Below are 288,358 nucleotides of genomic sequence, written 5' to 3' on the forward strand. Positions count from 1 at the left end.
ACAATGGACTAAAAGTTAAGACAGGAAAAGAGACTGGGGGTGAGTGGAGGGAATAGGGGAGGGGGGAACTCAGGACACATGAGAAAAAAGCATATATAAACTGGGGACGGGGGGTCACAGGCAGGGCTGTTAAACACAGAGAAGACAAGGAGGGATTCTACAGTACCTTACTTTGCTCACGGACAGTGAACTGCAATGGGGTATCTGGGGGCACCGGCGTGATGGGAGGAGTCTAGTAAACATAATGTTACAAATCTAATTGTGCTTTAATGACTGAAAGACAGATACACAGGTAGACAGACAGACAGATAATAAATGAATGTATGGATGCATGGATGGATGAATACATACATACATACAAACATACGTAAAAAATGCAGCATACCGGTGGAAGAAAGACATCTGCACCCCTAGATTTATGACAGTCCTATTCACCATAAAGAACCTACAATTATATAAGCAACATTAAGGTTACTAGACTGCCCGGATCATCAAGTCACCCCCATATACCCCAGTACACTCACTGTTCACCAGCATAGTAAGATGCTGCAGAAACACTGCTTCAATTCTCTGCTATACACTGCCTTCCCGAAAGAACTGCCCTCCACATTAGGTGAGCTAATCGTAATACCCCCTCACCAGCCTGCTACCTTGCTTCCCAGTCCCTCACCCTTTGCTACGTTGGTGACGGGGGGAGAGTACTCAACATAATGTCACACATGTAAGCGTAGATCAATGATAGATAAATAAATGAATATAAAAGAATGATAAATGAAAGAGAGAATGCTCCCCTTAGTTTTGAAGCGACATGTGCACCCCTATGATTACCACAGCACTATTCACAAGAGCCAAGCTCAGTGTCCATCAGTAGGTCAACAATGGAATATGACTCAGCCATGTGAAAACAAATCCCACCGTTTGCAAACACATTGATATGAGTGAGAGGGCATTATGCACAGTGAAATAAGGCAGGCAGGAGGAGAAACATAGATATCAAATGATTTCACTGGCGTGTGCAGGAGGAGAACCAAGAGACATCTGAAGAAGAAAAGAAGCCCAGATTCACAGAAACCAAGAGTGGACTAAGAGCTACCAAAGGGAAAGGCATGGAGCTGGACAGGTGGGAATGGAGGAATTAAGTCGGGGGAAGCGGGGCAGAATGTGCCTCTTACCATTGGCATGCATAAACTGGAAGGGGGCCACGGGGAGGGCTGTACAACACAGAGAACACAACTAGGGATTCTACAGCATCTTACTATGATCATGGACAGTGAGTGCAAAGAGGTATCTGGGGGCATCTCACTGATGGGGGCAGTTTCGTAAACTACATGTCACTCATGTGGTTGAAGACCAAGGATAAATTAATGAATAAATAAATGAATAAGTGACTAACCAACAAACTAACTACATACACCCATACACACTAGAATGCAGCAGCAAAAATAAACAGTTGAATGCAGCACCCCAATGACTATCACAGAGCGATCCACGATAGCCAAGGTAAGTGTCCATCAGAGGATGAACGCTGGAATTTTACTCTGCCATATGAAGAAACAAATCCTGCCATGTGTAACCGCATGGTTGGAGGTACAGTGTACTACGCTGAGCGAAATAAGTCACGCAGATAAAGACAAGAGTCAACTGATTTCACTCACCCGTGGAGTGTCAGAAAAAAGAAAAGGACTGACAGAACAACACAGTAGCCGCCTCAGCGAACCCAAGAATGGACTCTCGGTTCCCATAGGCAATGTGACTGAGGAGGATGGATTAGGAGGGAGGGACGAGAGGGAAAATGGGCCACTCCGAGAGGCACACATAGTGCGTCCGGCAGCGTGCATGGGGAAGGCCGAGGTACACAGCGATGAGCAGCAGCACTTCTACAGCATGTTCCTGGGCTGATGGACAGCGACTCTCACGGGCTACGTGCTGAAGACTTCACAGTGGGGGAAGTCAAGGAACCGTAAAGTTGCCCATGTAACTCTTCAGTAGTGACACCAAAATAAAAAGAAACACACAGTACCTGGGCTCTGGATTCCATTATCCCTGATGCCGTCAAGTTGGTCAGCATCCACCTCACCAGAATCACAGCTGCTCCTCTCAGCATACACATTCTGTCTCTGTGACAGAGGCACCACTGTGACATCACGGAATCTCCAGGCAACCGTGCTGCTCTTGCAAACTCCACCCACAGAGGCGGGGGAACTGTTCACTGGTGGGTAAGTGCATCACCTTGGCTAGTATTAGTGCTTCTTACCTACACATATATATATATATACATATATATATATAAAGTTTTCTCTCATCATTACAGTCTCAGAATAATGAAAAAACTGAAGAAAACAGCAGCAGTCTCACAAAACCCAACAATGGACTAAAAGTTAACAGAGGAAAAGAGACTGGGGTGAGTGGAGGGAATAGGGAGGGGAGAACTCAGGACACATGAGAAGAAAGCATATATAAACTGGGACGGGGGTCACAGGCAGGGCTGTTAAACACAGAGAAGACAAGGAGGGATTCTACAGTACCTTACTTTGCTCACGGACAGTGAACTGCAATGGGGTATCTGGGGGCACCGGCGTGATGGGAGGAGTCTAGTAAACATAATGTTACAAATCTAATTGTGCTTTAATGACTGAAAGACAGATACACAGGTAGACAGACAGACAGATAATAAATGAATGTATGGATGCATGGATGGATGAATACATACATACATACAAACATACGTAAAAAATGCAGCATACCGGTGGAAGAAAGACATCTGCACCCCTAGATTTATGACAGCACTATTCACAATAACCAACCTACAATTATATAAGCAACATTAAGGTTACTAGACTGCCCGGATCATCAAGTCACCCCCATATACCCCAGTACACTCACTGTTCACCAGCATAGTAAGATGCTGCAGAAACACTGCTTCAATTCTCTGCTATACACTGCCTTCCCGAAAGAACTGCCCTCCACATTAGGTGAGCTAATCGTAATACCCCCTCACCAGCCTGCTACCTTGCTTCCCAGTCCCTCACCCTTTGCTACGTTGGTGATGGGGGGAGAGTACTCAACATAATGTCACACATGTAAGCGTAGATCAATGATAGATAAATAAATGAATATAAAAGAATGATAAATGAAAGAGAGAATGCTCCCCTTAGTTTTGAAGCGACATGTGCACCCCTATGATTACCACAGCACTATTCACAAGAGCCAAGCTCAGTGTCCATCAGTAGGTCAACAATGGAATATGACTCAGCCATGTGAAAACAAATCCCACCGTTTGCAAACACATTGATATGAGTGAGAGGGCATTATGCACAGTGAAATAAGGCAGGCAGGAGGAGAAACACAGATATCAAATGATTTCACTGGCGTGTGCAGGAGGAGAACCAAGAGACATCTGAAGAAGAAAAGAAGCCCAGATTCACAGAAACCAAGAGTGGACTAAGAGCTACCAAAGGGAAAGGCATGGAGCTGGACAGGTGGGAATGGAGGAATTAAGTCGGGGGAAGCGGCGCAGAATGTGCCTCTTACCATTGGCATGCATAAACTGGAAACGGGCGACAGGGAGGGCTGTACAACACAGAGAACACAACTAGGGATTCTACAGCATCTTACTATGATCATGGACAGTGAGTGCAAAGAGGTATCTGGGGGCATCTCACTGACAGGGGCAGTTTCGTAAAGGCGATGTCACTCATGTGGTTGAAGACTAAGGATAAATTAATGAATAAATAACAAATGAATAAGTGATTCACCAACAAACTTACTACATACACCCATACACACTAGAATGCAGCAGCCCAGATGAAAAAGGACCTGTGCACCCCAATGGCTATCACAGCGCGATCCACGATAGCCAAGGAAAGTGTCCATCAGAGGATGAACGCTGGAATATTACTCTGCCATATGAAGAAACAAATCCTGCCATGTGTAACCGCATGGTTGGAGGTACAGTGTACTACGCTGAGCGAAATAAGTCACGCAGAGAAAGACAAGAGTCAGCTGATTTCACTCACCCGTGGAGTGTCAGAAAAAAGAAAAGGACTGACAGAACAACACAGTAGCCGCCTCAGCGAACCCAAGAATGGACTCTCGGTTCCCAAAGGCAATGTGACTGAGAAGGATGGGTTAGGAGGGAGGGACGAGAGGGAAAATGGGCCACTTAGAGGCGCACACATAGTGCGTCCGGCAGCGTGCATGGGGAAGGCAGAATTACACAGCGATGATCAGCAGCACTTCTACAGCATATTCCTGGGCTGACAGACAGTGACTCTCATGGGCCACGTGCTGAAGACTTCACACTGGGGGAAGTCTAGGAACCGTAATGTTGCCCATGTAACTCTTCAGTAGTGACACCAAAATAAAAAGAAACACACAGTACCTGGGCTCTGGATTCCATTTTCCCTGATGCCGTCAAGTTGGTCAGCATCCACCTCACCAGAATCACAGCTGCTCCTCTCAGCATACACATTCTGTCTCTGTGACAGAGGCACCACTGTGACATCACGGAATCTCCAGGCAACCGTGCTGCTCTTGGAAACTCCACCCACAGAGGCGGGGGAATTGTTCACTGGCGGGGAAGTGCATCACCTTGGCTAACATTAGTGCTTCTTACCTACATATATATATATATATATATATATAGATAAAGTTTTCTCTCATCATTACAGTCTCAGAATAATGAAAAAACTGAAGAAAACAGCAGCAGTCTCACAAAACCCAACAATGGACTAAAAGTTAACAGAGGAAAAGAGACTGGGGTGAGTGGAGGGAATAGGGAGGGGGGAACTCAGGACACATGAGAAAAAGCATATATAAACTGGGACGGGGGTCACAGGCAGGGCTGTTAAACACAGAGAAGACAAGGAGGGATTCTACAGTACCTTACTTTGCTCACGGACAGTGAACTGCAATGGGGTATCTGGGGGCACCGGCGTGATGGGAGGAGTGTAGTAAACATAATGTTACAAATCCAATTGTGCTTTAATGACTGAAAGACAGATACACAGGTAGACAGACAGACAGATAATAAATGAATGTATGGATGCATGGATGGATGAATACATACATACATACAAACATACGTAAAAAATGCAGCATACCGGTGGAAGAAAGACATCTGCACCCCTAGATTTATGACAGTCCTATTCACCATAAAGAACCTACAATTATATAAGCAACATTAAGGTTACAAGACTGCCCGGATCATCACGTCACCCTCATATACCCAAGTACACTCACTGTTCACCAGCATAGTAAGATGCTACAGAAACACTGCTTCAATTCTCTGCAATACACTGCCTTCCCCAAGGAACTGCCCTCCACATTAGGTGAGCTAATCGTAATGCCCCCTCACCAGCCTGCTACCCTGCTTCCCAGTCCCTCACCGTTTGCTACGTTGGTGACTGGGGGAGAGTACTCAACATAATGTCACACATGTAAGCGTAGATTAATGATAGATAAATAAATGAATATAAAAGAATGATAAATGAAAGAGAGAATGCTCCCCTTAGTTTTGAAGCGACATGTGCACCCCTATGATTACCACAGCACTATTCACAAGAGGCAAGCTCAGTGACCATCAGTAGGTCAACAATGGAATATGACTCAGCCATGTGAAAACAAATCCCACCGTTTGCAAACACATTGATATGAGTGAGAGGGCATTATGCACAGTGAAATAAGGCAGGCAGGAGGAGAAACACAGATATCAAATGATTTCACTGGCCTGTGCAGGAGGAGAACCAAGAGACATCTGAAGAAGAAAAGAAGCCCAGATTCACAGAAACCAGGAGTGGACTAAGAGCTACCAAAGGGAAAGGCATGGAGGTGGACAGGTGGGAATGGAGGAATTAAGTCGGGGGAAGCGGGGCAGAATGTGCCTCTTACCATTGGCATGCATAAACTGGAAGGGGGCCACGGGGAGGGCTGTACAACACAGAGAACACAACTAGGGATTCTACAGCATCTTACTATGATCATGGACAGTGAGTGCAAAGAGGTATCTGGGGGCATCTCACTGACGGGGGCAGTTTCGTAAACTACATGTCACTCATGTGGTTGAAGACCAAGGATAAATTAATGAATAAATAAATGAATAAGTGACTAACCAACAAACTAACTACATACACCCATACATCCATCCATACAAAAATAAACAGTTGAATGCAGCAGCCCAGTTTAAAAAGGACATGTGCACCCCAATGACTATCACAGCGCGATCCACGATAGCCAAGGTAAGTGTCCATCAGAGGATGAACGCTGGAATTTTACTCTGCCATATGAAGAAACAAATCCTGCCATGTGTAACCGCATGGTTGGAGGTACAGTGTATTACGCTGAGCGAAATAAGTCACGCAGAGAAAGACAAGAGTCAGCTGATTTCACTCACCCGTGGAGTGTCAGAAAAAAGAAAAGGACTGACAGAACAACACAGTAGCCGCCTCAGCGAACCCAAGAATGGACTCTCGGTTCCCAAAGGCAATGTGACTGAGAAGGATGGGTTAGGAGGGAGGGACGAGAGGGAAAATGGGCCACTTAGAGGCGCACACATAGTGCGTCCGGCAGCATGCATGGGGAAGGCAGAATTACACAGCGATGATCAGCAGCACTTCTACAGCATATTCCTGGGCTGACAGACAGTGACTCTCATGGGCCACGTGCTGAAGACTTCACACTGGGGGAAGTCTAGGAACCGTAATGTTGCCCATGTAACTCTTCAGTAGTGACACCAAAATAAAAAGAAACACACAGTACCTGGGCTCTGGATTCCATTTTCCCTGATGCCGTCAAGTTGGTCAGCATCCACCTCACCAGAATCACAGCTGCTCCTCTCAGCATACACATTCTGTCTCTGTGACAGAGGCACCACTGTGACATCACGGAATCTCCAGGCAACCGTGCGTGCTGCTCTTGCAAACTCCACCCACAGAGGCGGGGGAATTGTTCACTGGCGGGGAAGTGCATCACCTTGGCTAGTATTAGTGCTTCTTACCTAGATATATATATATATATATATATATATATATATATAGTTTTCTCTCATCATTACAGTCTCAGAATAATGAAAAAACTGAAGAAAACAGCAGCAGTCTCAGAACACCCAAAAATGGACTAAAAGTTAACAGAGGAAAAGAGACTGGGGTGAGTGGAGGGAATAGGGAGGGGGGAACTCAGGACACATGAGAAAAAGCATATATAAACTGGGACGGGGGTCACAGGCAGGGCTGTTAAACACAGAGAAGACAAGGAGGGATTCTACAGTACCTTACTTTGCTCACGGACAGTGAACTGCAATGGGGTATCTGGGGGCACCGGCGTGATGGGAGGAGTCTAGTAAACATAATGTTACAAATCTAATTGTGCTTTAATGACTGAAAGACAGATACACAGGTAGACAGACAGACAGATAATAAATGAATGTATGGATGCATGGATGGATGAATACATACATACATACAAACATACGTAAAAAATGCAGCATACCGGTGGAAGAAAGACATCTGCACCCCTAGATTTATGACAGCACTATTCACAATAACCAACCTACAATTATATAAGCAACATTAAGGTTACTAGACTGCCCGGATCATCAAGTCACCCCCATATACCCCAGTACACTCACTGTTCACCAGCATAGTAAGATGCTGCAGAAACACTGCTTCAATTCTCTGCTATACACTGCCTTCCCGAAAGAACTGCCCTCCACATTAGGTGAGCTAATCGTAATACCCCCTCACCAGCCTGCTACCTTGCTTCCCAGTCCCTCACCCTTTGCTACGTTGGTGACGGGGGGAGAGTACTCAACATAATGTCACACATGTAAGCGTAGATCAATGATAGATAAATAAATGAATATAAAAGAATGATAAATGAAAGAGAGAATGCTCCCCTTAGTTTTGAAGCGACATGTGCACCCCTATGATTACCACAGCACTATTCACAAGAGCCAAGCTCAGTGTCCATCAGTAGGTCAACAATGGAATATGACTCAGCCATGTGAAAACAAATCCCACCGTTTGCAAACACATTGATATGAGTGAGAGGGCATTATGCACAGTGAAATAAGGCAGGCAGGAGGAGAAACACAGATATCAAATGATTTCACTGGCGTGTGCAGGAGGAGAACCAAGAGACATCTGAAGAAGAAAAGAAGCCCAGATTCACAGAAACCAAGAGTGGACTAAGAGCTACCAAAGGGAAAGGCATGGAGCTGGACAGGTGGGAATGGAGGAATTAAGTCGGGGGAAGCGGCGCAGAATGTGCCTCTTACCATTGGCATGCATAAACTGGAAAGGGGCGACAGGGAGGGCTGTACAACACAGAGAACACAACTAGGGATTCTACAGCATCTTACTATGATCATGGACAGTGAGTGCAAAGAGGTATCTGGGGGCATCTCACTGACAGGGGCAGTTTCGTAAAGTCGATGTCACTCATGTGGTTGAAGACTAAGGATAAATTAATGAATAAATAATAAATGAATAAGTGATTCACCAACAAACTTACTACATACACCCATACACACTAGAATGCAGCAGCCCAGATGAAAAAGGACCTGTGCACCCCAATGGCTATCACAGCGCGATCCACGATAGCCAAGGAAAGTGTCCATCAGAGGATGAACGCTGGAATTTTACTCTGCCATATGAAGAAACAAATCCTGCCATGTGTAACCGCATGGTTGGAGGTACAGTGTACTACGCTGAGCGAAATAAGTCACGCAGAGAAAGACAAGAGTCAACTGATTTCACTCACCCGTGGAGTGTCAGAAAAAAGAAAAGGACTGACAGAACAACACAGTAGCCGCCTCAGCGAACCCAAGAATGGACTCTCGGTTCCCATAGGCAATGTGACTGAGGAGGATGGATTAGGAGGGAGGTACGAGAGGGAAAATGGGCCACTCCGAGAGGCACACATAGTGCGTCCGGCAGCGTGCATGGGGAAGGCCGAGTTACACAGCGATGAGCAGCAGCACTTCTACAGCATATTCCTGGGCTGATGGACAGCGGCTCTCACGGGCTACGTGCTGAAGACTTCACAGTGGGGGAAGTCAAGGAACCGTAAAGTTGCCCATGTAACTCTTCAGTAGTGACACCAAAATAAAAAGAAACACACAGTACCTGGGCTCTGGATTCCATTATCCCTGATGCCGTCAAGTTGGTCAGCATCCACCTCACCAGAATCACAGCTGCTCCTCTCAGCATACACATTCTGTCTCTGTGACAGAGGCACCACTGTGACATCACGGAATCTCCAGGCAACCGTGCTGCTCTTGCAAACTCCACCCACAGAGGCGGGGGAACTGTTCACTGGTGGGTAAGTGCATCACCTTGGCTAGTATTAGTGCTTCTTACCTACACATATATATATATATACATATATATATATAAAGTTTTCTCTCATCATTACAGTCTCAGAATAATGAAAAAACTGAAGAAAACAGCAGCAGTCTCACAAAACCCAACAATGGACTAAAAGTTAACAGAGGAAAAGAGACTGGGGTGAGTGGAGGGAGTAGGGAGGGAACTCAGGACACATGAGAGAAAGCATATATAAACTGGGACGAGGGTCACAGGCAGGGCTGTTAAACACAGAGAAGACAAGGAGGGATTCTTCAGTACCTTACTTTGCTCACGGACAGTGACTGCAATGGGGTATCTGGGGGCACCGGCGTGATGGGAGTAGTCTAGTAAACATAATGTCACAAATCTAATTGTGCTTTAATGACAGAAAGACAGATACACAGGTAGACAGACTGACAGATAATAAATGAATGAATGGATGCATGGATGGATGAATACATATATACATACAAACATACGTAAAAAATGCAGCATACCGGTGGAAGAAAGACATCTGCACCCCTAGATTTATGACAGCACTATTCACAATAACCAATCTACAATTAGATAAGCAACATTAAGGTTACTAGACTGCCCGGATCATCAAGTCACCCCATATACCCCAGTACACTCACTGTTCACCAGCATAGTAAGATGCTACAGAAACACTGCTTGAATTCTCTACAATACACTGCCTTCACCAAAGAACTGCCCTCCACATTAGGAGAGCTAATCGTAATGCCCCCTCACCAGCCTGCTACCTTGCTTCCCAGTCCCTCACCCTTTGCTACGTTGGTGATGGGGGGAGACTACTCAACATAATGTCACACATGTAAGCGTAGATCAATGATAGATAAATAAATGAATATAAAAGAATGATAAATGAAAGAGAGAATGCTCCCCTTAGATTTGAAGCGACATGTGCACCCCTATGATTACCACAGCACTATTCACAAGAGCCAAGCTCAGTGTCCATCAGTAGGTCAACAATGGAATATGACTCAGCCATGTGAAAACAAATCCCACCGTTTGCAAACACATTGATATGAGTGAGAGGGCATTATGCACAGTGAAATAAGGCAGGCAGGAGGAGAAACACAGATATCAAATGATTTCACTGGCCTGTGCAGGAGGAGAACCAAGAGACATCTGAAGAAGAAAAGAAGCCCAGAGTCATAGAAACCAAGAGTGGACTAAGAGCTACCAAAGGGAACGGCATGGAGCTGGACAGGTGGGAATGGAGGAATTAAGTCGGGGGAAGCGGGGCAGAATGTGCCTCTTACCATTGGCATGCATAAACTGGAAGGGGGCCACGGGGAGGGCTGTACAACACAGAGAACACAACTAGGGATTCTACAGCATCTTACTATGATCATGGACACTGAGTGCAAAGAGGTATCTGGGGGCATCTCACTGACGGGGGCAGTTTCGTAAACTACATGTCACTCATGTGGTTGAAGACTAAGGATAAATTAATGAATAAATAAATGAATAAGTGACTAACCAACAAACTAACTACATACACCCATACATCCATCCATACAAAAATAAACACTAGAATGCAGCAGCCCAGTTTAAAAAGGACCTGTGCACCCCAATGACTATCACAGCGCGATCCACGATAGCCAAGGTAAGTGTCCATCAGAGGATGAACGCTGGAATATTACTCTGCCATACGAAGAAACAAATCCTGCCATGTGTAACCGCATGGTTGGAGGTACAGTGTACTACGCTGAGCGAAATAAGTCACGCAGAGAAAGACAAGAGTCAGCTGATTTCACTCACCCGTGGAGTGTCAGAAAAAAGAAAAGGACTGACAGAACAACACAGTAGCCGCCTCAGCGAACCCAAGAATGGACTCTCGGTTCCCAAAGGCAATGTGACTGAGAAGGATGGGTTAGGAGGGAGGGACGAGAGGGAAAATGGGCCACTTAGAGGCGCACACATAGTGCGTCCGGCAGCGTGCATGGGGAAGGCAGAATTACACAGCGATGATCAGCAGCACTTCTACAGCATATTCCTGGGCTGACAGACAGTGACTCTCATGGGCCACGTGCTGAAGACTTCACACTGGGGGAAGTCTAGGAACCGTAATGTTGCCCATGTAACTCTTCAGTAGTGACACCAAAATAAAAAGAAACACACAGTACCTGGGCTCTGGATTCCATTTTCCCTGATGCCGTCAAGTTGGTCAGCATCCACCTCACCAGAATCACAGCTGCTCCTCTCAGCATACACATTCTGTCTCTGTGACAGAGGCACCACTGTGACATCACGGAATCTCCAGGCAACCGTGCTGCTCTTGGAAACTCCACCCACAGAGGCGGGGGAATTGTTCACTGGCGGGGAAGTGCATCACCTTGGCTAACATTAGTGCTTCTTACCTACATATATATATATATAGATAAAGTTTTCTCTCATCATTACAGTCTCAGAATAATGAAAAAACTGAAGAAAACAGCAGCAGTCTCACAAAACCCAACAATGGACTAAAAGTTAACAGAGGAAAAGAGACTGGGGTGAGTGGAGGGAATAGGGAGGGGGGAACTCAGGACACATGAGAAAAAGCATATATAAACTGGGACGGGGGTCACAGGCAGGGCTGTTAAACACAGAGAAGACAAGGAGGGATTCTACAGTACCTTACTTTGCTCACGGACAGTGAACTGCAATGGGGTATCTGGGGGCACCGGCGTGATGGGAGGAGTGTAGTAAACATAATGTTACACATCCAATTGTGCTTTAATGACTGAAAGACAGATACACAGGTAGACAGACAGACAGATAATAAATGAATGTATGGATGCATGGATGGATGAATACATACATACATACAAACATACGTAAAAAATGCAGCATACCGGTGGAAGAAAGACATCTGCACCCCTAGATTTATGACAGTCCTATTCACCATAAAGAACCTACAATTATATAAGCAACATTAAGGTTACTAGACTGCCCGGATCATCACGTCACCCTCATATACCCCAGTACACTCACTGTTCACCAGCATAGTAAGATGATGCAGAAACACTGCTTCAATTCTCTGCAATACACTGCCTTCCCGAAAGAACTGCCCTCCACATTAGGTGAGCTAATCGTAATACCCCTCACCAGCCTGCTACCTTGCTTCCCAGTCCCTCACCCTTTGCTACGTTGGTGATGGGGGGAGAGTACTCAACATAATGTCACACATGTAAGCGTAGATCAATGATAGATAAATAAGTGAATATAAAAGAATGATAAATGAAAGAGAGAATGCTCCCCTTAGTTTTGAAGCGACATGTGCACCCCTATGATTACCACAGCACTATTCACAAGAGGCAAGCTCAGTGACCATCAGTAGGTCAACAATGGAATATGACTCAGCCATGTGAAAACAAATCCCACCGTTTGCAAACACATTGATATGAGTGAGAGGGCATTATGCACAGTGAAATAAGGCAGGCAGGAGGAGAAACACAGATATCAAATGATTTCACTGGCCTGTGCAGGAGGAGAACCAAGAGACATCTGAAGAAGAAAAGAAGCCCAGATTCACAGAAACCAGGAGTGGACTAAGAGCTACCAAAGGGAAAGGCATGGAGGTGGACAGGTGGGAATGGAGGAATTAAGTCGGGGGAAGCGGGGCAGAATGTGCCTCTTACCATTGGCATGCATAAACTGGAAGGGGGCCACGGGGAGGGCTGTACAACACAGAAAACACAACTAGGGATTCTACAGCATCTTACTATGATCATGGACAGTGAGTGCAAAGAGGTATCTGGGGGCATCTCACTGACGGGGGCAGTTTCGTAAACTACATGTCACTCATGTGGTTGAAGACCAAGGATAAATTAATGAATAAATAAATGAATAAGTGACTAACCAACAAACTAACTACATACACCCATACATCCATCCATACAAAAATAAACAGTTGAATGCAGCAGCCCAGTTTAAAAAGGACATGTGCACCCCAATGACTATCACAGCGCGATCCACGATAGCCAAGGTAAGTGTCCATCAGAGGATGAACGCTGGAATTTTACTCTGCCATATGAAGAAACAAATCCTGCCATGTGTAACCGCATGGTTGGAGGTACAGTGTATTACGCTGAGCGAAATAAGTCACGCAGAGAAAGACAAGAGTCAGCTGATTTCACTCACCCGTGGAGTGTCAGAAAAAAGAAAAGGACTGACAGAACAACACAGTAGCCGCCTCAGCGAACCCAAGAATGGACTCTCGGTTCCCAAAGGCAATGTGACTGAGAAGGATGGGTTAGGAGGGAGGGACGAGAGGGAAAATGGGCCACTTAGAGGCGCACACATAGTGCGTCCGGCAGCATGCATGGGGAAGGCAGAATTACACAGCGATGATCAGCAGCACTTCTACAGCATATTCCTGGGCTGACAGACAGTGACTCTCATGGGCCACGTGCTGAAGACTTCACACTGGGGGAAGTCTAGGAACCGTAATGTTGCCCATGTAACTCTTCAGTAGTGACACCAAAATAAAAAGAAACACACAGTACCTGGGCTCTGGATTCCATTTTCCCTGATGCCGTCAAGTTGGTCAGCATCCACCTCACCAGAATCACAGCTGCTCCTCTCAGCATACACATTCTGTCTCTGTGACAGAGGCACCACTGTGACATCACGGAATCTCCAGGCAACCGTGCGTGCTGCTCTTGCAAACTCCACCCACAGAGGCGGGGGAATTGTTCACTGGCGGGGAAGTGCATCACCTTGGCTAGTATTAGTGCTTCTTACCTAGATATATATATATATATATATATATATATATATATATATAGTTTTCTCTCATCATTACAGTCTCAGAATAATGAAAAAACTGAAGAAAACAGCAGCAGTCTCAGAACACCCAAAAATGGACTAAAAGTTAACAGAGGAAAAGAGACTGGGGTGAGTGGAGGGAATAGGGAGGGGGGAACTCAGGACACATGAGAAAAAGCATATATAAACTGGGACGGGGGTCACAGGCAGGGCTGTTAAACACAGAGAAGACAAGGAGGGATTCTACAGTACCTTACTTTGCTCACGGACAGTGAACTGCAATGGGGTATCTGGGGGCACCGGCGTGATGGGAGGAGTCTAGTAAACATAATGTTACAAATCTAATTGTGCTTTAATGACTGAAAGACAGATACACAGGTAGACAGACAGACAGATAATAAATGAATGTATGGATGCATGGATGGATGAATACATACATACATACAAACATACGTAAAAAATGCAGCATACCGGTGGAAGAAAGACATCTGCACCCCTAGATTTATGACAGCACTATTCACAATAACCAACCTACAATTATATAAGCAACATTAAGGTTACTAGACTGCCCGGATCATCAAGTCACCCCCATATACCCCAGTACACTCACTGTTCACCAGCATAGTAAGATGCTGCAGAAACACTGCTTCAATTCTCTGCTATACACTGCCTTCCCGAAAGAACTGCCCTCCACATTAGGTGAGCTAATCGTAATACCCCCTCACCAGCCTGCTACCTTGCTTCCCAGTCCCTCACCCTTTGCTACGTTGGTGACGGGGGGAGAGTACTCAACATAATGTCACACATGTAAGCGTAGATCAATGATAGATAAATAAATGAATATAAAAGAATGATAAATGAAAGAGAGAATGCTCCCCTTAGTTTTGAAGCGACATGTGCACCCCTATGATTACCACAGCACTATTCACAAGAGCCAAGCTCAGTGTCCATCAGTAGGTCAACAATGGAATATGACTCAGCCATGTGAAAACAAATCCCACCGTTTGCAAACACATTGATATGAGTGAGAGGGCATTATGCACAGTGAAATAAGGCAGGCAGGAGGAGAAACACAGATATCAAATGATTTCACTGGCGTGTGCAGGAGGAGAACCAAGAGACATCTGAAGAAGAAAAGAAGCCCAGATTCACAGAAACCAAGAGTGGACTAAGAGCTACCAAAGGGAAAGGCATGGAGCTGGACAGGTGGGAATGGAGGAATTAAGTCGGGGGAAGCGGCGCAGAATGTGCCTCTTACCATTGGCATGCATAAACTGGAAAGGGGCGACAGGGAGGGCTGTACAACACAGAGAACACAACTAGGGATTCTACAGCATCTTACTATGATCATGGACAGTGAGTGCAAAGAGGTATCTGGGGGCATCTCACTGACAGGGGCAGTTTCGTAAAGTCGATGTCACTCATGTGGTTGAAGACTAAGGATAAATTAATGAATAAATAACAAATGAATAAGTGATTCACCAACAAACTTACTACATACACCCATACACACTAGAATGCAGCAGCCCAGATGAAAAAGGACCTGTGCACCCCAATGGCTATCACAGCGCGATCCACGATAGCCAAGGAAAGTGTCCATCAGAGGATGAACGCTGGAATATTACTCTGCCATATGAAGAAACAAATCCTGCCATGTGTAACCGCATGGTTGGAGGTACAGTGTACTACGCTGAGCGAAATAAGTCACGCAGAGAAAGACAAGAGTCAACTGATTTCACTCACCCGTGGAGTGTCAGAAAAAAGAAAAGGACTGACAGAACAACACAGTAGCCGCCTCAGCGAACCCAAGAATGGACTCTCGGTTCCCATAGGCAATGTGACTGAGGAGGATGGATTAGGAGGGAGGGACGAGAGGGAAAATGGGCCACTCCGAGAGGCACACATAGTGCGTCCGGCAGCGTGCATGGGGAAGGCCGAGTTACACAGCGATGAGCAGCAGCACTTCTACAGCATATTCCTGGGCTGATGGACAGCGGCTCTCACGGGCTACGTGCTGAAGACTTCACAGTGGGGGAAGTCAAGGAACCGTAAAGTTGCCCATGTAACTCTTCAGTAGTGACACCAAAATAAAAAGAAACACACAGTACCTGGGCTCTGGATTCCATTATCCCTGATGCCGTCAAGTTGGTCAGCATCCACCTCACCAGAATCACAGCTGCTCCTCTCAGCATACACATTCTGTCTCTGTGACAGAGGCACCACTGTGACATCACGGAATCTCCAGGCAACCGTGCTGCTCTTGCAAACTCCACCCACAGAGGCGGGGGAACTGTTCACTGGTGGGTAAGTGCATCACCTTGGCTAGTATTAGTGCTTCTTACCTACACATATATATATATATACATATATATATATAAAGATTTCTCTCATCATTACAGTCTCAGAATAATGAAAAAACTGAAGAAAACAGCAGCAGTCTCACAAAACCCAACAATGGACTAAAAGTTAACAGAGGAAAAGAGACTGGGGTGAGTGGAGGGAGTAGGGAGGGAACTCAGGACACATGAGAGAAAGCATATATAAACTGGGACGAGGGTCACAGGCAGGGCTGTTAAACACAGAGAAGACAAGGAGGGATTCTTCAGTACCTTACTTTGCTCACGGACAGTGACTGCAATGGGGTATCTGGGGGCACCGGCGTGATGGGAGTAGTCTAGTAAACATAATGTCACAAATCTAATTGTGCTTTAATGACAGAAAGACAGATACACAGGTAGACAGACTGACAGATAATAAATGAATGAATGGATGCATGGATGGATGAATACATATATACATACAAACATACGTAAAAAATGCAGCATACCGGTGGAAGAAAGACATCTGCACCCCTAGATTTATGACAGCACTATTCACAATAACCAATCTACAATTAGATAAGCAACATTAAGGTTACTAGACTGCCCGGATCATCAAGTCACCCCATATACCCCAGTACACTCACTGTTCACCAGCATAGTAAGATGCTACAGAAACACTGCTTGAATTCTCTACAATACACTGCCTTCACCAAAGAACTGCCCTCCACATTAGGAGAGCTAATCGTAATGCCCCCTCACCAGCCTGCTACCTTGCTTCCCAGTCCCTCACCCTTTGCTACGTTGGTGATGGGGGGAGACTACTCAACATAATGTCACACATGTAAGCGTAGATCAATGATAGATAAATAAATGAATATAAAAGAATGATAAATGAAAGAGAGAATGCTCCCCTTAGTTTTGAAGCGACATGTGCACCCCTATGATTACCACAGCACTATTCACAAGAGCCAAGCTCAGTGTCCATCAGTAGGTCAACAATGGAATATGACTCAGCCATGTGAAAACAAATCCCACCGTTTGCAAACACATTGATATGAGTGAGAGGGCATTATGCACAGTGAAATAAGGCAGGCAGGAGGAGAAACACAGATATCAAATGATTTCACTGGCCTGTGCAGGAGGAGAACCAAGAGACATCTGAAGAAGAAAAGAAGCCCAGAGTCATAGAAACCAAGAGTGGACTAAGAGCTACCAAAGGGAACGGCATGGAGCTGGACAGGTGGGAATGGAGGAATTAAGTCGGGGGAAGCGGGGCAGAATGTGCCTCTTACCATTGGCATGCATAAACTGGAAGGGGGCCACGGGGAGGGCTGTACAACACAGAGAACACAACTAGGGATTCTACAGCATCTTACTATGATCATGGACACTGAGTGCAAAGAGGTATCTGGGGGCATCTCACTGACGGGGGCAGTTTCGTAAACTACATGTCACTCATGTGGTTGAAGACTAAGGATAAATTAATGAATAAATAAATGAATAAGTGACTAACCAACAAACTAACTACATACACCCATACATCCATCCATACAAAAATAAACACTAGAATGCAGAAGCCCAGTTTAAAAAGGACCTGTGCACCCCAATGACTATCACAGCGCGATCCACGATAGCCAAGGTAAGTGTCCATCAGAGGATGAACGCTGGAATATTACTCTGCCATACGAAGAAACAAATCCTGCCATGTGTAACCGCATGGTTGGAGGTACAGTGTACTACGCTGAGCGAAATAAGTCACGCAGAGAAAGACAAGAGTCAGCTGATTTCACTCACCCGTGGAGTGTCAGAAAAAAGAAAAGGACTGACAGAACAACACAGTAGCCGCCTCAGCGAACCCAAGAATGGACTCTCGGTTCCCAAAGGCAATGTGACTGAGAAGGATGGGTTAGGAGGGAGGGACGAGAGGGAAAATGGGCCACTTAGAGGCGCACACATAGTGCGTCCGGCAGCGTGCATGGGGAAGGCAGAATTACACAGCGATGATCAGCAGCACTTCTACAGCATATTCCTGGGCTGACAGACAGTGACTCTCATGGGCCACGTGCTGAAGACTTCACACTGGGGGAAGTCTAGGAACCGTAATGTTGCCCATGTAACTCTTCAGTAGTGACACCAAAATAAAAAGAAACACACAGTACCTGGGCTCTGGATTCCATTTTCCCTGATGCCGTCAAGTTGGTCAGCATCCACCTCACCAGAATCACAGCTGCTCCTCTCAGCATACACATTCTGTCTCTGTGACAGAGGCACCACTGTGACATCACGGAATCTCCAGGCAACCGTGCTGCTCTTGGAAACTCCACCCACAGAGGCGGGGGAATTGTTCACTGGCGGGGAAGTGCATCACCTTGGCTAACATTAGTGCTTCTTACCTACATATATATATATATAGATAAAGTTTTCTCTCATCATTACAGTCTCAGAATAATGAAAAAACTGAGGAAAACAGCAGCAGTCTCACAAAACCCAACAATGGACTAAAAGTTAACAGAGGAAAAGAGACTGGGGTGAGTGGAGGGAATAGGGAGGGGGGAACTCAGGACACATGAGAAAAAGCATATATAAACTGGGACGGGGGTCACAGGCAGGGCTGTTAAACACAGAGAAGACAAGGAGGGATTCTACAGTACCTTACTTTGCTCACGGACAGTGAACTGCAATGGGGTATCTGGGGGCACCGGCGTGATGGGAGGAGTGTAGTAAACATAATGTTACAAATCCAATAGTGCTTTAATGACTGAAAGACAGATACACAGGTAGACAGACAGACAGATAATAAATGAATGTATGGATGCATGGATGGATGAATACATACATACATACAAACATACGTAAAAAATGCAGCATACCGGTGGAAGAAAGACATCTGCACCCCTAGATTTATGACAGTCCTATTCACCATAAAGAACCTACAATTATATAAGCAACATTAAGGTTACTAGACTGCCCGGATCATCACGTCACCCTCATATACCCCAGTACACTCACTGTTCACCAGCATAGTAAGATGATGCAGAAACACTGCTTCAATTCTCTGCAATACACTGCCTTCCCGAAAGAACTGCCCTCCACATTAGGTGAGCTAATCGTAATACCCCTCACCAGCCTGCTACCTTGCTTCCCAGTCCCTCACCCTTTGCTACGTTGGTGATGGGGGGAGAGTACTCAACATAATGTCACACATGTAAGCGTAGATCAATGATAGATAAATAAATGAATATAAAAGAATGATAAATGAAAGAGAGAATGCTCCCCTTAGTTTTGAAGCGACATGTGCACCCCTATGATTACCACAGCACTATTCACAAGAGGCAAGCTCAGTGACCATCAGTAGGTCAACAATGGAATATGACTCAGCCATGTGAAAACAAATCCCACCGTTTGCAAACACATTGATATGAGTGAGAGGGCATTATGCACAGTGAAATAAGGCAGGCAGGAGGAGAAACACAGATATCAAATGATTTCACTGGCCTGTGCAGGAGGAGAACCAAGAGACATCTGAAGAAGAAAAGAAGCCCAGATTCACAGAAACCAGGAGTGGACTAAGAGCTACCAAAGGGAAAGGCATGGAGGTGGACAGGTGGGAATGGAGGAATTAAGTCGGGGGAAGCGGGGCAGAATGTGCCTCTTACCATTGGCATGCATAAACTGGAAGGGGGCCACGGGGAGGGCTCTACAACACAGAGAACACAACTAGGGATTCTACAGCATCTTACTATGATCATGGACAGTGAGTGCAAAGAGGTATCTGGGGGCATCTCACTGACGGGGGCAGTTTCGTAAACTACATGTCACTCATGTGGTTGAAGACCAAGGATAAATTAATGAATAAATAAATGAATAAGTGACTAACCAACAAACTAACTACATACACCCATACATCCATCCATACAAAAATAAACACTAGAATGCAGCAGCCCAGTTTAAAAAGGACCTGTGCACCCCAATGACTATCACAGCGCGATCCACGATAGCCAAGGTAAGTGTCCATCAGAGGATGAACGCTGGAATTTTACTCTGCCATATGAAGAAACAAATCCTGCCATGTGTAACCGCATGGTTGGAGGTACAGTGTACTACGCTGAGCGAAATAAGTCACGCAGAGAAAGACAAGAGTCAACTGATTTCACTCACCCGTGGAGTGTCAGAAAAAAGAAAAGGACTGACAGAACAACACAGTAGCCGCCTCAGCGAACCCAAGAATGGACTCTCGGTTCCCATAGGCAATGTGACTGAGGAGGATGGATTAGGAGGGAGGGACGAGAGGGAAAATGGGCCACTCCGAGAGGCACACATAGTGCGTCCAGCAGCGTGCATGGGGAAGGCCGAGTTACACAGCGATGAGCAGCAGCACTTCTACAGCATATTCCTGGGCTGATGGACAGCGGCTCTCACGGGCTACGTGCTGAAGACTTCACAGTGGGGGAAGTCAAGGAACCGTAAAGTTGCCCATGTAACTCTTCAGTAGTGACACCAAAATAAAAAGAAACACACAGTACCTGGGCTCTGGATTCCATTATCCCTGATGCCGTCAAGTTGGTCAGCATCCACCTCACCAGAATCACAGCTGCTCCTCTCAGCATACACATTCTGTCTCTGTGACAGAGGCACCACTGTGACATCACGGAATCTCCAGGCAACCGTGCTGCTCTTGCAAACTCCACCCTCAGAGGCGGGGGAACTGTTCACTGGTGGGTAAGTGCATCACCTTGGCTAGTATTAGTGCTTCTTACCTACACATATATATATATATATACATATATATATATAAAGTTTTCTCTCATCATTACACTCTCAGAATAATGAAAAAACTGAAGAAAACAGCAGCAGTCTCACAAAACCCAACAATGGACTAAAAGTTAACAGAGGAAAAGAGACTGGGGTGAGTGGAGGGAGTAGGGAGGGAACTCAGGACACATGAGAGAAAGCATATATAAACTGGGACGAGGGTCACAGGCAGGGCTGTTAAACACAGAGAAGACAAGGAGGGATTCTTCAGTACCTTACTTTGCTCACGGACAGTGACTGCAATGGGGTATCTGGGGGCACCGGCGTGATGGGAGTAGTCTAGTAAACATAATGTCACAAATCTAATTGTGCTTTAATGACAGAAAGACAGATACACAGGTAGACAGACTGACAGATAATAAATGAATGAATGGATGCATGGATGGATGAATACATATATACATACAAACATTCGTAAAAAATGCAGCATACCGGTGGAAGAAAGACATCTGCACCCCTAGATTTATGACAGCACTATTCACAATAACCAATCTACAATTAGATAAGCAACATTAAGGTTACTAGACTGCCCGGATCATCAAGTCACCCCATATACCCCAGTACACTCACTGTTCACCAGCATAGTAAGATGCTACAGAAACACTGCTTGAATTCTCTGCAATACACTGCCTTCACCAAAGAACTGCCCTCCACATTAGGAGAGCTAATCATAATGCCCCCTCACCAGCCTGCTACCTTGCTTCCCAGTCCCTCACCCTTTGCTACGTTGGTGATGGGGGGAGAGTACTCAACATAATGTCACACAGGTAAGCGTAGATCAGTGATAGATAAATAAATGAATATAAAAGAATGATAAATGAAAGAGAGAATGCTCCCCTTAGTTTTGAAGCGACATGTGCACCCCTATGATTACCACAGCACTATTCACAAGAGCCAAGCTCAGTGTCCATCAGTAGGTCAACAATGGAATATGACTCAGCCATGTGAAAACAAATCCCACCGTTTGCAAACACATTGATATGAGTGAGAGGGCATTATGCACAGTGAAATAAGGCAGGCAGGAGGAGAAACACAGATATCAAATGATTTCACTGGCTTGTGCAGGAGGAGAACCAAGAGACATCTGAAGAAGAAAAGAAGCCCAGATTCATAGAAACCAAGAGTGGACTAAGAGCTACCAAAGGGAACGGCATGGAGCTGGACAGGTGGGAATGGAGGAATTAAGTCGGGGGAAGCGGGGCAGAATGTGCCTCTTACCATTGGCATGCATAAACTGGAAGGGGGCCACGGGGAGGGCTGTACAACACAGAGAACACAACTAGGGATTCTACAGCATCTTACTATGATCATGGACAGTGAGTGCAAAGAGGTATCTGGGGGCATCTCACTGACGGGGGCAGTTTCGTAAACTACATGTCACTCATGTGGTTGAAGACTAAGGATAAATTAATGAATAAATAAATGAATAAGTGACTAACCAACAAACTAACTACATACACCCATACATCCATCCATACAAAAATAAACACTAGAATGCAGCAGCCCAGTTTAAAAAGGACCTGTGCACCCCAATGACTATCACAGCGCGATCCACGATAGCCAAGGTAAGTGTCCATCAGAGGATGAACGCTGGAATATTACTCTGCCATATGAAGAAACAAATCCTGCCATGTGTAACCGCATGGTTGGAGGTACAGTGTACTACGCTGAGCGAAATAAGTCACGCAGAGAAAGACAAGAGTCAGCTGATTTCACTCACCCGTGGAGTGTCAGAAAAAAGAAAAGGACTGACAGAACAACACAGTAGCCGCCTCAGCGAACCCAAGAATGGACTCTCGGTTCCCAAAGGCAATGTGACTGAGAAGGATGGGTTAGGAGGGAGGGACGAGAGGGAAAATGGGCCACTTAGAGGCGCACACATAGTGCGTCCGGCAGCGTGCATGGGGAAGGCAGAATTACACAGCGATGATCAGCAGCACTTCTACAGCATATTCCTGGGCTGACAGACAGTGACTCTCATGGGCCACGTGCTGAAGACTTCACACTGGGGGAAGTCTAGGAACCGTAATGTTGCCCATGTAACTCTTCAGTAGTGACACCAAAATAAAAAGAAACACACAGTACCTGGGCTCTGGATTCCATTTTCCCTGATGCCGTCAAGTTGGTCAGCATCCACCTCACCAGAATCACAGCTGCTCCTCTCAGCATACACATTCTGTCTCTGTGACAGAGGCACCACTGTGACATCACGGAATCTCCAGGCAACCGTGCTGCTCTTGGAAACTCCACCCACAGAGGCGGGGGAATTGTTCACTGGCGGGGAAGTGCATCACCTTGGCTAACATTAGTGCTTCTTACCTACATATATATATATATAGATAAAGTTTTCTCTCATCATTACAGTCTCAGAATAATGAAAAAACTGAAGAAAACAGCAGCAGTCTCAGAACACCCAAAAATGGACTAAAAGTTAACAGAGGAAAAGAGACTGGGGTGAGTGGAGGGAATAGGGAGGGGGGAACTCAGGACACATGAGAAAAAGCATATATAAACTGGGACGGGGGTCACAGGCAGGGCTGTTAAACACAGAGAAGACAAGGAGGGATTCTACAGTACCTTACTTTGCTCACGGACAGTGAACTGCAATGGGGTATCTGGGGGCACCGGCGTGATGGGAGGAGTCTAGTAAACATAATGTTACAAATCTAATTGTGCTTTAATGACTGAAAGACAGATACACAGGTAGACAGACAGACAGATAATAAATGAATGTATGGATGCATGGATGGATGAATACATACATACATACAAACATACGTAAAAAATGCAGCATACCGGTGGAAGAAAGACATCTGCACCCCTAGATTTATGACAGCACTATTCACAATAACCAACCTACAATTATATAAGCAACATTAAGGTTACTAGACTGCCCGGATCATCAAGTCACCCCCATATACCCCAGTACACTCACTGTTCACCAGCATAGTAAGATGCTGCAGAAACACTGCTTCAATTCTCTGCTATACACTGCCTTCCCGAAAGAACTGCCCTCCACATTAGGTGAGCTAATCGTAATACCCCCTCACCAGCCTGCTACCTTGCTTCCCAGTCCCTCACCCTTTGCTACGTTGGTGACGGGGGGAGAGTACTCAACATAATGTCACACATGTAAGCGTAGATCAATGATAGATAAATAAATGAATATAAAAGAATGATAAATGAAAGAGAGAATGCTCCCCTTAGTTTTGAAGCGACATGTGCACCCCTATGATTACCACAGCACTATTCACAAGAGGCAAGCTCAGTGACCATCAGTAGGTCAACAATGGAATATGACTCAGCCATGTGAAAACAAATCCCACCGTTTGCAAACACATTGATATGAGTGAGAGGGCATTATGCACAGTGAAATAAGGCAGGCAGGAGGAGAAACACAGATATCAAATGATTTCACTGGCCTGTGCAGGAGGAGAACCAAGAGACATCTGAAGAAGAAAAGAAGCCCAGATTCACAGAAACCAGGAGTGGACTAAGAGCTACCAAAGGGAAAGGCATGGAGGTGGACAGGTGGGAATGGAGGAATTAAGTCGGGGGAAGCGGGGCAGAATGTGCCTCTTACCATTGGCATGCATAAACTGGAAGAGGGCCACGGGGAGGGCTGTACAACACAGAGAACACAACTAGGGATTCTACAGCATCTTACTATGATCATGGACAGTGAGTGCAAAGAGGTATCTGGGGGCATCTCACTGACGGGGGCAGTTTCGTAAACTACATGTCACTCATGTGGTTGAAGACCAAGGATAAATTAATGAATAAATAAATGAATAAGTGACTAACCAACAAACTAACTACATACACCCATACATCCATCCATACAAAAATAAACAGTTGAATGCAGCAGCCCAGTTTAAAAAGGACATGTGCACCCCAATGACTATCACAGCGCGATCCACGATAGCCAAGGTAAGTGTCCATCAGAGGATGAACGCTGGAATTTTACTCTGCCATATGAAGAAACAAATCCTGCCATGTGTAACCGCATGGTTGGAGGTACAGTGTATTACGCTGAGCGAAATAAGTCACGCAGAGAAAGACAAGAGTCAGCTGATTTCACTCACCCGTGGAGTGTCAGAAAAAAGAAAAGGACTGACAGAACAACACAGTAGCCGCCTCAGCGAACCCAAGAATGGACTCTCGGTTCCCAAAGGCAATGTGACTGAGAAGGATGGGTTAGGAGGGAGGGACGAGAGGGAAAATGGGCCACTTAGAGGCGCACACATAGTGCGTCCGGCAGCATGCATGGGGAAGGCAGAATTACACAGCGATGATCAGCAGCACTTCTACAGCATATTCCTGGGCTGACAGACAGTGACTCTCATGGGCCACGTGCTGAAGACTTCACACTGGGGGAAGTCTAGGAACCGTAATGTTGCCCATGTAACTCTTCAGTAGTGACACCAAAATAAAAAGAAACACACAGTACCTGGGCTCTGGATTCCATTTTCCCTGATGCCGTCAAGTTGGTCAGCATCCACCTCACCAGAATCACAGCTGCTCCTCTCAGCATACACATTCTGTCTCTGTGACAGAGGCACCACTGTGACATCACGGAATCTCCAGGCAACCGTGCGTGCTGCTCTTGCAAACTCCACCCACAGAGGCGGGGGAATTGTTCACTGGCGGGGAAGTGCATCACCTTGGCTAGTATTAGTGCTTCTTACCTAGATATATATATATATATATATATATATATATATAGATAAAGTTTTCTCTCATCATTACACTCACAGAATAATGAAAAAACTGAAGAAAACAGCAGCAGTCTCACAAAACCCAACAATGGACTAAAAGTTAACAGAGGAAAAGAGACTGGGGTGAGTGGAGGGAATAGGGAGGGGGGAACTCAGGACACATGAGAAAAAGCATATATAAACTGGGACGGGGGTCACAGGCAGGGCTGTTAAACACAGAGAAGACAAGGAGGGATTCTACAGTACCTTACTTTGCTCACGGACAGTGAACTGCAATGGGGTATCTGGGGGCACCGGCGTGATGGGAGGAGTCTAGTAAACATAATGTTACAAATCTAATTGTGCTTTAATGACTGAAAGACAGATACACAGGTAGACAGACAGACAGATAATAAATGAATGTATGGATGCATGGATGGATGAATACATACATACATACAAACATACGTAAAAAATGCAGCATACCGGTGGAAGAAAGACATCTGCACCCCTAGATTTATGACAGCACTATTCACAATAACCAACCTACAATTATATAAGCAACATTAAGGTTACTAGACTGCCCGGATCATCAAGTCACCCCCATATACCGCCGTACACTCACTGTTCACCAGCATAGTAAGATGCTGCAGAAACACTGCTTCAATTCTCTGCTATACACTGCCTTCCCGAAAGAACTGCCCTCCATATTAGGTGAGCTAATCGTAACACCCCCTCACCAGCCTGCTACCTTGCTTCCCAGTCCCTCACCCTTTGCTACGTTGGTGATGGGGGGAGAGTACTCAACATAATGTCACACATGTAAGCGTAGATCAATGATAGATAAATAAATGAATATAAAAGAATGATAAATGAAAGAGAGAATGCTCCCCTTAGTTTTGAAGCGACATGTGCACCCCTATGATTACCACAGCACTATTCACAAGAGCCAAGCTCAGTGTCCATCAGTAGGTCAACAATGGAATATGACTCAGCCATGTGAAAACAAATCCCACCGTTTGCAAACACATTGATATGAGTGAGAGGGCATTATGCACAGTGAAATAAGGCAGGCAGGAGGAGAAACACAGATATCAAATGATTTCACTGGCGTGTGCAGGAGGAGAACCAAGAGACATCTGAAGAAGAAAAGAAGCCCAGATTCACAGAAACCAAGAGTGGACTAAGAGCTACCAAAGGGAAAGGCATGGAGCTGGACAGGTGGGAATGGAGGAATTAAGTCGGTGGAAGCGGCGCAGAATGTGCCTCTTACCATTGGCATGCATAAACTGGAAAGGGGCGACAGGGAGGGCTGTACAACACAGAGAACACAACTAGGGATTCTACAGCATCTTACTATGATCATGGACAGTGAGTGCAAAGAGGTATCTGGGGGCATCTCACTGACAGGGGCAGTTTCGTAAAGTCGATGTCACTCATGTGGTTGAAGACTAAGGATAAATTAATGAATAAATAACAAATGAATAAGTGATTCACCAACAAACTTACTACATACACCCATACACACTAGAATGCAGCAGCCCAGATGAAAAAGGACCTCTGCACCCCAATGGCTATCACAGCGCGATCCACGATAGCCAAGGAAAGTGTCCATCAGAGGATGAACTCTGGAATATTACTCTGCCATATGAAGAAACAAATCCTGCCATGTGTAACCGCATGGTTGGAGGTACAGTGTACTACGCTGAGCGAAATAAGTCATGCAGAGAAAGACAAGAGTCAACTGATTTCACTCACCCGTGGAGTGTCAGAAAAAAGAAAAGGACTGACAGAACAACACAGTAGCCGCCTCAGCGAACCCAAGAATGGACTCTCGGTTCCCATAGGCAATGTGACTGAGGAGGATGGATTAGGAGGGAGGGACGAGAGGGAAAATGGGCCACTCCGAGAGGCACACATAGTGCGTCCGGCAGCGTGCATGGGGAAGGCCGAGTTACACAGCGATGAGCAGCAGCACTTCTACAGCATATTCCTGGGCTGATGGACAGCGACTCTCACGGGCTACGTGCTGAAGACTTCACAGTGGGGGAAGTCAAGGAACCGTAAAGTTGCCCATGTAACTCTTCAGTAGTGACACCAAAATAAAAAGAAACACACAGTACCTGGGCTCTGGATTCCATTATCCCTGATGCCGTCAAGTTGGTCAGCATCCACCTCACCAGAATCACAGCTGCTCCTCTCAGCATACACTATTCTGTCTCTGTGACAGAGGCACCACTGTGACATCACGGAATCTCCAGGCAACCGTGCTGCTCTTGCAAACTCCACCCACAGAGGCGGGGGAACTGTTCACTGGTGGGTAAGTGCATCACCTTGGCTAGTATTAGTGCTTCTTACCTACACATATATATATATATACATATATATATATAAAGTTTTCTCTCATCATTACAGTCTCAGAATAATGAAAAAACTGAAGAAAACAGCAGCAGTCTCACAAAACCCAACAATGGACTAAAAGTTAACAGAGGAAAAGAGACTGGGGTGAGTGGAGGGAGTAGGGAGGGAACTCAGGACACATGAGAGAAAGCATATATAAACTGGGACGAGGGTCACAGGCAGGGCTGTTAAACACAGAGAAGACAAGGAGGGATTCTTCAGTACCTTACTTTGCTCACGGACAGTGACTGCAATGCGGTATCTGGGGGCACCGGCGTGATGGGAGTAGTCTAGTAAACATAATGTCACAAATCTAATTGTGCTTTAATGACAGAAAGACAGATACACAGGTAGACAGACTGACAGATAATAAATGAATGAATGGATGCATGGATGGATGAATACATATATACATACAAACATACGTAAAAATTGCAGCATACCGGTGGAAGAAAGACATCTGCACCCCTAGATTTATGACAGCACTATTCACAATAACCAATCTACAATTAGATAAGCAACATTAAGGTTACTAGACTGCCCGGATCATCAAGTCACCCCATATACCCCAGTACACTCACTGTTCACCAGCATAGTAAGATGCTACAGAAACACTGCTTGAATTCTCTGCAATACACTGCCTTCACCAAAGAACTGCCCTCCACATTAGGTGAGCTAATCGTAATGATCCCTCACCAGCCTGCTACCTTGCGTCCCAGTCCCTCACCCTTTGCTACGTTGGTGATGGGGGGAGAGTACTCAACATAATGTCACACATGTAAGCATAGATCAATGATAGATAAATAAATGAATATAAAAGAATGATAAATGAAAGAGAGAATGCTCCCCTTAGTTTTGAAGGGACATGTGCACCCCTATGATTACCACAGCACTATTCACAAGAGGCAAGCTCAGTGACCATCAGTAGGTCAACAATGGAATATAACTCAACCATGTGAAAACAAATCCCACCGTTTGCAAACACATTGATATGAGTGAGAGGGCATTATGCACAGTGAAATAAGGCAGGCAGGAGGAGAAACACAGATATCAAATGATTTCACTGGCGTGTGCAGGAGGAGAACCAAGAGACATCTGAAGAAGAAAAGAAGCCCAGATTCACAGAAACCAAGAGTGGACTAAGAGCTACCAAAGGGAAAGGCATGGAGCTGGACAGGTGGGAATGGAGGAATTAAGTCGGGGGAAGCGGGGCAGAATGTGCCTCTTACCATTGGCATGCATAAACTGGAAGGGGGGCCACGGGGAGGGCTGTACAACACAGAGAACACAACTAGGGATTCTACAGCATCTTACTATGATCATGGACAGTGAGTGCAAAGAGGTATCTGGGGGCATCTCACTGACGGGGGCAGTTTCGTAAACTACATGTCACTCATGTGGTTGAAGACCAAGGATAAATTAATGAATAAATAAATGAATAAGTGACTAACCAACAAACTAACTACATACACCCATACATCCATCCATACACAGTTGAATGCAGCAGCCCAGTTGAAAAAGGACATGTGCACCCCAATGACTATCACAGCGCGATCCACGATAGCCAAGGTAAGTGTCCATCAGAGGATGAACGCTGGAATTTTACTCTGCCATATGAAGAAACAAATCCTGCCATGTGTAACCGCATGGTTGGAGGTACAGTGTATTACGCTGAGCGAAATAAGTCACGCAGAGAAAGACAAGAGTCAGCTGATTTCACTCACCCGTGGAGTGTCAGAAAAAAGAAAAGGACTGACAGAACAACACAGTAGCCGCCTCAGCGAACCCAAGAATGGACTCTCGGTTCCCAAAGGCAATGTGACTGAGAAGGATGGGTTAGGAGGGAGGGACGAGAGGGAAAATGGGCCACTTAGAGGCGCACACATAGTGCGTCCGGCAGCGTGCATGGGGAAGGCAGAATTACACAGCGATGATCAGCAGCACTTCTACAGCATATTCCTGGGCTGACAGACAGTGACTCTCATGGGCCACGTGCTGAAGACTTCACACTGGGGGAAGTCTAGGAACCGTAATGTTGCCCATGTAACTCTTCAGTAGTGACACCAAAATAAAAAGAAACACACAGTACCTGGGCTCTGGATTCCATTTTCCCTGATGCCGTCAAGTTGGTCAGCATCCACCTCACCAGAATCACAGCTGCTCCTCTCAGCATACACATTCTGTCTCTGTGACAGAGGCACCACTGTGACATCACGGAATCTCCAGGCAACCGTGCTGCTCTTGCAAACTCCACCCACAGAGGCGGGGGAATTGTTCACTGGCGGGGAAGTGCATCACCTTGGCTAGTATTAGTGCTTCTTACCTACATATATATATATATATATATATATATATATATAAAGTTTTCTCTCATCATTACAGTCTCAGAATAATGAAAAAACTGAAGAAAACAGCAGCAGTCTCACAAAACCCAACAATGGACTAAAAGTTAACAGAGGAAAAGAGACTGGGGTGAGTGGAGGGAATAGGGAGGGGGGAACTCAGGACACATGAGAAAAAGCATATATAAACTGGGACGGGGGTCACAGGCAGGGCTGTTAAACACAGAGAAGACAAGGAGGGATTCTACAGTACCTTACTTTGCTCACGGACAGTGAACTGCAATGGGGTATCTGGGGGCACCGGCGTGATGGGAGGAGTCTAGTAAACATAATGTTACAAATCTAATTGTGCTTTAATGACTGAAAGACAGATACACAGGTAGACAGACAGACAGATAATAAATGAATGTATGGATGCATGGATGGATGAATACATACATACATACAAACATACGTAAAAAATGCAGCATACCGGTGGAAGAAAGACATCTGCACCCCTAGATTTATGACAGCACTATTCACAATAACCAACCTACAATTATATAAGCAACATTAAGGTTACTAGACTGCCCGGATCATCAAGTCACCCCCATATACCCCAGTACACTCACTGTTCACCAGCATAGTAAGATGCTGCAGAAACACTGCTTCAATTCTCTGCTATACACTGCCTTCCCGAAAGAACTGCCCTCCACATTAGGTGAGCTAATCGTAATACCCCTCACCAGCCTGCTACCTTGCTTCCCAGTCCCTCACCCTTTGCTACGTTGGTGACGGGGGGAGAGTACTCAACATAATGTCACACATGTAAGCGTAGATTAATGATAGATAAATAAATGAATATAAAAGAATGATAAATGAATGAGAGAATGCTGCCCTTAGTTTTGAAGCGACATGTGCACCCCTATGATTACCACAGCACTATTCACAAGAGCCAAGCTCAGTGTCCATCAGTAGGTCAACAATGGAATATGACTCAGCCATGTGAAAACAAATCCCACCGTTTGCAAACACATTGATATGAGTGAGAGGGCATTATGCACAGTGAAATAAGGCAGGCAGGAGGAGAAACACAGATATCAAATGATTTCACTGGCGTGTGCAGGAGGAGAACCAAGAGACATCTGAAGAAGAAAAGAAGCCCAGATTCACAGAAACCAAGAGTGGACTAAGAGCTACCAAAGGGAAAGGCATGGAGCTGGACAGGTGGGAATGGAGGAATTAAGTCGGGGGAAGCGGGGCAGAATGTGCCTCTTACCATTGGCATGCATAAACTGGAAAGGGGCGACAGGGAGGGCTGTACAACACAGAGAACACAACTAGGGATTCTACAGCATCTTACTATGATCATGGACAGTGAGTGCAAAGAGGTATCTGGGGGCATCTCACTGACAGGGGCAGTTTCGTAAAGTCGATGTCACTCATGTGGTTGAAGACTAAGGATAAATTAATGAATAAATAATAAATGAATAAGTGATTCACCAACAAACTTACTACATACACCCATACACACTAGAATGCAGCAGCCCAGATGAAAAAGGACCTGTGCACCCCAATGGCTATCACAGCGCGATCCACGATAGCCAAGGAAAGTGTCCATCAGAGGATGAACGCTGGAATATTACTCTGCCATATGAAGAAACAAATCCTGCCATGTGTAACCGCATGGTTGGAGGTACAGTGTACTACGCTGAGCGAAATAAGTCACGCAGAGAAAGACAAGAGTCAACTGATTTCACTCACCCGTGGAGTGTCAGAAAAAAGAAAAGGACTGACAGAACAACACAGTAGCCGCCTCAGCGAACCCAAGAATGGACTCTCGGTTCCCATAGGCAATGTGACTGAGGAGGATGGATTAGGAGGGAGGGACGAGAGGGAAAATGGGCCACTCCGAGAGGCACACATAGTGCGTCCGGCAGCGTGCATGGGGAAGGCCGAGTTACACAGCGATGAGCAGCAGCACTTCTACAGCATATTCCTGGGCTGATGGACAGCGACTCTCACGGGCTACGTGCTGAAGACTTCACAGTGGGGGAAGTCTAGGAACCGTAATGTTGCCCATGTAACTCTTCAGTAGTGACACCAAAATAAAAAGAAACACACAGTACCTGGGCTCTGGATTCCATTATCCCTGATGCCGTCAAGTTGGTCAGCATCCACCTCACCAGAATCACAGCTGCTCCTCTCAGCATACACATTCTGTCTCTGTGACAGAGGCACCACTGTGACATCACGGAATCTCCAGGCAACCGTGCTGCTCTTGCAAACTCCACCCACAGAGGCGGGGGAACTGTTCACTGGTGGGTAAGTGCATCACCTTGGCTAGTATTAGTGCTTCTTACCTACACATATATATATATATACATATATATATATAAAGTTTTCTCTCATCATTACAGTCTCAGAATAATGAAAAAACTGAAGAAAACAGCAGCAGTCTCACAAAACCCAACAATGGACTAAAAGTTAACAGAGGAAAAGAGACTGGGGTGAGTGGAGGGACTAGGGAGGGAACTCAGGACACATGAGAGAAAGCATATATAAACTGGGACGAGGGTCACAGGCAGGGCTGTTAAACACAGAGAAGACAAGGAGGGATTCTTCAGTACCTTACTTTGCTCACGGACAGTGACTGCAATGGGGTATCTGGGGGCACCGGCGTGATGGGAGTAGTCTAGTAAACATAATGTCACAAATCTAATTGTGCTTTAATGACAGAAAGACAGATACACAGGTAGACAGACTGACAGATAATAAATGAATGAATGGATGCATGGATGGATGAATACATATATACATACAAACATACGTAAAAAATGCAGCATACCGGTGGAAGAAAGACATCTGCACCCCTAGATTTATGACAGCACTATTCACAATAACCAATCTACAATTAGATAAGCAACATTAAGGTTACTAGACTGCCCGGATCATCAAGTCACCCCATATACCCCAGTACACTCACTGTTCACCAGCATAGTAAGATGCTACAGAAACACTGCTTGAATTCTCTGCAATACACTGCCTTCACCAAAGAACTGCCCTCCACATTAGGAGAGCTAATCGTAATGCCCCCTCACCAGCCTGCTACCTTGCTTCCCAGTCCCTCACCCTTTGCTACGTTGGTGATGGGGGGAGACTACTCAACATAATGTCACACATGTAAGCGTAGATCAATGATAGATAAATAAATGAATATAAAAGAATGATAAATGAAAGAGAGAATGCTCCCCTTAGTTTTGAAGCGACATGTGCACCCCTATGATTACCACAGCACTATTCACAAGAGCCAAGCTCAGTGTCCATCAGTAGGTCAACAATGGAATATGACTCAGCCATGTGAAAACAAATCCCACCGTTTGCAAACACATTGATATGAGTGAGAGGGCATTATGCACAGTGAAATAAGGCAGGCAGGAGGAGAAACACAGATATCAAATGATTTCACTGGCCTGTGCAGGAGGAGAACCAAGAGACATCTGAAGAAGAAAAGAAGCCCAGATTCATAGAAACCAAGAGTGGACTAAGAGCTACCAAAGGGAACGGCATGGAGCTGGACAGGTGGGAATGGAGGAATTAAGTCGGGGAAGCGGGGCAGAATGTGCCTCTTACCATTGGCATGCATAAACTGGAAGGGGGCCACGGGGAGGGCTGTACAACACAGAGAACACAACTAGGGATTCTACAGCATCTTACTATGATCATGGACAGTGAGTGCAAAGAGGTATCTGGGGGCATCTCACTGACGGGGGCAGTTTCGTAAACTACATGTCACTCATGTGGTTGAAGACTAAGGATAAATTAATGAATAAATAAATGAATAAGTGACTAACCAACAAACTAACTACATACACCCATACATCCATCCATACAAAAATAAACACTAGAATGCAGCAGCCCAGTTTAAAAAGGACCTGTGCACCCCAATGACTATCACAGCGCGATCCACGATAGCCAAGGTAAGTGTCCATCAGAGGATGAACGCTGGAATATTACTCTGCCATATGAAGAAACAAATCCTGCCATGTGTAACCGCATGGTTGGAGGTACAGTGTATTACGCTGAGCGAAATAAGTCACGCAGAGAAAGACAAGAGTCAGCTGATTTCACTCACCCGTGGAGTGTCAGAAAAAAGAAAAGGACTGACAGAACAACACAGTAGCCGCCTCAGCGAACCCAAGAATGGACTCTCGGTTCCCAAAGGCAATGTGACTGAGAAGGATGGGTTAGGAGGGAGGGACGAGAGGGAAAATGGGCCACTTAGAGGCGCACACATAGTGCGTCCGGCAGCGTGCATGGGGAAGGCAGAATTACACAGCGATGATCAGCAGCACTTCTACAGCATATTCCTGGGCTGACAGACAGTGACTCTCATGGGCCACGTGCTGAAGACTTCACACTGGGGGAAGTCTAGGAACCGTAATGTTGCCCATGTAACTCTTCAGTAGTGACACCAAAATAAAAAGAAACACACAGTACCTGGGCTCTGGATTCCATTTTCCCTGATGCCGTCAAGTTGGTCAGCATCCACCTCACCAGAATCACAGCTGCTCCTCTCAGCATACACATTCTGTCTCTGTGACAGAGGCACCACTGTGACATCACGGAATCTCCAGGCAACCGTGCTGCTCTTGGAAACTCCACCCACAGAGGCGGGGGAATTGTTCACTGGTGGGGAAGTGCATCACCTTGGCTAGTATTAGTGCTTCTTACCTACATATATATATATATGTATAATGATATCACTCATCATTACAGTCTCAGAATAATGAAAAAACTGAAGAAAACAGCAGCAGTCTCACAAAACCCAACAATGGACTAAAAGTTAACAGAGGAAAAGAGACTGGGGTGAGTGGAGGGAATAGGGAGGGGGGAACTCAGGACACATGAGAAAAAGCATATATAAACTGGGACGGGGGTCACAGGCAGGGCTGTTAAACACAGAGAAGACAAGGAGGGATTCTACAGTACCTTACTTTGCTCACGGACAGTGAACTGCAATGGGGTATCTGGGGGCACCGGCGTGATGGGAGGAGTCTAGTAAACATAATGTTACAAATCTAATTGTGCTTTAATGACTGAAAGACAGATACACAGGTAGACAGACAGACAGATAATAAATGAATGTATGGATGCATGGATGGATGAATACATACATACATACAAACATACGTAAAAAATGCAGCATACCGGTGGAAGAAAGACATCTGCACCCCTAGATTTATGACAGTCCTATTCACCATAAAGAACCTACAATTATATAAGCAACATTAAGGTTACTAGACTGCCCGGATCATCACGTCACCCTCATATACCCCAGTACACTCACTGTTCACCAGCATAGTAAGATGATGCAGAAACACTGCTTCAATTCTCTGCAATACACTGCCTTCCCGAAAGAACTGCCCTCCACATTAGGTGAGCTAATCGTAATACCCCTCACCAGCCTGCTACCTTGCTTCCCAGTCCCTCACCCTTTGCTACGTTGGTGATGGGGGGAGAGTACTCAACATAATGTCACACATGTAAGCGTAGATCAATGATAGATAAATAAATGAATATAAAAGAATGATAAATGAAAGAGAGAATGCTCCCCTTAGTTTTGAAGCGACATGTGCACCCCTATGATTACCACAGCACTATTCACAAGAGGCAAGCTCAGTGACCATCAGTAGGTCAACAATGGAATATGACTCAGCCATGTGAAAACAAATCCCACCGTTTGCAAACACATTGATATGAGTGAGAGGGCATTATGCACAGTGAAATAAGGCAGGCAGGAGGAGAAACACAGATATCAAATGATTTCACTGGCCTGTGCAGGAGGAGAACCAAGAGACATCTGAAGAAGAAAAGAAGCCCAGATTCACAGAAACCAGGAGTGGACTAAGAGCTACCAAAGGGAAAGGCATGGAGGTGGACAGGTGGGAATGGAGGAATTAAGTCGGGGGAAGCGGGGCAGAATGTGCCTCTTACCATTGGCATGCATAAACTGGAAAGGGGCGACAGGGAGGGCTGTACAACACAGAGAACACAACTAGGGATTCTACAGCATCTTACTATGATCATGGACAGTGAGTGCAAAGAGGTATCTGGGGGCATCTCACTGACAGGGGCAGTTTCGTAAAGTCGATGTCACTCATGTGGTTGAAGACTAAGGATAAATTAATGAATAAATAACAAATGAATAAGTGATTCACCAACAAACTTACTACATACACCCATACATCCATCCATACAAAAATAAACAGTTGAATGCAGCAGCCCAGATGAAAAAGGACCTGTGCACCCCAATGGCTATCACAGCCCGCTCCAAGATACCCAAGGAAAGTGCCCGTCAGAGGATGAACGCGGGAATTTTACTCTGCCATATGAAGAAACAAATCCTGCCATGTGTAACCGCATGGTTGGAGGTACAGTGTACTACGCTGAGCGAAATAAGTCACGCAGAGAAAGACAAGAGTCAGCTGATTTCACTCACCCGTGGAGTGTCAGAAAAAAGAAAAGGACTGACAGAACAACACAGTAGCCGCCTCAGCGAACCCAAGAATGGACTCTCGGTTCCCAAAGGCAATGTGACTGAGAAGGATGGGTTAGGAGGGAGGGACGAGAGGGAAAATGGGCCACTTAGAGGCGCACACATAGTGCGTCCGGCAGCATGCATGGGGAAGGCAGAATTACACAGCGATGATCAGCAGCACTTCTACAGCATATTCCTGGGCTGACAGACAGTGACTCTCATGGGCCACGTGCTGAAGACTTCACACTGGGGGAAGTCTAGGAACCGTAATGTTGCCCATGTAACTCTTCAGTAGTGACACCAAAATAAAAAGAAACACACAGTACCTGGGCTCTGGATTCCATTTTCCCTGATGCCGTCAAGTTGGTCAGCATCCACCTCACCAGAATCACAGCTGCTCCTCTCAGCATACACATTCTGTCTCTGTGACAGAGGCACCACTGTGACATCACGGAATCTCCAGGCAACCGTGCGTGCTGCTCTTGCAAACTCCACCCACAGAGGCGGGGGAATTGTTCACTGGCGGGGAAGTGCATCACCTTGGCTAGTATTAGTGCTTCTTACCTAGATATACATATATATATATATATATATATATATGTATAATGATATCACTCATCATTACAGTATCAGAACAAACAAAAAACTGAAGAAGGAAACAGCAGCAGTCTCAGAAAACCCAGGAATGGACTAAAAGTTAACAGAGGAAAAGAGACTGGGGTGAGTGGAGGGAATAGGGAGGGGGGAACTCAGGACACATGAGAAAAAGCATATATAAACTGGGACGGGGGTCACAGGCAGGGCTGTTAAACACAGAGAAGACAAGGAGGGATTCTACAGTACCTTACTTTGCTCACGGACAGTGAACTGCAATGGGGTATCTGGGGGCACCGGCGTGATGGGAGGAGTCTAGTAAACATAATGTTACAAATCTAATTGTGCTTTAATGACTGAAAGACAGATACACAGGTAGACAGACAGACAGATAATAAATGAATGTATGGATGCATGGATGGATGAATACATACATACATACAAACATACGTAAAAAATGCAGCATACCGGTGGAAGAAAGACATCTGCACCCCTAGATTTATGACAGCACTATTCACAATAACCAACCTACAATTATATAAGCAACATTAAGGTTACTAGACTGCCCGGATCATCAAGTCACCCCCATATACCCCAGTACACTCACTGTTCACCAGCATAGTAAGATGCTGCAGAAACACTGCTTCAATTCTCTGCTATACACTGCCTTCCCGAAAGAACTGCCCTCCACATTAGGTGAGCTAATCGTAATACCCCCTCACCAGCCTGCTACCTTGCTTCCCAGTCCCTCACCCTTTGCTACGTTGGTGATGGGGGGAGAGTACTCAACATAATGTCACACATGTAAGCGTAGATCAATGATAGATAAATAAATGAATATAAAAGAATGATAAATGAAAGAGAGAATGCTCCCCTTAGTTTTGAAGCGACATGTGCACCCCTATGATTACCACAGCACTATTCACAAGAGCCAAGCTCAGTGTCCATCAGTAGGTCAACAATGGAATATGACTCAGCCATGTGAAAACAAATCCCACCGTTTGCAAACACATTGATATGAGTGAGAGGGCATTATGCACAGTGAAATAAGGCAGGCAGGAGGAGAAACACAGATATCAAATGATTTCACTGGCGTGTGCAGGAGGAGAACCAAGAGACATCTGAAGAAGAAAAGAAGCCCAGATTCACAGAAACCAAGAGTGGACTAAGAGCTACCAAAGGGAAAGGCATGGAGCTGGACAGGTGGGAATGGAGGAATTAAGTCGGGGGAAGCGGGGCAGAATGTGCCTCTTACCATTGGCATGCATAAACTGGAAGGGGGCCACGGGGAGGGCTGTACAACACAGAGAACACAACTAGGGATTCTACAGCATCTTACTATGATCATGGACAGTGAGTGCAAAGAGGTATCTGGGGGCATCTCACTGACGGGGGCAGTTTCGTAAACTACATGTCACTCATGTGGTTGAAGCCTAAGGATAAATTAATGAGTAAATAACAAATGAATAAGTGACTCACCAACAAACTAACTACATACACCCATACATCCATCCATACAAAAATAAACACTAGAATGCAGCAGCCCAGTTTAAAAAGGACCTGTGCACCCCAATGACTATCACAGCGCGATCCACGATAGCCAAGGTAAGTGTCCATCAGAGGATGAACGCTGGAATATTACTCTGCCATATGAAGAAACAAATCCTGCCATGTGTAACCGCATGGTTGGAGGTACAGTGTACTACGCTGAGCGAAATAAGTCACGCAGAGAAAGACAAGAGTCAACTGATTTCACTCACCCGTGGAGTGTCAGAAAAAAGAAAAGGACTGACAGAACAACACAGTAGCCGCCTCAGCGAACCCAAGAATGGACTCTCGGTTCCCATAGGCAATGTGACTGAGGAGGATGGATTAGGAGGGAGGGACGAGAGGGAAAATGGGCCACTCCGAGAGGCACACATAGTGCGTCCGGCAGCGTGCATGGGGAAGGCCGAGTTACACAGCGATGAGCAGCAGCACTTCTACAGCATATTCCTGGGCTGATGGACAGCGACTCTCACGGGCTACGTGCTGAAGACTTCACAGTGGGGGAAGTCAAGGAACCGTAAAGTTGCCCATGTAACTCTTCAGTAGTGACACCAAAATAAAAAGAAACACACAGTACCTGGGCTCTGGATTCCATTATCCCTGATGCCGTCAAGTTGGTCAGCATCCACCTCACCAGAATCACAGCTGCTCCTCTCAGCATACACATTCTGTCTCTGTGACAGAGGCACCACTGTGACATCACGGAATCTCCAGGCAACCGTGCTGCTCTTGGAAACTCCACCCACAGAGGCGGGGGAACTGTTCACTGGTGGGTAAGTGCATCACCTTGGCTAGTATTAGTGCTTCTTACCTACACATATATATATATATACATATATATATATATAAAGTTTTCTCTCATCATTACAGTCTCAGAATAATGAAAAAACTGAAGAAAACAGCAGCAGTCTCACAAAACCCAACAATGGACTAAAAGTTAACAGAGGAAAAGAGACTGGGGTGAGTGGAGGGAATAGGGAGGGGGGAACTCAGGACACATGAGAAAAAGCATATATAAACTGGGACGGGGGTCACAGGCAGGGCTGTTAAACACAGAGAAGACAAGGAGGGATTCTACAGTACCTTACTTTGCTCACGGACAGTGAACTGCAATGGGGTATCTGGGGGCACCGGCGTGATGGGAGGAGTCTAGTAAACATAATGTTACAAATCTAATTGTGCTTTAATGACTGAAAGACAGATACACAGGTAGACAGACAGACAGATAATAAATGAATGTATGGATGCATGGATGGATGAATACATACATACATACAAACATACGTAAAAAATGCAGCATACCGGTGGAAGAAAGACATCTGCACCCCTAGATTTATGACAGCACTATTCACAATAACCAACCTACAATTATATAAGCAACATTAAGGTTACTAGACTGCCCGGATCATCAAGTCACCCTCATATACCCCAGTACAGTCCCTGTTCACCAGCATAGTAAGATGCTGCAGAAACACTGCTCCAATTCTTTGCAATACACTGCCTTCCCGAAAGAACTGCCCTCCACATTAGGTGAGCTAATCGTAATACCCCTCACCAGCCTGCTACCTTGCTTCCCAGTCCCTCACCCTTTGCTACGTTGGTGATGGGGGGAGAGTACTCAACATAATGTCACACATGTAAGCGTAGATCAATGATAGATAAATAAATGAATATAAAAGAATGATAAATGAAAGAGAGAATGCTCCCCTTAGTTTTGAAGCGACATGTGCACCCCTATGATTACCACAGCACTATTCACAAGAGCCAAGCTCAGTGTCCATCAGTAGGTCAACAATGGAATATGACTCAGCCATGTGAAAACAAATCCCACCGTTTGCAAACACATTGATATGAGTGAGAGGGCATTATGCACAGTGAAATAAGGCAGGCAGGAGGAGAAACACAGATATCAAATGATTTCACTGGCCTGTGCAGGAGGAGAACCAAGAGACATCTGAAGAAGAAAAGAAGCCCAGATTCACAGAAACCAAGAGTGGACTAAGAGCTACCAAAGGGAAAGGCATGGAGCTGGACAGGTGGGAATGGAGGAATTAAGTCGGGGGAAGCGGGGCAGAATGTGCCTCTTACCATTGGCATGCATAAACTGGAAGGGGGCCACGGGGAGGGCTGTACAACACAGAGAACACAACTAGGGATTCTACAGCATCTTACTATGATCATGGACAGTGAGTGCAAAGAGGTATCTGGGGGCATCTCACTGACGGGGGCAGTTTCGTAAACTACATGTCACTCATGTGGTTGAAGACCAAGGATAAATTAATGAATAAATAAATGAATAAGTGACTAACCAACAAACTAACTACATACACCCATACATCCATCCATACAAAAATAAACAGTTGAATGCAGCAGCCCAGTTTAAAAAGGACATGTGCACCCCAATGACTATCACAGCGCGATCCACGATAGCCAAGGTAAGTGTCCATCAGAGGATGAACGCTGGAATTTTACTCTGCCATATGAAGAAACAAATCCTGCCATGTGTAACCGCATGGTTGGAGGTACAGTGTATTACGCTGAGCGAAATAAGTCACGCAGAGAAAGACAAGAGTCAGCTGATTTCACTCACCCGTGGAGTGTCAGAAAAAAGAAAAGGACTGACAGAACAACACAGTAGCCGCCTCAGCGAACCCAAGAATGGACTCTCGGTTCCCAAAGGCAATGTGACTGAGAAGGATGGGTTAGGAGGGAGGGACGAGAGGGAAAATGGGCCACTTAGAGGCGCACACATAGTGCGTCCGGCAGCATGCATGGGGAAGGCAGAATTACACAGCGATGATCAGCAGCACTTCTACAGCATATTCCTGGGCTGACAGACAGTGACTCTCATGGGCCACGTGCTGAAGACTTCACACTGGGGGAAGTCTAGGAACCGTAATGTTGCCCATGTAACTCTTCAGTAGTGACACCAAAATAAAAAGAAACACACAGTACCTGGGCTCTGGATTCCATTTTCCCTGATGCCGTCAAGTTGGTCAGCATCCACCTCACCAGAATCACAGCTGCTCCTCTCAGCATACACATTCTGTCTCTGTGACAGAGGCACCACTGTGACATCACGGAATCTCCAGGCAACCGTGCGTGCTGCTCTTGCAAACTCCACCCACAGAGGCGGGGGAATTGTTCACTGGCGGGGAAGTGCATCACCTTGGCTAGTATTAGTGCTTCTTACCTAGATATATATATATATATATATATATATATATAGTTTTCTCTCATCATTACAGTCTCAGAATAATGAAAAAACTGAAGAAAACAGCAGCAGTCTCAGAACACCCAAAAATGGACTAAAAGTTAACAGAGGAAAAGAGACTGGGGTGAGTGGAGGGAATAGGGAGGGGGGAACTCAGGACACATGAGAAAAAGCATATATAAACTGGGACGGGGGTCACAGGCAGGGCTGTTAAACACAGAGAAGACAAGGAGGGATTCTACAGTACCTTACTTTGCTCACGGACAGTGAACTGCAATGGGGTATCTGGGGGCACCGGCGTGATGGGAGGAGTCTAGTAAACATAATGTTACAAATCTAATTGTGCTTTAATGACTGAAAGACAGATACACAGGTAGACAGACAGACAGATAATAAATGAATGTATGGATGCATGGATGGATGAATACATACATACATACAAACATACGTAAAAAATGCAGCATACCGGTGGAAGAAAGACATCTGCACCCCTAGATTTATGACAGCACTATTCACAATAACCAACCTACAATTATATAAGCAACATTAAGGTTACTAGACTGCCCGGATCATCAAGTCACCCCCATATACCCCAGTACACTCACTGTTCACCAGCATAGTAAGATGCTGCAGAAACACTGCTTCAATTCTCTGCTATACACTGCCTTCCCGAAAGAACTGCCCTCCACATTAGGTGAGCTAATCGTAATACCCCCTCACCAGCCTGCTACCTTGCTTCCCAGTCCCTCACCCTTTGCTACGTTGGTGACGGGGGGAGAGTACTCAACATAATGTCACACATGTAAGCGTAGATCAATGATAGATAAATAAATGAATATAAAAGAATGATAAATGAAAGAGAGAATGCTCCCCTTAGTTTTGAAGCGACATGTGCACCCCTATGATTACCACAGCACTATTCACAAGAGCCAAGCTCAGTGTCCATCAGTAGGTCAACAATGGAATATGACTCAGCCATGTGAAAACAAATCCCACCGTTTGCAAACACATTGATATGAGTGAGAGGGCATTATGCACAGTGAAATAAGGCAGGCAGGAGGAGAAACACAGATATCAAATGATTTCACTGGCGTGTGCAGGAGGAGAACCAAGAGACATCTGAAGAAGAAAAGAAGCCCAGATTCACAGAAACCAAGAGTGGACTAAGAGCTACCAAAGGGAAAGGCATGGAGCTGGACAGGTGGGAATGGAGGAATTAAGTCGGGGGAAGCGGCGCAGAATGTGCCTCTTACCATTGGCATGCATAAACTGGAAAGGGGCGACAGGGAGGGCTGTACAACACAGAGAACACAACTAGGGATTCTACAGCATCTTACTATGATCATGGACAGTGAGTGCAAAGAGGTATCTGGGGGCATCTCACTGACAGGGGCAGTTTCGTAAAGTCGATGTCACTCATGTGGTTGAAGACTAAGGATAAATTAATGAATAAATAACAAATGAATAAGTGATTCACCAACAAACTTACTACATACACCCATACACACTAGAATGCAGCAGCCCAGATGAAAAAGGACCTGTGCACCCCAATGGCTATCACAGCGCGATCCACGATAGCCAAGGAAAGTGTCCATCAGAGGATGAACGCTGGAATATTACTCTGCCATATGAAGAAACAAATCCTGCCATGTGTAACCGCATGGTTGGAGGTACAGTGTACTACGCTGAGCGAAATAAGTCACGCAGAGAAAGACAAGAGTCAACTGATTTCACTCACCCGTGGAGTGTCAGAAAAAAGAAAAGGACTGACAGAACAACACAGTAGCCGCCTCAGCGAACCCAAGAATGGACTCTCGGTTCCCATAGGCAATGTGACTGAGGAGGATGGATTAGGAGGGAGGGACGAGAGGGAAAATGGGCCACTCCGAGAGGCACACATAGTGCGTCCGGCAGCGTGCATGGGGAAGGCCGAGTTACACAGCGATGAGCAGCAGCACTTCTACAGCATATTCCTGGGCTGATGGACAGCGGCTCTCACGGGCTACGTGCTGAAGACTTCACAGTGGGGGAAGTCAAGGAACCGTAAAGTTGCCCATGTAACTCTTCAGTAGTGACACCAAAATAAAAAGAAACACACAGTACCTGGGCTCTGGATTCCATTATCCCTGATGCCGTCAAGTTGGTCAGCATCCACCTCACCAGAATCACAGCTGCTCCTCTCAGCATACACATTCTGTCTCTGTGACAGAGGCACCACTGTGACATCACGGAATCTCCAGGCAACCGTGCTGCTCTTGCAAACTCCACCCACAGAGGCGGGGGAACTGTTCACTGGTGGGTAAGTGCATCACCTTGGCTAGTATTAGTGCTTCTTACCTACACATATATATATATATACATATATATATATAAAGTTTTCTCTCATCATTACAGTCTCAGAATAATGAAAAAACTGAAGAAAACAGCAGCAGTCTCACAAAACCCAACAATGGACTAAAAGTTAACAGAGGAAAAGAGACTGGGGTGAGTGGAGGGAGTAGGGAGGGAACTCAGGACACATGAGAGAAAGCATATATAAACTGGGACGAGGGTCACAGGCAGGGCTGTTAAACACAGAGAAGACAAGGAGGGATTCTTCAGTACCTTACTTTGCTCACGGACAGTGACTGCAATGGGGTATCTGGGGGCACCGGCGTGATGGGAGTAGTCTAGTAAACATAATGTCACAAATCTAATTGTGCTTTAATGACAGAAAGACAGATACACAGGTAGACAGACTGACAGATAATAAATGAATGAATGGATGCATGGATGGATGAATACATATATACATACAAACATACGTAAAAAATGCAGCATACCGGTGGAAGAAAGACATCTGCACCCCTAGATTTATGACAGCACTATTCACAATAACCAATCTACAATTAGATAAGCAACATTAAGGTTACTAGACTGCCCGGATCATCAAGTCACCCCATATACCCCAGTACACTCACTGTTCACCAGCATAGTAAGATGCTACAGAAACACTGCTTGAATTCTCTGCAATACACTGCCTTCACCAAAGAACTGCCCTCCACATTAGGAGAGCTAATCGTAATGCCCCCTCACCAGCCTGCTACCTTGCTTCCCAGTCCCTCACCCTTTGCTACGTTGGTGATGGGGGGAGAGTACTCAACATAATGTCACACATGTAAGCGTAGATCAATGATAGATAAATAAATGAATATAAAAGAATGATAAATGAAAGAGAGAATGCTCCCCTTAGTTTTGAAGCGACATGTGCACCCCTATGATTACCACAGCACTATTCACAAGAGCCAAGCTCAGTGTCCATCAGTAGGTCAACAATGGAATATGACTCAGCCATGTGAAAACAAATCCCACCGTTTGCAAACACATTGATATGAGTGAGAGGGCATTATGCACAGTGAAATAAGGCAGGCAGGAGGAGAAACACAGATATCAAATGATTTCACTGGCCTGTGCAGGAGGAGAACCAAGAGACATCTGAAGAAGAAAAGAAGCCCAGATTCATAGAAACCAAGAGTGGACTAAGAGCTACCAAAGGGAACGGCATGGAGCTGGACAGGTGGGAATGGAGGAATTAAGTCGGGGGAAGCGGGGCAGAATGTGCCTCTTACCATTGGCATGCATAAACTGGAAGGGGGCCACGGGGAGGGCTGTACAACACAGAGAACACAACTAGGGATTCTACAGCATCTTACTATGATCATGGACAGTGAGTGCAAAGAGGTATCTGGGGGCATCTCACTGACGGGGGCAGTTTCGTAAACTACATGTCACTCATGTGGTTGAAGACTAAGGATAAATTAATGAATAAATAAATGAATAAGTGACTAACCAACAAACTAACTACATACACCCATACATCCATCCATACAAAAATAAACACTAGAATGCAGCAGCCCAGTTTAAAAAGGACCTGTGCACCCCAATGACTATCACAGCGCGATCCACGATAGCCAAGGTAAGTGTCCATCAGAGGATGAACGCTGGAATATTACTCTGCCATATGAAGAAACAAATCCTGCCATGTGTAACCGCATGGTTGGAGGTACAGTGTACTACGCTGAGCGAAATAAGTCACGCAGAGAAAGACAAGAGTCAGCTGATTTCACTCACCCGTGGAGTGTCAGAAAAAAGAAAAGGACTGACAGAACAACACAGTAGCCGCCTCAGCGAACCCAAGAATGGACTCTCGGTTCCCAAAGGCAATGTGACTGAGAAGGATGGGTTAGGAGGGAGGGACGAGAGGGAAAATGGGCCACTTAGAGGCGCACACATAGTGCGTCCGGCAGCGTGCATGGGGAAGGCAGAATTACACAGCGATGATCAGCAGCACTTCTACAGCATATTCCTGGGCTGACAGACAGTGACTCTCATGGGCCACGTGCTGAAGACTTCACACTGGGGGAAGTCTAGGAACCGTAATGTTGCCCATGTAACTCTTCAGTAGTGACACCAAAATAAAAAGAAACACACAGTACCTGGGCTCTGGATTCCATTTTCCCTGATGCCGTCAAGTTGGTCAGCATCCACCTCACCAGAATCACAGCTGCTCCTCTCAGCATACACATTCTGTCTCTGTGACAGAGGCACCACTGTGACATCACGGAATCTCCAGGCAACCGTGCTGCTCTTGGAAACTCCACCCACAGAGGCGGGGGAATTGTTCACTGGCGGGGAAGTGCATCACCTTGGCTAACATTAGTGCTTCTTACCTACATATATATATATATAGATAAAGTTTTCTCTCATCATTACAGTCTCAGAATAATGAAAAAACTGAAGAAAACAGCAGCAGTCTCACAAAACCCAACAATGGACTAAAAGTTAACAGAGGAAAAGAGACTGGGGTGAGTGGAGGGAATAGGGAGGGGGGAACTCAGGACACATGAGAAAAAGCATATATAAACTGGGACGGGGGTCACAGGCAGGGCTGTTAAACACAGAGAAGACAAGGAGGGATTCTACAGTACCTTACTTTGCTCACGGACAGTGAACTGCAATGGGGTATCTGGGGGCACCGGCGTGATGGGAGGAGTGTAGTAAACATAATGTTACAAATCCAATTGTGCTTTAATGACTGAAAGACAGATACACAGGTAGACAGACAGACAGATAATAAATGAATGTATGGATGCATGGATGGATGAATACATACATACATACAAACATACGTAAAAAATGCAGCATACCGGTGGAAGAAAGACATCTGCACCCCTAGATTTATGACAGTCCTATTCACCATAAAGAACCTACAATTATATAAGCAACATTAAGGTTACTAGACTGCCCGGATCATCACGTCACCCTCATATACCCCAGTACACTCACTGTTCACCAGCATAGTAAGATGATGCAGAAACACTGCTTCAATTCTCTGCAATACACTGCCTTCCCGAAAGAACTGCCCTCCACATTAGGTGAGCTAATCGTAATACCCCTCACCAGCCTGCTACCTTGCTTCCCAGTCCCTCACCCTTTGCTACGTTGGTGATGGGGGGAGAGTACTCAACATAATGTCACACATGTAAGCGTAGATCAATGATAGATAAATAAATGAATATAAAAGAATGATAAATGAAAGAGAGAATGCTCCCCTTAGTTTTGAAGCGACATGTGCACCCCTATGATTACCACAGCACTATTCACAAGAGGCAAGCTCAGTGACCATCAGTAGGTCAACAATGGAATATGACTCAGCCATGTGAAAACAAATCCCACCGTTTGCAAACACATTGATATGAGTGAGAGGGCATTATGCACAGTGAAATAAGGCAGGCAGGAGGAGAAACACAGATATCAAATGATTTCACTGGCCTGTGCAGGAGGAGAACCAAGAGACATCTGAAGAAGAAAAGAAGCCCAGATTCACAGAAACCAGGAGTGGACTAAGAGCTACCAAAGGGAAAGGCATGGAGGTGGACAGGTGGGAATGGAGGAATTAAGTCGGGGGAAGCGGGGCAGAATGTGCCTCTTACCATTGGCATGCATAAACTGGAAGGGGGCCACGGGGAGGGCTGTACAACACAGAGAACACAACTAGGGATTCTACAGCATCTTACTATGATCATGGACAGTGAGTGCAAAGAGGTATCTGGGGGCATCTCACTGACGGGGGCAGTTTCGTAAACTACATGTCACTCATGTGGTTGAAGACCAAGGATAAATTAATGAATAAATAAATGAATAAGTGACTAACCAACAAACTAACTACATACACCCATACATCCATCCATACAAAAATAAACAGTTGAATGCAGCAGCCCAGTTTAAAAAGGACATGTGCACCCCAATGACTATCACAGCGCGATCCACGATAGCCAAGGTAAGTGTCCATCAGAGGATGAACGCTGGAATTTTACTCTGCCATATGAAGAAACAAATCCTGCCATGTGTAACCGCATGGTTGGAGGTACAGTGTATTACGCTGAGCGAAATAAGTCACGCAGAGAAAGACAAGAGTCAGCTGATTTCACTCACCCGTGGAGTGTCAGAAAAAAGAAAAGGACTGACAGAACAACACAGTAGCCGCCTCAGCGAACCCAAGAATGGACTCTCGGTTCCCAAAGGCAATGTGACTGAGAAGGATGGGTTAGGAGGGAGGGACGAGAGGGAAAATGGGCCACTTAGAGGCGCACACATAGTGCGTCCGGCAGCATGCATGGGGAAGGCAGAATTACACAGCGATGATCAGCAGCACTTCTACAGCATATTCCTGGGCTGACAGACAGTGACTCTCATGGGCCACGTGCTGAAGACTTCACACTGGGGGAAGTCTAGGAACCGTAATGTTGCCCATGTAACTCTTCAGTAGTGACACCAAAATAAAAAGAAACACACAGTACCTGGGCTCTGGATTCCATTTTCCCTGATGCCGTCAAGTTGGTCAGCATCCACCTCACCAGAATCACAGCTGCTCCTCTCAGCATACACATTCTGTCTCTGTGACAGAGGCACCACTGTGACATCACGGAATCTCCAGGCAACCGTGCGTGCTGCTCTTGCAAACTCCACCCACAGAGGCGGGGGAATTGTTCACTGGCGGGGAAGTGCATCACCTTGGCTAGTATTAGTGCTTCTTACCTAGATATATATATATATATATATATATATATATATATATAGTTTTCTCTCATCATTACAGTCTCAGAATAATGAAAAAACTGAAGAAAACAGCAGCAGTCTCAGAACACCCAAAAATGGACTAAAAGTTAACAGAGGAAAAGAGACTGGGGTGAGTGGAGGGAATAGGGAGGGGGGAACTCAGGACACATGAGAAAAAGCATATATAAACTGGGACGGGGGTCACAGGCAGGGCTGTTAAACACAGAGAAGACAAGGAGGGATTCTACAGTACCTTACTTTGCTCACGGACAGTGAACTGCAATGGGGTATCTGGGGGCACCGGCGTGATGGGAGGAGTCTAGTAAACATAATGTTACAAATCTAATTGTGCTTTAATGACTGAAAGACAGATACACAGGTAGACAGACAGACAGATAATAAATGAATGTATGGATGCATGGATGGATGAATACATACATACATACAAACATACGTAAAAAATGCAGCATACCGGTGGAAGAAAGACATCTGCACCCCTAGATTTATGACAGCACTATTCACAATAACCAACCTACAATTATATAAGCAACATTAAGGTTACTAGACTGCCCGGATCATCAAGTCACCCCCATATACCCCAGTACACTCACTGTTCACCAGCATAGTAAGATGCTGCAGAAACACTGCTTCAATTCTCTGCTATACACTGCCTTCCCGAAAGAACTGCCCTCCACATTAGGTGAGCTAATCGTAATACCCCCTCACCAGCCTGCTACCTTGCTTCCCAGTCCCTCACCCTTTGCTACGTTGGTGACGGGGGGAGAGTACTCAACATAATGTCACACATGTAAGCGTAGATCAATGATAGATAAATAAATGAATATAAAAGAATGATAAATGAAAGAGAGAATGCTCCCCTTAGTTTTGAAGCGACATGTGCACCCCTATGATTACCACAGCACTATTCACAAGAGCCAAGCTCAGTGTCCATCAGTAGGTCAACAATGGAATATGACTCAGCCATGTGAAAACAAATCCCACCGTTTGCAAACACATTGATATGAGTGAGAGGGCATTATGCACAGTGAAATAAGGCAGGCAGGAGGAGAAACACAGATATCAAATGATTTCACTGGCGTGTGCAGGAGGAGAACCAAGAGACATCTGAAGAAGAAAAGAAGCCCAGATTCACAGAAACCAAGAGTGGACTAAGAGCTACCAAAGGGAAAGGCATGGAGCTGGACAGGTGGGAATGGAGGAATTAAGTCGGGGGAAGCGGCGCAGAATGTGCCTCTTACCATTGGCATGCATAAACTGGAAAGGGGCGACAGGGAGGGCTGTACAACACAGAGAACACAACTAGGGATTCTACAGCATCTTACTATGATCATGGACAGTGAGTGCAAAGAGGTATCTGGGGGCATCTCACTGACAGGGGCAGTTTCGTAAAGTCGATGTCACTCATGTGGTTGAAGACTAAGGATAAATTAATGAATAAATAACAAATGAATAAGTGATTCACCAACAAACTTACTACATACACCCATACACACTAGAATGCAGCAGCCCAGATGAAAAAGGACCTGTGCACCCCAATGGCTATCACAGCGCGATCCACGATAGCCAAGGAAAGTGTCCATCAGAGGATGAACGCTGGAATATTACTCTGCCATATGAAGAAACAAATCCTGCCATGTGTAACCGCATGGTTGGAGGTACAGTGTACTACGCTGAGCGAAATAAGTCACGCAGAGAAAGACAAGAGTCAACTGATTTCACTCACCCGTGGAGTGTCAGAAAAAAGAAAAGGACTGACAGAACAACACAGTAGCCGCCTCAGCGAACCCAAGAATGGACTCTCGGTTCCCATAGGCAATGTGACTGAGGAGGATGGATTAGGAGGGAGGGACGAGAGGGAAAATGGGCCACTCCGAGAGGCACACATAGTGCGTCCGGCAGCGTGCATGGGGAAGGCCGAGTTACACAGCGATGAGCAGCAGCACTTCTACAGCATATTCCTGGGCTGATGGACAGCGACTCTCACGGGCTACGTGCTGAAGACTTCACAGTGGGGGAAGTCAAGGAACCGTAAAGTTGCCCATGTAACTCTTCAGTAGTGACACCAAAATAAAAAGAAACACACAGTACCTGGGCTCTGGATTCCATTATCCCTGATGCCGTCAAGTTGGTCAGCATCCACCTCACCAGAATCACAGCTGCTCCTCTCAGCATACACATTCTGTCTCTGTGACAGAGGCACCACTGTGACATCACGGAATCTCCAGGCAACCGTGCTGCTCTTGCAAACTCCACCCACAGAGGCGGGGGAACTGTTCACTGGTGGGTAAGTGCATCACCTTGGCTAGTATTAGTGCTTCTTACCTACACATATATATATATATACATATATATATATAAAGTTTTCTCTCATCATTACAGTCTCAGAATAATGAAAAAACTGAAGAAAACAGCAGCAGTCTCACAAAACCCAACAATGGACTAAAAGTTAACAGAGGAAAAGAGACTGGGGTGAGTGGAGGGAGTAGGGAGGGAACTCAGGACACATGAGAGAAAGCATATATAAACTGGGACGAGGGTCACAGGCAGGGCTGTTAAACACAGAGAAGACAAGGAGGGATTCTTCAGTACCTTACTTTGCTCACGGACAGTGACTGCAATGGGGTATCTGGGGGCACCGGCGTGATGGGAGTAGTCTAGTAAACATAATGTCACAAATCTAATTGTGCTTTAATGACAGAAAGACAGATACACAGGTAGACAGACTGACAGATAATAAATGAATGAATGGATGCATGGATGGATGAATACATATATACATACAAACATACGTAAAAAATGCAGCATACCGGTGGAAGAAAGACATCTGCACCCCTAGATTTATGACAGCACTATTCACAATAACCAATCTACAATTAGATAAGCAACATTAAGGTTACTAGACTGCCCGGATCATCAAGTCACCCCATATACCCCAGTACACTCACTGTTCACCAGCATAGTAAGATGCTACAGAAACACTGCTTGAATTCTCTGCAATACACTGCCTTCACCAAAGAACTGCCCTCCACATTAGGAGAGCTAATCGTAATGCCCCCTCACCAGCCTGCTACCTTGCTTCCCAGTCCCTCACCCTTTGCTACGTTGGTGATGGGGGGAGAGTACTCAACATAATGTCACACATGTAAGCGTAGATCAATGATAGATAAATAAATGAATATAAAAGAATGATAAATGAAAGAGAGAATGCTCCCCTTAGTTTTGAAGCGACATGTGCACCCCTATGATTACCACAGCACTATTCACAAGAGCCAAGCTCAGTGTCCATCAGTAGGTCAACAATGGAATATGACTCAGCCATGTGAAAACAAATCCCACCGTTTGCAAACACATTGATATGAGTGAGAGGGCATTATGCACAGTGAAATAAGGCAGGCAGGAGGAGAAACACAGATATCAAATGATTTCACTGGCCTGTGCAGGAGGAGAACCAAGAGACATCTGAAGAAGAAAAGAAGCCCAGATTCATAGAAACCAAGAGTGGACTAAGAGCTACCAAAGGGAACGGCATGGAGCTGGACAGGTGGGAATGGAGGAATTAAGTCGGGGGAAGCGGGGCAGAATGTGCCTCTTACCATTGGCATGCATAAACTGGAAGGGGGCCACGGGGAGGGCTGTACAACACAGAGAACACAACTAGGGATTCTACAGCATCTTACTATGATCATGGACAGTGAGTGCAAAGAGGTATCTGGGGGCATCTCACTGACGGGGGCAGTTTCGTAAACTACATGTCACTCATGTGGTTGAAGACTAAGGATAAATTAATGAATAAATAAATGAATAAGTGACTAACCAACAAACTAACTACATACACCCATACATCCATCCATACAAAAATAAACACTAGAATGCAGCAGCCCAGTTTAAAAAGGACCTGTGCACCCCAATGACTATCACAGCGCGATCCACGATAGCCAAGGTAAGTGTCCATCAGAGGATGAACGCTGGAATATTACTCTGCCATATGAAGAAACAAATCCTGCCATGTGTAACCGCATGGTTGGAGGTACAGTGTACTACGCTGAGCGAAATAAGTCACGCAGAGAAAGACAAGAGTCAGCTGATTTCACTCACCCGTGGAGTGTCAGAAAAAAGAAAAGGACTGACAGAACAACACAGTAGCCGCCTCAGCGAACCCAAGAATGGACTCTCGGTTCCCAAAGGCAATGTGACTGAGAAGGATGGGTTAGGAGGGAGGGACGAGAGGGAAAATGGGCCACTTAGAGGCGCACACATAGTGCGTCCGGCAGCGTGCATGGGGAAGGCAGAATTACACAGCGATGATCAGCAGCACTTCTACAGCATATTCCTGGGCTGACAGACAGTGACTCTCATGGGCCACGTGCTGAAGACTTCACACTGGGGGAAGTCTAGGAACCGTAATGTTGCCCATGTAACTCTTCAGTAGTGACACCAAAATAAAAAGAAACACACAGTACCTGGGCTCTGGATTCCATTTTCCCTGATGCCGTCAAGTTGGTCAGCATCCACCTCACCAGAATCACAGCTGCTCCTCTCAGCATACACATTCTGTCTCTGTGACAGAGGCACCACTGTGACATCACGGAATCTCCAGGCAACCGTGCTGCTCTTGCAAACTCCACCCACAGAGGCGGGGGAATTGTTCACTGGCGGGGAAGTGCATCACCTTGGCTAACATTAGTGCTTCTTACCTACATATATATATATATATATATATATAGATAAAGTTTTCTCTCATCATTACAGTCTCAGAATAATGAAAAAACTGAAGAAAACAGCAGCAGTCTCACAAAACCCAACAATGGACTAAAAGTTAACAGAGGAAAAGAGACTGGGGTGAGTGGAGGGAATAGGGAGGGGGGAACTCAGGACACATGAGAAAAAGCATATATAAACTGGGACGGGGGTCACAGGCAGGGCTGTTAAACACAGAGAAGACAAGGAGGGATTCTACAGTACCTTACTTTGCTCACGGACAGTGAACTGCAATGGGGTATCTGGGGGCACCGGCGTGATGGGAGGAGTCTAGTAAACATAATGTTACAAATCTAATTGTGCTTTAATGACTGAAAGACAGATACACAGGTAGACAGACAGACAGATAATAAATGAATGTATGGATGCATGGATGGATGAATACATACATACATACAAACATACGTAAAAAATGCAGCATACCGGTGGAAGAAAGACATCTGCACCCCTAGATTTATGACAGCACTATTCACAATAACCAACCTACAATTATATAAGCAACATTAAGGTTACTAGACTGCCCGGATCATCAAGTCACCCCCATATACCCCAGTACACTCACTGTTCACCAGCATAGTAAGATGCTGCAGAAACACTGCTTCAATTCTCTGCAATACACTGCCTTCCCGAAAGAACTGCCCTCCACATTAGGTGAGCTAATCGTAATACCCCTCACCAGCCTGCTACCTTGCTTCCCAGTCCCTCACCCTTTGCTACGTTGGTGATGGGGGGAGAGTACTCAACATAATGTCACACATGTAAGCGTAGATCAATGATAGATAAATAAATGAATATAAAAGAATGATAAATGAAAGAGAGAATGCTCCCCTTAGTTTTGAAGCGACATGTGCACCCCTATGATTACCACAGCACTATTCACAAGAGCCAAGCTCAGTGTCCATCAGTAGGTCAACAATGGAATATGACTCAGCCATGTGAAAACAAATCCCACCGTTTGCAAACACATTGATATGAGTGAGAGGGCATTATGCACAGTGAAATAAGGCAGGCAGGAGGAGAAACACAGATATCAAATGATTTCACTGGCGTGTGCAGGAGGAGAACCAAGAGACATCTGAAGAAGAAAAGAAGCCCAGATTCACAGAAACCAAGAGTGGACTAAGAGCTACCAAAGGGAAAGGCATGGAGCTGGACAGGTGGGAATGGAGGAATTAAGTCGGGGGAAGCGGGGCAGAATGTGCCTCTTACCATTGGCATGCATAAACTGGAAAGGGGCGACAGGGAGGGCTGTACAACACAGAGAACACAACTAGGGATTCTACAGCATCTTACTATGATCATGGACAGTGAGTGCAAAGAGGTATCTGGGGGCATCTCACTGACGGGGGCAGTTTCGTAAACTACATGTCACTCATGTGGTTGAAGACTAAGGATAAATTAATGAATAAATAACAAATGAATAAGTGACTCACCAACAAACTAACTACATACACCCATACATCCATACATACAAAAATAAACACTAGAATGCAGCAGCCCAGTTTAAAAAGGACCTGTGCACCCCAATGGCTATCACAGCGCGATCCACGATAGCCAAGGAAAGTGTCCATCAGAGGATGAACGCTGGAATATTACTCTGCCATATGAAGAAACAAATCCTGCCATGTGTAACCGCATGGTTGGAGGTACAGTGTACTACGCTGAGCGAAATAAGTCACGCAGAGAAAGACAAGAGTCAGCTGATTTCACTCACCCGTGGAGTGTCAGAAAAAAGAAAAGGACTGACAGAACAACACAGTAGCCGCCTCAGCGAACCCAAGAATGGACTCTCGGTTCCCAAAGGCAATGTGACTGAGGAGGATGGGTTAGGAGGGAGGGACGAGAGGGAAAATGGGCCACTCCGAGAGGCACACATAGTGCGTCCGGCAGCGTGCATGGGGAAGGCCGAGTTACACAGCGATGAGCAGCAGCACTTCTACAGCATATTCCTGGGCTGATGGACAGCGACTCTCACGGGCTACGTGCTGAAGACTTCACACTGGGGGAAGTCTAGGAACCGTAATGTTGCCCATGTAACTCTTCAGTAGTGACACCAAAATAAAAAGAAACACACAGTACCTGGGCTCTGGATTCCATTATCCCTGATGCCGTCAAGTTGGTCAGCATCCACCTCACCAGAATCACAGCTGCTCCTCTCAGCATACACATTCTGTCTCTGTGACAGAGGCACCACTGTGACATCACGGAATCTCCAGGCAACCGTGCTGCTCTTGCAAACTCCACCCACAGAGGCGGGGGAACTGTTCACTGGTGGGAAAGTGCATCACCTTGGCTAGTATTAGTGCTTCTTACCTACACATATATATATATATATACATATATATATATAAAGTTTTCTCTCATCATTACAGTCTCAGAATAATGAAAAAACTGAAGAAAACAGCAGCAGTCTCACAAAACCCAACAATGGACTAAAAGTTAACAGAGGAAAAGAGACTGGGGTGAGTGGAGGGAATAGGGAGGGAACTCAGGACACATGAGAGAAAGCATATATAAACTGGGACGAGGGTCACAGGCAGGGCTGTTAAACACAGAGAAGACAAGGAGGGATTCTTCAGTACCTTACTTTGCTCACGGACAGTGACTGCAATGGGGTATCTGGGGGCACCGGCGTGATGGGAGTAGTCTAGAAAACATAATGTCACAAATCTAATTGTTCTTTAATGACAGAAAGACAGATACACAGGTAGACAGACTGGACAGATAATAAATGAATGAATGGATGCATGGATGGATGAATACATATATACATACAAACATACGTAAAAAAATGCAGCATACCGGTGTAAGAAAGACATCTGCACCCCTAGATTTATGACAGCACTATTCACAATAACCAATCTACAATTAGATAAGCAACATTAAGGTTACTAGACTGCCCGGATCATCAAGTCACCCCATATACCCCAGTACACTCACTGTTCACCAGCATAGTAAGATGCTACAGAAACACTGCTTCAATTCTCTGCAATACACTGCCTTCACCAAAGAACTGCCCTCCACATTAGGTGAGCTAATCGTAATGCCCCCTCACCAGCCTGCTACCTTGCTTCCCAGTCCCTCACCCTTTGCTACGTTGGTGATGGGGGGAGAGTACTCAACATAATGTCACACATGTAAGCGTAGATCAATGATAGATAAATAAATGAATATAAAAGAATGATAAATGAAAGAGAGAATGCTCCCCTTAGTTTTGAAGCGACATGTGCACCCCTATGATTACCACAGCACTATTCACAAGAGCCAAGCTCAGTGTCCATCAGTAGGTCAACAATGGAATATGACTCAGCCATGTGAAAACAAATCCCACCGTTTGCAAACACATTGATATGAGTGAGAGGGCATTATGCACAGTGAAATAAGGCAGGCAGGAGGAGAAACACAGATATCAAATGATTTCACTGGCCTGTGCAGGAGGAGAACCAAGAGACATCTGAAGAAGAAAAGAAGCCCAGATTCATAGAAACCAAGAGTGGACTAAGAGCTACCAAAGGGAACGGCATGGAGCTGGACAGGTGGGAATGGAGGAATTAAGTCGGGGGAAGCGGGGCAGAATGTGCCTCTTACCATTGGCATGCATAAACTGGAAGGGGGCCACGGGGAGGGCTGTACAACACAGAGAACACAACTAGGGATTCTACAGCATCTTACTATGATCATGGACAGTGAGTGCAAAGAGGTATCTGGGGGCATCTCACTGACGGGGGCAGTTTCGTAAACTACATGTCACTCATGTGGTTGAAGACTAAGGATAAATTAATGAATAAATAAATGAATAAGTGACTAACCAACAAACTAACTACTACACCCATACATCCATCCATACAAAAATAAACACTAGAATGCAGCAGCCCAGTTTAAAAAGGACCTGTGCACCCCAATGACTATCACAGCGCGATCCACGATAGCCAAGGTAAGTGTCCATCAGAGGATGAACGCTGGAATATTACTCTGCCATATGAAGAAACAAATCCTGCCATGTGTAACCGCATGGTTGGAGGTACAGTGTATTACGCTGAGCGAAATAAGTCACGCAGAGAAAGACAAGAGTCAGCTGATTTCACTCACCCGTGGAGTGTCAGAAAAAAGAAAAGGACTGACAGAACAACACAGTAGCCGCCTCAGCGAACCCAAGAATGGACTCTCGGTTCCCAAAGGCAATGTGACTGAGAAGGATGGGTTAGGAGGGAGGGACGAGAGGGAAAATGGGCCACTTAGAGGCGCACACATAGTGCGTCCGGCAGCGTGCATGGGGAAGGCAGAATTACACAGCGATGATCAGCAGCACTTCTACAGCATATTCCTGGGCTGACAGACAGTGACTCTCATGGGCCACGTGCTGAAGACTTCACACTGGGGGAAGTCTAGGAACCGTAATGTTGCCCATGTAACTCTTCAGTAGTGACACCAAAATAAAAAGAAACACACAGTACCTGGGCTCTGGATTCCATTTTCCCTGATGCCGTCAAGTTGGTCAGCATCCACCTCACCAGAATCACAGCTGCTCCTCTCAGCATACACATTCTGTCTCTGTGACAGAGGCACCACTGTGACATCACGGAATCTCCAGGCAACCGTGCTGCTCTTGGAAACTCCACCCACAGAGGCGGGGGAATTGTTCACTGGCGGGGAAGTGCATCACCTTGGCTAACATTAGTGCTTCTTACCTACATATATATATATATAGATAAAGTTTTCTCTCATCATTACAGTCTCAGAATAATGAAAAAACTGAAGAAAACAGCAGCAGTCTCACAAAACCCAACAATGGAGAAAAAGTTAACAGAGGAAAAGAGACTGGGGTGAGTGGAGGGAATAGGGAGGGGGGAACTCAGGACACATGAGAAAAAGCATATATAAACTGGGACGGGGGTCACAGGCAGGGCTGTTAAACACAGAGAAGACAAGGAGGGATTCTACAGTACCTTACTTTGCTCACGGACAGTGAACTGCAATGGGGTATCTGGGGGCACCGGCGTGATGGGAGGAGTCTAGTAAACATAATGTTACAAATCTAATTGTGCTTTAATGACTGAAAGACAGATACACAGGTAGACAGACAGACAGATAATAAATGAATGTATGGATGCATGGATGGATGAATACATACATACATACAAACATACGTAAAAAATGCAGCATACCGGTGGAAGAAAGACATCTGCACCCCTAGATTTATGACAGCACTATTCACAATAACCAACCTACAATTATATAAGCAACATTAAGGTTACTAGACTGCCCGGATCATCAAGTCACCCCCATATACCCCAGTACACTCACTGTTCACCAGCATAGTAAGATGCTGCAGAAACACTGCTTCAATTCTCTGCAATACACTGCCTTCCCGAAAGAACTGCCCTCCACATTAGGTGAGCTAATCGTAATACCCCTCACCAGCCTGCTACCTTGCTTCCCAGGCCCTCACCCTTTGCTACGTTGGTGATGGGGGGAGAGTACTCAACATAAAGTCACACATGTAAGCGTAGATCAATGATAGATAAATAAATGAATATAAAAGAATGATAAATGAAAGAGAGAATGCTCCCCTTAGTTTTGAAGCGACATGTGCACCCCTATGATTACCACAGCACTATTCACAAGAGGCAAGCTCAGTGTCCATCAGTAGGTCAACAATGGAATATGACTCAGCCATGTGAAAACAAATCCCACCGTTTGCAAACACATTGATATGAGTGAGAGGGCATTATGCACAGTGAAATAAGGCAGGCAGGAGGAGAAACACAGATATCAAATGATTTCACTGGCCTGTGCAGGAGGAGAACCAAGAGACATCTGAAGAAGAAAAGAAGCCCAGATTCACAGAAACTAAGAGTGGACTAAGAGCTACCAAAGGGAAAGGCATGGAGCTGGACAGGTTGGAATGGAGGAATTAAGTCGGGGGAAGCGGGGCAGAATGTGCCTCTTACCATTGGCATGCATAAACTGGAAAGGGGCGACAGGGAGGGCTGTACAACACAGAGAACACAACTAGGGATTCTACAGCATCTTACAATGATCATGGACAGTGAGTGCAAAGAGGTATCTGGGGGCATCTCACTGACGGGGGCAGTTTCGTAAACTACATGTCACTCATGTGGTTGAAGCCTAAGGATAAATTAATGAGTAAATAACAAATGAATAAGTGACTCACCAACAAACTAACTACATACACCCACACATCCATACATACAAAAATAAACACTAGAATGCAGCAGCCCAGTTTGAAAAGGACCTGTGCACCCCAATGGCTATCACAGCGCGATCCACGATAGCCAAGGAAAGTGTCCATCAGAGGATGAACGCTGGAATATTACTCTGCCATATGAAGAAACAAATCCTGCCATGTGTAACCGCATGGTTGGAGGTACAGTGTACTACGCTGAGCGAAAAAAGTCACGCAGAGAAAGACAAGAGTCAACTGATTTCACTCACCCGTGGAGTGTCAGAAAAAAGAAAAGGACTGACAGAACAACACAGTAGCCACCTCAGTGAACCCAAGAATGGACTCTCGGTTCCCAAAGGCAATGTGACTGAGGAGGATGGGTTAGGAGGGAGGGACGAGAGGGAAAATGGGCCACTCCGAGAGGCACACATAGTGCGTCCGGCAGCGTGCATGGGGAAGGCCGAGTTACACAGCGATGAGCAGCAGCACTTCTACAGCATATTCCTGGGCTGATGGACAGCAACTCTCACGGGCTACGTGCTGAAGACTTCACACTGGGGGAAGTCTAGGAACCGTAATGTTGCCCATGTAACTCTTCAGTAGTGACACCAAAATAAAAAGAAACACACAGTACCTGGGCTCTGGATTCCATTATCCCTGATGCCGTCAAGTTGGTCAGCATCCACCTCACCAGAATCACAGCTGCTCCTCTCAGCATACACATTCTGTCTCTGTGACAGAGGCACCACTGTGACATCACGGAATCTCCAGGCAACCGTGCTGCTCTTGCAAACTCCACCCACAGAGGCGGGGGAACTGTTCACTGGTGGGAAAGTGCATCACCTTGGCTAGTATTAGTGCTTCTTACCTACACATATATATATATATATACATATATATATATAAAGTTTTCTCTCATCATTACAGTCTCAGAATAATGAAAAAACTGAAGAAAACAGCAGCAGTCTCACAAAACCCAACAATGGACTAAAAGTTAACAGAGGAAAAGAGACTGGGGTGAGTGGAGGGAATAGGGAGGGAACTCAGGACACATGAGAGAAAGCATATATAAACTGGGACGAGGGTCACAGGCAGGGCTGTTAAACACAGAGAAGACAAGGAGGGATTCCTCAGAACCTTACTTTGCTCACGGACAGTGACTGCAATGGGGTATCTGGGGGCACCGGCGTGATGGGAGTAGTCTAGTAAACATAATGTCACAAATCTAATTGTGCTTTAATGACAGAAAGACAGATACACAGGTAGACAGACTGACAGATAATAAATGAATGAATGGATGCATGGATGGATGAATACATATACACATACAAACATACGTAAAAAATGCAGCATACCGGTGGAAGAAAGACATCTGCACCCCTAGATTTATGACAGCACTATTCACAATAACCAATCTACAATTAGATAAGCAACATTAAGGTTACTAGACTGCCCGGATCATCAAGTCACCCCATATACTCCAGTACACTCACTGTTCACCAGCATAGTAAGATGCTACAGAATCACTGCTTCAATTCTCTGCAATACACTGCCTTCACCAAAGAACTGCCCTCCACATTAGGTGAGCTAATCGTAATGCCCCCTCACCAGCCTGCTACCTTGCTTCCCAGTCCCTCACCCTTTGCTACGTTGGTGATGGGGGGAGAGTACTCAACATAATGTCACACATGTAAGCGTAGATCAATGATAGATAAATAAATGAATTTAAAAGAATGATAAATGAAAGAGAGAATGCTCCCCTTAGTTTTGAAGCGACATGTGCACCCCTATGATTACCACAGCACTATTCACAAGAGGCAAGCTCAGTGTCCATCAGTAGGTCAACAATGGAATATGACTCAGCCATGTGAAAACAAATCCCACCGTTTGCAAACACATTGATATGAGTGAGAGGGCATTATGCACAGTGAAATAAGGCAGGCAGGAGGAGAAACACAGATATCAAATGATTTCACTGGCCTGTGCAGGAGGAGAACCAAGAGACATCTGAAGAAGAAAAGAAGCCCAGATTCATAGAAACCAAGAGTGGACTAAGAGCTACCAAAGGGAACGGCATGGAGCTGGACAGGTGGGAATGGAGGAATTAAGTCGGGGGAAGCGGGGCAGAATGTGCCTCTTACCATTGGCATGCATAAACTGGAAGGGGGCCACGGGGAGGGCTGTACAACACAGAGAACACAACTAGGGATTCTACAGCATCTTACTATGATCATGGACAGTGAGTGCAAAGAGGTATCTGGGGGCATCTCACTGACGGGGGCAGTTTCGTAAACTACATGTCACTCATGTGGTTGAAGACTAAGGATAAATTAATGAATAAATAAATGAATAAGTGACTAACCAACAAACTAACTACATACACCCATACATCCATCCATACAAAAATAAACACTAGAATGGAGCAGCCCAGTTTAAAAAGGACCTGTGCACCCCAATGACTATCACAGCGCGATCCACGATAGCCAAGGTAAGTGTCCATCAGAGGATGAACGCTGGAATATTACTCTGCCATATGAAGAAACAAATCCTGCCATGTGTAACCGCATGGTTGGAGGTACAGTGTATTACACTGAGCGAAATAAGTCACGCAGAGAAAGACAAGAGTCAGCTGATTTCACTCACCCGTGGAGTGTCAGAAAAAAGAAAAGGACTGACAGAACAACACAGTAGCCGCCTCAGCGAACCCAAGAATGGACTCTCGGTTCCCAAAGGCAATGTGACTGAGAAGGATGGGTTAGGAGGGAGGGACGAGAGGGAAAATGGGCCACTTAAGAGGCGCACACATAGTGCGTCCGGCAGCGTGCATGGGGAAGGCAGAATTACACAGCGATGATCAGCAGCACTTCTACAGCATATTCCTGGGCTGACGGACAGTGACTCTCATGGGCCACGTGCTGAAGACTTCACACTGGGGGATGTCTAGGAACCGTAATGTTGCCCATGTAACTCTTCAGTAGTGACACCAAAATAAAAAGAAACACACAGTACCTGGGCTCTGGATTCCATTTTCCCTGATGCCGTCAAGTTGGTCAGCATCCACCTCACCAGAATCACAGCTGCTCCTCTCAGCATACACATTCTGTCTCTGTGACAGAGGCACCACTGCGACATCACGGAATCTCCAGGCAACCGTGCTGCTCTTGGAAACTCCACCCACAGAAGCGGGGGAATTGTTCACTGGCGGGGAAGTGCATCACCTTGGCTAACATTAGTGCTTCTTACCTACATATATATATATATATATATATATATATATATATATATATATATATATATATATATATATATATAGATAAAGTTTTCTCTCATCATTACAGTCTCAGAATAATGAAAAAACTGAAGAAAACAGCAGCAGTCTCACAAAACCCAACAATGGACTAAAAGTTAACAGAGGAAAAGAGACTGGGGTGAGTGGAGGGAATAGGGAGGGGGGAACTCAGGACACATGAGAAAAAGCATATATAAACTGGGACGGGGGTCACAGGCAGGGCTGTTAAACACAGAGAAGACAAGGAGGGATTCTACAGTACCTTACTTTGCTCACGGACAGTGAACTGCAATGGGGTATCTGGGGGCACCGGCGTGATGGGAGGAGTCTAGTAAACATAATGTTACAAATCTAATTGTGCTTTAATGACTGAAAGACAGATACACAGGTAGACAGACAGACAGATAATAAATGAATGTATGGATGCATGGATGGATGAATACATACATACATACAAACATACGTAAAAAATGCAGCATACCGGTGGAAGAAAGACATCTGCACCCCTAGATTTATGACAGCACTATTCACAATAACCAACCTACAATTATATAAGCAACATTAAGGTTACTAGACTGCCCGGATCATCAAGTCACCCCCATATACCCCAGTACACTCACTGTTCACCAGCATAGTAAGATGCTGCAGAAACACTGCTTCAATTCTCTGCTATACACTGCCTTCCCGAAAGAACTGCCCTCCACATTAGGTGAGCTAATCGTAATACCCCTCACCAGCCTGCTACCTTGCTTCCCAGTCCCTCACCCTTTGCTACGTTGGTGATGGGGGGAGAGTACTCAACATAATGTCACACATGTAAGCGTAGATCAATGATAGATAAATAAATGAATATAAAAGAATGATAAATGAATGAGAGAATGCTGCCCTTAGTTTTGAAGCGACATGTGCACCCCTATGATTACCACAGCACTATTCACAAGAGCCAAGCTCAGTGTCCATCAGTAGGTCAACAATGGAATATGACTCAGCCATGTGAAAACAAATCCCACCGTTTGCAAACACATTGATATGAGTGAGAGGGCATTATGCACAGTGAAATAAGGCAGGCAGGAGGAGAAACACAGATATCAAATGATTTCACTGGCGTGTGCAGGAGGAGAACCAAGAGACATCTGAAGAAGAAAAGAAGCCCAGATTCACAGAAACCAAGAGTGGACTAAGAGCTACCAAAGGGAAAGGCATGGAGCTGGACAGGTGGGAATGGAGGAATTAAGTCGGGGGAAGCGGGGCAGAATGTGCCTCTTACCATTGGCATGCATAAACTGGAAAGGGGCGACAGGGAGGGCTGTACAACACAGAGAACACAACTAGGGATTCTACAGCATCTTACTATGATCATGGACAGTGAGTGCAAAGAGGTATCTGGGGGCATCTCACTGACAGGGGCAGTTTCGTAAAGTCGATGTCACTCATGTGGTTGAAGACTAAGGATAAATTAATGAATAAATAACAAATGAATAAGTGATTCACCAACAAACTTACTACATACACCCATACACACTAGAATGCAGCAGCCCAGATGAAAAAGGACCTGTGCACCCCAATGGCTATCACAGCGCGATCCACGATAGCCAAGGAAAGTGTCCATCAGAGGATGAACGCTGGAATATTACTCTGCCATATGAAGAAACAAATCCTGCCATGTGTAACCGCATGGTTGGAGGTACAGTGTACTACGCTGAGCGAAATAAGTCACGCAGAGAAAGACAAGAGTCAACTGATTTCACTCACCCGTGGAGTGTCAGAAAAAAGAAAAGGACTGACAGAACAACACAGTAGCCGCCTCAGCGAACCCAAGAATGGACTCTCGGTTCCCATAGGCAATGTGACTGAGGAGGATGGATTAGGAGGGAGGGACGAGAGGGAAAATGGGCCACTCCGAGAGGCACACATAGTGCGTCCGGCAGCGTGCATGGGGAAGGCCGAGTTACACAGCGATGAGCAGCAGCACTTCTACAGCATATTCCTGGGCTGATGGACAGCGACTCTCACGGGCTACGTGCTGAAGACTTCACAGTGGGGGAAGTCAAGGAACCGTAAAGTTGCCCATGTAACTCTTCAGTAGTGACACCAAAATAAAAAGAAACACACAGTACCTGGGCTCTGGATTCCATTATCCCTGATGCCGTCAAGTTGGTCAGCATCCACCTCACCAGAATCACAGCTGCTCCTCTCAGCATACACATTCTGTCTCTGTGACAGAGGCACCACTGTGACATCACGGAATCTCCAGGCAACCGTGCTGCTCTTGCAAACTCCACCCACAGAGGCGGGGGAACTGTTCACTGGTGGGTAAGTGCATCACCTTGGCTAGTATTAGTGCTTCTTACCTACACATATATATATATATATACATATATATATATAAAGTTTTCTCTCATCATTACAGTCTCAGAATAATGAAAAAACTGAAGAAAACAGCAGCAGTCTCACAAAACCCAACAATGGACTAAAAGTTAACAGAGGAAAAGAGACTGGGGTGAGTGGAGGGAGTAGGGAGGGAACTCAGGACACATGAGAGAAAGCATATATAAACTGGGACGAGGGTCACAGGCAGGGCTGTTAAACACAGAGAAGACAAGGAGGGATTCTTCAGTACCTTACTTTGCTCACGGACAGTGACTGCAATGGGGTATCTGGGGGCACCGGCGTGATGGGAGTAGTCTAGTAAACATAATGTCACAAATCTAATTGTGCTTTAATGACAGAAAGACAGATACACAGGTAGACAGACTGACAGATAATAAATGAATGAATGGATGCATGGATGGATGAATACATATATACATACAAACATACGTAAAAAATGCAGCATACCGGTGGAAGAAAGACATCTGCACCCCTAGATTTATGACAGCACTATTCACAATAACCAATCTACAATTAGATAAGCAACATTAAGGTTACTAGACTGCCCGGATCATCAAGTCACCCCATATACCCCAGTACACTCACTGTTCACCAGCATAGTAAGATGCTACAGAAACACTGCTTGAATTCTCTGCAATACACTGCCTTCACCAAAGAACTGCCCTCCACATTAGGTGAGCTAATCGTAATGCCCCCTCACCAGCCTGCTACCTTGCTTCCCAGTCCCTCACCCTTTGCTACGTTGGTGATGGGGGGAGAGTACTCAACATAATGTCACACATGTAAGCGTAGATCAATGATAGATAAATAAATGAATATAAAAGAATGATAAATGAAAGAGAGAATGCTCCCCTTAGTTTTGAAGCGACATGTGCACCCCTATGATTACCACAGCACTATTCACAAGAGCCAAGCTCAGTGTCCATCAGTAGGTCAACAATGGAATATGACTCAGCCATGTGAAAACAAATCCCACCGTTTGCAAACACATTGATATGAGTGAGAGGGCATTATGCACAGTGAAATAAGGCAGGCAGGAGGAGAAACACAGATATCAAATGATTTCACTGGCCTGTGCAGGAGGAGATCCAAGAGACATCTGAAGAAGAAAAGAAGCCCAGATTCATAGAAACCAAGAGTGGACTAAGAGCTACCAAAGGGAACGGCATGGAGCTGGACAGGTGGGAATGGAGGAATTAAGTCGGGGGAAGCGGGGCAGAATGTGCCTCTTACCATTGGCATGCATAAACTGGAAGGGGGCCACGGGGAGGGCTGTACAACACAGAGAACACAACTAGGGATTCTACAGCATCTTACTATGATCATGGACAGTGAGTGCAAAGAGGTATCTGGGGGCATCTCACTGACGGGGGCAGTTTCGTAAACTACATGTCACTCATGTGGTTGAAGACCAAGGATAAATTAATGAATAAATAAATGAATAAGTGACTAACCAACAAACTAACTACATACACCCATACATCCATCCATACAAAAATAAACAGTTGAATGCAGCACCCCAATGACTATCACAGCGCGATCCACGATAGCCAAGGTAAGTGTCCATCAGAGGATGAACGCTGGAATTTTACTCTGCCATATGAAGAAACAAATCCTGCCATGTGTAACCGCATGGTTGGAGGTACAGTGTATTACGCTGAGCGAAATAAGTCACGCAGAGAAAGACAAGAGTCAGCTGATTTCACTCACCCGTGGAGTGTCAGAAAAAAGAAAAGGACTGACAGAACAACACAGTAGCCGCCTCAGCGAACCCAAGAATGGACTCTCGGTTCCCAAAGGCAATGTGACTGAGAAGGATGGGTTAGGAGGGAGGGACGAGAGGGAAAATGGGCCACTTAGAGGCGCACACATAGTGCGTCCGGCAGCGTGCATGGGGAAGGCAGAATTACACAGCGATGATCAGCAGCACTTCTACAGCATATTCCTGGGCTGACAGACAGTGACTCTCATGGGCCACGTGCTGAAGACTTCACACTGGGGGAAGTCTAGGAACCGTAATGTTGCCCATGTAACTCTTCAGTAGTGACACCAAAATAAAAAGAAACACACAGTACCTGGGCTCTGGATTCCATTTTCCCTGATGCCGTCAAGTTGGTCAGCATCCACCTCACCAGAATCACAGCTGCTCCTCTCAGCATACACATTCTGTCTCTGTGACAGAGGCACCACTGTGACATCACGGAATCTCCAGGCAACCGTGCTGCTCTTGGAAACTCCACCCACAGAGGCGGGGGAATTGTTCACTGGCGGGGAAGTGCATCACCTTGGCTAACATTAGTGCTTCTTACCTACATATATATATATATATATAGATAAAGTTTTCTCTCATCATTACAGTCTCAGAATAATGAAAAAACTGAAGAAAACAGCAGCAGTCTCACAAAACCCAACAATGGACTAAAAGTTAACAGAGGAAAAGAGACTGGGGTGAGTGGAGGGAATAGGGAGGGGGGAACTCAGGACACATGAGAAAAAGCATATATAAACTGGGACGGGGGTCACAGGCAGGGCTGTTAAACACAGAGAAGACAAGGAGGGATTCTACAGTACCTTACTTTGCTCACGGACAGTGAACTGCAATGGGGTATCTGGGGGCACCGGCGTGATGGGAGGAGTCTAGTAAACATAATGTTACAAATCTAATTGTGCTTTAATGACTGAAAGACAGATACACAGGTAGACAGACAGACAGATAATAAATGAATGTATGGATGCATGGATGGATGAATACATACATACATACAAACATACGTAAAAAATGCAGCATACCGGTGGAAGAAAGACATCTGCACCCCTAGATTTATGACAGCACTATTCACAATAACCAACCTACAATTATATAAGCAACATTAAGGTTACTAGACTGCCCGGATCATCAAGTCACCCCCATATACCCCAGTACACTCACTGTTCACCAGCATAGTAAGATGCTGCAGAAACACTGCTTCAATTCTCTGCTATACACTGCCTTCCCGAAAGAACTGCCCTCCACATTAGGTGAGCTAATCGTAATACCTCTCACCAGCCTGCTACCTTGCTTCCCAGTCCCTCACCCTTTGCTACGTTGGTGACGGGGGGAGAGTACTCAACATAATGTCACACATGTAAGCGTAGATTAATGATAGATAAATAAATGAATATAAAAGAATGATAAATGAATGAGAGAATGCTGCCCTTAGTTTTGAAGCGACATGTGCACCCCTATGATTACCACAGCACTATTCACAAGAGCCAAGCTCAGTGTTCATCAGTAGGTCAACAATGGAATATGACTCAGCCATGTGAAAACAAATCCCACGGTTTGCAAACACATTGATATGAGTGAGAGGGCATTATGCACAGTGAAATAAGGCAGGCAGGAGGAGAAACACAGATATCAAATGATTTCACTGGCGTGTGCAGGAGGAGAACCAAGAGACATCTGAAGAAGAAAAGAAGCCCAGATTCACAGAAACCAAGAGTGGACTAAGAGCTACCAAAGGGAAAGGCATGGAGCTGGACAGGTGGGAATGGAGGAATTAAGTCGGGGGAAGCGGGGCAGAATGTGCCTCTTACCATTGGCATGCATAAACTGGAAAGGGGCGACAGGGAGGGCTGTACAACACAGAGAACACAACTAGGGATTCTACAGCATCTTACTATGATCATGGACAGTGAGTGCAAAGAGGTATCTGGGGGCATCTCACTGACAGGGGCAGTTTCGTAAAGTCGATGTCACTCATGTGGTTGAAGACTAAGGATAAATTAATGAATAAATAACAAATGAATAAGTGATTCACCAACAAACTTACTACATACACCCATACACACTAGAATGCAGCAGCCCAGATGAAAAAGGACCTGTGCACCCCAATGGCTATCACAGCGCGATCCACGATAGCCAAGGAAAGTGTCCATCAGAGGATGAACGCTGGAATATTACTCTGCCATATGAAGAAACAAATCCTGCCATGTGTAACCGCATGGTTGGAGGTACAGTGTACTACGCTGAGCGAAATAAGTCACGCAGAGAAAGACAAGAGTCAACTGATTTCACTCACCCGTGGAGTGTCAGAAAAAAGAAAAGGACTGACAGAACAACACAGTAGCCGCCTCAGCGAACCCAAGAATGGACTCTCGGTTCCCATAGGCAATGTGACTGAGGAGGATGGATTAGGAGGGAGGGACGAGAGGGAAAATGGGCCACTCCGAGAGGCACACATAGTGCGTCCGGCAGCGTGCATGGGGAAGGCCGAGTTACACAGCGATGAGCAGCAGCACTTCTACAGCATATTCCTGGGCTGATTGACAGCGACTCTCACGGGCTACGTGCTGCAGACTTCACAGTGGGGGAAGTCAAGGAACCGTAATGTTGCCCATGTAACTCTTCAGTAGTGACACCAAAATAAAAAGAAACACACAGTACCTGGGCTCTGGATTCCATTATCCCTGATGCCGTCAAGTTGGTCAGCATCCACCTCACCAGAATCACAGCTGCTCCTCTCAGCATACACATTCTGTCTCTGTGACAGAGGCACCACTGTGACATCACGGAATCTCCAGGCAACCGTGCTGCTCTTGCAAACTCCACCCACAGAGGCGGGGGAACTGTTCACTGGTGGGTAAGTGCATCACCTTGGCTAGTATTAGTGCTTCTTACCTACACATATATATATATATATACATATATATATATAAAGTTTTCTCTCATCATTACAGTCTCAGAATAATGAAAAAACTGAAGAAAACAGCAGCAGTCTCACAAAACCCAACAATGGACTAAAAGTTAACAGAGGAAAAGAGACTGGGGTGAGTGGAGGGAGTAGGGAGGGAACTCAGGACACATGAGAGAAAGCATATATAAACTGGGACGAGGGTCACAGGCAGGGCTGTTAAACACAGAGAAGACAAGGAGGGATTCTTCAGTACCTTACTTTGCTCACGGACAGTGACTGCAATGGGGTATCTGGGGGCACCGGCGTGATGGGAGTAGTCTAGTAAACATAATGTCACAAATCTAATTGTGCTTTAATGACAGAAAGACAGATACACAGGTAGACAGACTGACAGATAATAAATGAATGAATGGATGCATGGATGGATGAATACATATATACATACAAACATACGTAAAAAATGCAGCATACCGGTGGAAGAAAGACATCTGCACCCCTAGATTTATGACAGCACTATTCACAATAACCAATCTACAATTAGATAAGCAACATTAAGGTTACTAGACTGCCCGGATCATCAAGTCACCCCATATACCCCAGTACACTCACTGTTCACCAGCATAGTAAGATGCTACAGAAACACTGCTTGAATTCTCTGCAATACACTGCCTTCACCAAAGAACTGCCCTCCACATTAGGTGAGCTAATCGTAATGCCCCCTCACCAGCCTGCTACCTTGCTTCCCAGTCCCTCACCCTTTGCTACGTTGGTGATGGGGGGAGAGTACTCAACATAATGTCACACATGTAAGCGTAGATCAATGATAGATAAATAAATGAATATAAAAGAATGATAAATGAAAGAGAGAATGCTCCCCTTAGTTTTGAAGCGACATGTGCACCCCTATGATTACCACAGCACTATTCACAAGAGCCAAGCTCAGTGTCCATCAGTAGGTCAACAATGGAATATGACTCAGCCATGTGAAAACAAATCCCACCGTTTGCAAACACATTGATATGAGTGAGAGGGCATTATGCACAGTGAAATAAGGCAGGCAGGAGGAGAAACACAGATATCAAATGATTTCACTGGCCTGTGCAGGAGGAGATCCAAGAGACATCTGAAGAAGAAAAGAAGCCCAGATTCATAGAAACCAAGAGTGGACTAAGAGCTACCAAAGGGAACGGCATGGAGCTGGACAGGTGGGAATGGAGGAATTAAGTCGGGGGAAGCGGGGCAGAATGTGCCTCTTACCATTGGCATGCATAAACTGGAAGGGGGCCACGGGGAGGGCTGTACAACACAGAGAACACAACTAGGGATTCTACAGCATCTTACTATGATCATGGACAGTGAGTGCAAAGAGGTATCTGGGGGCATCTCACTGACGGGGGCAGTTTCGTAAACTACATGTCACTCATGTGGTTGAAGACCAAGGATAAATTAATGAATAAATAAATGAATAAGTGACTAACCAACAAACTAACTACATACACCCATACATCCATCCATACAAAAATAAACACAGAATGCAGCAGCCCAGTTTAAAAAGGACCTGTGCACCCCAATGACTATCACAGCGCGATCCACGATAGCCAAGGTAAGTGTCCATCAGAGGATGAACGCTGGAATATTACTCTGCCATATGAAGAAACAAATCCTGCCATGTGTAACCGCATGGTTGGAGGTACAGTGTATTACGCTGAGCGAAATAAGTCACGCAGAGAAAGACAAGAGTCAGCTGATTTCACTCACCCGTGGAGTGTCAGAAAAAAGAAAAGGACTGACAGAACAACACAGTAGCCGCCTCAGCGAACCCAAGAATGGACTCTCGGTTCCCAAAGGCAATGTGACTGAGAAGGATGGGTTAGGAGGGAGGGACGAGAGGGAAAATGGGCCACTTAGAGGCGCACACATAGTGCGTCCGGCAGCGTGCATGGGGAAGGCAGAATTACACAGCGATGATCAGCAGCACTTCTACAGCATATTCCTGGGCTGACAGACAGTGACTCTCATGGGCCACGTGCTGAAGACTTCACACTGGGGGAAGTCTAGGAACCGTAATGTTGCCCATGTAACTCTTCAGTAGTGACACCAAAATAAAAAGAAACACACAGTACCTGGGCTCTGGATTCCATTTTCCCTGATGCCGTCAAGTTGGTCAGCATCCACCTCACCAGAATCACAGCTGCTCCTCTCAGCATACACATTCTGTCTCTGTGACAGAGGCACCACTGTGACATCACGGAATCTCCAGGCAACCGTGCTGCTCTTGGAAACTCCACCCACAGAGGCGGGGGAATTGTTCACTGGCGGGGAAGTGCATCACCTTGGCTAACATTAGTGCTTCTTACCTATATATATATATATATATAGATAAAGTTTTCTCTCATCATTACAGTCTCAGAATAATGAAAAAACTGAAGAAAACAGCAGCAGTCTCACAAAACCCAACAATGGACTAAAAGTTAACAGAGGAAAAGAGACTGGGGTGAGTGGAGGGAATAGGGAGGGGGGAACTCAGGACACATGAGAAAAAGCATATATAAACTGGGACGGGGGTCACAGGCAGGGCTGTTAAACACAGAGAAGACAAGGAGGGATTCTACAGTACCTTACTTTGCTCACGGACAGTGAACTGCAATGGGGTATCTGGGGGCACCGGCGTGATGGGAGGAGTCTAGTAAACATAATGTTACAAATCTAATTGTGCTTTAATGACTGAAAGACAGATACACAGGTAGACAGACAGACAGATAATAAATGAATGTATGGATGCATGGATGGATGAATACATACATACATACAAACATACGTAAAAAATGCAGCATACCGGTGGAAGAAAGACATCTGCACCCCTAGATTTATGACAGCACTATTCACAATAACCAACCTACAATTATATAAGCAACATTAAGGTTACTAGACTGCCCGGATCATCAAGTCACCCCCATATACCCCAGTACACTCACTGTTCACCAGCATAGTAAGATGCTGCAGAAACACTGCTTCAATTCTCTGCTATACACTGCCTTCCCGAAAGAACTGCCCTCCACATTAGGTGAGCTAATCGTAATACCTCTCACCAGCCTGCTACCTTGCTTCCCAGTCCCTCACCCTTTGCTACGTTGGTGACGGGGGGAGAGTACTCAACATAATGTCACACATGTAAGCGTAGATTAATGATAGATAAATAAATGAATATAAAAGAATGATAAATGAATGAGAGAATGCTGCCCTTAGTTTTGAAGCGACATGTGCACCCCTATGATTACCACAGCACTATTCACAAGAGCCAAGCTCAGTGTTCATCAGTAGGTCAACAATGGAATATGACTCAGCCATGTGAAAACAAATCCCACGGTTTGCAAACACATTGATATGAGTGAGAGGGCATTATGCACAGTGAAATAAGGCAGGCAGGAGGAGAAACACAGATATCAAATGATTTCACTGGCGTGTGCAGGAGGAGAACCAAGAGACATCTGAAGAAGAAAAGAAGCCCAGATTCACAGAAACCAAGAGTGGACTAAGAGCTACCAAAGGGAAAGGCATGGAGCTGGACAGGTGGGAATGGAGGAATTAAGTCGGGGGAAGCGGGGCAGAATGTGCCTCTTACCATTGGCATGCATAAACTGGAAAGGGGCGACAGGGAGGGCTGTACAACACAGAGAACACAACTAGGGATTCTACAGCATCTTACTATGATCATGGACAGTGAGTGCAAAGAGGTATCTGGGGGCATCTCACTGACAGGGGCAGTTTCGTAAAGTCGATGTCACTCATGTGGTTGAAGACTAAGGATAAATTAATGAATAAATAACAAATGAATAAGTGATTCACCAACAAACTTACTACATACACCCATACACACTAGAATGCAGCAGCCCAGATGAAAAAGGACCTGTGCACCCCAATGGCTATCACAGCGCGATCCACGATAGCCAAGGAAAGTGTCCATCAGAGGATGAACGCTGGAATATTACTCTGCCATATGAAGAAACAAATCCTGCCATGTGTAACCGCATGGTTGGAGGTACAGTGTACTACGCTGAGCGAAATAAGTCACGCAGAGAAAGACAAGAGTCAACTGATTTCACTCACCCGTGGAGTGTCAGAAAAAAGAAAAGGACTGACAGAACAACACAGTAGCCGCCTCAGCGAACCCAAGAATGGACTCTCGGTTCCCATAGGCAATGTGACTGAGGAGGATGGATTAGGAGGGAGGGACGAGAGGGAAAATGGGCCACTCCGAGAGGCACACATAGTGCGTCCGGCAGCGTGCATGGGGAAGGCCGAGTTACACAGCGATGAGCAGCAGCACTTCTACAGCATATTCCTGGGCTGATGGACAGCGACTCTCACGGGCTACGTGCTGAAGACTTCACAGTGGGGGAAGTCAAGGAACCGTAATGTTGCCCATGTAACTCTTCAGTAGTGACACCAAAATAAAAAGAAACACACAGTACCTGGGCTCTGGATTCCATTATCCCTGATGCCGTCAAGTTGGTCAGCATCCACCTCACCAGAATCACAGCTGCTCCTCTCAGCATACACATTCTGTCTCTGTGACAGAGGCACCACTGTGACATCACGGAATCTCCAGGCAACCGTGCTGCTCTTGCAAACTCCACCCACAGAGGCGGGGGAACTGTTCACTGGTGGGTAAGTGCATCACCTTGGCTAGTATTAGTGCTTCTTACCTACACATATATATATATATATACATATATATATATAAAGTTTTCTCTCATCATTACAGTCTCAGAATAATGAAAAAACTGAAGAAAACAGCAGCAGTCTCACAAAACCCAACAATGGACTAAAAGTTAACAGAGGAAAAGAGACTGGGGTGAGTGGAGGGAGTAGGGAGGGAACTCAGGACACATGAGAGAAAGCATATATAAACTGGGACGAGGGTCACAGGCAGGGCTGTTAAACACAGAGAAGACAAGGAGGGATTCTTCAGTACCTTACTTTGCTCACGGACAGTGACTGCAATGGGGTATCTGGGGGCACCGGCGTGATGGGAGTAGTCTAGTAAACATAATGTCACAAATCTAATTGTGCTTTAATGACAGAAAGACAGATACACAGGTAGACAGACTGACAGATAATAAATGAATGAATGGATGCATGGATGGATGAATACATATATACATACAAACATACGTAAAAAATGCAGCATACCGGTGGAAGAAAGACATCTGCACCCCTAGATTTATGACAGCACTATTCACAATAACCAATCTACAATTAGATAAGCAACATTAAGGTTACTAGACTGCCCGGATCATCAAGTCACCCCATATACCCCAGTACACTCACTGTTCACCAGCATAGTAAGATGCTACAGAAACACTGCTTGAATTCTCTGCAATACACTGCCTTCACCAAAGAACTGCCCTCCACATTAGGTGAGCTAATCGTAATGCCCCCTCACCAGCCTGCTACCTTGCTTCCCAGTCCCTCACCCTTTGCTACGTTGGTGATGGGGGGAGAGTACTCAACATAATGTCACACATGTAAGCGTAGATCAATGATAGATAAATAAATGAATATAAAAGAATGATAAATGAAAGAGAGAATGCTCCCCTTAGTTTTGAAGCGACATGTGCACCCCTATGATTACCACAGCACTATTCACAAGAGCCAAGCTCAGTGTCCATCAGTAGGTCAACAATGGAATATGACTCAGCCATGTGAAAACAAATCCCACCGTTTGCAAACACATTGATATGAGTGAGAGGGCATTATGCACAGTGAAATAAGGCAGGCAGGAGGAGAAACACAGATATCAAATGATTTCACTGGCCTGTGCAGGAGGAGAACCAAGAGACATCTGAAGAAGAAAAGAAGCCCAGATTCATAGAAACCAAGAGTGGACTAAGAGCTACCAAAGGGAACGGCATGGAGCTGGACAGGTGGGAATGGAGGAATTAAGTCGGGGGAAGCGGGGCAGAATGTGCCTCTTACCATTGGCATGCATAAACTGGAAGGGGGCCACGGGGAGGGCTGTACAACACAGAGAACACAACTAGGGATTCTACAGCATCTTACTATGATCATGGACAGTGAGTGCAAAGAGGTATCTGGGGGCATCTCACTGACGGGGGCAGTTTCGTAAACTACATGTCACTCATGTGGTTGAAGACTAAGGATAAATTAATGAATAAATAAATGAATAAGTGACTAACCAACAAACTAACTACATACACCCATACATCCATCCATACAAAAATAAACACTAGAATGCAGCAGCCCAGTTTAAAAAGGACCTGTGCACCCCAATGACTATCACAGCGCGATCCACGATAGCCAAGGTAAGTGTCCATCAGAGGATGAACGCTGGAATATTACTCTGCCATATGAAGAAACAAATCCTGCCATGTGTAACCGCATGGTTGGAGGTACAGTGTATTACGCTGAGCGAAATAAGTCACGCAGAGAAAGACAAGAGTCAGCTGATTTCACTCACCCGTGGAGTGTCAGAAAAAAGAAAAGGACTGACAGAACAACACAGTAGCCGCCTCAGCGAACCCAAGAATGGACTCTCGGTTCCCAAAGGCAATGTGACTGAGAAGGATGGGTTAGGAGGGAGGGACGAGAGGGAAAATGGGCCACTTAGAGGCGCACACATAGTGCGTCCGGCAGCGTGCATGGGGAAGGCAGAATTACACAGCGATGATCAGCAGCACTTCTACAGCATATTCCTGGGCTGATGGACAGTGACTCTCATGGGCCACGTGCTGAAGACCTCACACTGGGGGAAGTCTAGGAACCGTAATGTTGCCCATGTAACTCTTCAGTAGTGACACCAAAATAAAAAGAAACACACAGTACCTGGGCTCTGGATTCCATTTTCCCTGATGCCGTCAAGTTGGTCAGCATCCACCTCACCAGAATCACAGCTGCTCCTCTCAGCATACACATTCTGTCTCTGTGACAGAGGCACCACTGTGACATCACGGAATCTCCAGGCAACCGTGCTGCTCTTGGAAACTCCACCCACAGAGGCGGGGGAATTGTTCACTGGCGGGGAAGTGCATCACCTTGGCTAACATTAGTGCTTCTTACCTACATATATATATATATATATAGATAAAGTTTTCTCTCATCATTACAGTCTCAGAATAATGAAAAAACTGAAGAAAACAGCAGCAGTCTCACAAAACCCAACAATGGACTAAAAGTTAACAGAGGAAAAGAGACTGGGGTGAGTGGAGGGAATAGGGAGGGGGGAACTCAGGACACATGAGAAAAAGCATATATAAACTGGGACGGGGGTCACAGGCAGGGCTGTTAAACACAGAGAAGACAAGGAGGGATTCTACAGTACCTTACTTTGCTCACGGACAGTGAACTGCAATGGGGTATCTGGGGGCACCGGCGTGATGGGAGGAGTCTAGTAAACATAATGTTACAAATCTAATTGTGCTTTAATGACTGAAAGACAGATACACAGGTAGACAGACAGACAGATAATAAATGAATGTATGGATGCATGGATGGATGAATACATACATACATACAAACATACGTAAAAAATGCAGCATACCGGTGGAAGAAAGACATCTGCACCCCTAGATTTATGACAGCACTATTCACAATAACCAACCTACAATTATATAAGCAACATTAAGGTTACTAGACTGCCCGGATCATCAAGTCACCCCCATATACCCCAGTACACTCACTGTTCACCAGCATAGTAAGATGCTGCAGAAACACTGCTTCAATTCTCTGCTATACACTGCCTTCCCGAAAGAACTGCCCTCCACATTAGGTGAGCTAATCGTAATACCCCTCACCAGCCTGCTACCTTGCTTCCCAGTCCCTCACCCTTTGCTACGTTGGTGACGGGGGGAGAGTACTCAACATAATGTCACACATGTAAGCGTAGATTAATGATAGATAAATAAATGAATATAAAAGAATGATAAATGAATGAGAGAATGCTGCCCTTAGTTTTGAAGCGACATGTGCACCCCTATGATTACCACAGCACTATTCACAAGAGCCAAGCTCAGTGTCCATCAGTAGGTCAACAATGGAATATGACTCAGCCATGTGAAAACAAATCCCACCGTTTGCAAACACATTGATATGAGTGAGAGGGCATTATGCACAGTGAAATAAGGCAGGCAGGAGGAGAAACACAGATATCAAATGATTTCACTGGCGTGTGCAGGAGGAGAACCAAGAGACATCTGAAGAAGAAAAGAAGCCCAGATTCACAGAAACCAAGAGTGGACTAAGAGCTACCAAAGGGAAAGGCATGGAGCTGGACAGGTGGGAATGGAGGAATTAAGTCGGGGGAAGCGGGGCAGAATGTGCCTCTTACCATTGGCATGCATAAACTGGAAAGGGGCGACAGGGAGGGCTGTACAACACAGAGAACACAACTAGGGATTCTACAGCATCTTACTATGATCATGGACAGTGAGTGCAAAGAGGTATCTGGGGGCATCTCACTGACAGGGGCAGTTTCGTAAAGTCGATGTCACTCATGTGGTTGAAGACTAAGGATAAATTAATGAATAAATAACAAATGAATAAGTGATTCACCAACAAACTTACTACATACACCCATACACACTAGAATGCAGCAGCCCAGATGAAAAAGGACCTGTGCACCCCAATGGCTATCACAGCGCGATCCACGATAGCCAAGGAAAGTGTCCATCAGAGGATGAACGCTGGAATATTACTCTGCCATATGAAGAAACAAATCCTGCCATGTGTAACCGCATGGTTGGAGGTACAGTGTACTACGCTGAGCGAAATAAGTCACGCAGAGAAAGACAAGAGTCAACTGATTTCACTCACCCGTGGAGTGTCAGAAAAAAGAAAAGGACTGACAGAACAACACAGTAGCCGCCTCAGCGAACCCAAGAATGGACTCTCGGTTCCCATAGGCAATGTGACTGAGGAGGATGGATTAGGAGGGAGGGACGAGAGGGAAAATGGGCCACTCCGAGAGGCACACATAGTGCGTCCGGCAGCGTGCATGGGGAAGGCCGAGTTACACAGCGATGAGCAGCAGCACTTCTACAGCATATTCCTGGGCTGATGGACAGCGACTCTCACGGGCTACGTGCTGAAGACTTCACAGTGGGGGAAGTCAAGGAACCGTAATGTTGCCCATGTAACTCTTCAGTAGTGACACCAAAATAAAAAGAAACACACAGTACCTGGGCTCTGGATTCCATTATCCCTGATGCCGTCAAGTTGGTCAGCATCCACCTCACCAGAATCACAGCTGCTCCTCTCAGCATACACATTCTGTCTCTGTGACAGAGGCACCACTGTGACATCACGGAATCTCCAGGCAACCGTGCTGCTCTTGCAAACTCCACCCACAGAGGCGGGGGAACTGTTCACTGGTGGGTAAGTGCATCACCTTGGCTAGTATTAGTGCTTCTTACCTACACATATATATATATATATACATATATATATATAAAGTTTTCTCTCATCATTACAGTCTCAGAATAATGAAAAAACTGAAGAAAACAGCAGCAGTCTCACAAAACCCAACAATGGACTAAAAGTTAACAGAGGAAAAGAGACTGGGGTGAGTGGAGGGAGTAGGGAGGGAACTCAGGACACATGAGAGAAAGCATATATAAACTGGGACGAGGGTCACAGGCAGGGCTGTTAAACACAGAGAAGACAAGGAGGGATTCTTCAGTACCTTACTTTGCTCACGGACAGTGACTGCAATGGGGTATCTGGGGGCACCGGCGTGATGGGAGTAGTCTAGTAAACATAATGTCACAAATCTAATTGTGCTTTAATGACAGAAAGACAGATACACAGGTAGACAGACTGACAGATAATAAATGAATGAATGGATGCATGGATGGATGAATACATATATACATACAAACATACGTAAAAAATGCAGCATACCGGTGGAAGAAAGACATCTGCACCCCTAGATTTATGACAGCACTATTCACAATAACCAATCTACAATTAGATAAGCAACATTAAGGTTACTAGACTGCCCGGATCATCAAGTCACCCCATATACCCCAGTACACTCACTGTTCACCAGCATAGTAAGATGCTACAGAAACACTGCTTGAATTCTCTGCAATACACTGCCTTCACCAAAGAACTGCCCTCCACATTAGGTGAGCTAATCGTAATGCCCCCTCACCAGCCTGCTACCTTGCTTCCCAGTCCCTCACCCTTTGCTACGTTGGTGATGGGGGGAGAGTACTCAACATAATGTCACACATGTAAGCGTAGATCAATGATAGATAAATAAATGAATATAAAAGAATGATAAATGAAAGAGAGAATGCTCCCCTTAGTTTTGAAGCGACATGTGCACCCCTATGATTACCACAGCACTATTCACAAGAGCCAAGCTCAGTGTCCATCAGTAGGTCAACAATGGAATATGACTCAGCCATGTGAAAACAAATCCCACCGTTTGCAAACACATTGATATGAGTGAGAGGGCATTATGCACAGTGAAATAAGGCAGGCAGGAGGAGAAACACAGATATCAAATGATTTCACTGGCCTGTGCAGGAGGAGAACCAAGAGACATCTGAAGAAGAAAAGAAGCCCAGATTCATAGAAACCAAGAGTGGACTAAGAGCTACCAAAGGGAACGGCATGGAGCTGGACAGGTGGGAATGGAGGAATTAAGTCGGGGGAAGCGGGGCAGAATGTGCCTCTTACCATTGGCATGCATAAACTGGAAGGGGGCCACGGGGAGGGCTGTACAACACAGAGAACACAACTAGGGATTCTACAGCATCTTACTATGATCATGGACAGTGAGTGCAAAGAGGTATCTGGGGGCATCTCACTGACGGGGGCAGTTTCGTAAACTACATGTCACTCATGTGGTTGAAGACTAAGGATAAATTAATGAATAAATAAATGAATAAGTGACTAACCAACAAACTAACTACATACACCCATACATCCATCCATACAAAAATAAACACTAGAATGCAGCAGCCCAGTTTAAAAAGGACCTGTGCACCCCAATGACTATCACAGCGCGATCCACGATAGCCAAGGTAAGTGTCCATCAGAGGATGAACGCTGGAATATTACTCTGCCATATGAAGAAACAAATCCTGCCATGTGTAACCGCATGGTTGGAGGTACAGTGTATTACGCTGAGCGAAATAAGTCACGCAGAGAAAGACAAGAGTCAGCTGATTTCACTCACCCGTGGAGTGTCAGAAAAAAGAAAAGGACTGACAGAACAACACAGTAGCCGCCTCAGCGAACCCAAGAATGGACTCTCGGTTCCCAAAGGCAATGTGACTGAGAAGGATGGGTTAGGAGGGAGGGACGAGAGGGAAAATGGGCCACTTAGAGGCGCACACATAGTGCGTCCGGCAGCGTGCATGGGGAAGGCAGAATTACACAGCGATGATCAGCAGCACTTCTACAGCATATTCCTGGGCTGACAGACAGTGACTCTCATGGGCCACGTGCTGAAGACTTCACACTGGGGGAAGTCTAGGAACCGTAATGTTGCCCATGTAACTCTTCAGTAGTGACACCAAAATAAAAAGAAACACACAGTACCTGGGCTCTGGATTCCATTTTCCCTGATGCCGTCAAGTTGGTCAGCATCCACCTCACCAGAATCACAGCTGCTCCTCTCAGCATACACATTCTGTCTCTGTGACAGAGGCACCACTGTGACATCACGGAATCTCCAGGCAACCGTGCTGCTCTTGGAAACTCCACCCACAGAGGCGGGGGAATTGTTCACTGGCGGGGAAGTGCATCACCTTGGCTAACATTAGTGCTTCTTACCTACATATATATATATATATAGTTTTCTCTCATCATTACAGTCTCAGAATAATGAAAAAACTGAAGAAAACAGCAGCAGTCTCACAAAACCCAACAATGGACTAAAAGTTAACAGAGGAAAAGAGACTGGGGTGAGTGGAGGGAATAGGGAGGGGGGAACTCAGGACACATGAGAAAAAGCATATATAAACTGGGACGGGGGTCACAGGCAGGGCTGTTAAACACAGAGAAGACAAGGAGGGATTCTACAGTACCTTACTTTGCTCACGGACAGTGAACTGCAATGGGGTATCTGGGGGCACCGGCGTGATGGGAGGAGTCTAGTAAACATAATGTTACAAATCTAATTGTGCTTTAATGACTGAAAGACAGATACACAGGTAGACAGACAGACAGATAATAAATGAATGTATGGATGCATGGATGGATGAATACATACATACATACAAACATACGTAAAAAATGCAGCATACCGGTGGAAGAAAGACATCTGCACCCCTAGATTTATGACAGCACTATTCACAATAACCAACCTACAATTATATAAGCAACATTAAGGTTACTAGACTGCCCGGATCATCAAGTCACCCCCATATACCCCAGTACACTCACTGTTCACCAGCATAGTAAGATGCTGCAGAAACACTGCTTCAATTCTCTGCTATACACTGCCTTCCCGAAAGAACTGCCCTCCACATTAGGTGAGCTAATCGTAATACCCCTCACCAGCCTGCTACCTTGCTTCCCAGTCCCTCACCCTTTGCTACGTTGGTGACGGGGGGAGAGTACTCAACATAATGTCACACATGTAAGCGTAGATTAATGATAGATAAATAAATGAATATAAAAGAATGATAAATGAATGAGAGAATGCTGCCCTTAGTTTTGAAGCGACATGTGCACCCCTATGATTACCACAGCACTATTCACAAGAGCCAAGCTCAGTGTCCATCAGTAGGTCAACAATGGAATATGACTCAGCCATGTGAAAACAAATCCCACCGTTTGCAAACACATTGATATGAGTGAGAGGGCATTATGCACAGTGAAATAAGGCAGGCAGGAGGAGAAACACAGATATCAAATGATTTCACTGGCGTGTGCAGGAGGAGAACCAAGAGACATCTGAAGAAGAAAAGAAGCCCAGATTCACAGAAACCAAGAGTGGACTAAGAGCTACCAAAGGGAAAGGCATGGAGCTGGACAGGTGGGAATGGAGGAATTAAGTCGGGGGAAGCGGGGCAGAATGTGCCTCTTACCATTGGCATGCATAAACTGGAAAGGGGCGACAGGGAGGGCTGTACAACACAGAGAACACAACTAGGGATTCTACAGCATCTTACTATGATCATGGACAGTGAGTGCAAAGAGGTATCTGGGGGCATCTCACTGACAGGGGCAGTTTCGTAAAGTCGATGTCACTCATGTGGTTGAAGACTAAGGATAAATTAATGAATAAATAACAAATGAATAAGTGATTCACCAACAAACTTACTACATACACCCATACACACTAGAATGCAGCAGCCCAGATGAAAAAGGACCTGTGCACCCCAATGGCTATCACAGCGCGATCCACGATAGCCAAGGAAAGTGTCCATCAGAGGATGAACGCTGGAATATTACTCTGCCATATGAAGAAACAAATCCTGCCATGTGTAACCGCATGGTTGGAGGTACAGTGTACTACGCTGAGCGAAATAAGTCACGCAGAGAAAGACAAGAGTCAACTGATTTCACTCACCCGTGGAGTGTCAGAAAAAAGAAAAGGACTGACAGAACAACACAGTAGCCGCCTCAGCGAACCCAAGAATGGACTCTCGGTTCCCATAGGCAATGTGACTGAGGAGGATGGATTAGGAGGGAGGGACGAGAGGGAAAATGGGCCACTCCGAGAGGCACACATAGTGCGTCCGGCAGCGTGCATGGGGAAGGCCGAGTTACACAGCGATGAGCAGCAGCACTTCTACAGCATATTCCTGGGCTGATGGACAGCGACTCTCACGGGCTACGTGCTGAAGACTTCACAGTGGGGGAAGTCAAGGAACCGTAATGTTGCCCATGTAACTCTTCAGTAGTGACACCAAAATAAAAAGAAACACACAGTACCTGGGCTCTGGATTCCATTATCCCTGATGCCGTCAAGTTGGTCAGCATCCACCTCACCAGAATCACAGCTGCTCCTCTCAGCATACACATTCTGTCTCTGTGACAGAGGCACCACTGTGACATCACGGAATCTCCAGGCAACCGTGCTGCTCTTGCAAACTCCACCCACAGAGGCGGGGGAACTGTTCACTGGTGGGTAAGTGCATCACCTTGGCTAGTATTAGTGCTTCTTACCTACACATATATATATATACATATATATATATAAAGTTTTCTCTCATCATTACAGTCTCAGAATAATGAAAAAACTGAAGAAAACAGCAGCAGTCTCACAAAACCCAACAATGGACTAAAAGTTAACAGAGGAAAAGAGACTGGGGTGAGTGGAGGGAGTAGGGAGGGAACTCAGGACACATGAGAGAAAGCATATATAAACTGGGACGAGGGTCACAGGCAGGGCTGTTAAACACAGAGAAGACAAGGAGGGATTCTTCAGTACCTTACTTTGCTCACGGACAGTGACTGCAATGGGGTATCTGGGGGCACCGGCGTGATGGGAGTAGTCTAGTAAACATAATGTCACAAATCTAATTGTGCTTTAATGACAGAAAGACAGATACACAGGTAGACAGACTGACAGATAATAAATGAATGAATGGATGCATGGATGGATGAATACATATATACATACAAACATACGTAAAAAATGCAGCATACCGGTGGAAGAAAGACATCTGCACCCCTAGATTTATGACAGCACTATTCACAATAACCAATCTACAATTAGATAAGCAACATTAAGGTTACTAGACTGCCCGGATCATCAAGTCACCCCATATACCCCAGTACACTCACTGTTCACCAGCATAGTAAGATGCTACAGAAACACTGCTTGAATTCTCTGCAATACACTGCCTTCACCAAAGAACTGCCCTCCACATTAGGAGAGCTAATCGTAATGCCCCCTCACCAGCCTGCTACCTTGCTTCCCAGTCCCTCACCCTTTGCTACGTTGGTGATGGGGGGAGAGTACTCAACATAATGTCACACATGTAAGCGTAGATCAATGATAGATAAATAAATGAATATAAAAGAATGATAAATGAAAGAGAGAATGCTCCCCTTAGTTTTGAAGCGACATGTGCACCCCTATGATTACCACAGCACTATTCACAAGAGCCAAGCTCAGTGTCCATCAGTAGGTCAACAATGGAATATGACTCAGCCATGTGAAAACAAATCCCACCGTTTGCAAACACATTGATATGAGTGAGAGGGCATTATGCACAGTGAAATAAGGCAGGCAGGAGGAGAAACACAGATATCAAATGATTTCACTGGCCTGTGCAGGAGGAGAACCAAGAGACATCTGAAGAAGAAAAGAAGCCCAGATTCATAGAAACCAAGAGTGGACTAAGAGCTACCAAAGGGAACGGCATGGAGCTGGACAGGTGGGAATGGAGGAATTAAGTCGGGGGAAGCGGGGCAGAATGTGCCTCTTACCATTGGCATGCATAAACTGGAAGGGGGCCACGGGGAGGGCTGTACAACACAGAGAACACAACTAGGGATTCTACAGCATCTTACTATGATCATGGACAGTGAGTGCAAAGAGGTATCTGGGGGCATCTCACTGACGGGGGCAGTTTCGTAAACTACATGTCACTCATGTGGTTGAAGACTAAGGATAAATTAATGAATAAATAAATGAATAAGTGACTAACCAACAAACTAACTACATACACCCATACATCCATCCATACAAAAATAAACACTAGAATGCAGCAGCCCAGTTTAAAAAGGACCTGTGCACCCCAATGACTATCACAGCGCGATCCACGATAGCCAAGGTAAGTGTCCATCAGAGGATGAACGCTGGAATATTACTCTGCCATATGAAGAAACAAATCCTGCCATGTGTAACCGCATGGTTGGAGGTACAGTGTATTACGCTGAGCGAAATAAGTCACGCAGAGAAAGACAAGAGTCAGCTGATTTCACTCACCCGTGGAGTGTCAGAAAAAAGAAAAGGACTGACAGAACAACACAGTAGCCGCCTCAGCGAACCCAAGAATGGACTCTCGGTTCCCAAAGGCAATGTGACTGAGAAGGATGGGTTAGGAGGGAGGGACGAGAGGGAAAATGGGCCACTTAGAGGCGCACACATAGTGCGTCCGGCAGCGTGCATGGGGAAGGCAGAATTACACAGCGATGATCAGCAGCACTTCTACAGCATATTCCTGGGCTGACAGACAGTGACTCTCATGGGCCACGTGCTGAAGACTTCACACTGGGGGAAGTCTAGGAACCGTAATGTTGCCCATGTAACTCTTCAGTAGTGACACCAAAATAAAAAGAAACACACAGTACCTGGGCTCTGGATTCCATTTTCCCTGATGCCGTCAAGTTGGTCAGCATCCACCTCACCAGAATCACAGCTGCTCCTCTCAGCATACACATTCTGTCTCTGTGACAGAGGCACCACTGTGACATCACGGAATCTCCAGGCAACCGTGCTGCTCTTGGAAACTCCACCCACAGAGGCGGGGGAATTGTTCACTGGCGGGGAAGTGCATCACCTTGGCTAACATTAGTGCTTCTTACCTACATATATATATATATAGATAAAGTTTTCTCTCATCATTACAGTCTCAGAATAATGAAAAAACTGAAGAAAACAGCAGCAGTCTCACAAAACCCAACAATGGACTAAAAGTTAACAGAGGAAAAGAGACTGGGGTGAGTGGAGGGAATAGGGAGGGGGGAACTCAGGACACATGAGAAAAAGCATATATAAACTGGGACGGGGGTCACAGGCAGGGCTGTTAAACACAGAGAAGACAAGGAGGGATTCTACAGTACCTTACTTTGCTCACGGACAGTGAACTGCAATGGGGTATCTGGGGGCACCGGCGTGATGGGAGGAGTCTAGTAAACATAATGTTACAAATCTAATTGTGCTTTAATGACTGAAAGACAGATACACAGGTAGACAGACAGACAGATAATAAATGAATGTATGGATGCATGGATGGATGAATACATACATACATACAAACATACGTAAAAAATGCAGCATACCGGTGGAAGAAAGACATCTGCACCCCTAGATTTATGACAGCACTATTCACAATAACCAACCTACAATTATATAAGCAACATTAAGGTTACTAGACTGCCCGGATCATCAAGTCACCCCCATATACCCCAGTACACTCACTGTTCACCAGCATAGTAAGATGCTGCAGAAACACTGCTTCAATTCTCTGCAATACACTGCCTTCCCGAAAGAACTGCCCTCCACATTAGGTGAGCTAATCGTAATACCCCTCACCAGCCTGCTACCTTGCTTCCCAGTCCCTCACCCTTTGCTACGTTGGTGATGGGGGGAGAGTACTCAACATAATGTCACACATGTAAGCGTAGATCAATGATAGATAAATAAATGAATATAAAAGAATGATAAATGAAAGAGAGAATGCTCCCCTTAGTTTTGAAGCGACATGTGCACCCCTATGATTACCACAGCACTATTCACAAGAGCCAAGCTCAGTGTCCATCAGTAGGTCAACAATGGAATATGACTCAGCCATGTGAAAACAAATCCCACCGTTTGCAAACACATTGATATGAGTGAGAGGGCATTATGCACAGTGAAATAAGGCAGGCAGGAGGAGAAACACAGATATCAAATGATTTCACTGGCGTGTGCAGGAGGAGAACCAAGAGACATCTGAAGAAGAAAAGAAGCCCAGATTCACAGAAACCAAGAGTGGACTAAGAGCTACCAAAGGGAAAGGCATGGAGCTGGACAGGTGGGAATGGAGGAATTAAGTCGGGGGAAGCGGGGCAGAATGTGCCTCTTACCATTGGCATGCATAAACTGGAAGGGGGCCACGGGGAGGGCTGTACAACACAGAGAACACAACTAGGGATTCTACAGCATCTTACTATGATCATGGACAGTGAGTGCAAAGAGGTATCTGGGGGCATCTCACTGACGGGGGCAGTTTCGTAAACTACATGTCACTCATGTGGTTGAAGACTAAGGATAAATTAATGAATAAATAAATGAATAAGTGACTAACCAACAAACTAACTACATACACCCATACATCCATCCATACAAAAATAAACACTAGAATGCAGCAGCCCAGTTTAAAAAGGACCTGTGCACCCCAATGACTATCACAGCGCGATCCACGATAGCCAAGGTAAGTGTCCATCAGAGGATGAACGCTGGAATTTTACTCTGCCATATGAAGAAACAAATCCTGCCATGTGTAACCGCATGGTTGGAGGTACAGTGTATTACGCTGAGCGAAATAAGTCACGCAGAGAAAGACAAGAGTCAGCTGATTTCACTCACCCGTGGAGTGTCAGAAAAAAGAAAAGGACTGACAGAACAACACAGTAGCCGCCTCAGCGAACCCAAGAATGGACTCTCGGTTCCCAAAGGCAATGTGACTGAGAAGGATGGGTTAGGAGGGAGGGACGAGAGGGAAAATGGGCCACTTAGAGGCGCACACATAGTGCGTCCGGCAGCATGCATGGGGAAGGCAGAATTACACAGCGATGATCAGCAGCACTTCTACAGCATATTCCTGGGCTGACAGACAGTGACTCTCATGGGCCACGTGCTGAAGACTTCACACTGGGGGAAGTCTAGGAACCGTAATGTTGCCCATGTAACTCTTCAGTAGTGACACCAAAATAAAAAGAAACACACAGTACCTGGGCTCTGGATTCCATTTTCCCTGATGCCGTCAAGTTGGTCAGCATCCACCTCACCAGAATCACAGCTGCTCCTCTCAGCATACACATTCTGTCTCTGTGACAGAGGCACCACTGTGACATCACGGAATCTCCAGGCAACCGTGCGTGCTGCTCTTGCAAACTCCACCCACAGAGGCGGGGGAATTGTTCACTGGCGGGGAAGTGCATCACCTTGGCTAGTATTAGTGCTTCTTACCTAGATATATATATATATATATAGTTTTCTCTCATCATTACAGTCTCAGAATAATGAAAAAACTGAAGAAAACAGCAGCAGTCTCAGAACACCCAAAAATGGACTAAAAGTTAACAGAGGAAAAGAGACTGGGGTGAGTGGAGGGAATAGGGAGGGGGGAACTCAGGACACATGAGAAAAAGCATATATAAACTGGGACGGGGGTCACAGGCAGGGCTGTTAAACACAGAGAAGACAAGGAGGGATTCTACAGTACCTTACTTTGCTCACGGACAGTGAACTGCAATGGGGTATCTGGGGGCACCGGCGTGATGGGAGGAGTCTAGTAAACATAATGTTACAAATCTAATTGTGCTTTAATGACTGAAAGACAGATACACAGGTAGACAGACAGACAGATAATAAATGAATGTATGGATGCATGGATGGATGAATACATACATACATACAAACATACGTAAAAAATGCAGCATACCGGTGGAAGAAAGACATCTGCACCCCTAGATTTATGACAGCACTATTCACAATAACCAACCTACAATTATATAAGCAACATTAAGGTTACTAGACTGCCCGGATCATCAAGTCACCCCCATATACCCCAGTACACTCACTGTTCACCAGCATAGTAAGATGCTGCAGAAACACTGCTTCAATTCTCTGCTATACACTGCCTTCCCGAAAGAACTGCCCTCCACATTAGGTGAGCTAATCGTAATACCCCCTCACCAGCCTGCTACCTTGCTTCCCAGTCCCTCACCCTTTGCTACGTTGGTGATGGGGGGAGAGTACTCAACATAATGTCACACATGTAAGCGTAGATCAATGATAGATAAATAAATGAATATAAAAGAATGATAAATGAAAGAGAGAATGCTCCCCTTAGTTTTGAAGCGACATGTGCACCCCTATGATTACCACAGCACTATTCACAAGAGCCAAGCTCAGTGTCCATCAGTAGGTCAACAATGGAATATGACTCAGCCATGTGAAAACAAATCCCACCGTTTGCAAACACATTGATATGAGTGAGAGGGCATTATGCACAGTGAAATAAGGCAGGCAGGAGGAGAAACACAGATATCAAATGATTTCACTGGCGTGTGCAGGAGGAGAACCAAGAGACATCTGAAGAAGAAAAGAAGCCCAGATTCACAGAAACCAAGAGTGGACTAAGAGCTACCAAAGGGAAAGGCATGGAGCTGGACAGGTGGGAATGGAGGAATTAAGTCGGGGGAAGCGGCGCAGAATGTGCCTCTTACCATTGGCATGCATAAACTGGAAAGGGGCGACAGGGAGGGCTGTACAACACAGAGAACACAACTAGGGATTCTACAGCATCTTACTATGATCATGGACAGTGAGTGCAAAGAGGTATCTGGGGGCATCTCACTGACAGGGGCAGTTTCGTAAAGTCGATGTCACTCATGTGGTTGAAGACTAAGGATAAATTAATGAATAAATAACAAATGAATAAGTGATTCACCAACAAACTTACTACATACACCCATACACACTAGAATGCAGCAGCCCAGATGAAAAAGGACCTGTGCACCCCAATGGCTATCACAGCGCGATCCACGATAGCCAAGGAAAGTGTCCATCAGAGGATGAACGCTGGAATATTACTCTGCCATATGAAGAAACAAATCCTGCCATGTGTAACCGCATGGTTGGAGGTACAGTGTACTACGCTGAGCGAAATAAGTCACGCAGAGAAAGACAAGAGTCAGCTGATTTCACTCACCCGTGGAGTGTCAGAAAAAAGAAAAGGACTGACAGAACAACACAGTAGCCGCCTCAGCGAACCCAAGAATGGACTCTCGGTTCCCAAAGGCAATGTGACTGAGAAGGATGGGTTAGGAGGGAGGGACGAGAGGGAAAATGGGCCACTTAGAGGCGCACACATAGTGCGTCCGGCAGCGTGCATGGGGAAGGCAGAATTACACAGCGATGATCAGCAGCACTTCTACAGCATATTCCTGGGCTGACAGACAGTGACTCTCATGGGCCACGTGCTGAAGACTTCACACTGGGGGAAGTCTAGGAACCGTAATGTTGCCCATGTAACTCTTCAGTAGTGACACCAAAATAAAAAGAAACACACAGTACCTGGGCTCTGGATTCCATTTTCCCTGATGCCGTCAAGTTGGTCAGCATCCACCTCACCAGAATCACAGCTGCTCCTCTCAGCATACACATTCTGTCTCTGTGACAGAGGCACCACTGTGACATCACGGAATCTCCAGGCAACCGTGCTGCTCTTGGAAACTCCACCCACAGAGGCGGGGGAATTGTTCACTGGCGGGGAAGTGCATCACCTTGGCTAACATTAGTGCTTCTTACCTACATATATATATATATAGATAAAGTTTTCTCTCATCATTACAGTCTCAGAATAATGAAAAAACTGAAGAAAACAGCAGCAGTCTCACAAAACCCAACAATGGACTAAAAGTTAACAGAGGAAAAGAGACTGGGGTGAGTGGAGGGAATAGGGAGGGGGGAACTCAGGACACATGAGAAAAAGCATATATAAACTGGGACGGGGGTCACAGGCAGGGCTGTTAAACACAGAGAAGACAAGGAGGGATTCTACAGTACCTTACTTTGCTCACGGACAGTGAACTGCAATGGGGTATCTGGGGGCACCGGCGTGATGGGAGGAGTGTAGTAAACATAATGTTACAAATCCAATTGTGCTTTAATGACTGAAAGACAGATACACAGGTAGACAGACAGACAGATAATAAATGAATGTATGGATGCATGGATGGATGAATACATACATACATACAAACATACGTAAAAAATGCAGCATACCGGTGGAAGAAAGACATCTGCACCCCTAGATTTATGACAGTCCTATTCACCATAAAGAACCTACAATTATATAAGCAACATTAAGGTTACTAGACTGCCCGGATCATCACGTCACCCTCATATACCCCAGTACACTCACTGTTCACCAGCATAGTAAGATGATGCAGAAACACTGCTTCAATTCTCTGCAATACACTGCCTTCCCGAAAGAACTGCCCTCCACATTAGGTGAGCTAATCGTAATACCCCTCACCAGCCTGCTACCTTGCTTCCCAGTCCCTCACCCTTTGCTACGTTGGTGATGGGGGGAGAGTACTCAACATAATGTCACACATGTAAGCGTAGATCAATGATAGATAAATAAATGAATATAAAAGAATGATAAATGAAAGAGAGAATGCTCCCCTTAGTTTTGAAGCGACATGTGCACCCCTATGATTACCACAGCACTATTCACAAGAGGCAAGCTCAGTGACCATCAGTAGGTCAACAATGGAATATGACTCAGCCATGTGAAAACAAATCCCACCGTTTGCAAACACATTGATATGAGTGAGAGGGCATTATGCACAGTGAAATAAGGCAGGCAGGAGGAGAAACACAGATATCAAATGATTTCACTGGCCTGTGCAGGAGGAGAACCAAGAGACATCTGAAGAAGAAAAGAAGCCCAGATTCACAGAAACCAGGAGTGGACTAAGAGCTACCAAAGGGAAAGGCATGGAGGTGGACAGGTGGGAATGGAGGAATTAAGTCGGGGGAAGCGGGGCAGAATGTGCCTCTTACCATTGGCATGCATAAACTGGAAGGGGGCCACGGGGAGGGCTGTACAACACAGAGAACACAACTAGGGATTCTACAGCATCTTACTATGATCATGGACAGTGAGTGCAAAGAGGTATCTGGGGGCATCTCACTGACGGGGGCAGTTTCGTAAACTACATGTCACTCATGTGGTTGAAGACCAAGGATAAATTAATGAATAAATAAATGAATAAGTGACTAACCAACAAACTAACTACATACACCCATACATCCATCCATACAAAAATAAACAGTTGAATGCAGCAGCCCAGTTTAAAAAGGACATGTGCACCCCAATGACTATCACAGCGCGATCCACGATAGCCAAGGTAAGTGTCCATCAGAGGATGAACGCTGGAATTTTACTCTGCCATATGAAGAAACAAATCCTGCCATGTGTAACCGCATGGTTGGAGGTACAGTGTATTACGCTGAGCGAAATAAGTCACGCAGAGAAAGACAAGAGTCAGCTGATTTCACTCACCCGTGGAGTGTCAGAAAAAAGAAAAGGACTGACAGAACAACACAGTAGCCGCCTCAGCGAACCCAAGAATGGACTCTCGGTTCCCAAAGGCAATGTGACTGAGAAGGATGGGTTAGGAGGGAGGGACGAGAGGGAAAATGGGCCACTTAGAGGCGCACACATAGTGCGTCCGGCAGCATGCATGGGGAAGGCAGAATTACACAGCGATGATCAGCAGCACTTCTACAGCATATTCCTGGGCTGACAGACAGTGACTCTCATGGGCCACGTGCTGAAGACTTCACACTGGGGGAAGTCTAGGAACCGTAATGTTGCCCATGTAACTCTTCAGTAGTGACACCAAAATAAAAAGAAACACACAGTACCTGGGCTCTGGATTCCATTTTCCCTGATGCCGTCAAGTTGGTCAGCATCCACCTCACCAGAATCACAGCTGCTCCTCTCAGCATACACATTCTGTCTCTGTGACAGAGGCACCACTGTGACATCACGGAATCTCCAGGCAACCGTGCTGCTCTTGGAAACTCCACCCACAGAGGCGGGGGAATTGTTCACTGGCGGGGAAGTGCATCACCTTGGCTAGTATTAGTGCTTCTTACCTAGATATATATATATATAAAGTTTTCTCTCATCATTACAGTCTCAGAATAATGAAAAAACTGAAGAAAACAGCAGCAGTCTCAGAACACCCAAAAATGGACTAAAAGTTAACAGAGGAAAAGAGACTGGGGTGAGTGGAGGGAATAGGGAGGGGGGAACTCAGGACACATGAGAAAAAGCATATATAAACTGGGACGGGGGTCACAGGCAGGGCTGTTAAACACAGAGAAGACAAGGAGGGATTCTACAGTACCTTACTTTGCTCACGGACAGTGAACTGCAATGGGGTATCTGGGGGCACCGGCGTGATGGGAGGAGTCTAGTAAACATAATGTTACAAATCTAATTGTGCTTTAATGACTGAAAGACAGATACACAGGTAGACAGACAGACAGATAATAAATGAATGTATGGATGCATGGATGGATGAATACATACATACATACAAACATACGTAAAAAATGCAGCATACCGGTGGAAGAAAGACATCTGCACCCCTAGATTTATGACAGCACTATTCACAATAACCAACCTACAATTATATAAGCAACATTAAGGTTACTAGACTGCCCGGATCATCAAGTCACCCCCATATACCCCAGTACACTCACTGTTCACCAGCATAGTAAGATGCTGCAGAAACACTGCTTCAATTCTCTGCTATACACTGCCTTCCCGAAAGAACTGCCCTCCACATTAGGTGAGCTAATCGTAATACCCCCTCACCAGCCTGCTACCTTGCTTCCCAGTCCCTCACCCTTTGCTACGTTGGTGACGGGGGGAGAGTACTCAACATAATGTCACACATGTAAGCGTAGATCAATGATAGATAAATAAATGAATATAAAAGAATGATAAATGAAAGAGAGAATGCTCCCCTTAGTTTTGAAGCGACATGTGCACCCCTATGATTACCACAGCACTATTCACAAGAGCCAAGCTCAGTGTCCATCAGTAGGTCAACAATGGAATATGACTCAGCCATGTGAAAACAAATCCCACCGTTTGCAAACACATTGATATGAGTGAGAGGGCATTATGCACAGTGAAATAAGGCAGGCAGGAGGAGAAACACAGATATCAAATGATTTCACTGGCGTGTGCAGGAGGAGAACCAAGAGACATCTGAAGAAGAAAAGAAGCCCAGATTCACAGAAACCAAGAGTGGACTAAGAGCTACCAAAGGGAAAGGCATGGAGCTGGACAGGTGGGAATGGAGGAATTAAGTCGGGGGAAGCGGCGCAGAATGTGCCTCTTACCATTGGCATGCATAAACTGGAAAGGGGCGACAGGGAGGGCTGTACAACACAGAGAACACAACTAGGGATTCTACAGCATCTTACTATGATCATGGACAGTGAGTGCAAAGAGGTATCTGGGGGCATCTCACTGACAGGGGCAGTTTCGTAAAGTCGATGTCACTCATGTGGTTGAAGACTAAGGATAAATTAATGAATAAATAACAAATGAATAAGTGATTCACCAACAAACTTACTACATACACCCATACACACTAGAATGCAGCAGCCCAGATGAAAAAGGACCTGTGCACCCCAATGGCTATCACAGCGCGATCCACGATAGCCAAGGAAAGTGTCCATCAGAGGATGAACGCTGGAATATTACTCTGCCATATGAAGAAACAAATCCTGCCATGTGTAACCGCATGGTTGGAGGTACAGTGTACTACGCTGAGCGAAATAAGTCACGCAGAGAAAGACAAGAGTCAACTGATTTCACTCACCCGTGGAGTGTCAGAAAAAAGAAAAGGACTGACAGAACAACACAGTAGCCGCCTCAGCGAACCCAAGAATGGACTCTCGGTTCCCATAGGCAATGTGACTGAGGAGGATGGATTAGGAGGGAGGGACGAGAGGGAAAATGGGCCACTCCGAGAGGCACACATAGTGCGTCCGGCAGCGTGCATGGGGAAGGCCGAGTTACACAGCGATGAGCAGCAGCACTTCTACAGCATATTCCTGGGCTGATGGACAGCGGCTCTCACGGGCTACGTGCTGAAGACTTCACAGTGGGGGAAGTCAAGGAACCGTAAAGTTGCCCATGTAACTCTTCAGTAGTGACACCAAAATAAAAAGAAACACACAGTACCTGGGCTCTGGATTCCATTATCCCTGATGCCGTCAAGTTGGTCAGCATCCACCTCACCAGAATCACAGCTGCTCCTCTCAGCATACACATTCTGTCTCTGTGACAGAGGCACCACTGTGACATCACGGAATCTCCAGGCAACCGTGCTGCTCTTGCAAACTCCACCCACAGAGGCGGGGGAACTGTTCACTGGTGGGTAAGTGCATCACCTTGGCTAGTATTAGTGCTTCTTACCTACACATATATATATATATACATATATATATATAAAGTTTTCTCTCATCATTACAGTCTCAGAATAATGAAAAAACTGAAGAAAACAGCAGCAGTCTCACAAAACCCAACAATGGACTAAAAGTTAACAGAGGAAAAGAGACTGGGGTGAGTGGAGGGAGTAGGGAGGGAACTCAGGACACATGAGAGAAAGCATATATAAACTGGGACGAGGGTCACAGGCAGGGCTGTTAAACACAGAGAAGACAAGGAGGGATTCTTCAGTACCTTACTTTGCTCACGGACAGTGACTGCAATGGGGTATCTGGGGGCACCGGCGTGATGGGAGTAGTCTAGTAAACATAATGTCACAAATCTAATTGTGCTTTAATGACAGAAAGACAGATACACAGGTAGACAGACTGACAGATAATAAATGAATGAATGGATGCATGGATGGATGAATACATATATACATACAAACATACGTAAAAAATGCAGCATACCGGTGGAAGAAAGACATCTGCACCCCTAGATTTATGACAGCACTATTCACAATAACCAATCTACAATTAGATAAGCAACATTAAGGTTACTAGACTGCCCGGATCATCAAGTCACCCCATATACCCCAGTACACTCACTGTTCACCAGCATAGTAAGATGCTACAGAAACACTGCTTGAATTCTCTGCAATACACTGCCTTCACCAAAGAACTGCCCTCCACATTAGGAGAGCTAATCGTAATGCCCCCTCACCAGCCTGCTACCTTGCTTCCCAGTCCCTCACCCTTTGCTACGTTGGTGATGGGGGGAGACTACTCAACATAATGTCACACATGTAAGCGTAGATCAATGATAGATAAATAAATGAATATAAAAGAATGATAAATGAAAGAGAGAATGCTCCCCTTAGTTTTGAAGCGACATGTGCACCCCTATGATTACCACAGCACTATTCACAAGAGCCAAGCTCAGTGTCCATCAGTAGGTCAACAATGGAATATGACTCAGCCATGTGAAAACAAATCCCACCGTTTGCAAACACATTGATATGAGTGAGAGGGCATTATGCACAGTGAAATAAGGCAGGCAGGAGGAGAAACACAGATATCAAATGATTTCACTGGCCTGTGCAGGAGGAGAACCAAGAGACATCTGAAGAAGAAAAGAAGCCCAGATTCATAGAAACCAAGAGTGGACTAAGAGCTACCAAAGGGAACGGCATGGAGCTGGACAGGTGGGAATGGAGGAATTAAGTCGGGGGAAGCGGGGCAGAATGTGCCTCTTACCATTGGCATGCATAAACTGGAAGGGGGCCACGGGGAGGGCTGTACAACACAGAGAACACAACTAGGGATTCTACAGCATCTTACTATGATCATGGACAGTGAGTGCAAAGAGGTATCTGGGGGCATCTCACTGACGGGGGCAGTTTCGTAAACTACATGTCACTCATGTGGTTGAAGACTAAGGATAAATTAATGAATAAATAAATGAATAAGTGACTAACCAACAAACTAACTACATACACCCATACATCCATCCATACAAAAATAAACACTAGAATGCAGCAGCCCAGTTTAAAAAGGACCTGTGCACCCCAATGACTATCACAGCGCGATCCACGATAGCCAAGGTAAGTGTCCATCAGAGGATGAACGCTGGAATATTACTCTGCCATATGAAGAAACAAATCCTGCCATGTGTAACCGCATGGTTGGAGGTACAGTGTACTACGCTGAGCGAAATAAGTCACGCAGAGAAAGACAAGAGTCAGCTGATTTCACTCACCCGTGGAGTGTCAGAAAAAAGAAAAGGACTGACAGAACAACACAGTAGCCGCCTCAGCGAACCCAAGAATGGACTCTCGGTTCCCAAAGGCAATGTGACTGAGAAGGATGGGTTAGGAGGGAGGGACGAGAGGGAAAATGGGCCACTTAGAGGCGCACACATAGTGCGTCCGGCAGCGTGCATGGGGAAGGCAGAATTACACAGCGATGATCAGCAGCACTTCTACAGCATATTCCTGGGCTGACAGACAGTGACTCTCATGGGCCACGTGCTGAAGACTTCACACTGGGGGAAGTCTAGGAACCGTAATGTTGCCCATGTAACTCTTCAGTAGTGACACCAAAATAAAAAGAAACACACAGTACCTGGGCTCTGGATTCCATTTTCCCTGATGCCGTCAAGTTGGTCAGCATCCACCTCACCAGAATCACAGCTGCTCCTCTCAGCATACACATTCTGTCTCTGTGACAGAGGCACCACTGTGACATCACGGAATCTCCAGGCAACCGTGCTGCTCTTGGAAACTCCACCCACAGAGGCGGGGGAATTGTTCACTGGCGGGGAAGTGCATCACCTTGGCTAACATTAGTGCTTCTTACCTACATATATATATATATAGATAAAGTTTTCTCTCATCATTACAGTCTCAGAATAATGAAAAAACTGAAGAAAACAGCAGCAGTCTCACAAAACCCAACAATGGACTAAAAGTTAACAGAGGAAAAGAGACTGGGGTGAGTGGAGGGAATAGGGAGGGGGGAACTCAGGACACATGAGAAAAAGCATATATAAACTGGGACGGGGGTCACAGGCAGGGCTGTTAAACACAGAGAAGACAAGGAGGGATTCTACAGTACCTTACTTTGCTCACGGACAGTGAACTGCAATGGGGTATCTGGGGGCACCGGCGTGATGGGAGGAGTGTAGTAAACATAATGTTACAAATCCAATTGTGCTTTAATGACTGAAAGACAGATACACAGGTAGACAGACAGACAGATAATAAATGAATGTATGGATGCATGGATGGATGAATACATACATACATACAAACATACGTAAAAAATGCAGCATACCGGTGGAAGAAAGACATCTGCACCCCTAGATTTATGACAGTCCTATTCACCATAAAGAACCTACAATTATATAAGCAACATTAAGGTTACTAGACTGCCCGGATCATCACGTCACCCTCATATACCCCAGTACACTCACTGTTCACCAGCATAGTAAGATGATGCAGAAACACTGCTTCAATTCTCTGCAATACACTGCCTTCCCGAAAGAACTGCCCTCCACATTAGGTGAGCTAATCGTAATACCCCTCACCAGCCTGCTACCTTGCTTCCCAGTCCCTCACCCTTTGCTACGTTGGTGATGGGGGGAGAGTACTCAACATAATGTCACACATGTAAGCGTAGATCAATGATAGATAAATAAGTGAATATAAAAGAATGATAAATGAAAGAGAGAATGCTCCCCTTAGTTTTGAAGCGACATGTGCACCCCTATGATTACCACAGCACTATTCACAAGAGGCAAGCTCAGTGACCATCAGTAGGTCAACAATGGAATATGACTCAGCCATGTGAAAACAAATCCCACCGTTTGCAAACACATTGATATGAGTGAGAGGGCATTATGCACAGTGAAATAAGGCAGGCAGGAGGAGAAACACAGATATCAAATGATTTCACTGGCCTGTGCAGGAGGAGAACCAAGAGACATCTGAAGAAGAAAAGAAGCCCAGATTCACAGAAACCAGGAGTGGACTAAGAGCTACCAAAGGGAAAGGCATGGAGGTGGACAGGTGGGAATGGAGGAATTAAGTCGGGGGAAGCGGGGCAGAATGTGCCTCTTACCATTGGCATGCATAAACTGGAAGGGGGCCACGGGGAGGGCTGTACAACACAGAGAACACAACTAGGGATTCTACAGCATCTTACTATGATCATGGACAGTGAGTGCAAAGAGGTATCTGGGGGCATCTCACTGACGGGGGCAGTTTCGTAAACTACATGTCACTCATGTGGTTGAAGACCAAGGATAAATTAATGAATAAATAAATGAATAAGTGACTAACCAACAAACTAACTACATACACCCATACATCCATCCATACAAAAATAAACAGTTGAATGCAGCAGCCCAGTTTAAAAAGGACATGTGCACCCCAATGACTATCACAGCGCGATCCACGATAGCCAAGGTAAGTGTCCATCAGAGGATGAACGCTGGAATTTTACTCTGCCATATGAAGAAACAAATCCTGCCATGTGTAACCGCATGGTTGGAGGTACAGTGTATTACGCTGAGCGAAATAAGTCACGCAGAGAAAGACAAGAGTCAGCTGATTTCACTCACCCGTGGAGTGTCAGAAAAAAGAAAAGGACTGACAGAACAACACAGTAGCCGCCTCAGCGAACCCAAGAATGGACTCTCGGTTCCCAAAGGCAATGTGACTGAGAAGGATGGGTTAGGAGGGAGGGACGAGAGGGAAAATGGGCCACTTAGAGGCGCACACATAGTGCGTCCGGCAGCATGCATGGGGAAGGCAGAATTACACAGCGATGATCAGCAGCACTTCTACAGCATATTCCTGGGCTGACAGACAGTGACTCTCATGGGCCACGTGCTGAAGACTTCACACTGGGGGAAGTCTAGGAACCGTAATGTTGCCCATGTAACTCTTCAGTAGTGACACCAAAATAAAAAGAAACACACAGTACCTGGGCTCTGGATTCCATTTTCCCTGATGCCGTCAAGTTGGTCAGCATCCACCTCACCAGAATCACAGCTGCTCCTCTCAGCATACACATTCTGTCTCTGTGACAGAGGCACCACTGTGACATCACGGAATCTCCAGGCAACCGTGCGTGCTGCTCTTGCAAACTCCACCCACAGAGGCGGGGGAATTGTTCACTGGCGGGGAAGTGCATCACCTTGGCTAGTATTAGTGCTTCTTACCTAGATATATATATATATATATATATATATATATATATATAGTTTTCTCTCATCATTACAGTCTCAGAATAATGAAAAAACTGAAGAAAACAGCAGCAGTCTCAGAACACCCAAAAATGGACTAAAAGTTAACAGAGGAAAAGAGACTGGGGTGAGTGGAGGGAATAGGGAGGGGGGAACTCAGGACACATGAGAAAAAGCATATATAAACTGGGACGGGGGTCACAGGCAGGGCTGTTAAACACAGAGAAGACAAGGAGGGATTCTACAGTACCTTACTTTGCTCACGGACAGTGAACTGCAATGGGGTATCTGGGGGCACCGGCGTGATGGGAGGAGTCTAGTAAACATAATGTTACAAATCTAATTGTGCTTTAATGACTGAAAGACAGATACACAGGTAGACAGACAGACAGATAATAAATGAATGTATGGATGCATGGATGGATGAATACATACATACATACAAACATACGTAAAAAATGCAGCATACCGGTGGAAGAAAGACATCTGCACCCCTAGATTTATGACAGCACTATTCACAATAACCAACCTACAATTATATAAGCAACATTAAGGTTACTAGACTGCCCGGATCATCAAGTCACCCCCATATACCCCAGTACACTCACTGTTCACCAGCATAGTAAGATGCTGCAGAAACACTGCTTCAATTCTCTGCTATACACTGCCTTCCCGAAAGAACTGCCCTCCACATTAGGTGAGCTAATCGTAATACCCCCTCACCAGCCTGCTACCTTGCTTCCCAGTCCCTCACCCTTTGCTACGTTGGTGACGGGGGGAGAGTACTCAACATAATGTCACACATGTAAGCGTAGATCAATGATAGATAAATAAATGAATATAAAAGAATGATAAATGAAAGAGAGAATGCTCCCCTTAGTTTTGAAGCGACATGTGCACCCCTATGATTACCACAGCACTATTCACAAGAGCCAAGCTCAGTGTCCATCAGTAGGTCAACAATGGAATATGACTCAGCCATGTGAAAACAAATCCCACCGTTTGCAAACACATTGATATGAGTGAGAGGGCATTATGCACAGTGAAATAAGGCAGGCAGGAGGAGAAACACAGATATCAAATGATTTCACTGGCGTGTGCAGGAGGAGAACCAAGAGACATCTGAAGAAGAAAAGAAGCCCAGATTCACAGAAACCAAGAGTGGACTAAGAGCTACCAAAGGGAAAGGCATGGAGCTGGACAGGTGGGAATGGAGGAATTAAGTCGGGGGAAGCGGCGCAGAATGTGCCTCTTACCATTGGCATGCATAAACTGGAAAGGGGCGACAGGGAGGGCTGTACAACACAGAGAACACAACTAGGGATTCTACAGCATCTTACTATGATCATGGACAGTGAGTGCAAAGAGGTATCTGGGGGCATCTCACTGACAGGGGCAGTTTCGTAAAGTCGATGTCACTCATGTGGTTGAAGACTAAGGATAAATTAATGAATAAATAACAAATGAATAAGTGATTCACCAACAAACTTACTACATACACCCATACACACTAGAATGCAGCAGCCCAGATGAAAAAGGACCTGTGCACCCCAATGGCTATCACAGCGCGATCCACGATAGCCAAGGAAAGTGTCCATCAGAGGATGAACGCTGGAATATTACTCTGCCATATGAAGAAACAAATCCTGCCATGTGTAACCGCATGGTTGGAGGTACAGTGTACTACGCTGAGCGAAATAAGTCACGCAGAGAAAGACAAGAGTCAACTGATTTCACTCACCCGTGGAGTGTCAGAAAAAAGAAAAGGACTGACAGAACAACACAGTAGCCGCCTCAGCGAACCCAAGAATGGACTCTCGGTTCCCATAGGCAATGTGACTGAGGAGGATGGATTAGGAGGGAGGGACGAGAGGGAAAATGGGCCACTCCGAGAGGCACACATAGTGCGTCCGGCAGCGTGCATGGGGAAGGCCGAGTTACACAGCGATGAGCAGCAGCACTTCTACAGCATATTCCTGGGCTGATGGACAGCGGCTCTCACGGGCTACGTGCTGAAGACTTCACAGTGGGGGAAGTCAAGGAACCGTAAAGTTGCCCATGTAACTCTTCAGTAGTGACACCAAAATAAAAAGAAACACACAGTACCTGGGCTCTGGATTCCATTATCCCTGATGCCGTCAAGTTGGTCAGCATCCACCTCACCAGAATCACAGCTGCTCCTCTCAGCATACACATTCTGTCTCTGTGACAGAGGCACCACTGTGACATCACGGAATCTCCAGGCAACCGTGCTGCTCTTGCAAACTCCACCCACAGAGGCGGGGGAACTGTTCACTGGTGGGTAAGTGCATCACCTTGGCTAGTATTAGTGCTTCTTACCTACACATATATATATATATACATATATATATATAAAGTTTTCTCTCATCATTACAGTCTCAGAATAATGAAAAAACTGAAGAAAACAGCAGCAGTCTCACAAAACCCAACAATGGACTAAAAGTTAACAGAGGAAAAGAGACTGGGGTGAGTGGAGGGAGTAGGGAGGGAACTCAGGACACATGAGAGAAAGCATATATAAACTGGGACGAGGGTCACAGGCAGGGCTGTTAAACACAGAGAAGACAAGGAGGGATTCTTCAGTACCTTACTTTGCTCACGGACAGTGACTGCAATGGGGTATCTGGGGGCACCGGCGTGATGGGAGTAGTCTAGTAAACATAATGTCACAAATCTAATTGTGCTTTAATGACAGAAAGACAGATACACAGGTAGACAGACTGACAGATAATAAATGAATGAATGGATGCATGGATGGATGAATACATATATACATACAAACATACGTAAAAAATGCAGCATACCGGTGGAAGAAAGACATCTGCACCCCTAGATTTATGACAGCACTATTCACAATAACCAATCTACAATTAGATAAGCAACATTAAGGTTACTAGACTGCCCGGATCATCAAGTCACCCCATATACCCCAGTACACTCACTGTTCACCAGCATAGTAAGATGCTACAGAAACACTGCTTGAATTCTCTACAATACACTGCCTTCACCAAAGAACTGCCCTCCACATTAGGAGAGCTAATCGTAATGCCCCCTCACCAGCCTGCTACCTTGCTTCCCAGTCCCTCACCCTTTGCTACGTTGGTGATGGGGGGAGACTACTCAACATAATGTCACACATGTAAGCGTAGATCAATGATAGATAAATAAATGAATATAAAAGAATGATAAATGAAAGAGAGAATGCTCCCCTTAGTTTTGAAGCGACATGTGCACCCCTATGATTACCACAGCACTATTCACAAGAGCCAAGCTCAGTGTCCATCAGTAGGTCAACAATGGAATATGACTCAGCCATGTGAAAACAAATCCCACCGTTTGCAAACACATTGATATGAGTGAGAGGGCATTATGCACAGTGAAATAAGGCAGGCAGGAGGAGAAACACAGATATCAAATGATTTCACTGGCCTGTGCAGGAGGAGAACCAAGAGACATCTGAAGAAGAAAAGAAGCCCAGAGTCATAGAAACCAAGAGTGGACTAAGAGCTACCAAAGGGAACGGCATGGAGCTGGACAGGTGGGAATGGAGGAATTAAGTCGGGGGAAGCGGGGCAGAATGTGCCTCTTACCATTGGCATGCATAAACTGGAAGGGGGCCACGGGGAGGGCTGTACAACACAGAGAACACAACTAGGGATTCTACAGCATCTTACTATGATCATGGACACTGAGTGCAAAGAGGTATCTGGGGGCATCTCACTGACGGGGGCAGTTTCGTAAACTACATGTCACTCATGTGGTTGAAGACTAAGGATAAATTAATGAATAAATAAATGAATAAGTGACTAACCAACAAACTAACTACATACACCCATACATCCATCCATACAAAAATAAACACTAGAATGCAGCAGCCCAGTTTAAAAAGGACCTGTGCACCCCAATGACTATCACAGCGCGATCCACGATAGCCAAGGTAAGTGTCCATCAGAGGATGAACGCTGGAATATTACTCTGCCATACGAAGAAACAAATCCTGCCATGTGTAACCGCATGGTTGGAGGTACAGTGTACTACGCTGAGCGAAATAAGTCACGCAGAGAAAGACAAGAGTCAGCTGATTTCACTCACCCGTGGAGTGTCAGAAAAAAGAAAAGGACTGACAGAACAACACAGTAGCCGCCTCAGCGAACCCAAGAATGGACTCTCGGTTCCCAAAGGCAATGTGACTGAGAAGGATGGGTTAGGAGGGAGGGACGAGAGGGAAAATGGGCCACTTAGAGGCGCACACATAGTGCGTCCGGCAGCGTGCATGGGGAAGGCAGAATTACACAGCGATGATCAGCAGCACTTCTACAGCATATTCCTGGGCTGACAGACAGTGACTCTCATGGGCCACGTGCTGAAGACTTCACACTGGGGGAAGTCTAGGAACCGTAATGTTGCCCATGTAACTCTTCAGTAGTGACACCAAAATAAAAAGAAACACACAGTACCTGGGCTCTGGATTCCATTTTCCCTGATGCCGTCAAGTTGGTCAGCATCCACCTCACCAGAATCACAGCTGCTCCTCTCAGCATACACATTCTGTCTCTGTGACAGAGGCACCACTGTGACATCACGGAATCTCCAGGCAACCGTGCTGCTCTTGGAAACTCCACCCACAGAGGCGGGGGAATTGTTCACTGGCGGGGAAGTGCATCACCTTGGCTAACATTAGTGCTTCTTACCTACATATATATATATATAGATAAAGTTTTCTCTCATCATTACAGTCTCAGAATAATGAAAAAACTGAAGAAAACAGCAGCAGTCTCACAAAACCCAACAATGGACTAAAAGTTAACAGAGGAAAAGAGACTGGGGTGAGTGGAGGGAATAGGGAGGGGGGAACTCAGGACACATGAGAAAAAGCATATATAAACTGGGACGGGGGTCACAGGCAGGGCTGTTAAACACAGAGAAGACAAGGAGGGATTCTACAGTACCTTACTTTGCTCACGGACAGTGAACTGCAATGGGGTATCTGGGGGCACCGGCGTGATGGGAGGAGTGTAGTAAACATAATGTTACAAATCCAATTGTGCTTTAATGACTGAAAGACAGATACACAGGTAGACAGACAGACAGATAATAAATGAATGTATGGATGCATGGATGGATGAATACATACATACATACAAACATACGTAAAAAATGCAGCATACCGGTGGAAGAAAGACATCTGCACCCCTAGATTTATGACAGTCCTATTCACCATAAAGAACCTACAATTATATAAGCAACATTAAGGTTACTAGACTGCCCGGATCATCACGTCACCCTCATATACCCCAGTACACTCACTGTTCACCAGCATAGTAAGATGATGCAGAAACACTGCTTCAATTCTCTGCAATACACTGCCTTCCCGAAAGAACTGCCCTCCACATTAGGTGAGCTAATCGTAATACCCCTCACCAGCCTGCTACCTTGCTTCCCAGTCCCTCACCCTTTGCTACGTTGGTGATGGGGGGAGAGTACTCAACATAATGTCACACATGTAAGCGTAGATCAATGATAGATAAATAAATGAATATAAAAGAATGATAAATGAAAGAGAGAATGCTCCCCTTAGTTTTGAAGCGACATGTGCACCCCTATGATTACCACAGCACTATTCACAAGAGGCAAGCTCAGTGACCATCAGTAGGTCAACAATGGAATATGACTCAGCCATGTGAAAACAAATCCCACCGTTTGCAAACACATTGATATGAGTGAGAGGGCATTATGCACAGTGAAATAAGGCAGGCAGGAGGAGAAACACAGATATCAAATGATTTCACTGGCCTGTGCAGGAGGAGAACCAAGAGACATCTGAAGAAGAAAAGAAGCCCAGATTCACAGAAACCAGGAGTGGACTAAGAGCTACCAAAGGGAAAGGCATGGAGGTGGACAGGTGGGAATGGAGGAATTAAGTCGGGGGAAGCGGGGCAGAATGTGCCTCTTACCATTGGCATGCATAAACTGGAAGGGGGCCACGGGGAGGGCTGTACAACACAGAGAACACAACTAGGGATTCTACAGCATCTTACTATGATCATGGACAGTGAGTGCAAAGAGGTATCTGGGGGCATCTCACTGACGGGGGCAGTTTCGTAAACTACATGTCACTCATGTGGTTGAAGACCAAGGATAAATTAATGAATAAATAAATGAATAAGTGACTAACCAACAAACTAACTACATACACCCATACATCCATCCATACAAAAATAAACACTAGAATGCAGCAGCCCAGTTTAAAAAGGACCTGTGCACCCCAATGACTATCACAGCGCGATCCACGATAGCCAAGGTAAGTGTCCATCAGAGGATGAACGCTGGAATTTTACTCTGCCATATGAAGAAACAAATCCTGCCATGTGTAACCGCATGGTTGGAGGTACAGTGTACTACGCTGAGCGAAATAAGTCACGCAGAGAAAGACAAGAGTCAACTGATTTCACTCACCCGTGGAGTGTCAGAAAAAAGAAAAGGACTGACAGAACAACACAGTAGCCGCCTCAGCGAACCCAAGAATGGACTCTCGGTTCCCATAGGCAATGTGACTGAGGAGGATGGATTAGGAGGGAGGGACGAGAGGGAAAATGGGCCACTCCGAGAGGCACACATAGTGCGTCCGGCAGCGTGCATGGGGAAGGCCGAGTTACACAGCGATGAGCAGCAGCACTTCTACAGCATATTCCTGGGCTGATGGACAGCGGCTCTCACGGGCTACGTGCTGAAGACTTCACAGTGGGGGAAGTCTAGGAACCGTAATGTTGCCCATGTAACTCTTCAGTAGTGACACCAAAATAAAAAGAAACACACAGTACCTGGGCTCTGGATTCCATTATCCCTGATGCCGTCAAGTTGGTCAGCATCCACCTCACCAGAATCACAGCTGCTCCTCTCAGCATACACATTCTGTCTCTGTGACAGAGGCACCACTGTGACATCACGGAATCTCCAGGCAACCGTGCTGCTCTTGCAAACTCCACCCACAGAGGCGGGGGAACTGTTCACTGGTGGGTAAGTGCATCACCTTGGCTAGTATTAGTGCTTCTTACCTACACATATATATATATATATACATATATATATATAAAGTTTTCTCTCATCATTACAGTCTCAGAATAATGAAAAAACTGAAGAAAACAGCAGCAGTCTCACAAAACCCAACAATGGACTAAAAGTTAACAGAGGAAAAGAGACTGGGGTGAGTGGAGGGAGTAGGGAGGGAACTCAGGACACATGAGAGAAAGCATATATAAACTGGGACGAGGGTCACAGGCAGGGCTGTTAAACACAGAGAAGACAAGGAGGGATTCTTCAGTACCTTACTTTGCTCACGGACAGTGACTGCAATGGGGTATCTGGGGGCACCGGCGTGATGGGAGTAGTCTAGTAAACATAATGTCACAAATCTAATTGTGCTTTAATGACAGAAAGACAGATACACAGGTAGACAGACTGACAGATAATAAATGAATGAATGGATGCATGGATGGATGAATACATATATACATACAAACATTCGTAAAAAATGCAGCATACCGGTGGAAGAAAGACATCTGCACCCCTAGATTTATGACAGCACTATTCACAATAACCAATCTACAATTAGATAAGCAACATTAAGGTTACTAGACTGCCCGGATCATCAAGTCACCCCATATACCCCAGTACACTCACTGTTCACCAGCATAGTAAGATGCTACAGAAACACTGCTTGAATTCTCTGCAATACACTGCCTTCACCAAAGAACTGCCCTCCACATTAGGAGAGCTAATCGTAATGCCCCCTCACCAGCCTGCTACCTTGCTTCCCAGTCCCTCACCCTTTGCTACGTTGGTGATGGGGGGAGAGTACTCAACATAATGTCACACATGTAAGCGTAGATCAATGATAGATAAATAAATGAATATAAAAGAATGATAAATGAAAGAGAGAATGCTCCCCTTAGTTTTGAAGCGACATGTGCACCCCTATGATTACCACAGCACTATTCACAAGAGCCAAGCTCAGTGTCCATCAGTAGGTCAACAATGGAATATGACTCAGCCATGTGAAAACAAATCCCACCGTTTGCAAACACATTGATATGAGTGAGAGGGCATTATGCACAGTGAAATAAGGCAGGCAGGAGGAGAAACACAGATATCAAATGATTTCACTGGCTTGTGCAGGAGGAGAACCAAGAGACATCTGAAGAAGAAAAGAAGCCCAGATTCATAGAAACCAAGAGTGGACTAAGAGCTACCAAAGGGAACGGCATGGAGCTGGACAGGTGGGAATGGAGGAATTAAGTCGGGGGAAGCGGGGCAGAATGTGCCTCTTACCATTGGCATGCATAAACTGGAAGGGGGCCACGGGGAGGGCTGTACAACACAGAGAACACAACTAGGGATTCTACAGCATCTTACTATGATCATGGACAGTGAGTGCAAAGAGGTATCTGGGGGCATCTCACTGACGGGGGCAGTTTCGTAACCTACATGTCACTCATGTGGTTGAAGACTAAGGATAAATTAATGAATAAATAAATGAATAAGTGACTAACCAACAAACTAACTACATACACCCATACATCCATCCATACAAAAAATAAACACTAGAATGCAGCAGCCCAGTTTAAAAAGGACCTGTGCACCCCAATGACTATCACAGCGCGATCCACGATAGCCAAGGAAAGTGTCCATCAGAGGATGAACGCTGGAATATTACTCTGCCATATGAAGAAACAAATCCTGCCATGTGTAACCGCATGGTTGGAGGTACAGTGTACTACGCTGAGCGAAATAAGTCACGCAGAGAAAGACAAGAGTCAGCTGATTTCACTCACCCGTGGAGTGTCAGAAAAAAGAAAAGGACTGACAGAACAACACAGTAGCCGCCTCAGCGAACCCAAGAATGGACTCTCGGTTCCCAAAGGCAATGTGACTGAGAAGGATGGGTTAGGAGGGAGGGACGAGAGGGAAAATGGGCCACTTAGAGGCGCACACATAGTGCGTCCGGCAGCGTGCATGGGGAAGGCAGAATTACACAGCGATGATCAGCAGCACTTCTACAGCATATTCCTGGGCTGACAGACAGTGACTCTCATGGGCCACGTGCTGAAGACTTCACACTGGGGGAAGTCTAGGAACCGTAATGTTGCCCATGTAACTCTTCAGTAGTGACACCAAAATAAAAAGAAACACACAGTACCTGGGCTCTGGATTCCATTTTCCCTGATGCCGTCAAGTTGGTCAGCATCCACCTCACCAGAATCACAGCTGCTCCTCTCAGCATACACATTCTGTCTCTGTGACAGAGGCACCACTGTGACATCACGGAATCTCCAGGCAACCGTGCTGCTCTTGCAAACTCCACCCACAGAGGCGGGGGAATTGTTCACTGGCGGGGAAGTGCATCACCTTGGCTAACATTAGTGCTTCTTACCTACATATATATATATATAGATAAAGTTTTCTCTCATCATTACAGTCTCAGAATAATGAAAAAACTGAAGAAAACAGCAGCAGTCTCACAAAACCCAACAATGGACTAAAAGTTAACAGAGGAAAAGAGACTGGGGTGAGTGGAGGGAATAGGGAGGGGGGAACTCAGGACACATGAGAAAAAGCATATATAAACTGGGACGGGGGTCACAGGCAGGGCTGTTAAACACAGAGAAGACAAGGAGGGATTCTACAGTACCTTACTTTGCTCACGGACAGTGAACTGCAATGGGGTATCTGGGGGCACCGGCGTGATGGGAGGAGTGTAGTAAACATAATGTTACACATCCAATTGTGCTTTAATGACTGAAAGACAGATACACAGGTAGACAGACAGACAGATAATAAATGAATGTATGGATGCATGGATGGATGAATACATACATACATACAAACATACGTAAAAAATGCAGCATACCGGTGGAAGAAAGACATCTGCACCCCTAGATTTATGACAGTCCTATTCACCATAAAGAACCTACAATTATATAAGCAACATTAAGGTTACTAGACTGCCCGGATCATCACGTCACCCTCATATACCCCAGTACACTCACTGTTCACCAGCATAGTAAGATGATGCAGAAACACTGCTTCAATTCTCTGCAATACACTGCCTTCCCGAAAGAACTGCCCTCCACATTAGGTGAGCTAATCGTAATACCCCTCACCAGCCTGCTACCTTGCTTCCCAGTCCCTCACCCTTTGCTACGTTGGTGATGGGGGGAGAGTACTCAACATAATGTCACACATGTAAGCGTAGATCAATGATAGATAAATAAATGAATATAAAAGAATGATAAATGAAAGAGAGAATGCTCCCCTTAGTTTTGAAGCGACATGTGCACCCCTATGATTACCACAGCACTATTCACAAGAGGCAAGCTCAGTGACCATCAGTAGGTCAACAATGGAATATGACTCAGCCATGTGAAAACAAATCCCACCGTTTGCAAACACATTGATATGAGTGAGAGGGCATTATGCACAGTGAAATAAGGCAGGCAGGAGGAGAAATACAGATATCAAATGATATCACTGGCCTGTGCAGGAGGAGAACCAAGAGACATCTGAAGAAGAAAAGAAGCCCAGATTCACAGAAACCAGGAGTGGACTAAGAGCTACCAAAGGGAAAGGCATGGAGGTGGACAGGTGGGAATGGAGGAATTAAGTCGGGGGAAGCGGGGCAGAATGTGCCTCTTACCATTGGCATGCATAAACTGGAAGGGGGCCACGGGGAGGGCTGTACAACACAGAGAACACAACTAGGGATTCTACAGCATCTTACTATGATCATGGACAGTGAGTGCAAAGAGGTATCTGGGGGCATCTCACTGACGGGGGCAGTTTCGTAAACTACATGTCACTCATGTGGTTGAAGACCAAGGATAAATTAATGAATAAATAAATGAATAAGTGACTAACCAACAAACTAACTACATACACCCATACATCCATCCATACAAAAATAAACAGTTGAATGCAGCAGCCCAGTTTAAAAAGGACATGTGCACCCCAATGACTATCACAGCGCGATCCACGATAGCCAAGGTAAGTGTCCATCAGAGGATGAACGCTGGAATTTTACTCTGCCATATGAAGAAACAAATCCTGCCATGTGTAACCGCATGGTTGGAGGTACAGTGTATTACGCTGAGCGAAATAAGTCACGCAGAGAAAGACAAGAGTCAGCTGATTTCACTCACCCGTGGAGTGTCAGAAAAAAGAAAAGGACTGACAGAACAACACAGTAGCCGCCTCAGCGAACCCAAGAATGGACTCTCGGTTCCCAAAGGCAATGTGACTGAGAAGGATGGGTTAGGAGGGAGGGACGAGAGGGAAAATGGGCCACTTAGAGGCGCACACATAGTGCGTCCGGCAGCATGCATGGGGAAGGCAGAATTACACAGCGATGATCAGCAGCACTTCTACAGCATATTCCTGGGCTGACAGACAGTGACTCTCATGGGCCACGTGCTGAAGACTTCACACTGGGGGAAGTCTAGGAACCGTAATGTTGCCCATGTAACTCTTCAGTAGTGACACCAAAATAAAAAGAAACACACAGTACCTGGGCTCTGGATTCCATTTTCCCTGATGCCGTCAAGTTGGTCAGCATCCACCTCACCAGAATCACAGCTGCTCCTCTCAGCATACACATTCTGTCTCTGTGACAGAGGCACCACTGTGACATCACGGAATCTCCAGGCAACCGTGCTGCTCTTGGAAACTCCACCCACAGAGGCGGGGGAATTGTTCACTGGCGGGGAAGTGCATCACCTTGGCTAGTATTAGTGCTTCTTACCTAGATATATATATATATATAGTTTTCTCTCATCATTACAGTCTCAGAATAATGAAAAAACTGAAGAAAACAGCAGCAGTCTCACAAAACCCAACAATGGACTAAAAGTTAACAGAGGAAAAGAGACTGGGGTGAGTGGAGGGAATAGGGAGGGGGGAACTCAGGACACATGAGAAAAAGCATATATAAACTGGGACGGGGGTCACAGGCAGGGCTGTTAAACACAGAGAAGACAAGGAGGGATTCTACAGTACCTTACTTTGCTCACGGACAGTGAACTGCAATGGGGTATCTGGGGGCACCGGCGTGATGGGAGGAGTCTAGTAAACATAATGTTACAAATCTAATTGTGCTTTAATGACTGAAAGACAGATACACAGGTAGACAGACAGACAGATAATAAATGAATGTATGGATGCATGGATGGATGAATACATACATACATACAAACATACGTAAAAAATGCAGCATACCGGTGGAAGAAAGACATCTGCACCCCTAGATTTATGACAGCACTATTCACAATAACCAACCTACAATTATATAAGCAACATTAAGGTTACTAGACTGCCCGGATCATCAAGTCACCCCCATATACCCCAGTACACTCACTGTTCACCAGCATAGTAAGATGATGCAGAAACACTGCTTCAATTCTCTGCTATACACTGCCTTCCCGAAAGAACTGCCCTCCACATTAGGTGAGCTAATCGTAATACCCCCTCACCAGCCTGCTACCTTGCTTCCCAGTCCCTCACCCTTTGCTACGTTGGTGATGGGGGGAGAGTACTCAACATAATGTCACACATGTAAGCGTAGATCAATGATAGATAAATAAATGAATATAAAAGAATGATAAATGAAAGAGAGAATGCTCCCCTTAGTTTTGAAGCGACATGTGCACCCCTATGATTACCACAGCACTATTCACAAGAGGCAAGCTCAGTGACCATCAGTAGGTCAACAATGGAATATGACTCAGCCATGTGAAAACAAATCCCACCGTTTGCAAACACATTGATATGAGTGAGAGGGCATTATGCACAGTGAAATAAGGCAGGCAGGAGGAGAAACACAGATATCAAATGATTTCACTGGCCTGTGCAGGAGGAGAACCAAGAGACATCTGATGAAGAAAAGAAGCCCAGATTCACAGAAACCAGGAGTGGACTAAGAGCTACCAAAGGGAAAGGCATGGAGGTGGACAGGTGGGAATGGAGGAATTAAGTCAGGGGAAGCAGGGCAGAATGTGCCTCTTACCATTGGCATGCATAAACTGGAAGGGGGCCACGGGGAGGGCTGTACAACACAGAGAACACAACTAGGGATTCTACAGCATCTTACTATGATCATGGACAGTGAGTGCAAAGAGGTATCTGGGGGCATCTCACTGACGGGGGCAGTTTCGTAAACTACATGTCACTCATGTGGTTGAAGACCAAGGATAAATTAATGAATAAATAAATGAATAAGTGACTAACCAACAAACTAACTACATACACCCATACATCCATCCATACAAAAATAAACAGTTGAATGCAGCAGCCCAGTTTAAAAAGGACATGTGCACCCCAATGACTATCACAGCGCGATCCACGATAGCCAAGGTAAGTGTCCATCAGAGGATGAACGCTGGAATTTTACTCTGCCATATGAAGAAACAAATCCTGCCATGTGTAACCGCATGGTTGGAGGTACAGTGTATTACGCTGAGCGAAATAAGTCACGCAGAGAAAGACAAGAGTCAGCTGATTTCACTCACCCGTGGAGTGTCAGAAAAAAGAAAAGGACTGACAGAACAACACAGTAGCCGCCTCAGCGAACCCAAGAATGGACTCTCGGTTCCCAAAGGCAATGTGACTGAGAAGGATGGGTTAGGAGGGAGGGACGAGAGGGAAAATGGGCCACTTAGAGGCGCACACATAGTGCGTCCGGCAGCATGCATGGGGAAGGCAGAATTACACAGCGATGATCAGCAGCACTTCTACAGCATATTCCTGGGCTGACAGACAGTGACTCTCATGGGCCACGTGCTGAAGACTTCACACTGGGGGAAGTCTAGGAACCGTAATGTTGCCCATGTAACTCTTCAGTAGTGACACCAAAATAAAAAGAAACACACAGTACCTGGGCTCTGGATTCCATTTTCCCTGATGCCGTCAAGTTGGTCAGCATCCACCTCACCAGAATCACAGCTGCTCCTCTCAGCATACACATTCTGTCTCTGTGACAGAGGCACCACTGTGACATCACGGAATCTCCAGGCAACCGTGCTGCTCTTGCAAACTCCACCCACAGAGGCGGGGGAATTGTTCACTGGCGGGGAAGTGCATCACCTTGGCTAACATTAGTGCTTCTTACCTACACACATATATATATATATACATATATATAGATAAAGTTTTCTCTCATCATTACAGTCTCAGAATAATGAAAAAACTGAAGAAAACAGCAGCAGTCTCACAAAACCCAACAATGGACTAAAAGTTAACAGAGGAAAAGAGACTGGGGTGAGTGGAGGGAATAGGGAGGGGGGAACTCAGGACACATGAGAAAAAGCATATATAAACTGGGACGGGGGTCACAGGCAGGGCTGTTAAACACAGAGAAGACAAGGAGGGATTCTACAGTACCTTACTTTGCTCACGGACAGTGAACTGCAATGGGGTATCTGGGGGCACCGGCGTGATGGGAGGAGTGTAGTAAACATAATGTTACAAATCCAATTGTGCTTTAATGACTGAAAGACAGATACACAGGTAGACAGACAGACAGATAATAAATGAATGTATGGATGCATGGATGGATGAATACATACATACATACAAACATACGTAAAAAATGCAGCATACCGGTGGAAGAAAGACATCTGCACCCCTAGATTTATGACAGTCCTATTCACCATAAAGAACCTACAATTATATAAGCAACATTAAGGTTACTAGACTGCCCGGATCATCACGTCACCCTCATATACCCCAGTACACTCACTGTTCACCAGCATAGTAAGATGATGCAGAAACACTGCTTCAATTCTCTGCAATACACTGCCTTCACGAAAGAACTGCCCTCCACATTAGGTGAGCTAATCGTAATACCCCTCACCAGCCTGCTACCTTGCTTCCCAGTCCCTCACCCTTTGCTACGTTGGTGATGGGGGGAGAGTACTCAACATAATGTCACACATGTAAGCGTAGATCAATGATAGATAAATAAATGAATATAAAAGAATGATAAATGAAAGAGAGAATGCTCCCCTTAGTTTTGAAGCGACATGTGCACCCCTATGATTACCACAGCACTATTCACAAGAGGCAAGCTCAGTGACCATCAGTAGGTCAACAATGGAATATGACTCAGCCATGTGAAAACAAATCCCACCGTTTGCAAACACATTGATATGAGTGAGAGGGCATTATGCACAGTGAAATAAGGCAGGCAGGAGGAGAAACACAGATATCAAATGATTTCACTGGCCTGTGCAGGAGGAGAACCAAGAGACATCTGATGAAGAAAAGAAGCCCAGATTCACAGAAACCAGGAGTGGACTAAGAGCTACCAAAGGGAAAGGCATGGAGGTGGACAGGTGGGAATGGAGGAATTAAGTCGGGGGAAGCGGGGCAGAATGTGCCTCTTACCATTGGCATGCATAAACTGGAAGGGGGCCACGGGGAGGGCTGTACAACACAGAGAACACAACTAGGGATTCTACAGCATCTTACTATGATCATGGACAGTGAGTGCAAAGAGGTATCTGGGGGCATCTCACTGACGGGGGCAGTTTCGTAAACTACATGTCACTCATGTGGTTGAAGACCAAGGATAAATTAATGAATAAATAAATGAATAAGTGACTAACCAACAAACTAACTACATACACCCATACATCCATCCATACAAAAATAAACAGTTGAATGCAGCAGCCCAGTTTAAAAAGGACATGTGCACCCCAATGACTATCACAGCGCGATCCACGATAGCCAAGGTAAGTGTCCATCAGAGGATGAACGCTGGAATTTTACTCTGCCATATGAAGAAACAAATCCTGCCATGTGTAACCGCATGGTTGGAGGTACAGTGTATTACGCTGAGCGAAATAAGTCACGCAGAGAAAGACAAGAGTCAGCTGATTTCACTCACCCGTGGAGTGTCAGAAAAAAGAAAAGGACTGACAGAACAACACAGTAGCCGCCTCAGCGAACCCAAGAATGGACTCTCGGTTCCCAAAGGCAATGTGACTGAGAAGGATGGGTTAGGAGGGAGGGGACGAGAGGGAAAATGGGCCACTTAGAGGCGCACACATAGTGCGTCCGGCAGCATGCATGGGGAAGGCAGAATTACACAGCGATGATCAGCAGCACTTCTACAGCATATTCCTGGGCTGACAGACAGTGACTCTCATGGGCCACGTGCTGAAGACTTCACACTGGGGGAAGTCTAGGAACCGTAATGTTGCCCATGTAACTCTTCAGTAGTGACACCAAAATAAAAAGAAACACACAGTACCTGGGCTCTGGATTCCATTTTCCCTGATGCCGTCAAGTTGGTCAGCATCCACCTCACCAGAATCACAGCTGCTCCTCTCAGCATACACATTCTGTCTCTGTGACAGAGGCACCACTGTGACATCACGGAATCTCCAGGCAACCGTGCTGCTCTTGGAAACTCCACCCACAGAGGCGGGGGAATTGTTCACTGGCGGGGAAGTGCATCACCTTGGCTAACATTAGTGCTTCTTACCTACATATATATATATATATATATATAATATATATATATATATATATATATATATTATATATATATATATATATATAGATAAAGTTTTCTCTCATCATTACAGTCTCAGAATAATGAAAAAACTGAAGAAAACAGCAGCAGTCTCACAAAACCCAACAATGGACTAAAAGTTAACAGAGGAAAAGAGACTGGGTGTGAGTGGAGGGAATAGGGAGGGGGGAACTCAGGACACATGAGAAAAAGCATATATAAACTGGGACGGGGGTCACAGGCAGGGCTGTTAAACACAGAGAAGACAAGGAGGGATTCTACAGTACCTTACTTTGCTCACGGACAGTGAACTGCAATGGGGTATCTGGGGGCACCGGCGTGATGGGAGGAGTCTAGTAAACATAATGTTACAAATCTAATTGTGCTTTAATGACTGAAAGACAGATACACAGGTAGACAGACAGACAGATAATAAATGAATGTATGGATGCATGGATGGATGAATACATACATACATACAAACATACGTAAAAAATGCAGCATACCGGTGGAAGAAAGACATCTGCACCCCTAGATTTATGACAGCACTATTCACAATAACCAACCTACAATTATATAAGCAACAAGAAGGTTACTAGACTGCCCGGATCATCAAGTCACCCCCATATACCCCAGTACAGTCACTGTTCACCAGCATAGTAAGATGCTGCAGAAACACTGCTTCAATTCTCTGCTATACACTGCCTTCCGAAAGAACTGCCCTCCACATTAGGTGAGCTAATCGTAATACCCCTCACCAGCCTGCTACCTTGCTTCCCAGTCCCTCACCATTTGCTACGTTGGTGACGGGGGAGAGTACTCAACATAATGTCACACATGTAAGCGTAGATTAATGATAGATAAATAAATCAATATAAAAGAATGATAAATGAATGAGAGAATGCTGCCCTTAGTTTTGAAGCGACATGTGCACCCCTATGATTACCACAGCACTATTCACAAGAGCCAAGCTCAGTGTCCATCAGTAGGTCAACAATGGAATATGACTCAGCCATGTGAAAACAAATCCCACCGTTTGCAAACACATTGATATGAGTGAGAGGGCATTATGCACAGTGAAATAAGGCAGGCAGGAGGAGAAACACAGATATCAAATAATTTCACTGGCGTGTGCAGGAGGAGAACCAAGAGACATCTGAAGAAGAAAAGAAGCCCAGATTCACAGAAACCAAGAGTGGACTAAGAGCTACCAAAGGGAAAGGCATGGAGCTGGACAGGTGGGAATGGAGGAATTAAGTCAGGGGAAGCGGGGCAGAATGTGCCTCTTACCATTGGCATGCATAAACTGGAAAGGGGCGACAGGGAGGGGCTGTACAACCACAGAGACCACAACTAGGGATTCTACAGCATCTTACTATGATCATGGACAGTGAGTGCAAAGAGGTATCGGGGGGCATCTCACTGACAGGGGCAGTTTCGTAAAGTCGATGTCACTCATGTGGTTGAAGACTAAGGATAAATTAATGAATAAATAACAAATGAATAAGTGATTCACCAACAAACTTACTACATAACACCCATACACACTAGAATGCAGCAGCCCAGATGAAAAAGGACCTCTGCACCCCAAAGGCTATCACAGCGCGATCCACGATAGCCAAGGAAAGTGTCCATCAGAGGATGAACGCTGGAATATTTACTCTGCCATATGAAGAAACAAAATCCTGCCATGTGTAACCGCATGATTGGAGGTACAGTGTACTACGCTGAGCGAAATAAGTCACGCAGAGAAAGACAAGAGTCAACTGATTTCACTCACCTCGTGGGAGTGTCAGAAAAAAGAAAAGGACTGACAGAACAACACAGTAGCCGCCTCAGCGAACCCAAGAATGGACTCTCGGTTCCCATAGGCAATGTGATTGAGGAGGATGGATTAGGAGGGAGGGGACGAGAGGGAAAATTGGGCCACTCCGAGAGGCACACATAGTGCATTCCGGCAGCGTGCATGGGGAAGGTCGAGTTACACAGCAGATGAGCAGCAGCACTTCTACAGCATATTCCTGGGCTGATGGACAGCGACTCTCACGGGCTACGTGCTGAAGACTTCACACTGGGGGAAGTCTAGGAACCGTAATGTTGCCCATGTAACTCTTCAGTAGTGACACCAAAATAAAAAGAAACACACAGTACCTGGGCTCTGGATTCCATTATCCCTGATGCCGTCAAGTTGGTCAGCATCCACCTCACCAGAATCACAGCTGCTCCTCTCAGCATACACATTCTGTCTCTGTGACAGAGGCACCACTGTGACATCACGGGAATCTCCAGGCAACCGTGCTGCTCTTGCAAACTCCACCCACAGAGGCGGGGGGAACTGTTCACGTTGGTGGGTAAGTGCATCACCTTGGCTAGTATTAGTGCTTCTTACCTACACATATATATATATATACATATATATATATAAAGTTTTTCTCTCATCATTACAGTCTCAGAATAACGAAAAAAACTGAAGAAAACAGCAGCAGTCTCACAAAACCCAACAACTGGACTAAAAGTTAACAGAGGAAAAGAGACTGGGGTGAGAGTGGAGGGGAGTAGGGAGGGAACTCAGGACACATGAGAGAAAGCATATATAAACTGGGAGACGAGGGTCACCGGCAGGGTGCTGTTAAACACAGAGAAGACAAGGAGGGATTCTTCAGTACCTTACTTTGCTCACGGACAGTGACTGCAATGGGGTATCTGGGGGGCACCGGCGTGATGGGAGTAGTCTAGTAAACATAGTGTCACAAATCTAATTGTGCTTTAATGACAGAAAGACAGATACACAGGTAGACAGACTGACAGATAATAAATGAATGAATGGATGCATGGATGGATGAATACATATACACATACAAACATACGTAAAAAATGCAGCATACCGGTGGAAGAAAGACATCTGCACCCCTAGATTTATGACAGCACTATTCACAATAACCAATCTACAATTAGATAAGCAACATTAAGGTTACTAGGACTGCCCGGATCATCAAGTCACCCCATATACCCCAGTACACTCACTGTTCACCCAGCATAGTAAAGATGCTACAGAAACACTGCTTCAATTCTCTGCAATACACTGCCTTCACCAAAGAACTGCCCTCCACATTAGGAGAGCTAATCGTAATGCCCCCTCACCAGCCTGCTACCTTGCTTCCCAGTCCCTCACCCTTTGCTACGTTGGTGATGGGGGGAGAGTACTCAACATAATGTCACACATGTAAGCGTAGATCAATGATAGATAAATAAAATGAATATAAAAGAATGATAAATGAAAGAGAGAATGCTCCCCTTAGTTTTGAAGCGACATGTGCACCCCTATGATTACCACAGCACTACTCACAAGAGCCAAGCTCAGTGTCCATCAGTAGGTCAACAATGGAATATGACTCAGCCATGTGAAAACAAATCCCACCGTTTGCAAACACATTGATATGAGTGAGAGGGCATTATGCACAGTGAAATAAGGCAGGCAGGAGGAGAGAAACACAGATATCAAATGATTTCACTGGCCTGTGCAGGAGGAGATCCAAGAGACATCTGAAGAAGAAAAGAAGCCCAGATTCATAGAAACCAAGAGTGGACTAAGAGCTACCAAAGGGAACGGCATGGAGCTGGACAGGTGGGAATGGAGGAATTAAGTCGGTGGGAAAGCGGGGGCAGAATGTGCCTCTTACCATTGGCATGCATAAACTGGAAGGGGGGCCAACGGGGAGGGCTGTACAACACAGAGAACACAACTAGGGATTCTACAGCATCTTACTATGATCATGGACAGTGAGTGCAAAAAGGTATCTGGGGGGCATCTCACTGACGGGGGGCAGTTTCGTAAACTACATGTCACTCATGTGGTTGAAGACTAAGGATAAATTAATGAATAAATAAATGAATAAGTGACTAACCAACAAACTAACTACATACACCCATACATCCATCCATACAAAAATAAACACTAGAATGTAGCAGCCCAGTTTAAAAAGGACCTGTGCACCCCCAATGACTATCACAGCGCGATCCACGATAGCCAAGGTAAGTGTCCATCAGAGGGATGAACGCTGGAATATTACTCTGCCATATGAAGAAACAAATCCTGCCATGTGTAACCGCATGGTTGGAGGGTACAGTGTATTACGCTGAGCGAAATAAGTCACGCAGAGAAAGACAAGAGTCAGCTGATTTCACTCACCCGTGGAGTGTCAGAAAAAAGAAAAGGACTGACAGAAACAACACAGTAGCCGCCTCAGCGAACCCAAGAATGGACTCTCGGTTCCCAAAGGCAATGTGACTGAGAAGGATGGGTTAGGAGGGAGGGACGAGAGGGGAAAATGGGGCCACTTAGAGGCGCACACATAGTGCGTCCGGCAGCGTGCATGGGGAAGGCAGAATTACACAGCGATGATCAGCAGCACTTCTACAGCATATTCCTGGGCTGATGGACAGTGACTCTCATGGGCCACGTGCTGAAGACTTCACACTGGGGGGAAGTCTAGGAACCGTAATGTTGCCCATGTAAACTCTTCAGTAGTGACACCAAAATAAAAAGAAACACACAGTACCTGGGCTCTGGATTCCATTTTCCCTGATGCCGTCAAGTTGGTCAGCATCCACCTCACCAGAATCACAGCTGCTCCTCTCAGCATACACATTCTGTCTCTGTGACAGAGGGCACCCACTGCGACATCACGGAATCTCCAGGCAAACCGTGCTGCTCTTGGAAACTCCACCCACAGAAGCGGGGGAATTGTTCACTGGCGGGGAAGTGCATCACCTTGGCTAACATTAGTGCTTCTTACCTACATATATATATATATATATATATATATATATATATATATATATAATATATATATAGATAAAGTTTTCTCTCATCATTACAGTCTCAGAATAATGAAAAAACTGAAGAAAACAGCAGCAGTCTCACACAAAACCCAACAATGGACTAAAAGTTAACAGAGGAAAAGAGACTGGGGTGAGTGGAGGGAATAGGGAGGGGGGAACTCAGGACACATGAGAAAAAGCATATATAAACTGGGACGGGGGTCACAGGCAGGGCTGTTAAACACAGAGAAGACAAGGAGGGATTCTACAGTACCTTACTTTGCTCACGGACAGTGAACTGCAATGGGGTATCTGGGGGCACCGGCGTGATGGGAGGAGTCTAGTAAACATAATGTTACAAATCTAATTGTGCTTTAATGACTGAAAGACAGATACACAGGTAGACAGACAGACAGATAATAAATGAATGTATGGATGCATGGATGGATGAATACATACATACATACAAACATACGTAAAAAATGCAGCATACCGGTGGAAGAAAGACATCTGCACCCCTAGATTTATGACAGCACTATTCACAATAACCAACCTACAATTATATAAGCAACATTAAGGTTACTAGACTGCCCGGATCATCAAGTCACCCCCATATACCCCAGTACACTCACTGTTCACCAGCATAGTAAGATGCTGCAGAAACACTGCTTCAATTCTCTGCTATACACTGCCTTCCCGAAAGAACTGCCCTCCACATTAGGTGAGCTAATCGTAATACCCCCCTCACCAGCCTGCTACCTTGCTTCCCAGTCCCTCACCCTTTGCTACGTTGGTGATGGGGGGAGAGTACTCAACATAATGTCACACATGTAAGCGTAGATCAATGATAGATAAATAAATGAATATAAAAGAATGATAAATGAAAGAGAGAATGCTCCCCTTAGTTTTGAAGCGACATGTGCACCCCTATGATTACCACAGCACTATTCACAAGAGCCAAGCTCAGTGTCCATCAGTAGGTCAACAATGGAATATGACTCAGCCATGTGAAAACAAATCCCACCGTTTGCAAACACATTGATATGAGTGAGAGGGCATTATGCACAGTGAAATAAGGCAGGCAGGAGGAGAAACACAGATATCAAATGATTTCACTGGCGTGTGCAGGAGGAGAACCAAGAGACATCTGAAGAAGAAAAGAAGCCCAGATTCACAGAAACCAAGAGTGGACTAAGAGCTACCAAAGGGAAAGGCATGGAGCTGGACAGGTGGGAATGGAGGAATTAAGTCGGGGGAAGCGGCGCAGAATGTGCCTCTTACCATTGGCATGCATAAACTGGAAAGGGGCGACAGGGAGGGCTGTACAACACTGAGAACACAACTAGGGATTCTACAGCATCTTACTATGATCATGGACAGTGAGTGCAAAGAGGTATCTGGGGGCATCTCACTGACAGGGGCAGTTTCGTAAAGTCGATGTCACTCATGTGGTTGAAGACTAAGGATAAATTAATGAATAAATAACAAATGAATAAAAGAGTCACCAACAAACTAACTACTACATACACCCATACACACTAGAATGCAGCAGCCCAGATGAAAAAGGACCTGTGCACCCCAATGGCTATCACAGCGCGATCCACGATAGCCAAGGAAAGTGTCCATCAGAGGATGAACGCTGGAATATTACTCTGCCATATGAAGAAACAAATCCTGCCATGTGTAACCGCATGGTTGGAGGTACAGTGTACTACGCTGAGCGAAATAAGTCACGCAGAGAAAGACAAGAGTCAGCTGATTTCACTCACCCGTGGAGTGTCAGAAAAAAGAAAAGGACTGACAGAACAACACAGTAGCCGCCTCAGCGAACCCAAGAATGGACTCTCGGTTCCCAAAGGCAATGTGACTGAGAAGGATGGGTTAGGAGGAGGGGACGAGAGGGAAAATGGGCCACTTAGAGGCGCACACATAGTGCGTCCGGCAGCATGCATGGGGAAGGCAGAATTACACAGCGATGATCAGCAGCACTTCTACAGCATATTCCTGGGCTGACAGACAGTGACTCTCATGGGCCACGTGCTGAAGACTTCACACTGGGGGAAGTCTAGGAACCGTAATGTTGCCCATGTAACTCTTCAGTAGTGACACCAAAATAAAAAGAAACACACAGTACCTGGGCTCTGGATTCCATTTTCCCTGATGCCGTCAAGTTGGTCAGCATCCACCTCACCAGAATCACAGCTGCTCCTCTCAGCATACACATTCTGTCTCTGTGACAGAGGCACCACTGTGACATCACGGAATCTCCAGGCAACCGTGCGTGCTGCTCTTGCAAACTCCACCCCACAGAGGCGGGAGATTTGCACACTGGCGGGGAAGTGCATCACCTTGGATAGTATTAGTGTTTCTTATCTAGATATATATATATATATATATATATATATATATATATATATATATATATATATATATATATATATATATATAGTTTTCTCTCATCATTACAGTCTCAGAATAATGAAAAAACTGAAGAAAACAGCAGCAGTCTCAGAACACCCAAAAATGGACTAAAAGTTAACAGAGGAAAAGAGACTGGGGTGAGTGGAGGGAATAGGGAGGGGGGAACTCAGGACACATGAGAAAAAGCATATATAAACTGGGACGGGGGTCACAGGCAGGGCTGTTAAACACAGAGAAGACAAGGAGGGATTCTACAGTACCTTACTTTGCTCACGGACAGTGAACTGCAATGGGGTATCTGGGGGCACCGGCGTGATGGGAGGAGTCTAGTAAACATAATGTTACAAATCTAATTGTGCTTTAATGACTGAAAGACAGATACACAGGTAGACAGACAGACAGATAATAAATGAATGTATGGATGCATGGATGGATGAATACATACATACATACAAACATACGTAAAAAATGCAGCATACCGGTGGAAGAAAGACATCTGCACCCCTAGATTTATGACAGCACTATTCACAATAACCAACCTACAATTATATAAGCAACATTAAGGTTACTAGACTGCCCGGATAAGCAAGTCACCCCCATATACCCCAGTACACTCACTGTTCACCAGCATAGTAAGATGCTGCAGAAACACTGCTTAAATTCTCTGCTATACACTGCCTTCCCGAAAGAACTGCCCTCCACATTAGGTGAGCTAATCGTAATGCCCCCTCACCAGCCTGCTACCCTTCTTCCCAGTCCCTCACCCTTTGCTACGTTGGTGACGGGGGGAGAGTACTCAACATAATGTCACACATGTAAGCGTAGATTAATGATAGATAAATAAATGAATATAAAAGAATGATAAATGAATGAGAGAATGCTGCCCTTAGTTTTGAAGCGACATGTGCACCCCTATGATTACCAAAGCACTATTCACAAGAGCCAAGCTCAGTGTCCATCAGTAGGTCAACAATGGAATATGACTCAGCCATGTGAAAACAAATCCCACCGTTTGCAAACACATTGATATGAGTGAGAGGGCATTATGCACAGTGAAATAAGGCAGGCAGGAGGAGAAACACAGATATCAAATGATTTCACTGGCCTGTGCAGGAGGAGAACCAAGAGACATTTGAAGAAGAAAAGAAGCCCAGATTCACAGAAACGAGGAGTGGACTAAGAGCTATCAAAGGGAAAGGCATGGAGGTGGACAGGTGGGAATGGAGGAATAAGTCGGGGGAAGCGGGGCAGAATGTGCCTCTTACCATTGGCATGCATAAACTGGAAGGGGGCCACGGGGAGGGCTGTACAACACAGAGAACACAACTAGGGATTCTACAGCATCTTACTATGATCATGGACAGTGAGTTCAAAGAGGTATCTGGGGGCATCTCACTGACGGGGGCAGTTTCGTAAACTACATGTCACTCATGTGGTTGAAGACTAAGGATAAATTAATGAGTAAATAACAAATGAATAAGTGACTAACCAACAAACTAACTACATACACCCATACATCCATCCATACAAAAAATAAACACTAGAATGCAGCAGCCCAGTTTAAAAAGGACCTGTGCACCCCAATGACTATCACAGCGCGATCCACGATAGCCAAGGTAAGTGTCCATCAGAGGATGAACGCTGGAATATTACTCTGCCATATGAAGAAACAAATCCTGCCATGTGTAACCGCATGGTTGGAGGTACAGTGTACTACGCTGAGCGAAATAAGTCACGCAGAGAAAGACAAGAGTCAACTGATTTCACTCACCCGTGGAGTGTCAGAAAAAAGAAAAGGACTGAGAGAACAACACAGTAGCCGCCTCAGCGAACCCAAGAATGGACTCTCGGTTCCCATAGGCAATGTGACTGAGGAGGATGGATTAGGAGGGAGGGATGAGAGGGAAAATGGGCCACTCCGAGAGGCACACATAGTGCGTCCGGCAGCGTGCATGGGGAAGGCCGAGTTACACAGCGATGAGCAACAGCACTTCTACAGCATATTCCTGGGCTGATGGACAGCGACTCTCACGGGCTACGTGCTGAAGACTTCACAGTGGGGGAAGTCTAGGAACCGTAATGTTGCCCATGTAACTCTTCAGTAGTGACACCAAAATAAAAAGAAACACACAGTACCTGGGCTCTGGATTCCATTATCCCTGATGCCGTCAAGTTGGTCAGCATCCACCTCACCAGAATCACAGCTGCTCCTCTCAGCATACACATTCTGTCTCTGTGACAGAGGGACCACTGTGACATCACGGAATCTCCAGGCACCCCTGCTGCTCTTGCAAACTCCACCCACAGACGCGGGGGAAGCGTTCACTGATGGGTAACTGCATCACCTTGGCTACTATTAGTGCTTCTTACCTACACACATATATATATATATACATATATATATATAAAGTTTTCTCTCATCATTGCAGTCTCAGAATAATGAAAAAACTGAAGAAAACAGCAGCAGTCTCACAAAACCCAACAATGCACTAAAAGTTAATAGAGGAAAAGAGACTGGGGTGAGTGGAGGGAGTAGGGAGGGAACTCAGGACACATGAGAGAAAGCATATATAAACTGGGACGAGGGTCACAGGCAGGGCTGTTAAACACAGAGAAGACAAGGAGGGATTATTCAGTACCTTACTTTGCTCACGGACAGTGACTGCAATGGGGTATCTGGGGGCACCGGTGTGATGGGAGTAGTCTAGTAAACATAATGTCACAAATCTAATTGTGCTTTAATGACAGAAAGACAGATACACAGGTAGACAGACTGACAGATAATAAATTAATGAATGGATGCATGGATGGATGAATACATATACACATACAAACATACGTAAAAAATGCAGCATACCGGTGGAAGAAAGACATCTGCACCCCTAGATTTATGACAGCACTATTCACAATAACCAATCTACAATTAGATAAGCAACATTAAGGTTACTAGACTGCCAGGATCATCAAGTCACCCCATATACCCCAGTACACTCACTGTTCACCAGCATAGTAAGATGCTACAGAAACACTGATTGAATTCTCTGCAATACACTGCCTTCACCAAAGAACTGCCCTCCACATTAGGTGAGCTAATCGTAATGCCCCCTCACCAGCCTGCTACCTTGCTTCCCAGTCCCTCACCCTTTGCTACGTTGGTGATGGGGGGAGAGTACTCAACATAATGTCACACATGTAAGCGTAGATCAATGATAGATAAATAAATGAATATAAAAGAATGATAAATGAAAGAGAGAATGCTCCCCTTAGTTTTGAAGCGACATGTGCACCCCTATGATTACCACAGCACTATTCACAAGAGCCAAGCTCAGTGTCCATCAGTAGGTCAACAATGGAATATGACTCAGCCATGTGAAAACAAAATCCCACCGTTTGCAAAACACATTGATATGAGTGAGAGGGCATTATGCACAGTGAAATAAGGCAGGCAGGAGGAGAAACACAGATATCAGATGATTTCACTGGCCTGTGCAGGAGGAGAACCAAGAGACATCTGAAGAAGAAAAGAAGCCCAGATTCACAGAAACCAAGAGTGGACTAAGAGCTACCAAAGGGAAAGGCATGGAGCTGGACAGGTGGGAATGGAGGAATTAAGTCGGGGGAAGCGGGGCAGAATGTGCCTCTTACCATTGGCATGCATAAACTGGAAAGGGGCGACAGGGAGGGCTGTACAACACAGAGAACACAACTAGGGATTCTACAGCATCTTACAATGATCATGGACAGTGAGTGCAAAGAGGTATCTGGGGGCATCTCACTGACGGGGGCAGTTTCGTAAACTACATGTCACTCACGTGGTTGAAGACTAAGGATAAATTAATGAGTAAATAACAAATGAATAAGTGACTCACCAACAAACTAACTATATACACCCACACATCCATACATACAAAAATAAACACTAGAATGCAGCAGCCCAGATTAAAAAGGACCTGTGCACCCCAATGGCTATCACAGCGCGATCCACGATAGCCAAGGAAAGTGTCCATCAGAGGATGAACGCTGGAATATTACTCTGCCATATGAAGAAACAAATCCTGCCATGTGTAACCGCATGGTTGGAGGTACAGTGTACTACGCTGAGCGAAATAAGTCACGCAGAGAAAGACAAGAGTCAACTGATTTCACTCACCCATGGAGTGTCAGAAAAAAGAAAAGGACTGACAGAACAACACAGTAGCCGCCTCAGCGAACCCAAGAATGGACTCTCGGTTCCCAAAGGCAATGTGACTGAGAAGGATGGGTTAGGAGGGAGGGACGAGAGGGAAAATGGGCCACTTAGAGGCGCACACATAGTGCGTCTGGCAGCGTGCATGGGGAAGGCAGAATTACACAGCGATGATCAGCAGCACTTCTACAGCATATTCCTGGGCTGACGGACAGTGACTCTCATGGGCCACGTGCTGAAGACTTCACACTGGGGGAAGTCTAGGAACCGTAATGTTGCCCATGTAACTCTTCAGTAGTGACACCAAAATAAAAAGAAACACACAGTACCTGGGCTCTGGATTCCATTTTCCCTGATGCCGTCAAGTTGGTCAGCATCTACCTCACCAGAATCACAGCTGCTCCTCTCAGCATACACATTCTGTCTCTGTGACAGAGGCACCACTGTGACATCACGGAATCTCCAGGCAACCTTGCTGCTCTTGGAAACTCCACCCACAGAGGCGGGGGAATTGTTCACTGGCGGGGAAGTGCATCACCTTGGCTAACATTAGTGCTTCTTACCTACATATATATATATATATAGATAAAGTTTTCTCTCATCATTACAGTCTCAGAATAATGAAAAAACTGAAGAAAACAGCAGCAGTCTCACAAAACCCAACAATGGACTAAAAGTTAACAGAGGAAAAGAGACTGGGGTGAGTGGAGGGAATAGGGAGGGGGGAACTCAGGACACATGAGAAAAAGCATATATAAACTGGGACGGGGGGTCACAGGCAGGGCTGTTAAACACAGAGAAGACAACGAGGGATTCTACAGTACCTTACTTTGCTCACGGACAGTGAACTGCAATGGGGTATCTGGGGGCACCGGCGTGATGGGAGGAGTGTAGTAAACATAATGTTACAAATCCAATTGTGCTTTAATGACTGAAAGACAGATACACAGGTAGACAGACAGACAGATAATAAATGAATGTATGGATGCATGGATGGATGAATACATACATACATACAAACATACGTAAAAAATGCAGCATACCGGTGGAAGAAAGACATCTGCACCCCTAGATTTATGACAGCACTATTCACAATAACCAACCTACAATTATATAAGCAACATTAAGGTTACTAGACTGCCCGGATCATCACGTCACCCTCATATACCCCAGTACACTCACTGTTCACCAGCATAGTAAGATGATGCAGAAACACTGCTTCAATTCTCTGCAATACACTGCCTTCCCGAAAGAACTGCCCTCCACATTAGGTGAGCTAATCGTAATACCCCTCACCAGCCTGCTACCTTGCTTCCCAGTCCCTCACCCTTTGCTACGTTGGTGATGGGGGGAGAGTACTCAACATAATGTCACACATGTAAGCGTAGATCAATGATAGATAAATAAATGAATATAAAAGAATGATAAATGAAAGAGAGAATGCTCCCCTTAGTTTTGAAGCGACATGTGCACCCCTATGATTACCACAGCACTATTCACAAGAGGCAAGCTCAGTGACCATCAGTAGGTCAACAATGGAATATGACTCAGCCATGTGAAAACAAATCCCACCGTTTGCAAACACATTGATATGAGTGAGAGGGCATTATGCACAGTGAAATAAGGCAGGCAGGAGGAGAAACACAGATATCAAATGATTTCACTGGCCTGTGCAGGAGGAGAACCAAGAGACATCTGAAGAAGAAAAGAAGCCCAGATTCACAGAAACCAGGAGTGGACTAAGAGCTACCAAAGGGAAAGGCATGGAGGTGGACAGGTGGGAATGGAGGAATTAAGTCGGGGGAAGCGGGGCAGAATGTGCCTCTTACCATTGGCATGCATAAACTGGAAGGGGGCCACGGGGAGGGCTGTACAACACAGAGAACACAACTAGGGATTCTACAGCATCTTACTATGATCATGGACAGTGAGTGCAAAGAGGTATCTGGGGGCATCTCACTGACGGGGGCAGTTTCGTAAACTACATGTCACTCATGTGGTTGAAGACCAAGGATAAATTAATGAATAAATAAATGAATAAGTGACTAACCAACAAACTAACTACATACACCCATACATCCATCCATACAAAAATAAACAGTTGAATGCAGCAGCCCAGTTTAAAAAGGACATGTGCACCCCAATGACTATCACAGCGCGATCCACGATAGCCAAGGTAAGTGTCCATCAGAGGATGAACGCTGGAATTTTACTCTGCCATATGAAGAAACAAATCCTGCCATGTGTAACCGCATGGTTGGAGGTACAGTGTATTACGCTGAGCGAAATAAGTCACGCAGAGAAAGACAAGAGTCAGCTGATTTCACTCACCCGTGGAGTGTCAGAAAAAAGAAAAGGACTGACAGAACAACACAGTAGCCGCCTCAGCGAACCCAAGAATGGACTCTCGGTTCCCAAAGGCAATGTGACTGAGAAGGATGGGTTAGGAGGGAGGGACGAGAGAGAAAATGGGCCACTTAGAGGCGCACACATAGTGCGTCCGGCAGCATGCATGGGGAAGGCAGAATTACACAGCGATGATCAGCAGCACTTCTACAGCATATTCCTGGGCTGACAGACAGTGACTCTCATGGGCCACGTGCTGAAGACTTCACACTGGGGGAAGTCTAGGAACCGTAATGTTGCCCATGTAACTCTTCAGTAGTGACACCAAAATAAAAAGAAACACACAGTACCTGGGCTCTGGATTCCATTTTCCCTGATGCCGTCAAGTTGGTCAGCATCCACCTCACCAGAATCACAGCTGCTCCTCTCAGCATACACATTCTGTCTCTGTGACAGAGGCACCACTGTGACATCACGGAATCTCCAGGCAACCGTGCGTGCTGCTCTTGCAAACTCCACCCACAGAGGCGGGGGAATTGTTCACTGGCGGGGAAGTGCATCACCTTGGCTAGTATTAGTGCTTCTTACCTAGATATATATATATATATATATAGTTTTCTCTCATCATTACAGTCTCAGAATAATGAAAAAACTGAAGAAAACAGCAGCAGTCTCAGAACACCCAAAAATGGACTAAAAGTTAACAGAGGAAAAGAGACTGGGGTGAGTGGAGGGAATAGGGAGGGGGGAACTCAGGACACATGAGAAAAAGCATATATAAACTGGGACGGGGGTCACAGGCAGGGCTGTTAAACACAGAGAAGACAAGGAGGGATTCTACAGTACCTTACTTTGCTCACGGACAGTGAACTGCAATGGGGTATCTGGGGGCACCGGCGTGATGGGAGGAGTCTAGTAAACATAATGTTACAAATCTAATTGTGCTTTAATGACTGAAAGACAGATACACAGGTAGACAGACAGACAGATAATAAATGAATGTATGGATGCATGGATGGATGAATACATACATACATACAAACATACGTAAAAAATGCAGCATACCGGTGGAAGAAAGACATCTGCACCCCTAGATTTATGACAGTCCTATTCACCATAAAGAACCTACAATTATATAAGCAACATTAAGGTTACTAGACTGCCCGGATCATCACGTCACCCTCATATACCCCAGTACACTCACTGTTCACCAGCATAGTAAGATGATGCAGAAACACTGCTTCAATTCTCTGCAATACACTGCCTTCCCGAAAGAACTGCCCTCCACATTAGGTGAGCTAATCGTAATACCCCTCACCAGCCTGCTACCTTGCTTCCCAGTCCCTCACCCTTTGCTACGTTGGTGATGGGGGGAGAGTACTCAACATAATGTCACACATGTAAGCGTAGATCAATGATAGATAAATAAATGAATATAAAAGAATGATAAATGAAAGAGAGAATGCTCCCCTTAGTTTTGAAGCGACATGTGCACCCCTATGATTACCACAGCACTATTCACAAGAGGCAAGCTCAGTGACCATCAGTAGGTCAACAATGGAATATGACTCAGCCATGTGAAAACAAATCCCACCGTTTGCAAACACATTGATATGAGTGAGAGGGCATTATGCACAGTGAAATAAGGCAGGCAGGAGGAGAAACACAGATATCAAATGATTTCACTGGCCTGTGCAGGAGGAGAACCAAGAGACATCTGAAGAAGAAAAGAAGCCCAGATTCACAGAAACCAGGAGTGGACTAAGAGCTACCAAAGGGAAAGGCATGGAGGTGGACAGGTGGGAATGGAGGAATTAAGTCGGGGGAAGCGGGGCAGAATGTGCCTCTTACCATTGGCATGCATAAACTGGAAGAGGGCCACGGGGAGGGCTGTACAACACAGAGAACACAACTAGGGATTCTACAGCATCTTACTATGATCATGGACAGTGAGTGCAAAGAGGTATCTGGGGGCATCTCACTGACGGGGGCAGTTTCGTAAACTACATGTCACTCATGTGGTTGAAGACCAAGGATAAATTAATGAATAAATAAATGAATAAGTGACTAACCAACAAACTAACTACATACACCCATACATCCATCCATACAAAAATAAACAGTTGAATGCAGCAGCCCAGTTTAAAAAGGACATGTGCACCCCAATGACTATCACAGCGCGATCCACGATAGCCAAGGTAAGTGTCCATCAGAGGATGAACGCTGGAATTTTACTCTGCCATATGAAGAAACAAATCCTGCCATGTGTAACCGCATGGTTGGAGGTACAGTGTATTACGCTGAGCGAAATAAGTCACGCAGAGAAAGACAAGAGTCAGCTGATTTCACTCACCCGTGGAGTGTCAGAAAAAAGAAAAGGACTGACAGAACAACACAGTAGCCGCCTCAGCGAACCCAAGAATGGACTCTCGGTTCCCAAAGGCAATGTGACTGAGAAGGATGGGTTAGGAGGGAGGGACGAGAGGGAAAATGGGCCACTTAGAGGCGCACACATAGTGCGTCCGGCAGCATGCATGGGGAAGGCAGAATTACACAGCGATGATCAGCAGCACTTCTACAGCATATTCCTGGGCTGACAGACAGTGACTCTCATGGGCCACGTGCTGAAGACTTCACACTGGGGGAAGTCTAGGAACCGTAATGTTGCCCATGTAACTCTTCAGTAGTGACACCAAAATAAAAAGAAACACACAGTACCTGGGCTCTGGATTCCATTTTCCCTGATGCCGTCAAGTTGGTCAGCATCCACCTCACCAGAATCACAGCTGCTCCTCTCAGCATACACATTCTGTCTCTGTGACAGAGGCACCACTGTGACATCACGGAATCTCCAGGCAACCGTGCGTGCTGCTCTTGCAAACTCCACCCACAGAGGCGGGGGAATTGTTCACTGGCGGGGAAGTGCATCACCTTGGCTAGTATTAGTGCTTCTTACCTAGATATATATATATATATATAGTTTTTTCTCATCATTACAGTCTCAGAATAATGAAAAAACTGAAGAAAACAGCAGCAGTCTCAGAACACCCAAAAATGGACTAAAAGTTAACAGAGGAAAAGAGACTGGGGTGAGTGGAGGGAATAGGGAGGGGGGAACTCAGGACACATGAGAAAAAGCATATATAAACTGGGATGGGGGTCACAGGCAGGGCTGTTAAACACAGAGAAGACAAGGAGGGATTCTACAGTACCTTACTTTGCTCACGGACAGTGAACTGCAATGGGGTATCTGGGGGCACCGGCGTGATGGGAGGAGTCTAGTAAACATAATGTTACAAATCTAATTGTGCTTTAATGACTGAAAGACAGATACACAGGTAGACAGACAGACAGATAATAAATGAATGTATGGATGCATGGATGGATGAATACATACATACATACAAACATACGTAAAAAATGCAGCATACCGGTGGAAGAAAGACATCTGCACCCCTAGATTTATGACAGCACTATTCACAATAACCAACCTACAATTATATAAGCAACATTAAGGTTACTAGACTGCCCGGATCATCAAGTCACCCCCATATACCCCAGTACACTCACTGTTCACCAGCATAGTAAGATGCTGCAGAAACACTGCTTCAATTCTCTGCTATACACTGCCTTCCCGAAAGAACTGCCCTCCACATTAGGTGAGCTAATCGTAATACCCCCTCACCAGCCTGCTACCTTGCTTCCCAGTCCCTCACCCTTTGCTACGTTGGTGATGGGGGGAGAGTACTCAACATAATGTCACACATGTAAGCGTAGATCAATGATAGATAAATAAATGAATATAAAAGAATGATAAATGAAAGAGAGAATGCTCCCCTTAGTTTTGAAGCGACATGTGCACCCCTATGATTACCACAGCACTATTCACAAGAGCCAAGCTCAGTGTCCATCAGTAGGTCAACAATGGAATATGACTCAGCCATGTGAAAACAAATCCCACCGTTTGCAAACACATTGATATGAGTGAGAGGGCATTATGCACAGTGAAATAAGGCAGGCAGGAGGAGAAACACAGATATCAAATGATTTCACTGGCGTGTGCAGGAGGAGAACCAAGAGACATCTGAAGAAGAAAAGAAGCCCAGATTCACAGAAACCAAGAGTGGACTAAGAGCTACCAAAGGGAAAGGCATGGAGCTGGACAGGTGGGAATGGAGGAATTAAGTCGGGGGAAGCGGCGCAGAATGTGCCTCTTACCATTGGCATGCATAAACTGGAAACGGGCGACAGGGAGGGCTGTACAACACAGAGAACACAACTAGGGATTCTACAGCATCTTACTATGATCATGGACAGTGAGTGCAAAGAGGTATCTGGGGGCATCTCACTGACAGGGGCAGTTTCGTAAAGTCGATGTCACTCATGTGGTTGAAGACTAAGGATAAATTAATGAATAAATAACAAATGAATAAGTGATTCACCAACAAACTTACTACATACACCCATACACACTAGAATGCAGCAGCCCAGATGAAAAAGGACCTGTGCACCCCAATGGCTATCACAGCGCGATCCACGATAGCCAAGGAAAGTGTCCATCAGAGGATGAATGCTGGAATATTACTCTGCCATATGAAGAAACAAATCCTGCCATGTGTAACCGCATGGTTGGAGGTACAGTGTACTACGCTGAGCGAAATAAGTCACGCAGAGAAAGACAAGAGTCAGCTGATTTCACTCACCCGTGGAGTGTCAGAAAAAAGAAAAGGACTGACAGAACAACACAGTAGCCGCCTCAGCGAACCCAAGAATGGACTCTCGGTTCCCAAAGGCAATGTGACTGAGAAGGATGGGTTAGGAGGGAGGGACGAGAGGGAAAATGGGCCACTTAGAGGCGCACACATAGTGCGTCCGGCAGCGTGCATGGGGAAGGCAGAATTACACAGCGATGATCAGCAGCACTTCTACAGCATATTCCTGGGCTGACAGACAGTGACTCTCATGGGCCACGTGCTGAAGACTTCACACTGGGGGAAGTCTAGGAACCGTAATGTTGCCCATGTAACTCTTCAGTAGTGACACCAAAATAAAAAGAAACACACAGTACCTGGGCTCTGGATTCCATTTTCCCTGATGCCGTCAAGTTGGTCAGCATCCACCTCACCAGAATCACAGCTGCTCCTCTCAGCATACACATTCTGTCTCTGTGACAGAGGCACCACTGTGACATCACGGAATCTCCAGGCAACCGTGCTGCTCTTGGAAACTCCACCCACAGAGGCGGGGGAATTGTTCACTGGCGGGGAAGTGCATCACCTTGGCTAACATTAGTGCTTCTTACCTACATATATATATATATAGATAAAGTTTTCTCTTATCATTACAGTCTCAGAATAATGAAAAAACTGAAGAAAACAGCAGCAGTCTCACAAAACCCAACAATGGACTAAAAGTTAACAGAGGAAAAGAGACTGGGGTGAGTGGAGGGAATAGGGAGGGGGGAACTCAGGACACATGAGAAAAAGCATATATAAACTGGGACGGGGGTCACAGGCAGGGCTGTTAAACACAGAGAAGACAAGGAGGGATTCTACAGTACCTTACTTTGCTCATGGACAGTAAACTGCAATGGGGTATCTGGGGGCACCGGCGTGATGGGAGGAGTGTAGTAAACATAATGTTACAAATCCAATTGTGCTTTAATGACTGAAAGACAGATACACAGGTAGACAGACAGACAGATAATAAATGAATGTATGGATGCATGGATGGATGAATACATACATACATACAAACATACGTAAAAAATGCAGCATACCGGTGGAAGAAAGACATCTGCACCCCTACATTTATGACAGTCCTATTCACCATAAAGAACCTACAATTATATAAGCAACATTAAGGTTACTAGACTGCCCGGATCATCACGTCACCCTCATATACCCCAGTACACTCACTGTTCACCAGCATAGTAAGATGATGCAGAAACACTGCTTCAATTCTCTGCAATACACTGCCTTCCCGAAAGAACTGCCCTCCACATTAGGTGAGCTAATCGTAATACCCCTCACCAGCCTGCTACCTTGCTTCCCAGTCCCTCACCCTTTGCTACGTTGGTGATGGGGGAAGAGTACTCAACATAATGTCACACATGTAAGCGTAGATCAATGATAGATAAATAAATGAATATAAAAGAATGATAAATGAAAGAGAGAATGCTCCCCTTAGTTTTGAAGCGACATGTGCACCCCTATGATTACCACAGCACTATTCACAAGAGGCAAGCTCAGTGACCATCAGTAGGTCAACAATGGAATATGACTCAGCCATGTGAAAACAAATCCCACGGTTTGCAAACACATTGATATGAGTGAGAGGGCATTATGCACAGTGAAATAAGGCAGGCAGGAGGAGAAACACAGATATCAAATGATTTCACTGGCGTGTGCAGGAGGAGAACCAAGAGACATCTGAAGAAGAAAAGAAGCCCAGATTCACAGAAACCAAGAGTGGACTAAGAGCTACCAAAGGGAAAGGCATGGAGCTGGACAGGTGGGAATGGAGGAATTAAGTAGGGGGAAGCGGGGCAGAATGTGCCTCTTACCATTGGCATGCATAAACTGGAAAGGGGCGACAGGGAGGGCTGTACAACACAGAGAACACAACTAGGGATTCTACAGCATCTTACTATGATCATGGACAGTGAGGTGCAAAGAGGTATCTGGGGGCATCTCACTGACAGGGGCAGTTTCGTAAAGTCGATGTCACTCATGTGGTTGAAGACTAAGGATAAATTAATGAATAAATAACAAATGAATAAGTGATTCACCAACAAACTTACTACATACACCCATACACACTAGAATGCAGCAGCCGAGATGAAAAAGGACCTGTGCACCCCAATGGCTATCACAGCGCGATCCACGATAGCCAAGGAAAGTGTCCATCAGAGGATGAACGCTGGAATATTACTCTGCCATATGAAGAAACAAATCCTGCCATGTGTAACCGCATGGTTGGAGGTACAGTGTACTACGCTGAGCGAAATAAGTCACGCAGAGAAAGACAAGAGTCAACTGATTTCACTCACCCGTGGAGTGTCAGAAAAAAGAAAAGGACTGACAGAACAACACAGTAGCCGCCTCAGCGAACCCAAGAATGGACTCTCGGTTCCCAATAGGCAATGTGAGTGAGGAGGATGGATTAGGAGGGAGGGACGAGAGGGAAAATGGGCCACTCCGAGAGGCACACATAGTGCGTCCGGCAGCGTGCATGGGGAAGGCCGAGTTACACAGCGATGAGCAGCAGCACTTCTACAGCATATTCCTGGGCTGATGGACAGCGACTCTCACGGGATACGTGCTGCAGACTTCACAGTGGGGGAAGTCAAGGAACCGTAATGTTGCCCATGTAACTCTTCAGTAGTGACACCAAAATAAAAAGAAACACACAGTACCTGGGCTCTGGATTCCATTATCCCTGATGCCGTCAAGTTGGTCAGCATCCACCTCACCAGAATCACAGCTGCTCCTCTCAGCATACACATTCTGTCTCTGTGACAGAGGCACCACTGTGACATCACGGAATCTCCAGGCAACCGTGCTGCTCTTGCAAACTCCACCCACAGAGGCGGGGGAACTGTTCACTGGTGGGTAAGTGCATCACCTTGGCTAGTATTAGTGCTTCTTACCTACACATATATATATATATACATATATATATATATAAAGTTTTCTCTCATCATTACAGTCTCAGAATTATGAAAAAACTGAAGAAAACAGCAGCAGTCTCACAAAACCCAACAATGGACTAAAACTTAACAGAGGAAAAGAGACTGGGGTGAGTGGAGGGAGTAGGGAGGGAACTCAGGACACATGAGAGAAAGCATATATAAACTGGGACGAGGGTCACAGGCAGGGCTGTTAAACACAGAGAAGACAAGGAGGGATTCTTCAGTACCTTACTTTGCTCACGGACAGTGACTGCAATGGGGTATCTGTGGGCACCGGCGTGACGGGAGGAGTCCAGTAAACATAATGTTACAAATCTAATTGTGCTTTAATGACAGAAAGACAGATACACAGGTAGACAGACTGACAGATAATAAATGAATGAATGGATGCATGGATGGATGAATACATATACACATACAAACATACGTAAAAAATGCAGCATACCGGTGGAAGAAAGACATCTGCACCCCTAGATTTATGACAGCACTATTCACAATAACCAATCTATAATTAGATAGGCAACATTAAGGTTACTAGACTGCCCGGAACATCAGGTCACCCCATATACCCCAGTACACTCACTGTTCACCAGCATAGTAAGATGCTGCAGAAACACTGCTTCAATTCTCTGCTATACACTGCCTTCCCGAAAGAACTGCCCTCCACATTAGGTGAGCTAATCGTAATACCCCTCACCAGCCTGCTACCTTGCTTCCCAGTCCCTCACCCTTTGCTACGTTGGTGACGGGGGGAGAGTACTCAACATAATGTCACACATGTAAGCGTAGATTAATGATAGATAAATAAATGAATATAAAAGAATGATAAATGAATGAGAGAATGCTGCCCTTAGTTTTGAAGCGACATGTGCACCCCTATGATTACCACAGCACTATTCACAAGAGGCAAGCTCAGTGTCCATCAGTAGGTCAACAATGGAATATGACTCAGCCATGTGAAAACAAATCCCACCGTTTGCAAACACATTGATATGAGTGAGAGGGCATTATGCACAGTGAAATAAGGCAGGCAGGAGGAGAAACACAGATATCAAATGATTTCCCTGGCCTGTGCAGGAGGAGAACCAAGAGACATCTGAACAAGAAAAGAAGCCCAGATTCACAGAAACCAGGAGTGGACTAAGAGCTACCAATGGGAAAGGCATGGAGGTGGACAGGTGGGAATGGAGGAATAAGTCGGGGGAAGCGGGACAGAATGTGCCTCTTACCATTGGCATGCATAAACTGGAAGGGGGCCACGTGGAGGGCTGTACAACACAGAGAACACAACTAGGGATTCTACAGCATCTTACTATGATCATGGACAGTGAGTGCAAAGAGGTATCTGCGGGCATCTCACTGACGGGGGCAGTTTCGTAAACTACATGTCACTCATGTGGTTGAAGACTAAGGATAAATTAATGAATAAATAAATGAATAAGTGACTAACCAACAAACTAACTACATACACCCATACATCCATCCATACAAAAATAAACACTAGAATGCAGCAGCCCAGTTTAAAAAGGACATGTGTACCCCAATGACTATCACAGCGCGATCCACGATAGCCAAGGTAAGTGTCCATCAGAGGATGAACGCTGGAATATTACTCTGCCATATGAAGAAACAAATCCTGCCATGTGTAACCGCATGGTTGGACGTACAGTGTATTACGCTGAGCGAAATAAGTCACGCAGAGAAAGAGAAGAGTCAACTGATTTCACTCACCCGTGGAGTGTCAGAAAAAAGAAAAGGAGTGACAGAACAACACAGTAGCCGCGCCTCAGCGAACCCAAGAATGGACTCTCGGTTCCCAAAGGCAACGTGACTGAGGAGGATGGGTTAGGAGGGAGGGACGAGAGGGAAAATGGGCCACTACGAGGGGCACACACAGTGCGTCCGGCAGCGTGCATGGGGAAGGCAGAATTACACAGCGATGATCAGCAGCACTACTACAGCATATTCCTAGGCTGATGGACAGCGACTGTCACGGGCTACGTGCTGAAGACGTTACACTGGGGGAAGCCTAGGAACCGTAATGTTGCCCATGTAACTCTTCAGTAGTGACACCAAAATAAAAAGAAACACACAGTACCTGGGCTCTGGATTCCATTATCCCTGATGCCGTCAAGTTGGTCAGCATCCACCTCACCAGAATCACAGCTGCTCCTCTCAGCATACACATTCTGTCTCTGTGACAGAGGCACCACTGTGACATCACGGAATCTCCAGGAAACCGTGCTGCTCTTGCAAACTCCACCCACAGAGGCGGGGGAACTGTTCACTGGTGGGTAAGTGCATCACCTTGGCTAGTATTAGTGCTTCTTACCTACACATATATATATATATATAAGGTTTCTCTCATCATTACAGTCTCAGAATAATGAAAAAACTGAAGAAAACAGCAGTAGTCTCACAACACCCAAAAATGGACTAAAAGTTAACAGAGGAAAAGAGACTGGGGTGAGTGGAGGGAATAGGGAGGGTGGAACTCAGGACACATGAGAAAAAGCATATATAAACTGGGACGGGGGTCACAGGCAGGGCTGTTAAACACAGAGAAGACAAGGAGGGATTCTACAGTACCTTACTTTGCTCACGGACAGTGACTGCAATGGGGTATCTGTGGGCACCGGCGTGACGGGAGGAGTCCAGTAAACATAATGTTACAAATCTAATTGTGCTTTAATGACAGAAAGACAGATACACAGGCAGACAGACTGACAGATAATTAATGAATGAATGGATGCATGCATGGATGAATACATATATACATAAAAACATACGTAAAAAATGCAGCATACCGGTGGAAGAAAGATATCTGCACCCCTAGATTTATGACAGCACTATTCACAATAACCAATCTATAATTAGATAGGCAACATTAAGGTTACTAGACTGCCCGGAACATCAAGTCACCCCCATATACCCCAGTACACTCACTGTTCACCAGCATAGTAAGATGCTACAGAAACACTGCTTCAATTCTCTGCAATACACTGCCTTCTCCAACGAACTGCCCTCCACATTAGGTGAGCTAATCGTAATGCCCCCTCACCAGCCTGCTACCCTGCTTCCCAGTCCCTCACCCTTTGCTACGTTGGTGACGGGGGGAGAGTACTCAACATAATGTCACACATGTAAGCGTAGATTAATGATAGATAAATAAATGAATATAAAAGAATGATCAATGAATGAGAGAATGCTGCCCTTAGTTTTGAAGCGACATGTGCACCCCTATGATTACCACAGCACTATTCACAAGAGGAAAGCTCAGTGTCCATCAGTAGGTCAACAATGGAATATTACTCAGCCATGTGAAAACAAATCCCACCGTTTGCAAACACATTGATATGAGTGAGAGGGCATTATGCACAGTGAAATAAGGCAGGCAGAAGGAGAACCAAGAGACATCTGAACAAGAAAAGAAGCCCAGATTCACAGAAACCAGGAGTGGACTAAGAGCTACCAAAGGGAAAGGCATGGAGGTGGACAGGTGGGAATGGAGGAATAACTCGGGGGAAGCGGGGCAGAATGTGCCTCTTACCATTGGCATGCATAAACTGGAAGGGGGCCACGGGGAGGGCTGTACAACACAGAGAACACAACTAGGGATTCTACAGCATCTTACTATGATCATGGACAGTGAGTGCAAAGAGGTATCTGGGGGCATCTCACTGACGGGGGCAGTTTCGTAAACTACATGTCACTCATGTGGTTGAAGACTAAGGATAAATTAATGAATAAATAAATGAATAAGTGACTAACCAACAACTAACTACATACACCCATACATCCATCCATACAAAAATAAACACTAGAATGCAGCAGCCCAGTTTAAAAAGGACCTGTGCACCCCAATGACTATCACAGCGCGATCCACGATAGCCAAGGTAAGTGTCCATCAGAGGATGAACGCTGCAATATTACTCTGCCATATGAAGAAACAAATCCTGCCATGTGTAACCGCATGGTTGGACGTACAGTGTATTACGCTGAGCGAAATAAGTCACGCAGAGAAAGAGAAGAGTCAGCTGATTTCACTCACCCGTGGAGTGTCAGAAAAAAGAAAAGGACTGACAGAACAACACAGTAGCCGCCTCAGCGAACCCAAGAATGGACTCTCGGTTCCCATAGGCAATGTGACTGAGGAGGATGGATTAGGAGGGAGGGACGAGAGGGAAAATGGGCCACTCCGAGAGGCACACATAGTGCGTCCGGCAGCGTGCATGGGGAAGGCACAATTACACAGCGATGATCAGCAGCACTTCTACAGCATATTCCTGGGCTGACGGACAGTGACTCTCACGGGCCACGTGCTGAAGACTTCACACTGGGGTAAGTCTAGGAACCGTAATGTTGCCCATGTAACTCTTCAGTAGTGACACCAAAATAAAAAGAAACACACAGTACCTGCGCTCTGGATTCCATTTTCCCTGATGCCGTCAAGTTGGTCAGCATCCACCTCACCAGAATCACAGCTGCTCCTCTCAGCATACACATTCTGTCTCTGTGACAGAGGCACCACTGTGACATCACGGAATCTCCAGGCAACCGTGCTGCTCTTGCAAACTCGACCCACAGAGGCGGGGGAACTGTTCACTGGTGGGTAAGTGCATCACCTTGGCTAGTATTAGTGCTTCTTACCTACACATATATATATATATATACATATATATATATAAAGTTTTCTCTCATCATTACAGTCTCAGAATAATGAAAAAACTGAAGAAAACAGCAGCAGTCTCACAAAACCCAACAATGGACTAAAAGTTAACAGAGGAAAAGAGACTGGGGTGAGTGGAGGGAATAGGGAGGGGGGAACTCAGGACACATGAGAAAAAGCATATATAAACTGGGACGAGGGTCACAGGCAGGGCTGTTAAACACAGAGAAGACAAGGAGGGATTCTACATCACCTTACTTTGCTCACGGACAGTGAACTGCAATGGGGTATCTGGGGGCACCGGCGTGATGGGAGGAGTCTAGTAAACATAATGTTACAAATCTAATTGTGCTTCAATGACTGAAAGACAGATACACAGGTAGACAGACAGACAGATAATAAATGAATGTATGGATGCATGGATGGATGAATACATACATACATACAAACATACGTAAAAAATGCAGCATACCGGTGGAAGAAAGACATCTGCACCCCTAGATTTATGACAGCACTATTCACAATAACCAACCTACAATTATATAAGCAACATTAAGGTTACTAGACTGCCCGGATCATCAAGTCACCCCCATATACCCCAGTACACTCACTGTTCACCAGCATAGTAAGATGCTGCAGAAACACTGCTTCAGTTCTCTGCTATACACTGCCTTCCCGAAAGAACTGCCCTCCACATTAGGTGAGCTAATCGTAATACCCCTCACCAGCCTGCTACCTTGCTTCCCAGTCCCTCACCCTTTGCTACGTTGGTGATGGGGGGAGAGTACTCAACATAATGTCACACATGTAAGCGTAGATCAATGATAGATAAATAAATGAATATAAAAGAATGATAAATGAAAGAGAGAATGCTCCCCTTAGTTTTGAAGCGACATGTGCACCCCTATGATTACCACAGCACTATTCACAAGAGCCAAGCTCAGTGTCCATCAGTAGGTCAACAATGGAATATGACTCAGCCATGTGAAAACAAATCCCACCGTTTGCAAACACATTGATATGAGTGAGAGGGCATTATGCACAGTGAAATAAGGCAGGCAGGAGGAGAAACACAGATATCAAATGATTTCACTGGCCTGTGCAGGAGGAGAACCAAGAGACATCTGAAGAAGAAAAGAAGCCCAGATTCACAGAAACCAAGAGTGGACTAAGAGCTACCAAAGGGAAAGGCATGGAGCTGGACAGGTGGGAATGGAGGAATTAAGTCGGGGGAAGCGGGGCAGAATGTGCCTCTTACCATTGGCATGCATAAACTGGAAAGGGGCGACAGGGAGGGCTGTACAACACAGAGAACACAACTAGGGATTCTACAGCATCTTACTATGATCATGGACAGTGAGTGCAAAGAGGTATCTGGGGGCATCTCACTGACAGGGGCAGTTTCGTAAAGTACATGTCACTCATGTGGTTGAAGACTAAGGATAAATTAATGAATAAATAACAAATGAATAAGTGATTCACCAACAAACTTACTACATACACCCATACATCCATACATACAAAAATAAACACTAGAATGCAGCAGCCCAGATGAAAAAGGACCTGTGCACCCCAATGGCTATCACAGCGCGATCCACGATAGCCAAGGAAAGTGTCCATCAGAGGATGAACGCTGGAATATTACTCTGCCATATGAAGAAACAAATCCTGCCATGTGTAACCGCATGGTTGGAGGTACAGTGTACTACGCTGAGCGAAATAAGTCACGCAGAGAAAGACAAGAGTCAACTGATTTCACTCACCCGTGGAGTGTCAGAAAAAAGAAAAGGACTGACAGAACAACACAGTAGCCGCCTCAGCGAACCCAAGAATGGACTCTCGGTTCCCAAAGGCAATGTGACTGAGGAGGATGGGTTAGGAGGGAGGGACGAGAGGGAAAATGGGCCACTCCGAGAGGCACACATAGTCCGTCCGGCAGCGTGCATGGGGAAGGCCGAGTTACACAGCGATGAGCAGCAGCACTTCTACAGCATATTCCTGGGCTGATGGACAGCGACTCTCACGGGCTACGTGCTGAAGACTTCACACTGGGGGACGTCTAGGAACCGTAATGTTGCCCATGTAACTCTTCAGTAGTGACACCAAAATAAAAAGAAACACACAGTACCTGGGCTCTGGATTCCATTATCCCTGATGCCGTCAAGTTGGTCAGCATCCACCTCACCAGAATCACAGCTGCTCCTCTCAGCATACACATTCTGTCTCTGTGACAGAGGCACCACTGTGACATCATGGAATCTCCAGGCAACCGTGCTGCTCTTGCAAACTCCACCCACAGAGGCGGGGGAACTGTTCACTGGTGGGTAAGTGCATCACCTTGGCTAGTATTAGTGCTTCTTACCTACACATATATATATATATATACAGATATATATATAAAGTTTTCTCTCATCATTACAGTCTCAGAATAATGAAAAAACTGAAGAAAACAGCAGCAGTCTCACAAAACCCAACAATGGACTAAAAGTTAACAGAGGAAAAGAGACTGCGGTGAGTGGAGGGAATAGGGAGGGAACTCAGGACACATGAGAGAAAGCATATATAAACTGGGACGAGGGTCACAGGCAGGGCTATTAAACACAGAGAAGACAAGGAGGGATTCTTCAGTACCTTACTTTGCTCACGGACAGTGACTGCAATGGGGTATCTTGGGGCACCGGCGTGATGGGAGGAGTCTAGTAAACATAATGTTACAAATCTAATTGTGCTTTAATGACAGAAAGACAAATACACAGGTAGAGAGACAGACAGATAATAAATGAATGAATAAATGAATGGATGGATGAATACATACATACTTACAAACATATGTAAAAAATGCAGCATACCGGTGGAAGAAAGACATCTGGACCCCTAGCTTTATGACAGCACTATTCACAATAAACAATCTACAATTATATAAGCAACATTAAGGTTACTAGACTGACCGGATAATCAACTCACCCCCATATACCCCAGTACACTCACTGTTCACCAGCATAGTAAGATGCAACAGAATCAATGCTTGAACTCTCTGCAATACACTGCCTTCACCAAAGAACTGCCCCCCACATTACGTGAGCTAATCGTAATGCCCCTCAACAGCCTGCTACCTTGCTTCCCAGTCCCTCACCCTTTGCTACGTTGGTGACGGGGGGAGAGTACTCAACATAATGTCACACATGTAAGTGTAGATTAATGATAGATAAATAAGTGAAAAAAAAGAATGATAAATGAATGAGAGAATGCTGCCCTTAGTTTTGAAGCGACATGTGCACCCCTATGATTACCACAGCACTATTCACAAGAGCCAAGCTCAGTGTCCATCAGTAGGTCAACAATGGAATATGACTCAGCCGTGTGAAAACAAATTCCACCGTTTGCAAACACATTGATATGAGTGAGAGGGCATTATGCACAGTGAAATAGGGCAGGCAGGCAAGAGAAACACAGATATCAAATGATTTCACTGGCCTGTGCAGGAGGAGAACCAAGAGACATGTGAAGAAGAAAAGAAGCCCAGATTCACAGAAACCAAGAGTGGACTAAGAGCTACCAAAGGGAAAGGCATGGAGGTGGACAGGTGGGAATGGAGGAATAAGTCGGGGGAAGCAGGGCAGAATGCGCCCTTACCATTGGCATGCATTAAGTGGAAGGGGGCCACGGGGAGGGCTGTACAACACAGAGAACACAACTAGGGATTCTACAGCATCTTACTATGATCATGGACAGTGACGGCAGTGAGGTATCTGGGGGCTTTTCAATGACGGGGGCAGTTTAGTAAACTACACATCACTCATTTGGTTGATGACTAAGGAGAAATGAATAAATAAATAAGAAACAAATAAGTGACTAACCAACAAACTAACTAAATACACCCATACATCCATCCATACAAAAACAAATACTAGAATGCAGCATCCCAGTTCAAAAAAGACCTGTGCACCCCAAGGACTACCACAGCGCGATCCGCAAGAGCCAACGTAAGGGTCCATCAGTGGATGAACGGTGGAATATTACTCTGCCATATGAAGAAACAAATCCTACCATGTGCAACCGCATGGATGGAGGTACAGGGTATTATGCTCAGCGAAATAAGTCACGCAAAGACAAGTGTCAACTGATTGCACTCACCTGTGGAGTATCAGAAAAAAGAAAAGGAGTGACAGAACAACACAGTAGCTGCCTCAGCGAACCCAAGAATGGACCCACGGTTACCAAAGGGAATGTGACTGAGGAAGATGGGTTAGGAGGGAGGGAAGAGAGGGAAAATGGGGCAGTACGAGGGGCACACACAGTGTGGCCGGCAGCGTGCACGGGGAAGGCAGAATAACACAGCGATGATCAGGAGCACTTCTACAGCGTATTCCTGTGCGGAGGGACAGCGACTCTCACGGGCTACGTGCTGAAGACTTCACAGTGGGGGAAGTCTAGGAACCGTAATGTTGTCCATGTAACTCTTGAGTAGTGTCACCAAAATAAAAAGAAACACACAGTACCTGGGCTCTGGATTCCATTCTCCCTGATGCTGTCAAGTTGCTCAGCGTCCACCTCACCAGAATCACAGCTGCTCCTCTCAGCATACACATTCTGTCTCTGTGACAGAGGCACCACTGTGACATCATGGAATCTCTAGGCAAACGTGCTGCTCTTGCGAACTCCACCCACAGAGGCGGGGGAACTGCCCACTGGTGGGGAGGTGATTCACCTTTGCTAACATTAGTGGTTCTTGCCTACATATATAAATATATAAAGATTTCTCTCATCATTACTGTCTCAGAATAATGAAAAAACTGAAGAAAACAGAAGCAGTCTCACAAAACCCAACAATGGACTAAAAGTGAACAGGGGGAAAGAGACTGGGGTGAGTGGAGGGATGAGGGAGGGGGGAACTCAGGACACATTAGAAAAAGCATATATAAAGTGGGAGGGGGGGCGTCACAGGTAGGTCTGCTAAACAGAGAGAAGAGAAGGAGGGATTCTACAGTATCTTACTATGCTCACGGACGGTGACTGCAATGGGGTATCTGGGGGAACCGGCGTGATGGGAGGAGTCTAGTCAACATAATGTTACTCATCTAATTGTGTTTTAATGACAGAAAGACAGATACACAGGTAGACAGACAGACAGATAATAAATGAATGAATGAATGAATGGATGCATGGATGGAGGAATACATACATACATACAAACATACAATCATACGTAAAAAATGCAGCGTACCAGTGGAACAAAGACTTCTGCACCCCTAGATTTATGACAGCACTATTCACAATAACAAATCTACAATTATATAAGCAACATTAAGGTTACTAGACTGCCCGCATCATCAAGTCACCCCCATATACCCCACTACACTCACTGGTCACCAGCATAGTAAGACGCTACAGAATCACTGCTTGAATTCTCTGCAACACACTGCCTTCCCCAAAGAACCCCCCCCCCCCACCATTGGGTGAGCTAATCGTAATGCCCCCTCACCCGCCTGCTACGTTGCTTCCCATCCAGGCTGCCTAGTCCCTCAACCTTTGCTACGTTGGTGAGGGGGGGGAGTGCACTCAAAATAATGCCATAAATGTAAGTGTAGATTAACGATAGATAAATGAATAAAAAAGAATGATAAATGAACGAGAGAACGCTGCCCTTAGTTTTGAAGCGCCATGTGCACCCCTTTGATTACCACAGCACTATTCACAATAGCCAAGCTCAGTGTCCATCAGTGGCCCAACAATGGAATATGATTCAGCCATGTGAAAACAAATCCCACCGTTTGCAAACACATGGATGGAGTGAGAGGGCACTATGCACAGCGAAATAAGGCAGGCAGGAGGAGAAACACACATATCAAATGATTCCTCTGGCCTTTGCAGGAGGACAACCAAGAGACATCTGAAGATTCACAGAAACCAAGAGTGGACTAAGAGCTACCAAAGGGAATGGCATGGAGGTGGACAGGTGGGAATGGAGGAATAAGTCGGGGGAAGCGGGGCAGAATGCGTCTCTTACCATTGGCATGCATAAAGTGGAAGGGGGCCACGGGGAGGGCTGTACAACACAGAGAACACAACTAGGGATTCTACAGCATCTTACTATGATCATGGACAGTGACTGCAGTGAGGTATCTGGGGGCATCTCATTGACGGGGGCAGTTTAGTAAACTACACGTCACTCACATGGTTGAAGACTAAGATTAAATGAATAAATAAATAACACACAAATAAGTGACTAACCAACAAACTAACTAAATACACCCATACATCCATCCATACAAAAACAAATACTAGAATGCAGCAGCCAAGTTCAAAAAAGACCTGTGTACCCCAATGACTATCACAGCGCGATCCACGAGAGCCAAGGTAAGTGTCCATCAGCGGATGAACGGTGGAATATTACTCTGCCATATGAAGAAACAAATTCTACCATGTGCAAGCGCATGGATGGACGTACAGGGTATTATGCTCAGCGAAGTAAGTCACACAGAGAAAGACAAGTGTCAACTGCTTTCACTCACCTGTGGAGTATCAGAAAAAAGAAAAGGACTGACAGAACAAGACAGTAGCTGCCTCAGCGTACCCAAGAATGGACCCACGGTTACCAAAGGAAATGTGACTGAGGAGGATGGGTTAGGAGGGAGGGAAGAGAGGGAAAATGGGGCACTACGAGGGGCACACACAGTGTGGCCGGCAGCGTGCATGGGGAAGGCAGAATAACACGGCGATTATCAGCAGCACTTCTGCAGCGTATTCCTGGGCTCATGGACAGCGACTCTCACGGGCTACGTGCTGAAGACTTCACAGTGGGGGAAGTCTAGGAACCGTAATGTTGCCCATGTAACTCTTCAGTAGTGACACCAAAATAAAAAGAAACACACAGGACCTGGGCTCTGGATTCCATTTTCCCTGATGCTCTCAAGTTGGTCAGCGTCCACCTCCCCAGAATCACAGCTGCTCCTCTCAGCATACACATTCTGTCTCTGTGACAGAGGCACCACTGTGACATCATGGAATCTCCAGGCAACCGTGGTGCTGTTGCAAACTCCACCCACAGCAGTGGGGAGGGGGACCGTGCCCAGTGGTGGGGAGGTGCATCTCCTTAGCAAACATTAGTGGGTCTTGCCTACATATATTTTTTTTTAATTCCGCATGAGTTATGTATTCCCACCTAACAAATTACCCCAAAACTGACTGGTTTCAAATAGTAAGCATTTGTCATCCCATAGTTACTGTGCGTCAGGTATCTTTGAGTCATTTAGCTGAGTACTTCTAGCTGAAGTTCTGTTTTGTGGGTATACATAGGATGTTGGCCAAAGTTACATTAATTAGAAGGCTTGACTGGGGTTAGAGCATCTATTTCCAAAGTGGATTTTTTGCTATATTTTGGCAAGAGGCCTCTGTTCCTCATCATATGGATGTCTCCACAGGGCTGGTTGTGTATCCTCCCAATATGACTGCTGGTTTTCTCCTGAGTGTAAGGAAGAACCTACAGTTTCTTTAGTACCTAGTCTAGGAAGTCATACACTGTCACTTCCACAATGTTGTATTCTGTAGAAATGAGCCATTAAGTCCAGTCCACATCCCAATGAAGGGAAATCTCATAATGAGAGGCGTATCAAAGAATTTGTGTCCATATTTTTAAAATGCTGCAACTGTCAATGAAGATACAGGTATCTTTCAGGCCTTGGTATAGGCCATGGATTGTTAGCACAACATAAAAAGGATTGATTCTAATTAAAGGAAAGGATGATAAACTAGACTATATTAAAAATTAGTAGCTTTTACTCTTCAACATTTAGAGCAAGTTAAAGGTAGAAAGTAGAGGGAAGCTTTTCAAAGTAGAGATGGAAAAGGATTCATATCAGGAACTTTTACCATTTTGTAAGATAAGCTCAAACAGCCTAGTAGATAAATGGCCAAAAGGAAGATAGGAGACCAATAAACCTATGCACAGACATTCAGCATCACTGTTCATCAGATAAATACAAATCAAGACTGTAATGAGAAATTACTTCACACCCAATTCATTAGTGAAACTTGAAAAATCTGATGGTAAGTATTGGAGAGGGTGTAGATTCATAGAAATGTATACTCTGCTAGTGGGGCACAGATTGGTGTGACTACTTCACAAGATAATTTCAGACAATGATAAATACTAAAAGAAAATAAAACACAGTGATGGAAGACAGTAACTAGCAAGCCAGCACAAGGTAAGGACCACATTTGCAACGTGTTGCTGGTAACGGAGGCAAGATTTAGTGGGAGACATCTGAATATCAAGAAGGAGCCAGGTGTGCATTTAGGTATGACTTACTATCTTGTTCCTCGTTTTCTAACATCTGGCTAACAGTTTCTTGGCTTTCTCTTTTCGGGAGTTTTCAATTTCTCTTTTTCATCACCCTATTTTTCATCACTCTGCTGGGCTACTTGTTTTTCCACGTAAGCTTTATAAATCCAGATCTCCTAATCAACATACTACCCAAGATACTTCCTCTTTGAATCTCTCACACTTCAGACTGAGAACTTGTTGCCCCACTAATCCCCAAAAAACATCCTTGGAAAAAGAAGGCAAGTGGTACTTGACTGTGAACACTAGGAGATGGTGGAACTTGTAGAGGGAAGATGTTTTCTTCAATTTTTCCCTTGAGGTTAGCCTACTGATTACCTTTCCTCCCATGTTGTCTTTCCAAGATTGACCTTGCCCAGTAAACACCTCTGTCAATAGATTTCAGTGGCTATAGGATAAGCTAAATAGTATGAAATAGTAAACAAAGTAGACCATTTTTCAGAATAATGCCATAGATGCTAAGCAAAGTTGGAGTCCATCAATACTTCTAGATAATCTTAAAAATGTAAGAGACTGGATCTCTGCCATTCAGATGGCTCACTACTGATAATTAGAACTCTATAGCAGCAAGTGACCTTAACTTAAGCTAACTTAAATATTACAGCAAGATTTCAAAAAAAAAAAATATGGCCTTATGGAACTAAAAATCTGAGGTTTCAGGCATGGCTGAATCCAGAAGTTTCACCAGTGTCCTCAGGGCTTCATCTCTCTCCCTTTCTCTGAATGGGCATTGCTCCTTCAAGTGGCAATATCCTGCCATTCACCTAAATCCCACGCTACCAGATTAGCAAATTCAGCACAATCAGTCTTTTCCAATAGCTACAGGAGGAAAGACCAAAGAATCTGTATTGGCTGAGGTCAGCTGCCTATCCCTGTCCCATAATCAGCTGATCATGTGTCAGCAAAGTCATCCTTTAATGAAAGGCTTAAAGGCATCTTGCACCACAGATAAATATTTCAAACAGAAGTAACCAAATGGGAAAAAACTAGGCAAAGAATGAGTAAATTCTTTCTTAACCCCAGGCGTCAGAGAAAACAAAACCCCTTTCTCCTGGCAATTGCTAGAGTAATGTGCAAATATGCATTGTCTGACAATACAAGTCACTGAGTTTTTACCTGGCACCCTAAATGGAAACACCCTCCACCATCTCAAAGAGAAGCACTGCATGCATGGCTTATTCCCACACTGAGTGGCAGTGGCATTCTAGGGTCGAGTAGAATCTGGCAGTTTCTTCCCAGTAGGTGTGGCCTTAATAGGTGTTTCATTAAACCAGGCTTCGTTCTTGGCACAAGGGGAGGATAAGGTATGGGCAGCTCCCATTTACCATTGTCCTGCCACATGATAGAGCAAGAAATCCCCTTCTCTGCACTCATGAATTTGAGACTTGGAATCATGAAAGAAAAAGTATTTTCACACATTGTGATTTCAGACTCACTTAAGAAAACTTTAAAATTTTTTTCCTTTCATGCATACTTCATTATTCATCACTATGTTTTCTCTGCTGTAGCTAAGTGAAATAATGCTGAGAAAAGAGTTCAAAAGTTGTTAGGAAGGACACAAATCCCTAATAACATCTTGAAGTCCATAACTGCCCTTGTTGTTGGTTAAAGTAAAGGTAAATGTTGACTATATCATTCAGGGTCACACCCAGAATACAAAATTGAGAATGAGAATTCAGAGAGTGGAGAGAACCAGCAAGAACAGTTGTTCCCAGAACGTAAAGTGAGTCAGCAAAAAAAAGTTGCCACTATGTGACATCATTCCTGTAGACGGAGATTCTGACACCTTTAGATGGTTTTATTAAAAAGATGATGATGATGGAGGGGGGAGCAGGGAAGGAAGGAAGGAAGGAAAAAGAGAAAGGAAACAAGGCTGATCCCGTAGCAGTGTAAACTTCCGACACTGAACTGCTCTTCTGTTCTACATGACTACTTCACTGCAGCCGTTGACTGTGCTTCCTTCCTTTAATTTTATAATACTGAGAAGTTTTCTAAAGACAAGCTTCAGTGGTTAAAATCACTGTCGTAAAAATTCCTTCTGCTAAGGAGCGAAACTAATGGAAGCTCTTCTGTGCAGTGAAAATAGGGAAGGAGCATTCACATGCAGTGCGGGATTGGAGCCTAGGAACAGATGTAGGGGAGGGTCAGCTGCTGTGGCTGGGCTGTCTTGATTCTCCTGCTGAATATTTACAGCTGAGACTGGCTGCAGGTGTCAGGAGTTGGCCTCCCAGTATCTTGACCATTGCAAACGAGGAGCAGCTTGCTTTGTCTCTGGAGCAGTGCACTCTTCCCTCATGATTTGACCATGGCTGAATGGCTCCCTCAGAAACAGCAGAGGGCACTGTTCCATGGTAAATGCAGGCTCTCCTCAGAAGCTGTTTCTTTACCATAGGTATATATTGTGTACCCCTGCAGAGTGCCAACCAGATGGGGGCAGGTCTGTGATAACAGCACTACTATCCCATTTTTCACAGGGTCAATGGCCAGATCTGGGTTTGAACATCGAGAGCACAGATGATATAGTCTCCTACCCCAGGTGCTGAGTCACTACCTACAATGATCATCTGCCTAGTATCTTCAGAATATGTGTTCTAAGTGGAAGGATTTCCTCACATGGTCTCTGCCCTTATATGTATGCCCACCATGGAGCAGAATTCCTCAGTTTGATAAATTCCAAAAACAGATATCGCTCCACAGTGCTATTTATATTAAGTTTTATAAATAAATAAATTTAAGATTCATGGAGACAGGAAAAGGATGTATGTTGCTATTTGCTGTACAGAAAGTGAATCACACCCCTCTTGGTCATGTTTATCGTTTCAAAATCCCCTTTCCTCCTGACTCTGGGATCCATCTGCCTTCCTCTTCCTGCACAGCTTTAAAAAAAAAAATTGCTGCTAAAGCCAGTCAGCTCTCCCTCTCAGACTGTATTTTCCACTCAACAAAAACCAAAGCTTGGGAGTTGACCTGTAAAATAAGCTGAGTTCGTCTGACCACACACACTAAGATGTCTCTCTCATCAGACCCAGAAAGAGTTTGCCATGACACTTATCCAGCCCCTTCATTACGTTACATGGTGTTAATGACCATCAATTCCATTTATTGAGCACTTATTATGTGCCAGACACATCACTAAGTGTGTTTCACTTGCATTATTATTTTAAATGCTCAGAGCCTTCCAAGGTAGATACTATTATGCCAGTTTACAAACAAGGAAGCCAATTCAGAAAGCACATAAACGGAAGTCATGAGTTGAAAGAACCAGGAGCGGTGCCTGAGTCTGGCTCCAAAGCCTCACCTGTAAAAAACCTCTATTGCATCTTGACAGTAGACGTTGACCGGATAGCTGGCCAGGGAGAGGTTGGTATACAGTCCAGAATGGTGGGATGTTCACCCACCTGTGAAGGGGGGAATCCCAGCCACAGCTGCATTTATAGAATTACACACCAGAGAAACTCTCAGACAAGTCATTGAGTTGTAGGATTGACAGGGAATTTAGAGACTGTTCGGTCATTCAGACCCAGAAAGATACTTATTTACCCCACAAATCATATGACTTGCTAGTGACAGAATCAGGATAAGAACCTGGTCTCTTGAGTCTTTTTTTCAGTAGCCCTTACAAGGGCTGGCTGGCAAGTCTGCTGTAACACCTGGCATTCTGAAAGAAGTAGGGACAACTGGACTGCCACTCTTCTAAAAAAGTTTCTACAAGGATATGTTGACTGCCTGGGTTAAGGCTCTCCAGTCACCCAAGAATCCTTTCCTAAGTAACCCTTACCACAGTCCAGCCCTTCCCGAGGCTCCTTGCCACCTGCACACAGCAGGAGCCAGGGTGATGGGAGGGAGACTGGACCTTGCGACGCGGCCTGTGGTCCTAGCTCTCCAGGGGATTTGGGCTGTAATACACCAGATTACACTAGGGAGACCGAATTTCCACAAAGTTCACTTTCAATATCATGTCTAAGGAATAATTAATAAACAGATTAGGACAAACATATCCTTTTTAGGCAATAAAGATTTTAGAAAAGCTTCCAGAGACGGACTATGTAGACTTCTGTTAGCTGCTTATTAGATACAGGAATGTCCCCTTGCACACAGGCAGTACTTCCACAAAGAACCAGGTAGGCCCATTACAGGAAACAACCCAAGTCTTCCGGGAAGATACCACTAGTACTCAGGCGACAGCCATGAAAAGATGACCTGCCTTTCAAACACTGTGCATCACGACACAGGACCGGGCAGGGAACCATCGTCACCACCAGCGTCTTGCTCTCCTCTTCCCAATTTCTGACACCCTGAAAACTCTCCATTTGGGGTACAAGACACATAATTGAGTACTGAGTCCATTTCCAACCTCAGTAAGTTGTGTTCTAGGATGTGAGGAAAGGGAAGGTGTGAAGTAAGTGAAAGAACCTAACAATTAAGATAAAACATCCAAAGAAGTTAAGAGTCCAAAAATTGGCACTTTTATTAGGACTGATAAATAATCCATCACTCACATACAAGTCCCCTGTTCAATATCAGGTATAACATTTTGCAGGAGAAGCCAACAGAGAAGTATTAGTATCCCTAATAAGGCACCTAAACTATACTAATGAATATTATAGATTCATGGAGTCCCCAAATAAAGTTTGGAATAATAAAAGAGAGCCTTCTAAAAGGCTCTAGATGGCCATCAGAGAAAAGCTGTATGGCAGAAAAAGAGATCTCAGTGTACCTGAGGACAACAAAATTGACATTTCCTTCCTTCTAAAATGTAGCCTGATGTCGTGAAGAAAAAAGTCCAAACCTGCAGAAATCTTCTGAGAACTCTAGAAAAAGCTTATTAGGCAACAGATCCGGAGCTGACTCGGTAATGAAATTCAAACTTCAAATCAGTGCAAGAGAGTAAGGAGATAAAAAGAACTCTGGACAATCTAGGAAGAAAGAAGAAACATAGTAAGACAGACCTGGGAAGAGTAACAGGCAAACAAAATCATTTTTCCTCGGCTGTCAAGTTCACCCACGCTGAATGCTGTATGGGAATAGGACAGTGTTCTCAGAGCAGGCCTAGGTCACAAATACACCTTGAACACCATTCCATCCAATCTGAACAGGGTCACTGGCACCAAGGTGTGAGGCAGCATCCTGGAATGACTCACAGAAGTGGTAGACTTGGAGAGTATGTCAGAGGCACTAATTTTAGCCCTGTCTTCTTAGTGGGCCTGGAGAAGCCTTCAAAGTGAATGAAAATGTTGTATCAATTGATAAGGGGAAGATTCTTCATATTTTCATATTAACCTTCAAGCCTATTTGGATAGCTTTTGGTTTAGGTTTTTTTTTTTTTTACTATGCAAAAAGTCAAAGCAACCTCTAGAACAGAACCTCTCAGTAAGTGGCAATAAAGACATTAACAAGATAAAGACAAAATTATATCTACAAAAATATTAACTCCAAGTACTAAGTGAAAACGAAGACTTGGAAAGGTATTCTTCCTAGGAAAAAAAAGTATTTTCTCTAAAAAACTTATATCTGACTTTCACATATTATTAGTTCCATAAAAGTCTAAGGCATTAATAAGTCTACTAAATGTGAGTCTGCTTATGTATCAGGGATTAATTTGAATATGGGAGATTAGGTGTGTTTTTTAATCAATGCACTAAGATACTGGGAATCAAATTAGATCTAGGATTCATTTGATGCTTCCTACCATGTGACAAGTAATCTTCTAAACTGCACGATAAAAGAAAAATGGAAAGAAGAAAATGAGAAAGGACAAAGTTGGTAAGAGGTTTGACTAAAAGTTGAAATACTTTTAAAATTTGTTGAGCAGACTAGCCTTTCCTTATTGTGTATTCTTGGCATTGTTTTCAAGTTTCAGCTGACTGTATGTGTAGATTTATTTCTGGGCTCCCTATTCTGTTCCATTGGTCTATATGTCTACCTTTACGTCAGTATTAATACTATTTTGATTACTGTACCTTTGTAATACATATTGAAATCAGAAAGTACGATATCTTCACCTTTGTTCTTCTCTCTAAAGATTGATTTGCTATTTATGATCTTTTGTGGTTACGTAAGAATTTTAGCATTGTTTTTTCTATTTCCGTAAAAAATCCCATTGGGATTTTGACAGGGACTGCATGGAATCTGAACACTTTTGAGCAATACAGACATTTTAACAATATTATCTTTTAATATCCTTCCTCTTTAAGTTTTGATCCCTTTAAATTCTTTATTATCTTACCAGTAATGCCACACATTGTTCTGGCTCACACCGAATATTAGAATTTACACTTTTAAGACTCATCTTTAAAATGTGCACTGAAATACCTCATCTTCTCTCTCAGACTTTTATAAAATGCTAATGTATATGAAGTAAATAAATTAATATAAAATGACTGAAAAGAATATACTGGGAATATCTTCTAGGTAGATATAATTAAGACTTTACTTTATAATGTAAAAAGGACAACTAAAAAATAAATATCTTAAAATTGGGCAGAAAGTTACACTAATTACTTATGGAAACTTCTTTACCTATCCTCTTACAACAGATTCCTAGGGTATGAGAAATAGAAATTTGATAACCATGTTCTACAAAATATTACATATAAAACTGAGATTACATACAACCAGAAGGCTTAATTATTTAATTAAAATTCACTTTAAGAGGTGGCTCTTCATACATACAAATGTTCTCATGAATACCATACAGCTTTGTTTACTTTTAAAAATAGTGTGTGGTTTGTGCTGAAGCTAGTATTCATTCCGTCTAACCTTTCACATACTCTGTATCTATAGCACAATGAATAAAAAGTAATGCTTGATGCAGTCGCTGTTCTAAACAGTTTGACAGTCCCTCCAAAAGCTAAACATAAAATTACCACAAGACATAACAATTCCACTCTAAGGTACACACATACCCAAAATAATTGAAAGCACAGATTTGAAGAGATATTTATATGTCCAAATGTCTATCAACTGATGAATGGATAAACCAATCTGATATACGCATATGCATACATACATATATATGCACCTGACCCTTGAACAACATGAAGGTTAGGGGTGTTGACATCCCTTGCCATTGAAAACCCACATGTAACTTTGACACCTTTAAACCTTAACTACTAATGGCCTACTGTTGACTCAGAAGCCTTACCAATAACAAACAGCATGTTTTTTTTTGTTATACATATTGTTCACATTTCTCTTAACTGTGAATGGCATCCTTTATGGTCTGTGTTTGTGCATATTTTATGGTAGTAAATGATAAAAGACTATTATCTACGTATATTGTATGTATTCATGACATACCTAACTTTCTTAACTGTTTTGGTTATTTGTAGGCTATTTGCAAGTTTTTCAAATTCTTGCAAATCTCCAAAGAATTTTCTAACGTACTTACTGAAAAACATCCATGCTAAAGTGGAACCACACAGTTCAAACCTATGCTGTTCAAGGGTCAACTGTATGTCATATTTGTTGTATATATGTATATATGATGGGATATTACTGAGCGTAAAGAACAAGGAGGCTCTGACATGCTGTAACATGAAGGAACCTTGAAAGCATTATACTAAGTAAAATAAAACCTACATAAATGGACAATGTACTATATGATTCCAGTTATGGGAAATGTCTAGAATAGGCAAATCCATGGGGACAGAAATAGATTCAAGGTTACTGGGGCCTGCAGTGAGGGGGGAATGGGGAATTAGTGCTTAATGGTCACAGAGTTTCTACTTGGGATGACAAGGAAGTTTGGAAACAACAATGGTGATAGTTGCACAACACTGTAAATAAAATTAATGCCAATGAATTGTACACTCGAAACAGTTAAAATGGGAAAAATAAACATGGGAAAATAGTGGAATCTTTGGTATCTCCACCTGGGTGACAGTTACAAGAGTGTACATACACTAAAATTCATCCAGCTGTACACAAGATTTGTGCATTTTATTGTATGTACTTCAGTAAGAAAAAAACTAGAATAAAAGTAGTTAAGATGGCAACTTTTATGGTAAATATTTTACAACTGAAAAACTTTAATGTAATACACCAAAAACTGTTGCACTGTCTACTCTAAATGTATGAACTGCCTTGTATGTAAATTGTATCTTGATAAAGATGTTATAAAACTAAATGTTTGAAGTCCTTCAATGCTTGAAGCTCAGGATCCCTTTCCTTAAAGGATCCTCCACCACTCATTCTAGTGACCACCGTTCTCTTATCTCAACTCCTGGTATTATACCTTTTCATATCACTCCCTTAGCAATTAATTTTATCCCCCATATGACAAATCTCCGGTGTCTTTTAACTACCATTACACCTTTAGTATTTCATTATGCTTTGTTTACAAAACTAGTTTCATTGCTCAAATTATTAAATTAAGACCCATATTTAATTTTTGTTTGTACTGTTTCTCAAACAAGATTAATAACAGCTCACTGTTAAATCAGGATCCAGAAGCCCTCTGCCTTCTTCAAATCATCAAAAATAATTCAGTTTTATACTTGTACAAATACATGAAGAAAAAACTTCAGTTACGTTAAGAGAAAGCATTCTGGGAAAAAATAATCAGAATATTCATTCCTTGGGCACTCCAATTAATAAGGGGCGTAACAGATTTAGTTCAGCAAAATTATTTTTAAAAGACAATAAAGGTTATTTTCTACAAAAAAATTTTGATTGACTTGTCATTTTTCTTTTTCCGCAACTGAATTAAAAGACAAAAACACTACAAATAAAAAATTAAAACAAAACAGTCAAAGAAGACACAAACATTCAGCGCATGTACTGATATTTTTTGTGTGTAAGTAGAAATGTTCAGGATATATACTTCTACTCCTGGATGGAATTAACTAAAATATGAAATTACACAGATTATTTAGTTACAATAAAGAAGGGTGTTTGGGGCCAACCAAAATTTCTGTTTACTTAAAAAGTTCATTTAATGATTACAATGAACTTAAATTATACTTAAGTATTTGGGGTAAAATAATGAAAGAGTAGACTTTAAAGAAAGGAAAAAGATGGATGAATATGTATTTTTTCTTTCTTTGAAAAACAGCATAAAATGTTTTTAAATGTAAAAACCAGTACACTTGAAATAAAGCCATATATTTACAGAACAGAAACATAAAGGCTAGGTGAATTTCCTACTTCCTACCTATGCCCTAAGTATATGCTTAAAATGACCTTTCAAAATTATAGGCTTTGTGAATCCACAGCAGGGCTTTAACATTTCTTGTCTGAAGAATATCTGAAAGTACTTGCTCTTAAGTATGCCTTTCAAAACATATGAATACATACAGTATCAAGTTTCGTGAAATTTAAGACATAATTTTGACCTAAAGCAAAGGTTTAAGTTTTTAAAATATGGCATCATTACCGCAAAAGCAAACGTTTCAATGGACACCAATATTCCCATTTCCTACTGAAGTAGAAGGACTTATGTTCAATTTCACAGTGAAAATATCCATTGGCATCTCAGAGAATATTGCTTTTCCAGTCAGAAAAACAGCTCTTTATCAAACTCACCTCCCCAGAAAACAGCCAATAGAGGGAAAGAAACAAAAAATGGCTTCCGTCAGACAAAATACATGCGTTAAAACTTATGATTCATTAATTAGGAAGTCCTTAATCTCTGAGGTTTTATAATTTACACGATTCCAATAAGCTTGATTTGTTATTGCCCAGGCCACAACATGCTAGAGGGGGAGATAAAGACGATGATGACAGCAGCTGTAGTTAGAAAATTCTAAGTACATATTAAGCACTACACGTGGGAATGGAGGCTGGGGTAAAAGGAGCTTCTGTAAGAGCCAACTGTACTGACAGCTGCAGTTCAAAAAATACTTACCAATGATAGGACTCCACTTCCTTGCAACATTAAACAAAAGTTTAAAAATTCATAAAGTTATAAAAAGACATTTAAAAAATAAGGAACATGGGCAATAGGACCTAAAGACCTAGATCTTAATCCACACTGATTGCTTAATATATCACTGACCTTTGGCAATGTTAATCTCTCTCAGACTCAGTTTCTCCAAATGTAAAATAGGAGTAATGTTTTGTTAAGGAACTATGGTAAGAATCAATATATGTAAAAGCACCCAGTACAACTTAGGGATACAGTAGCCACTGAAATACTCTGAAAACTTGACCCAGAATAATTTGTTGAGATAAAAAAAATCTTATTACTTTTTAAATAATACTCTTTAGATGTTTAGATATTACTATGTAGTAGTAAAGCAGAAAATGTGTAAAGTAGATAATGCCAAGATTCATTTAAGTGTATAAAGAATGCTTTCAAATCTCATCATAAATCACCTCTTTGGTATGTACAATTTAATCTTCAACCTCGATTTAGATGGTATTCCTCTGGAAAGTTTTCAACAATCTCCACTTGTGTATCTACTAGACACTTAAACACCTACTATATCCAAAACCAAACTCCTGAATTCCCCATTCCTATTCCAATCCTGCTCCATCTGACAAACTTCCACATCTCACAGTTGATGATGACACCATCTTGCCAGTTGCTCAGCCAGAAAGTCAAATTGGGATTCATCGTCTTCTCGTTTTCTCATATCACATATCCACCCAATCAAAGACACTTTCCTGTACCTTATAAACATTCAGGATTTGACTGCTACCACTCTTATACAAGCCACTATCTTCAAATACCGACTCTTCATTCCTTATGCAGACGTCCATGTCACACAAAACTTGTACTACATAAATCTGTATGCTTTCCTCCTGTTGATCTGTCTTATGTCAGTTTAACCCCCAGGCCCAGGCAAAAGAACTCTAAAAAGGTACAAGTTTACCTCTCTTACAACAGAATTAGCCCAGTTATTTGCGCATATTAGGTATCCAATATATGACATTGTTATAAATTAAATAGAGGCACTACATAGGCACTACTGTTAAGTCTCACTTCATTGATCTCACTAAGCTAGAATATTTGCTAAACATAATCTTAGAATCTCTTTAGGAAGCACCAATAATTTATATAAAAAATTCCTGAGTTACCAAATAACTCTGATAAGCATTTTGTAAAATAAGGTACCTGTAACTCTCTCAACAAAAGTAGGATTCTATTTACATCATCAGAGAATATACCTGTATAATATAGTAAGAGCATTAAATATCAGCTATTTGAATGAATTAATAAACGCAGGTAATCTAGTCTGGCTGTGTATAGGCCATATGCAGAAAATAGTGGTTGAAAAGGTAGTTTAGGACCTTATAATAGGTAACCCTGAATACCACATTAAGTGTTTAGACTTAACACTGCAAACAATGGTAAACTACTTACATGAGAAATACTGATCTAGCACTTTTAAGCAGGATGGATTGGAGCAGGAAGAGATTTCCAATAGAGAGATTTCAATATTCACTATGGTGCAATAGTTAAGGCAACAAGTAAGGGTCTCATCTAAGCTTGTAGCAGGTAGAGTCAAAACTACGGAGATGATTATGAATACGAGATAAAATGAATCAAAAATTTTTCTTACTTCGTGGCTGGGCAAAGAAGAGCCAGAAATAAGAGATTGTTGAAGTAAAATCTACTGGACTTCATAGCAAGTTCTATACAGAGAAAGTGGGAAGGCAAAAAACAAGGAAATCCCAAAGACTGGCAAAAATGTAGAGCAGGAAATCTCTTACGCCCTGGTGGTGCCAACGGGTATAAGCACTGTATAAAAATACTAAGCAGTACATACTAAAATCAAAGCTGAATGCCATTTCCATCACAGCAATTCCACTTCCAGATATAGAATCCAGAAAAGTTCTCATCCATGCGCACAAGACGGCATTTACAAAAATGTACATTTCAGCACTATTTGTATACTGAAATATTGGAAAAATAAATTAAAAGGCTGTGGTATGTTTACAAAGCAAATTAGTATATACCAGTTAAAAATGAATGAACTAGAGCTACACATATTAACATGGATATATATATTTTAGTATATAAACACAACCACCCGAGGAAAGAAAAAGTTATGTTTATTTACTTCTATTCATCATTTTTAAGACAGCAATCCTAATAAACCAGTGAAAAAAGGAAATGGGGATGTCTTATGAGTGACCGACGAAACACGTCTCTGGAGAACATAGAAGAGGATGAAAATCAAAAAGCAGGAATAGTCTCAGATTTAGTGGGGGGATGAAACAGTTTTTTGTTCGTTTTTACAAATGTTAAGACTTGGAACAATAAAACTCTGGAGAGAAAGAATAGGTAGTAAGCGCTTGGATGTCGTTTTCAGCAACATTTTTCTGCTTATGTCTCCCCAGGCAAGGGAAACAAAATCAAAAGTAAACAAGTGTGGCTACATCAAACTAAATGGCTTCTGGGCAGGAAATGAAACCCTCTAAAAGGCAAAAAGGAAACTACTTGTTAGGCAGGAAAATAGCTGTAGCGAGGTGGAAAGAGAAAAAAGGCCAGAAAGTCCACTAAAAAGACCCAAACTTAATCAATCAAAGCTCAAAACGCCAAGAGCAACTTAGTTACTTCTGGGCAAATAGTGAGTCTGTGGCATCTTACTACACTGATGGACAGTGACTGCAGTGGGGGTAATGGGGGGGCATCTAGATAATATGGGTGAATGTAGTAACCACATTGTTTTTTCATGTGAAACTCTCATAGGGGTTATATCATAATACCTTAATAATAATAAAAAAAAGAATCTTACTTCTCAACTGCCTGGGTGTCAAAATGCAATCTCATCTTTAAGATGGGATGCTTCCTGCCTTTTACTATGTTGTCTGTGGCTGGGCTTACTTGCCATATTAATTGTCCAGGTTATACATTGCTTGATTAGGGGCTGGAGGAGGAAAAGCAGCATCTGGGCAAAGTTAAAGATAAACTGGGCCTTTTACCAGGCTAAAGTAAATTTCACAACAGCCTCATGTAATTGACACAATGAAGACATGGTCTATTTAACTTGCTGGGTGTAAAAATGCAATCTTATCCTTAAGATGGGGTGCTTCCTGCCTTTTAGTATGTTGTCTGTGGCTGAGCTTACTTGCCATATTAATTGCCCAGTTTATATAGTACGTGATTGGGGCTGGGGGAGGAAAAGCAGCATCTGGGCAAAGTTAAAGATAAGCTGGACCTTTTAGCGGCTAAAGTAAATGTCACAACAGCCTCATTTAATTGGCACAATGAAGTCATGGGCTATGTGGAGGTATTTTCTTATCTGGGGGATGTTTAAACAAACATTCCAGGACGGGTTACGGGTTACTCCTGGCTTTTTAGTTTTAACTGATCTTCACTGAAGAATGCTTACACTCATAATTTGGCATTTTGCTTTAGAGAATTAGTGTGACTCGGACTTAGCTGAATTGTTTAACATGGAATTTTGGCAGGCATATTTTTCCAGAGGCCCCCACTCTACTGTGACTACACCCACGGTCCCTGTCTCAGAATCTTTGTGGCTACTTATAAATTACCCAGCTGAGGATTAAAAACAGAAAAGACAGAAAGACAGGAATTTCTAAATACAAGGAAAATGCACTGTCAGTTCCCAGACCAAAGTAAAGAAACTTCATTCAAAAAAAAAAATACGGGAGGTGCCTCACGAAAGACTTCTAATCCTACAGCTGCTGCCTCCGTGGGCATCTCGCCCGCCGCCCTGCCACGGGTCACACTTGAACCTCAGCCCACCCGGCCTGCGCCCTCGAGGCCCCCGCCGAGAAAATCCACACACGGCAGGGCGTCCGCCAGCCTCCCCATCTGCCCCGCCCAGCCTGTCCCCTCTGCCTGGGGCCCCGGCCCGGGCGGCAGCGCGACACGGGACCGGGCAGACGCGCGCCACGAGGCGGATAGCAGCCGCTCTCACCATCCGGGCCCGGACGGAAGATCAGCGGCTCCAGCGGGCCCCTTTACCCACGCCCCGGCAGACTTCGCAGGCCGGTGGGACGTCTGCCCCGGGCCCTCCTACACCGCTACCTCCCTTCCTGGGCGGCCCCTACGGCGCGCTCCGCCGACTCCCAACCACAGGCCGGGCCCCGCGAGTCCCCCACCCGTGGCGGCCGCCCCCCCTCCCGACCCCGCGGGCCACGCGCCGCCCGCCGACCTCGCAGGGCCTCCCACTCCGGGAACCGCGGCCACGTACCTTAGGCTTCCAGAGCCGTGGCTGTCGCCTTCACCCCTGAAGCGGGGCCCTATCTAGACGCTCCGCCGTAGGTCGGACGGCGCCAGGCTGGAGGCGGCATAGATGGACGAGCGCAGGTCAGGCCGGGGCGGCGGCTCAGACTCTGGGCCGGTCACCGCCCTCCGTCCGCCGCGGGAGAGTCGCGAAGGGGCGAGTGCGGCCCTGGGAGCCCAGCCGGCGCAGGGAGGAGATCCGAGGCTGGGGGCGAGGTCGGTGCGGCCGGCGCCTGCGCGCCAGTATGACGGCGCGAGTCCGCCATCTGGGCTCCGCCCGTCTCGCTGCGCGGATGGGGCGGCGGGCCGGAGACGCCCGGACAGGGATGGCGGACAGCAGGACGGATTGAGCCACGGGAACAGCTCCTCCCTACGGCGCTCGCAACGCTTCGGACTCTTTAACATGGCGGCGGCGGCGCCTGCGGCTACTACGCAGACGCCGCAGTTACATGTTCTGCGCGCGCGCCCAATGGATGCCGGCTCCACGGCGTCGCTCCCTCATTGGTCGCGAGTGCCGCTAGTCAGGGGCGGGCCCGAGCGCGGCGCCGCAAACTCATTGGCCGCGAGGGCTGTCAGGCAGGTGCTTGCATTTTGTTCAAAGCAGTTTCCAATTTTTCATGAGATGACCCACTTGTTATTTTTACTTACTTATTTTATTTAATTTTGCTGTCGTTAATCCACAATCACATGAGCAACAATGTGGTTACTAGAGTATCCCCGTCATCAAGTCCTCCCAACACACCCCATTACAGTCACTGTCCTTCCACGTAGTGAGATGCTGTAGAGTCACTACTTGTCATCTCCGTGTTGTACTGCCCTCCCCGCGCCCCCCACCCCCCTGTATTATGTGTGCTGATCTTGATGCCCTCATTTCCTTTCTCCCTCCCTTCCTACCCACCTCCCCAGTCCCTTTCCCTTTGGTAACTGTCAGTCCATTCTTGAGTTCTGCGAGTCTGGTGCTGTTTTTTTCCTTCAGGTTTTTCTTTGTTCTTATACTCCACAGATGAGTGAAATAATTTGCTGCTTGTCTTTCTCCACCTGGCTTATTTCACTGAGCATAATACCCTCTAGCTCCATCCATGTTGTTGCAAGTGGCTGGATTGGTTTTCTTCCTATGGCTGAATAATATTCTATTGTGTATATGCACCACCTCTTCTTTATCCATTCATCTACTGATGGACACTTAGGTTGCTTCCATTTCTTGGCTATTGTAAGTAACTCATGTGTTATTAAGTTTCTTAATTTTCAAGTGACTGGAATTTTCTAGATATCTTTCTGAAGGAACAAAACAGCAGCAGAGTCACAGAACCCAAGAATGGAGTGACAGTTACCAAAAGGAAAAGGACTGGGGAGGGTGGGTGGGAAGGGGTGGATAAGGAGGAAAAGGGGCATTACGATTAGCACACATAATGTAGCGGGGGGAGACGAGAAAGGCAGTAAATACAGAGAAGACAAGTAATGACTCTATAGCATCTTACTACGTTGATGGACAGTGACTGTAGTGGGGTATGTGGGGGGGGATGATATCAGGGGGAGTCTAGTAAACATAATGTTATTTAAGTAATTGTACATTAACGATACCAAAATAATAATAATAAAAATAAGCAAATTCATTTAAGCACTACTGTTGTTTTGGTGTCTGTTCTTTGGATCTTCCCTTAAAGTACTAGTGACATCTTACTGGTTCCCTTGCTAATTAATGAATTAAATAGAATCTTTACAAATGTTCATTTTATGTTTGTATGAAAGTCATGATCGTACCTTTTTAAAACAATTATCCCCTAGCAGCATTTCAAATACTAAACTATGATAGGATTCTAGTAAATGGAAGTGCAGAGAAATCAGAGTGAAGCTTAGAATTACTTTCTGCATGGCCAGCACTATGCCAGAGGCTGGAATAAGTGAAGCTCAAGACCTGGCATCTGGCCCTGGGAGCTTAGATGCTATCATGCACGGCCAATGTATGTGGCTCTTATCCCATCAGTGTTCCTCAGGGATTGGTTAGTTTTTCTCATCCATGCTCCCCTCTCCTGTGCTCTCAGCTATGTCTTAGTTGTCGCTCCCATCTGCACATGATCCCCTCTTCCATTGCTTCTCCACCATCCACTTCTTGCCCCCCCACCAGAGCCCTGTAACCAACCACCTGCTTGTACTATTTCACTTTGACGCCCCACCAAGTGCCTCAAGCTCAGCGTGTTCAAAGCATTTGCACGGTCCATCCAAGAGTACCAGCCTCCTTCAACCTGCTGTACTTTCTGTATGGCTGAGGCCATGCCTGGAACTGCTGGGACTATGGGCGGTACACACTTTAGCTAAGCTTGAATAGTCTCTATGTGCCATCCATCTTTGCACAGGCCACACAGGACCTACTGTACAGCAAATATGTGGACACCAGCGCTCCAGCTTCCAGCATGTCACTCCTAAGAATGGTGATATGTTTGTCAAGTTCCAGCCATTCCCAATTTAGCATGTCCGACTAAACAGGCCTGAGGGCAGGCTTACATGCCTTCTGTTTTACTGTATTAGGCAGAGGAAGCCAACCCCAGTCAGACTTAGTATCCATCCCAATAATACTTTCAGGTAAAGGGGATGCAACCGCCTCAAGCAAAACCTGATCAAACACCCAATTTTCACCCAAACTTCCACCTCAATACCACCACCCGCTGCATCTCCATACCTTCTCAATCTAACCTTAGCCCCTGCTAGGGCTTCACCAACAGCTTTTGGTATCACAGAGCATTGGGCTCCTGTACCAAGGAGTCCCAGGGCCATTTTCCTCCTCTCCTGGCATTTTTCTCACACATCCAACTAAAATGCTCTGTACTGCGAAGGACACCGTCAACCATACAGAAGAATAATGTACTGAATGGTAGAAGATGATCGCACAGGACATATTCAATTTGGGGTTAACGTACAAAACATACAAAGTACTCCTACAACTACTATTGAAAAGACAATCCAATTAAAAAAACGGTCAGAGGACCTAGACAGGCATTTTTCCAACGACGACATGTAGATGGTCAACTGACAGGAAACAAGTCTCAGTATCACTAACCGTCAGGGAAATGCAAATCAAAACCACAATGAGATCTCAATTCAAATCTGTTAGAACGGAAGTTAGAACTGAAGACAAAAAGTAAGTAGACAAGGATGTGGAGAAAAAGCAACCCTTGATTTTTGGGAATGGGAATTGGCATATCCAATGCAAAGAACAGTATGGAGGCTCCTCAAAAAATTTCAAAATAAAACTCCCATATATCCCAGCAATTTTGCTTTAGTATTTACCCCAAGAAAGTGAAAATACTAATTTGAAAAGATATATGCACGTCTATGTTCACTACAGCATTATTTACAATAGACAAGATAAGGAAGCAGCCTAAATGTCTGTAGATACATGAATGGATAAACATATGAGACACACACACACACACACACACACACACACACACACAGTGGCATATTACTCAGCTTTAAGAAAGAAAAAAATCCCTGCCATTTGGGACAACATCAACAATATCAATCTCCTTCAGAGCACTTGCCCTTGACATGAAGTGCTGTGAGAACTGTACTTGCCCTCTGTGATCTTCTTCCCCATAAAACACAACTCCAAGTAATCACAAGAGAAATGTCATGTGAAGTGCCATTGAAGAAAAATTCTACAGTATTAATGGCAAAGAATCTTGAAATGGAAAACATCATCCAAAACAAAGAATGTCTCAGAAATGCCAACAACAAAGAGTGTCCTAAGGAGACGAGGTAACTGGACGTACTGAGGTTTCCTGCACTGGATCTTCGAGAAAGGGTCCAACTACGGAAATCTGAGGGAAAGAATGGACGGTGGATGGTGACAGTGCAGCATCACTGTTTGTAACTGTAACAACGAACTGCAATGATGGTAGGAAGAGGCGAGGTGATCTGAGCAAACTGCAAAACCCTGTCCTGTCTTTGCAAATTTTCTGTAAATCTGAAACCATCTTAAAACAAAAATGTACTAAAACACTTTTCATAGTTCAACACTTATTACCTTTAAACTATCTGCTAGAAATTACTATTATTTTTGATTGTCAACTAATTCTGTTTTGTTTTTTAAAGATACTATTGATGTCACAGAGAAATAATTAACCCAGGAAGATAATTTCCAAACTATGTTGCAGTTTTCACATTAAATGGAGAATGCATGTGTGTATTTACTTACTATATGTAAGTTTATTTGGCAGGGTCTTTTTCAAGTCATTGTTTCACTGGTATGGCTGTGTCCTGGGGTCCCGCTGAAAAAGTGTCATCATAAACATATGTAGAGATTCAGATACTATGGGTGTGTATTTCACTTCATGGCTGAACATATTCAAAAGACTGCTTATAAGAACATAAAATAAAGTGGTCCAGTGTGACTGGCTCACAAACTCCAAGAATATCTCTATATTTCAGTAGTAATGAAACAAAGTCAACTGTCTGTGACTCAAATCCTCAGATTACAATAACGAGAACAGACATGTGACCATGAAGAGATTCAATGTTTCATCTCAATATTTTATAATCAGAAAATGTCTAAAACATATTCAGACATCAGTTCCTAGGTGAAAGTGAGCAAACAGTGAAAAAAATCAAAGAATTAGAACTGGCAGACATTCCTGCAAATGATAGTAGGTGTTGATACACTGTGTGCCAGACATTAAGTGATTCTTAAGCGATCACACAGAATTATTCAAAGCTAGAACACTGGTATGCTCCACAATTTGATAAAACTTACATGTTGATGTAATTCTTTATACCTGATGATGTAGGTTAACACAAAAAGTGTGATCCATTGCTTTATGCTTACAATTCAAAAGGAACATATAATGTGCCTAAGAAACTGGGTTAGATGTGAAATACAACTGAGAACATAAAAATCTAATCGTTTTCCTACACTTTTGATTGCATAAGATAAGTAACCCTGCATGAATATCTCAGAGGACAAGCTATGTTTAAGGTAAGAGGGCTGCCATCACCACAGAAGCATGCACGGCCCCTCAACAGTCACAAAGGCGCATATAGCAGAGATGCACACCACTGCCCCTCTCAGTCTACAATCACAGGAAATGCAAAAATAGGAAAGGAACGTGGGACAGAGAGAACAACTGGCAAACAGTGATCAGAAGGAGTAATTTTTCCACTAGCCTCTGGGGATATCCTGCCAAGTGTTTCTATGCAGTTTTAGAACGATTTTGCTTGAAATGTGGTAGGGACCACTCTGAACCATGAATTTAGTTAATGTAATAAACCAGGAGATCAAAGAGAACCAGTGGTGTGTCTCCTGTGTATTAGGCCAAGGTGTAGGGGCTTTATTTCTACTACATCACTTCATCTCGACATGATTGATGTGACTTTACTCATCACTTTCATACATGTGTAAAAAATTACTTCACAATCATTTCCCTAAACAGAAATGCAAGGACATAAATATTCTTAGAATTCCTGCCACCTTCACCCAACTCTTTAGGCTCAGCACCTTTTTCATAATGAACAAAAATAAACATAGCTCTAAAAGCTACAATTCCATTTCAAATAGAACTCACTCAAATGTAAATGCCTAAATGTAGTGAAACACCACCTCCACCTTGACAGCAGAGAGGGGAGCAATTTCCCAGCAAGCTAGCCTGCCTGCCACCTCAGCAAGCCCAAGGGCCATTAATCCACACTAGGCCTGGGTATCCCCAAAAGGTGACTCCCTTACCTGTGACTACCCATACTCTCTGGAGATGGGCTACCAGGCAGGGCCATGGGGGTGACATCAGTGCACAGGCACAAAGACCTACTGGCCCTGCACCTGCCTCGGCCCCCACAGGCAAGCCAGGGTGCTCCCTGTGTGGGGCCTCACATCCAGCACCAGGTCAGCCTCTCTCTCCGTGAGGGCGTCCCCTCGCCTTGGAGCCTGGGTGACAGTGGTCAATCACCTCCTCTGCCAGGCCTACTGGGTTTCACCACTGCTAACCACCATGGCCTGCACCTTGCCTTGATTTCCCTCTTGCCTTCCTACAAAGCAAGAGTCACCTCAGAGCTCTGGACTTTTAGTGCGACCTTACCAGTGTGCTCCTACTTTACCCCTTTGGGGAGTTCTAATCTAGATAACTGTTTCCTCTGCACAAGCTCTAGCATAGTACACTCTGGATCATTCCTTGAGAGCCTCCTGCCTGTCCGATAAGTGCAGGGACTGTGTGACCTCTCACTGCCAGAGCCTTGGTCAGAGGCACAAGCCTGTTTTGCTTCCCTGGGGCTGCAGGTAAGGAAATGCCATAGCCCCAGGATGGCTGCCTCTAAGGAAGGGAGGTCAACAGAATAGAGCCATTTACATGTTGGACTCAGGTTCCAGCTTGACTACTGCACAGACTTCATTTACATTATACAGGAGAAAGCGGCACAGTCCTAAGAGGACTGCTTTGAAAGAGGAGCAGGGGAACTTTTTCCAAAGCCAGAGATAAAATTCAGAGTCTGCCACAGACATTTATGGTGGGGTCTATACTATTAAAACACCAGTTTCTGCCACAGCCTAGGAATCATCCTGGTAGACGAGAGGTCAGGGGTCATCTGCGACTCTCGCATAGGCAGCAGCCTGGATGAGGTTCACGCAGCGCCACTGGATCCATGAGCCGGAGCTGAGACATGAGGACCACCGGCTACTAGTCTGGTCTGCCCTCGCAGTCTGCAGATCAGGAGAGGAAAGGAAGAGATTTGCTCTGCCACTCCCTCACATACCTGTCCATCCAGAGGCAGGGGATCAAGGAGTGGCAGACACTGGGAAACCTTTCACACGAGACTTAAGACTGGTAGACGATGATGATTGTCTTTTAAGTGGCTAACTGGTGCCCACACACACTTTTAGGTCATGAACAAAAGAGCATTTAGTCAGGAATAAAAGTGAAACGGAGATCTCCTACCTTGCGGTGGTGAGCATCGGGTTCTGTGACATTGATGAAGTTAGAAGAGAGTTAGGGATGCCCCCTGCCTCACTCAGAGGCCAGGGCAGCCTGAAGAACCAGACTGGAAGTGAAAGAGAGCCACTCCTCATGGGTACCCAGTTGGGCTGTTGGGGTCTGATTCCAGACACGTGGGCCTTTAAGGAGCTGCAGAAGTATACCCTCAGCCTAGACTCTGGCAGTTTCCCATGGCCTTCCTCACTCCCTCGCATCCAAGGAGATGATGCCTCTGAAGGGGAATCCTGGCCTCCACTCAGGTGACTTTCCCAGCTCCCAAGGGAGATGGGGGATCCACTGAGGGAGACGCAGGGGAACCTGTCACTCGAGACTTTGAGATCGGCAACCGGGCTAGTCCCATTTAAGTGGCTGATGAGTGCCCGATGTTGTGTGCCAAAGACGGATTCCTTCTATAAGGACAGTGAAAGAAATGGCAGGCTGGGATGCTGCTACTCACCTCCGAAGTCATCCCAGACGAGCCCTCAAAAATGATGCAGCTTCTCACACCACACGGGTATGAAACTAGAAATAACTTGCACGAATAAAACGAAAAAGCATACCATCACATGGAGGCTTAACAACATGCTCCTAAATAACCAACGCATCAATGACCAAATAAAAACAGAAATCAAGCAATATATGGAGACAAATGACACCAATAATTCTATGATGCAAAAATCTGTGGGACACAGACAAAGTGGTGCTATGAGGGAAGTATACTGCAATACAGGCCTACCTAAGGAAAGAACAACCCCATATGAACAGTCTAAATTCACAATGATCACAACTAAAAAAAGAAGAACAAATGAGGCCCAAAGTCAGCAGAAGGAGGAACATAGTAAAGATTAGAGCAGAAATAAAAAATATCGAGAAGAAAAAGCCATGCAAAGAAGTAATGAAAGCAGGAGCTGTTTCTTTGAGAAAATAAGCAAAACAGACAAACCCCTTGCCAGACTAATCAAGAGAAAAAGAGAGCCTGTACACATAAACAGAATCAGAAATGAGAAAGAAAAAAGCACTACAGAAACCACAAAAATACAAAGAATTATTAGAGAATACTATGAAAATTCATATGCTAACAAACTGGATAACCTACAAGAAATGAACAACTTTCTAAAAAGTGAAACCCTCCAAGGCTCACCCAGAAAGAACAGAAAATCTGAACAGACCAATTACTAGCAACAAAAGTGTACTGGTAATCAAAAAACTACCTAAGAACCAAACACCGGAACCAGATGGCTTAGCCGATGACTTTAATCAAACATGCAGTGTAGATATAATACTTATCCCCCTTAAACTTTCCCAAAATGTAGAAGAGGAAGGAATACTTCCAAACTCATTCTACAAAGCCAGCATCACCTTAATACCAATACCAGCCAAAGCCTGGAAAAAATAAAATTACAGACCAATATTGCTGACACATACACATGCAAAAATACTCAACAATCTACTTCTAGCAATTTACCCTAAGAATGTAGCAGCCCAGTTTGAAAAAGACAGATGCACCCCTATGTTTATCACAGCACTATTTACAATAGGCAAGAAATGGAAGCAACCTAAGTGTGTATCAGTAGATGAATGGATAAAGATGCGGTACATATACACAATGGAATATTATTCAGTCATAAGAAGAAAACAAATCCTACCATTTGCAACAACATGGATGGAGCTAGAGGATATTATGCTCAGTGAAATAAGCCAGGTGGAGAAAGACAAGCACCAAATGATTTCACTCACATGTGGAATGTAAGAACAAAGAAAAACTGAAGAAACAAAACAGCAGCAGAATCACACGAACCCAAGAATGGACTAACAGTTACCAAAGGAAAAGGGACTGGGGAAGATGGGTGGGAAGGGAGGGATAAGGGTGGGGGAAAAAGAAAGGGGGCATTATGATAAGCATGTATAATTTGGGTGGGGAGCATTGGGAGGGCAGTGCAACATAGAGAAGACGAGTAGTGATTCTACAACATCTTACTACGCTGATGGACAGTGACTGTAATGGGGTTTGTAGGGGTGACTTGGTGAAGAGGGGAGCCTAGTAAACATAATTTTCTTCATGTAATTGTAGATTAATGGTAACAAAATTTAAAAATTATTAGATAAATAAATAAAAGAAGAGCATCAGAGTAAATATTGTTACCTTTGTGGTAAGACAGAGCTAAACTTAACATAGTGCTCCACTTATTGTTATAAGGCCATAGAATAACTGTTGAATAGCCTTCGTTTCTTCACTTTTAAAATAGGGAAGGATAACAGAGCCAACTTCATAGTATATAATTTAACATGATTAGCACAATTCCCATTGCACAGCAAAAACACAATAAGTATTAGAACATATCTATTATAAGTTCTTCCTATCAGACATGAACTCATGGAGGTAAATTTTTGATGGAGATTATAGGACCAACCTTAAATAGGCTGAAGACCAGACTCTATTCAACACCCTGGAGATGTTACTTTTGCAAAGGCAATGTGCTATAAATAATTTTTTCCTTCTCTTTATTTTTCCAGTCAACTCACACAACACACTTCTTGTTACTGAGAGCCACCAGTAGGGAATCTCACTGTAATTAAAAGATTGATCTTCTGGAAACAATGCTGAATAACAGGCACAAAATAGTGTGAGTAATTCTGCATTTTCAAACACTGTCCTCAAGTTAATTTAACCTGAGTTGTTTGTGAACCACCTAGAAAGTCTAGAATCAGTACGTCCAGGCTAAAATCAATGGACCAGAGAGAATAGGAGACAAACTCCAATTGGCCAGTTCATTTGGATCACGGGAGCCTTGTTAAAAAAAAAAAAAAAAAAAGGAGGTGAACACACATTTTATATGCTCCAGATGCCAACAGTTCAAATTGGCAATGGTAATTTTTTTTGTATTTTCTGTGTTCTCTAAAGGAAAAAAATCTATCCTTATGCATATATGTGTGTGTGTGTGTGTGTGCGCGCGCGCATGCGCGCTGCAGGTATAGTGGGAAAATCACTTTGTATATTGAAAAGACAAAAAATAAAAGTGGCTCTGAAGAAAAAAAAATACTCAACAAAATATTAGCACACCAAATTCAAAATTACATCAAAAAGATCATCCATCATGAACAAGTAGGACTCATTCCAGGGATGCAAGGGTGGTACAGTATTACAATATCCATCAACATCATCTACCACATCAAAAAAAGTACGACAAAAACCACATGATCATGTCCACAGATGCTGAAAAAACATTTGACAAAATTCAACATCCATTCATGATAAAAACTCTCAGCAAAATGGGTACAGAGGGCAAGTACCTCAACATAATAAAGGCTGTATAAGACAAGCCCACAGCCAACATCATACTTAACAGCAAGAAGCTGAAAGCTTTTCCTCTAAGATCAGGAACAAGACAGGGATTCCCACTCTCCCAACTGTTATTCAACATAGTACTGGAGGTCCTAGCCATGGCAATCAGACAAAACAAAGAAATACAAGGCATCCAGATTGGTAAAGAAAATCTCAAACTGTCACTATCTGCAGATGACATGACATTGTACATAAAAAACCCTAAAGACTCCACTCCAAAACTACTACAACTAAGATCTGAATTCAGCAAAGTTACGGGATACAAAGTATACAAAAATCTGTTGCTTTCCTAGACTCTAACGATGAACTAGCAGAAAGAGAAATCAGGAGAACAATTCCATTCACAATTGCATCAACAAGAATAAAATACCTAGGAATAAACCTAACCAAGGAAATGAAAGACCTACTATACCCTGAAAACTACAAGACACTCTTAAGAGAAATTAAAGAGGACACTACCAACTGGAAACTCATCCCATGCTCTTGGCTATGAAGAATTAGTATTGTCAAAATGTCCATACTGCCTAAAGCAAACTACAGATTCAATGCAATCCCAATCAAAATACCAACAGCATTCTTTAACGAACCAGACACATTTTTATGAGATATAAAGTACAGCATTTTGTCAAGAATAAGAGCGAAACGTAGATCTCCTACCTTGCAGTGCTGAGCATCGGGTTCTGTGATGTTGATGAACTTAGAAGAGAGTTACGGACACCCTCTGCCTCACTGAGGCTAGGGTGGCCTGAAGAACCAGGCTGGAAGTGAAAGAGCGACAGAAAGCGAGACACTCCTCATGGATTCCCAGTTGGGCTGTCGGGGTCTGATTCCAGACATGCAGGCCTTTGAGAAGCCGCTGAAGTGTAGCCTCAGCCTAGACTCTCGCAGTTGCCCACGGCCTGCCTCAGTCGCTCGCATCCAGGGAGATGCCTCTGAAGCGGGATCCTGGCCTCCACTCAGCTGACTGTCCCGGCTCCCTTGGGAGCTGGGAGATACACTGAGGGAGACACAGGGAAACCTGTCACTCGAGACTTTGAGATCGGTAGCCAGGCTAGTCCCATTTAAGCGGCTGACGAGCGCCCGATACTGTGTGCCATGGACAGCTTCCGTCTATAAGGTCAGTGAAAGAAAAGGCAGGTTTGGAAGCTGATAACTCACCTCTGAAGTTATCCCAGACGAGCCCCACAAAATGATTCTCAAGTTCTTCTTGTCTGCGGAGTCAAAGAATGAACTTAGCAAACACCCAAGGTAGGAGAGGCTTTCAGTGGGACATACAGTAAGAGGACAGAGCTCCTGGCTTGCGACGGCAGGAGGGGAAAAGAGAACCCATAGTTGTGCATCGTCTTAGGGGTTTAATAGGCAGTTGAGGATTTGGGGGAACTGGATAAAGGCTTCACGGTGTGGACTTTTTAAGTGGTCCCTGAATATTTAACATTAACTTAACACACGAAATTTACTGCTCTGGCTTCTCCCTGGGATACCAGCATCTTGGTCAGGGAGTATATCAGACAAGGCCACCTGCCCAGCCCGCAAGGTGGGCTGAGTTGTCTGTCTGCCTGCTAAAGAATAACTTAAGAATCTTACCACTTCTTCATTCAGAAATGGAAAGGTAAATCCCAGATATCACAGTAGCTTCTCTCCTGACAGTAAATTAACTGCACCCAACAAAGCCATACAGATTTGATAAGTCAGATCTCCAAGTGCTGGGCAGAGAATCAAAACAACAGAGACTGGATTAAAGACAGCGGCATGAGAGGTGAGACAGACAACTCCTCGTAAAACCACATATATTATGAAAATATAATTAACACAACTAATTCTGAAAGAGCACCAGGAAAGAAGCTGCACCAGACTGCATACACCTGGAGAAAACAGCAGACCTCACAGAAGAGGGCACCTGCACCACTCCCCTGCCACCCCGGACATCCCTCCAGGCATTGAGCAGCTCCAGGGAGGAGAGCTTCTGGGCCCTAGAGGGCGCCACATACAAATATGAAATGTCAAAGAAACCTGGTTCAAAGCAAAATCTCAACAACGGAGAAAGGACTGAGACTGAATTAATAAATCTTCCTGAAAGAGACTTCAAAATAAAAATCATAAACATGATCATAGAGGTACACAAACATATTCAGGAACTCAGGAAAGAATGTAGGACTGAGATCTAATCATTGAAGAGCACAATGCAGGGTATTAAAATCAGATTAGATTTGGTGGAGAAGATGATAAATGAAAATAGAAACTAGGGAAGAGGAATACCAAGAAGCTGAGGCACAGAGAGAACAAAGGATCTCTAGGAATGAAAGAATGCTGAGAGAACTGTGTGGCCAATTCAGACGAAACAATATTCGTATTAAGTGGTGCCAGATGAAAAAGGGGAGAGAGAGAGAAAGGGATAGAAAGTGTCTTTGAGGAAGTAATTGCTAAACACCTCCCCAATCTGGGAAAGGAGATAGTCTCTCAGGCCATGGAGGTGCACAGATCTCCCAACACAAGGGACACAAGGAGGACAACACCAAGACATATAATAAGTAAAATGGCAAAGATCACAGATAAGGACAGACTATTAAAAGCAGCCAGAGAGAGAAATAAGACCACAAAGAAAAACCCAACAGGCTATCATCAGACTTCTCAGCAGAAACCTTACAGGCCAGAAGAGAATGGCATGATATACTCAGTGCAATGAAACAGAAGGGCCTTGACCCAAGAATACTGTATCCAGCATGACTATCATTTAAATTTGAAGCAGGGATTAAACAATTCCCAGACGAGCAAAAGTTGAAGGAATTTGCCTCCCACAAACCACCCCTACAGGATATTTTAAAGGGACTGCTCTAGATGGAAGCACTCCTAAGATTAAATAGATGTCACCAGAGTAAATAAAATCACAGCAAGGAAAGCAGACCAACTAAATACTAACTAAAGGCAAAAAAATAACATCAACTATCCACAAAAGCAGTCAAAGGAAACACAAAGGAGTACAGAATAGAACACCTAACATGTAAAGAATGGAGGAGGAAGAATAAGAAGGGAGAGAAATAAAGAATCATCAGACTGTGTTTATAATAGCCCAATACGAGAGGTAAGTTAGACAGTCAGACAATAAAGAAGCTACCCTTGAACCTTTGGTAACCACGAATCCAAAGCCTGCAACGGCAATAAGCACGTATCTGTTGATAACCACCCTAAATCTAAATGGACTGAATGCACCAACCAGAAGACACAGAGTAACAGAATGGATAAAAAAGCAAGAACCATCTACATGCTGCTTACAAGAGACTCACCTCAAACACAAAGACATACACAGACTAAAAGTGAAGGGATGGAAAAAGATATTTCATGGAAACAACAGGGAGAAAAACGCAGGTCTTGCAGTACTTGTATCAGACAAAATACTTCAAAACTAAGAAAGTAACAAGAGATAAAGAAGTACATTACAGAATGGTAACCACAGCAGTCCAACAAGAGGATATAACCATTATAAATATATATGCACCCAACACAGGAGCACCAACATATGTGAAACAAATACTAACAGAGTTAAAGGAGGAAACAGAATGCAATGCATTCATTCTAGGAGACTTCAACACACTACTCACTCCAAAGGATAGATTAACCAGACAGAAAATAAGTAAGGACACAGAGGCACTGAACAACACACTGGGAACAGATGGACATAACAGACATCTACAGAACTCTACACCCAAAAGCAGCAGGATACACATTCTTCTCAAGTGCACCCCAAACATTTTCCAGAATAGACCACGTTACTAGGTCACAAAAGGAGCCTCAGTAAATTCAAAAAGACTGAAATTCTACCAACCAACTAATCAGATCACAAAGGTATAAAACTAGAAATAAATTGTACAAAGAGAACAAAAAGGTCCACAAACACATGGAGGCTTAGCTACATCGTAGCTACACTTACTATGAGAAAAAGAGAATCTACACACATAAACAGAATCAGAAATGAGAAAAGAAAAATTACAAAGGACCCCGTAGAAATGCAAAGCATTATTAGAGAATACTATGAAAATCTACATGCTAACAAACTGGATAACCAAGAAGAAGTAGACAACTTCCTAAAAAAATACAATCTTCCACGTCTGACCCAGGAAGAAATAGAAAACCTAAATAGACCAATTACCAGCAAACAAAATTGAATCCGTAATCAAAAAACTACCCAAGAACAAAACCCCTGGCCCAGAGAGATTGACCACTGAAGTCTAACAGACATATAGACAAGACATAACATTCATTCTCCTTAAAGTTTTCCAAAAAAACAGAAGAGGACGGAATACTTCCAAATCACCCTCATAACAAAAACCAGGTAAAGACCCCACAAAAAAAGAAAATTACAGACCAATATCGCTGATGAACATAGATGCAAAAATACTCAAGAATATGTTAGCAAATCGAATTCAAAAATACATCAACAGGATCATACACTATGATCAAGTGGGATTCATCTCAGGGATGCAAGGATGGTACAACATTTGAAAATCTATCAACATCATTCACCGCATCAACAAAAAAGAAGGACAAAAACCCCCACGATCATCTCCATAGATGCAGAGAAAGCATTCAACAAAATTCAACAACCATTCATGATAAAACTCTCAACAAAATGGGTATAGAGGGCAAGTACATCAACATAATAAAGGCCATATATGACAAGCCCACAGCCAACATCATACTTAACAGTGAAAAATACTTAAAGCTAAAAGCTTTTCCTCTAAGATCAGGAACAAGACAGGGATGCCCACTCTCCCCGCTGTTATTCAACATAGTATACTGAAGGTCCTAACCATGGCAGTTACACAAAACAAAGAAATACAAGGGATCCAGAATGGTAAAGAACAAGTCAAACTGTCATTTGCATATGACATGATATTGTATATTTAAAAACCCTAAGGACTCCAATCCAAAACTACTAGAACTAATATCTGAATTCAGCAAAGTTGCAGGAGACAAAATTAATACACAGAAATCTGTTGCTTTCCTAGACACTAATGATGAACTAGCAGAATGAGAAATCAGGAAAACGATTCTCTTCACAACTGCATCAACAACAATAAAATACCTAGGTATAAACATAACCAAGGAAGTGAAAGACCTACTATACCCTAGAAAACTACAAGACACTCTTCAGAGAAATTAAAGAGGACACTAACAAATGGAAACTCATCCCACGCTCTTGGCTAGGAAGAATTAATATTGTCAAAATGGCCATCTTGCCTACAGCAATCTACAGATTCAATGTAATCCCCATCAAAACAACCAACAGCATTCTTCAAAGAACCAGACACATTTTTATAAGATAAAAAGTACAGCATTTCGTCACGAATAAGAGCAAAGCGTACATCTCCTACCTTGCGGTGGTGAGCATCGGGTTCCGTGATGTTGATGAAGTTAGAAGAGAGTCAGGGACGCCCCCTGCCTCACTCAGAGGCCAGGGCGGCCTGAAGAAGCATGCTAGAATTCAAAGAGAGACAGAAAGAGAGAAACTCCTCATGGATACCAAGCCGGGCTGTTGGGGTCTGATTCCAGACATGCAGGCCTTTGAGAAGCCGCTGAAGTGTAGCCTCAGCCTAGACTCTCACAGTTTCCCATGGCCTTCCTCAGTCCCCCACATCCAGGAAGATGCCTCTGAAGGGGAATCCTGGCCTCCACTCAGGTGACTTTTCCGGCTCCCAAGGGAGAAGGGGGATTCACTGAGGGAGACACAGGGGAACCTGTCACTCGAGACTTTGAGATTGGGAGCCGGGCTAGTCCCATTTAAGTGGCTGACGAGCGCCTGATGTTGTGTGCCACAGACGGCTTCCTTCTATAAGGACAGTGAAAGAAAAGGCAGGCTTGGATGCTGATACTCATCACCGAAGCTCTCCCGGACGAGCCCCCAAAAATTATGCAGTTTCTCACACCACAAGGGTATGAAACTAGAAATAAATCATGCAGATAAAATGAAAAAGCCTACCATAACATGGAGGCTTAACAACATGATCCTAAATAACCAACAGATCAATGACCGAATAAAAACAGAGATATATATCGAGACAAATGACAACAATAATTCAACAACGCAAAATCTGTGGGACACAGACAAGGCGCTGCTAAGAGAGAAGTACACTGCAATACAGGCCTACCTCAGGAAAGAACAACAATCCCATATGAACAGTCTAAACTCACAATTATCACAACTAGAAAAAGAACAAATGAGGCCCACAATCAGCAGAAGGAGGAACATAATAAAGATTAGAGCAGAAATAAATAAAATCAAGAAGAATGAAACAGTACGAAGAATCAACTGAAGCAGGAGATTGTTCTTAAAGAAAATAAAGTAGATAAACCCCTTAGCCAGACCAATCAAGAGAAAAAAAAGACCCTGCACACATAAACAGAATCAGAAATGAGAAAGGAAAAATCACTACAGAAACCACAGAAATACAAAGAATTATTAGAGAATACTATAGAAAATTATATGCTAACAAACTGGATAACCTAGAAGTAATGGACAACTTTCTAGACAAATGCAACCTTCCAAAGCTAACCCAGAAAAAACAGAAAATCTGAACAGACCAATTACTAGCAACCAAATTGAACTAGTAATCAAAAAATTACCTAAGAACAAAAGACCTGAACCACATGGCTTCAATGCTGACTTTAGTCAAACATTTAGTGAAAATCTAATACCCGTCCTCCTGAAACTTTTCCACGAAGTAGAAGAGGAAAGAATACTTCCAAACTCATTCTATGAGGCCAGCATCACCCTAATACCAAAAACCAGGCGAAGACACCACAAAGAAAGAAAATTACAGACCAACATCCCTGATGAACACAGATGCAGAAACACTCAACAAAAGATTAGCAAACCGAACTGAAAAACACATCAAAAAGATTGTCCATCATGAACAAGTAGGATTTAATCCAGGGATGCGAGGATAGCACAGTATTAGAAAATCCATCAACATCATTCACCACATCAACAAAAAGGAGGACAAAAACCACATGATCATGTCCATAGATGCTTTAAAAACATTCGACAAAATTCAACATCCATTCATGATAAAAACTCTCAACAAAATGGGTATAGAGGGCAAGTACCTCAACATAATGAAGGCCATTTAGGAAAAACCCACAACCAACATCGTACTTAACAGTGAGAAGCTGAAAGCATTTCCTCTAAGATTGGGAACAAGACAAGGAAGCCCACTCTCCCCACTTTTATTCCACATAGTTATGGAGGTCCTAGCCACGGCAATCAGACAACACAAAGGAATAAAAGGCATCCAGATTGGCAAGGAAGAAGTCAAACTCGCCCTGTTTACAGATGACATGCTTTTGTACATAAAAAACCCTGAAGTATCCACTCCCAAACTACTAGAACTAGTGTCTGAATTCCGCAAAGTTGCAGGAGACAAAATTAGTACACAGAAATCTGTTGCTTTCCTATACACTAACGATGAACTAGTAGAAAGAGAAATCAGGAAAACAATTCTGTTCACGATTGCATGAAAAATAATAAAATACCTATGAATAAACCTATCCAAGGAAGTGTAAGACCCATTCCCTGAAAAATATAAGACAGTCTTCAGAGAAATTAAAGAGGACAATAATAAATAGAAACTCATCCCATACTTTTGGGTAGGAAGAATTAATACTGTCATAATGGCCATCCTATCTGAAACAATCTACAGATTCAATGCAATCGCATTCAAAATACCAACAGCATTCCTCAACGAACTGCAACAAATAGTTCAACAATTCATATGGAACCACAAACACCAAAACTAGCCAAAGCAATCCTGAGAAGGAAGAAAAAAGCAGGGGGGATCTTCCTTCCCAACTTCAAGCTCTACTACAAAGCCACAGTAATCAAGACAATTTAGTACTGGCACAAGAACAGACTCACAGACCAGGGGAATAGAATTGACATTCCAGATATTAAGCCAAGCATATATCGTCAATTAATATATGATAAAGGAGCCATGGATACACAATGGGGAAATGACAGCCTCTTCAACAGCTGGTGTTGGCAAAACTGGACAGCTACATGTAAGAGAATGAAACCGGATTATTGTCTAACCCCATATACAAAAGTAAACTCAAATGGATTAAAAAAAGACCTGAATGTAAGTCATGAAACCATAAAACTCTTAGGAAAAAAAACACAGGCTAAAACCTCTTAGACATAAACATGAGCAATTTCTTCAGGAACATATCTCCCCAGGCAAGGGAAACAAAAGCAAAAATGAACAAGTGGGACTATATCAAACTAAGAAGCTTCTGTACAGCAAAGGACGCCATCAGAAGAACAAAAAGACATCCTACACTATGGGAGAATATACTTATAAGTGACATATCCGATAAGGGGTTGACATCCAAAACATATGAAGAACTCATGCACCTCAACAAACAGAAAGCAAATAATCCAATTAAAAATTGGGCACAGTATCTGTATACAGACACTTCTCCAAAGAAGAAATTCAGATGGTCAACGGCATGTGAAAAGATGCTCCACCTCGCTAAATATCAGGGAAATTCAAGTTAAAACCACAATAAGGTATCATCTCACACCAGTTAGGATTATCAACATCAAAAAGGCTAGGAACAACAAATGCTGGCGAGGATGCGGAGAAAAGGGAACCCTCCTACACTGCTGGAGGGAATGTAAAGTAGTTCCACTACTGTGTGAAGCAGTATGGAGGTTCCTCAAAAAACTCAAAATAGAAATACGATTTCACCCAGGAATTCCACTCCCAGGAATCCGCCCAAAGAAAACCACCTCTCAGATTCAAAAAGACGTGCACCCCTATGAGTACTGCAGCACTATTTACAGGAGCCGAGATATGGAAGCAACCAGTGTCCATCAGTAGATGAATGGATAAAGAGGTGGTACATATACACAATGGAATACTATTCAGTCATAAGAAATAAACAAATCCTATCATTTGCAACAACATGGATGTAGCTAGAGGGTATTATACTCAGTGAAATAAGTCAGGCAGAGAAAGACAAGTACCGAATGATTTCCCTCATTTGTGAAGTGTAACAGCAAAGAAAAACTGAAGGAACAAAACAGCAGCAGAGTCACAGAACCCGCCGCCTGGGGGCCACATCCCACTAAACACACAGCCCACCTGCCTGCACCTCAGGGGGCCCCGCGCCCACGTCCCGCCTACCTTGAACCAGCGCCTGGAGCAAGTGTAGCTGGAGCGTCACGAGCCGCCACCACCTGCGCCGCCAGGCTGCCCTCAACTTTGGAGTCGGCCGCCCGCGGCGCCGCCCCACGTCCTGCCGGGGCTCTCGGGCACCGCGCGGTCTCCGCAGTGCAGCTGCAGCTGCCGCTCGGGGCGGGGCAGAGACCCCTGTGGGCCATACTGAGGGGCCGCCACCTACCCACGGCCTAGGGCCCTCACGCGCTCGCAGAACGGCCCGTTAACGGGGGGCGGCGGGCTTCGAGGGACACGGCGGCGGCGGTGGCGAAGTTGTCAGCATGGCAATTCCCGTCAGACCGCCTTCAGCGGGCCCAACATCTGGTCTCCGCCGGGCCCGCTGTGCGGATGTGTCGGCTGGCCAGGGGCGCCGGGTCGCTCCTGCGGACACGGCCGGCGGAACGAAGAACGGAGGGAGCCGTTAGAAACCCCTCTCCTGGCGGCGCTCGCAACGCTACCTAGTACTGAATACGGAGGCGGCGGAGCCTCCAGCTACTGCGCACCCGCCGAACTCATGTGTTCCGCATTCGCGCCCATTGGCTGCCTGCCAATGACTGATGGCGCTGCCCGCCAATGAGTGCGCGGAGTCACTCGCAGACCCGCCCCAGACAGGCGTCCCTCGCGGCCAATGAGTGAGCGCTGACGCTGCGCAGGCCGCCAGAGGGTGTGCCCGCAAAATACGTGTTTCTGGCCGGTCTCTGCAATATTTATTCCTTTTGTCCATTAAAAATTTTCTAACGTAAAATGTTTCATCATTTTCATCTGTACAGGAGCACACCAAAACTTCACCATTTCCAGGTTTATTGGGCATATCTAACTAACACTGTAGGAAATTCCGGCCTGTGGAAGTGAAATTGGAGATATTCACCGCTCAGTCACCACCCATCATCCCCCACCTCCAAACACTGAAGCCCACTAATATCACTTCTTCATGATTTCTCAGGATGCCAGACAAAACAGGTACTTCAGGAAAGGATGACAGGGCTGTGGAAATCCAACCAGACCAAGGCCGGTTGTCTACCTGTTTGAATTATTTCCCAAATCCTAAACGGACTCACAATTAACTGAGATACCAGTTTTCCTCATAGTCCTGTTTAAAGCACTTCCCTAGGGTTCTGGTGCCGTGATATCAAAACACACTTGGGGAGGCTGGGGGGAACTTGGCAAATAAGATGCATGATGGTAACAGGTACTTTAACAGCAGAAACAAGTCTATGAAACTAAACATTTTGTGTTTACAAAGTGGCTGAAAATTGTTTTATATTTTCTCCAGAGTGAAGGGTGTTTTCCATCAAAATGGTTATTAGTGCCTCCTGAAGCTAACTGCTGCAGTTATCAGCATCTGATAACTGCCTGGAGCTTGGCAAGTGGCCATGGAGAATCCGGCCTAAAGAAAAACCCCTACTTCTTCAAGTGTAATAGCGTCCGGGGACACCTAGTGCTCCTCCACTAAGAAGCAGGACTCCAGTGAGCTCATCCCAGCTCTGACACGATCTGCTTGTGTGGCCGCATTGGGTCTGACCCTCTAGTAAATACAACTTGACTCCACTTTTCACTGTTATCTTTCCAAATCAGGCCCATTCGAATACCAATCTAATCAGCCTGCTTCCCGAAACGGCTGCCCACCCGCCCAGCACCCCACTCCAGGCCCACTGTCCAAATACCCACCTCTCTGACTTTCAGCCTAGTTTACAGAGACTCTTTTCTCTCAGACTCATGCCTAACCAAGAGAACCCGCTCCTTGGGTTCTGTGTGGGAATGAACATTGTCTTCCCAGGACATCCACACCCACCTGGCAGTTCTCACCTCCAGGGTCCCTCAGCTTAGCGCAGTCTGGCTATTCAGGTGGGAGTGGACAGCCAGAATGAAGTGGGCCTCTCAAGAGCATGATCAGAATCCACTGAACCGAAAAATCAGCAACAAAGGGGCCACGGGGTAAAGCCGGAACTTGTATCATCCCAAACCACACTCTTCTGAGGAGTGACAAGAACACGAAAATAAGGAAGGGCTTTGAAGGGGACGGCTCCAGAATGTCTTATGGGAGGGTTTAGGGGTGGGAATCTGATCAGAAAAGAAGACTAAATGATTTATTTGGAAGATTATTGCTATTATCATAGCAAGCACACTATTTTTACTTAGGTGAGTTTTTTTTGTTTTCCTTTTTGCTGCTGTTTTTCAGAGTAGTTGGTATTAGAAAGCTCAATTTTTAATGCAGGATGTGTGTATCTTGGAGGTAGAGTAGCGTGGATGGTAGCAAGACTCCTTTGTCCCTACATCACCCACTAGTTCAAAGAGGCAATATAATTGCTATGGAAAGTTTTGAGCGAATTTGATCAAGTCAAAATAGCCTGTTAAAAGTAAAACGTAGTGGCTCAACCACACTCCATGACAGATTTTAAATAGGCCTACTTATCATAAGAAGTGTAAGGAAAGGAAATTGTAGCAGACAGGCCTCCTAGTCCTGCTCCTGCCCACTAGGATCCTGATTATATTCAAGATCCACCTTCCTCCACACTTCAGGAAAAGTGAGCCCTATCTGCAACCCTGGGAGTAAATCTTGATTGATCTAAAGCCATTGACAAGTGTCCTTTCACCTAGCTTCCTGCTCTTCTGGCCAGTGTTTGGTATAAGCATGGACAATAGACCAAAATCTGGCCAATGAAATGTGAGGAGAAGTCTTGTGGGGCAAAGGTTTCCTAGCTCTTAAAATGAGTCACAAGGAAGAAACAGTATCTCTGTGCTTCTTAGTGTTGTGGTGTGCAACTTTTTGGGTTGTCTGGCAGGAAGTCATCTAGGCTAAAGGCAGGGCAGGAGAATGCAGAAAATCAGACCTCACTGTGATTGGATGTGATTGGACTTCTCTACCTTTGTACTTGATAAGAAATAAATTAAGAAATCACATTATTTAAGTTACTTTGACTTGCCTTAGGATTCTTTTATTACAGCCAAAGATATCTTACATGATAGATAACTGAATGGAAGAGAAGGGACTTTTCTTGACGTAACATCCTAATAATGTTTTGGCAGGAAAGTACTATGAAGGATGTAGAGATTAAAGACATGCTGACAAAAGTGTCCATCAACAAATGAATGGATAAAGAAGATGTGGTATGTATACACAATGGGAAGAAAGCCATAAAAAAGAAAGAACTCTTGCCATTTACAACAACATGAATGGACCCAGAGGGTATTTTGCTAAGTGAAATAAGCCAGGCAGAGAAAGAGAAATACCATATTGAGGTAGGGCAGGAAAACGGAACAAGGGTCAAGCCATTATAAAATCTGCTTAGCCTGTAAGAAAAGGCCCTTCTGATTCTTTAACTTGATCTATAGGCTTTTCTTCCTCTTCTTCCAGTCCCCTACTCAACTTAGTAACTTTCTAACCAGGACAGGAGATAGACCCCTGAAGTGTAAATGAACCTATGTGGATAAAGAATGCCAAGATCTGGGTCAACACAGTCACCTAAATAACCCTATTTTGAAGACAAAACTTCAAAGGAATTATGAATCACTTGTATACATCATGCTTTATATTGACCCCTACCAAAAGGCCCTATAAAACCCCTAACCACAAACCCTTAAGTGTGTCTCTTCTCTGAGGTTGCCCACACTCCTCTTTCTTCGAGTGTGTACTTTATGCCTTCAAAACCTCTCGCTGCTACTGCATTTTGTCTCTGCATTCTTCCAGTGGTTAAGTGTCTGTTACTTTGTTATTTCACTCTATTTTCTACACTTACACACAAGTCTTCACTCTCTCTGTCCTACTTCGCACAAGTAAGGAGGGGCTACTGAGATATTTGATTTTGGGCTTGCAAGTTCCCATCACCTGGGTGACCCAGACACGACTGCAGCAGTATGATCATGCTCTTTAGTAGTCTGCCTGAAAATCTCCTTTATTTGCCTTTGGAAAGTTCTCAGAATATAATTCTTACTCCTTCCAGTGCTCTGCAGCATCACCAAATCCTGGGGTGGGAGGGACTTAGTTTCCATGATGTGCAGATTCAAGCAGACACTGGATGCCAGGTGACCCTGGCTTTAGAAGTTGGCAAGGGATTTGCCAAATGCCATGCAGGAGTTCAATGAATTTCCCTTTCCTCCCTCTGCTCTTTTTTGCTCTCTGCTGCCTGCAAAACTGATGCCATCCCCTGCTGGTCTCACTCTAATGAATTCCTTCCTTACCTACACTCATCTAACCGGCTTGAGAATTCTTTCTCATTCAGAGTCAAGAACCCTCCCCCGCCCAGGTTGAGGTTTCACCTGGTGCACAAGGAAAGACCTCACCAGGTGCAGCTGCCCAGCAACAAAATGATTCCACTTACATGTGGAATCTAAAAACAAAACAAAACAAATGAAAAAAAAAACCGAAATAGACTGATAGAAGTGACTGTTGGTTACTATGCAGAGGGTTTGGGGTGGAAGAAATAGGTGAAGGGGATAAAGAAGTAAGTACAAAGTGTCAAACACAGTATAAATTAAGTCACAGGGATGAATGTACAGAATGGAGATTATAGTCAGTAATGCTTGGGGTGAGCATATAATAATGTAGATGACTGTCAAATCACTAGGTTGCATACTTGAAACCAACATAGTATTATGAATCAACTATACTTCAATTTAAAAAATAATAAAAAGAATAAAGAGATGCAGACACAATGTGGTCAGAGATCAGCATCTACAACAGTCCTCAACTGACTGGGAAAAGACAAGTATTCAGCAGAAAGGGCCTCTCTTTTAAGCCAAGAAAAAAAAGGAAAAACTAAACAAAACCAGCCCAAACACACATGAACAAAATCAGTAAAGAGAAGTCCATGTATAAACACATTATTTCATCTCATGTTTAAAGATTCTTCTATTAAGTCCAAATCTGTTTTCTAGTTACCATTTTATTCTTCACTTTGGGGGAACAAGAACATTTTTAAGTTCAATAAAGTTGAAGTGAATAAAGTTAGTCTTAGATACTATGACTCAATCTTCCAGTTTCAAAAGTAAGATTAATAAAATTGGCCTACTTCTTTGGGGTGACATGAGGAAAAATTAGTTAATCATCATGAGAGCTTCTAAAATTTAAATGCCACATGATAATGCTATAATATCACCTCAAACCAGCTACCAGTAACCATTAAAAAATTACAAGAATGGATTAGCACAGTGATGGTTCTTTCTCAGTTTGCTATTTTTAGGCACTAGCAATGTTCAACTTAATATAATACTCTTTTATAAGGCACTAATATGGCAAATAAACATGGACCTGTGAGTGTGGTGATTTTAATGTCTGACATTCCTGATTTTCCCATAACCTGTTCTAATGATGTGGTTTCCTCAAAGGATTATATTTACCCAAAGTTGGACTTCAAGGTATAAGGAGTAGGAAAAACTTGTTATAAACAATTGAGTTGACATATAAAATAGGTGTTAGAATTGAGCAGTCACGTAACGTGGCTTTCAGTTCAAGAGTAATAAAGTAATAAAGTATTTTCAGTGATGTGTTTAAGAGAAAACTCTTCAATATACATGACATTATATGAAATCACAGTCTACAGCCATTACCTTCCCACAAAAAATCTGCATTCCTGAGTCAGGTTGGACAATCCACATAGGAATGTGCCAGGAGGAAATGGGAACTGCAGTGCCCTAGTATGGTGCTTGAGAGATTCATGTAACCAGGGTGACTAAGAGACAGTACACATCACATTTAAAAAATTGTGCTCCTGCTTCTGACTACTTCTCACCTTATTAACCACCCTTGACATACAATGAGCTAGACCAGAAATGTAGAACCTGAGACTGGACGTCCGCAGCCACTGAAACATCCCAAAAGTTCCAAAACCATATTCTCAGAGAAAAATGCCACCTGGTAGTTAAGGCTCCAGTGTTTTCCTTTGTGACTTCATCAGGTAAGCAAATGTCAGCTACTTTTTATTCTCTTTTCCCTCTCTTTCTTCTATCTTATATTCATCGAGCAATAGCCACACGTGTAAGCATTTATTTCTTCAAATGCTTTTTGACGAAAATTATGGGAGGCCACTCACTGTTCCTTGAGTGCTGGCTTCTAATGCTGGCTTTTAGGCAATCCATCTTTTTTTATCTTTTTCATCTTTTTGCCAATTCTGTGGCCAACACTTTCATATAAGGACAGTGACAGAGCTATGCTGTACAGATAAATATTGACAAAGAAAGAGAAAGGGAATATGAATAGCATACTGGTGAAATTCAAACGTGATAGCAGTAATCAATGCCCTGATCAGCAAGTCCAACAGATGAACTAGGTAACAGAAATTCTGTTGGTGAAAGTATAACTTGTCTCTATTTTTCTGGAAGGCAATATGGCAATATTTTAGGATTTTTCATGGTCTTTGATTCAGCAAGTCCAATTCTAGGAATTTGTTTTGAGGGAAAAATCATGGGATTACTAAAATTTAGAAACAAAGTTGTTTGTTTGAAGGTTTTTAAGCAAATATCAAAATATATAATAAATAACTGTTCAAAACAAGGAAATGGGTTGAATTTATATGGTACAAACATAAATCGTAATACTATGCATGTATTAAAAAGTATGTTGTAAGAGACTGTTTAATACAGTGACCTAAAACATAGAAGTTTGATAAATATTTATTGAAAACATGAATAATATTGGGTCTCATTCATGAATAGGAAGAACAATGGATATGTGTAGAAGTATTATTTCATTTTTATACACAGCATGCATTTTAAATATATAAAATGTTACTGGAACATATCCCGAGTATTCAGAACTTAGGTTAACTTTTAGTTTCTTCTTTATGTTTGCCTCACTTTTTAAAAAATTTTCTCTGATAAATGTAATTATTTCTGTATTAAGAAAAAAATGTATATATAAGGAAAAATCCATAGGCTACTATATAGTTATCTTGAAAGTTGCTAATAAGTAGGGCAAATTGAAATAATTTGGATGAAGAATATGAAACTATGGGCTTTGGCAATGTTCATACAGAGTGGCTTTTAAACAGCATTCAGATTCAGAGCTCATGAAAGAATAGAATAATTGTGAATCAACAACATTTAAAATTTAATATCTCTATCAAACAATAAAGTAAAAATTACTTTTTATCACTCAATAGCCTTTGCCACATATTTGCTTAAGATCATAGCTAAATGGAGCACCAGACAATTATGTCTAATCTATATGATTAATTCATCCAATTGTTAGGAAATTAAAGCCACAATCTCATCTGAGTCTAAAACAAATAATTAAACTTGTCCTCATGTTACTAATGAAATACTGCCCAAATAGAATCTCAGTAGCTTCCCAAACTCATGAATAAAGAAGTAGGCTCAATTGAAGTCATACATTTTTTTAAGAACATTTTGGCGAAAGAGAACATCTCATAGAGCTGTGCTGGCCAAGATAGTAGCCATGTGGCTGTTCAGCACTGGAAATGTGGCTAGTCCAAATGAAGATGAGCTGTTAGTGTCAAATGCAGACCATATTTCAAATATTTTGTATGAAAAAAACTTACGTATCTCATCAAAAATTTTAAAATATTTATTATACATTGAAATTATAGTTTAGAACTAATGAGTTAAATAAAACATTAATCAAACAAATTTTATCTTTAAAAATTTTTTTACTATGGCTACTTAAAAATTTAAAGTTTTACGTCTGGCTCGTATCATTCATCTATTAAACAACAGTCAACCCAATTGGCCAACATACTGGCACACGTAAATGCTTGAAGTGCTGTGGTATGAGGGAAAAAGCTTTCCATTCAGACAGGCAGAAGGAACACATTCATTCTTTCTCAGCTACCTAGGAGCTCAGAAACTTTGGGGAAATTGCTCACTTTCCACCGAGCTGCAGTTTCTTCAGATGTAAAATAGAGCTTTTTCAATGGGATGTACTGAGGATTAAAATGACATGTACTTGTCATGTCAGGTAATAGGCACTCATTAAGTATCAATGGTCTCCTCTTTACTCTTTTCACTTTTCAAGTTAGATTTTTAAAAATCTGTATTTTTGCTTTGCAAAATAGAGCATGTGTACCAACCTAATTTGTAACTAACCCCTGGGGATAACTATTGTTACTGTTTATTTCGGTGGATAACCTTCTAGTCTTTTTTTCTGTGGCTATATAGATATAAATGCAGCACTTACAGTGGGAAAGAAAAAAAGTGAATCGATATTAGACAAACTTTGTTGGCTACTTGGTCATTTTGAAGATTTTGCTGTCACTAAAGAAATACATACCGATATTGAACCACCCTTGGAGCCAACGGTTTACTTCACTTCTATAATTATTTCCTTTACGATTATTTCTAAAGAAACAAAAATTATTTACATTTATAAAGATTTTTCGATGACATTGCCAGTTTGCCTTCAAGAAGTGTTCATTTACCAATCATGAATAAAAATGTCCATTTATTTTATATTTTTAACCTTGGATAAATCTCTTTCATGTTCTACCATTTTAGAGGTGAAAATCTGAGTGTTCCTAAAATTTGCTTTGCTTTGATGAGTAGAGAGGTTTCTGTAAATCTGTCATTTGCATTTAGAATCACCACCTGGAGTTCCACAGATCCTGGCCCCGCTGCATCTCTTCACCCTGCAGCATGTGCGTCCTATGCTCTGCACCCCAGCTGTTACTCTAGCACATAAACCATCCGTACTTATTCCCCCACTTGTGTACTAAATCCCATTACTGCATTGTTCTCATCAGCATCAAACATACTGATATTTCTCCTATTTTATGACAAAACAAAACAATAACAACAAAACAAGAAAAGTCTGGCCCTGCGCTCTTGCTCCCCTTGCAAAAGAACTTCAAAGAGCTGTCTGTAACTCACTGTTTTCAATTCTCTCCTCCCATTTACTCAAAGTCAACCTAATTGGGCATCTGTCCCCACGTCTTCAATAAGATGGTCACCAGTGACTTCCATTTAGAGCCCACAGTCTATTATCAGTCCTATTTGATCTGACTTAGCAGCCTTTATTCAGAGGGCCACCCCTCCTCGGCTCCCGCAGCTGACCACTCCCCCTTCACTTGCCTTCCAGGACAGCACACTCTCTTGGTTTTCTCTGTATCCCCCAGACCTTTGCTCAGTGCCTTTCTGTAAGTTAGTCCTCTTCTCGCTGACGCTGCACTGCCACACACCCTAGGGATCAGTCTTTCGTCTTCTCCTTTGTTTCTGCGCTCTCTCTTTCGGTGCATCCCACCCAGTTCATGCTGTCGTCTCACAAGCATCTGCTGCTCAGAACTCTCTCCTGAACTCCAAACTCACATAACTGACTGCCTTCAGAAAATCTGTACTTGGATATCCAATAACCTCTCCAACACAGCACTTCCAAACGTGAAGGCCTGATCTTCCCCACAGCCAAACCTTGCTTGGCTAGTCTTCCCCATCTCAGCTGACAGTAATGCACTCCATATTCCTGGTTGCTCAACCCCCAGTCTTCCAACTATTCTGTTGCTCTCTTTTTTTCACAGTGCACACTGTATGTTGTTTTCTTTGCTTAAATGTATGCACCCTACCCTGTGGAGACTGTTCCTTGTGAGTAAACGTAAGTTTGGTTCTATTTACATTTTTATATCCACCAATCTTACTAAATTATCTTATTACTTGTACAGATTTTTCTGGGAATGCCTTGGATTTTCCAAATAAAAGCGCATAATCTGCAGAAATTTTTATCTATTTCTTTCTATGTTCTATAATTCTAATACCTTCCCCTTGCCTAATTTTGTTGTCTAGTATTTACTGAATTACATGAAATAATGGTGGTTGCGATGCTTGTCACTTATAAAAGTGCTTCTATTGTTTTCCCATTAATTTTTGAAGGTTTTATATACTTTGTAATGGTAAAAAGCATTCATCTGTTAATTTTAACATTCTTATATTTTTAAAGACTAGATGCTGAGAATTCTGATGGCATTTTCGCATGCATAAAGATGAGCCACAGTGGATCTCCTCAGTTTCATCATTGTAATGTGATGTGATGGATCTTCACTGCAAATATTTCATTAAGGACTTCTGTATCAATAGGGATAAGTGAAAACGGGCTATACATTTCATTTCTGTGCAAAACTTTTCAAGTTTTTCTATCACTGCTATGCCTGCTTCATAAACATAACTTAGAAGATTTCCTCTTTCTATACTCTGGAACAGTTAAATAGCAATGAAATTATTTATTCTTTTTAATTTATTTTTTAAATTTTTAAACTTTAGTGGTTAGAGTAGTCTTAGGTGCACAACAAATTTGGGCAGAAAGTACAGAGTTCCCATATGTCCCCACACATGTGTAACTTCCCAGCACTATCAACATTCCACCCCAGAGAGGTGCATTTGTTACAATCAGTGAACCTACACTGACATGTTATCATCCAAATTCCACAGTTACATTATATTCGCTCTTGGTGTTGTAAATTCTATGGGTTTGGACAAATACATGACATCTATCCGCCACTATAGCATCATACGGACAGTTTCACCATCCTCCAAGTCACCTGTGCTCTGCCTGTCCATCCCTACCTCCTCTAACCCCTGACAGCCAATGATCGTTTTACCATCTTTGTAGTTTTGCTTTTCCCAGAATGTCATAGAATTGAACTCATGCAAGTATGTAGCCTTTTCAGATTAGCTCTTCTGTTTTATAATTTGTATTTAAATTTCTTCCATGTCTTTTCAGTGTGAATATACCAGTTTATTTATCTGTACACCTAGTGAAGGACACCTCGGTTGCTTGTAAGTTTTGGTAACAACTAATTAAAGCTTCTATAAACATTCATGTGCAGGGTTTTTTTTGTGGACATACGTTTTCAACTACTTTGGGTAAATATCTAAGAGTGCAGTTGCTGAAGCCTGAGTGTGTTTGCCTAGATGTATTTTTTTTTATATTTATCTTTCTTGTGTTCTCTGGGCTTACTTGATCTGTGGTTTGCTGTCTGACATTAATTTGCATAAATTCTAAGTTCCTGTTGCTTCATGTATTTATTGTTCTACTTTCTTCCTTCTTGTATTCCTATTATACATATGCCACAACTTTTGTAGTTGTCCCATAGCTTTTGATATTATTTTGTGTTTTTTTCTCTTTGTTTTTCAGTTTTGGAAATTTCCTTTGTCATATACTGAAGGCACAGAGGCTCTTTCCTCCTTCAGTCTACTAGTAAGCCCACAGAAGCCATTCTTCATTTCTGGTAGAGTGTGTTTGACCTCTAACTTTTCTTTTAGTTTATTTCTTAGAATTCCTAACCCTTGCTACCATTATCCATCTGTTCTTACATGTTATCTAATTCTTCCACTAAAGCCCTTAGCATATTAATAATTTTTAAAAATTACTGGTCTGGTAATTTCAACATTCCTGCCATAACTGACTATGGCTTTGATGCTTTCTCAGTCTCTTCAAATTGTTATTTTTTGCCTTTTAGTATGTCTTGTAATTTTTGTTGTTGTTCAAAGGTAGGCATGTGTTTGGTAAAAGGAACTGGGTTAAGGAGGCCTTTAGTAATGTAGGGGAAAGTTGTGGGGGGAGGAGAGGTATCTACAGTCCTGTCCTATGACTAGGTGATCTCAGTCTGTGGTAGCCTCTGCCCCTGAACAGGGAAAAATTTCACCAATCCTCAGTTTTCTTTCCCCCTTATGTGGGACAGGGTAGGTGGAGAGGGCTGGAGTTGGGTGTCATCCTGACCTCACGTAAGCTAGGCTTTGATGAAACACCAGCAGTTTAGGACCTAATAAAATAGTTTCTCCTGAGGTCAGCCCTTATTAAGAATAGAATACTCTGGAATACTTCAAAATGTTTCCCTTCCCTCCCTCTAGAGGAGAAGGACTTTTTCTTCACACAGTACCTGTGAGTACCTGGTAGAACCTCTGGAGGTAAAATTCACAGAAGTGTGAGGTGTCCTCTGTGACTAAGGTTACATAGAGTTTCTAACTCGAAGTTGTCCACACTGAGCTTTCAGCAATTTGTCAAGTATGGTCCAGTTTTCCTACCCCAACACTGGTGTCCACTGAGGTTTCTTCTCAGGTAAGTTGCGATTCTCTGTTATCGCCTGCATCTCCAATTTTGGGGGCACCAGTTCACCACTGTGATCTTACTTCTCTGGTGTATCTAAGAAGAGCTGTTGATTTTTCAGTTTGCTCAGCTTTTGACTTGTCAGAGCCAAGTGGCAAATTCTAAGCTCCTTTCGCTTTGGACTGGAAACTGCAAGTCTCTATCAATTCTTTAGAGATTTAACTTGCCTGAGAAACCATCCAGTGAAATTTTTTAACGTTTATGTTATTGCATTTATTTAAACTTTTTATTATGATTTTCACTGCAAGTAACATATTTTAATAGCCCTTCCCCACTCCAACATTAGTGAAAATTTGCTTTTATTTTTATCTAATTTATGATTCTTTTCTTCTTTGACATTTTAATGCACCTGGGGTTTATTGAGTCATATGGAACAAAGAAGAGACCTAAGTTTGTTTTCCAGTTGCCTTTTATTTTGTTCTCTCATAAATAATCCAATCTTTCATCCACAGTTTTGAAATTTCCCCTTAATAACAAATTACATTATTATAATTTTTGCGTCTGCCCTTCTATTTTGGTCCAGTGATCAGCAACATATTCCACATACATATGAAACTTTCTAATTGATTTTCATATTAAAATATATGTTTGTATTTTTCTCTGCAAGTTTCATCTCCCCAACCCCACCACACACACACACACACACACACACACACACACACATACAAACACACACACAGACACACACACACACACACACAGAGTTATTCATTTTGAATTTTTGGCTGATTTTACAAGCTTAATCTTCTGATTAACTTTTGGAATAATTTTTAACAATTCTTCAATAGCAGTTGTATTAAACTGAAAGATTAAGTTCATGAGTCATGGGTATTTTGAAATCAAATTAACTATTGTATAAAGCTTGGGATGTTTTTAATTGCAAGCAACTAAAAACCAAATTCACACTGGCTTAAGACATTAATGAGGACTGAATGCCCTTGACAATTCAGTGGTGCAGTTGGCTGCCAGCGCAGTGCAAACAGGGCACCAGGTCAATTTCCCCTTGATTAGCTGGACTCTTTCCTCACCTTGGGTGCTGTCTCCTTCATTCATATGATGGCTGCCAGCTGCGACCTCTGCTATGTACTTCCCAGTACATCCACCGAAAAGCAAAGGCATGACTCCTCACAAGTATCCAGCAAAAGTTCTGAGCTTTGCACACATTTGGACACCCCTGAGCCAGTCGCTGTGGCCTGGGACAATGACGTTACTGCTTGCTACCTGTTCCCAACCAGGGTCTCCCTTTGGATCTGGAGACAGAGTCATTCTGACCCATATCAGCAAGCTGCCACAAAATAGGGGGAATTAACATAAGTGTTGGGATGAGCTGTGGTGCCCACTGCCTTTAGCCCAGTGAAAATGGCTCATAACAAAGATGTCTCCCACATAGCTCACCTTTTTATGCTATAGCAGTACACATCTATTTAAAATATGCACACACTCACTTGTACAGGTGTGCAGACATGTACCAATCTATGTGAATTCTCACAAGACCTAATATCTAGAACTAAAAGGGGAAATGGTCATATTAAAATAATGGCAGATACTGGAAAATTGAAAGCCCAATTCATATTACAGGTGAACTTAGGATTCATTGTGCAGCTGTCCGAGCACATTCACATGCCTTGTTGCCACCAGCGACAGGCTGCTGAGGCCCACCACCTCAGTGTTTATTCAAAATAGCCCATGTATTCTATTTCTCCTCAGTGAAACTACTCCCGAAACCTCATTCTGGTTTATTGATGCTTCATCATTCACCACCAGCTTGTTAATAAAATAGTCTTTTCAGTTGATACTTGCACGTAATTTTCATTTGGTCAGGACACATGCGTATGTGTTGCTTCCCCCAAATATTTCAAGCATTCTCAAAGGCAAAGACATATTCTAATGTAGTCTGCTGAAACACCTCCCAAGGCATTTAGCAGAGACCACTTATATTAAGGATTACCCAATATATTCATCAAATAAAACATATCATTAATTATGTAAAATTTACTCTGGATAATTTTATGTGGCAAGCAAACTATTCAATTAGAATTTATGAGCCTATATTCCTCCCAAGCCAATTCCTACTGCTCTCACAGCACGTCTTGCACTCTCACCTTCATGTTTTCACATTTAATTCAACTCAGTTGGACAATCATTTACTTAAAGGCTGGTATGTGCCAGGATGTGATAGGTACTAAGGATATAAATATTTAATTCATTACCTTGTCTTCAAGGGGTTTACAGTTTATCCATTTATATCCCTTCTCAGACTGTCCACTTTACCCCCTTTCTGCCTTATTCTCATCCTACCCATTCTTCAAACTCCCTAGTGAATTTTACTTCCTCTATCAAGCCTTCCTAAGCTGTTTTTTCCTCAGTGTTTCTTCCCTCTTGCAGAAATCTTTATCATGTGATATATAGTCATGTAATTCCCTACTTAGTCATCAGCAATGACAATGGAGCTGTGAATCTTAACTTTTTCTGAGTGCTACAGGGTTGCACAAATGAAGAGCAGAAATTGAGTTCAGATTAAAAGGAAGGTAAGAAAATGGGCTATGAAGGATAGGTCTTAGTGGAATTTCCAATCTTTAAGGAACCATTCTTTCTAAAAGAGGACAATAGCCTTTCTTAATGGAAACTTTTGACAGACATTTTCACGATTGAAAAGGTAAGGCTCAGCTATTTTCAGTGAGTTCACGAACATCATAAGACCATGGCAGTGACTTCAAGTCCTGTCTCTGGTTCTAGTCTCTTGCCTATATGACATTACCAAGCCTGCTCCCGTATTTAGATTCGGCTCTATAATCTCCTGCAGTTTAATGTCAAATTTTCCCCTTCTAATTGTCACTATCATTTAAAAATTTTTCATTTGGTTTTTGAAACAATGCTCTTGCACTCCCTCTGCTGGCCTAGCTGATTAAAAGAGCCAGTGCCCAAGCAGGCCTGGTGTGTACCCGGGGGTCATCCGTAGCTAGCTGATCCACTGGGCTCTGCTTTTGGGTTGGAACCCAGTAGGAGAGTCGTGTTGGTTGGTCTTCATATGAAACAAAGAAGCCAAAAGAAAATGTGTTTGTAGATGGTGAAAACAAAAAGCATGATTATTTTAATACTCTTAAGAAAGACTTTAATGCAATGGACAAATTCAGAAATCTTAAAAATGTGTCTATCTTTTCAAAACAACAAACCTGTTATCTATATTCTATTAAAATGTATATGCATTTACTGAAAGGCATATTTTACTACAGGGTGTATCACTTTTGTATCTCTGTGTTTACACACTGGAGGATTAAATGAAAGGTTGCCTGGCTCTGTTGGTAGGACTCGGAACCCCACATCCTAGAGTTCCATTATGGAGGTACAGAGAATGACAGCGCTTGGTAAATCCCAGGCCTAATCACAGCATACAGAAGTGACTTTTGGAAGGTACATTACCAAGCAATTAGGACCCATTTAATAAATCACCCCTTATGGAACACTTTGAACCCTAATGCACATCTCACAACTGAGTGCTACTCACCTTCCAGGGGTAACTTCAAGGCCACAGTTAATCCAAACCTTCTTCTCGTCAATGGCCTCTTACTCTTGAGCCACTTCTGTAGTCTGGCATCAGTGAGTCCCACACACTTGCATTTCCCCCTGCGCATTTTACATGCTTTCATTTTCTTGCAGCTGAATCTGCTGGGTGGAGTGTTCATGTGGCCAGAGGACCCGATGCTGCACATTAACTACCTTTGGCTTCCATGCTTCCTATTTGGAGTCTTTCTGTTTTCCTTAATTACAGAGAGTTTTAACTTCTGGGTTTAGTGTAAACATTACACCTAATGTAATAAACCCTTCCCTCCAAAATTGTTGAGTAGCAACCACATTTTAAATGAATCCAATACACAAAATTAGGCTTTAGGATATTATTAAATTTGGAAAAAAAAAACCATAGTTGACATGTATTTGTAAACTGGAATCTTAACTATGGATAGACACTAAAAAATATTTAAGATTTAACTCTAAGGGAGAAAAAGACTGATGGTACAATATAGTTAGACCTTTTAGATTATATTTTAATTTTTGAAAATTCAACTTGAGTTTTTGGAATAAAAATGCTGAGGAAACTTTAAGTAGTTTTTATTTAAAAAGATATCCAAGGAATGGAACTGGAATAGATAGAAATATAAAAATGTTACTGTGCATCCGTAATGGCTGACACTGCTGTCACGTGTCCCTGGTCTGCTGAATGACACTCCTGTAAGTCATGATCAAAATCATAACAATCTCTAGCACATGTACAGAATGTTTTTTTCTATCCAAGCTCTGTTGAGAGCTCCAAGAGATGAGCAAGAGATGGCTTATGCCTTCAAGAAGTTTACAATTGTATTGTAGAGCTTGGATATACAGGCATGCAGAAAAAGAACTCACACCCTTAATTAGGATTTTGATAGGAAAGCTGAAAATTAGAAAAGGAAAGGAAATGTTCCAACACTGAGAAGTCATTAAAGTTGCCTTCAGATGTGTCTATGAACATATTTTGCAGGATATACTGGGGAGGCAGCTTTTCAACATGAGAGTAGACAACAGTAAATTTTTTGGAATATTCTACTTTACCTTTATTACATACAGACAAACAAATAAGACACAACATTTTCAATCTAATAAGGTGATATAATATGGCAAGTATTGTCTGTTGTCAACCCGATAATCAGGATATATTTTCAAGTTTTTTTTTTAAAGCCAGTATAACTATAAAATGGCAAATTACCCTTTCCTAGGGTTTTCAATGATTCACTGGATGAGTCATACCTTTTAAAATCCCTTCTCCACTCATTGTAATGTGAAAAAAATTTCCATATTGTAAATTGCGTTCTCTTACACGCCTGTAGAAACAAAGACTATGTTTGGAAATCCAGCTTCCACCAATATAGCATTATTGCAACAGGGGTTTATATGATCTGAAAGTCTTTTGTATTTGTGCTGTACAATTTGGTTCTTACTGAATTTTTAAAAATTACAAGGCCAGAGATGTGGCAAATTCTTTACTATGCCACAGTTTCAAAGGTTTGTAGAAAGACCTGAGTATTGTGTAGCACACTAGATGTGGTACGCCAGTGGGTGTGATTTATCTGGTTGTACCTTGAAAGCAACCTCTACTTCTATTAACAGAGTTGCACATCGGAAGTGAACTAGTATTTTTTTTATCACTGGTAAGTAAACAGTTAAAAATCTGGAACCCCACGTTAGGTGTAATGGTGAGATTGTATTGCTCTTCATTTATACCTAGAAGAACCTTACTCTGATTGGTTACCCCATAAGCAAAGCATTACTTGTGCAATACTCCCTCTTGTTTTTGCCTCTTACATTATTCACACTAATGCCAGTACAGATTTAATAATACCAGTCTGCAAATGGCATTAATCCACAAACTCCAATAATTTGCCTTCTGGAATTAGCAACATTTATAGAGTGATTAAAGTAGTACCAGTGGATAGAAATCACACTGTCTGCTGCATTTTTCCTTCTAGGATTTCTAAATGTACCCAGACTGTTGATCAGCAAACCCTGACTTAAAGACCACTGCATTTGGGCACTGCATCCCAGAGGTACAGAACTCTAAGAAGAGTTCCCTACTTCAAAGAACCTAGAGACTAGCCTGGAATGGATTGACATTTAGGAAACACCAGCAAACACAATGATGCTCTATAATTACATATTAAGTAGTATGGTACAGACTATTCATGTTATAGACATGCATGAGCCATATGGCAGCTACTAGATACATGTGGCTACTGGGTATCTGAAATATAGTTATTCTGACTTGAACGAGCTCTATGTGCAAAATATATGCTGGGTTTCAAAGACATGATATGACAGAGGGAATATAAAGTATCTCACTAATCATTAAAAATAGAGATACGCTGAAATAATATTTTGGATATATTGGGTTAAATAAAAATATTATTGAAATTAATTTAATTCAATTTTAATATTTTTAGTTTCTTAACCTGGCCATATAAAATATAAAATCACAGATGTGGCCCACTTTATATTTCTATTGGACAGTGCTATACTAACCTTCAAAGAACAGATTCAGCAACAAGTTGAAAAATCTGAAAAACTAGGGAGAACAGGTGAGATCTCAAGCTGGGTTTGAAGAGATACATGGTCTCTGAATGGAAAATGAAAGCCAGAGAAGGGTTAGGCGGCCTCAGGGACTTGGTGGAGGTCACACAGCTAGGTAGGGATTGAAACCTTGGTGGGCCTGCCCCCTAATCTTGTACTTTTAACTACTGTAGCTGAGGCAGATTCCTCATGAAGTTCATGAAGGTTACAATCTCAGGTCCCACACTTGTGTGTACCCTTTCCATGGGAGGCACACAAGGGATATGTTCCTATGGTTATATACTTTTGGAAATTTTGCCATATTAAGCTATTTTAACCAAAATCAATTATGATTCTCTTTGTTTCCACTCTGATGTTCCACTAGTCATAAATTCTTTCACTTCAGGCAAAGATTGGCATTGGATTGGCATTTGGGGAGATCTGGCTAAAGGGAGAGTTCAGGAGGCTATATACTTGATTTGGGTTTACTGGGTTATTTATGTGTTTCACAGTTGCTTTTATGTATAGTTAACTATTTCTCTAGCCCCCCCACCCCCAGGGTAGGAATGGCTACGTTGAGTACTCTTACTTTCACTCTACCAACTCACCTGGGTTCTTGACCAAAGATACAGAGCAAGTCGTCAAATTGTACTATTAACTTGTCCTATGGTATCAGAAGGATGTAGATCACTGAAGAAAGAGAGAAAGACACTAAATGCAAACAGCCAGAACTAGTTTGTGAAATATCCTTCCAATCCTCAGGTGTGTAAAATTAGAAGTGGAAAATTCAATTATCTTGAAATTTAGTCAAAATGAAATACTTGATTTAGGGGCTTATACAATCATGAAATAAGGCATATTAATTTTCTATTTTTATTTGACTTATGCAAAATAGAATGTAAGAATCGTGTGTTTGTAGACACAGACCTGTAACATGACTCTGAACAGTGAATGTGGCCATGTGAAGTCATAATATATGGGATTTTGTTTTAGTCCATCCAGCAGGCCTTGTTCTGACAGAGTGTGGTGGTTCCAGATATTGCAACACATCAAAATTGCTGTCAACAGAGCAAAACAGACTGAAGCTTTTCTAAACTATTAGTAATAAAAACAGTTTTTGATAACCATGCTAGATGAAAGAATGAACTTCCTCTTCTATTATAAAATTATTGTCATATGTAGTACGCAGCCAAAAAGTAGTAGAGATGTCAGATAGTTAATGAAGAGAAACATTATATTATTTTTCTGAACTTTATGGTGTTTCTGGTACTTCTCATTCCTTAATATTTGTATTTTATTGTGATTTATTTCTTATCCTATAGAAATATTCACTTTTAGACCTAAGTTACCATTGGCAGCTTTTTCTTACATACAGCTTTCCAAATTGTATATGCATCAGGTGTTACAGGACATGGACTCATCCTTGAACTAAACTCTATAACTTCACAGGCATTATTGTGGATTCTGGAGAAGCACATATGAAATATTTAAAGGTCACAAAACCCTAAAGGATGTGTAGAGGGAAAGCCTATTATGTTATTGATTCTTGCAACTTCCCTTTGCACAGCAGTGGATCAGACAACGAGCTCTCTAATTTGCAAGAAGAGAAAGTAGATCCAAGACAGATTCCGTATTATGTATACCAAAATCCATAGCTGAGGCTGATAATCGCATTCATTCCCATTACCAAGAGATTAGATTGCCTACTACAATGTAGTGAAGCAGCAACAAGATGATGGCTAATGTGAGAGAGCGAAAAAGAGAAATGAGGTGAAGGAGAGTGAATGAAGGAGGGTAGGAAGAGGTGAAGGAAATAAATGACCATTTATTGAGGGCCTGACTCTGTGTCAGGCTGTGTGTTATTCACTTTCACATGATAATCTTAGCTAATGAATCTTGAATGTCTGTAATATATAAAGAAATACCTACGATGCATTACATTCTTACTAGTTGATTTTGTGACTTCTTTAGACCCATCTGGACTGCTCATAATTCAACAGAAAATAGGGTAAAGAAAGAGGGCTTTTGAGTCACACTCAGAATGTTTAGATAGACGGATCATCTTAAAATTCACCCATCACATTGAATGACACCATAGAGATATTTTCCTTGAGAGTTCAAATACTTTCTACTCTGGGAAAACATTACCTAACCCAATACCTGTCAGGCACTACAGTGTAAGACACATGATCCGGGTTGGCAATAAGCAATTATTTTATTCATCTAAGGAAGCAACTTAGGAGAAAGTCCAAGGTGGTGGTGTAGAAAGAGCCTGGACTCACCTCCTCCCACATTTACTCTGAATCCACACTTACATACAGAGCAATTCCTCCTGAGGAAAAACTAAGGGCGAGGGGAACACCTTCTGCACAACAAGGAATAGAAAGGCCATATAAAAATAGGAGAGACAGACCCAGTGACGTGGGAACCTCATCCCCAGTCCCACTACCTGACGTAGGGAGGGATTATCACTGTGGGACCCATGCACAGATTCTCCTGCCCTGGGCACAGGTGAAAGAGCATAACAAAATGCAGCTAGCCTATAAGTGAGGGAAGCCAACTTAAAAAACAAAGCACATATCAAATGGCTGGGGAACTGCTACAACTCCCAGATAAGAGGTGCTGGCAAGTGCCATTGTTTACACTTCCCCTGCACACTGACAGCATGGAGCAGGATGCCCACACTGGCTCTGGATGTGCCCCAAGGTACCTATCCACCGAGGCCCAAGCGTGCCCACTGGTGATCTGGCAGTCTTACCAAGGCAGTACCAGTATGCACTATTCCTTATTAGCCCCTGGCTGTCCCTTCAGAGACATCTTGGCCCAGGGCATACTGAGATACCATTGTCTGATGCCCTGTTGCCCCCCAGTCCCTCCACCAGGGTGACTTCAGTGTGGTGCACACTGGGACACCCCCATCCCATGCTTATCCAGACTCCACTCAGCCAGCCAAAGCTGCCTGGAACAGGCAGTGCACCAAGGGGACATTCCTACACAAGGCCGCTCCTTCAAGACTGGGACAGGTAGCTATTGTGCCTACTTCAGAGAAACAAACACAGAAAGTCAGACAAATAAGGAGATGGAAGAACATGCTCCAAATGTAGAACAAGGCAAAACTTCAGAAGAATAGCTAAATGGAACTGAGTAAAGCAATCTAACTGATAAAGAATTGAAAGTAATGGTTATAATGACATGCACTGGGCTTGATAGAAGAATGGATGAACTCATGGAAGATGTCAGCAAAGAGAGAGAAAATATAAAAAGAATCAGAGTTGAAGAATACAACAAATGAAATGAAAAAATAAACTAGAGGGAATCAACATCAGATTGATCTGGAATTAACCTGGAAAAATCAGTGATCTGGAAGACAGGGTCATGGAAAGCACCCAAGCTGAACAGCAAAAGGAAAAAAATAATATAAAGAAATGAGGACAGGTTAAGGGATCCCAAGTCAACATCAAGTGTCCTAACATTTGCATTATAGGAGTACCAGAAGGAGGAGAGAGAAAGGGCTGGAAAACTTATTTGAAGAAATAGCAGCCAAAAACATCCCTATCCTGGGAAAGGAAATGGACATCTGGGTCCAGGAAGCACAGAGAGCCCCAAGCAAGAGGCACCCAAGGAGGTCCGCACCAACACATGTCATAATTAAAATGTCCAAAGCTAAGGGAATCTTAAAATCAGCAAGAGAAAAACAATTAGTTATATATATGGGAAACCCCATAAGGCTATCAACTGACTTTTCATCTGAAACTATAGGCCAGAAGGGGAATAGCATGATATATTCAAAGTGCTGAAAGGAGAAAAACCTACAACCAAGAATATGCTACCTGTAAAGGTCATCATTCAGAATTGAAGGAGAGAGAGTTTCCCAGATAAACATAAGTGGCTTTATAAAAAAAATGTTAAGGAGGAAAATAAAAGGCCATAACTAGAAGCAAATAAATTATGAAAGGAAACAATTTCACTGGTCAAAGCAAATACATTAAAGGTAGTAGGCCAATCACTTAAAAGCTAATATGAAGTTTAAGTTAAAAGACAAAAGTAGTGAAATTAATTGTGCCTAAAAATAAGGGAATCATCAAATTAAAAGGCATAAAGTAAGACATCATGTACATAAAATGTGGAGGAGAGGGAGTAAAAATGTAGTGCTGTTAGAATATGTTTGAACTTAAGCTACCATCGATTTAGCACAAACTGTTGTATATGTAGGACATCATATATGAACCCCACAGTAACCACAAACTAAAAGCCTATGATGGATACACAAAAAATACAGAGAAAGAAATCCAATTATAACACTGAAGAAAGTCATCATGCACAAAGGAAGGGAGCAAGAAAAGAAGAAAGGATCCGAGAAGAATGACAAGAACAAAAAGAATACATTACAACATAGCAGTAAGTATATACCTATCAATAATTACTCTAAATGTAAATTAATTAATGCTCCAATCAAAAGATTGGTGACAAAATGGGATAAAAAACAAGACCCATCTTTAAGTTGCCTATAAGATACTCTCTTCAGACCTCAAATAAACAATCTAACACTACATCTAAAGGAGCTAGAAGAAGCACAAAGCCCAAAGTAAGTAGAAGGAAGTAAAAAGTAAAGATTAGAGCAGAAGTGAAATAGAGACTAAAAATATTTATATTATATATAAAAGAACAATGAAACTAAGAAATGTTCATTGAAAAGATTTTAAAAACTTATAAACTTTTAGCTAGACTCATCAAGAAAAAAAGAGGACTCAAATCAAAACAGTGAACAGTGAGGAGAAGTAACAGTGAACACCACAGAAACACAAAAGATTATAAGAAACACAGAAACAAAGAATTATAAAAGATTACTGTGTAAACTTTGTTGCCAACACATTGGACAACCTAGAAGAAATGCATAAATTCTTAGAAATATACAATCGTCTAAGACTGAACCAGGAACAAATAGAAAATCTGGACAGACTGACCATTAGAAATCAAGTTGAATCAGTAATAATAATAAATAAAAAACCCGCCAAACAAAAGATGGCTTCACAGGTGAATTCTAGCAAACATTTAAAGAAGGGTTAATTCCTATCCTGCTCAAACCATTCAAAAAAAAAAAAAAAAAGAGGAATAAAAAGAAGAAGAAAGAATGCTTCTAAATTCATTTTACAAGGACAGCATTACCCTGATACCAAACCAAAAACACTACCAAAAAAAAAAAAGAAAATTACAGATCAATTACATCCCTGACAAATACAGGCATAAAACTCCTCAACATAATATTAGCAAACCAAATTTTAAAGATACATTAAAAGGACCATTCACCATGACCATGTGGGATTTATACTAGGAATGCAAGGATAGATCAATCACAAATCAGTGTGATACATCACACTACCAAAAGGAAGGATAAAAACCTTAAGTTTATCTCAGTAGATGCTGAAAGAGCATTTGACTGAATTTGACATCCATTCGTGATTAAAACTCTCAACAAAGTGGGTATAAAAGGAAAATATCTCAACATAATAAAGGCCATATATGACAAACCTGCAGCTAACATCATACTTAGTGGTGAGAAACTGAAAGACCAGGAACAGGACAAGATGCCCACTTTCACCAATTTTATTTAACATAGTTCTGGAAACCCTAGTCACAGCAATCAGACAATAAAAGAGAAATAAAAGGCATCCAAATCTGTAAGGAAGTAGCAAAATTGTCACTATTTACAACATGATACTATATATATAAAACCTTAAGGACTCCTCCAAAAAACTATTAGAATCAGTAAATGAACTCAGTAAAGTTGTGGGATATGAAATCACTATACAGAAATCTATTGCATTTCTTTATGCTAATAAATAAGTAGCAGAAAGAGAAAATAAGAAAACAATCCCACTTAAAACTGCATCAAAAAATACAACACCTAGAAATAAATTTAACCAAGGAGATAAAAGATCTGTACTCTGAAAAACTGTAAGACAGTGATGAAAGAAATCAAATAAAATACAAATAAATGGAAAAATAATCCATGCTCATGGACTGGAATAATTAATGCTGTTAATATGGCCATACTGACCAATGCAAATCCCTATCCATATACCAATGACATTTTTTATAGAACTAGAGAAAAAAATCCCTAAAACATGTAGGGAATGACAAAAGACCCCAAATACCTAAAGAAATTTTGAGAAAGAGGAACAAAAATAGAGGTGTCATGCTCCCTGATTTCCAGCTATACTATAAACCTACAGTAATACAAACAGTATGGTACTGGCACAAAAAAGACACATACGTCAATGGAACAGCATAGAGAGCCCAGATATAAACCCATACTTATATGATCAATTAATCTATGACAGAGGCAAGACTATGCAGTGGGAAAAAGACAGTTTCTTCAATAAATGGTGTTGGAAAAACTGGATAACTATGTGAAAAAGAATACAACTGGACTGCTGTCTTATAGCATACACAAAAATAAATTTGGAATGGAATAAAACCTACATATAAAACACCTGAAACCACAAAACTCCTAGAAGAAAACCGGCAGTAAACTCTTGAACATCAGCATTAGCAATTTTTTTTGGAGAGGTATGTCTCCCCAAGCACGGGAAACAAAAGCTAAAATAAACAAATGGGACCACATCAAACTTAAAAGCTTTTGTATAGCAAAGGAAACCACCAAAATGAAAGGCAACCTATTGAATGGAAGAATATATTTGCAAATAATATATCTGATAAGGGGCTAATATCCAAAGTATACAAAGAACTCATACAAATTAACACCAAAACCCCCAAATAATCTGATTAAAAAATGGGCAGAGGACCTGAGTAGACATTTTCCCAAAGAAGACATACAGATGTCCAACAGACACATGAAAATATGCCTGACATTTTATTAAAAACATCAGGGAAATGTAAATTAAAATCACAACAAGGCATCATCTCACACCAGTCAGAATGGCTAGTGTCAAAAAGACAAGAGTTAAGTGTTAGCAAAGATGTGGATAAAAGGAAACCCTTGTGGACTGTTGGAATGAAAATTGGTGCAGCTACTATGTAAAACTGTATGGATGTTTGTGAAAAAATTAAAAATAGAAGTAACATATGACCCAGTAACTCTACTTCTGGGTACTTAATTAAACAAGATATATGCACCCCTATGTTTAGTGTAGCATTATTTACAATAGCCAAGATATGGAAGCAACCAAAGTGTCCATCAATTGATGAATGAGTAAGGAAGATATGGTACATAAACAGAATGAACAAAACAGCAGTAAACTCATAGATACTGAGAAGTGACTGGTGGTTACCATGGTGGAGGGGTTGGGGTGGAAGGGTGGGAAGGTTGAGAAGGATAAAGGGGAACAAAAAATTCTCAGTCATAACATAAGCTGGTCATGGGAATAGTAGTACAGCATGGAGAACATAGTCAATGATTCTGTAACATCTTTCTATGTTAACAGAGAGCAACTGTACTAATGAGGGGATGAGGATTTAATAATATGGGTTAACTGTTGAACCCCTGTGTTATATACTTGAAAATACTATAAGATTGTATATGATTGATACTTCAATAAAAATAAGAAGCAGTATAAACACACAATGGAATATTACTTAGCCATAAAAAGGAATGAAATCTTGCCTTTTGTAGCAAAATGGATTGACCTAGAGGAATTTAGGCTAAGTGAAGTAAGTCAGACAGAGAAAGACAAAAGCCATGTGATTTCACTTATATGTGGAATCTAAAAAAAAAGAAACAAAGAAACAAAACACAAAAAGACTCATAAATACAGAGAACAAGCTGGTGGTTGCCATAGGGGAGGAGGACAGCATCTTGACTGAAATAGGTGAAAGGGATAAAGAAGTACAAACTTCCAATTATAAAATAAATAAGTCATGGGGATGAAAAGTATAACTCAGGGAATATAGTCAATAATAATTTAATATCTTTGTATGGTGACAGAAGACACTGATACCTTTATACTTTAGACATGGCTCTGCCCTATGTTTGATACTTAGTCACACAATGTAGTACTAACAGATTTTTATTTAATTCAAGGAAAGGAGAGAAAGTCTTTAAAAAAATCCCATTTGTATACATCGTCATATTTATTACTTAATAAAATAACTTGAAATTTGACAAGTGGATCATTCTTCAGAATACGATAACTTAATTTATAAGTTTACTGCCAGTTGTAGCTCTTCTTCAGTGTTCATACTTGTGTCTCCACTGTGGGCAGAAACTGAGGCCAGGCTGGCATAATAAATCAATAAATGGCTCTGTGTACAAGGAGGGAAGATACGGGTTTCTTGGCACATGGCATACTGCTAAGGTTTCATTTTCAATTCTTTTAAAAAATAGCCAAATACTCTGATCAAATTTTCTTAATTTTGACTTGACTGTGTAATAAATTATTGAGCATCTTTTGTGAACTGTGTTGGAATACTAAAAAAAAAAAACAAAACCATTACCAGCTCCTTCCAAGGTTACAATCTTACATCTGCCATGTATTTTTGATTGATGCTACCAGAGCTGAAACCAGACTTCTCTCCCTGGGAACCAGTTTATCGGTCTTTGTTTTCTGTTTCGAAGTGGAGTATTTTAAGTGCAATGGGTTTGTTTGGACTCTTGAAAGAACTGATCTTATCAACCTTAGGGAATCTTTGTTTCTGAACCCCAGGCATCACAGAAAGGTGGAACTATTTATCAGATAATTTGAAGTCATAGATGGGGACACTAGGGCAGCAATTTATGTTATCAAACTGGTGAACATAAAACAACAGTAGTCTGGAACTAAAATTTATAGTTCATTAAAAATGGCAGAATCCTGAAGGCTTGGTTTTAACTTAAAACATTTCCTCAATGATTCATTGTAAATGCTCAGAAAAGGTTAGCCATTACACTCAATCCTTTTTCTACTTTACTGTTCTTTTAGAAGAATCTTGCTTGTTATTACTGAGATAGGAATTACTTTCCCATGAGCAAGTTATTACAGATTTATCTAAATTAAATCTCATTCCATTAAAAATTTTCCACCTAAGATCTTCCTTTGTGCTTGCAGGCCTTTCTACTTTGGTATGTTCACAGCTGTTTACTTTTCCATTAGGGCATTAATTTGGACATTTCATTTAGCATTGGTCCCAACCCTATTTCTTCAAAACCCCACTCTCCCCAATTTAATGATGTATTTCTAACAGTTGCCTATTATTTATAGCCTATCAGTCCATTTGCGAATAATCCTAATGTGACAGAATATTACCAATGTCTATAATTTTTGTTTCCAGCAGAAATGCTGGGAACTTTAAGAAGCTGCTTATAGCAATCTATTAAATAGTCTTCATGGTATGTTTTAGAAAGTAGATGGCATATTTATGCCACTTTTTCTTGCTAAATGATGCTATTTGGAATAAAGTCCTTAGAATAAGGAATCATTCAGGGCAAAGAAGAGGAGAGGATAGGGCATCCTCTTCTGGAGAACCTGGTGCCTTCTTTATCACCTTAGGTGTATCACAAACTTTCTTTCGCCTTAGCCCCCTTCAGGCCACCTTCCCTCCCATTCAGTTTTGCAGAAACTGGGGATAAAATAGTAACCCAACTCTATGACACAGTGAGAATAACATGAAATATCAGATATAAATGAGTTTGGAAACTCAAAACCACTTACAATCCTTTCACAGGAAGATGACTCTGCTAATCCAATCTGAAGGACATGCACGGTAGGGGGCACTGAGACCTTCCTACTATTTTGCCTGATTCTTGCAATATTAATAGCATATATGCACATGGAGTATGTGGCCTGTGCCTGTTTCATTTGTTGAATAAGAATATCTGAAAGGAATGTTTTAACATGAAATTCACTGCTATCAGTGTTCCATATTGAGCTTCAGAGGTGCCTGGTTCTAAGAAGTATTAGAGGGAGTTCTTGGGGCAATGGTAGGCTCTTCCAGAAATAAGTGCCAGGTGTGTAGTCATGCCCTGTAGGAACTCAGTCGCTCAGTTACCCTCTGGTCCTTTGCTGCCTTCAATCTTCCCTCCTCTTTTGACTCAATTCTCATGATATTCCAACAAATAGGGGCTTTCTCTACCTTATAAAGTGTTGGCTTGACTTTCCTATTTGCAATATTTAAATTTTTGAGTATCTGATTTAGAACCCCTGGTACTCATTCTTTTCTGCAATCTTTTATCTGGTTTCTAGTTCTCAGTCCATTCTTATGAAATAGTTCTTGTACAAATGCCCCCCCTAAAGCCTTTGTGGATGGAGTGTGGACAGGTAAATAGATGAAGTGGAGCATTTGAAATGTGACCGGGAATGGTATGCTCTTTTAGATTGGGCTGAGGGTTGCTGCTGGCTGGAGCAGAAGTGGTCTTTTTGGAAGACAGTCAGTTAGGTGCAGCTGTTCAAAAAGAACCCAGATGCTACAAAACTTCTGGAGCCTGGAATTCCTCAAAGAAAGTCCAATTTATAAATTCATACAGTCATATACAGAAAACTGTTGAGACTCTGACACCTAAATTTCCTGATCCAATAGACAAAAAATCCCAAGTTCTGATATCAATTGAAACAGCTATAAATGAACTGTTTTCCCTCTAAGTTATAAGATCTGGTCCATGAGTAGGAGGTTCTTGACTGCATGAGAACAATGGAGGAAATTACAGTGACCCCTAGGCTGCGTGCATTTACCTTGCCACTGTCTTTCTAAGCATAGCAGAGGTCATTCTCTATGTCTCATTTTACGTGAATGAGAAAAATACCAGGTAAAACTTTATATTACTCAACAACATGAAAACAGTTCACTATATAACCTTTGCAACAAAAAAACAGTGTCTCTCTAAATTTGTGAGAAAATGAGAAAGGGTGCTAAGAAAACACAAATCTTCATTAACACAAAATAATTAAATAAGTGCCATGGATGCTTATCTAACATGAATGTCAGAAAAGGGTAACAAGGTGGTGAAAGAAACAGAACATTGTACAAATAATGGAAGATGGCCCGGAAAGACAGAAATAGAAAGAAACCTGATGGAAATCTTTAGCTTTTTGAAGGCTAGAGTGAAATCTGCCAACTAACAGAAGAGGAAGTCACACTGTGAAATTAATAACCAGTAAATTTAGAATCAAACAGAAATGCTTCTGCACAGCATTTAAGCAGCCTGTGGTACTGATAACTGCAGGAGGTCAGAGAGCTAAATGCTGCCAAATCAGAATTAAAGAAATGCAGAGTAACATTGTCACTCTTACCACCATCACTGGCAGCGAGGTGGACAGTGATTTGGGTAACTTCATCGTTGGCTTTAGAATTTAATTATGATTGCACTTTGTGGAAGGCTAATAAGGATGTAAGATAAAACAGCACGAGTGCAAGTAGATAAGGGCCCCTCTCTGTGAGGCTACCGACAGAGTGAACACGGGAAAAGTATTTGATGATACGGACAACTGCTGAGTATCACAATCTTGCAGCTATGTATGGTGGTCTGATTCTGGAGTTTTCATTCAACCTTCTCATCTTCAGCAGGACAATGTACAGTGATTCTTGGGAAATCAGAATTCCTTTCAATTTACAAAATCTACATGAAGAAGGAGATTTGTTTATTATCCTACTCCCCTGAAATCTAGTAGTTAGTAAAATCATTGTTTTCTCTGGATCTGTTAATCCCAGTAGGGGCCCCCCAGATGATACCTTTTGGCAAATACTGGGTTTGATGCTGATGCTCTTGGTCAGGGTACCCTTGGCTTTTTTTGTAGCACAGGAGTGGCAGCATCTCAGGTGTAAAAGTTGCCTCACCTAAGCCTTACCTAAGATCATTAGCACATCGAGTACTGTAGCAGCCAAGCCCAAGCTCCAGTTCTAAAAATGAGCCTTAAATGTGACTTTGAGTTTCATTGCTAACTATAATCAATGCCCAGCCACTGGTGGCACTATTCTTCCCATGCACAGAAGGAGCTGTGGGTCCCCCTCCTCCCTTCTCCACCCCCAGCATAACCAGTTTGAGTTAATGTTCAACTAGGAATTACTTGGTGTGGTGAGGAGGTAAAAACATGCGGACACTTGATTTTTCATTAATCTCTTCCTTACCATAATTGGCAAAGGTATAAATATTAACATGTCTGTTCTAGACATGAGTAGAAACTATTACTCATAAACTTGTTACCACAGAGGGCACATCCTTCAAAGACAATGACACCTGACCATTTCACCCAGTATCTTAATCTGTTCACATTTTGGCCACTAAGCATTCCGCTTTTCTGCTACTGTAATATGAACAATTGCGCTCCATTAGTTTGCATTATTTTTCACTCACTTTAGAATTGTTAGGTTGAAATTGAACAGTATGTTTTTTTGGTTATTCTTTCTATTTTTGACTTTAAATGCAGTTGGCCTTTTGTTTCCTTCCCTATGTTTATATATATATATATATATATATATATATATTTTTTTTTTTTTTTTAATTTCACTATTTACATTGTGATCATGGTTATAATCGACAGCTTTATTTTATAATACCGGGGGGCAGAGTTGAGGTCTCTTTCTCTTTTCAAACATTCTTCTCAATCCACAGCAAGGGCTGTTTTCCTTTGTTTCTTTGCTGTCTGAGAAGAGGCAGAAGATCAGAGAGAGTTCCTGGTGGTGGTAGACTATTACATTCCATTGTAACTGGTAGTTTACATAGACTGTGCTGCTAAATATTCTGTGAAAACAATTGAAAAAGACTTTTCTTTTTCCTGTGCAAATACAAGGTTTTCAAAAACCAGGAGGAAAATACTATGGTTTTGAAAACCTGAAATATTTGTATCTACTTTTTAATTGTTGATGTGCTGATGTCAAACCACCACACTGGGTATTTTTAGCACCTATTCCTGTGACTGACGGTGTGTGTAGAAATCAGAAGTAAGGGTATTACTCCTGGCAGAACTGGAGTGAATTAGAAATTCTATTTTCAAGGCATTTTAAAATATTCACTTTATAACCTCCGTTTAAAGCTGCCTCTTGCTATATTTTGCAAGGGTGGAGATTTAATGCAAGATGCCTACACATGTGTACATAATATTCTCTACCTTTTGTCTTTAATATTCCTCAGTTTTTAATTATTAATGATAAGTATTTGAATTATAAGTATTCTAGTTACACAGGAATAGGCAAAGCAGGCATGTACCCTTCTGTCTCCTGCCTCCATTTCTCTGCTTCCTATCTTTATGTCACCTCAAAAAACACAGAGGCATTCTTTTAAATCGACCTTCTCCTCCCCACTTAAGCCATAGAAATCCCTTCTCAATATGTATAGGGGCCTCTTCCTTGAAGTGTTATGTCATACTTGTCCTAAATATAATAAAGTGCTATCTTCAAGGCATTTCTGCATCCAAAACACTCCCCAGAAACCTGCCGAGCCCTCCCATCTAACCGGTCTGAATGTCACAAATCAGAGCCCAGAAACTGCTTTATAGTGAATCATTAACATTGTCAGGAATGAGTTGGCAGAGGAAGAAAAGCTTTCTGTTAGAGAACTGAAGGAGATTATACAAATGACAGCATTGTCATTCCCCTCCTATTGTTTTATGAAGCTCAGAACTGACTAGTAAGCATTTATTACAAAGGAATATGACTGTGTATTTTATAGAGAGCATGCGTTTTGCTAGGTATTTTCATCTCTTTAGAACTTCATAGCTTATTTTAAATGTTTTGTTTTTGAATTCTACTTGCAGTGCTGACTGAAACTTTACAGTATGAATGAAAGTGGTAAAAATATATAGAGAGATGTATGTAAAAAATGTATTTATAGCTATATTGATAGACATATAGATGTATGCAAGACAGCTGACCTGATTATTTGGTAAGTGAGAAGCCACTGTCACGGCTGCCCGTTGGGATCTCAGTTCTGCTGGTTCTTCTGCCCAGCAGGGGCAGGGATGCCTCAAGCAGACAGCATGCTGCACCAATGATGGGATGGGCAAGAGTGAGTTTGGATGAGTATTCTTTGCCAGCAGGGCTTGCATTACTTTCAAAGGGTAGGGTTTAGAATCATTTGTTGCTTAGTATTTATCTGAATTTGCATTCTCCAACATTAGAACAGCTAGTTCTAATTGACATTAATGGTTGAACTGACAGTTCTAGTTGATCACCTGGTACCTCTCTGTCTCATTCACCTTGTGTTGACAGGTGAACTGAATGTGGCAGTATGCTAGCAGATTTCTGCTGGGATGGACACACTCATTCCCCTAGGCCACAGTGTTCCTTCTCACTGGCTCACTGTCAGGAGCGACCCTAGGAATTGCCTTGGCCAAAGGAAGTGATCTTTCCCAAAGTTATAACCTTTCTCCAGGTCCAGCCTGAACCCCATGACTGACCCAGCTTCAGAGCCCCCTGTGGGATTGGCTGAGGCTTCTTTTGTGACCCCATCACAGTTCAACATCTCTCTGACAGGTTCTGATACTTTTACTCTCTTACACATCTTGTATCTGAAAGTGTTCCCCAATAAAACCCTTGTACACAAATCCTAGTCTCAGAGTCTGTTTATAGGAAAATCAACCTATGACAGTTGATACTGGAGATGGTCCTATGGAAGCAGGCTCTAAAAGGGGATTTTGGAGTTTAATTATCTGCTGGCTGGTTATACCTAACTGGTGGTAAGTAAGGTATCAGCAGCACTGGGATGTGGCAGTGGTGCAGTTGTTAAAACCTTTACTGATACTGAATTGTGATGGAATATCAGCAGAAAAGAGTACTTTGAAAGGTGTTAATAGCTCAGGCATTTGAGAGTTTAAGAGTAAATACTTAAAGGACTATAGAATTGGTTAGCTGTTGCTGCAAGCTATCCATGCATTGGAGAAGATATGAAAAGTTGATGGGTGATTAATCACCAAACTGAGGTGAAGTATAAAAGCCAGAGGACCCCTTGGCAGCATACAAAGAGACTGCCATCTCCTGCAGCTGGGAAGTGAAAAAGCAGAGGATCTGAGTCAGGATTTGATAATGCAAGAAGACTATCTCTAGAGATGGCTGAGTTTTTAACTCCACGTTGTCTCTGCCAAGGTTTGGGGCCTGGTTGGGAAGGAGTGGGACCCTGGCTCAATATGATTCAAAATCTTGAATCCCCAAATTTCCCTGTCTGAGCCTGCAGAAGTGGCCCACTCTTCCCCATTGAAAGCTAATGCTCTTCCCTTACTTGAAGGAATGCAGATGCTTCAGTAAGGGAGGATGTGCCCTTTCCCTCGGTTTCTACTCTCATCTTCCCTTCTGGTTACCAAAACCACAATGAGGATTTAGGCATAGCACCTTCCAGCCGGAGATGTGTTGGGCCTGAGTTGCTGCACAATGTAGCCAATATGTGCCTGTGAAGCCCAGGAGAATACGTATGGAAACTGGATCCTGAAGTGATGAATAAGCTGGGCAGAACATAGAGTTGGAAAGGAGAGAATTTACTGACAAGGGAACATTATCCTGTGATAGGTTGTAACATTCTGTTAAGGACTCCAAGAGGAGGAGCTAATATGAATCTAATGGCACTCTGAAGTTTAAAGAAAGTGATGGCTCGCACAAAGTGGAATAGAAAGTGCCATGGATGATGGTAGAAGAAGGGATCAAAAGATCCAGGGAGTGGGAATTCTATAGTGGACATCCATAAGGCCCAAACGCCACCCGAATGTGATCCTTTGCAGGGCCTAGCTGAAACTGGCTAGAAGTTTATGGCAAATCACAATAGGAGAATCACAACACTGAACTCATGAGTTCTGAAGAAAGGCCAATGCTCCGCAGTGGAAAATTTTACAACATTTGAGAAATTATTCCTGGCTTTCTACTGGGCCTGATTCCAACCCTAGAACACCACACGGCTAAGTGGACAGAAATGCCCATCCTGCCCTGAGCACCCCCAAGATCCATAGCAAGGTGGAAGTGCCACATCTCTGAGCTGGAGCTGCCAGAGCCAGAGAACACGGTCAAGCACCTTGGGCAAGCAGCCCACTGTCCCAGGAACCCACCACTGCTGCATCAGTGCTTCTCTCTCAGCTCACACGGAGGGCCGTGGCAATGACCCTTTGGTGAGCTAATCAGCAAGAAAGAGGACACGTTTGGTTCAGGGCTCAGTACGAGAGTGCATGCTAACAGCAGACTGCTCTGCCCTACAGCCCCACATGGGTGCTGCCTGAAAGCCTATAGTGAGGGGGATTCTCCCAATGGGTGTAGCTGGTCATTCATTTCACGTGGAAAGGGAAGAGGCCCTAGGTTAGAAAATATGTGGATTTTTGGACAGTAGCAAATTGCTTGAATGGTTGATCAAGGTCCTGGAAGGAGAAAGAGTAGAAGGGTGGTGGCATCAAGGAGTTTTGGAGAAAAGGAACTTATATAGACACAGGAGAATGGTCACAGAGCATGAAGAAATTTGTATCACATGTTGATACTCACCAGAGAGCACCTATCATGTGAAAATGACCAAGTAGATAGAATAACAAGCCAGTGGACATCAGCCAGCCTCTGTCATTGGTCATCCAAGGGCTGGTGCAGTGGATGTATCAACAGAATAGTCATGGTGTTGGAAACGGGAACTGTGCATGCGTCCAGCAGCATGAAATCCCACTTACCAAGGCTGTTACAGTAACTAGAACTGCCAAATGTTAAATCTGCAAACAACAGAGATCTACTAAGCCCTCAATATGGCACCATTTCTTGAAGAGATCAACCAGCCACTTGTCAGCAATTGATTACAATGGATCCCTTCTACCCTAAAAGGGCAACAATTCATTATAACTAGAATAAACGATGTTCCAGATTTGGATAAGCTTTTTTTGGTCCACAGGGCCTATATCAGTTTTCTAAGCTGCATTACAAATTACCACAAATTTAGTGGCTTAAAATAACACATATTTGTTATCTCATAGTTTCTCTAGGTCAGAAGTCTGGGTGTGGATTAACTGGGCATTGTGTTCCAGTGTCTCACCAGGCTGTGCTGCCAAGTGTCAACCAGGGCTCTGGTCTCATCAGGGGCTTCGTGTGTACAATCAGTGCCACTACCTGAAGGCCTTCAGAGACTCAGTATTCTGACATGAGATTCCACATCACACTTAACAGATCATGGACACATAGCCACAAGACTCCCTGGTTCTATCACTACCATACCATCCAGAAGCTGCTGGCCAATAAAGCAATTAAATCACTTTTTGAAGATGTATCTAAGTCACACGCTTGGAGATGATACCGTGACAGGTCAGCATCTCAAGGATGCAGTGGAATGCAAATGCCCTAGTCCAATGACCATTTTATGATGCTACGTACCCAAAAGGTAGAATATATCGGCTTGAAACCAAGGATAGAAGTATGCATGGATATTTTTTGCCTTCAGTCTTAGTAACTCACTAGGGAATTTGTGCTGCTTGTCTCCACAACTCTGCAAGTCTCGAGGTGTTTGTTCAGAAAGGGGGAATACTCCTACCGGAGTACACAGCAGGAGTCCCATTCAGCTTTAAGCTATGATTGTCAACTGGTCGCTTCACAGTTCTTGTGCCAGGAAAATAGCAGACAAGGAAAGGAGTCACTCTCCTGGCAGGTGTAATTGACTCTGATCATTAGGACGAGATAGGGCTGCTCTTTCATAACTACAGGAAATTCCTGAAATTCCATTACAGGAAAAATACATTTAGCCCTCCTTTTGGCACTCTCCTGTCCAATGGTGGTAAGTGGACAAGAGCATAAGCCACATCCTGAAAAGGATACAGTGATCAGAGGCTCAAGGAAATGAAAACAGTATCCCAAAAAGACAATGTGCCCCCCAATGTTCATAGCAGCACTATTTACAACAGCCAAGGCATGGTAACGAGCTAAGCATGCATAGATGGATAACGGACAAAGAAGTTGTATACACACACACACACACACACACACACACACACACACCACACTACTATTCTGCCATAAGAATGAGGAAATCCTGCTATGTTACAACACGCATGGACCTAATGGACTTACGCTAAGTGAGATGAGGTGCACAAAGACAAATACTACATAATCTCACTTATGTTTGGAATTAAAAAAAAACACATAAAAAAGACAAACTCATAGAAAAAGAGATCAAATTGGTGTTACCAAAGACAGGGGGAGAGGAGAGGAAATTGGAATAACGTGATATTCAACTATAAGAAATAAGTACTGATCAGAAGATACAAAACTTTTAATTACAAGAAGTACAGTATGAGGATACCAGACTGCTGTGTGATAGGTATAGAAGTTGTTCAGAGTAAATTCTAAGAGTTCTAAGATCCTAAGAAATTGTTTTTCTTTTCTTGCTTTCTTTGCATTCTATGTATATGAGACGACAGATGCTGAAATCAGGGAAACAATTCCATTCACAAATGCATCAACAAGAATAAAATACCTAGGAATAAACATAACCAAGGAAGTGAAAGACCTACTATACCCTGAAAACTACAAGACACTCTTTAGAGAAATTAAAGAGGACACTAACAAATGGAAATTCATCCCACGCTCTTGGCTAGGAAGAATTAATATTGTCAAAATGGCCATCTTGCCTACAGCAATCTACAGATTCAATGCAATCCCCATCAAAATACCAACAGTATTCTTCAACGAACCAGACACATTTTTATGATATAAAAAGTACGGCATTTCGTCAGGAATGAGAGCAAAGTGTACATCTCCTACCTTGTGGTGGTGAGCATCAGGTTCCGTGACATTGATGAAGTTAGAAGAGAGTTAGGGACGCCCCCTGCCTCACTCAGAGGCCTGGGTGGCCTGAAGAACCAGGCTGGAAGTCAAAGAGAGACAGAAATAAGAGACACTCCTCATGGAAACCCAGTCGGGCTGTCAGGGTCTGATTCCAGACACATGGGCCTTTGAGAAGCCGCTGAAGTGTAGCCTCAGCCTAGAGTCTCACAGTTGCCCATGGCCTTCCTCAGTCCCTCACATCAAGGGAGATGCTGCTGAAGGGGAATCCTGGCCTCCACTCAGGTGACTTTACTGGCTCCCAAGGGAGAAGTGGGATCCACTGAGGGAGACGCAGGGGAACCTGTCACTCGAGACTTTTAGATTGGCAGCCAGGCTAGTCCCATTTAAGTGGCTGATGAGCGCCCAATGTTGTGTGCCACAGACGGCTTCCTTCTATAAGGACAGTGAAAGAAAAGGCAGGCTTGGATGCCGATACTCACCTCCAAAGTTATCCTGGACGAGCCCCCAAAAGTGATGCAGCTTCTCACACCACAAGGGTATGAAACTAGAAATAAATCATGCAGATAAAATGAAAAAGCCTACCATAACATGGAGGCTTAACAACATGCTCCTCAATAACCGACAGATCAATGACCAAATAAAAACAGAGATCAAGCAATATATGGAGGCAAATGACAACAATAATTCAACAACACAAAATCTGTGGGACACAAAAAAGGCGGTGCTAAGAGAGAAGTACACTGCAATAAAGACCTACCTCAGGAAAGAACAACAATCCCATATGAACAGTCTAAACTCACAATTATACAACTAGAAAAAGAACAAATGAGGCCCACAATCAGCAGAAAGAGGAGCATAATAAAGATTAGAGCAGAAATAAATAGAATCAAGAAGAATGAAATAGTACAAAGAATCAATGAAAGCAGGAGACAGTTCTTCAAGAAAATCCACAAAGTAGATAAACCCCTAGCCAGACCAAACAAGAGAAAAAGAGAGCTTGCACACATAAACAGAATCAGAAATAAGAAAGTAAAAATCACTACGGAAACCACAGAAATACAAAAAATTATTAGAGAATACTATGGAAAATTATATGCTAAAAAACTGGATAACCTAGAAGAAACAGACAACTTCCTAGAAAAATGCAACCTTCCAGAGCTAACCCAGAAAAAACAGAAAATCTGAACAAACCAATTACTAGCAACCAAATTGAACTAGGAATCAAAAAACTACCTAAGAACAAAAGACCTGAACCACATGGCTTCACTGATGACTTTAGTCAAACATTTAGTGAAAATCTAATACCCGTCCTCCTGAAACTTTTCCACGAAGTAGAAGAGGAAAGAATACTTCCAAACTCATTCTATGAGGCCAGCATCACTCTAATACCAAAAACCAGGCAAAGACCCACAAAAAAAGAAAATTACAGACCAACATCCCTGATGAACACAGATGCAGAAATACTCAACAAAAGATTAGCAAACCGAATTGAAGAATACATCAAAAAGATCGTCCACCATGAACAAGCAGGATTTAATCCCGGCATGCAAGGATGGTACAGTATTATAAAATCCATCAACATCATTCACCACATCAACAAAAGGAGGACAAAAACCACATGATCATGTCCATAGATGCTTAAAAAGCATTCGACAAAATTCAACATCCATTCATGATAAAAACTCTCAACAAAATGACTATAGAGGAAAAGTACCTCAACATAACGAAGGCCATTTAGGACAATGCCACAGTCAACAACATACTTAACAGTGAGGAGCTGAAAGCATTTCCTCTAAGATCAGGAACAAGACAAGAAACCCCACTCTCCCCACTTTTATTCCACATAGTTATGGAGGTCCTAGCCACGGCAATCAGACAACACAAAGGAATAAAAGGCATCCAGATTGGCAAGGAAGAAGTCAAACTCTCCCTGTTTACAGATTACATGCTTTTGTACATAAAAAACCCTGAAGTATCCACTCCCAAACTACTAGAACTAATGTCTGAATTCAGCAAAGTTGCAGGAGACAAAATTAATACACAGAAATCTGTTGCTTTCCTATACACCAATGATGAACTGGCAGAAAGAGAAATCAGGAAAACAATTCTGTACACAATTGCATGAAAAATAATAAAATACCTCTGAATAAACCTAACCAAGGAAGTGAAAGACTGGTGCCCTGAAAACTACAAGACAGTCTTCAGAGAAATTAAAGAGGACACTAATAAATAGAAACTCATCTCATACTCTTGGGTAGGAAGAATATTGTAAAAATGGCCATCCTGCCTAAAACAATCTACAGATTCAATGCAATCGCGTTCAAAATACCAACAGCATTCCTCAATGAACTGCAACAAATAGTTCAACAATTCATATGGAACCACAAAGACCCAAACAAGCCAAAGCAATCCTGAGAAGGAAGAAAAAAGCAGGGGGGATCTCTCTTCCCAACTTCAAGCTCTCCTACAAAGCCACACTAGTCAAGACAATACAGTACTGGCACAAGAACAGACCCACAGACCAGGGGAACAGAATTGATTCCAGATATTAACCCAAGCATGGATATTAACCCAAGCATATATGGTCAATTAATATACGATAAGGGAGCCATGAATACACAATAGGGAAATGACAGCCTCTTCAACAGCTGGTGTTGGCAAAACTGGACAGCCACATGTAAGAGAATGAAACTGGATTATTGTGTAACCCCATATACAATAGTAAACTCAAAATGGATTAAAAAAAAGACCTGAATGTAAGTCATGAAACCATAAAACTCCTGGGAAAAAAAACAGGCTAAAACCTCTTCGACATAAACATGAGCAATTTCTTCATGAACATATCTCCCCCAGGCAAGGGAAACAAAAGCAAAAATGAACAAGTGGGACTATATCAAACTAAGAAGCTTCTGTACAGCAAAGGACGCCATCAGAAGAACAAAAAGACATCCTACACTATGGGAGAATATACTTATAAATGACATATCCAATAAGGGGTTGACATCCAAAACATTTGAAGAGCTCATGCATCTCAACAAACGTAAAGCAAATAGTCCAATTAAAAATTAGGCACCGTATCTGAACAGACACTTCTCCAAAGAAGAAATTCAGATGGTCAACAGGCACATGAAAAGATGCTCCACCTCGCTAATTATCAGTGAAAATCAAGTTAAAACCACAATGAGATATCATCTCACACCAGTTAGGATGATCAACATCAAAAAGACTAGGAACAACAAATGCTGGCGAGGATGCGGAGAAAAGGGAACCCTCCTACACTGCTGGGGGGAATGTAAAGTAGTTCAACTACTGTGGAAAGCAGTATGGAGGTTCCTCAAAAAACTCAAAATAAAAATATCATTTGACCTGGGAATTCCACTCCCAGGGATCCTCCCAAAGAAAACAACCTCTCAGATTCAAAAAGACGTGCACCCCTATGAGTACTGCAGCACTATTTACAGGAGCCGAGATATGGAAGCAACCTAAGTGTCCATCAGTAGATGAATGGATAAAGGAGAGGTGGTACATATACACAATGGCATACTATTCAGTCATAAGAAATAAACAAATCCTATCATTTGCAACAACATGGATGGAGATAGAGGGTATTATGCGCAGTGAAATAAGCCAGGCAGAGACAGACAAGTACCAAATGATTTCCCTCATTTGTGAAGTATAACAGCAAAGAAAAACTGAAGGAACAAAACAGCAGCAGAGTCACAGAACCCGCCGCCTGAGGGCCACGTCCCACGAAACACACAGCCCACCTGCCTGCACCTCAGGGGTCCCCGCGCCCACGCCCCGCCTACCTTGAACCAGCACCTGGAGCAAGTGCAGCTGGAGCGTCATGAGTGGCCACAACCTGCGCTGCCAGGCTGCCCTCAACTTTGGAGTAGGCCGCCCACGGCACAGCCCCACCTCCTTCTGGGGCTCTCGGGCACCGCGCGGACTCAGCAGCGCAGCCACCACAGCTGCTCGGGGCAGGGCAGGGAGCCCCGTGGGCCATACTGAGGGGCCGCAACCTACCCATGGCCTAGGGCCCTCACGCGCTCACAGAATGGCCCGTTAATGGGGGGTGGGGGTAGGCTTCAAAGGACATGGCAGCGGCGGCGGCAGCGGCGAAGTTGTCAGCATGGCAATTCCTGTCAGAACGCCTTCAGCGGCCCTGCAGCAAGAGCAACCTGGTCCGTGCCACACCTCCCGAGGAGTCTGACTGCAGCTGAGGAGACGCCGCTTTCGTTTTCCTCCCCTCCTGGTGCAGGGGAGAAAGTGCACCCCCACAGGTGCCCGCCGCAGCTGCTGATTGGCCAAAGGGAGGTGGCTCGTGGGCCCCGCGTGTACCCCCTCCACCATCCTCATGTGTTTTCTAACTCGTCGAACTGCCTGCTTGGAATTTTGCACAGACCAACAAGCCCAGGTGGCTTGCCGCACTGCCTCGCCCCCTAGGGACATGCGGCAGCCCCTCCTGCCCTTGAACCTTTGGTAACCACATATCCAAAGCCTGCAATGGCAGTAAGTATATATCTATCGATAATTACCCTAAATCTAAATGGACTGAATGCATCAACCAAAAGACAGAATTACACCGTGGCTAAAAAAGCAAGACCCATCTATATGCTGCCTACAAGAGACTCACTTCAAACCCAAAGACATACAAATGCCCAAAGTGAAGGGATGCAAAAAGATATTTCATGCAAACAACAGGGAGAAAAACACAGGTGTTGCAGTACCTGTATCAGACAAAATAGACTTCAAAACAAAGAAGGTAACAAGAGACAAGGAAGGACAGGACATAATGATAAAGGGGTCAGTCCATAGAGAGGATATAACCATTATAAATATCCATGCATCCAACACATGAGGGAGAACCAACATACGTGAAACAAGTACTAACAGAATTAAAGGGGGAAATAGAATGCAATGCATTCATTTTTAGGAGACTTCAACACACCACTCAAAGGACAGATCAACCAGACAGAAAATAAGTAAGGACACAGAGGCCCTGAACGACACCCTAGAACAGATGGAAGCAACCTAAGTGTCCATCAGTAGACGAATGGATAAAGGAGAGGTGGTACATATACACAATGGAATACTATTCAGTCATAAGAAATAAACAAATCCTATCATTTGCAACAACATGGATGGAGATAGAGGGTATTATGCTCAGTGAAATAAGCCAGGCAGAGACAGACAAGTACCTAACAGACATCTACAGAAACTCTACACCCAAAATGGCAGGATACACATTCTTCTCAAGTGCACATGGAACATTTTCAAGAATAGATCATATACAAGGCCACAAAAAGAGCCTCAGTAAATTCAAAAAGATGGAAATTGTACCAACCAGTTCCTCAGACCACAAAGGTATAAAATAAGAAGTATATTATGCAAAGAAAATGAAAAAGCCCACAAACACATGGAGGCTTAACAACATGCTCCTAAAAAACCAATCAATCAATGACCAAATAAGAACAGAGAACACGCAATATATGGAAACAAAGGACAACAATAATTCAACAGCGCAATATCTGTGGGATGCAGCAAAAGCCATGCTAAGAGGGAAGTATACTGCAATACAGGCCTACCTCAGGAGACAACAACAATCCCATATGAACAGTGTAAACTCACAATTAATGAAACTAGAAAAGAAGAAAAATTGAGGCCCCAAGTCAGAAGGAGGAGGGACATAATAAAGATTTGAGCAGCAAAAAATAAAACTGAGAAAAATAAAACAACAGAAATCAATGAAAGCAGGAGCTCGTTCATTGAGAAAATAAAATAAATAAATCCCTAGTCAGACTTATCAAGAAAAAGAGTGTCTACATGCATAAACAAAATCAGAAATGAGAAATGAAAAATCACTACAGATGCCACAGGAAAAAAAATTATTAGAGAATACTATGAAAAATTATATGCTAACAAACTGCATACCCTAGAAGAAATGGACAACTTTCTATAAAAATACAACCTAGCAAGGCTGACCCAGGGAGAAACAGAAAATCTGAACAGACCAATTACCAGCAATGAAATTTAATTTGTAATCAACAAACTACCTAGGAACAAAATCCCTGGACCACATGGCTTCAATGCTGAATTTTATCAAACATTTAGTGAAGACCTAACACCCATCCTCCTTAAAGTTTTCCAAAATGTAGAAGAGGAGGGACTTACGCTCATTCTATGAGGCCAGCATCACTTTAATGCCAAAACCAGGCAAAGACACCACAAAAAAGGAAAATCACAGTCCAACATCCCTGATGAAAATAGATGCAAACTACTCAACAAAATACTCCAAGCCAAATACAAAAATACATCAGAAAGATCATCCATAATGATCAAGTAGGATTTATTCCAGGAATGCAAGGATGGTACAACATTTTAAAACCTATCATCATCATCCACCACATCAACAAAAAGGGTAAAAACCACATGATCATCTCCATAGATGCTGAAAAACTATTCAACAAAGTTCAACATCCATTTGTGATAAAAATTCCCAACAAAATGGGTATAGAGGGCAAGTACCTCAACATAATCAAGTCCATATATGACAAACCCACAGCCCACATCATACTTAACAGAGAGAAGCTGAAAGCTTTTCCTTTAAGATTGGGAATAATAGAAGGATGCCCACTCTCCCCCCTTTTAGTCCACATAGTTCTGGAGTTCCTAGCCACGGCAATCAGACAACACAAAGAAATAAAAGGCATCCAGATTGGTAATGAAGAATTTAAACTCTGACTGTTTGCAGATGATATGATATGGTACATAAAAAAAACAAAAAGAATCCACAACAAAACTATGAGATCTAATACCTGAATTCAGCAATGTTGAAGGAGACAAAATTAATACATAGAAATCTTGCATTTGTATACAATAATGATGAATTAGGAGAAATAAATCAAGAAATCAATTCCATTTACAATTGCATCAAAAAGAATAAAATACCTAGGAATAAACCTAAACAAGGAATTGAAAGACATATACCATGAAATTACAAGATACTCATTAGAGAAATTAAAGATACCAATAAATGGCTAGGAAGAATTAATATCATCAAAATGGCCATCCCGCCCAAAGCAGTATACAGATTTGATGCAATCCCTATCAAACTACCGACAGCATTCTTCAATGAACTAGAACAAATAGTTCAAAAACTCATATGGAACCATCAAAGACCCCAAATAGCCAAAGCAATCATGAAAAGGAAGAATAAACTGGGGGGGATCTCGCTCCCCAACTTCAAGCTCTACTACAAAGCCACAGCAATCAAGACAATTTGGTACTGGCACAAGAACAGAGCCACAGACCAGTGGAACAGAATAGAGATTCCAGACATTAACCCAAATAAATATGGCCAATTAATATACTATAAAGGAGCCATGGACATACAATGGGGAAATGACAGTCTCTTCAACAGATGGTGCTGGCAAAACTGGACAGCTACATGTAAGAGAATGAAACTGAATCACTGTCTAACCCCATACACAAAAGTAAACTCCAAATGGATCAAAGACCTGAATGCAAGTCATGAAACCATAAAACTCTTAGAAAAAAACATAGGCAAAAATCTCATGGACATAAACATGAGTGACTTCTTCATGAGCATATCTCCCTGGGCAAGGGAAACCAAGGCAAAAATGAACAAGTGGGACTATATCAAGCTAAAAAGCTTCTGTACAGCAAAGGACACCATCAATAGAACAAAAAGGTATCCTACAGTATGGGAGAACATATTCATAAATGACAGATCCGATAAAGGATTGACATCCAAAATATATAAAGATCTCACACGCCTCAACAAACAAAAAGCAAATGATCCAATTAACAAATGAGCAGAGGAGCTGAATAGACAGTTCTCTAAAGAAGAAATCCAGATGGCCAACAGGCATATGTAAAGATGTTCCACATCGCTAATCATCAGAGAAATGCAAATTAAAACCACAATGAGATATCACCTCACACCAGTAAGGATCGCCACCACTGAAAAGACAAACAACAAAAAATGTTGGTGAGGTTGTGAAGAAAGGGGAACCCTCCTACACTGCTGGTGGGAATGTAAACTAGTGCAACCATTGTGGAAAGCAGTATTGAGGTTCCTCAGAATGCTCAAAATAGAAATACCATTTCACCCAGGAATTCTACTTCTAGGAATTTACCGTAAGAATGCAGCACTCCAGTTTGAAAAAGACAGATGCACCCCTATGTTTATCGCGGCATGTTTACAATAGCCTAGATATGGAAGCAACCTAAATGTCCATCAGTAGGTGAATGGATAAAGAAAATGTGGTACATATACACAATGGAATATTACGCAGCCATAAGAAAAAAACAGATCCTACCATTCGCAACAACGTGGATGGAGCTAGAGGGTATTATGCTCAGTGAAATAAGCCAGGCAGAGAAGGACAAGTACCAAATGATTTCACTCATATGTGGAGTATAAGAACAAAGGAAAACTGAAGGAACAAAACAGCAGCAGAATCACAGAACCCAAGAATGGACTAATAGTTACCAAAGGGAAAGGGACTGGGGACGATGGGTGGGAAGGGAGGGATAAGGGTGGGGAAAAAGATAGAGGGCATTACGATTAGCATGTATAGTGCGTCGGGGGCACGGGGAGGGCTGTGCAACACAGAGAAGACAAATAGTGATTTTATAGCATCTTACTACACAGATGGACAGTGACTGTGAAGGGTTATGTGGGGGGACTTGGTGAAGGGGGGAACCTAGTAAACATAAAGTCCTTTCTGTAATTGTAGATTAATGATACCAAAAGAAAAATAAAGCAGTAAAAATAAATAAATAAATAAATAAATAAATAAATAAATAAATAAATAAATAAATAAATAAATAAATATAGGAAAGCATGCTGGCAAAACGTAGGAGGGAAGCTCAAATAGTTTGCAGAAACTCTACTTCTGTGCTATTATCTTCCATTGATGATAAAGTGCTTAGCAGTTGTTTATTTTCAGTGGCATACACAACACTAAGCCAGAAAATATGTAAATTATGTGACATACATACATACAAGTTTTCTTTGGTATCTATAGTCTTAGTTGTATGAAGCTGAAGTTGGAAAAACTTCTTGAGTGCTTGCATTTTATGCCCTATGAATGGCTGATGCACACGGATCAGAAATAACACTGAAAAACAGGCAGGCCATGTGACTGCAAAGAAATGGGCCAGAACTGTCACATTCTCTCTAGACCTGAGCTGTCTAGTAGAGTATCCACCAACTACAGATGGCTACTAGCACTTGAGATGTGTGTAAGTCTGAAGGGAGGTGTGCCACAGGGCATAATACACACTAGATGAGGAAGACTGTGCAATAAAACAGGGCAAAGGTTCTCATGAATAATTTTTTTTTTTGAGAGGGCATCTCTCATATTTATTGATCAAATGGTTGTTAACAACAATAAAATTCAGTATAGGGGGGTCAACGCTCAATGTACAATCATTAATCCATCTCAAGCCTAATTCTCGTCAGTCTCCAATCTTCTGAAGCATAACGAACAAGTTCTTACATGGTGAACGAATTCTTATATAGTGAATAAATTCTTACATGGTGAACAGTACAAGGGCAGTCATCACAGAAACTTTCGGTTTTGATCATGCAATATGACCTATAAACAATCAGGTCAAATATGAATATTCGTTTGATTTTTGTACTTGATTTATATGTTGATCCCACATTTCTCCTATTATTATTATTATTTTTATTTTTAATAAAATGCTGAAGTGGTAGGTAGATGCAAGATAAAGGTAGAAAACATAGTTTAGTGCTGTAAGAAGGCAAATGTAGATGATCAGATGATCAGGTGTGTGCCTATGGACTAAGTATTAATCCAGGCTAGACAAGGGCAGCAAGACATCCACGGATGCAGAAGATTTCTCTCAAAGCAGGGGGGGTGAGGTTCTGAGCCTCACCTCTGTTGATCCCCAAATTCTCACCTGATGGCCCCCCTGCGACTGTGCCTGTCTTAGGTTGTTCCTCCCTTGAGGAATCTTACCCGTCTCTGGCTAACCAGTCATCTTCCGGGGCCATACAGGGAAATATAAAGTTGGTAAGTGAGAGAGAAGCCATATTGTTTGCAAAGGTTAGCTTTTTACTTCTTTGCAGATTTATGCCCTGTGGCTTCTATGCCCAGCACTTGTCTCGAGGTATCTTTACCACCTCGAGGAATTATGATACTCGGTAAATTCGATATGAGGCACGAATTCTATTTAAGCGTTGTAATTAGGAAGGAAGAAGAAAAGCTATAGATGTAGCATATGAAGGAAACTTGGGAGGATTGATTATTTCTTTGACATATCTTCTTGTATAGTACCTTAAGTATGTATAGGTTTTAAACTACTAACTAATTTGCACACACATATTAACATAATAGGAATACGGTGACATAAACAAAGCAAATCTATAATTACCATCCATCTCCAGTGAAGCCAAGAAAACCATTTAGGCACCCTAGGCATTTGTGAAAATTTATCTATGATATGATGGATATTGTCCAACTGTACTTGAACCATCAGACAAATTAAAGCAGCCCATTTCTGGGATCTGTTCACATCCCATATGTTCTTTTAACCATAGATAGTCTATAGTCATGAGATTTTGGAGTGCTACAACTTGCACCCCTCCCAACTCCTGGTTGAGTTCCAACAGTACAGATCCGGTCAAATTCGTTGTCTCACTGTATGCACATGCCAGCCTAGACATCTCCCTCCTCATTCTTATGGCAAGTCCAGGAGACGGTGGGCTGGATGCAGCCACAACCGCAGCATCGTCCGGATCCCTGTGGAGGCTTTTTGATGATCATCGCCCGGCACAAGTCCTCCAGAGAGTGCTGATGCCGGCAGCTCCTCCTCATATCGTATCTTAGTTCATTTTCTGGGTATCCAAGCTGGGCCTTGATCTTCTGCGTAGAAACAAACAGACCCTTTGCCCACACTTTGACATGCCCTCTATACCACTGTGCAGAACTCATTGGAGGTCAGCACACAGTAACTGCTTTTTTTTTTTTTTTAATTAAGAGAAAGGAATATTATCAGAAAAGAGTACCTCCATAGCTGATCATCTGACACCCTTTAAGTGATCAACATTAAGGATATTTAAAGCATGCGTTGATCTTTGATTTACCAATAGTTTTATCCTGTTAAGGAGTAATCCCCCTTTTCTTTCTTTCTTTCTTTTTTTTTTTTTAAAATTTTTAATCTACACTTACATGAAGAATACTATGTTTACTATGCTCAACCCTATATCAGGTACCCCCTAACAACCACATTACGGTTACTGTCCATCAGCTTAGCAAAATGTTGTAGAGTCACTACTTATCCTCTCTGTGTTGTGCAGCCCACCCTCCCCTTGCTCGCTCCCCCCCCCATGCATGCTAATCTTAATACCCCCCTTTTTCTTCCCCCCCCCTTATCCCTCCCTGCCCACCCATCCTCCCCAGTTCCTTTCCCTTTGGTACCTGTTAGTCCATTTTTGGGTTCTGTAATTCTGCTGCTGTTTTGTTCCTTCAGTTTTTCCTTTGTTCCTATACTCCTCAGATGAGTGAAATCATTTGGTATTTCTCTTTGTCCGCTTGGCTTATTTCACTGAGCATAATACTCTCCAGCTCCATCCATGTTGCTGCAAATGGTTGGATTTTTCCACTTCTTATGGCTGAGTAGTATTCCATTGTGTATATGTACCACATCTTCTTTATCCATTCATCTACCGATGGACATTTAGGTTGCTTCCAATTCTTGGCTATTGTAAATAGTGCTGCGATAAACATAGGAGTGCATCTGTCTTTCTCAAACTTGATTGCTGCGTTCTTAGGGTAAATTCCTAGGAGTGGAGTGGAATTCCTGGGTCAAATGGTAGGTCTGTTTTGAGAATTTTGATGCACCTCCATACTGCTTTCCACAATGGTTGAACTAATTTACATTCCCACCAGCAGTGTAGGAGGGTTCCCCTTTCTCCACAGCCTCGCCAACATTTGTTGTTGTTTGTCTTTTGGATGGCAGCTATCCTTACTGGTGTGAGGTGATACCTCATTGTAGTTTTAATTTGCATTTCTCTGATAATTAGCGATGTGGAGCATCTTTTCATGTGTCTCTTGGCCATCTGTATTTCTTTTTTGGAGAACTGTCTGTTCAGTTCCTCTGCCCATTTTTTAATTGGGTTATTTGTTTTTTGTTTGTTGAGGCATGTGAGCTCTTTATATATTCTGGACGTCAAGCCTTTATCGGATCTGTCATTTTCAAATATATTCTCCCATACTGTAGGGTTCCTTTTTGTTCTATTGATGGTGTCTTTCGCTGTACAGAAGCTTTTCAGCTTAATGTAGTCCCACTTGCTCATTTTTGCTGTTGTTTTCCTTGCCCGGGGAGATATGTTCAAGAAGAGATCACTCATGTTTATGTCTAAGAGGTTTTTGCCTATGTTTTTTTCCAAGAGTTTAATGGTTTCATGACTTACATTCAGGTCTTTGATCCATTTTGAGTTTACCTTTGTATATGGGGTTAGACAATGGTCCAGTTTCATTCTCCTACATGTAGCTGTCCAGTTTTGCCAGCACCATCTGTTGAAGAGACTGTCATTTTGCCATTGTATGTCCATGGCTCCTTTATCAAATATTAATTGACCATATATGTTTGGGTTAATTTCTGGGGTCTCTAATCTGTTCCACTGGTCTGTGGCTCTGTTCTTGTGCCAGTACCAAATTGTCTTGATTACTATGGCTTTGTAGTAGAGCTTGAAGTTGGGGAGTGAGATCCCCCCTACTTTATTCTTCTTTTTCAGGATTGCTTTGGCTATTCGGGGTCTTTGGTGTTTCCATATGAGTTTTTGAATTATTTGTTCCAATTCATTGAAGAATGTTGCTGGTAATTTGATAGGGATTGCATCAAATCTGTATATTGCTTTGGGCAGGATGGCCATTTTGACGATATTAATTCTTCCTAGCCAAGAGCATGGGATGAGTTTCCATTTATTAGTGTCCCCTTTAATTTCTCTTAAGAGTGACTTGTAGTTTTCAGAGTATAAGTCTTTCACTTCTTTGGTTTGGTTTGTTCCTAGGTATTTTATTCTTTTTGATGCAATGGTGAATGGAATTGTTTTCCTGATTTCTCTTTCTATTGATTCGCTGTTAGTGTATAGGAAAGCTACAGATTTCTGTGTGTTAATTTTGTATCCTGCAACTTTGCTGTATTCCGATATCAGTTCTAGTAGTTTTGGAGTGGAGTCTTTAGGGTTTTTTTATGTACACTGAAAGGAAAGGAGCGACACACAACAGCAATTCACCGGAGAGTTCCGCTTTATTAGGGAAAGGTGCTGGGTTATATAGGATGGGGCATAGGGTGATTGTGGTGTTACTTCTACGGGGCTGGTGGCTGTTGGCTAGGTGCTGGGATTGGGAGGGGGGCGAGAGGTGATTGGGCTTCAGGTGGCGCCGGCGGGAACCGAGGACCCCGAAAAGAAGCCGGAAGTTCGCCATCTTACTGGTGGGGACCCTTCATTCCCCCCTTTCTCCTCTATGGGTTTGTGGACGTTGCTTTCTCTCTGACTGCTTCCTGCTGAACAGGGGCGGAGAAGGGAGTGAGGGTTTGAGGATTGGGAGGAAAGGGTTGATAGGACTCCCCACAGTAAGGATGAGTAGATGTGGACTTCTTCAGGTTGGAAATCAATGAAGATTCCCTGTAACCATAGGTTGAGGACCTGTTGATTCTAATGATGCCAAGAGGATATGGGTGTCAGGAGCCAGGCGTCTGCGGCCATTGTTTCCAGGAACAGTTTCCAGCGGAGAGAGGGGTCCATCTCAGCATGTGGTGAGGAGGTCACGTGAGGGTGAGGGGTCTTCCGTGGCCAGAAGCTGGTAGTTCCTGAGTAAAAGCTGGTTGAAAGCTTGATTAGAGATTTTTCCGACGGGATTTGATGAACTTTATTATACAGGGTAAGAAGAGACAGACGAGAAGAATGACTATTATGGGGCCTGCAATGGGCCAGAGCCAGGTGAGGAGGGGGTTTGTTAGTATTGAAGAGAATGGGTTGGAATTGGAAGCAGAGTGGAGGCTGGAGGCAAGGTCAGTGAGTTTGGTGATGTCAGTTTCTACAATGCCGGATTCGTTGATGTAATAGCAGCACTCTTCCTGGAGGAAGATGCAGGTGCCACCTTTCTTGGCTGTAAGCAGATCTAGGGCCCGCCGGTTTTGAAGGGTGACCTTAGCTAGCGAAGTGACCTGTCTTTGGAGAGAGGCTAGGGAATCGGCAGTGGATGTCAGGGCTCCCTCAAGTTTGGCGTCGAGATCTCTAACTGCCCATAGAGAGTGACCCAAGGCTCCTCCCGAAAACCCCACCCCAATGGCTGAGGTGATTAAAGAGATACCAACCATGATGGGAAGGAAAGCAGCCCTTTTTGTGCTCGAGTGCAAGGGAGGTTGGAGCTCAAGGAATTCTGCCATGCTGTAAAGTGTAAGCTGTGGGATTAGGGTGACGAGAATGCAGGGTGTATCGGATTTGAGAGGTAGTGAGTTGAAAAGGCTGCCATTACACCAAAAGTGTCCTGGTTGTGTAAAAGTCTTAGAGCCGGAGGTAGGGGTGTAGATAGAGAGGCAGTGAAGTGCACTGGAGGGGGGTGGAGTTGGGCCTACACAGTGGTGGATGGTGAGATTATCTGGGTATTCTGGTTCCCACAGGGGTATGTCTGCCAGGGGACGGAGGGGTTGTCCTTCTGCATGGAAGGAGTAGTTGGAAATATTGAGGGGCACGGCGGCCAGCAGTGGGCGCTGTAGTGATGCGCACAAGAAACAATTGGCGGTGTTGAGGGTGTGGTTGAGAAAGATGGTGGTGTCTTGAATGAGCTGTAACCAAGAGTAGGAGGAATAAGAAGATGAAGAGGTGCCGTCAAGAGTTTGGATAATGACTTTTTCGGAATGTCTGATATCTGATGCAACTTGAGAGATCTGGGAGCGATAGGGAACATACTCTCGAGAGATATGAAGGGTACCATGGGTGGTCGAGGACCCCTTGTAGCAAACTGAGGCTGTTACTCCAGCAGCCCATCGAGAGTCCCAGGGATCTGGGATTAATAAGGAGAATGAGCCATTGGGATATTTCATGAAACGGTTGGAGGAGTAATACTGTGGGTACTGGAAGTCACCCATGTAGTGAATGGTGCAAGACCAGTAGGGGCATCCCCCGTAGGTGTCTTGCCATCGCCTGCAATAGGCTTGTCTTTGGTCATAGAGGAAGCAGAGGTAGGGAGAATAAAGGTAGCTGTAAATGAATACTTCAGTGGAGGGAGGAAAGTGGAGGTACAAAGGCTCAGAGCAGCCTTTCAGAGGGCAGTCTGATGTGGCAATGAGGGCAGTAACTTTTGTTTGATGCTGTGTGTAAGTCTGCTTGACTTTGAATCGCCATACAAAGGAGGGTGGGGTGGCAGGGAAGACAATAAGAATGAGGGAAAAAAGCGAGAGAGCAGTAAAGGAGGAAAAAGTCATGATTCAGGTATGGATGGCAAAGAGGGTGCACGGGAGATGCGGAGCTTCAAGGGATCAGAGGGATGAGGCGTGGTAGAGTAGACAGCGTCTTGGGCTGTATCCGAAGGACTCTGGATTGTGACTGATGGGTCTTGGATGTCCAGAGAAGGTGAGTCTTGGGTATTTGGTTTCAACCTGGAGATATGAATCCAAGGGGTGACAGAATAATCAGGCAGTGAGAGCTTGGCGGCCGAGGGGGTGCAGAGAATAACTGGGTGTGGACCTTCCCATTTCGGGGTGAGAGAGGGCTGATTTTCTGGTGGCTTATAAAACACTAGTTGGCCAGGCTGTAAGACAGGAGGATTTTGGGAGGCGGATGGATCACGAAGGAGCCAATCCTGATATTTCCACAATTCAGTGCGGAGAAGAGAGAGTAGTGGAAGGGCTATATTGGGAGGAATTGGTCCTTTGTGGGAAGGGAGCCCCGGGGGTAGAATCGGGCGGCCGTACATGATTTCAAAGGGTGACAAGAAGGAAGGTTTCTTTGGGAGGGCTCGAATGCGGAGTAGAGCTAAGGGAAGTAAGCGAACCCAGTCAAGGTGTAGTTCTAGAGATAGTTTGGTCAGGATGTCTTTTAGAGTCCTATTGGCTCTTTCTACTTTTCCTGAAGCTTGTGGTCGATAAGGACAATGTAAATGCCAGGGGAGCGAGAGCGACTTGGAGAGGTTCTGGATAATTTGGGCAGTGAACTCAGGGCCGTTATCTGATTGGAGGGAAGTGGGCATCCCGAACCTAGGAAAGATCTGGGTGAGGAGGATAGAGGCAACTACGGATGCTCGTTTGTTAGTGGTGGGGAAAGCTTCGACCCATCCTGAAAATGTATCTACTAGCACGAGTAGGTATCTGGTACGTCGTACAGGGGGCATGTTAGTGAAGTCTATTTGCCAATCTGCAGCGGGGACATTACCCCTTGCTTGATGAGCCGGGAAGGGTGGGGCTTTGAGGGGGGTATTAGGGTTAGTGCGTTGGCAGATGGTGCACTTGCAGGTGATTTGGTTAAGTAGGGTTTTGTCTTCAGGAGAGAGAGGAAAAAAAGATTGTAAAAAATGGATTAAGGATTGGAGGCTGGGATGGAACAGGTCATGTAAGAGGCGGAAGAGAGACTCTTTGTCCTGAGAGCAGAGGGCGTCTTGTGATAAGGCTAAAACTGCAAGGGCAGACGGATTGTTGTCTGGTGCGTTTTCTGATAGGGCAACTGACCGGGCTACTCTGTCGGCCTTGTTGTTACCTCTTGCAATGGGGGAGTCATCTTTTTTATGTGATTTGCAGTGGACTATGCCTAGTCGGTGTGGGAGTTGTGAAGCCTCTAAAAGTTTAGTAATTAAGGCTGAATTAGTTATGGAATTCCCTTTTGTGGTGAGGAGGCCTCGTTCTTTCCATACTGCCGCGTGGGACAAGAGAATGTGGAATACGTACTTGGAGTCAGTGTACAATGTGAGAGACGTGTCCCGGGCCAGAGTGCAAGCTCTGGTGGCTGCAATGAGTTCAGCCTGCTGATTGGTTGTACTAGGGGGTAGGGCTCGTGCTTCAATGACATCTTCGAGGGAGACTACTGCATATCCTGAGTAGTGGATGCCCTCATGTTTAAAGGAGGACCCATCAGTAAACCAGATGAGGTCGGAGTGTGAGAGGGCTCCTTCGGAGATCGTGGAGTGGCACGGAAGGAAGTTGTGAAGGGCTTCCAGGCAATCATGCGAGGGAGTATGAGGAGAGTAGGGCAGAGGAAGAAGAGTGGCCGGATTTAGGGGCGGGCAGGGGAGGAAAGAAATGTTTGGATTTTGGAGGAAAGAGGACAGTAAGGTCAGGAGTCTGGAGGGGGGGAGAGTCTGTAAACTTTTGTAGGTTAAGAGATCTTTTAGGTGATGTGGGGACAGAATGGTAAGGGGCACTCCGAATGTTAGTTTGTGAGCTTCTTTCTGCAAGAGCTGTCCAGCGGCTAATGCCCGTAGGCAGGGGGCCCATCCCCGAACTGTGGGGTCTAATTGCTTGGAGAGATAAGCTACTGGGGCAAAGGATGGGCCATAATATTGGCCTAGGACTCCTAGAGCTTGACTGGACCTCTCATGAATGTATAATGAGAAGGGTTTTGACAAATCAGGGAGATGGAGAGCTGGAGCTTTTACAAGGGCTTGACGGAGCTTAATGAAGGAGTGTCGGGGTGAGGATGATAATGGTTCTTCAGGGGGGCCCTTGCTGAGGTCGTATAGGGGTCTTGCCAACAGGGAGAAGTTAGGGATCCACTCTCTAAAATACCCAGCCAAGCCTAGAAAGGAAAGGATTTCTGTCTTGGTTTTGGGAACGGGCAGGTCAGAGAGGAGTCGTTTTCTGTCTAAGGTAATGGACTTTCTTTGCTGAGACAGAAGGAATCCAAGGTAAGTGACAGAAGGGGAAGAGATTTGAGCTTTGACAGGGGATACTCGGTAACCTCTGGAAGCTAGAAGGTTAAGTAGAGACGCAGTGTCAAGTTGAGACTGTTCCCACGAGGGACTGCAGAGCAGAAGATCATCTACATATTGTAATAAAGTGGACTCGGGGTGATCATGGTGAAACTGTTTGAGGTCTTGAGCTAGGACTTGTCCAAAAATATGGGGACTATCTCGGAAGCCTTGTGGTAAAACTGTCCATGTAAGCTGTACAGAATGTCTGGTGTATGGGTCCATCCAGGTGAAGGCAAAAAAATCTTGGGAGGAGGGGTCTAGAGGAATAGAAAAAAATGCGTCCTTGAGATCTAGGACTGAGAAGTGGGATGCAGAAGCAGGGATCTGCGATAAAAGGGTGTATGGATTTGGAACTAAGGGATGGATAGGGACAACGGCTATGTTAATGAGGCGAAGGTCTTGGACAAGGCGGAAAGATCCGTTGTTTTTTTTCACAGCTAATATGGGGGTATTAAATGGGGAGTGAGTGGGTCTGAGGTAGTTTTTGTTTAAGAGATCTTGAATGATGGGTTGGAGGCCTATGAGGGCTGAAGTGGTTAGGGGGTATTGGGCCTGACAGATATACTGAGAGGGGTCACGTAATTTGATAGAGGCAGGGGGACATAGGGCCATGGAGGGGCTTGTAATGTCCCAAACTTTGGGATTTACAGGGTGTATAAGGGCAGAACTGGAGCTTTCATTGGGTAGAGGGGGGTTGTCGGCTATGAGGGCCATCAGAAAGGGAGTACTGGGGCTGTGGGATTGGATATAGTTATGGAAACGTGGAGGAGGGAAAGGATGTCTCATCCTAGTAAAGGGATGGGACACTGGGGCATAACCAGGAAGGAGTGGGAGAAAGGTATGGGATTGTCTAGGATTGTGCATAAAAGGGGGGGGGGTTTAATGGGAAAATCTGTTTACCTCCTACCCCGACTATAGGAGTAATGGCTGGCGTGGTAGGGCCCCGGTATTCTCGCAAGACTGAGAAGGTGGCTCCTGTATCTAGGAGGAAGGAGATGGGGCGACCGTCTACTGTTAAAGTAACCCTGGGCTCCTGTTTGGTGATGGAAATGGTCGGGCGAGAAGTCCCCGGGCCCCGTCAATCTTCTTCTGCCAGCCCCACTAGGGTGGGCTTAGGATGGGGGTTGTTCGTCCAGCCTCCCCTTCGGGTGGTTGGGCAATCAGACCCCCAGTGGCCCTTTTTGTGGCATCTGGGGCATAGGGTGGTAGGAGATCTGGGGGAGGGGCACGCCCTTGACCAATGTCCCTCTTTTCCGCACTTGAAACAAGCTCCTGGGGGGAGCTTGTCTGTAGAGGGGCGCCCAGGTTGTGGTTTTATCAGCTGGGCCAACATCTGGAAATTGGCCTGATCAGCTTTTTGTTTACGGCGTTCTTTCTCCTCCTCCCGGTTATGGAAGACTTTAAAGGCCACTGTTAGGATCTCAGTCTGTGGGGTAGCGGGGCCCTGTTCTAACTTTTTGAGTTTAGCTTTAATGTCGGGGTAGCTTTGAGCTAGGAAGTATGTCATAAGGACCTGTCTTCCTTCAGGTGTTTCTGGGTCCAGGCTGGTATACTGTAATAGGGCTTGAGTGAGTCTATCTAAGAACTCGGAGGGGGTTTCGTCTCTCTTTTGAATTATGTCTTGGAGCTTTTGAAAATTGACTACTTTACGAGCTGCCTTTTTTAGACCTGCTATTAAGCAGGAGGCAAAAATATCTCGAGAGTGGAGACCCACAGCGGTGTTATAATCCCAGTGTGGGTCTTGTTCGGGGACAGCAGTGGGACCAGGGGGACAGGTGGGGTCAGTCCTGTGGGTTTCGGTAGCATGCATTTGGGCGAAGTCCCAAGCTCGTCTACGCTCCTCAGGGAGGAGAGTATTGGCCAGGAGCATGAAAATGTCATGATGCGTGAGGCTGTAAGACTGGAGGGTCCATTGAAACTCCCTGATGTAGGTCGTGGGATCAGTGGAAAAGGAACCTAGGCGTTTCTCTAGTTGGGCTAAATCTCCTAAGGAGAAAGGTACGTGGATGCGCAAGATGCCTTCGGATCCTGCTACCTCCCGGAGCGGGGCGATAATTTTGGGAGGCCCTCGGGACTGAGTCTGAGGGGGACTGAAGGGTTCTGGCTCAGTCTGTGCAGGGGAAACAGGTAATGGGGGCAAAGCCGCGATAATTTTGGGAGGCTCTCGGGACCGAATCTGAGGGGGCAAAGACGGACGAGGCTCTTGGAACTTAGTTAGAGGGGGGCTGAAAGGCTCAGGCTCGATTTGCGGGAGGGGGGAAGGTGAGGGGGACGGAGGAGGAGGTGGTGAGGTGCAGGAGGAGATGGTGGAGGAGGGGGAAGGGAGAGGATGGGAGGCTTCTGCGGGGGTGGAGGCGGCGGCGGCGACAGAGGAAGGGGAGGGGCTGTTGTAGGAGAAGAAGGGGAAGGGAGAGGATGGGAAGCTTCTGTCTCGGGGAAAGCGGCAGCGGTGGCGGCGGTAGAGGAAGGGGGAGGGGCTGTTGTAGGAGGAGAAGGGGAAGGGAGAGGGTGGGAAGCTTCTGCCGCGGGGAAAGCGGCAGCGGTGGCGGCGGTAGAGGAAGGGGGAGGGGCTGTTGTAGGAGAAGAAGGGGAAGGGAGAGGACGGGAGGCTTCTGCCATGGGGAAAGAGGCGGCAGCGGCGGCGGAGGGTGGAGGGGTTGTAGGAGGGGGAGGGGCTGAAGGGGGAAGTCTGTATGGCGGAGGCTCGTCGGCCAGGTCAAAGGTAATTGAAGAGGGACTGGGAGTGTGTGGAGGGGAGGGAGACGGCTTGCAGGCTAGGAGAACTTGGGGCGGGGAGCAGGTGGTGCAGAGGCTGGGATTTTGAGCTAGGAGGCGAAAAGCTTCGATATAGGGAATCTCCTTCCATTTTTTCAGGCGCTGGCAGTAGTTAAAGAGATTGCGAGTGATGTTAGGATCAAGAGTTCCCCCTGCGGGCCTTGGTTGTTATTGTCTAGGGGGTATGTCGGCCAATCTTGGGAGCAATATTTACGGAGAAGTTTTGGTTTTATATCAGGCGTCAGGGAGAGGGTAGCTAGATGCTTAAGCAGGCATTCAAGAGGTGAACTTTCAGGGAGGGATGAGGAGGCTCCCATGGCTAAAGGACAGAGAAGGAGACAAACAGGGGAAGACAAACGGGGATCCTTGGACTGGAGGCAGACCACAAGGAGACAAAATGGCTAAAGGACAGAGAAGGAGACAAACAGGGGAAGACGAACGGGGATCCTCGGACTGGAGGCAGACCACAAGGAGAAAAAGGGCGTCCCCGATGATCCTTGGTGGTCTGCGGAAACTCGTATACGAGTCGGAATTTCTTGGGAAGTGTGGGTCGTCACCCAGACTTCCCTAAGAAGGCAGAGTGCCGGAGTCACGAGGTACCTAGCGCTAGGCGTTTTCGGCAGACCGAACAGTTTTCGGCGGACGGAACAGAAGGAGGAGGGGGCGGGAAAGGGAGCGTTCTCATCCGCAAAGGAGTCACCTCATTTATGGCTGTTGGAGGGGGAGGGGGCTGAGAGTCTGCTGCAGCCGTGAAGGCCTGAGGCGGGGATTTATGGCTGTTGGGGGAGGGGCCTGAGGGTCCGCCACAGCCGTGAAGGCCTGAGGCGGGGAGCGTTCCCTCCTCGTCCCCGAGCGTCAGGGCCTTGCCAGACGATCACGGTCAATGGCACTGCGATAGCTCAGGGAAGAGTGGCCCACCCCGGGGAAATTTTGCTTAAAAAGTTTCAGCTGAGGTGGGGGTTTATGGCGTTTGGAGGAGGGGCCTGAGGGTCCGCCGCAGCCGTGAAGGCCTGAGGCGGGGAGCGTTCCCTCCTCGTCCCCGAGCGTCAGGGCCTTGCCGGACGATCACAGTCAATGGCACTGCGATAGCTCAGGGAAGAGTGGCCCACCCCGGGGGGGGGGGGGGGGGGCTTACCTAAAGGTCAGAGAGGAGTGGTGAGTGTGATGAGCCAGCGCCGGAAAAAGAGGACGAGGGCAAGCTGCTGCTGGTGTTGGGCGAAGACGGGGCCCAGTTGGGGTGTCCCGTCTCCCAGGTTTCGGCACCAATGAAAGGAAAGGAGCGACACACAACAGCAATTCACCGGAGAGTTCCGCTTTATTAGGGAAAGGTGCTGGGTTATATAGGATGGGGCATAGGGTGATTGTGGTGTTACTTCTACGGGGCTGGTGGCTGTTGGCTAGGTGCTGGGATTGGGAGGGGGGCGAGAGGTGATTGGGCTTCAGGTGGCGCCGGCGGGAACCGAGGACCCCGAAAAGAAGCCGGAAGTTCGCCATCTTACTGGTGGGGACCCTTCATACAGTATCATATCATCTGCAAATAGTGACAGTTTAACTTCTTCTTTACCAATCTGGATTCCTTGTATTTCTTTGTTTTGTCTGATTGCCGTGGCTAGGACCTCCAGTACTATGTTAAATAACAGTGGGGAGAGTGGGCATCCCTGTCTGGTTCCCGATCTCAGTGGAAATGCTTTCAGCTTCTCGCTGTTCAGTATAATGCTGGCTGTGGGTTTATCATATATGGCCTTTATTATGTTGAGGTACTTGCCCTCTATTCCCATTTTGCTGAGAGTTTTTATCATGAATGGATGTTGAATTTTGTCAAATGCTTTTTCAGCATCTATGGAGATGATCATGTGGTTTTTGTCTTTCTTTTTGTTGATGTGGTGGATGATGTTGATGGATTTTCGAATGTTGTACCATCCTTGCATCCCTGGGATGAACCCCACTTGGTCATGGTGTATGATCCTTTTGATATACTGTTGAATTCTGTTTGCTAATATTTTATTGAGTATTTTTGCATCTACATTCATCAGGGATATTGGTCTGTAATTTTCTTTTTTGGTGGGGTCTTTTCCTGGTTTTGGTATTAGGGTGATGTTGCCCTCATAGAATGAGTTTGGGAGTATTCCCTCTTCTATTTTGTGGAACACTTTAAGGAGAATGGGTATTATGTCTTCTCTGTGTGTCTGATAAAATTCCGAGGTAAATCCGTCCGGCCCCGGGTTTTGTTCTTGGGTAGTTTTTTGATTACTGTTTCAATTTCTTTGCTTGTAATTGGTTTGTTTAACTTTTGTGTTTCTTCCTTGGTCAGTCTTGGGAGGTTGTATTTTTCTAGGAAGTTGTCCATTTCTTCTAGGTTTTCCAGCTTGTTGGCATATAGGTTTTCATAGTAGTCTTTAATAATTCTTTGTATTTCTGTGGAGTCTGTCGTGATTTTTCCATTCTCATTTCTGATTATGTTGATTTGTGTTGACTCTCTTTTTCTCTTAATAAGTTTGGCTAGAGGCTTATCTATTTTGTTTATTTTCTCAAAGAACCAGCTCTTGGTTTTGTTGATTTTTGCTATTGTTTTATTCTTCTCAATTTTGTTTATTTCTTCTCTGATCTTTATTATGTCCCTCCTTCTGCTGACTTTAGGCCTCATTTGTTCTTCTTTTTCCAGTTTTAATAATTGTGATGTTAGACTATTCATTTGGGATTGTTCTTCCTTCTTCAAGTGTGCCTGGATTGCTATATACTTTCCTCTTAAGACTGCTTTCGCTGCATCCCACAGAAGTTGGGGCTTAGTGTTGTTGTTGTCATTTGTTTCTATATATTCCTTGATCTCTATTTTGATTTGTTCATTGATCCATTGATTATTTAGTAGCATGTTGTTAAGCCTCCATGTGTTTGTGAGCCTTTTTGTTTTCTTTGTAGAATTTATTTCTACTTTCATACCTTTGTGGTCTGAAAAATTGGTTGGTAGAATTTCAATATTTTGGAATTTACTGAGGCTCTTTTTGTGAGCTAGTATGTGGTCTATTCTGGAGAATGTTCCATGTGCACTTGAGAAGAATGTATATCCTGTTGCTTTTGGATGTAGAGTTCTATAGATGTCTATTAGGTCCATCTGTTCTAGTGTGTTGTTCAGTGCCTGTGTGTCTTTACTTATTTTCTGCCCGGTGGATCTATCCTTTGGGGTGAGTGGTGTGTTGAAGTCTCCTACAATGAATGCATTGCAGTCTATTTCCCTCTTTAGTTCTGTTAGTATTTGCTTCACATATGCTGGTGCTCCTGTATTGGGTGCATATATATTTAGAATGGTTATATCCTCTTGTTGGACTGAGCCCTTTATCATTATGTAGTGGCCTTCTTTATCTCTTGTTACTTTCTTTGTTTTGAAGTCTATTTTGTCTGATATTAGTACTGCAACCCCTGCTTTCTTCTCACTGTTGTTTGCCTGAAATATGTTTTTCCATCCCTTGACTTTTAGTCTATGCTTATCTTTGGGTTTAAGGTGAGTTTCTTGTAAGCAGCATATAGATGGGTCTTGCTTTTTTATCCATTCTATTACTCTATGTCTTTTGATTGGTGCATTAAGTCCATTTACATTTAGGGTGACTATTGAGAGATATGTACTTATTGCCATTTCAGGCTTTAGATTCGTGGTTACCAAAGGTTCAAGGTTAGCTTCTTTAGTATCTCACTGCCTAACTTAGCTCGTTTATTGAGCTGTTATATACACTGTCTGGAGATTCTTTTCTTCTCTCCCTTCTTATTCCTCCTCCTCCATTCTTCATATGTTGTGTGTTTTGTTCTGTGCTCTTTTTAGGGGTGCTCCCATCTAGAGCAGTCCCTGTAGGATGCCCTGTAGAGGTGGTTTGTGGGAAGCAAATTCCCTCAGCTTTTGCTTGTCTGAGAATTGTTTGATCCCACCATCATATTTAAATGATAGTCGTGCTGGATACAGTATCCTTGGTTCAAGGCCCTTCTGTTTCATTGCATTAAGTATATCATGCCATTCTCTTCTGGCCTGTAGGGTTTCTGTTGAGAAGTCTGATGTTAGCCTGATTGGTTTTCCTTTATAGGTGACCTTTTTCTCTCTAGCTGCCTTTAAAATTCTTTCCTTGTCCTTGATCCTTGCCATTTTAATTACTATGTGTCTTGGTGTTGTCCTCCTTGGATCCTTTCTGTTGGGGGTTCTGTGTAATTCCATGGTCTGTTCGATTATTTCCTCCCCCAGTTTGGGGAAGTTTTCAGCAATTATTTCTTCAAAGACACTTTCTATCCCTTTTCCTCTTTCTTCCTCTTCTGGTATCCCTATAATACGAATGTTATTCCTTTTGTATTGGTCACATATTTCTCTTAGTGTTGTTTCATTTCTGGAGATCCTTTTATCTCTCTCTATGTCAGCTTCTATACGTTCCTGTTCTCTGGCTTCTATTCCTTCAATGGCCTCTTGCATCTTATCCATTCTGCTTATAAATCCTTCCAGGGATTGTTTCACTTCTGTGATCTCTTTCCTGACATCTGTGATCTCCTTCCGGACTTCATCCCACTGCTCTTGCATTTTTCTCTGCATCTCATCCCACTGCTCTTGCATTTTTCTCTGCATCTCATCCCATTGCTCTTGCATTTTTCTCTGCATCTCTGTCAGCATGTTCATGATTTTTATTTTGAATTCTTTTTCAGGAGGACTAGTTAGGTCTGTCTCCTTCTCAGGTGTTGTCTGTGATCTTTGTCTGCCTGTAGTTTTGCCTTTTCATGGTGATAGAGATAGTTTGCAGAGCTGGTACAAGTGACCGCTGGAAGAGCTTCCCTTCTTGTTGGTTTGTAGCCTTTTCCTGGGAGAATAGCGACCTCTAGTGGCTTGTGCTGGGCAGCTGTGTGCAGACAGGGCTTCTGCTTCCTGCCCAGTTGCTTTGGGGTTTATCTCCGCTGTTGCTGTGGGCTTGGCCTGGCTGGGGCTGTTCCTCCAAAATGGTGGAGCCCCGTTGGAGGGGGAGCGGCCAGGAGGCTATTTATCTCCATAAGGGGCCTCTGTGCTCCCTGCTGCCCAGGGGGTTAGAGTGCCCAGAGATCCCCAGATTCCCTGCCTCTGGTCTAAGTGACCTGTCCTGCCCCTTTAAGACTTCCAAAAAGCACTCTCCAAACCAAAACAACAACAGCAACAATGAGAGAGGGAACAGAAAGAAAGAAAAAGAAAAAAAAAAAAAAAAAAGGAAAAAACAAGCGATTTTTTTTTTTTTTTTTGTCCTCAGGTGCCGGTCCCAGGCACCCGCTCACTGGTCCTGCTGCCCTGTCTCCCTAGCACCAGGGTCCCTGTCCTTTCAAGGCTTCCAAAAAGCACCCACCCACCGGTCCCGCAGGGAAGGAACGCTCGATATTCTTTGTCCTCAGGCACTGGTCCCAGGCACCCGCTCACCAGTCCCGCCGCCCTGCCTCCCTAGCACCGGGGTCCCTGTCCCTTCAAGGCTTCCAAAAAGAGAGAAAAAAAGGGGAAAAACGCGCAATTTCTTCCGTCCTCAGGTGCCGGTCTCAGGCACCCACCCACCGGTCCCACAGGGAAAAATGCGGGATATTCTTTGTCCTCAGGTGCCGGTCCCAGGCACCCGCTCACCAGTCCCGCCGCCCTGCCTCCCTAGCACCGGGGTCCCTGTCCCTTTTAGGCTTCCAAAAAGCACTCGCAGAAAAGAGAAAAAAAAAAGGGGGAAAAACGCGCGATTTCCTCTGTCCTCAAGTGCCGGTCTCAGGCACCCGCCCACCGGTCCCGCAGGGAAAAACGTGGGATATTCTTTGTCCTCAGGCGCCGGTCCCAGGCACCCGCTCACCAGTCCCGCCACCCTGCCTCCCTAGCACTGGGGTCCCCGTCCCTTCAAGGCTTCCAAAAAGCGCTCGCCAAAAAGAGAAAAAAAAAAAAAAGGGGAAAAATGCGCAACCTCCTCCGTCCTCAGGCACCGGGCTCAGGCACCTGCCCGCCGGTCCCGCAGGGAGAAACGCGGGATATTCTTTGTCCTCCGGCGCCGTTTCCAGGCACCTGCTCACCGGTCCCGCCACCCTGCCGCCCCAGCAACGGGGGCCCGTCCCTCTAAGGCTTCCAAAAAGCGCTCGCCAAAAAAAAAAAAAAAACCGCTCCGGTTTCTCTCCACCCGCCGGGAGCCGGGGGGAGGGGCGCTCGGGTCCCGCCGGGCCGGGGCTTGTATCTTACCCCCTTCGCAAGGCGCTGGGTTCTTGCAGGTGTGGATGTGGTCTGGATGTTGTCCTGTGTCCTGTGGTCTCTATTTTAGGAAGATTTTTCTTTGTTATATTTTCATAGCTCTATGTGTTTTTGGGAGGAGATTTCCACTGCTCTACTCACGCTGCCATCCTGGCTCCGCCCCCCTCATGAATAATTTTATATGAATTTCATGTTGACGTATTTTAGCATGCTGGGTGAAATAAAATACATCATTTAATTTTTTTTAAAAAGATACCAATAAATGGAAACAAGCACGGTGCTTATGAATAGGAAGAATTAATATTGTCAAAATGGCCATACTGCCTAAAGCAAAGTGCAGATTCAATGCTATCCCTATCAAAATACCAACACCATTCTTCAACGAACTGGAACTAACAGTTCTAAGATTCATATGGAACCGCCAAAGACCCAGAATAGCCAAAGCAATACGTAGAACGAAGAATAAAACAGCAGGGATCTTGCTTCCCAACTTCAAGCTCTACTACAAAGCCACAGTAATCAAGACAATTTGGTACTGGCACAAGAGCATACACGAAGACCAGTGGAATGGAATTGAGAGGCCAGATATTAACCCAAACATATATTCTCAATTATTATACAATAAAGGAGTCATGAATACACAATGGGGAAATGACAGCCTCTTCAATAGCTGGTGTTGGCAAAACTGGACAGCTACATGTAAGAAAATGAAACTAGATCATTGTCTAACCCCATACACAAAAGTAAATTTGAAATGGATCAAAGACTGGAATGTGAGTTATGAAACCATAAAACCCTTAGAAGAAAACATAGGCAAAAATCTCTTGGACATAAACACAAACAACATCTTCATGAACATATCTCCCCGGGCAAGGGAAACAAAAGCAAAAATGAACAAGTGGGACTACATCAAACTATAAAGCTTCTGCACAGCAAAGGACACCTGCAGAAGAACAAAAGGACATTCTACAGTATGAGAGAATATACTTATAAATGACATATCTGATAAGGGGTTGACATCCAAATTATATAAAGAGCTCATGCACCTCAACAAACAGAAAGCAAATAAGCCAATTAAAAAATGGGCAGAGGAGCTGAACAGACACTTCTCCAAAGAAGAAACTCAGATGGCCAACAGGCACATGAAAACATACCCCACGTCGCTAATCACCAGAGATATGTAAATTACAACCACAATGAGATATCACCTCACACCAGTTAAGATGGCCAACATCCATAAGACAAACAACGAGGATGTGGAGAAAGGGGAACCCTTTTACACTGCTTGTGGAAATGTAAACTGGTTGAAACATTGTGGAAAGCAGTATGGAGGTTTCTCAAAAGACCCAAAAGAGAAATATCATTTGACCCAGGATTTCCAGTCCTAGGAATTTACCCTGAAAATGCACGAGCCCAGTTTGAAAAAGACCTATCCCCCCATGTTTACTGCAGCACTATTTACAATAGCCAAGAAATGGAAGCTACCTAAGTGTCCATCAGTGGATGAATGGATAAAGAAGATGTGGCACATATACACAATGGAATATTACTCACCATTAGAAGAAAGCAAATCCTACCATTTGCAACAACATGGATGGAGCTAGAGGGTATTATGCTCAGTGAAATAAACCAGGCGGAGAAAGACAAGTACCAAATGATTTCACTCATCTGTGGAGTATAAGAATAAAGAAAAAAAACTGAAGGAGCAAAACAACAGCAGACTCACAGAACCCAAGAATGGATTAACAGTTACCAAAGGGAAAGGGACTGGGGAGGATGGGTGGGAAGGGAGGGATAAGAGGGGGAAGAAAAGGAAGGGGGCATTATGATCAGCAGACATAATGTAGGGGGGGGAGCACGGGGAGAGCTGTACAACACAGAGAAGACAAGTAGTGATTCTACAGCCTCTTACTACGCTGATGGACAGTGACTGTAATGGGGGTATGTAGCGGGGGAGCTGGGTGATGGGGGGAGTCTAGTAAACATAATGTTCCTCATGTAATTGTAGATTAATGATACCAAAGAAAAAAACACAATGAGATATCACCTCACATCACTTAGGATGGCCAGTATCGAAAAGACTAAGCAACAAATGCTTGCAAGGACATGGAAAAAGGGGAACCCTCCTACACTGCTGGTAGGAATGTAAGCTAATTCAACCATTGTGGAAAGAAATATGGAGGTTCCTCAGAAAACTAAAACTAGAAATACCATTTGAACTGGGAATTCCACTCCTAGGAATTTACACAAAGACTATTAATTTCTCAGACTCAAAAACACATATGCTCCCCTTTGGTTATTGCAGCACTACTGAAGATAGCTAAGATATGGAAGCAACCTAAATGTCCATCAGTAGATGAATGGATAAAGAAGATGTGGTATATAGACACAATGGAATACTACTCAGCCATAAGAAGAAAACAAATCCTACCATTTGCAACCACATGGATGGAGCTTCAGGATATGCTCGGTGAAATAAGTCAGGCTGAGAAAGACAAGTACCAAATGATTTCCCTCATTTGTGGAAGATAACAACGAAGCAAAACTGAAGGAACAAAACAGCAACAGACTCACAGACTCCAAGAAGGGACTAGCAGTTACCAAAGAGGAGGGGTAAGGGAGGAAGGGAGAAGGGGATTCAGGGGTATTACGATTGGCACACATGGTGGGGGGGGGGATTAAGGGGAAGACAGTGTAGCACAGAGAAGGCAAACAGTTGACTCTGTGGCATCTTACTCCACTGACGGGCAGTGACTGCAATGGGGCATGGGCAGAACACGATAAAGGGGTGAATGTAGTAACCACATGGTTTTTTCATGTGAAACCTTCATGAGAGTATATATCAATAATACCTTAATAAAATAAATAAATAAATGAAAGGAAAAATCTTACTTCCTGGCAAAAAAGTGAATCTGTGACAAATTACTACACTGATGGACAGCGACTGGTTTGGGGTGTGGGGGGGCGACTTGATAATATGGGTGAATGTAGTAACCACTTTGGTTTTTCATGTGAAACCCTCATAAGGGGGTATGTCAGTAATACCTTAATAATAATAATAAAAAGAATCTTACTTCTCAACTTCCTGAGTGCTAAAATGCAATCTCATCTTTAAGATGGGATCCTTCGTGCCTTTTACTATGTAGTCTGTGGCTGGGCCTACTTGCCGTATTAATTGCCCAGGTTATATATTACGTCATTAGGGGCTCGAGGAGGAAAAGCAGCATCCAGGCAAAGTTAAAAATAAACTGGGCCTTTTAGCAGGCTAAAGTAAACTTTACAATAGCCTCATTTAATTGACACAATGAAGACATGGGCCACGCTGGGCTATTTTCTTATCTGGGGGATGTTCACACATTCCAGGCCAAGTTACTCCTGGCTTTTTAGTTTTAACTCATCTTCACTGAACAATGCTTATACTCCTACTAGTCTGACATTTTACTTTAGAGAATTAATGTGACTGACTGCGCTCAAATGTTTAATACGGAGTTTTGGTAGGGGTCTTTTTCAGAGGCCGCCACACTACTCTTGACTACACCCACGGTCCCTGTCTCAGAATCTCTGCCGCTAGTTGCAAACTACTCAGCTACAGACCACAAACCTCAATGACTGAAAGACAGGAATTTTTAAATACAAGAAAACGCACTGTCAATTCCCAAACCAAAGTAAAGAAACTTCATTAACAAATAGAAAATACGAGAGGTACCTCATGAAAAACTTTTCAATTCTAAAGGCGCTGCCTCCAGGCGGCCTCTACCCAGCCGCCTCGCCGCGGGTCCCACTTGAACTTCAGCTGCCCCGGCCCTCGCCCTCGAGGCCCCCGCCCAGAAAATCCACACAAGGCAAACCGCCCACCGGCCTCCACATCTGCGCGGCCGCACCTGTCCCCTCCCCCTGTGGCCCCGGCCCAGGCGGCGGTAGCAGGTCTTTGGCGCGGCACCAGGCCAGGCGGAGAGCAGCCGCCCTCACCGCCCGGTCCCAGACGGAGGAGCAGCGGTCCAGCGAGCCCCTCTCCCCTGCCCGGCGGACTTTGGCGGCGGCTCGGACAGCCGTTCTCGGCGCACTTGCTCCACCTCCCTCCCTCCCCGGGCAGCCCCTCTGGTGGAGTGCGCCATCTCCCGACCCCCGGCCGGGCCTGGCAGGCCCACCACCCGTGTCGGCCGCTTCCTGGCCACACGGGCGATGCAGTATCCGCCAAGCAACTTGCATGGACGCCCCTCACCGGCTCCACCGCGACCTCAGGCAGAGGCAGGGGTCCCCGCGCCCCGTCCGGGTCCGGCCGCCCACCGAGGTCACCTACCTTCCAGCCCGCAGAGCTGTCGCTTCACCTTCATCCTTCAACTAGGGCTCGCTCTTGACCATCCACCGTAGATCTGCGGCAGCGTGAGCCGCTTCTTGGCCGAGCTCTCAATCTCGATGGACTCGGCGATGCGGTCGGCGTGGGACAGGTTGCACCACGCGCTGCGGCCAGACGAGCTGCTCTTTCGCGGCTGCCCCTCAGCAGCTACCGAGGCCGAAGGCAGGCCCGCGGCGGCATCGGGTTTCCTGGTCGCGCCGCCCAACGGCGCTAGGCTGGAGGTGGCAGCGCTGGAATGGCTCAAGTCCGGCCGGGGCAGCGGCTTCAAGTCCGGGTCAATCGCCGCCTTCCGCCTGCCATGGGAGAGAAGGGGCAAGTGCGGTGCCAGGGGCCCAGCAAGCGCGAAGAGGTGATCCGAGGCTGGGGAGCGAGGTCGGTGCCGCCGGCGCATTAGTGCCGGGCGGAAGGCACAGCCGAGGACAGCGCGGGTCCAACATCTGGTCTCCGCCTGGCCCGCGGTGCGAAGGGGTCGGCTGGCTGAGGGTATGCGTCGCTCCTGCGGACAGGGCCGGCGGACAGAAGAACGGATGGAGCCCTTACAGACGCCTCTCCTGGCAGCGCTCGCGAAGCTACTGAGTACTGAATACGGAGGCGGGAAAGCCTGCAGCTACTGCGCAGCCGCCAGAAACACGTGTTTTGCGGGCGCCCCCATTGGCGATCTGCTTCGCGTCGGTGCTCACTCATTGGCAGCGAGGGACTCCTGTCTGGGGCGGGCCTGCGAGTGACTCCGCGCACTCAATGGCAGTCAGCGCCATCAATCGAAGGCAGGCAGCCAATGGGCGTGCAGGCTGAACAGACTGATTGAGCAAAATAGCACCAGATTCACATAACCCAGGAATGGACTAACAGTTACCAAAGGGAAAGGGGCTGGGGTGGATAGTTGGTAATGGAGAGATAAGGGGAGAGGGAAAGAAAGCGTGCATTACTATTAGCACATGTAATGTGGGAGTGGGGATCACAGGGAGAGCTGTACAACACAGAGAAGGCAAGTAGGGATTCTACAGTATCTTACTATGCTCATGAACAGTGACTGCAATGGGGTACCTGGAGGCATCTTCATGATGGGGGGAGTCTAGCAAACATAATGTTACTCATCTAATTATATATTAATGACAGAAAGATAGATAGACAGATAGGTAGATAGATAGGTAATGAATGAATGAATGAATGAATGAATACATACATAAAGAAAGAATGCAGCAGACCAGTATAAAAAAGATATGTGCACCCCTATGTTTATCACAGCACTATTCACAATAACCAACCTACAATTATATGAGCAACATTATGGTTACTAGATTGCCCAGATCACATCCCCACCCCCCCCACCCCCCACATACCCCATTACAGTCACTGTCCATCAGCAGAGTAAGATATTATGGAATCACTACTTGAATTCTCTGTACTATACTGACTTCCCCATGGGACCCACCACCCACATTATGTGAGCTAATCGTAATGTCACCTTTCCACCCTTCTCCCTCCCTACACAACCAGACTTCCTAGTCTCTTACCCTTTGGTAAAATGGTGATGGGGGGAGTCTACTGAACATAATGTTACACATGTAATTGTAGACTAATGATAAATAAATAACAAATAAATAAATACAGACATACAAACATACAGAAATAAATAATAGAATACAAGAGCACAGTTTAAAAAACACATGTGCACCCCTATGTTTATCACAGCACTATTCACAATAGCCAAACTAGGTGTCCACTAGAAGACGAACAGTGCAATATTATTCATCCATATGAAAAAAGCAAATTCTACCATTTATAAAAACATGGATAGAGCTAGAGGGTATTATGCTCAGAGAAATAAGCCAGGTGGAGAAAGACAAGTATCAAATTATTTCACTAACCTCTAGAGAAGGAGAACCAGGAGAAACTGAATGAGCAAAACAGCACCAGATTCACAGAATCGAAGTATGGACTAACAGTTACGAAAGGAAAAGGGACTAGGTGGAGAGTTGAGAATGGAGGGATAAGGGGAGAGGGAAAGAAAGCATGCATTACAATTAGCATGTATAATGTGAGACGGGGGTAACAGGGAGGGATCTACAACACAGAGAAGACAAGTAGGGATTCTACAGTATGTTACTATGCTCATGGACAGAGACTGCAATGGGGTACCGGGGGGCATCTTCATGATAGGGGGAGTCTAGCAAACTTAATGTTACTAATCTAATTGTATATTAATGACAGAAAGATAGATAGATAGATAGGTAGATAGATAATAAATGAATGAATGAATGAATGAATACATACATACATACATACATAAAGAATGCAGCAGTCTTGTATGAAAGGCACGTGCACCCCTGTGTTTATCACAGCACTATTCACAATAACCAATCTACAATTATATGAGCAACATTATGATTACTAGACTCCCCAGGTCATCAAGTACCCCCACCACATACCCCATTACAGTCACTGACCATCAGCCTAGTAAGCTGATTATAGAATCACTACTTGACTTCTCTGTCCTATACTGACTTCCCCTTGGGACCCCTCCCACATTATGTGAGCTAATTGTAATACCCCTTTCTTTTTCTCTGCCCTTATCCCTCCCTTCCCACCCATTCTCCCCAGTCTCCTTCCCTTTGGTAACTGTTAGTCCATTCTTGGGTTCTGTGATTCTGCTACTGTTTTGTTCCTCCAGTTTTTCTTTGCTCTTATACTCCACATATGAGTGAAATAATTTGGTACTTGTCTCTTTCCGCCTGGTTATTTCACTGAGCATAATACCCTCTAGCTCCGTCCATGTTGTTGCAAATGGTAGGGTTTGTTTTCTTCTTATGGCTGAATAGTATTCCATTGTGTATATGTACCACATCTTCTTTATCCATTCATCTACTGATGGACACTTAGGTTGCTTCCATTTCTTGGCTATTGTAAATAGTGCTGCAATAAACATAGGGGTGCATCTGTCTTTTTGAAACTGGGCTGCTGCATTTCTCTGAATTTTTAATACTGGCTTCCTACATCCAGTACATGTACTCCAGAGTTTCTTAGTAAACATTAATTTGTAACTCTCCATCCTAAATTTCAGCTTTTCACTAACTTTATTCTAATGATTTAAGTCCCATTTTGTTAAGTGCCTGAACCTGGCAAATGTTCCACATGTAATTCCAGTTTGGTTCCTAGAGTCTCAGTATTTTTGGTAAAATCATTGGTCTGAAAGCTTTCAGGATACTCTGCAGGAGAAGAAAATGTTATTGGCTCCCTCTTGGCATTTAGTATTGATCCTTCTTCCCTAATTAAAAAAAAAATTTTTTTTTGAGAGGGCATCTCTCATATTTACTTATTTATTATTATTTTTTGCATGGCAAGTATTTATTGAACACCAATCAGATTCTGGCACAGTAGTGAACAAAATAGACAACATCCCTTCCCTTAAGACTTCAGGGAAGGTACAAATGAGAACTAGTCAAGGGGATTTGAGGAATAGAAAAGATGGAGATGGCACAATTGATAATAAGGCTAAAGCCAAAGTAATTGTTATGAAACTATTAATTTAACTTCATTAATTTAACTGATATTAATTTTACTGCAGGGCTGTCTGTGGCCTGGGAAATATGCATTATGGTATTTTGTAAAATTTTGGAGTTGAAAAGAACAGTAAACATAACCTATGCTCAGTCTCCCTGCTCATGTACAGGATTCCTTTCTTTACCTTTCCCCATTGATCTGGGTTATGTCTACTAAAGCAAATAAGAACAAGAAAATATGACATGGGGAAAGAATTTTAATCATTACAGTTCTCTGCAATGCATATCAGCATCCCCATCTTACAAATAAAAGTGTTGATGGTTGAAGAGATAAATTGTCAACCTAAAACATTCAGTTAGTAAGTACAGAATGTGGGAGTAGAACAAAGGTCTGTTTGTCTTGAAACTTAGGTTTCTAAACACTATACTCCCTACCTGCTCCAATTCTTTCAACTCGGAAGCTCAGTAAAACAGTGTGTCTCCACAGCCCCTGACTTTAAGATGTTCACCTTACAGTACGAGTGACAGATACTTCATTAGACAGACTTATCTGTTCAAGCAATTTTTTTTGAGAAGGCATCTCTCATATTTATTGATCATATGGTTGTTAACAACAATAAAATTCTGTATAGGGGACTCAATGCACAATCATTGATCAATCCAAGCCTAATTCTCAACAGTCTCCAATCTTCTGAAGCATAACGAACAAGTCTTTACATGGTGAACAAGTTCTTACATAGTGAATAAGTTCTTACATGGTGAACAGTGCAAGGGCAGTCATCACAGAAACTTTCAGTTTTGATTACGCATCATGAACTGTATCTCATATTTTTTGATCAAATGGTTGTTAACAACACTGAAATTCTGTATAGGGGACTCAATGCACAATCATTAATCAACCCCAAACCTAATTCTCAACAGTCTCCAATCTTCTGAAGCATAACGAACAATTTCTTACATGGTGAACAAGTTCTTACATAGTGAATAAGTTCTTACATGGTGAACGGTGCAAGGGCAGTCATATCACAGAAACATTCGGTTTTGATCACGCATCATGAACTATAAACAATCAAGTCAGATATGATTATTCATTTGATTTTTATACTTGATTTATATGTGAATCCCACATTTCTCCCTTATTATTATTATTATTAATTTTTAATAAAATGCTGAAGTGGTAGGTAGATGCAAGATAAAGGTAGAAAACACAATTTAGTGCTGTAAGAGGGCAAAAATGTAGATGATCAGGTCTGTGCCTATAGACTAAGTATTATTCCAAGCTGGACAAGGGCAACAAAACATCCACGGATGCAGAAGATTTCTCTCAAAACGGGGGGGGGGGGGGTGAGGTTCTAAGCCTCACCTCTGTTGATCCCCAATTTCTCACCTGATGGTCCCCCTGCAACTGTGTGTGTCTTAGGTTGTTCCTCCCTTGAGGAATCTTACCTGTCTCTGACTAACCAGTCATCTTCCGGGGCCATACAGGGAAATGTAAAGTTGGTAAGTGAGAGAGAAGCAATATTCTTTGAAAAGGTTAGCTTTCTACTTCTTTGCAGATTTATGCCCTGTGGCTTCTATGCCCAGCATTTGTCTTGAGGTATCTTTACCACTTGGAAGAATTATGATACTCGGGAATTTTCTATATGAGGCACGAATTCTACTAAAGGGTTATAATTAGGAAGGAAGAAGAAAAGTTTCAGAAGTAGCAGACAGAAGAAAACATGGGAAGATTGATTATTTCTTTGACGTATCTTCTTGTAGAGTAACATAAGCATGTATAGGTTTTAACAAACTGCTAATTAAATGCATACACACATTAACAGAATAGGAATACAGATACATAACAAAAACAGACCAACAATTACCAGTCATATCCAGTGAAACCAAGAAAACCAGTTAGGGACCCTAGGCGTTTGTGAAAACTTATCAATGATATGATGGATATTGTCTAACTGAATTTGAATATTTTGAGAAAAATCAGACAAATTAAAACAACACATTCCTGGGAACTGTTCACATCCCATATGTTCTTTCAACAGTAGATAGTCTATAGACGCACGATTTTGGAGCACTGCAACTTGCCCTTCTCCTAATTCTTGGTTGAGTTCCGACAATATAGATCCAGTCAAGTTTGTTGTTTTACTGTATGCACAGGCCAGCTTAGACATCTCCTTCTACATTCCAATGGCAAGTCCAGGAACCGGTGGGATGAATGCAGCTACAACTGCAACAGCGCCAGGATATCTGTTGAAGTTTTTTGATGATCATCTTCTGAAATAACTGTTCCAGAGGATGTTGATGTTGGATGCTCTTCTTCATATAGTATCTTAGTTCATTTTTTGGGTAGCCAAATTAGGCTTTGATCCTCTATATAAACACAAACAAACCCTTTGTCCACACTTTGATATGACCTATATACCATTGTGAAGAACCTATTGGAGATCACCACACAGGAACTGCTTTTTTTTTAAATGAAAGAAATATTATCAGGAAAGTGTACTTCCATAGCTGATCATCCGAGACCCTTTAAAGGAGCAAAATAAAGTATATGTAAAGGATGCATTAATCGTTGATTTGAGGTTAGTTTTATCCTATCAGGAAGTAATCCCCCTTTTCTTTCTTTTTTTTTTTTTGTTATTAATCTACAATTACATGAAGAATGTTATGTTTACTAGGCTCTCCCCTACACCAAGTCCCCCCCACAAACCCCATTACAGTCACTGTCCATCAGCATAGCAAAATGTTGTAGATTCACTACTTGTCTTCTCTGTGTTGCACAGCCCTCCCCTTTCTCCCACCCCCCCCACATTATGCATGCTAATCATACTACGCCCTTTCTTCTCCCCCCCCCCCTAACCCCCTCCCCCCCCCCCCCCCCCCCCTCTCCCCTTCCCTTTGGTAACTGTTAGTCCATTCATGGGTTCTGTGATTCTGCAGCTGTTTTGTTCCTTCAGTCTTTCCTTTGTTCTTATAGTCCGCAGATGAGTGAAATCATTTGGTACTTGTCTCTTTCCACCTGGCTTATTTCACTGAGCGTAATACCCTCTAGCTCCATCCATGTTGTTGCAAATGGTAGGATTTGTTTTCTTCTTATGGCTGAATAATATTCCATTGTGTATATGTGCGACATCTTCTTTATCCATTCATCTACTGATGGATGCTTAGGTTGCTTCCAATTCTTGGTTATTGTAAATAGTGCTGCGATAAACATACGGGTGCATCTGTCTTTCAAACTGGAGTGCTGCATTCTTAGGGTAAATTCCTAGGAGTGGAATTCCTGGGTCAAATCGTAAGTCTATTTTTAGCATTCTGAGGAACCTCTATACTGCTTTCTGCAATGGTTGAACTAATTTACATTCCCACCATCAGTGTAGTAGGCTCTTTATGTATTTTGTATGTCAAGCCTCTATCGGATCTGTCATTTACAAATATATTCTCCCATACTGTAGGGTAACTTTTTGTTCTATTGATGGTGTCTTTTACTGTACAGAAGCTTTTCAGCTTGATATAGTTCCACTTGTTCATTTTTGCTTTTGTTTTCCTTTCCCAGGGAGATATGTGCAAGAAGAGGTCACTCATGTTTATGTCTAAGATATTTTTGCCTATGTTTTTTTCTAAGAGTTTTATGGTTCCATGACTTACATTCAGGTCTTTGTTCCATTTCAAATTTACTATTGTGTATGGGGTTAGACAATAGTCCAGTTTCATTCTCTTACATGTAGCTGTCCAGTTTGGCCAGCACCATCTGTTGAAGAGACTGTCATTTCCCCTTGTATGTTCATGGCTCCTTTATCAAATATTAATTGACCATATATGTTTGGGTTAATGTCTGGATTCTCTAATCTGTTCCACTGGTCTGTGGCTCTGTTCTTGTGCCAGTACCAAATTGTCTTGATTACTATGACTTTGTAGTAGAGCTTGAAGTTGGGGTGTGCGATTCCCCCCCCCCCCCACTTTATCCTTCTTTCTGAGTATTTCTTTGGCTATTCAGGGTCTTTGGTGTTTCCATATGAATTTTTGAACTATTTGTTCCAGTTCATTGAAGAATGTTGCTGGTAATTTGATAAGGATTGCATCAAATCTGTATATTGCTTTGGGAAGGATGGCCATTTTGACGATATTAATTCTTCCTAGCCAAGAGCATGGGATGAATTTCCATTTGTTAGTGTCCCCTTTAATTTCTCTTAAGAGTGTCTTGTAGTTTTCCGGGTATAGGTCTTTCACTTCTTTGGTTGGGTTTATTCCTAGGTATTTGATTCATTTTGCTACAATTGTGAATGGAGTTGTTTTCCTGATTTCTCTTCCTATTGGTTCATTGTTAATGTATAGGAAAGCCACAGATTTCTGTGTGTTAATTTTGTATCCTGCAACTTTGCTGTATTCCGATATCAGTTCTAGTAGATTTGGAGTGGAGTCTTTAGGGTTTTTTATGTACAATATCATGTCATCTGCAAATAGTGACAGTTTAACTTCCTCTTTACCAATCTGGATTGCTTGTATTTCTTTGTTTTGTCTAATTACCGTGGCTAGGTCCTCCAGCACTATGTTAAATAACAGTGGGGAGAGTGGGCATCCCTGTGTAGTTCCCGATCTCAGAGGAAAAGCATTCAGCTTCTCGCTGTTCAGTATGATGTTGGCTGTGGGTTTATCATATATGGCCTTCATTATGTTGAGGTACTTGCCCTCTATACCAATTTTGTTGAGAGTTTTTATCATGAATGTATGTTTAATTTTGTCGAATGCTTTTTCAGCATCTATGGAGATGATCATGTGGTTTTTGTCTTTCTTTTTGTTGATGTGGTGGATGATGTTGGTGGATTTTTGAATGTTGTACCATCCTTACATCCCTGGGATGAATCCCAATTGGTCATGGTGTATGATCCTTTTGATATATTTTTGAATTCGGTTTGCTAATATTTTATTGAGTGTTTTTGATCTACATTCATCAAGGATATTGGTCTGTATTTCTCTTTTTTGGTGGGGTCTTTTCCTCGTTTTGGTATTAGGATGATGTTGGCTTCATAGAATGAGTTTGCGAGTATTCCCTCCTCTTCTATGTTTTGGAAAACTTTAAGGAGAATGGGTGTTATGCCTTCTCTGTATGTCGGATAAAATTCCGAGGTAAATCCGTCTGGCCCAGGGGTTTTGTTCTTGGGTAGTTTTTTGATTACCATTTCAATTTTTTTGCTCATAATTAGTTTGTTTAACTTTTGTGTTTCTTCCTTGGTCCGTCTTGGAAGCTTGTATTTTTCCAGGATGTTGTCCATTTCTTCTAGGTTTTCCAGCTTGTTGGCATATAGGTTTTCATAGTAGTCTTTAATAATTCTTTGTATTTCTGTGCAGTCTGTTGTGATTTTTCTGTTCTCATTTCTGATTCTGTTGATTTGTGTTGATTCTCTTTTTCTCTTAATAAGTTTGGCTAGAGGCTTATCGATTTTGTTTATTTTCTCAAAGAACCAGCTCTTGGTTTCATTGATTTTTGCTGTAGTTTTATTTTTCTCAATTTTGTTTATTTCTTCTCTGATCTTTATTATGTCCCTTCTTCTGCTGACTTTAGGCCTCATTTGTTCTTCTTTTTCCAGTTTTGATATTTGTGATGTTAGACTATTCATTTGGGATTGTTCTTCCTTCTTCAAGTGTGCCTGGATCGCTATATACTTTCCTGTGAAGACTACTTTTGCTGCGTCCCACAGAAGTTGGGGCCTTGTGTTGTTGTTATTTGTTTCCATATAATCCTTGATCTCTATTTTAATTTGATCATTGATCTATTGATTATTTAGGAGCATGTTGTTAAGCCTCCACGTGTTTGTGAGCCTTTTTGTTTTCGTGTAGAATTTATTTCTAGTTTTCTACCTTTGTGGTCTGAAAAGTTGGTTGGTAGAATTTCAATATTTTGGAATTTACTGAGGCTCTTTTTGTGAGCTAGTATGTGGTCTATTCTGGAGAAGGTTCCATGTGTACTTGAGAAGAATGTATATCCTGTTGCTTTTGGATGTAGACTTCTATAGATGTCTATGAGGTCCATCTGTTCTAGTGTGTTGTTCAGTGCCTCCGTGTCCTTAATTATTTTCTGCCTGGTGGATCTATCCTTTGGGGTGAGTGGCATGTTGAAGTCTCCTAAAATGAATGCATTGCAGTCTATTTCCCTCTTTAGTTCTGTTAGTATTTGTTTCACATATGCTGGTGCTCCTGTGTTGGGTGCATCTATATTTAGAATGGTTATATCCTCTTGTTGGACTGAGCCCTTTATCATTATGTAATGTCCTTCTTTATCTCTTGTTACCTTCTTTGTTTTGAAGTCTATTTTGTCTGATACTAGTACTGCAACCCCTGCTTTTTTCTCCCTATTGTTTGCATGAAATATCTTTTTCCATCCCTTGACTTTAAGTCTGTGCATGTCTTTGGGTTTGAGGTGAGTCCCTTGTAAGCAGCATATAGATGGGTCTTCCTTTTTTATCCATTCTATTACTCTGTGTCTTTTGATTGGTGCATTCAGTCCATTTACACTTAGGGTGAGTATTGAAAGATATGCACTGATTGCCATTGCAGGCTTTAGATTTGTGGTTACCAAAGGTTCAAAGTTAGCTTCTTTAGTATCTTACTGCCTAACTTACCTCGCTTATTGAGCTGTTATATACACTGTCTGGAGATTCTTTTCTTCTTACCCTTCTTATTCCTCCTCCTCCATTCTTTATATGTTGGTTGTTTTATTCTGTGCTCTTTCGTGTTTCCTTTAACTGCTTTTAGTGGGTTGTTGATTTTATTTTTTGCTTTTAGTTAGTATTTGGTTGGTCTGCTTTCTTTGCTGTGATTTTATTTTCTCTGGTGACATCTGTTTAGTCTTAGGAGTGCTCCCGTCTAGAATAGTCCCTCTAGAATACCCTGTAGAAGTGGTTTGTGGGAGGCAAATTTCCTCATCTTTTGCTTGTCTGGGAATTGTTTAATCCCTCCTTCAGATTTAAATGATAATCATGCTGGATACAGTATCTTTGGTTCAAGGCCCTTCTGTTTCATTGCATTAAATCTATCATGCCATTCTCTTCTGGCCTGTAAGGTTTCTGTTGATAAGTCTGATGATTTTCTGACGAGTTTTCCTTTATAGGTGACCTTTTTCTTCTCTCTAGCTGCCTTTAAAACTCTGTCCTTGTCCTCGTTCTTTGCCATTTTAATTATTATGTGTCTTGGTGTTGTCCTTGGGTCCTTTCTGTTCGGAGTTCTGTGTATTTCCGTGGTCTGTTCTATTATTTCCTCCCCCAGTTTGGGGACGTTTTCAACAATTACTTCTTCAAAGACCCTTTCTATCCCTTTTTCTCTCTCTTCTTCTTTTGGTACCCCTATAATATGGATATTGTTCCTTTAGGATTGGTCACATAGTTCTCTTAATATTGTTTCATTCCTGGAGATCATTTTATCTCTCTCTATGGCAGCTTCTATGCGTTCCTGTTCCCTGGTTTCTATTCCATCAATGGCCTCTCGCATCTTATCCATTCTGCTCATAAATCCTTCCAGATTTTGTTTTATTTCTGTAATCTCTTTCCAGGCATCTGTAATCTCCCTCCGGACTTCATCCCTTAGCTCTTGTATATTTCTCTGCATCTCTGTCAGCATGTTTATGATTTTTATTTTGAATTCTTTTTCAGGAAGACTGGTTAGGTCTGTCTCCTTCTCTGGTGTTGTCTCTGTGATCTTTGTCTTCCTGTAATTTTGCCTTTTCATGGTGATAGAGATAGTTTGCAGAGCTGGCACGAGTGACGGCTGGAAGAAATTCCCTTCTTGTTGTTTTGTGGCCTTCCTTTCCTGGGTGAATAGCGAACTCTAGTGGCTTGTGCTGGGCAGCTGTGCACAGAAAGGGCTTCTGATCCTTGCCCGGCTGCTATGGAGCTTATCTCCGCTGTTGCTGTGGGCGTGACCTTCCTCAGGCTGCTGCTTCCATATGGTGGAGCTGCGTTGGAGGGGGAACGGCCAGAAGGCTATTTATCTCCATGAGGGGCCTCCGTGTTCCCTGCTGCCCAGGGGGTTAGAGTTCCCAGATATCCCCAGTTTCCCTGCTGCTGTACTAAGTGTCCCGGGATGTTTCCATCAGGTTTTGGTGTCCCTGTCCCTTTAAGACTTCCAAAAAGCACTCGCAAAAAAAAAAAAAAAAAAAAAAAAATTAAATAAATAATTAAAAAAAAAAAAGCCGCTCACTTTTCTTTGTCCCCAGGTGCCGGCCTCAGGGACCTGCTCACAGGTCTTGCTGTCGTGTTTACCTAGTATCCAGGACCCCACGCATGCACTGTGTCTGCGCTCTGGTCCCGATGGCTGGGGCCGGGTGTTTAGCAGTCCTGGGCTCCCTCTCCTTCCCTGCTCTGACTACTCTCCTCCTGCCGGGATCTGGGGGGAGGGGCGCTCGGGTCCCGCTGGGCTGGGGCTTGTATCTTATCCCCTTTGCGAGGTGCTGGGTTCTCGCAAGTGTGATGTGGTCTGGCTGTTGTCCTGTGTCCTCTGGTCTCTATTCTAGGAAGAGTTGTCTTTGTTATATTTTCATAAATATATGTGGTTTTGGGAGGAGATTTCCACTGCTCTACTCAACGCCTCCATCTTGGCTAGAAGGTCAGAATTTATTTCTTTTTTTACCTATTAGAAATATGTGGCAAGCATTTACATTTGGCATCTTGAATATGGGCACACTTCATAGAAACTGCCCTGTTAGCCCATTCAGATCATTCAGATTTCAAAAGAAAGATGGTGCAATGAGTCTGTCTCACCCATGCCTGGCCTCCTGCTTCACCTCCTCAGAGGCAACCAGTGTTTGTCAGTTTTTTAAGCATCATCCCAGGGTTCTCTTTTACACCCCCAAGTAAATACATATAGTCACACTTTTTTTTAAGAATGGAAAATATAAATATGAGGGCACAAAAAGTGTTTATTCACTTAACAGATATTTACTGAATATCTGCTGTGTGCCAGGCACTCTTCTAGGTGTGCGGATTTCATCAGTTATCAAAACCCAACATTCTCATGGGGAGAGGAAGGCAGTGAACCATTAGCAGAATATTTAGGTAGATTACATAATATGCTAAAAAGTGGTAAGTGTTAATGAAAAAATATATATGATCAGGGTAAAGAGAACCAATTGTGCAAAATTTTGGGAGTAGATTGTAATTTTATATAGTATGGTTGAAAATATGGCATTTGAGCAAAGCTTTGAAAGATGTGAAAAAGTTAGCCATAAATCTGGACAAAGAAGAGGGCTGCCAGGTGGAGAAATCAGGGTAAAGGCCTCAAGGAGAGCAGTGTGGCTAGAGCATGGGAAGTAAGGATAGTGGCAGGAAACGATGTCAGAAATGGAGGTCCCAGTACATAGGGAACTTTAGACCAATGTTAAAATGTAGTCTTGTACTCTGAGTGAAGTAACACGGGGAGTGGGAGCCATGGGAAGGTTTCAAACAGAGGAGTGTCATACTCAAAAGGGTTGCTCTTTGTATTGAGACTTTCTTGGGGGGAGAAGGTTGGGTAGAAGCAGGAAGACCAGTGACAGCAGAATCCAGAGGGAAAGGTGATGACGGCTGGACTGCTGGGGTGGTGGTGCAGGTGGCAAGGGTTATAAATGTAGTTTGAAAATATCACACTGTGACGTGGGACGTGCATTGAAAGAAGCAGCGGTTTTTGTCCGTGACAATATTCTGAAGATCAACAGCAATACCCACTCACAGTCTCTCTTTAGCAACTTCTGTAGATATTTTTAAGTTTTTTAGATTTTTGCAGTCTATAAATTTTGACACTCAGTTTCTATTGAAACTTAACTCACAGGGTAGTGCTCCTAAAACTCTGGTGTGTTGGAATTTGATGAGCAAATCTTTATTGATTCCATCCAAAATGTCATGATTTTATAGAAGGTGCTGTCTTAGCTTTATTTCTAAATCAGTAAGACCTCTTTTTTCATTTTAACATAAATACTTTATTTCCTTGATCATTTCTGTAAGCCTCTTTTTCTGACTCCCATTTTATCTTTCTTTTAATTCACCAACCAAAACCATATTCACAGATGGGAAATAAGCAGTGGGATTCCTTAGAAGCACCAGATTCACTCTTGTTTCCATGGGACTTGAAGTTTACTTCTATCAGATGTCCTTCACTTTTTGATAAGCTTGTTAAGTACTGTTTTATCACTGTTTCATCTTTTTAATGTTGTTATAACTAAAAAAACTCATGAAGAGTTAAATGGCTTTAACTTTTTTACCTTTTAGACCAAAGAGCCAGTTTCACTGCGGTCTATTGAAAATGCCCACGTCCTACTGCATCTGGGAGACTGTGTCACCACAAACCGTATATCGCCCGCTGGAAGCATTGCGAGGAGTAGTGCTGCTGCTAAATACTTGGCCAGTAGAGGGTATGTGTGCCTGGTGTTCAGATGCTTTTATTTTGTCTCCTTTCTTACTGATTAAGAGGCTTCTGGTCACGTTCGTTCCTCCAGGAAGTACCTGCTGTCACAGGTGTCTGCTTGCCATGGTGACTTACGCAGTAACTGGAGTACCTGTTGTACCTGCTTTTGCTTATGGTTTTAGAAACTGAAATGGCTGTTTTAAATTGCACCCCTAATAGAGGGGTAGCCAAAATAAACAACTGATTGGAAGCAAGACTTCTGTTTTCAATTTTTCTTTGTTGAAAAGTCATCATGGTTTGACCTGTCAAATTACCCTAACCACCCTCCCATAGTTAGAAATTTAAATGTGTCTTTTGTGGACTATAAGATGCATGTGCATGAAGCTAGGCTTGATCTGTGTCAAATGGAAAGACAGTGAATTCCTGCTTTTTGAGCCTAAAATTTTACAAAAATCAATGAATGTAACGATCGTTTATAGAGGAGATAACAATCTGAAACTAGAAACACATTATTTCATTCCTCTGTGCATGGTAATGCTCTCTGCTGTCACAGAGCCATCCCAACACCACAGACAGGTTTGCTGAAGGTGGGACATGCTGTCCAATCAGCCTTGGTGCTTGTGCTCCTTGAATGACAGAGTTTGCAGTGAAATCTCATACACAGACCATGTTGTGCGGCTTGGTTTGTCATGTAGTAAACCTGAAAACTCTTACTGTAGTCTCAGCAGTGCTGTCGTGAATTTTGTGTTTGAACTTACTTTCCAGTTAACTGTAGTTTGGTGTGAATTAAAGTACTTTGGTAGAAATTGCTAATAGCAACTGCCTTTGGTAAAACTTCACGAAGATGAATCAGTTTGTTACCCACCTGGCTTTTATTTACAGTGTTGAGAAATAAGGTAAATTTTCTTCTTCCCAGATATTTGTTGGTTGTGATTTCCATCTCGGTCATAATTGTGACATTGCTGCCAACCCTCAAAAAAAAAAAAAAAAGTAGCCACCACTTTCCAAGATACGGTTTTTATATTTATTGTAATTTCAGATCTTAGAATATTTAATACAGTACTTCTCATCAGTCAGAATTTTTTTAAATAGACATATGAACCATCCCCCCACCCCCACCTCCATTATAAAGACATTTAAGTGTGCAAATTTAGAATATTTATTGCCTTTACATAAAAGGCCAAACAGACACTTGGCTGTTGTTGAGACGCTTAGCTGTTTCTTGTCCTGGTGACCAGTCCAGCCCGTTAACACCCAGATTATGGTGTCTGAATGCCATAGTACTGTACAGGTATCTCAGCTTTCCAGAAGCTCAATTCACACCACTTTGTTTTCACAAAAGACCTACATTGGTGTGGTAACAGCTTTTTTCATGGAAGTGAAAATCCTCTTCGGATTTCTTTCCATTAGCAAAAAGGCAAGTGCTAGTGTAGGTCTCTGGCAAAAATGAAGGGATGTGACCCTTCAGAAAGCAGGAGATGCCCTGCACTGGATGCTGTTTTGGTTTATGAATGGTTATGTGGGAACATTCTCTTCCAGATAGGAGGGGAAACCTGTACAAACAACCAGTGCTTCTTGGAGAGATGATTGATTCCAAATTTGGGTCTGGAAAATGTCTGTATTTTGCCCAGTGAGAAAGAGCTGCCAGAAACTACAAGGCTTCTGTGAAAAGGTCTCAGGAACCAACTTGAACCTGCCACTGCTTAAAGATGGGACATGCTGAGCATCAGTAAAAAATACTAACTGGAATGGATTAAATCATGTATTTTATTCTGTGAGTTTATAATAATACTGAAAGAAAAAAACTGACCAACTTACCTCTGGAAGTTGGTAGGGAACCATCTGATTACTTAACAGTCACAGCTTTGTAAACAGTCCTTACCATGTGGAATGAATTTCAGTATAACCTAATCATTGATGAAGGACATTTGTCTTTATATAAGTTTTCCAGCTAAAAGTTGGAGGAGGAGTGATAGAGTATCACTGTTGTGTAATCCCTAATGAAAGATTTAATCTGGACAGTGATGATAGTCCCTGGTAACATTCCAGAAAGAGACAACTGGGTATCATGTGCCTCCAATGGATGTTTGACCTATGAAGCCTGTTACACAAATTAACGTTAAAAACCCAAATATTATCAAGCCGTTGGATCTGACATCTTGTTTACAGGAAATACAGTGACAGAGAGGATTGGGAATGACACAGTGGGAATGCAGTTAGCGCAGTCTGAATGCAGGAAACTACAACCAGTGACCTGTTTCCTTCAGATAAAGTACAAGAGGGGCAAGAAGGAAAAGCAGGTGTGAAGATTAAGAGATTGACTGAATGAATATGTGAAGCATATTTGAACCCTGATTTGAACAAACCAACAACAAATGAATCATGGGGAAAATCAGGGACATTTGAATATTGACTGGCTCTCTGATATTAAGAGACTGTGGGGGCTTTTTTTGGTATCAGGATAGTATTTTACAAGTCCGAATCTTTTAGAGGAACATACTGAAATACATACAGCTAAAATGTGTTTTCCTCAAAATAATGTAATAGGGGATAATTATGGAAGAAACAGAGTCCATGAGTTGATTATTATAATGTGATGAGAGGCACCTGCTTGTTGATTCATTGTTCTGTTCTCCATACTTTTGTACATACTTGAAATTTTCCATAATAAAAAATGTTTTGAGTAACTTTTACAATTAAATAGTATGTGATTATTTTCCACCTGAAATTAAATTACTTACATAATTTTCTTGTAGCCTTACCCCTCATGAATTCAACTCTTATGGAGCCCGAAGAGGTAATGATGCTGTAATGACAAGAGGAACTTTTGCAAGTTTATTGGAAAATCAGCTCCCAAAACAATTCCTTTTCCATCAGGACAGATAGTCAGTATATATACAAAGTATTTAAGCAGTTGCTAACTAGATAAAAATTTGTGTTAATGATTTTTGTGTTTGTTTGACTCTATAGCTAGATGTGTTTGAGGCTGCTGAGTTGTACCAGAAAGAAGGTATCCCACTGATTGTTTTAGCAGGAAAGAAATATGGGTCAGGAAATTCAAGAGACTGGGCTGCCAAAGGACTGTTTTTGCTGGTATCAGTTCTTAAATTTTATCTTACTAAACTTCAAAGAGTTTTAAATGTTTCCTTTTGTCAGTAACATCCTGTGAAAGTTTATTTTCCTCATTTGTATTTTTTGTACTTATTTGAATATCGTATTTTTGTTTTTTTGTGATCTTATATAATATTTTATACTAATCTAGCTTCACTTTAATACTCTGTATTTGATTAAATCTAGGTCACTCTTTTCTTGTTGGAGGAAATCAGTATGTTAGAGGGAAAGAAGATTCTGTCCTGCTTGATAATAAAAATCACTTGTGTACAGTGGTAGTTTACTTAACCCCTTTTGTCTGATTTGCTCCATCAGGGGTTAACAGACTCAGAGATAGTAGGCTACGTTTTCCTTTTTATTCCTAGAACAGGTGAAGATGGTGACAGGTTATCTGCCCCAAGACATTTCTCCTGAGACTCTTTGTTGGAGAGCAAATAGGGGTCCACTGGAGAGAGAAGTCATGGGACTTGTAGTTTCTGACATTTCATACTCACAATTTGTAGTTGTAAAAAGGCTGGGAAAAACCAACCCTTACCACTCTCATATCTTAGGAACTTTGTTCTTTTTGAGTCTTTAGTCTTCACCCTTAAGATGGACATGCTGATTCTCTCATCTTTCTGAGATAGTATAAATATTGTGAATATTAATTACAGGTATAGGTTCCCTTTTTCCTGAGACTTTTTCTTAAATTAAGGTATCATTGATATACACTGTTATGAAGGTTTCACAAGAAAAACAATGTGGTTATTATATTCACCCTTATTATCAAGTACCCCGCCATACCCCATTGCAGTCACTGTCCATCAGTGGAGTAAGATGCCACAGAGTCCCTATTTGTCTTTGAGCTACACTCTTCCCCGTGACCCCCCCCCCGCACACCATGTGTGCCAATCATAATGCCCTTTAATCCCACTCCTCCTCACTCCCCACCAAATCTCCCAACCCCCTCCCCTTTAGTACCACTAGTCCCTTCTTGGAGTCTGTGAGTCTGCTGCTGTTTTGTTCATTCAGTTTTTGCTTTGTTGTTATACTCCACAAATGAGGGAAATCATTGGGTATTTGTCTTTCTCTTCCTGACTTATTTCACTTGAGCATAATACTCTCTAGCTCCAGCTATGTTGTTGCGAATGGTAGGATTTACATCTTTCTAATGGCTGAATAGTATTCCATTGTGTATATGTACCACATCTTCTTTATCCATTCATCTACTGATGGACACGTAGGTTGCTTCCATATCTTAGCTATCGTAAATAGTGCTGCAGTAAACATAAGGGTGCTTATGTCTTTCTGAATCTGAGAAGTTGTCTTCTAAGGTTAAATTCCCTGAGGTGGAATTCCTGGGTCCAATGCTATTCCTATTTTCATTTCTTTGAGGAACTTCCACATTGCTTTCCACAGTGGTTGAACATTCCCACCAGCAGTGTAGGAGGTTCCCCCTTTCTTCACATCCTTGCCAGCATTTGTTGTTCCTAGTCTTTTCTGTGTTGGCCATCCTAACTGGTGTGAGGTGATATCTCATTGTGGTTTTGATTTTCATTTCCCTGATAATTAGTGATGTGGTGCATCTTTTCATGTGCCTGTTGGCCATCTGAATTTCTTCTTTGGAGAAGTATCTGTTAATATCCTCCACCCATTTTTTAATAGGGTTATGTGGTTTCTGGGTGTTGGGGCGTGTGAGGTCTTCATGTATTTTGGATGTTAAGCCCTTGTGGGATATTTCATTTACAAATATTTTTCCCATACTGTAGGATGCCTTTTTGTTCTGCTGATAGTGTCCTTTGCTGTACAGAAGCTTTTTAGCATGATGTAGTCCCATCTGTTCAGTTTTCATTTTGTTTCCCTTGCCCGAGGAGATGCGTTCAGGAAAAAGTTGCCCATGTTCATATTCAAGAGATATTTACCTGTTTTCTTCTAAGAGTTTTATGGTTTCATGACTTAACATTCAGGTCTTTGATCTATTTTGAGTTTAATTTTGTGTATGGGGTTTGACAATAATCCAGTTTCATTCTCTTACATGTAGCTGTCCAGTTTTGCCAATATCAGTTGTTGAATAGGCTGTTATTTCCCCATTGCATGTCCATGGCTCCTTTATTATATATTAATTGACCATATATGCTTGGGTTTATATCTGGTATCTCTAGTCTGTTCCACTGGTCTGTGGGTCTGTTCTTGTGTCAGTACCAAATTGTCTTGATTTCTGTGGCTTTGTAGTAGAGTTGTATCAACCCAACTTTATTCTTCCTTCTCAGGATTGCTTTGGCTACTCATGGTCTTTTGTGGTTCCATATGAATTTTAGAACTATTTGCTCTTGTTTGTTGAATGCTGTTGGTATTTTGATAGGGATTGCATTGAATCTGTAGGTTGCTTTAGGCAGCATGGTCACTTTTTCAATATGAATTCTTCCAACCCATGAACATGGGATGTGTTTCCATTTATTGGTCTCTTCTTAAATTACTCTCATGAGTGTCTTTTAGTTTTCAGAGTACAGGTCTTTCACTTCCTTGCTTAGGTTTATTCCTAGGTATTTTATTCTTTTTGAGGCAATTGTGAATGGCAATGTTGTCCTGATTTCTCTTTCTGCTAAGTTTATTGTTAGTATATAAGAATGCAACAGATTTCTGTGTATTAATTTTGTATCCTGCAACTTTGCTGAATTCAGATATTAGATGTAGTAGTTTTGGAGTGGATTCTTTAGGGTTTTCTATGTACAATATTATGTCATCTGCAAATAGGGGCAGTTTAACTTCCTCCTTGCCAATCTGGATGCCTTTTATTGCTTTGTGTTGTCTGATTGCCATGGCTAGGACCTCCAGAACTTTGTTGAATAAAAATGGGGAGAGTGGGAATCCTTGTCTTGTTCCCGATCTCAGAGGAAAAGCTTTCAGTTTCTCAATGTTAAGTATGATGTTTGCTGTGGGTTTGTCATATGTGGCCTTTATTGTGTTGAGGCACTTGCCCTCTACACCCATTTTGTTGAGAGTTTTTATCATGAATGTATGTTGAATTTTGTCAAATGCTTTTTCAGCATCTAAGGAGATGATCATGTGTTTTTTGTCCTTCTTTTTATTGATGTGGTGGATGATGTTGATGGATTTTTGAATGTTGTTCCATCCTTGCATCCCTGGAATAAATCCTACTTCTTCATGATGGATGATCTTTTTGATGTATTTTTGAATTTGGTTCGGTAATATTTTGTGGAGTATTTTTGCATCTATGTTCATCAGGGATAGTGGTCTGTAATTTTATTTTCTTGTGGTGTCTTTGCTTGTTTTTGGTATTAGAGTGATACTGGCCTTGTAGAATGAGTTTGGGAGTATTCTCTCTTCTGCTTTTTGGAAAACTTTAAGTAGGATGGGTATTAGGTCTTCACTAAATGTTTGATAAAATTCAGTAGTGAAACCATCTGGTCCAGGGCTTTTGTACTTAAGTAGTTTTTTGATAACCAATTCAGTTTTGTTGCTGGTAATTGGTCTATTCAGATTATCTGTTTCTTCCTCGGTCAGCCTTGGAAGGTTGTATTTTTCTAGGAAGTTGTCCATTTTTTCTAGGTCATCCAGTTTGTTAGCATATCATTTTTCATAGTATTCTCTCATCATTCTTTGTATTTCTGTGGTATCCACAGTGATTTTTCCTTCCTAATTTCTGATTCTGTTTGTGTGTGTAGGCTCTCTTTTTTTCTTGATAAATCTGGCTAGGGGTTTATCTGTTTTGTTTTATTTTCTTGAAGAACCAGCTCCTGCTTTCATTGATTATTTCTATTGTTTTATTCTTTTCGATTTTATTTATTTTTGCTCTAATATTTATTATGTACCTCCTTCTACTGACTTTGGGTCTCACTTGTTCTTCTTTTTCTAGTTTTGTTATTTGTGAGTTTAGACTCTTCATGTGGGATTATTCTTCTTTCCTGAGGTGTGCCTGTATTGCCGTATACTTTCCTCTTAGCACAGCCTTTGCCGCATCCCACAGATTTTTGCGATGTTGAATTATTGTTGTCATTTGTCTCTCCATATTGCTTGACCTGTTTTTATTTGGCCATTGATCCATTGATTATTTAGGAGCATGTAATGAAGCCTTTATGTGTTTGTGGGCTTATTCATTTTCTTTGTGTAATTTATTTCTAGTTTCATACCTTTGTGGTCTGAGAAGCTGGTTGGTACAGTGTCAGTCTTTTTGAATTTACTGAGGCTCTTTTTGTGGCCTAGTATATGATTTTTCTTGAAAATGTTCCACGGGCACTTGAGAAGAATGTGTATCCTGTTGCTTTTGGATGGAGTGTTCTGTAGATGTCCATTAGATCCATCTGTTCTAACATGTTGTTCAGTGTCTCTGTCTCCTTACTTATTTTCTGTCTGGATGATCTGTCCTTTGGAGTCAGTGGTATGTTGAAGTCTCCTAAAATGAATGCATTTCATTCTTTTTCCCCCTTTAATTCTGTTAGTGTTTGTTTCACATATGTAGGTGATCCTGTGTTGAGTGCATAGATATTTAGAATAGTTATATCCTCTTGTTGGACTGACCCCTTCATCATTATGTAATGTCTTCCTTTGTGTCTTGTTACTTTCTTTTTTGGAAACCTATTTTGTCTGATACAAGTACTGCAACTCCTGCTTTTTTGTCCCTATTAATTGCATGGAATATCTTTTTCCATTCCTTTACTTTCAGTATGTGTATGTCTTTGTTGATGTCTCCAGATGGTTTAAATGGCTGGTGTTGTGTTACAGATGTGGTGTGGTTAAACAGGAAAGAGATTGGCATGAGTTTCTAATCATTATTCTTTGGAATACAAAATACACTATTACCACAAACTGCTGGCACACAGGAACTTAAAGCACTCTAAGATAGAGTTGGGTACCTTTCTCACTAATCCCTAAATTTTGATAAGGCCAGTGTCTAAAGTAACAGTAGTCAGATCTACAGCGTTTAGTAAGTATCTGTATCCTTACTCATAGCTTCATATTCACCAAAGGTAGAACAGAGCTCTATGACTTAAAAGACATTAAAATTTTAAGTCTCGTATCCTCTTAAAGGTGTTTCCTATAGATTTCAGAGTAAGAATTTTCTAACTATTTTGTTGCATAATTAGCAGTTTCTCAACTGCCTCTGCTTACCATTCTAATCAATCTTTTCTGTTCTCTTTATCCTTCCTCTTTGAGAAGGAGAAAAAGTTAAATCATAAACCCACTTTACTTTCTAGGAATTTATTAAGACCTGCTATAAAATCTAATCAATGTTTAACTAGTCAAATATAACAAGAAGTTAACAATAAAAAATTGATTTCTGTATAATTTTGATTGTGCGCTAAAAAATTCATCACTCTAAGGTTTACTCAACATCATAGGCACAATCGAAGAATGTTCTATTAGAGTGTCACACACTTGTAGGGCTGTGTAACTCCAAGAGGAGCTAAAGCAAAAGCCTTGGGGAAATTCCGAGCTTGCCCTGTTTTTAATTTAAATTACCATGTACTAGTATTACCCACAGTTTAAGTAGTACTATTCAAATATTTGTGGACTACTAAGCTTATCTACAAATAAGGATGTCCATTAACCAAGCAAATTGGAAAGAACAGATCTGTCAGTGCTTTTGGACTGACAGCAATCAATGCTAACATGGTTTTATCACCCACATGCACAGAGTTTCTGGATTTATGTTTTCTGAAGAAAATTCCATCATGAAGATGAATGACAAAGACTTAATTCACAGCATTTAAAATTTTATAATTAGGTTGTGGCTTGTGCCATGAATGAAAGGAGGCTTTATTAAATGTGGGCATCTTTACAACACACAGATAAAAGGCAGAAAAACACTTACGGAACTGAGATTGTGGAGCAAGCTTTGGAACTGTAGTCTATGGTCAGTGAAAAGGGGACAGCGAAGATCACAAATGATGCTACAGGGCCAAGGAATGATGCATTCAAAGGCAAACCAAAATTAAAGTATAAGGACCATAAAGTCATTACAGCTAGGAAAATCACCATAGACTGAACACCACCAAGTGATTAACATCTGCACTGCTAGTTTACTAAGAAGTTTTCCAACTCAGTTTGTCACAGATTTTTTGTGTATGTGTGGGAAAAGATTTCTAATATTATATGAAGGTCAAAATGAAAAGACATTTTCTTTATAATCATTTTGATAAAACATAGCAATTCCATAAAGCTAGAATATCTGTTCAGATTATGAATAGCAACTATTTTTCTGTGGACTTTCATGTCTTATGCGTGAGCACACCTTTCCAAACTCTTGCCAGCTGAGTTCTATTCCAGTCAAAATGAGACCCATGTGGAAGTGGAGAGAAAGGGACCATGTATGTGAGTGATAATAAAGGAGCAAACTGCAGTTCTTACTCTCTTCCAAACTTCATTTTATACATTTCCCTCCTGATTTACCTATCAATGGTTTAGCCATTAATAAAATATTGCAAACCCTGCTTTCTAGCCTCATCCTTCAACTGTCTACTCACCAACTCCATGTGGATATCTAATATGTGTTTCAAGACTTAACATGTCCAAAATAGAACTCTTAATTATTTCTCCTAAGCCTGCACCTTTCCCAATATTCCCAAGTTGGGAAAAGGCCACTCTAACCTTAGTTAATCTTGAGACCCTTTTTTCTCTCCATATTAAATCCATCAGCAAATTCTATCAATGCTAACTTCAATCTTTTATCCAGAATCCCACCATTTTTCTTCAACTCCATCATTCCTCTAGTCCAAGCCACCATTTTCCACGTTCTGAAACATCATAATAGCTTCTTAACTTTTTTCATACTTGTCTTCTATTCTTAACACAGTAGCCAGAGTGATCTTTAGAAACATTCTTATTTGTCATGTCAGTCCCCTGCCAGAACCCACCAATGGCTTTCCATTCCACCCAAAGTCCTTCTCACGGCCAAACAAGGCCACGAACAACCTAAACCTGAAAACATCTTTGTTTTGATCAACAAAGGTGACTCAAAAATTATATAATAAAATGAAGTATGACTGGTCATATCTCAGGCCTGAGGTATGTACACAAATTTGTCAATGCTGACTATCAAAACCAAGGCCTAACCTTTGACACAGAATTACATTCAGGTTTGCAAGGATACATATAAAAGTATGTTCAGTACAACATTATTTGAAAGAGCTAAAATCAAGCAACAATCCAAATACTCACTGACAGACTAACGGTTAAATAATTTATGGCATAGAAGCATATTATGGAATACTACAAAGCTGTTAAAAATCTTATGAGTCTTGCAGGCGGAGCGAACACGGCGGCGTGAGTAGAACAGAGGGAATCTCCTCCCCAAAACACATATGTTTTTGAAAATACAACAAATACAACTAATCCTAAAAGAGAGACCAGAAGACACAGGACAACAGCCAGACTACATCCACACGTGCGAGAGCCCAGCGCCTGGTGAAAGGGGTAAGATACAACCCCCAGCCAGGTGGGACCCGAGCATGCCTCCCCCCAGCTCCCGGTGGGAGGAGAGGAGTTGGAGCGGGGAGGGAGAGGGAGCCCAGGACTGCTAAACACCCAGCTCCAGCCATCCGCACCAGAGCGCAGACACAGTGCATGCATGGAGGGCTGGAAACTAGGGAAAGAGGGCAGCAAGACCTCTGAGCGGGTTCCAAAGCTGATGCCCCTGTGACAAAGAAAAGCGAGTGCTTTTTGAAAGTCTTAAAGGGACAGGGATGCAACAGCTGGATGGAAACAACACAGGTCACAGCCCAGCAGCTGGAAATTACAGGGAAAACCGGACACACTAACCCCCTGGGCAACAGCTCTGAGAACCCTCATGGAGGTAAACAGCCAAACAGCCCCCGGTCCATTACCCCTCCAGGCGTGGCGAAAGCAGAGAAGCAGCCTAAGGCTGGCCATGCCCTCAGAAAGGGAGCTTCCTCCATACCAGCCGGGCAAGACACAAAGACCCAGTCTACACGCAATTAACCAACACAAGCCACCAGGGGTCGCAGTTGTCCCAGTAAAGAAAGGCCAGTCGTAAGTGAAAAGTTTGGCCCTCCCAGCTGACAGTCAATGGCACCTATCAACATGAAAAGGCAAAAAAATATGATCCAGACAAGACTAACCCAGACAGTTTTGGCATCTGCTACATCTTCCCCTGAGAAGGAACCAGTCTTCCTGAAACAGAATTCAAAACAAAAGTTATAACCATCCTGATGGACTTGCAGAGAAATATGCAAGAACTAAGGAAGGAGAATACAGAAATAAAACAAGCTCTGGAAGAACTTCAAAACAGAATGGACGAGATGCAAGAGACCATTAATGGACTAGAAAACAGAGAACAGAAATGCAGAGAAGCTGATGCAGAGAGAGATAAAAGGATCTCCAGGAATGAAAGAATTCTAAGAGAGCTGAGTGACCAATCGAAATGGAACAATATCCGCATTATAGGGGTACCAGAAGAAGAAGAGAGAGAAAAAGGGATAGAAAGTGTCTTTGAAGAAATTATTGCTGAAAACTTCCCCAAACTAGGGGAGGAAATGGCCTCTCAGACCACAGAAGTACACAGAACTCCCATGAGAGGGGATCCAAGGAGGGCAACACCAAGACACATAATAATTAAAATGGCAAAGATCAAAGACAAGGACAAAGTATTAAAGGCAGCCAGAGAGAAAAAAAAGGTTACCTACAAAGGAAAACCCATCAGGCTATCATCAGACTTCTCAACAGAAACCCTACAGGCCAGAAGAGAATGGCATGATATACTTAACGCAATGAAACAGAAGGGCCTCGAAACAAGACTACTGTATCCAGCACCATTATCATTTAAATATGAAGGAGGGATTAAACAATTTCCAGACAAGCAAAAGTTGAGGGAATTTTCCTCCCACTAACCACCTCTGCAGGGCATCTTACAGGGACTGCTCTAGATGGGAGCACTCGTAAAAAGAGCACAGAACAAAACACCCAACATTTGAAGAAGGGAGGAGGAGGAATAAGAAGGGAGAGAAATAAAGAATCATCAGACCATGTTTATAGTAGATCAACAAGCAAGATAAGCTAGACAGTAAGATAGTAAAGAAGCTAACCTTGAACCTTTGGTAACCACAAACTTAAAGCCTGCAATGGCAATAAGTATATACCTTTCAATAATCACCCTAAATGTAAGTGGACTGAATGCACCAATCAAAAGACACAGAGTAAGAGAATGGATAAAAAGGCAAGATCCATCTTTATGCTGCTTACAAGAGACTCACCTCAAACTCAAAGACATGCACAGACTTAAAGTCAAGGGATGGAAAAAGATATTTCATGCAAACAACAGAGAGAAAAAAGCAGGTGTTGCAATTCTAGTATCAGAGAAAAGAGACTTCAAAATAAAGAAAGTAATAAAAGACAAAAAAGGACATTACATAATGATAAAGGTCTCAGTCCAACAAGAGGATATAAGCATACAGGAGCACCCAATATAGGAGCACCAACATATCTGAAACAAATACTAACAGAAGTAAAGGAGGGAATAGAATGCAATGCATTCATTCTGGGAGGCTTCAACACACCACTCACTCCAAAGGACAGATCCACCAGACAGAAAATAAGTAAGGACACAGAGACACTGAACAACGCACTAGAACAGATGGACCTAATAGACATCTACAGAACTCTACATCCAAAAGCAACAGGATACACATTCTTCTCAAGTGCACATGGAATAGACCACATTCGAGGCCACAAAAAGAGCCTCAGTAAATTCCAAAAGATTGAAATCCTACCAACCAACTTTTCAGACCACAAAGGCATAAAACTAGAAATAAACTGTACAAAGAAAGCAAAAAGTCTCACAAACGCATGGAGGCTTAACAACACGCTCCTAAATAATCAATGGATCAATGACCAAATCAAAATGGAGATCCAGCAATATATGGTAACAAATGACAACAAAAACACAAAGCCCAAACTACTGTGGGATACAGCAAAAGCAGTCTTAAGAGGAAAGTATATGGCAATCCAGGCATATTTAAAGAAGGAAGAACAATGCCAAATGAATGGTCTAATGTCACAATTATCAAAAATGGAAAAAGAAGAACAAATGAGGCCTAAGGTCAGCGGAAGGAGGGACATAATAAAGATCAGAGAAGAAATAAATAAAATTGAGAAGAATAAAACAATAGCAGAAATCAATGAAACCAAGAGCAGGTTCTTCAATAAAATAAACAAAATAGATAAGCCTCTAGCCAGACTTATTAAGAGGAAAAGAGAGTCAACACAAATCAACAGAATCAGAAACGAGAAAGGAAAAATCACGACGGACCCCACAGAAATACAAAGAATTATTAGAGAGTACTATGAAAACCTATATGCTAACAAGCTGGGAAACCTAGGAGAAATGGACAACTTCCTAGAAAAATACAACCTTCCAAGACTGACCCAGAAAGAAACAGAAAATCTAAACAGACCAATTATCAGCAACGAAATTGAAGCCGTAATCAAAAAACTACACGAACAAAACCCCCGGGCCAGATGGATTCACCTCGGAATTTTATCAGACATACAGGGAAGATATAATACCCATTCTCCTTAAAGTTTTCCAAAAAATAGAAGAGGAGAGGATACTCCCAAACTCATTCTCTGAAGCTAACATCACCCTAATACCAAAACCAGGCAAAGACCCCACCAAAAAAGAAAACTACAGACCAATATCCCTGATGAACGTAGATGCAAAAATACTCAACAAAATATTAGCAAACCGAATTCAAAAATACATCAAAAGGATCGTACACCATGACCAAGTGGGATTCATCCCAGGGATGCAAGGATGGTACAACATTCAAAAGTCCATCAACATCATCCACCGCATCAACAAAAAGAAAGACAAAAACCCCATGATCATCTCCATAGATGCTGAAAAGGCATTCAACAAAATTCAACATCCATTCATGATAAAAACTCTCAGCAAAATGGGTATAGAGGGCAAGTACCTTGACATAATAAAGACCATACATGACAGACCCATAGCCAACATCATACTTCAGTGTGAGAAGCTGAAAGATTTTCCTTTAAGATCGGAAACAAACAAGGATGCCCACTCTCCTTAAGTTTTTCCAACATAGTTCTGGAGGTAGTAGTCACAGCAATCAGACAAAACAAAGAAATACAAGGAATCCAGATTGGTAAAGAAGAAGTTAAACTGTCACTATTTGCAGATGACATGATACTGTACATAAAAAACCCTAAAGACTCCACCCCAAAACTACTAGAACTGATATCGGAATACAGCAAAGTTGCAGGATACAAAATCAACACACAGAAATCTGTGGCTTTCCTATACACTAACAATGAGCCAACAGAAAGAGAAATCAGGAAAACAACTCCATTCACAATTGCATCAAAAAAAATAAAACACCTAGGAATAAACCTAACCAAAGAAGTGAAAGACCTATACTCTGAAAACTACAAGTCACTCTTAAGAGAAATTAAAGGGGACACTAACAAATGGAAACTCATCCCATGCTCGTGGCTAGGCTAGGAAGAATTAATATCGTCAAAATGCCCATCCTTCCCAAAGCAATATACAGATTTGATGCAATCCCTATCAAACTACCAGCAACATTCTTCAATGAACTGGAACAAATAATTCAAAAATTCATATGGAAACACCAAAGACCCCGAATAGCCAAAGCAATCCTGAGAAAGAAGAATAAAGTAGGGGGGATCTCAGTCCCCAACTTCAAGCTCTACTATAAAGCCATAGTAATCAAGACAATTTGGTACTGGCACAAGAACAGAGCCACAGACCAGTGGAACAGACTAGAGACTCCAGACATTATCCCAAACATATATGGTCAATTAATATTTGATAAAGGAGCCATGGACATACAATGGCGAAATGACTGTCTCTTCAAGAGATAGTGCTGGCAAAACTGGACAGCTACATGTAGGAGAATGCAACTGGACCATTGTCTAACCCCACATACAAAAGTAAATTCAAAATGGATCAAGGACCTGAATGTAAGTCATGAAACCATTAAACTCGTGGAAAAAAACGTAGGCAAAATCCTCTTAGACATAAACATGAGTGACCTCTTCTTGAACATATCTCCCCGGGCAAGGAAAACAACAGCAAAAATGAACAAGTGGAACTATATTAAGCTGAAAAGCTTCTGTACAGCAAAGGACACCATCAATAGAACAAAAAGGTATCCTACAGTATGGGAGAATATATTCATAAATGACAGATCCGATTAAGGGTTGACATCCAAAATATATAAAGAGCTCACACACCTCAACAAACAAAAAGCATATAACCCAATTAAAAAATGGGCAGAGGAGCTGAATAGACAGTTCTCTAAAGAAGAAATTCAGATTGCCAACAGACACATGAAAAGGTGCTCCACATCACTTGTCATCAGAGAAATGCAAATTAAAACCACAATGAGATATCATCTCACACCAGTAAGGATGGCTACCATCCAAAAGACAAACAACAACAAATGTTGGCAAGGTTGTGGAGAAAGGGGAACCCTCCTACACTGCTGGTGGGAATGTAAATTCATTCACCCATTGTGGAAAGCAGTATGGAGGTTCCTCAAAATGCTCAAAATAGAAATACCATTTGACCCAGGAATTCCACTTGTAGGAATTTACCGCAAGAATGCAGCACTCCAGTTTGAAAAAGACAGATACACCCCTATGTTTATCGCTGCACTATTTACAATAGCCAAGATATGGAAGCAACCTAAATGTCCATCAGTAGATGAATGGATAAAGAAGACGTGGTACATATACACAATGGAATATTACTCAGCCATAAGAAGAAAACAAATCCTACCATTCGCAACAACATGGATGGAGCTAGAGGGTATTATGCTCAGTGAAATAAGCCAAGCAGAGAAAGACAAGTACCAAATGATTTCACTCATATGTGGAGTATAAGAACAAAAGAAAACTGAAGGAACAAAACAGCAGCAGAAGCACAGAACCCAAGAATGGACCAATAGTTACCAATGGGAAAGGGACTGGGGAGGATGGGTGGGAAGGGAGGGATAAGGGTGGGAAAAAAAGAAAGGGGGCATTACAATCAGCATGTATAGTGTGTGGGGGTCACGGGGAGGGCTTTGCAACACAGAGAAGACAAGTAGAGATTTTACAGAATCTTACTATGTTGATGGACAGTGACTGTGAATGGGCATGTGGAGGGGACTTGGTGAAGGGGGAAGCCTAGTAAACATAATGTCCTTTATGTAATTGTAGATTAATGATACCAAAATAAAATTTAAAAAAAATAAAGCACAGATACACATACATACATGGAACAACTAAAACAAAATTTAATGTGTGATCACAGCCTTTTTGAATGCAGACTACTGCTAGTAAAAGAGTGAAAGGGAAAGCTCTTTCAATTTGGATGCATTCATTCAACACATACTGACTGATGGCCAGGCACTCACTGTTCCAGTCACTGAGGATATAGCAGTGAAACCAATAGATGTGGTCCCTGCTGATGTTTTATGGTGGAGGAAAGAAAGAAAATAAACAATTAAATAGAAAAAAGAATCAGTAATGCGGATTAGACATTCTTAAGCATTATAATATAAGAAAATATCCAGTAAGCTTAAATTTGGAATACAATTTATTCTCTTGTATTTATGATATTAAAGCTACTGCCTAATTCTGTCATCTCTGTTAAAGAGATTGGAGAATAAATGATAGGGAGAAAATTTCAGTAATATTCAAGAGAGATTTTCTTTCCTTGTATCTTCAGTTTTACCTTTCTTTCCAGGATAAAGATCAGTCAGCAAACATTTACTGAGCTCCTACTGTTTCTCAGGCATTGTATTAGGGGATACAGGTGTGACCTAAATAACACAGCCTCTGCCATTGTGGTTCTTACAGTTCAGTAAGCTATTTCCTACACCTGTGAGACCTAAGGAACATCACTAAATCTCTCTGAGATTCAGTCCCTTATCTCTAATGAGAAAGTATTTGATTGATTGTCCTCTGTAATCCATGCTAACCCTTAAAAAATTACAAACATTTTATTATTTCTAGCATTCATCTATTTTATTTTTACTTTATGGAGCCATAACATTGTCACTAGTTTTAAATATTTTTGACTTTTAACCTGAATTTAAGTCAAAATTGCTTTTTAAACAGCTTTATTGAGGAATAATTAACATATAATAAATTGCATCTATATAATGTGTACAACTTACAGGTTTTCAGACACATACACATTTGTGAGATAAACCATCACAATTAAAATATCCATCACTCTCAAAACTTTCTTTGTACCCCTTTTTAATCTGTATTGCTCCACCTCATCACCAGATAACCACTGATCTGTTTGCTGTCACTATAGATTAGTTTGTGTCTCCTAGAGCTTTATATAAATGTAGTCACTAGAGTATGTACTCTTTTTTTGGTTTGGTTTCTTTCTCTCTTTCAGTATAATTATGTCGAGATTCATCCATTTTCTTGTGTATACCACATGTCATTTCCTCTTATTGTAATTACAGTTGACCCTTGGACAACGCAGTTTTGAACTGCATGGGTGCACTTATATGTAGATTTTTTCTGGTAAAATATATTGGAAAATTTCTGGAAATTTGCAGCCATTTGAGGAACATTTTCTTTCCTCTAGCTAACTTTATTGCAGGAATACAATATATAATACATACAACATACAAACTGTACTTTAACTGACTACTTAGGTTATTAGTAAGGCTTCCAGTCAGTAGGCTATTAGTAGTTACATTTTGGAGGAGTCAACAGTTCTACATGAATTTTCAGTTACGCAGGGATTTGGCACCCTCGACCCCCATGTTGTTCAGAAGTCAACTGTAGTTTTATTGTAAGTAGTATCCTATTGTATGAATATACTCCAATTTGCTTAACCATTCATGGGTTTATAGAAGTTTGGGTTACTTTCAGTTTTTGGCTATTACACATTAATTGCTATGAACATTCCTGTACAAGTCTTTATCATACAGCGTCCTTTCAAGTAATATTCACCACTTCATGTAGAGTATATAAGAACCTTATAATAACATACTTTTGTTTTGCCTTTCTTGGCCTTTATGTTCTTGTCATATACTTTATTTACACCTATTTTATAAAACATAAAATATAGTATCATTATTTTGTTTAAATAGTCAATTATGTTTTAAAGAGATTTCAATATAGTTTTTTATTATTACATATTTACTAGTGGAGTTAACATTGCTGCATTCCTATATGTATATGCATTCATTCCTTTGGGTAGATACATATTTTCACCTGGTGTAATTTTTCTTCTGCCTGAAGGATTTTCTTTAACATTTCTTATAGAGCAGGTCTGTTGGTGATGAAATCTTTCAGTGTTTGTATGTCTAAAATAATCTTTATTTTATTTGTTTTGAAAGATATTTGTGTTGGGTATATAATTCTAGGTTGACTTATTTCAGTACTTTCATGATGTTGCTCCACTGTCTTCTCATTTACATTGTTTCTGACAAGAAATCTGTCATTCTTCTTTTTCTTTATTCTTCTATGTGAATTGCCTTTTTTCTCTGGCTGATTTTTCAGGTTTTCTATTTACTGTTGGTTTCAGCAAAGTACATTATGATGTGCCTTTGTGTGGCTTTCTTTGTAAGTCTTATGTTTGGTGTCCATTGAGCTCCTAGGACCTGTGAATGCATAATTTCCATCAAATTCAGGAAATTTTGAGCCATTATTTTCTTAATATTTCTGACCTATGCCCTCTCTTCTTCAGAGACTCCAATTACACATTTATTATGCTGTTTGAAGTTTTCCCAGCTTCTGCTTACTGCTGCTCTTTTCCATTGGAAAAAACAAAAAAACCTTTTTCTCTCTGTTTTACATTTTATGTAGTTGCTATTTCTGTGGCTGATTTTCTGTTCTATGAGCTTAACTAGGGCCTTTTTTTCTATTTATTATACCTTCCATGTCTTCTGTTAGCTTTTTGAACATCTGTAATACAATTTTAGTAACTTTTAGTGTCCTCAGTCAGGCACCTCTTTCAGTGCTGGTTCAGTTTTGAATGGTTGATGGTTCTCTTCAGCTTTTGGTCATATTTTCCTGATTCTTTACAAGCCCAGAAGCCCTTGGGTGGCAGACATTGTCTGTTTTAGCTTGTTGGTTGCCACTCCATTTTGTATTCCTGTAACTCATGTTGACAGTTCTATTACTTGAGAATAGTTTGAGATACTGGGTCTTCCTTTTACGGTTGGAGCAGTGCTGCATCTAGGTTTAATTATTTCCCTTTTGTAGTAGTCCTCCCTATGCCCCATGACTTCTGGAGTTTCTTTTTTTTTAGCCTGGCCAACAGGAACAGGCACTGTTCTCTCTAGTACTCTCAGATGGCTCTTTGTCTGGCCTGGATAGTTTTCTCACACATATGTGCCAATCAGTACTCTCCTAAATACTCAAGGTGACCTCTCTGCATCTTTGGAATTCTCTCTGTACGTAGCTCTCTCTTCTCTATTTTGTGGCCTACAGAGGACTTGGTCTACCTAGATTCACAACTCTGTCTCCTCAACTCAAGAAATTTGCTGGGCTCTGCCTGGGTTTCCCTTCCCTATATTATAGCCTAGACACTCTCTCCAAGCATTAGTTGGGGGCATTCCTAGGTTTTACATAATTTCTTTCCTGTTTCTCAGGGATCACTCTTCTTGTTTGCCTGATGTTCAGTGTCTCATATATTTTTTGTCAGCTTTTTGTTTGTTTGGCGAGGGGTTTGTTTCAGGCAGGAGGGTAAATCTGGCCCCTGTTACTCCATCTTTGTTGAAAGCAGGTCTCCAATTGATTCAAAATTATCTTTAATTTCAGTTATTTTTAAAAGTAAGAATTATACATACTTATGTAGTTTTGAAAAATATATTATTTACAGTTGAATTCTAAATAAATAGTTCTACTTGAATCCTTTCCTAATTGTATTTCACGAAAGATAGTTGACTT

The sequence above is a fragment of the Manis javanica genome, chromosome 9 (genome assembly GCF_040802235.1).
Source record: "Manis javanica isolate MJ-LG chromosome 9, MJ_LKY, whole genome shotgun sequence".
Lineage (NCBI taxonomy): Eukaryota > Metazoa > Chordata > Mammalia > Pholidota > Manidae > Manis > Manis javanica.